This window comes from Silurus meridionalis, chromosome 22 (genome assembly GCF_014805685.1).
Source record: "Silurus meridionalis isolate SWU-2019-XX chromosome 22, ASM1480568v1, whole genome shotgun sequence".
Taxonomy (NCBI): domain Eukaryota; kingdom Metazoa; phylum Chordata; class Actinopteri; order Siluriformes; family Siluridae; genus Silurus; species Silurus meridionalis.
In genome coordinates, this window is record NC_060905.1 from 8,848,771 (window position 1) to 9,137,128 (window position 288,358).

The 288,358-nt window shown below is 37.1% G+C and overlaps 19 protein-coding genes across 32 annotated transcripts in view; 12 read left to right on the forward strand and 7 right to left on the reverse strand.

Annotated features, from left to right (window-relative positions):
* Positions 1-3,159: 3,159 nt before the first annotated feature.
* On the reverse strand, positions 3,160-8,395 carry smcr8a (Smith-Magenis syndrome chromosome region, candidate 8a). The gene is made up of 2 exons (XM_046834823.1): positions 6,222-8,395; positions 3,160-5,166 (listed from the first exon to the last, which is right to left on the reverse strand). Exons 1-2 carry the CDS (start codon positions 8,393-8,395, stop codon positions 4,713-4,715), a joined length of 2,628 nt encoding a protein of 875 aa, XP_046690779.1. The 3' UTR covers positions 3,160-4,712.
* Positions 8,396-8,828: 433 nt separating this feature from the next.
* Positions 8,829-21,573, forward strand: top3a (DNA topoisomerase III alpha). The gene is made up of 20 exons (XM_046834822.1): positions 8,829-8,909; positions 10,455-10,655; positions 10,781-10,840; positions 10,959-11,032; positions 11,953-12,028; positions 12,118-12,226; positions 13,404-13,547; positions 13,638-13,808; positions 14,683-14,786; positions 14,903-14,977; positions 15,482-15,564; positions 15,658-15,865; positions 15,972-16,157; positions 16,260-16,389; positions 16,494-16,607; positions 17,295-17,460; positions 18,201-18,347; positions 19,028-19,150; positions 19,260-19,993; positions 21,285-21,573. Exons 2-20 carry the CDS (start codon positions 10,482-10,484, stop codon positions 21,437-21,439), a joined length of 3,033 nt encoding a protein of 1,010 aa, XP_046690778.1. The 5' UTR covers positions 8,829-8,909; positions 10,455-10,481; the 3' UTR covers positions 21,440-21,573.
* Positions 21,574-24,221: 2,648 nt separating this feature from the next.
* Positions 24,222-35,307, forward strand: flii (FLII actin remodeling protein). The gene is made up of 30 exons (XM_046835266.1): positions 24,222-24,349; positions 25,003-25,113; positions 25,691-25,762; positions 25,934-26,014; positions 26,126-26,211; positions 26,313-26,474; positions 26,617-26,720; positions 26,818-26,993; positions 27,357-27,514; positions 27,827-27,911; positions 28,025-28,172; positions 28,389-28,522; positions 28,661-28,873; positions 28,986-29,165; positions 29,348-29,430; positions 29,523-29,597; positions 29,689-29,772; positions 29,891-30,062; positions 30,150-30,254; positions 30,335-30,526; positions 30,674-30,862; positions 31,232-31,371; positions 31,791-31,998; positions 32,121-32,275; positions 32,375-32,435; positions 33,201-33,329; positions 33,418-33,524; positions 33,621-33,726; positions 33,807-33,872; positions 34,002-35,307. The coding sequence occupies exons 1-30, from the start codon at positions 24,287-24,289 to the stop codon at positions 34,134-34,136; spliced, it is 3,780 nt and encodes a 1,259-aa protein (XP_046691222.1). The 5' UTR covers positions 24,222-24,286; the 3' UTR covers positions 34,137-35,307.
* A 1,613-nt stretch (positions 35,308-36,920) lies between these two features.
* On the forward strand, positions 36,921-38,960 carry mgmt (O-6-methylguanine-DNA methyltransferase). The gene is made up of 5 exons (XM_046835012.1): positions 36,921-37,063; positions 37,215-37,328; positions 37,980-38,119; positions 38,211-38,350; positions 38,441-38,960. Exons 1-5 carry the CDS (start codon positions 37,050-37,052, stop codon positions 38,561-38,563), a joined length of 531 nt encoding a protein of 176 aa, XP_046690968.1. The 5' UTR covers positions 36,921-37,049; the 3' UTR covers positions 38,564-38,960.
* Positions 38,961-39,823: 863 nt separating this feature from the next.
* On the forward strand, positions 39,824-47,914 carry znf598 (zinc finger protein 598). Of its 2 annotated transcripts, none has more exons than XM_046834470.1 (12): positions 39,824-40,719; positions 41,292-41,404; positions 41,498-41,627; positions 41,714-41,925; positions 42,022-42,239; positions 42,338-42,452; positions 43,173-43,351; positions 44,549-44,639; positions 44,782-45,623; positions 45,724-45,877; positions 45,979-46,123; positions 46,602-47,914. In XM_046834470.1, the coding sequence occupies exons 1-12, from the start codon at positions 40,546-40,548 to the stop codon at positions 46,959-46,961; spliced, it is 2,733 nt and encodes a 910-aa protein (XP_046690426.1). In that variant the 5' UTR covers positions 39,824-40,545; the 3' UTR covers positions 46,962-47,914. The 2 variants fall into 2 exon arrangements, with proteins under 2 accessions (XP_046690426.1, XP_046690425.1); XM_046834469.1 differs by having other exon boundaries at positions 39,825-40,719; positions 42,022-42,251.
* Positions 47,915-49,298: 1,384 nt separating this feature from the next.
* syngr3a (synaptogyrin 3a) lies at positions 49,299-54,230 on the reverse strand. Its single transcript, XM_046834474.1, has 4 exons — positions 52,935-54,230; positions 51,370-51,604; positions 51,098-51,243; positions 49,299-49,947 (listed from the first exon to the last, which is right to left on the reverse strand). The coding sequence occupies exons 1-4, from the start codon at positions 53,034-53,036 to the stop codon at positions 49,744-49,746; spliced, it is 687 nt and encodes a 228-aa protein (XP_046690430.1). The 5' UTR covers positions 53,037-54,230; the 3' UTR covers positions 49,299-49,743.
* A 151-nt stretch (positions 54,231-54,381) lies between these two features.
* Positions 54,382-56,287, reverse strand: gfer (growth factor, augmenter of liver regeneration (ERV1 homolog, S. cerevisiae)). Of its 2 annotated transcripts, XM_046834476.1 has the most exons (4): positions 56,147-56,287; positions 55,867-56,067; positions 55,387-55,598; positions 54,382-54,605 (listed from the first exon to the last, which is right to left on the reverse strand). In XM_046834476.1, the coding sequence occupies exons 2-4, from the start codon at positions 56,017-56,019 to the stop codon at positions 54,443-54,445; spliced, it is 528 nt and encodes a 175-aa protein (XP_046690432.1). In that variant the 5' UTR covers positions 56,020-56,067; positions 56,147-56,287; the 3' UTR covers positions 54,382-54,442. The 2 variants fall into 2 exon arrangements, with proteins under 2 accessions (XP_046690432.1, XP_046690431.1); XM_046834475.1 differs by having other exon boundaries at positions 55,867-56,209.
* Positions 56,288-56,304: 17 nt separating this feature from the next.
* On the forward strand, positions 56,305-60,065 carry drg2 (developmentally regulated GTP binding protein 2). 2 transcript variants are annotated; one of them, XM_046834471.1, is made up of 13 exons: positions 56,305-56,456; positions 56,613-56,712; positions 57,183-57,343; positions 57,443-57,532; positions 57,650-57,710; positions 57,789-57,879; positions 57,980-58,052; positions 58,159-58,249; positions 58,333-58,430; positions 58,552-58,717; positions 58,975-59,033; positions 59,770-59,823; positions 59,913-60,065. In XM_046834471.1, exons 2-13 carry the CDS (start codon positions 56,649-56,651, stop codon positions 59,997-59,999), a joined length of 1,095 nt encoding a protein of 364 aa, XP_046690427.1. In that variant the 5' UTR covers positions 56,305-56,456; positions 56,613-56,648; the 3' UTR covers positions 60,000-60,065. The 2 variants fall into 2 exon arrangements, with proteins under 2 accessions (XP_046690427.1, XP_046690428.1); XM_046834472.1 differs by having other exon boundaries at positions 56,326-56,410.
* Positions 60,066-62,225: 2,160 nt separating this feature from the next.
* On the forward strand, positions 62,226-94,080 carry myo15aa (myosin XVAa). Of its 3 annotated transcripts, XM_046835580.1 has the most exons (66): positions 62,226-62,283; positions 71,002-71,084; positions 71,183-71,246; positions 71,444-71,553; positions 71,644-71,718; positions 72,206-72,296; positions 72,399-72,404; positions 73,552-73,655; positions 73,874-73,937; positions 74,036-74,149; positions 74,538-74,699; positions 74,829-74,942; positions 76,001-76,059; positions 76,146-76,269; positions 76,379-76,474; positions 76,570-76,701; positions 76,803-76,928; positions 77,027-77,104; positions 77,181-77,335; positions 77,421-77,466; positions 77,562-77,686; positions 78,139-78,256; positions 78,344-78,519; positions 78,629-78,713; positions 78,802-78,855; positions 78,934-79,015; positions 79,163-79,293; positions 79,438-79,533; positions 80,017-80,252; positions 80,334-80,512; positions 81,174-81,246; positions 81,722-81,913; positions 82,189-82,292; positions 82,840-82,928; positions 83,576-83,702; positions 84,064-84,309; positions 84,429-84,487; positions 84,622-84,750; positions 85,458-85,536; positions 85,621-85,759; positions 85,902-85,992; positions 86,074-86,212; positions 87,146-87,261; positions 87,371-87,430; positions 87,536-87,611; positions 88,061-88,176; positions 88,366-88,484; positions 88,580-88,721; positions 88,800-88,911; positions 89,007-89,081; positions 89,278-89,483; positions 89,784-89,899; positions 89,996-90,068; positions 90,219-90,291; positions 90,571-90,644; positions 90,762-90,844; positions 90,930-91,060; positions 91,144-91,238; positions 91,324-91,401; positions 91,477-91,573; positions 91,685-91,845; positions 91,963-92,096; positions 92,586-92,719; positions 92,808-92,941; positions 93,036-93,176; positions 93,283-94,080. In XM_046835580.1, the coding sequence occupies exons 2-66, from the start codon at positions 71,002-71,004 to the stop codon at positions 93,382-93,384; spliced, it is 7,200 nt and encodes a 2,399-aa protein (XP_046691536.1). In that variant the 5' UTR covers positions 62,226-62,283; the 3' UTR covers positions 93,385-94,080. The 3 variants fall into 3 exon arrangements, with proteins under 3 accessions (XP_046691536.1, XP_046691537.1, XP_046691538.1); XM_046835581.1 differs by lacking the exon at positions 62,226-62,283 and having other exon boundaries at positions 70,905-71,084; positions 86,077-86,212; XM_046835582.1 differs by lacking the exons at positions 62,226-62,283; positions 72,399-72,404 and having other exon boundaries at positions 70,905-71,084.
* LOC124376364 (serine/arginine repetitive matrix protein 2-like) lies at positions 65,370-70,958 on the forward strand. The gene is made up of 2 exons (XM_046835415.1): positions 65,370-70,616; positions 70,846-70,958. The coding sequence occupies exons 1-2, from the start codon at positions 65,370-65,372 to the stop codon at positions 70,861-70,863; spliced, it is 5,265 nt and encodes a 1,754-aa protein (XP_046691371.1). The 3' UTR covers positions 70,864-70,958.
* Positions 94,081-96,049: 1,969 nt separating the features above from the next.
* Positions 96,050-123,180, forward strand: llgl1 (LLGL scribble cell polarity complex component 1). Its single transcript, XM_046835341.1, has 23 exons — positions 96,050-96,299; positions 97,780-97,877; positions 107,289-107,370; positions 108,369-108,499; positions 109,046-109,189; positions 111,319-111,481; positions 111,734-111,869; positions 112,981-113,035; positions 113,154-113,308; positions 113,408-113,625; positions 114,254-114,321; positions 114,649-114,802; positions 115,425-115,529; positions 116,574-116,866; positions 117,062-117,215; positions 117,349-117,490; positions 118,475-118,743; positions 119,540-119,804; positions 119,887-120,001; positions 120,109-120,194; positions 120,352-120,475; positions 120,635-120,736; positions 121,869-123,180. Exons 1-22 carry the CDS (start codon positions 96,219-96,221, stop codon positions 120,711-120,713), a joined length of 3,117 nt encoding a protein of 1,038 aa, XP_046691297.1. The 5' UTR covers positions 96,050-96,218; the 3' UTR covers positions 120,714-120,736; positions 121,869-123,180.
* Positions 123,181-123,517: 337 nt separating this feature from the next.
* On the reverse strand, positions 123,518-126,939 carry ccdc97 (coiled-coil domain containing 97). 2 transcript variants are annotated; one of them, XM_046835343.1, is made up of 6 exons: positions 126,629-126,939; positions 126,012-126,151; positions 125,568-125,901; positions 125,138-125,374; positions 124,030-124,156; positions 123,518-123,877 (listed from the first exon to the last, which is right to left on the reverse strand). In XM_046835343.1, the coding sequence occupies exons 2-6, from the start codon at positions 126,126-126,128 to the stop codon at positions 123,748-123,750; spliced, it is 945 nt and encodes a 314-aa protein (XP_046691299.1). In that variant the 5' UTR covers positions 126,129-126,151; positions 126,629-126,939; the 3' UTR covers positions 123,518-123,747. The 2 variants fall into 2 exon arrangements, with proteins under 2 accessions (XP_046691299.1, XP_046691298.1); XM_046835342.1 differs by lacking the exon at positions 126,629-126,939 and adding an exon at positions 126,298-126,443.
* An 847-nt stretch (positions 126,940-127,786) lies between these two features.
* cacna1ha (calcium channel, voltage-dependent, T type, alpha 1H subunit a) lies at positions 127,787-206,192 on the reverse strand. 5 transcript variants are annotated; one of them, XM_046835339.1, is made up of 35 exons: positions 205,825-206,192; positions 204,984-205,345; positions 167,809-167,920; positions 167,139-167,272; positions 165,127-165,224; positions 160,353-160,512; positions 159,125-159,428; positions 157,791-157,883; positions 156,926-157,691; positions 154,777-155,132; positions 144,794-144,945; positions 144,419-144,604; positions 144,041-144,158; positions 143,203-143,358; positions 142,498-142,585; positions 141,992-142,200; positions 141,495-141,881; positions 140,672-140,772; positions 140,471-140,594; positions 139,963-140,031; positions 139,689-139,873; positions 139,359-139,485; positions 139,115-139,240; positions 138,754-138,843; positions 138,456-138,648; positions 136,484-136,635; positions 136,258-136,367; positions 134,882-135,015; positions 134,669-134,739; positions 134,433-134,511; positions 133,766-133,887; positions 133,306-133,611; positions 131,999-132,167; positions 131,739-131,902; positions 127,787-131,653 (listed from the first exon to the last, which is right to left on the reverse strand). In XM_046835339.1, exons 2-35 carry the CDS (start codon positions 205,319-205,321, stop codon positions 130,664-130,666), a joined length of 6,969 nt encoding a protein of 2,322 aa, XP_046691295.1. In that variant the 5' UTR covers positions 205,322-205,345; positions 205,825-206,192; the 3' UTR covers positions 127,787-130,663. The 5 variants fall into 5 exon arrangements, with proteins under 5 accessions (XP_046691295.1, XP_046691294.1, XP_046691293.1 ...); XM_046835338.1 differs by having other exon boundaries at positions 141,992-142,203; XM_046835337.1 differs by having other exon boundaries at positions 167,800-167,920.
* A 20,168-nt stretch (positions 206,193-226,360) lies between these two features.
* b9d1 (B9 protein domain 1) lies at positions 226,361-232,161 on the forward strand. Its single transcript, XM_046834616.1, has 7 exons — positions 226,361-226,764; positions 226,872-226,940; positions 227,634-227,745; positions 230,698-230,794; positions 231,002-231,064; positions 231,695-231,762; positions 231,867-232,161. Exons 1-7 carry the CDS (start codon positions 226,702-226,704, stop codon positions 231,992-231,994), a joined length of 600 nt encoding a protein of 199 aa, XP_046690572.1. The 5' UTR covers positions 226,361-226,701; the 3' UTR covers positions 231,995-232,161.
* Positions 232,162-232,277: 116 nt separating this feature from the next.
* On the reverse strand, positions 232,278-252,152 carry epn2 (epsin 2). Of its 3 annotated transcripts, none has more exons than XM_046834614.1 (9): positions 251,889-252,152; positions 245,581-246,421; positions 239,092-239,204; positions 237,514-237,609; positions 237,027-237,171; positions 236,019-236,186; positions 235,680-235,766; positions 235,362-235,562; positions 232,278-235,159 (listed from the first exon to the last, which is right to left on the reverse strand). In XM_046834614.1, the coding sequence occupies exons 2-9, from the start codon at positions 246,173-246,175 to the stop codon at positions 234,807-234,809; spliced, it is 1,758 nt and encodes a 585-aa protein (XP_046690570.1). In that variant the 5' UTR covers positions 246,176-246,421; positions 251,889-252,152; the 3' UTR covers positions 232,278-234,806. The 3 variants fall into 3 exon arrangements, with proteins under 3 accessions (XP_046690570.1, XP_046690571.1, XP_046690569.1); XM_046834615.1 differs by having other exon boundaries at positions 236,025-236,186; positions 237,027-237,177; XM_046834613.1 differs by having other exon boundaries at positions 237,027-237,177.
* Positions 252,153-257,781: 5,629 nt separating this feature from the next.
* On the forward strand, positions 257,782-265,213 carry grapa (GRB2 related adaptor protein a). The gene is made up of 5 exons (XM_046835467.1): positions 257,782-258,065; positions 258,265-258,362; positions 258,520-258,639; positions 263,949-264,117; positions 264,473-265,213. The coding sequence occupies exons 1-5, from the start codon at positions 257,988-257,990 to the stop codon at positions 264,650-264,652; spliced, it is 645 nt and encodes a 214-aa protein (XP_046691423.1). The 5' UTR covers positions 257,782-257,987; the 3' UTR covers positions 264,653-265,213.
* A 990-nt stretch (positions 265,214-266,203) lies between these two features.
* Positions 266,204-273,208, forward strand: fam83ga (family with sequence similarity 83 member Ga). Its single transcript, XM_046835416.1, has 5 exons — positions 266,204-266,807; positions 267,646-267,813; positions 269,187-269,311; positions 270,342-272,556; positions 272,705-273,208. Exons 1-5 carry the CDS (start codon positions 266,349-266,351, stop codon positions 273,206-273,208), a joined length of 3,471 nt encoding a protein of 1,156 aa, XP_046691372.1. The 5' UTR covers positions 266,204-266,348.
* A 3,469-nt stretch (positions 273,209-276,677) lies between these two features.
* prpsap2 (phosphoribosyl pyrophosphate synthetase-associated protein 2) lies at positions 276,678-284,187 on the reverse strand. The gene is given in 12 exon segments (XM_046834655.1): positions 276,678-277,759; positions 278,397-278,491; positions 278,494-278,542; positions 278,663-278,733; positions 278,853-279,001; positions 279,080-279,135; positions 279,356-279,471; positions 279,597-279,769; positions 279,905-279,971; positions 280,431-280,483; positions 282,811-282,971; positions 284,032-284,187. Coding segments are annotated over 11 exon segments (1,071 nt in total). The 5' UTR covers positions 282,894-282,971; positions 284,032-284,187; the 3' UTR covers positions 276,678-277,600.
* Positions 284,188-284,379: 192 nt separating this feature from the next.
* The window catches only part of atad5a (ATPase family AAA domain containing 5a), an 11,610-nt gene continuing 7,631 nt past the window's right edge, over positions 284,380-288,358 (forward strand). For both annotated transcript variants that reach the window (XM_046834653.1, XM_046834654.1), the window contains exons 1-8: positions 284,380-284,768; positions 284,946-285,016; positions 285,105-286,867; positions 286,979-287,207; positions 287,303-287,441; positions 287,537-287,615; positions 287,810-287,991; positions 288,208-288,358. The exon at positions 288,208-288,358 is cut by the window's right edge and continues 13 nt beyond it. In XM_046834653.1, the coding sequence (XP_046690609.1) occupies positions 284,963-285,016; positions 285,105-286,867; positions 286,979-287,207; positions 287,303-287,441; positions 287,537-287,615; positions 287,810-287,991; positions 288,208-288,358 (2,597 nt within the window). In that variant the 5' untranslated portion in view covers positions 284,380-284,768; positions 284,946-284,962. The remainder of the gene's footprint in view (positions 284,769-284,945; positions 285,017-285,104; positions 286,868-286,978; positions 287,208-287,302; positions 287,442-287,536; positions 287,616-287,809; positions 287,992-288,207) is intronic.

Genomic DNA, 288,358 nt, shown 5'->3' on the forward strand with positions numbered 1-288,358 from the left:
GCTTTTATGCAATTTAATAAGGAAATGAGGCAAATATTCAATAACTTTGGAATGATAGAAAAATAAATGTAACTAATTCATAATGTATTTTTTACAGTCACACCCAATAGTCTATTAAAAAACAAAGTTTAGCTTAATAAACGGATGAAGTCAGCTGTGGCTACTGCTTTTTAAATTTAGTTAATTTTTCAATAGTTTTTATGAATCCATATCCCTATAATACAACATAGGGACTAAATCTTACTCATTTATGAACTTTTTCATTTTACTAGCAGCTTTTTAAAGCAATCAGAATATAAAATATCATGCAGTGAAAATAGCGAGTGTAAAAACGTGTGGAATTTGATGACTGTCTCTTGACCGAGCATCTAACCAAGAACACTCTGGTGAGATTAGACTAAAGGTACCCATGGTATTTAACTTTTTACTTCAACAGATCCATTCCGAAGGATTAAACAAATTAGTAAATCAATTAATGTATTCAATGTTTTGGTAAAACTAAAAGGCGGTTGGAATTGGTATATGCGTCACGCCAAACTAGTATATAAAAAAAAAAAAAGTAAATCTAAAAAAGAAAATAAAATATTTTATTATTAATAATTAATTGTTTTATTTTTATTTATAAGTATTTTACAAGTTCCTGAACAGTTTCACATTTTCATCAAAGAAGTATATGCGGCAATTCAGTATATTTAAGGGACTATTAATAATAATATTAGCGCTTTGTAAGTTTAAAAAACTTCAAAAGTATATATACATATATAATAAGTTCAATATTAAGTCAATATTATATTTTAGAGAAGATACTGTACATAATATCATTTGCTTTGCAACATACTGCTTCACAACATGTTTGGAAGGTATTATCTGTACAGATAAAAAAAAATATTAATGAATAAACTAAATGTTTTGCATTACTGAGAAATGTTTTATTTTCAAAATTTTATTTACTGTAGCATCTTGTGAGCAGGGTCGATCAGCCTCACTTTCTAACACCTAGACCACATGATATCTTAAATGTGCCAACCTGAAAAAATAATTTTATTTATAGTGGCTAATCAATAAAATGCTGCTTCAATACAGTTTTATTTTAGGCTACCCAACTACACTACCTTCATGATTACAAATGTTACATTCGTAATTATAAAATATTATTTAAGAATAATTTTACTCTCATCAGTCCACAAAATGTTCCTCCATTTCTCTTTAGGCCAGTTGATGTGTTCTTTGGCAAATTGTAACCTCTTCTGCACATGCCTTTTTTTTAACAGAGGGACTTTGTGGGGGATTCTTGAAAATAGATCAGCTTCACACAGATGTCTTCTAACTGTCACAGTACTTACAGGTAACTCCAGACTGTCTTTGATCATCCTGGATCTGATCATTGGCTGAGCCTTTGCCATTCTGGTTATTCTTCGATCCATTTTGATGGTTGTCTTCCGTTTTCTTCCACGTTTCTCTGGTTTTGCTCTCCATTTTAAGGCATTGGAGATCATTTTAGCTGAACAGCCTATAATTTTTTGCACCTCTTTATAGGTTTTCCCCTCTCAAATCAACTTTTTAATCAAAGTACGCTGTTCTTCTGAACAATGTCTTGAAGAAACGACCCATTTTCCTCAGGCTTTCAAATGCATGTTCAACAAGTGCTGGCATCATCATTAAATAGGGGCCACCTGATTCACACCTGTTTTTTCACAAAATTTAGGACCTCAGTGATTGAATGCCATACTGCTATTTTTTTTTAACACACCCCTTTCAACTAATTGCCCAATTGCACAGCCTTACGAGCGTGCATATCATGAATGCTGGGTCTTGTTTGTTTTCTGAGAATCTACTGCACCTACTGGTAACTTGTTTGCCACGTAGCAATAAAAAATATACTAAAAACCTGGATTATTCTGGTTAGTCACATTGTACTGCTATTATTTTGAACAATACTGTAAGTGAGTGTGTAAAATCTTTTTTTTATGAAAACATGAATATATAAATATGAAATATGACATGGTTATAAGATATTATAATTAGCTTTATACGTTTATGTACTATATAACAGCGGGAGCGTAGAAGACACTAATGTTAAATTCAGCAAGAGTACACAGGAGTCACATGACTGTATGATGTGGGACCTCCTTAGGATTAATGATGTACGTTACTATTCAAAAATCTTTTAGTAATTGCTTAATTCTATGCCCATGATTACATTTGGTACTACATATTATCATTATTAGACCAGTTTCAGGGACAGTCCAAATCATCTGAATACCTCTTTGGGCATTTGTGCAGCAGTGCAACAATCATGCTTATTCATGAAAACCTTTGGAGTCGTTCTAAGAGGAGTCCTGTTGCATGTGTCATTGTTGGGCTTCATTAACCAAGTGAATCTTGCCACAGTTCATAGGGCTCAAAAAGATGCAGTTATGGCCAATGATCAGAATCGGAGCTGGCTCAGCAGTAAGGCTTCAAAAGTGGTGGAGAAAGTACACAAACCATGTACTTGAGTAAAAATTTAGATACATGAGGACTAGAAACATTACTCCAAAAAAAGTAAATGTGCTCTCTTTAAACTATCAGTTGAATAAAAGTACAAAAGTATTTGCCTAATGCCTAATTTGCCAAATGTACTTCAGTATCCAAATTAGTTTTTTTTTATTCTGTAAATATTTTTAAATAATGTCCTATTATCATTTTTGTCACAGGAGTCTTGCTTAATCATCTCAGTTTATGTGAGAAGACACTGTTAGCACACCAATCTAATGTCTTTCTTAAATCAATTCAGGTTGTCAATATTATCATACACCTTTAAACTTTAAATAAACAGATAATACAATATTTTGTTTGGAAATTTGTTGCAAATGAATCCTAGCATTGAAACACACACTGACTACACAATTCCAGGATTACCAGATTCAAGTGGTGCAGGCAAATTGCAAGACTTTTGCATCCTCTTTAGTAGAAAAAGGTTACAAAATTCTTTCTACTAAAGAAAAAGAAAAGTTTGTGTGTGTGTATAGATAGAGAGATAGATAGATAGATAGATGAAATACATAACATTAAAAGACCTACTATTTTTTTTTTTTTTTAATAATTAAAACCTCTTATTCAAAAATGACTTTTTAATAGTCACAGTAAATGAACAAAACACAGCTTGAATTTATAATGTTAAATTAGTTATATTTTAATGAACCTTTAAGGCAGAAACATAGTGGGCATCAAGTCAGTGCACTTGAGCAATGCCCCAAAATCACTTAAACATTCACAAATCAGTTTCAATAAAAACACAATGTCTCACTGCACCCCAGACAAATATCACAATACGTTTTATGTACTATTGTTTTAGCAACACTCTTCCAGGTTTGTTTCTGACAGAAAGAAAATGATTAAAAGTAAAACCACAGCCACTGAAAACTTAAATACACAAAGTGTACAGCAATGGTATGGCTTGTTTACATTCATCAGAATGCAGATCACATACAGGCTATATTAAGACTTGTCTTCAGAGAATCTAGTGACACCTGATTACAAAAAAGAAAAGCAATATATATCAAAATACAAATCAAAACTGGTGGCCATTAGAGAATCTTTTTTGGACTTCATCTCCCATCATGCAGCAGCAAGCATGGTGGTGATTTTAACATACTGTTCATTTGATTTGATTTGATTTAATTTGGGGTATCACCTCCATGTCCTTGTGTAACTTCTCACCATGACTGTGATTCTTAACTGGAATTATAAAGTGCCACTCCATCAAGTTACTCATGCTCACACTATTTGTACACAACACTAAGACATTATAATGCAACATATTTTATTAGACTTTATGAAAATCCATGTGTTATAAATGGGTGCTGCCATGTAATTTTGTTATGTGAATTTTCCAAACATGCAGGATGCCACCTAACAATTCTCCATTAAGTTTACATTTTTCCATGCAGATCGTTCTTTAACTTAGAACACAGTGGGGTGAAAACACATACAGTATGGCAGCTGTTTGCTTAACTTTTGCGTATATCCGAAGTCCGTGTTCAGATTCTGATCTTCACCGTACAGTACTTATATAGTGGGGGGATTTTAAAAGGTTAGTAACTTTTCATTATTTTACAGCATAAGCATCAAAAACTCCTGGACAGATTATTTACTGCTCTTACCACATCTGGATTTTCATCAAAATAATATGTAATAACATGAAAAATTGAGCACATGAGGCTAAAGAGCACATCTAAGGCAAAAAAAGAGCGACGCCATCAGTGGCGAAAATGCTATCTTACATTTTCACATTCTGGTTTAAATAGGTAAGGATAACAAAATGTCACGTATCCACCACCTATTAATAGTTGCGCACCAAGTCGTTTGTTCTTCTGAGTCGATTGCACTATAAATCTGGACTGGCTCTAGAAAAGAAACGAAAAAAAAACAAAAAACCCAACATCCAAATACTAGACCTTTATCTTTTAAACTCCGGGAATGCATGTTGTCGAGCTAGAGGTTAGACAACATCGGACACCTTCAAAAGCCTACCTGAAAGAGGCTACCCACAGCCTACATACTGGATTGTAAAGCAACCAAAAAAACATAAAAGGAAAAAGTTTTACCCAAATCAGATACATTTAATACATTTCTTGGTCTCCTGATTTTAGTAGAGGTGCCAGGGAAGCGAAACACTAACCATAAAACCAAAAAAGATCTTAAATGAACAAAGTGCACATTCAGCATATTCAGATTTTGTACAAATAGCTGGTGGTATAACTAAAACTGAAGTTAGACTGGTTGACCCCTTTCAAAGGCCCCTGAAGGTAATGTTGCCTAATGAGCTCGCCCAAGAAACGGATTATTTTACTCTCCTCCTCAGTGAAGCCGAGCTGCAACAAGAAATTAGTCCTGCGCAGCACCACTGATTCGGCGTCCTGGTCTGTGCTGATGGGAAGGTGAAGGTGATGGCAGAATGTGTACAGGAAGGCCTTAGCTGTGAGCTGAGTTAATATGCTCTGCACGTGGAGAAAGTAAGTGCTGCCTCGCTTGATCTGTGTCCTGTGGTCTGCCATGTGACCCATTAGTGTTCCTTTGTAGGCTGGACATCGTAGAGTCTTGCTGTCACAGTCCAGGATGCCGATGTAGCGACTGTAGCGACTCAGGGAATGGAGCAAGCTGGAGCCAGCTGGAGAAACCACCCTGAGAAAAGGGTGAATAAATTGCATGATCATATTAATCTTAATAATAATAATTAAAAAAAACAACAGTATATGATCAAACATTTGTGGACACGTCACCATCATGATCATATATTCTTGTTGAACATCCCAGTCCAGATTCTTTTCCTTTTGGTGTGAAATCATTCACTCGTCTGGGTGAATGTCTGTTCATTCAACTACAAGACATTTACTGAGATTAGGATGTGGTGCAGTCGGTGTTCCAGGTCATCTCAAAGGTGTTTAGTAGGGTTGAGGTCAGGGCCTACAAACTTCTCAAATCATGTCTTCATGGAGCTGGCAGTGTGTACATAATCACTGTGATGTAACAGGTTTGAGTTCAGAAGGGGAACTGTAATGCTAAAGCATACCAAGATGTTCTAAACAACTGTTTGCTTCAAACTTTGTGGTAAAAGTCTGTCAAAGAACCACATTTGGGTAATGGCTCGGTGTCCACAAACTTTGGCCGGACAATGTTGAGTAAATAAAAATCTGTATCTCTGGCAGCATTGTGTGTGTAATCATGGCTGCTATTCAACTGAGCATGAATATAAAGCTAATGACTGAGTCAGGAAGGACAACATAAAGAGATTAAATTGCTAATAATGATTGTTATTGAAAAAAATTTTTTAATTATAAACATTTCCCCAAAGATTTGGAGATTGTTGAAAAAATATGTTGGTTACAAATCAATGTTTCGCTCATATACCTTACATTAACTCAACCAACATGGTCTCCTATACTGCAACCCAGCACCTTGAATTTATTTGGAGTTTTATTATTCTCACTGCCTACATTTACATAGCCTGCACAAATCTGTATTTATTATTTCATTTTCCTTTTTTAAATATATTAGTTCCTCATATTTTTATAGCACCAGCACACCATGGCAAATTCCTGATTATATCTTGCACAATGTATCAAATAATAAAATGATTCAGTCAGAATTAAGGTTACGAACTAAAATGTCATTTAAGAACACCAATAATAATTACCGATGTTGAATTAACGTCAAATGTTCTGCTGAATAGATCATACCTCTGCAATCCAACGAGTTTCCATCTCTGAAGGTCACTCAGCTGAAACGATGTGGAAAGCCAGGGCTGCACCGTTTCTCCATACTTTCCGAGGTTCGGCACAAAAATCAGCAGGGCGTTCACCAGCTTCCTTACAGTGCCTTCGTCAGCTCCCAGCACCACCAGTGTTCTCCCACTTAGCAGGCAGAAGATGGCTTGCTGAGCAAAGGGGTACTGCCTGATGAATCGTAGAGCACTGTGCCCTGCCTTCTTCTTCTGCTTCAGCGTAATGAGACTGCCGTAGTTAAACGGTGAAGCTGCTCTGTCAGAGCTGGTTGAGGTGCTCATGTAACTGGCATTGTCAGAAATATCATCCATGTTCAGTTTAGCCATCTCCTCAGACAAGGAGCTGGGGTTGAGTTCAGGAAGCATTAACCCCAAGCTTGGACTCGGCACAGTCGGAGTCGCCGCTCCCAATACGTATTCCACTTGCAGAGCAGGTTCCCTCTGAAGCAAGGAAAGAGGCTCATGCTTGACGACAGTGTCCTCACACGGTTCTTGTGCTGGTTCAAGAAAAGGTTCTTCGTAGCTAAAACCTTCTTGCCCCATACAACACGCTGTATCCATTTGAACTAGAGACCCAGTTTCAAACACTTCACCATGATTTGGGTCTGATTCATGTTCTAATGAGGATGATGCCTCAGCAACAGCAGCGACGATTCCTTGTTCCTCAGATGAGGTCATAGTACATGCTATGCTGGTGCCCCCCGTTGGAAACCCATCAGGATTTCCCGGACTAAGGTTTATAAATGCCTCAATGCTTCGATCGCTGCTGAAACTCCCTTTCATTTCTGTGTCATTAGCGTCTTCAGAGGTTTCCTGCGTAACATCTGAGGTACTGGATTCTTGATTCACTTCGAGTGTCAGCTTATTTGGGCTTTTCTCAACTAACGTACTGTAGGACTCAAGGATCATTGGCTCACTGGAGAAATTGGATGGAACATGACGTGTGGTATGGTTCGGGTCATAAAAACCCCTGGAGCTGCCAACCTCATCATCATCTCGTTCCGGCTCAAAAAGAAAACTGGTGATCTTCTGTTTACTTACGAGAGCACGGTCAATCTGGCAGGTGTAAATAAAGCAAAGATCACCTCTGAACGTCTTTTCGATCGTGTTGAGTTGGTCCATGGTCTGGAAAAAAAAGTCTGATTCGCAGAGCTCTTCAAGGGTTTTCAAGCGTTTATCAAAACATTTCGCAGATTTGGCTTTAATAAGCTGGGGTATGTACGATGGGTGCTGATTACTGCCATCAGTTTCCACAGGTTTTTCCTCATTTCCGGAATGATTAGAAGACAGTGCGTGGTCGAGCGTACTTGCGTCAGCTCTATTTTCTGGCTCACATAGCACCTGATCAGCATCTCTCCTTTTACTGTTGGGGTATGACGTGATCTGCCTCAGCAAATCTTTATGTTCGTAAATCGATTTTTCGACATTTGCCAGCTCGTTAGCTTTCTCGATAACCTGCGTGGAATAGCAGCCGCTGTTGGTTTTCTGCATCTCTGTCTCTTTGTGCAGAACGGATCTGGTGTATTCGAGGTCCCTCAGTTTCTTTTCCAGTTCATTCGCAAAGGCCTTCCTGTTCCCTGATTTTAAGCATTCGGAAGCCCTGGAAAAGCCAGATGAGAGCGGCTGGAACTGCTGCATGATCTTCCTCTCGTCTGCTGAAATGTAGGCCATGCAAAAAGGACGCACGAAGCCACGTGCCTCCAAATCGTACAGGGTCAGGTGATGGACGTAGGCAAACGCCCCTTCCTTGGAGTCACCAAGGACAACTTTGGAGTCCTGGACAAAATTGAGCTTGGGGTAGCTCGTGCCTGGAGGATGCCCCACAAACGAAGCCTGGTAGTCCACAGACATGATGCGCAGGGAGAAATAATTGAGGTCGAACGTCCCACACACGTTGGGATCATCTGGAATTGTGAGTAATGGCTGTGGTCCGACCTGCTCCGAAAACTCTGAGATGAGGATGAAATCCTTGGAGAATTTTGCATAGGATGTTTTTAACCATGGATTGGCATTTGCATGAGGAAACAAAGGCACAGAAAACTCCTCTGGGAGCAAACACGGGTCTGTGTACGAATCTCCATAATCATCATCATCTTTGGTAAATGCCACCACGTCTGGGGAGCCGATCATGTTCTCGGAATGTTAGAAGCGACATTAGAGGAAATCTCCCACCACACCAGGACCAAAGGTGCAACCAGGCGGTAGATCCTACATCAGGTGGAGACACTTTGCTGTGGCCTAAGAGAAGCTTCAGAGGAAGGAAACCGAAACCCGACAATCACACACCGAATCATCCTTACAGCACGACTACAGTATCCGCCTCACCATCAGACACCACACCGATCCGAGCTTCACTTCATCCATCACATCTCATCTCAAACATCTCACATCCTTCCTGAATCAGCAGCGAGAATAATCATCATAATAGGGGGCGTACGAGAAATCACTACAGGTTACATGATTCGCATATCATATCCACGCCGAAAATTCTCTGATTTTCATATGAAGATCAGATCATCGGAGCATTTTCCGGTTCGCACCCACGTGACAATTGTTCGCCCACCCGGAAGTCCACGATAAAATGAAAACACTGGTTAAATATAAATGACGAGCGTTTTACAGTTGTACAGATCACCAAAAAAAGGTTCGTGTTTTGCTCATTAGACAGTAATATTAGTGATGAATTGTCGGGAGAGAAAAAAAGAAGAAGAAGGAAAAAGAAAACATAACCGAGTCATCTATGGCAGTTTCACGGCAGTTTTACGACAGTTTTTTGACGGGTGCTGAAATTGGAACGTTCCTGCTGGAAACTGGAGATTCGAAATCCGAATCCTTCTGAATCACTCAGCGAACGGATCCGAGTCTCACGAGTCATTTGAGTCAGTAAGGATTCTGACAGCCGCGATTTTGCCACGGAATTCCACTAGAGGGCACTCACCAAATCCTTACAATTTACCGAATCCCTCTTTAATCCCTCTTTAATCCCTCTTTTATATTATATTATATTATATTATATTATATTATATTATATTATATTATATTATATTATATTGTATTATATTATATTATATTTGAGTTTATATATCACTCGAACTAGAATAATGCATTTAAAATATTCAGTACATTTTAGAAGACATGTAATAGGGTTCTGAATTGACTGTAGTTATTTGTAGAGATAGTTCTTGAGTTGTTCAATAAAATCGTGGGTCTTCAAACTGTTTGTGTGGAACAAGAGAGAGTAATAAGGATTATTAAGTATCCTTATTGTTAAATAATAATTATAGACACTAGTGTAAAAGCATCATTGTAAAGCATCCGAAAATAAAATATCTGAACTAAAATAAAGAACATACATTATAAATGGACCAGGTTCACAGTGCAAAGTCTCTTATAAATAGTCCAGGACAATGAGCAGTGTATTCAGCAGAAATAAGTCATCTAAGATGAACACGTTTGTACAGAATTACAGATCAATATATCTTTTTTAACCTCCACTCGGCACTTCACACTCCTATCCAGTTGGTGGCAGTATAATGCATTATAAATCTAGTTTGCCAACCGCCAAGAAACATTAGAAGAAGAAGCAGCATCCGCACCTGCGGAAAAAGCCAATGATACAAATGTTCATTAAATATTAAATTCGTCGTGAATGTGTGTGTGCGCGCATTTTACGTATAATCATGTCTTGATGAAAAGTTCCGGTGCTATATTAGCTAGTTTACATGATATATGTATCCAAAATAAAATAAAATTATATTCAGATATTCATGGTGTATGGTGCCTGTTTTTTTTTTTTTACGATACGCGTTTTACGTTACGAAAAATCATATAAAAATATTTAGTCTAAATATAAATGTATATTGTTTAAATATAAATGCGTTGAACTATTTTGAAATACCTGAGAAACCGCGGAACCCCTCCTTTACGGCAGTTTTACGACAGTTTATGGCAGGCGCCGAATTTGGAAAGTTGTGTGTTTTTCTGAGGGAGCAGCGCCAACTGCTTGTATCACCTATATTTACTTTTTTTTTGTTTTTAAATGTGTTTGTTTATTGTATCACTCTTACATTCTAGCATTTCATTACTCCAAATTTGTGACATATTTGACAGACAGTTAGCGTCTTTGCTACACTGATACCAGCGTGTGTTTGTTTTGACTGGGACGCTTCGCCATGGCCGGGTTTTACAGGCGCCTGCAGCGCTGCAGGTTACAGTGATGATCATTGTGAGAAGGTCTTTGTATCGACTGGCAGCTCGGAGTTGTATTTGTCGCTCGTTATTCGTCAGTATGATCAGAAGAACCCAGATTAAGAAGGTGCTTTGCGTCGCTGAGAAAAACGATGCAGCCAAAGGCATCGCTGAGATCATGTCCAACGGCAGATCAAGAAGAGTAAGTGTGCTCAGTGGTACATCAGAGTTCTGCTGATGATGATGATGATAATGAGATGTTCACCAAGTGTGTGTGTGTGTGTGTGTGTGTGTGTGTGTGTGTGTGTGTGTGTGTCCACATAACAGAGAGAAGGATACTCAGTCTACAACAAGATCTATGAGTATGAATACAATCTATTTGGACAAGTAAGTTTTGTTATCTACAGCCACCAAGTACAGGTCAATTGTTCCAACCAGACTAACCTGGGGTATGTGTGTGTGTGTGTGTGTGTGTGTGTGTGTGTGTGTGTGTGTGTGATAACAGAATGTTACTGTATGTATGACGTCTGTCTCAGGGCACCTTCTAGGTCTTGAATTCAAAGCTCCATTTCAGAAGTGGTAAGTCCTCAGCATTTGTCTTAATAGATCTTAAATAAAGTGAGCACAGATTTGAGTATAAAAGTTTGCATGTTTACTTGGTAAAAAAACATCTTTGAAAGACTACTTACACTACTTTGGAAGAATGTACTTGTACCCTGAAACAAGACAACAAAGTTTCATATTTGTTGAGAAAAACCAAAAGATATAGAATATAGAGTAAAGCCTTTATCAGATTGGATTAAATTCTTGTCAGGATCAAGAGTAATTTTTTATTTTATAGATGCTTTGTCATAATTATATTTCCATCCAGATCAGATGTGTCTTTGATTATGTATGTCCACTTCTGAGAATGTTACAGGCCTGAATTACAACAAATTCAAGTTATCCCAGATGCACATCTGTGTGGTGTGATTGGATGATCACATGAAACACACCTGGCTTGATAGAAAATAAAGCTCGTTAAAACCTCATCCTGCAGTTATTTTATTATTATTATTAATTAATTTTTTTTTTTTTTATTAAGAAGAAGTGTACAATACATTTGTGAGTAAACTAAGAACTGTAAAATATAATACAATCTAAATAGGAATTCTGGCAGTTCTAACAAATATGGCCAAATGTCAGAGATGTTAATGATAATAAATGGGTGATTTGAATCTTAAATTTGAAAAGTGGAGATGTTAAAACATTTTTTTTTTTGACATTTGCAGTTGTCATTTGGAAGACGCTTTTATCCCGAGCGACTTACATTTTTTCGATTAATACATCTAAGCAGCTATGGGGTTAATGGGCTTGCTGTCATGTTTTGAAATCGAGCTCATGCGATTTGTTACATTCGATCAGGCAGTAAAGCTTTCAGCCCAACATTTTTGTATTAAACTGGTTTGCATTCAGCTGTTACGCTAAAATGGTCTTATATATATCGTGTTATGTAACAGGCACAGCTGTAATCCGGTCTTGCTGTTTGATGCTGAGGTGGAAAAGTATTGCCCTGAAAACTTTGTACCAATTAAGGTTCGAGTTTTTAATTGATATTCCAATTTATCAACATTTTGGAAGCAATGCCTGGAAACATGTGTTTCAAAGTGTGTTTGTCTTTTTAGAGGACGTTGGAGAGAGAGGTGAGACAGTGCCAAGCTCTGGTCATCTGGACTGATTGTGATCGTGAGGGAGAAAACATAGGCTATGAGATCATTGATGTCTGCAAAGCAGGTGACGTCTTGTTTTGTTTTCTCAGATTATCATTAATAGTAGGGCTGCAACAACCAATCGATAAAATTGACAATGAAATACGAATGCCGTTATCGATTAGTTTTCTGCTGAAGTTACGGGTTAGCATGATGTTAAGAGAACACCGGAGTACAGAATCAACTGGCATCAGGAAAAATTGTGCGTCCCAAGTTATCCAAGGCATGTGAGCATTTTATATTAAAGGCAACTGAAACGCAAAGAAAACTGTGATGGATTCAATTAAAACAGTGCGAACAAACAAAAAATCTAAAATCTAAATCTAAAAGCAGCAAAAAACTGCAGCAGTAAACAATATAATTTTAGTCACTGTCATGGTTTTTAGCTATGCTTATGCATTTTTACACCAATGCATAATTTTCCATTCTTTTTAATTAAACCTATTATCTTGCTGCGTTTCTTTGTTCCATTCTCTTTTTATATCACTTGTCTACTCCAACAGTAACTTCTGTTTTCAAACGTGATTTACTGCGACGTTCAAATACTTGTTTTCAATGTTTGTATATTTAATGTATGCTCATATCGTTTAATTATTATACAAAATTAAATTGATTATATATTCTAGATGCTTATCTTCACAAATAAACAAAATGTGTTGTTGTTTTTAATTTTCAAAACAATGTTATTATATTTTATAAAGATTTTTAAAGAATGGAGGTCAACTTGCCATCTGCAAAATATGACACAAATGTTGAGTTACAAATGTACAAACTGCTTTACCCTGCATACTCAAATGCTGTTTTTTCTTTTTTTTTTAATTATGATTTATTTATTTTTTATCAGAAACAACCACGCATGAGTGAATTTATTCATAGGAGAAATCCCCCATGCACTCAACAAACAGCCACTTTAAGCTTTAAAATGTCTAATTTAAAGATACTTCAACTCTAAATGCTTTTGCATTTCATAAGTACAACTTTGTATATAAATACCATGAATTAGAGTTTTATATAGTTATAATAAGCAAAACAGCAAAAAAAAAAACATTTTATCCAATTAATCGAGAGGGGGAGGGGTTCGTCTGATTAATCGTTTTTCAAAATAATCATTAGTTGCAGCCAAAATAATAGTTTGTTTTTCAGTCTTGTCATTTGTGGACTCGTTTCTGTGACACTGAAACTTTCTCTCTGTTCTCTTCTAGTCAAGCAAAACATTCAGGTGTTCCGTGCTCGTTTCTCCGAGATTACTCCCACTTCCATTAGGAGAGCCTGCGAGTCTCTAACTGAGCCAGACATCAACGTTAGTGATGCTGTCGATGTCAGACAAGAGCTGGATCTCCGCATTGGTAAGCATAAATATATGTAACCAATCCTTGTTTGCATATCAGAAGTCTTTCAGGTGATCAATACAGACGAATGATTTGACTGCCTTCCAGGAGCAGCATTTACAAGGTTCCAGACGTTGCGGTTGCAAAAGATCTTCCCAGACTCTCTATCGAATCAGCTGATCAGTTACGGGAGCTGTCAGTTTCCTACTCTGGGCTTTGTAGTGGAGAGGTTTAAAGCTATTCAAGCATTCATCTCTGAGAACTTCTTCAAAATTAAAGGTGTGATATTTTGCCTACTATTGACTGCTAAATGGGATTTTTTAAAACTTGTCATTATAATGAGGGCACTGCATGGCCAAAAGTATGTGGATACATGATTAACACACCTACATATGGTTCTAAACTGAACTGTCCACAAACTTATAAGCACATAATTGTCCAAAAGGGCGTCTTTGTATGCTGTACAATTTCCTTTCAATGGAACTAAAAGACCAAAGATGTTCAAGCAGCCCCTGTACATAAAGCAAGTTCCAAAAAGACAGGTTTGAGAAGGTTGGATTGATAAAAACTACATCTTAATTTTGTATAAACTTAAATACCAACTACACCTCAGACCTCCTCACTCAGCATCAGTGTTTAATCTTACTAATGCTCCTGCCTAGTGAGTGAATCTAGTGAAAAGCCTTTTCAGAAGAGTGGCGCTTTTTAATACCAGCTAAAGCATGGATTAAATATGGAATAAGATGTTTAACAAGCACACAAACTATATTCAGTTATTTGGCCGTACAGTATAGCATATTTTTATCTTAGTGAAGTATACTGTGTTATCTCTCATGAAGTGAATTATTTAAATATACAGTAAATCACACTTTGTAATGATACAAAGGTGATAGGTACATTAATAGCTTTTGGCAGATGCTCAAATCTAAAGCATGTTAAATAAAAAATGTCTAAAATAGTTTTTTAAGGATGTAAGAGAGTAATATAGTATGACAAGCTGAGACATTTATTTATATATATATATATATATATATATATTTTTTTATAAAAAAATGTATGAAAATGTAATTTACTTAGATTCTTTATGTAGGTCTTTATTTGCCGCTGCAATAAACACTGAGTGTACATTGTGTGTTTTTTTGTTTTCTACCAGTTGTTCATGAACCTAATGAAGAGGAATCAGTTGAATTTAGCTGGAAAAGGCATCGCCTGTTCAACCACACAGCTTGTCTTGTGCTTTATCAGATGTGCATGGAGGTTAGCGACATCTAGTGGCTGATTTTTTTATTTTGTAACTAACACTCGATTGCATCATGGCAGTTATAGGGGTCTTATAAAATGTCATGCAAGTTCACTGGTAATGTTTTTTTCAGGACCCCATAGCAAGAGTGCTTTCTGTAACAAGTAAACCAAAAAGCAAATGGCGTCCATTGCCCCTTGACACTGTGGTAAGTAATCCAAACAATTATTTAAATATATAATTTAATATATAATAATACATTTATAATAATAAAAAAGGAGAAGCTTAAAGGCATTTATTATAAATATATTGGTATCATGTACAAGTTCATTTAGATAAAATCTGATTAAGGATAATGTAACCAACGAGTATTAAATTTGTATACAGGACTTTCAGATAAAGTGAAATGATGGTAATGACCAATTAAATTAATTTAATAATATAAATACATTGAAATAATATACATTTTTATTATGATGTTTTACCTAAGTAGGTTTTAGTTTTTAAAAAAGTATTTTAATATAATCAAAGTAATAATTAAAAATAAAAAGGCTCCTTGGTAGAGCTTCATCCAATATACTGTTAAAAGTAAAATTTTTGATTCATTGCATTATTCTTATTTCTTAGTGTTGATGGCTCTGTTTTTTTAATTGGCAAACCATTTAAAAGAGGAAAATAATCACGTGTGTATATCATGCTTTCTTCTACTCAGGAACTTGAAAAATTGGCTTCAAGGAAATTGAAAATAAGTGCGAAAGAGACAATGAAAATAGCTGAGAAGCTCTACACAAGAGGGTATGAGTATAATCAACAGGTTTTTTTTGTTCTTCTTTTTCTCATCCTAGAGCCCTGGGTGTTGGACAAACTAATATTTCTTGTTTATTCCAGGTTTATCAGTTACCCTCGTACTGAGACCAACATGTTTCCAATAAACCTGAACTTGGTCCCGCTTGTCGAGCAGCAGACTCAGGACAACGATTGGGGGGCTTTTGCTCAAGGTATTTTAGAAAGTGGTGGGCCGACACCTCGAAACGGAATTAAATCAGACCAGGCCCATCCCCCCATTCACCCCACTAAATACACAAATAGTCTACAGGTGGGTTTCATTTAGCAAAATACACGAGTGCTAAATCGAATTTATTCTTTAAAAAATAGAAGTGGTTCCTTTAACTGAAATTAATTAGTGTATTTCTCTTATATAGGGAAATGAGAAACGGCTGTACGAGTTTATCGTTCGTCACTTCCTGGCTTGTTGCTCCAAGGATGCACAAGGCCAGGAGGTGACTGTAGAAATTGACATAGCTGAAGAAAAGTTCTCTGCAAGCGGACTGACGATTATTGCTCGTAACTACCTCGAAGTTTACCCGTACGACAAGTGGTACAATAAGGTAACTGTGCCAGAATTGGCATTTGTTAATAATTTGTTAATCACTATATGTTTTTGTCCTACTCAAGCAGAGATATTTATATTTTTCTTTATTGTTTTGCAGGTTATTCCATTATATACACCTGAAACAACATTCCAGCCAACCGCTATTGAGATGGTGGAAGGACAGACCAGCCCACCTCAGCTTCTCACTGAGGCTGATCTGATTTCTCTGATGGAGAAACACGGCATCGGTACAGTATTTAGTTAATAGGTTTGACTTTTTGATACCCTGTTTTTTTTTTACAGGAAAAAACAATTAACATTCATTGTTTGTTGTTATCGTTGGGTTTTTTAGGCACAGACGCAACGCATGCTGAACACATTGAGACTATTAAGAGTCGCATGTACGTGGGCATGACTGATGACCAGAGGTTCCTTCCTGGGGAGCTTGGGATGGGACTCGTTGAAGGTACAAAAACTCGAATGAAAAGATCTTCAGTGTGTTTAAATCATGAATCTTTATTTAATTTCTGGGGTGTCAAATGATCAATGGAATGATGGTAAATAGAATACTACAGTGTCAGACTGAAGCCAGAATTTTATACATTTTTATAAAGAAAAGATTTTCATCTTGTAATCATATTATCCATGTAATCTATAATATAATCTTTGGTTACTTTCTAAATCTGTGTGTTTGAACAAACATTTTAAAGGAGAAAAGAATTGTCTAAAACTATAAAAAAAATAAAAAAGAAATTAAAAAAAAAAAAGAAAAAGAACTGTAAAATGACTCTACATCAAAAAAGGATCTTATATTTATAATCTATAAGCTTTGATGAAAGCCTTTTTTGTCCTCGAGTGCATGCTTAAAAAATATAGGTATCTATAAATATAGGTGCTCTTATGTTTGTCCAGCTGAGCTCCTTTGATGTGTGAGCGCTCAGAAATAGAAATATTTGGTAAAATGTAATAAATAAAAACACAAGAAAATCTGATTATTAACTAAACGTATAGACTGTTTATGTGGTCATTAGACACGTACTATATAAATCTAGTTTTCATTTATTGTTGTTGTAATATTATCATATTTAATAAAAAAAAAAAAAAAAAAAACGAATATAAGCTATATTGTTAATTTAATGAAACTGTGTTCCAGGGTACAATTCAATGGGCTATGAAATGTCTAAGCCAGACCTCAGGGCAGAGCTGGAGGCAGACCTAAAGCTTGTGTCTGAGGGGCGAAAGGACAAAGCATCTGTCCTCAGACATCATGTGGCAAAATACAAGACAGTGTTTATAGAGTCTGTCAGGAAAGCAAAGAAGTAAGTTAATCTGTTCTTTAGAATATTACGAATGCTTTTCCAGGTTCTTGCTAAGAGCTATGCAATTGAAAAAGAGTAGAATATCTTGTTAAAAGGATGTAAACCCAAGAAAAACATAAGTAAGTATTTAGGAACGGGGATGTGAAATCGTGTGTGTAAGTTGCATTCAAGATGGGGGTGCAAGAGGGCAAAGGGAGATTTGTACAAATAGTCCCTGAGACACTTATAACACTTAATTGGAATAATGATCTTCTAAGTACTGTGTGGATTTCTTTTCTTTTTCTACCTTCATATCATGTCAAAATATTTTCTCATTTCTCACTTCACTTAAACAAATTTTACCTAATTAAACTTTTAGATTTTTGTCCTTTGCAGGTTATGTTGATTGTTTTTTTTTTATTGGCATTCAGGTGCAAGTTATAATAACTTTCACTTCTGTTTTTTTTCTATATTTACTGGTGCTTGTAGCTTTCTGTGAGGTTTTTTCTTTGCTGGAGTTGTAATTGGCACCACATTTACACATAATTTGAGCTCTGTGGTCGACTGACATTTAGGATCTATGTTAAGGTATCTTTTTTAAAAGCAAAAATCTGCTGAAACTAGATTTGAGTCATCATGAAAACAAAAACAAATAAACCATTATTTCTTTCAGCAATGCTTTGAATATATGTTGCTCACATGTTTACAGCATGTGTTGCATTTAAACAACTATTTATTTAGTTTTTTTTCCCCCTCCTCAGGTTAGATGAGGCTCTGTCTAATTATTTAGGCCAGGCCCAAGAGTATACAGAGCAAGAACAACAGGAATTGGAGATGCCACTCCCGGTGCGAAAGTGCCCACAGTGCAGCCGGGACATGGTTTTGAAGAAGAAGAAGGACAGCACAGGGTAAGCCATTATGTGAATTTAGGTAAAAAATAAAACACGGGGCATGCTGCTAAAGGAAATATGATCTTCACTGGAACATTGTTTTACCTCCTCGAGTTGTCCTATAAGTATTTTATTCCTCTTTTACCACAGCAATTCAGCAAACATTGCATTTTAATTTGCATCACAAATACAACATAGTGTTTAACCTTTTATTTGTAACATCTCTGAGATTGGTTAGTTCCACTTCTCACTTGTGCCTATATTTTGTGATTCTCAGAAAATATTGTTAACAGGGTGTGAAGGCTTATTCCCCCTGAAGATTATTCTGTGACTCGAAAATTTTTTGATACACATATCGCCTTTTATAACTGCTGAATTCAATTGTTGCTTACTGAAAGATTCCCATACCAAGAATTATACATTATGTTCAATAACAACACATTTGTTTGTGTTTATTATTAGATTATGCAGGGTGTGCTTTACAAGAATCAGTGACTGAGTTTGTATTCTAGAGATAATAATGTTTTAGAGCTATTGTTAATTCTTGAAAAATATAAACACCTTCTGGTTTAATAATTCAACAGTGGTTTAAAGTTTTTTGAAGTGAGATTTAACTGGAACTGCATATGAGCTCAGCATATCTCTGTCTTTGCTCATTGTGTTATTTCCTTTGTTGTCACCCTTCATGTCATTTGTAGGAAGTTTCTTTCATGCATGGGCTACCCGAGCTGCAAGGCAGCAGTATGGTTTCCAGACACAGTGCTGGAGGTCAGCAGAGATGACAGCATCTGTCCAGTGTGTCACCCACATCCTGTCCACATGTAAGAAACTAGGACTGTAGTTCCTTTTTTGTAACTGGAAAGCATTTGCTGAAGTAATGAGTCATATATAACAAAATATAACCAAATACACCCTCAATTCTTTTTCCAGGCTAAAGTTCAAGTTCAAGAGGGGAAGTCTACCTCCAGGGATGCCTCTTGAGTTTGTCGGGTGTATTGGTGGCTGTGATGAGACTCTGAGAGAGGTCCTGAATTTAAAGTATCTCCGTGGAGGAGGAGGGGGAGATTCCAGCACTCAGGTTAATCACAGATCAGCAGCACACCAGTCTGAACATCCAGTAAACAATTCATCACTTCAGTCCAGGTCTGAGAACAGAGCACCACCTCAACGACCAAGAGCAGACAGCAGCAGACCCACTCCACCCAGCACTATACCTGCATGGTCCACAGAGACATCGCAGTCTATCCAGAACAGTGTAATGTGTAACTGTAGTCAGGATGCACTTCTCCTTACAGTACGTAAAGAGGGTCCCAACCAAGGTCGTGAATTCTACAAGTGTAATACGGGGAACTGTACATTCTTTCTGTGGGCTGAACAGCAGAACGACCAGAATGGGTCAGCAGGAAGGATTGGGTCAGCGGGACAATCAGGCTCACAACCTCCCAGGCCTTCTCTTGGTTTTGGAAATACACCTCAGCAGAGGCAGAGCAGTAGAGGATCAGGGGGAGGTGGAGAAGAGACAGTGTGTACCTGTAACATACCTGCAGTCACGAGGACCGTCATGAAAGACGGGCCAAACAAGGGCAGAGTGTTCCTCACCTGTAGCAAACCACGGGATCAGCAGTGTGGCTTCTTTCAGTGGGTGGATGAGAACGTTGCTCCTGGTAAATAATAATTCCTAATTACACCACATCACAGTCTGGCAATATATATTATTTTGGTTATAACACATTTTATATTATTTATACATGGTATTTTGGGTTTCTCTAGTGATTCATCCAAAATAATGGTTAAAAAAATATATTTCGTCCATTATATTTTAACCGTCCTGAACATAAAAATACTGTAAGACCTAAAATAAATATAGAACTTTAATCCTATAACATGAGGCAAATAAATGCTGCATTAATATTTTCTATTAGATCATTGCATAATCAGTCACACAGAATTAAATATGAATGACTGCACTTCTGATGCATCCCAATCTCATTTGCAGGTTATATAAACTCAAAAAATCCTGGTTTGACTTGAACGTGCCTCGTATGTCAATTATACAAATAAATGAAAAATGCAATTACAATTTTTATAAAAATGGTCTTTTACAGTTTAATGTAGTCAAATGTCCTGGTATATTTAGATACATTTCCTGTCACAGACTTTGCAGATTCTCCATATAAGAGCTTCGTGATTACTCTTATAGGCAAATGTACCCATCAATTAACTGAACTGATAATGAGCTAATAAAAACCCACATTTTCAAATTACAAGATAAACCATATGATTTCCAATTATGTCTTAGGTTACCATATCCATTTATCCAATCATTTAATAATAATTGATTAAGATGATTTATATTGTCATTGTTTAGCAGCTTAGGTCTGTATACTACACTTTCTATAATACTTTATAGAATTCTATTGTTGATGATTTTATATAACTGCAAATCAAGCATCTTTTTTAGTCTTTTTTTTTTTGCTAAACAATCCAACCAGACCTTATTGTTTAGACACTGCAGCAATTGAATTTAACAATAATATAAATGTGTGCACTGATTACGATCAGATTTTACTATCACAACTTTGCAAAGAGGCTTTTACATCAGTTCACAAAATAAATTTGAAAACATGATTTGTAATTCCGTTAAAGACGTGTAATTTCAAAGGATACAAATACATTAGATAAACAGATAAAATCTTAATAAATGAAACATGGCAGCAGTATAAATTATTTCTGCTCAGCAGTAAAGGTTGTGCTCAGTTTTCTAGCTTTTTAACTTTTAAACGTGGGCTGTCGCAAAGGATGGACTTTCACAAAGAAACTACAATAATGCCCATATAATGCATATGAAAAAATTTGCTTTCATTTTCAGTTTTTATGCGCCACACATAAAGCTGCTAAAGTTGACATGCATTGTCATCATAATTTGTACTTATCATTTTCCTGTCACTCTCCCAGCTGCTCCAGGGAATGCAAGAGGAAACAACAGTAAATGGGCTGCTAAGAAGAGTGAAGCCTCTGTAAGCAAATCTTCTGCTCCTAAAAGGCCAAGGACTTGTGGAATTTGCCATCAGCCGGGACACACACGCACCACCTGTCCTCAGGGCCACTGAGACTGCAACAAATGGTGCTCTCTGAAAATGATTGTTTATGTACATTCTGTCAATTGAACAAATTTGCGTTTTTCTTGTTATTTTTTACTTTTTACTATCTATCTGTACAAAATAAAAACGCACATATGTAAGAATTGCTTTGTTTCTTATTCATATGCTATTTACCTATATGGAAAATTCCATTGAGATTGACTAAATAGTAATACCCATAACAGAAATAACTGAAGGCTGCAAATATTATTTGATTCAGAGAAAAATGTTTACTAGAGGAGAGAAACTAAAAAACTTAATTTATTTTAAACTGTATTGTGGAAAGGGATAAGCACCTATTAATGTGCCAAACTCAAAATTCTTTCAACTGGCTCATCTCTCATGTCTTTGATCTACAATCAGCACCTGATAACGATGAGATTCTCTTTTAATGTTTATCAGCCATGAAACTTTGTACACTTTGTACACTTTGTATGCTTCATGGCACTTTTGGATAAAATCCATCACAAATATAAATGGCTTGATGCATATTTTCTAAAGAAAAAAAGAAAGAAAACTGCTGCAATTAGTACTTTCAGATACCCAAATATTTTAATTAGTGACGTGGTGTGGAATTGAAAAATGAAAGATGGGCAAGCAATGGGTAGATGGAAAGAATAAAGGGGGAAAATAAGACAAAGAATGTGATATCTATTAGACAGATGGGAGGAATCATGTTTATTTCTATTTAGTGTGCTTATGATTGTATGCATATTTTGAGTACATTAAGTGGTGAAATACATTTATAAAACCTACTTACTGAAATATTACCCATCACTGCATAGTTTTCTTTTCTTGCCCATCGACATCAATATTTATATTTGGTATAATCTTTAGTGGTGCATAATATTTATTTTATTAATTACATTTTTAATTATTTAGTATCATTTCATATCATTTTATTGTTGCTGTCTAAATAGCTGAGATTTTGAGTAAGACATTTCCTGTTTTCATTACTAATACAAAAGGTTTTTTTTCCACATCACGGATGATCAAAACTGCAAGAAAAGAAGATCTCGCTCTTATGGTGTTAAGATCTGTCCTGTCTGGTATCCCCTACCAATAACAATCTTTTATTTTAATTAAGTCATTTTTTGTAACTTCTCATATACGCAAATATCCTTGTTCAACATCTTATTCAAAATGGATTCCTCTTCAAACCCTACTGAGAAGGCTGTCTTTCTAGCTTTCTGTGACTGTGAGGTTTTGTGTTCATTCAGCTAAAAGACCATGACTAAGATCAGGCACTGATGTTGAGTGTGCAGGTGTAGTCAGTGTTCCAGTTCATCACAGAGTTGAGGTTCTTAGGTTTCATCCTTCTCAAAACAGATTCTGTCAGTGTGCAGCTTGTATAGCAGTACAGCTTTACTGTCCTCTAAAAATAACTCAACATACAGCCATTATTGTCAACATAGCTGGCAATAAATGTGAGTACACCCCAAGTGATAACAGCTGTGTGTCGTTGCACAGTCACATGTCCTATTCATCATGTTCATGTTTTTGTCTGCTTGACAGGACCATAGAAAATGTATCTTGTATTAGAGCAGTTAAAATTTGGTGCTTTGAGTACAATACTCTCATACTGACTACTGGATGTTCAACATGGCACCTTAAAGAACTCTGAGGATTTGAGAATTAAAATTGTTGCTCTCCATAAAGATGGACTAGGCTATAATAAGATCAGTAACACCCTGAAACTGAGTAACAGTACAGTGGCCAGGGCCATACTAAGATTTCTAAGATAGCTTTCACTCAGAACAGGCCTCGCAAGTGTCAACAAAAGAAGTTGAGTCTTCATGCTTTTTTTTAAAGCTGGCTCACAAGGAAGCCTGCAAATGGTTTGCTGAAGACAACCTGTTTACTGGAACCATGTACTGTGATCTGATGAGACTAATAAAACTTGTTTGGCTCAGATGGTGCCCAGCATGTGTGGTGACACCCTGGTGAGGAGAACCCAGAAAATTGTGTCTTGCCTTCAGTCAAGCATGCTGGTGGTTACATCATGGTCTGTGGTTGCGTGAGTGCTGCTGGTACTGGGGTACTGAGCATTTTGCCTTCCCTTCAGAAACTGGGCTGAACCGCAGTTTTCCAAAATATTAATGACCCAAACACGCCACCAAGATGACAACTGCCTTGCTGAGGGCGGTGAAGGTGCTGGAGTGGACAAGTTTGACTCCAGACCTGGACCCTATTGAACACCTGTGAGGCATTCTCCTGCACAATGTGGAGAAGCACCAAGTGTCTAACATCCAGCAGCTTAGTAATGTCATTATTGAGGAGTGGCAGAGGATCCCAACAACAACCTGTGCAGCTCTGGTGAAATCCATGGCCAGGAGGATTAAGGCAGTGCTGGATAACAATTGTGCTCACACAAAATATTGATGCTTTGGACACAGTTTTGACATGTTGCAAGCTTGCATGAGTTATTTTTAGAGAACAGTAAATCTGTACTGCTATACAAGCTGCATCTTCCCTACTCTAAAGTATATTCAATTTTCATTTCTATAGTATTGTCTCTTGAGAAAATATATTAAAATGGTTCCTGAAATGTGAGGGGTGAACTAACTTTTGTGACATACTGTAAATGGGTGTGATGGTTAGGTGTCCACAAACATTTGGGCACAGTGTTTATACATGCTATAACATTTAATGTGATTTAGGGCGAACTTTTACTTTAAGATTATGCAAAGTCAGGGACAGTGCTTCAGTACAGAAGGTGGGGCGACACCCACATCTTCAACCTCCCTCAGCCCAGAAATAGGCTCTCACACACACACACACACACACACACATTGACTGCTGTATCCTGAATTAGAAATGGCTGCCACCGGAGTTCTCCCCTTTATCAGGGGGGTAGACTTAAGTGGAAATGATTTCAAAGTAAGTAACTATTTTATTTTAGAGCACAAACACATATTTATATAATCCAGCTTCACCAGCTAGCCTTCAGAACTGAATAAAATCTCACAGCTACATTTTTGCTAGAACCTGGTAGCTATGAGGAACAGTTCACTGGGCGTTAGCCTGCTTAGCGTAGCCACTTGTGACAGTTGGTGCTGTGTAAAGTTAACTACTGGCAGAATATATATTTATATATAGCCATAAACCTGAAATGTTTCCTACTCTGGGCTGTGTATACTTTATTTTAGTGATAGTTTATTTGTTGTACAAGCCCGTGTTCAGTTTAAAATGGCATTTTGTTGTGAAGTTGTTGCGAAGCTGACGTTAGTTAGCACGGAAGCTAGGCTGGCTAGCAAGTCATCTGTTTCACACCCGTTTTATATGCACATTTTACATATTGTACATTGAAGCAGAATATCTCATATTCTACATTTAAAATTTGTGGTTATTTTTGACAAATATTTTGAGATGGTGTTCTAGTAGCTTCTCTTTGGATGATGTGAGACTTTCCTGTCTATAAAACATCTTTATTATACTAAAAGCTTACAGGTTATTTTCCATGTGTATGGTCTCAGTGTTTTGTAAACCTGGTCTGATCACTTATGTAATGTTTGTATGTGTGTATTTTACAGGGAGGTTATTTTCCTGAACATGTTAAATCTATGTCCAGTCTTCGATGGCTGAAACTCAACAGAACTGGGCTTTGTTATCTCCCAGAAGAGCTTTCCTCTCTCCAGAAACTGGTGAGAACTTCATACAGTCTGCTGTAATCGTTTGAATCCTGCTCAAGTAACTTGTTGATTTTTATCAGGGTGAAGTTAACACAACAAAACGCAAAACATGCATTATTTATTTATATGCTGAGATAAACTTAGATAAATCTCATTTAGTCATTTCAGCAAAGTGTTTCAGCAAACCTAACCGAGCATATAAAAATACTCTGGAAGAGCAGATCAGCATATGAATATTGACTTTTAATGGTTCCCTATCTCTAAACATTATAGATGTTTATAGATTTGTAATATTCGGATGGAAATTTAAAACATCTCTTCAGAGTCCATTCCTCTTTTCAGAGGCATTACTGTGAAACAAAAACATAAGCCTTTTTTAACTGCCATGAATCGATCATACATAGTAAAACGTTAAAAAGGTAAATCATGAAGGATGAATTTCCAGAGAAAGTAAGCAAGGAATTTTGCATAACTGAAGACCCCTAGATTTAGAGTATTGAGCATTAGGCACAAACCTTTGCATTTCTTTTTGCATGCACATAACATTTTAAATGTGTGATTTTAATCTTCTCTGTTATATTATAATCAGGAGCATTTGTCAGTGAGCCACAACAGTCTTACAACGCTACATGGAGAACTCTCAAGCCTTCCAAACCTAAGGGTAAGTTTTATTATACCGATTTTAATCATATAAAATATACATTATTTTATTTACAGAATGAATCTTTATATATATATATATATATATATATATATATATATATATATATATATATATATATATATATATATATATATATATATCTCACTTATGTTTTAATTCGATGTTTAGGCAATTGTGGCCAGAGCAAACAGCCTAAAAAATTCTGGTGTTCCAGATGATATTTTTAATCTGGAAGATCTATCAGTACTGGTATGTTGATTTTATATATTTATATATTTATTTTTTTTATTTATATATTTTTTAAATTTATTTATTTCCATATGTGCCATAACTAACTTTTTTTTATTTTTCTTATTTCAGGACCTGAGCTTCAACCAACTAAATGAAATTCCAAGGGATCTGGAGAATTCTAGAAATATGTTGGTCCTCAACCTCAGCCATAACAGGTAGAGCTGTGTGTAGATATGTTTGTAGTGAGTACGGCATTCTGATAATTCTTTTACACTTGACATATTGTTTACTTATTTCCATCTTCTTGCTTTATCAGCATTGAAAACATACCAAATCAGCTGTTCATTAACCTAACTGATCTTCTGTACCTGGATCTGAGTGACAATAAGTTGGACAGCCTTCCTCCGCAGATGAGGCGTCTGATTCACCTTCAGACACTTATTCTAAACAATAATCCCCTCATGCATGCACAGTTAAGGTGAGGCTATGTTGCACTTTGGTTTCTGGGAGTCTCCATTAGAGTATATACAGTGTGTGATTCAGTCAGGCCTGATGACCTCATTGTTTTCACACTTGCTGATAAGGTTCCAGTCAATGTTATTTTGGATTTGTTTCACTAGGCAACTTCCAGCAATGGTAGCCCTTCAGACCCTCCATTTAAGAAACACTCAACGCACTCAAAATAACATGCCAACAAGTCTTGAAGGCCTTACTCATTTAGCAGGTAATAAATCAAACATAACTAACACTGTGTGACACATAAAACACAGGATTTTATGTTTGAGTATGTGTTTGTCAGTTAATGATTATTTTATTCACAGATGTGGATCTGTCCTGCAATGATCTGACTCGGGTGCCGGAATGCTTATATTCCTTGCCCAATTTAAAACGCATTAATCTGAGTAGTAATCAGATTTCAGAATTGTCACTGTGTATAGATCAGTGGACCCAGCTAGAGACTCTGAACCTGTCCAGGAACCAGCTCACATCATTGCCTGTAAGTACTCTCATGATGATGTTTGTTTTTCAAATCCTATCTGGTTGCCGTGCATACAACTGACCAAAATTCAGGTGGAGGTGGGGTAACCAATAACAGCAGATCAATTGGTGTCTAAGTTTATCCACATAGAGCTTTTGATTTTCACTCAAATTAAGCCAAATATATGTCCCTTTCAAATATAGAAGACTAGTGATTTAAGTGATTAACAAAGCAGGATACAATGATTTCAGTTTTTAAAGTGGAAGTTTTATGATTTGCTAGAAATGAAGCAAACTATCAGTGTGCAAAGTATCAGGTGGTTGTTTCTTTTTGTGTTTTTATTATTACTTCTTCCTGATTGTTAAATCTGATATGTTGTAGTCTGCAGTTTGCAAGTTATCCAAACTGAAGAAGCTGTATTTGAACTCAAACAAACTGGATTTTGATGGACTGCCATCTGGTCTTGGGAAGCTTTCCAGCCTGGTAGAGTTCATGGCAGCCAATAATAATTTGGAGCTTATTCCAGAGGGGCTCTGCAGGTAAGAAGTCAGTGTATTAATTAAGGGGTTCATGGGACAAATTTTTTTTCCTGATCACTCACACATGAATTGTGACCAATCGTGCCTACTCCAAGTTATTCTTGCTTAATGTCCCATGCATTGACATGTGACTTGAAAAACTTGTCATATCAATTAACATTCTTTCTCTGTTAGAGTTAATAACACTTGTTCCTATGTCAGCAGTATTCTAGTCCCCATGTACACCTCTGCATTGTTCTACACTGGTGAATTGTAATTATAAGTTGTATTAAACTATATAATGATTTTGTTTATCTCCTATAATTATTTTAGGTGTGTAAAACTAAAGAAATTGGTTTTGAACAAGAACAGGCTTGTGACGTTACCAGAAGCTATCCATTTCCTCACCGATTTAGATGTAAGGTTTAAACTTTTTTTTTTTTTTGTAAAGACATTGTCAAATAAAATTTTTTTTTTTTTCATTTTCAAATAAAAGAATTCCCAGATGTCATGTTAATCATTCCTATACAGGTTTTGGATGTTCGTGAGAATCCAAACCTGGTTATGCCTCCCAAGCCTGTGGACAGGGGAGCCGAATGGTACAACATAGACTTCTCTTTGCAGAACCAGTTGCGATTGGCTGGTGCATCGCCAGCTACTGTGGCTGCAGCAGGTGGAGGTGCAGTAAACCACCTGTTTTTTTTTTTTTTGTTGTTGTTAAAAATTCAGAGACAAACCATGTTCATGTAATGCTTATATGTTTTATGTTTGAGTCTCACTCTTGAATATAAATTCCTAAAATAGCATAATACAAGTTCTGCTAGAACAAGGATATATAAGTAAAGGTTTGTGTGAGTGCATTTAATATATATGTGTATATATAATTCTTGTATAGGAAATAGTCCAAGGGATCATATGGCCAGGAAGATGAGGTTAAGGCGAAGAAAGGATTCTACACAGGATGACCAAGCTAAACAGGTGCTGAAAGGCATGTCTGATGTTGCCCAGGAGAAGAACAATTCTATTCAGGTGAGAAAATATTTGAGTGCAGTTTGAATGTGTGGCCTGTGACATTAAACATGCTTCCGTAATGTAATGCTTTTAATAAATGTGTACATATTATACTACATAAGCACCTTTAATGAATTATATATTTTATTTATTCAGGAAAATGGTGATATGAAATTCGCCGACCTGAAATCCAAACGCTGGGAGAAGAACCTTGAGAAGCCACCACTTGACTACTCGGAGATCTTTGTGGAAGATGTGGGTCAGGTTCCTGGAATCACGGTGTGGCAGATAGAGAACTTCTTGCCTGTTCAAGTGGACGAAGCATTCCATGGAAAGTTTTATGAGGCAGACTGTTACATTGTCTTAAAGGTAAAAGTTATTTACATTTACTTTTGTTTGTTTTTAGCTTGGGCTTCAAAATTTTCTAAGCGTGTTTGCCTTCTATAACAGAATATTACATTTGCTTGCCTATTATTTTCAGACTTTCCTGGATGAAAATGGAGCTTTGAATTGGCAGATCTTTTACTGGATTGGTCAGGAAACTACTTTGGATAAGAAAGCAGGCTCTGCTATCCATGCTGTTAATCTTCGCAATTTTCTGGGTGCTGAGTGCAGGACTATCCGAGAGGAAATGGGAGACGAAAGTGAAGAATTTACTGCGGTTAGTAGAACATGGGCATTAAATTCACTTTTGTCTTCTGTTGATCACCATCAGAACAGCAATAGATCATGTTACACCCACAAAAAAAAAGCATGATCAAAACTGTAAAGTATCAAGGCCACATTGTATGATTGCAATCAAGCTAAATCTGGTTTGATTCTTTTTTTTTTTTTTTCTTGTAGGTGTTTGACAGTGAAATTTCTTACATTGAAGGAGGAACTGCCAGTGGATTCTACACAGTGGAAGATTCACAATACTCAACAAGGTATAGAACCAAATCACTGAAGAAAAAAAAATACAATAACGTCTCTGGTACAGTCTGATTTTATGTTTTAATTCATGTATTGATTTTGACAGACTTTATCGTGTATATGGAAAGAAGAACATCAGACTGGAGTCTGTGCCTCTGAAAGGAGTCTCCCTCGATCCTCGGTAAGTTCAAGATAACTTCTAATCTGCCAAGATGTATAAAAATTTTTTTTTCAAATCTCACCAGCGTTAATAATTTGTTCTCTTTTACAAGGTTTGTTTTCTTGCTGGATGCTGGCCTTGAAATATATATCTGGAGAGGAGCCAACGCCACTCTTAGTGGCACTACAAAAGCCAGGTAGGTTGTGACGTGTTTTTTTATTTTATTTCTTTATTTTTTACTTTGTTGACTATACACATTTAAATTTTTTGCTTTGATTTACCCTTAACTGTTGTATTCTAATTGGCGTCTAAAGGTTATTTGCAGAGAAGGTGAATAAGAATGAAAGGAAGGGCAAAGCAGAGATCACTTCATTGATGCAGAATCAGGAACCGCCAGAATTTTGGGAAATTCTTGGTGGACAGCCAGAAGAAATCAAAAAGCATGTTCCAGATGACTTTTCTCCAGTTCGACCTAAACTCTACAAGGTAGGTGTCGTCCGTTCCCCCCCCTTCCTTAAGATAGATAATAACACAGTGAAATGAGCACATGTGAAAACTGATCTTGTTTTCTAGGTTGGTCTGGGTTTGGGATATCTTGAACTTCCTCAGATTAACTACAAGCTTTCTGTTGAGCATAAGGACAAGTTCAAACTTGATGTGCTTCCAGAACTGAGACTGGTATGTGAAATAAATAGTAAATTTACAGTTTTGCATCCAGTAAATACATGATGGACAACTGATGATGCCCTCTTTTACAGCTGCAAAGCCTTTTAGACACTAAAGGTGTATATATACTGGATTGTTGGTCTGAAGTGTTCATTTGGATTGGACGCAAGTCCCCTCGTCTTGTAAGAGCAGCTGCACTAAAATTGGGCCAGGAGCTGTGCAGCATGCTCCATCGACCAAAACATGCCGTGGTCATCCGCAACCTGGAGGGTACCGAGTATCAGGTTAGACATGCTTTCAGAAACACATGCTTTATCCACATCTCCTGTTTAAATCGTTTTGTCATTGCATACTTGTGTTTCTCCACAATCTAAAATAGTTTCAGTTTTCAAATAATATTAAATGTTTTTTCAATGACTTTTTCTTACTAGGTCTTCAAATCCAAGTTCAAGAACTGGGATGATGTGTTGAAGGTGGACTACACCAGGAATGCAGAGAGTGTTCAGCAGAAGGATGGCTTGTCTGGAAAGGTAAAGAAGGATGCTGAGCAAAAGAACCAGATGAAGGCTGACCTAACTGCACTGTTCCTGCCCAGGCAGCCACCTATGCCCCTTACTGAGGTGAAGTTTTTATGTAATATGTACTTCATATTATTATGTAAGTGTATGAACTAGAATTGTCTCTAATACACAGGATACAGCATGTACTTTTAAGTTAAAACTAACCTTACAGGTTGCTGATTGGCACAACAGAAGAACTTGTTGCCCTGTTGTTCAAAGATCCTAATAATGCTTCAGCCCTCTGTGACTGGGAGTCCAAAAGAGCACAGTTATATATGTCTTATGCTGGTCTAACAGTCTTTATTGTATTTAATTGTTTCTTTAATTAATTTGGATGTGTGGTGGTTTAATTAGCTTTTGTACACTATTAGGCACTAGTAAAAAATAAAAATAAAACCATTTGTTTTTAATGTGTTCTGTGCGTCTTAGGCTGAGCAAATGATGGAAGAATGGAATGAGGACCTGGATGGTATGGAGGGATTTGTTTTAGAAGGTAAAAAGTTTGCTCGGCTACCAGAGGAGGAGTTTGGTCACTTCCACACACAAGACTGCTATGTGTTTCTCTGCAGGCAAGTGGTACTTGAATCTTGTAGAAATACAGTTGCCACTCATTTTCCGTTCTCTCATTTGAACTTCTTGTTAATCACATTAGTCCCAGATATCTGCACTGTATCTAAAATCCCAAATTACTGCTAGTCTTTTTGTTGTTTGATCACAATGTGTATTAATTTCTGTTCTACTTTTGTGCTTTTTTTTCCTGTGTAAGCACATAAAATTTGTTACAGAAATATATGGACAGATTTTATTATACTTGTAATGAAATAATTAATATTTTTTATGCTGACCTATGATCATGGTGGTAGCATTGAGCTGAGGCAGACGAGTATTTTCAGACTATTTTCATTGTTTGTAATGTGCAGTTATATTTCTTTCATTTATTTAAAAAAAGAAAAGCTTACTGACTGATTTTTTGTGTGTTGCTTTCCAGATACTGGGTGCCGGTTGAGTATGAGGAGGATAAAGAAAAAGACAAGGGTGATGAAGGAGAACGAGAGGATGAGGACAAGCAACCTGAAGAGGACTTTCAGTGTGTGGTTTACTTCTGGCAAGGTCGTGAGGCTTCAAACATGGGGTGGCTTACATTCACGTTCAGCTTACAAAAGAAGTTTGAGAGCCTTTTCCCTGGCAAGCTGGAGGTACAATTTCTTAGTTATCTGTAATGCAGTTTGTTTAATTCTCTTAGAGGTCGTGTTTTCTCTCCCTTCTTAAAAGAAAACAGCACAAAAGAGTGATCCATGTTGCTATAATTTTATATTAGGTGGTGAGGATGACCCAGCAGCAGGAGAACCTCAAGTTCTTGTCACACTTTAAGAGGAAGTTTATTATCCACAAAGGGAAGAGAAAGCTTAAGGTGGATAATGTGCAGCCCAGTTTGTACCATATCAGGACAAATGGAAGTGCACTCTGCACCAGGTTAACATTCTTTGCAATATACATTTAAAAATGGTGAACAATGTTTAAATATTTAACGGTAAACTAATATACTCATTTATGTTTTTGTTTTTTCGATAGAACTATCCAAATTTCGACTGACTCGAGTAACCTCAACTCTGAGTTCTGCTTTATACTAAAGGTAATATTCTATGTATTTGTACTGGAGCTAAATGCAAACATCTCGATATTTGATTTTATGATTTTGCAGTACAAGGATCACCGTGAAACTACACTTTCTCAGTTTAGGCAGGAGTCAGATAAAGAGTGATTCAATATTTCCTGGAGGAAAAGATCTTATTAGCACGATTTATTTATAAACATTTCTCAGTCAGACATGGAGTGGGAAGAGTCTGCTGTTTAGATGCCTTAGATAATCATGACTTTATTTGAGTAAACATTTACCTGTAAATTCACAAACCTCGATCTTGCGAGTCTGTAGAAGTAAAGAAGGCGGGAATGTTGTATCTTGGTTCTAAAATTCCTCAGAACAAACACACTACTGATGATTGCAAATAGACAGTATCATGTGATAAATGCTTCCAAAAAAGGCTTACTGGATATGAGTGGACAAAACCAGTTCGGTAAATTTCAGTAAAAGTGCATGCAAGTTCTTTCACTCTAAAGTTGGCAAGTCATACTTTCATAGACCTGTCTTTGTGCACAGAGGCATTGTCATGCTGGAACAGTTTTAAGTTCCATAGAAGGCATATTGTAATGCTACAGCCTACAAGGGCATTTATTGTGTGCTCCATGTGGATTCTTTGGAGCCACAATCAAAATAATTGTATATTTATAAGACCCTTTGTGTGGCTCTGACTGTTATGCATGAAGTAGTAGGTTTTTGTTTTTTTTAAACCCTGATTGTGAAACCATCTATTGTGGATGTTTCATCACTTTTTTCTAGGTGCCATTCGAGAGTACAGACAACCAGGGTATTGTGTATACATGGGTTGGCAGAGCAGCAGACCCAGACGAGGCTAAGCTGGCAGAGGATATCATGAATTCCATGTTTGATGATACCTACAGCAAGCAGGTACATGTTAGACCTGTTTATAAGCAACAGCTTTTGAGAACATTTAGTTGAAATGATTATTCAGCAATAAGTTTGTTGCTTTTTACAGGTAATTAATGAGGGAGAGGAACCAGAAAACTTCTTCTGGGTTGGCATTGGCTCACAGAAACCATATGACGAAGATGCAGAATACATGAAATACGCCAGACTTTTTAGGTTAGGAGTTTAAATAGATTTTGTTTCGAATATTTTATGTATTGCTTGCTTAGAGATCTCTGCTATCATTAACTCTTTTATGCCATTTCACTTTAGATGCTCGAATGAGAAAGGCTACTTCTCAATATCGGAGAAATGCTCAGATTTTTGTCAGGATGATTTGGCTGATGATGACATCATGCTCCTGGACAATGGAAAAGAAGTAAGGACCTGTTTATTTGCATAACCCTTTGGACAAAGCCTAGTGGAAGTTGTGCTTGATGGCTTGTGTGTGTTTCACAGGTGTATATGTGGGTTGGCACTCAAACAAGCCAGGTGGAGATCAAACTGAGTCTAAAGGCTTGTCAGGTAACACTGTCTCTTAATTTATCGTCTACTTTATGCATGAGTTTTAATAAGCTTCTCCTGTAGGAGGTTGCCTAGCAACTGCAATCACTAAATGTTTGCTTTTTTTCTCGCCTCTGATTTGATCTTTAGGTCTATATTCAGCACATGAGGTCCAAGGATGCAGAGCACCCGAGGAAGTTGCGCCTGGTGCGCAAGGGCAACGAACCTCATTGCTTTACTCGCTGTTTCCATGGCTGGAGCACATTCAAGACTGTGCTCGCATAAACGATTCACACAACACAGCTGTTCTGTAAATTAGAGCATTAACACTCTGCCGACTGTAAAACACCAACAAAAACTCTTCTATCTGGTTTTGTGCACTGCAGCTTTAGTAAAAATATTTGAAAAGCGCATAGTCAATGATGTTTAGCTACTTAAACGGTTTAAAGGAGGTCTAAAGGAGACGAATACTGTTACCTCCTAAGATCAACAATGCTGTATTTTTAATGGATGATGGTAAAAAAAAAAAAAAAACATCTGCGCGATAAATACTACAAGCGAGGGTCGCTGAGTTTACGATCTATTTATGGTGATGAATTGAGAATAACTTTAATCAGCTCAAATGAATGCTGGATTAAGTTGCAGCCAGTTTGTTTGCTAACATTTTGCGCGTTCAGCTTAACCGTGTCGCATAGATTCTTGGAATTTGTTGTTTTCAACAATGTAGATACCAAAAGGAATTTGCACACCTTCACATTTATTTGGTTTGAGGTTTATATATATCATTGGTTTGGATAATACATTTATTTTATTTTGCTAGGAAGTATGTTTACTACCTAGAATTTGTCACTTAAAGCACAAGCTGCGCTTTTTTCACAAAAAAAAAAATATATATTCTTCAGAAATAGCTGCCATAGATTGCCTGCTACATGTTATTTTGTATGAAGGTGCTGTCTTTATCATCTGCTAGGAAAGCAAGCCCCATTGCTGAAATTACAGACTTTACTTTTTATTGAGAAATGCCTTTGTGATTTATCAGGGCTAGTGGTTTTGTTTTCATGCTGCTTGATGCATTTATGCTACCCTACATGCACATCCTTTCAAAAAAAATAGTGGAGTATATGTATTAAGGGTACATACTGGCAGGAAGTGGTAGAATATAATGCCTTAGTAGTAATGGTCCTTTTTTAAGGATCACTTGAATTTTGAAAGTTGACGTTAGTTCTTGACAGGGAAATGCAATTAAACAATGTTTAACAGTTTATTGTATCCAATCGTGTTTCAGAGGGACTGGGAAAGGCAAATTCATTAAGAATGTCCACTTACTTTTTTAAAGTCACTTTTTTTTGTGCGTGTGCGCATAAAATGTATCTGTACAAATATTTTTTTGCTGCTGGATTCACCTGCAGATGCTTTATTTATGTATTTTGTATGAAAGTAAAACGTTGCAACACAACTCCTTAAAGTGTCTGATGATTAATCAAATGTTACAGGCTTGTAGTTTTTGTTTAATAATTTTCTGGTCTCTCAATGCATAAAGGGCTGCCAGAATAACACCTATTGCTGCAAACCAGTTGGACCCCTTTCATGGGAAAAATATTGCATTGGCCTCTCGGCTTTTCAGGCAGAGCATGTAGCACGTTTTGGAGACAAGGTGAGGGAGGTGAGATTGAGATGGTTTGGACATGTGCAGAGGAGGGACATGGGGTATATCGTTAGGAGAATGCTGAGGATGGAGCCACCAGGAAGGAGGAAAAGAGGAAGAACAAGGAGGAGGTTTATGGATGTGGTGAGAGAAGACATGCAGGTGGTTGGGTTGAAAGAGGCAGATGTAGAGGAGAGGGGGTATGGAGATAGATGATTCGCTGTGGCGACCCCTAATGGTAGAAGCCGGAAGAAGAAGAATGGCCTCTTGTAGCAAGGTGATGGGCGCTGCCTGTCTGTATAAGGAATAATTTGAGGAAAATGAGAGTTGACGGTGTTAACTTGCCCTTCACATTCCCCGGATTTTAATCCGATCGAGCATCTGTGAGCATCAGAGCTGTTTTGGTGGCAAAAGGAGGATTATACATAATTAGTGTAATGTCAAATTTGATTATATAATTACATTTCCTTTGCTTTCTCTAATAAAAAACTAACTGACCTAGGGCGGACATGGACCTAAGGTTAACACAATAAGGGAAAAAAATCTAAACAATGTTTATTAAAACATCTTTAGTTTTGTAATCCTTTCTTCTGATTCTATGTACATTCGAGAGCTCTCCTATCATGATTCATGACCTTATCCATATCATGTGATCGCAGGAAAGTTAAAAACCCATTTTCTTTTAAAGTTAAATACAAAAAATAAAAATAAAATGTATTATGCCTATCAAAAATTGGATATATATTAATTGTGGCTATATATAAAATACAAGTTAGGGTAAAATATTCGTTTATAACTAAAAAAAACAAAAAAAACAGGACAGATTATTAGTATCCGAAAACAATTCATAGCATATAGGGTTTAGGAAAAAACAATAAATATGAATATTTTAATGTCCGTCAGTCCATATGTCTGTCTGTCTGTCTGTTCAATCCCAGCGGTCCCCAACCTTTTTTGCGCCACGGACCGGTTTAATGTCGGACAATATTTTCACGGACCGTGTGAAAGTGTGGCGGATAAATACAACAACATTAAATGATACTACCGGCATAAAAACTGGTATTTTCTAAATATAATAATAAACGTGAATCCACTGTGGTGTTTATTTTGCTAGCTTGGGGGTTGAATTTAGCTGTAATCTATTATGTGTGAGCGGCCGGAGCAGCCCCTTTAAGAAGGTAGTGGATGGAGGTAAAACATGTGATCAAGGCATCTTGACATGCATCAAGAGTGAGTCATAGACAGATGTGGCGGAGAGAATCCGGTAATTTTCCAAAATAAAACATCGTTCAGAATCAGATAATAAATATAACGGAAATAATGTAAGTTATGTATTGTTTCTGTACGGACCGGTGCCGGTCCGCGGCCCGGGGGTTGGGGGACCACTGAGCTATCCAATAGCCAGGAAGTGTGAGAATGGCGTTATGAATGTCTGGTTGCTGATTGGCCTGAGCTCATGTCAATCATCGACCGCGTTCAAAACTAGAAATTAAAAGTGGCGCAGATTGAAAGCAAACTTTCAATTTGATTTGTGTAATTCATACATACCTAAAATGCAGGAACAGAGGTATGTACCATATTCTGAGAGTTAGGTTTAAAAAATCAGCAAGAATAATGCTCGTCTTGTGTGTGGTGCTAAAAGTTATGAATCTGTTTAGCAATTAATGGCGACTGAGTTTTGATTTATTTGCGCCATGTGGACCCCATTTGTGTGTTAGGAACCCGTGTGTGTTGCAGTGTGTGACTCTGGAGTCGCCGGTGGGAGAGCTTCTGCTGAGTGGCTGTGAAAAGGGAATACACACCATCACCTTTTCTAAAGATACAGAACATGGGTACCATATTATATACATACTACACCATATAAACTGCCATGGAGTCAACACGACACAAACATCATGTATCTTTGGCACTATACCATCACAGTACTGCTCAGAACACCTGCTCAGAAGAGAGAATTCAGACTAGTATTCAGCCATGCTCCTGTCCCTTTCTTCTCATTTCTTCTGATCTGCCTAATTCATAATGACACTCTACCCCTTAAAGTTCTCTGCAATGGGAGACCATTCTGTACAGCTGAAGATCCATGAAGTTACTGAGCAACTCAAGAATTATAGGATGTATTTGGACTCCCATTAATATAAACAGTCTGCTTATATAAGCAGTGGCTTATGACAGTTTGCATGAACAGTTCTGCATTTAAGCGCCTATTACTGAACACACCTCAACAACGATAGAACTATAGTGAACGACATTTAGTGCCACCCAGATGAGGATGGGTTCCCTTTTGAGTCTGGTCCCTCTCAGGGTTTTTTCCTAATACCATCTCAGGAAGATTCTCCTTTCCATAATTTGGCACTGCCTTACTCATTAGGGATAAACTTATCGACAAAAAAACGTATAGACAACGAGGAAGGTTAATCTCAAAAGAAGAATGTTGTTCTGTCATTTTATGCACCTTAATTCTGTTGTGTGTGTTTTATCAGGTCTGTACTCATTTCAGACCAGGCAGAACTAAACTCTGTGCTTCAGCAGTGTGTTGCGTGGCTCCAGAGTTACTTTCATTCTGCACAATCAGTGAGATCACTCCCTTTTCCTGTCGTGCATCACCCACTATTTCAGGGAGGTATGTGTAATACAGACACACACACACACACACACACACAATCAGTGTCATGTTGGTGTAAATTATATAAACTCCAATCTTTTTTTGTAAGACTCTTTTACTGCACATGTGCTGAGGGTATTGCAGTCAAGGGTCCAACTGGGACAAACTGTCTCATACAAGGAACTTGGTGAGATGGCAGGAAACCCGAAGGCTGCTAGGGCAGTGGGCAGTGTGATGAGGAGAAATCCGGTCGGTTCATTTTGATGCTTTAGTTTCTCCTGTGTGTGCAAATGTGATATGGTCAGCTGACTTTTTCTCGCTTGTGTTTGCATCTTCCAGGTTCCTCTGATTGTGCCCTGTCACCGTGTGCTGTGTAGCTCAGGCCAAAGTGGCAAATACATGGGAGGCAAAGGAAATAATATTAAGCTTTGGCTGCTTTCTCATGAAAGGCAGAACGGTTAGAACCAATTGCTAGTCTGTTGAGGACTCTATTTTTCACAGTTTATATGCAATAAGTGGGGGTATGTTATAATTTAAGCACCTCTTTATTCACTTAATCAGTGTTAGCAGGCATGTTATTGTTATAATCCACAGTTACTGCACACAGTTGCCTTACTTTATTGACCAGAAGAAGGTAGTAATAATGTTTTGCTTTGGGGTCTCTGAGTAATGAAAAGGTGTTATGAAAAGATGTGAGGCCTCGTCTTCAACCAAAGCCTGCAGAGTCTCATGTGGGATGTTTAATATACGAATATATCTCTAGTCTGTAAATAATTGCTTAGTTCATATAAACTGCTGGACAGCTATGCGAAGTAACTTCAAAATCGTTCAATAATAAAGGAACATTATTTGCACTTTATATTGTATTTTTGAGTCATTGTCTTTTTTCTGTGGGTTTTCTATAGCTGTACTTATACTGAAGCTCTAAATAAGATGGCACAACATGCTTGTACAATTCAAATAACAGTTTAGCCTCATCTAAGTCTTCTACACGCTCTGTTATTAAATAATATGTCTCACAGTAAAAGTTAGAAAACAATACCCCTGCTCTTGTATTGAGCGGGATAATGAACTATCATTGTAGAAGTGCTTCTAAAAAGTGATGCATTTATCTGGAGAAATAGGAATACTGAAATGGGTCAGTATTAAAAAAACATGTTCAGGATCCTTTGCTTTGTGGCTTATAAAGAGATTAAATACCAACTCTAGACCCAACACTAGACCTGTAACTTACAAGTAGTCTGTTTATTTGTATTGGTCCATATTACTTTCTTAATGGTAGTTTTGTTTGGAGTTTCAAAACTCCAACTGTTGGATTGTGAATTCTTCAGGTGTACATTTGGAGGAGAGTTAGGTCATAAAGCAGAACAAGGAGCAGGAAGTTATCAGACCTCATCTTCAACAAAAATCAATTATCTTTCTTCTAGGTGTTACTCTGACAGGTCCTAGGTCTCTGTGTGTGTGTGTGTGTGTGTGTGTGTGTGAGTGAGTGAGACCAAGGCATGTCCCTATTTTATCTGTGGATACCTGCCACAGTCTTCTTAACTAAATGAACTAAGAAATGATTACACAACTCTATGATGTCATAAAGAGCTGTGTATTGGGTCACCATTTCCTTCCTGATTTTTTAAACCACAGTCAGAAGGGTACTGAACATTCAAAGTCCAAATTGAGATCAGGTGGTTTGGGGTGGGGTTTTTGTTTGTTTGGTTTTTTTAGCTAGTTTGTAAATTCACATTCACAAATGGAAATCTATTGACCTGGCTTTGGTATTGAGGTGTAACAAAGATGCACTGGGAAAGCTCAATTTATTTTATTTCTTGGATTTCCTGCATCTTTTCCTTTAAAACAACCAACAAGATATACATCTTGTCCCGTCCGGACCGGAGACCCGCATCTCCTACACATGATCCCAATTTCACCCCTTTCGTTATGCACAATAACACGCAGTACCGCAATATGATGGAGCAGTCGCTTGTGCTAATTATATAAGAGTTTCTCAAATATTTCGATATCTGCATGTCTGTCATCCAACACACACTTCTCATGTCGCTGTAAGATTTACTGCTCAGTGCACCACATCTCCATTGCCTTGTTTTGAACATCACCCTTTACAACATGGCGGCCGCGTTGACGTATTGCAATATCTAGCATCAGTCGCTTGCGCTAAATTATCCCGTAATAATATTTTATATGTATATATTCTTTTTCTCCAACATTACTGCATGTGCAGATCTCCAAGCACGCACACACACGTTGCTAAGTGTATACCGTAATACACGCGCAGGCACGAGCCGCACGTGATGCACACGCTTTAACCGTGATGCACTGCGGCTGAGCGATTACATCCACGCGTTCGGCGGCGTCACCGTACAACAGTAGGTCGTTAGGTGCGGTTCTGTCTGATCCGAGACCGGAACTGAAATATCGTTTCTTTTCAGAGAATGGAATCAGCAATGAAGAAGGAAGCCGAGAATGTTTGTGTGCTCTGCTGCCAGGATTTTGAGCTCTTCGCCGTTGGGAAATGTGACCACCCGGTGTGCTACCGGTGTTCCACCAAGATGCGTGTGCTATGTGAGCAGAAATACTGCGCCGTCTGCCGAGTGGAGCTGGACAAGGTAGCGGCCCTGACCACCTCCTCTAAACGCTTAGCGAGATAACCCGGACCGCGCTGTACCGCGCCGCGCTAGTCAGCTAACTTCCAGGGCCTACTAGCATGGATTTATATAGAACTAGCCGGCTGTGTACATTCAGCTAAGAAAGTGCATTAACTCAGGTAGCAAGTAAAGTTTGCTATCTCATACAGGCTAGTTGAGTCATACAGGCTCGTTAAGGTAGCTGACTTTTCTCAACGAACGTTTTAGTTTCTCAAACGCTTTCTGTTTAGGTCTAAAGTTAAGTTGTTAGCTAGCAAGCAAAATGCCATGATAAAAAGCAGTTTGCTATCCTTATATTCTTCCAGTCATTTCATATTCTAGTCTAGCTAACAGTTTCTCCAGATATAACAAGTCTTAATCAGTGTCAGTTTGGTCCAACGTGTACTTCTGACAGCGCTGAGTCAACAGATTTCTTATCTCACACACACTTCACGAGCTTCACGATGTATAGCTGAACTGATTATATAACACAGCTCTGTCTGCTGTGGCAGTGTCGGTTCTCTCTAATCTCCACAATTTCGATGTTCTCTCAGGTTATATTTGTTCGAAAACTTCAACCTTTTGCTGCTCTCACTCATCATGACTACCAGGCTGAGAAGAAGCACGGCATCTACTTCGCTGATGGAAAAATCTTTGCACAGTTCAGGTACTTGCAGTTTACATTCTCATCTTCCACGTTTTTTATGTGTTGGGTATTTTTCTTCTTTTAAATCGTGTAACCCTCTATCACCGCATTCAGGAAGATTCTGCAGCCGGAATGTCCGCAATGTCCCGAGCCCAAAGTCTTTTCTAAGTTTGAGGAGTTGGAGCAACATATGCGAAAACAGCACGAGCTCTTTTGCTGCAAATTATGTGCTAAGCACTTGAAGGTACCTCGCGTAGTATTGTAACTCAAGTAGTCTGTTCTGACCTGCTTGTTTTGCGTCTTTTTGGTAACAAGGTTTGTAATTAACAGATATTTTCCTACGAGAGAAAGTGGTACAACCGCAAAGAACTGGCTCGACATCGGACGCAAGGGGACCCAGACGACACGTCTCATCGTGGCCATCCGCTTTGTAAATTCTGCGATGACCGATATCTGGATAACGATGAACTGCTTAAGCACTTAAGGCGAGACCACTACTTCTGCCATTTCTGTGATGCTGATGGGGCACAAGAATATTATAGGTACTTCCCTCTTTCTGATTGTCGCTGCTTGCAGGAGTTTTTATGTAAAATATTTGTATACTCATTAATAAATTAATTGGCTCATGTCTGTTCCAGCGACTACTGCTATCTAAGGTACCACTTCGGTGAAAGCCATTTTCTGTGCGAGGAAGGTCGCTGCAGTACAGAGCAGTTCACACATGCCTTTCGGACAGAGATAGACTTCAAAGCCCACAAAGCTGCTGCCCACAGTAAGAACCGAGCTGAGGCACGGCAAAATCGGCAGATCGACATACAGTTCAACTACGCCCCACGCCAGCAGAGAAGGAATGACGGTAATTTGACCGGTACGTTCTTAGTCTATATAGTCTTATGGTGGTGTCCTAACCTGCTGTCAGACTTTTACCCAGTGCTCTCTGTATGACTTATTCAGGTCTAGTAGGTGCTGACGATTATGAAGAAGTCGATCGCTTCAACAGACAAGGGCGCCCAGGAAGAGGAAGACCTCAGGGGTTACACCAGAATGTTAGAAGCTGGAGGTACAATAGGTAAGCCAGTCTCATTACAATGGCTTTAATAATGCCTGGACTTTTATATCATCAGGTCCACATTATTATTATTTTTTTATATTGGATCTAAATGAATGACTCACAGCAGACTACAAGACTTGGAAGACATTTATTATGGGGTCTGAGAAGTTTACTGAAGCTTGGAAAATGAATTCTATATACACTTCGGAACAGTAGGAGATTCTTTTGCTTAAAATCAATAGAGGGTACATGTGTAAAACACAAGGTTTTTTTTTTTTTTTTTTATAAAAACAAAACAATTTGACATGCATGATGACATTTTTGCAAGTATTTTTTTATTTTTATTTCTCAGACAGATTATACATTATACAGTTTAATTCACATGTATTTACACACAGTGGAGTTCTGTGGATTTAAACTCTGAAGTCACTGGAACCCTGTTTTTAAATGGTTGAAAATGGTTCATTTTCAATCAGGGAAAGATGAAACTTGCTATCAAAGATATTTATGCACACATTAATTCAAATTTCTGTAAACAAAAGAACATTCTGATTTTCAGTTCTTAAATTCTGCTTACCTTTTATTAAACAAAATCTGATTGTATGATTTATTTTATAAGTGAGTGATCTGCTGCATATGAAGCCTTGAGGATGGATTCAAACTTTAACTTAAGGCCTTAATCTCCAGATACTTATTTCCTGACAGTGCTTGACCAGTAATGAATGTGGTTGTGTACAGAGAGGAAGAGGACAAGGACCTGGCTGCTGCAATCCAGGCCTCTCAGGCTGCTCGCCGACAGGCAGAAAGAGGACAGATCCATGAGCGAGGAGGCCAAAAATCTCGCAAAGAGGAAATAATTGATGGAGAGGAGTTAAGAAGCAGTCGAGGTCCACTCAAACCTCCTAGTGAGATGCAAGGTAAAGTGGGTTTAGATTCGGTTGTTAAATCTTTGATGTGACTTTCACTGTCCTGATTAGTCAAACTTATTACATCCCCACTCAGTATAGTTGTCATGACCCTTTGCGAGGCTATCTAGACTTTTAATTCTCTCATTATTCTGTTTTGATTGGTGTGTGCACTAAATGCTTGTTTTTTTCCCTAAAAGACACAATGTACCTGTTATAGATGTTTAAGTGAAAAATCTGTGCTCCACATTTCAGTAGTGAATAACCAGTTAATGTTAAAATAATGCTGAAATTAAGGTGAAACAATCTTACCTACCACCGTGTGCACATTTAGAAGCACCATACAGGTAGTCGTCGACTTACGACCACGATTGGGACCGACAAATCGGTTGCAACACTATTTGGTCGTAAGTAGAGTAGGCTATATGTACAGTACTGTGAAATTATGCCGGAAGCTGGTACGCACTGTTGTATGCCACGGCTAGCGAATGTGGTCGTAAAGTCAAATGGTCGTAAGTCGACGACTACCTGCATGTTTAACATATGTTATAAATGTAATTAACATGTGCTTATGAGGTATCACTCAAAAAATGGTTCCATTTACATATATATCCTTGTTGATTGTGTGGGTCTTTCTGATATTTATTGACACCATGGAAGCCCTGCCTACTTCCCCCAGATTTATTCTCACTTTCTAAATCTTTTGACAAAATTCACATTTTTTTTTACCAAGTTTTGAAGGCATTCTACAGCCTCTACGAAGTACATGTAGAATGTATTGAGTCTGAATAGGTCTGAAAACTATATAACTTAAAACCTTTTTCAAAATTAGCTCATTCACACAAATGAAAACCTTTACATCTCTATTGTGCACTTGCTTAAAAACGAAAAAACAACAACAACTTCAGCTTGTCATTTGTCAAGATTTTTTTATTTTATTTTATTTACTTGAAGCAGTAATTTCAAGGAAAAGCCCTGAGTTTTTGAGTTGAATGGGTTACATTTATATGGGTTTTTCAAATTCAAATTGAATACAATTTTAAATGGATTGATTTGTAGCCTCGATCCATGCCCTCTGGTGACTATTCAGTATTCTTCATTGGGATTGGCAGGTGTGCACTATTCCAATTTAATTTCTCATACAAGGTCCTTCAGCTTTTGTATCCAGAGACAACTTTATATTGACATTCCTAAATATTTATGTTTCAGGCCGATCAGTGAAGAATAGCGTCCCGCTGAAGGGTGAAGACTTTCCAGTATTAGGTGCTGGTGTACCAACACTGCCACCACCTATTCAAAGGTATATTTTTATTCAGAACATTTGTCACAGCTGTGTAATACACTGTAATTAATATAAAAAAAAGTAACTATGTTTTGGAAATTGCATTGTGCACATTTCAGTTCCTTTTGAAACTACACACTGATTAGCCTTTTTGTTTCAGCATGGTGAAACCTGCTCCTGTCTCACTGAAAGAGGATGATTTTCCAAGCCTGGTACATTCCGGTACAATGGTTTCAGGCCCAATGACTCCAGCATATGTAGCTCAAGCTAGAAAACATTCTTCTTTTCAAGAAGAGGACTTCCCAGCACTTGTCTCCAAGATCAGACCCCATAAGCCTCAAGAGAATACAACATCAGCTTGGTCCCAAGTAGGAAGTAAATCTGGCATGCTCAATAAGCCTCCTGTGGTTCTACCAACGAAGACAGTGTTGCACAGTGCACCTGTGTTTTCGGCTAGTGATCCACCACCCTCCTCCACTATTCCTCAGGTTCAAGCATTTCACCGCAAGAAAAAGCTGATCTCTTCACAGTGTGCCAAAGCTACATCTAAGGTCAAATCCCCAGTTTCGTCAGATGATGAGGACCCTGAAAATGGCAAAAAGGTTCAGGAGATTCGTGCCATCCCCACCATGTTGGACATCTCTTCTCTGCTTACGGTGAAGACCGGCTCATCACAGCCCAGTAACAAAAATGGCAAGAAGAAGAGACCGCCTTCAGCTACTCCTTCTGGGAATTCGGCAAATAACGCGGAATTGGTTACCACGGCAGCTCACAAAGAAAATGTACCTGAAACCAAGCCACCTGATAGTTGTGTCCCTAAAGGCACTGTGGCCCCCAAATCAAACATGTTTATAAATGGATATAAAGAAAAACCTAAGGAAAATAAGGACAATATTACTCCAGAAGAGCCTCCTGCCCCTAAAAAACAGCCCATTTTAGAAACACCTTCTGTGCCTGAAGAAGAGGATTTCCCTGCTCTTATTTCTAAGAAACCTCCACCTGGTATGCCTCTTTGTTTTGAATCTATAGAAGTTTCACTATAGAAGCAAAGTCTCCTGTATTGTCTGAAGCTCTCCTTTAATGGATTGTGTTTGCATTTCAGGTTTTAAGAGCTCATTTTCAATGAAGAACGTTCAGACAGTACTGCCTCCTCCTCCACCTGGTCTTGTGCCCACGATCAGCAAACCTCCTCCAGGATTCACCGGTGTACCGCTCAATAGTAATTTAGCAGAACGTGCAGTACCAGTGTTTAACAGGTCAGCAATCATGATATGTTTGTTTTCTATTCATTTATTTGCAAAAGTTATTTCTCTATGAACTTATTTTTTTAAACTTCTTTTGTTTTCTAAAATTGTAGACCAACATCCTCACTTGGAACTTACCACATGCCTGAAAACTTCAAACAAAGAAACATGGACCTTATTCAGTCAATACAGAACCTCCTTCAGAATGATGAATCAAAGTTCAATGAATTCAAAAACTACTCCGGCCAGTTCAGACAGGTAATGAGTGGTGATGTGCTTTGTATACAAAATGTTTTTTTTTTTTTTTTTTCTTCTCTGGGGGGGTGGAGGAGGAATGGTGGCCAAGTTGTTAGTATGTTAGATTCTTGTATAGTCTGGGATTTTGCATTGGGGCTTGGTTTTCACCAGCTACTCTGGTTTCCTCTCCTAGTCCAAAGACATGAGAGATAATGTCCTGTGATGGGTTAGCAGTCCTTCCAGGATATGCCATATCATAGATGGAATGATGGGATCCATGTTTGAATCATGCGTGGAGTAATAATGCTGATAATTTAATCATGATTTTGTGTTCACCTTCAAAATACAATCCTTTTTCTTGCTTAAAAAACAAAACAAATCTATTGAAGTAATTTCTTAATACTAATGCTGATGATTTAATTTAGATTTTTACTCTGTCCAAATAGGTCAATTGTATTTTCATGTTAATTACTAATAAGATATGTTCTGTGTTTACTAGGGTTTAATTTCTGCTGCCCAGTACCACAAAAGCTGCCACGAGCTGCTGGGTGAAAACTTCAGCAGGGTCTTCAATGAGTTGCTGGTTTTACTTCCAGACACACAAAAACAACAAGAGCTTCTCACTGCCCATGCAGACTTTAAAGCCATGGAGAAACAACAGCCAGGCTCCAAAGGCAAGAAGAACAAAAAAAAAGCCTGGCAATCGTGTACCTCTACCAACACACTAGACTTGGACTGCCAAGTGTGTCCTACCTGCAAGCAGGTATTGGCCCCAAAAGACTTCAGTGATCATAAAACTCTGCATATTGGAGAAGATGACTTCCCCTCTCTGCAGGCCATAAGCAAGATTATCAGTTAACTGCCAAGAACAGGAGCACTACTCTGACCGATGGAAAGATGTTTGAGATGAGGATTGCTCATGTGAAACACAGTGCAGATGTAGTGTGTCTGGAACATGGGTGCCCAACTCCAGTATTGGAGTCTAGTCTGGTTCGATCACGTTGTCGCACTTGATAATTACCAGGTTTAGTTAAGGCATTCCAGGAATGGAGTTGGACACCCCTGAGCACGGTGATTGAAATAATATACTTTTTCTTTGTCGGGGCAAAAAAAATAATGAATACGACTCAACAGGTAAGATTAATGTTTTAAGTAAGAGATATTTGCTTTTGGAGAATGTATTATTGTAACTGCTGTTTCTAAATCCCACACCTTCGGATTTAAGGGTGACCTTTTCATCGGGTTTGTACACATGCCGTAGCATGGTCATTTTCTAATTCTAGACTGGACTTTACTTGCCCACAACATTTATTTATTGCCATTTTCATTATAGAATAATCTCTCACCTGTTTCTCAAATCAACCAACAATAGAGAGGTTATATATACATATATAAATATATTTGAATGGAGGAATGAGTAAAAAGTTGAGCAAGTGCCTAACAAATGAGCAGTCTCTGACAAAGGGCTTTCTTGAGGTCTGTTGATGGTTGTCATCAATCAAAGGAACAAAGCACTTGCAGCATTTAATTTTCTGTCATGCTCCACAGTCAGTCGCACCTCAGTACTTGTTTTCATGCGTACTTCAGGCATTCATTATTTATTTGACATTATTATTTAAAGGCATTATTATTTTCAGAGCTTTTAAAATTAGTCACCTGGGTACAGAAACTTTAAATTTTTCATAATAGCCTCTTTTGTAATAATAAAACATCAGTCTCTTTGAATTAGCCTACATGCAATAATGCAGTTGATGCATAACAGCTGTCCTCTGGAGTAAAAAAATAAATAAAATAAACGCACATTCATTTTTACTGGAAGGGTTTTTTTTTTTGTTTTTTTACTGTGCCCAGCATCTGCACTGCTTTTGAACACATTCTGTTCATTTCTGCAAATTCATTGGGAGGTTGGGATAAAAATGTGTTCCTTTTCAATTCTCTTTTGATACTGAATGTAAATTTTACATTGTGATATAGTTCTGTTTACATAACAATGGAAAAATGTTCAGAAGGTTCAGACTGGTTAATGGTGACTTAAAAGGATCAAATCAAATGGTTAAATACAGTTAGTTTATTATCATTATTCTATAACGTTTTTATATGGACCTGCTTGCAGAAGTCATGCTAGTTGCACAGATCAGATTTTTCATGGAAAAAAAACCCCATATCTTTTTATTTGAATGATGACTGCAGTCCAAACACATTTGAATTGACAACAGTAAATCTTTTGTGTACAGCATTAACATACAACATGAGATACAATGCCAGAGGTTACAGTAAAACATCCGTTTTGGGGCCGTGTTTGTGATCCTTGTGCATACATTGCACTTATGAGGGTTAATAAAAATAAATAAAGACAAGCAAACATTCATTTGTTCTATGAGTAGACTTTTTTTTTTTTTCCCCCTCTGGTACAAATGTTTTTTTTCTAGCAGTTCCACAATAAACGGTACCTGATCAGTTTTTTTTTTTCTTTTTTTTTTTTTTTTTTTTGTGTTTGTATAGGAAACACAAAAACTCCTCACTTTTACAGCCATACTTCAATTACATCATGTATTGAATTAGTATCATGTAGGCTTTTCTATCTGAGAACATAGAAACGTTAGTGATTTCCTACTACATGTCAGACAAAGTACTCACCAAACATTTTAACAGCATTTGAACTTAAAAAACAAACTCTACTGTCCAGTTAGTGTTTATTTGTTCCCGAGTAAGATCTTTTCCTGAAATTCAAGAGGATTTCATTTTAACTCTGCTTTTATTAACATTTGTTTTCATCATTGTGAACTGAGAATTTCTTGATTGTATTTTTATTGAATTATTTTTTACCTCAGCACAGTTTGTCACAAATGTGAGTCGTTCACTTCATAATTTCGATTCAGCTTTGATTTTAAACCCCCTATTTTCATTGTCATACTGTTTTGTTGTACACATGAACAGACACTGAACTTTGCATTCTTGGTTCAGACACAAACACTTCCACTGCCTTCTCAAAATGAAACGCTGAAACGATACATTACTTGAGGTAACCTTCAACACGGAAAACCTACATGGCATTTTCATTTGAGCAAGACTGCACTCGAGCCTACAATTTGGCAGGTTGTAACTGGTAAACAATTTTAAATATAATCTACTTTCATACTTTGAATATATTTTAAATATTGCACTTCAAATCTCCACATGAACACTCAATGTAATGTTTATGTAAAGTTATTCTCTTTAATCCATGATGATTTAAACACTTTTTGAATATGTTGCACATGCATATTTTTCTTCCTCTAAGGTGAAACAGCACCAACATTTTAATCTTGCACTGCTTTTTAAGTACTTCCCCATTTTTTCCTTAAAACGGAGCTGACTTTTCCTTGTTTTGGTGACCCAGAAGAACCACAATAGATCCTTTCATATAGAAAAGAGATCTTATTTTCATTTCCCCTCCAATTCAACCTAATAAGTTAGTGTATAACTATCCGTACAGACCCAAATTAAATTAAAATTAAAAAGTCACAATCGACAAACTCTTGTACAGAAGGTCACAGCACAGCACTACCTATGAACACTGTCACACCACGCCAGCTTAAAGAAAGCCCAGGGCCTCTTCCTGCATTCATACTACCTTTGACAGATCATATACATTGCATGCGCTAGTAAATTGGCACCTGGTAAGTCGGGGCATTGGAGTCCGGTTTCTCAGTGAAAGGTGGACTCTGGTATGCATCGGTGGTCTCTGTGCCAGGCACAATGGGCAATGGCTGGATAGGTTGGTTGCCATCCAGATGTTCGGTGGTGAAGAGGGACATGTCTGTCCCCAGAAGATACTTCTGTACCGCCCTTGCAGTCAAACCAGCCTGAAATGCAAAGCTGCACTTGTTCAGAGAGACAGGCATGTATGTATGTGTGAACTTCAAACCGGCTAAGAAAAAGTGGTGACATTTCTTTTTACCCCATTACTGGGGATTTATTCATATCTCAGAACAGTGTTTTCAGTTATCACCTTGCAGTTGCTAATTTTGCTTGCTGATATAGCACATCTTTAGTGTATTTTTTTACTGTAGGAAACACTTGCATGTAAATACATGTCTGCTTACCTTGTAGTAAACTAGAATGCATTTACCAATGATAGACCTAAGTGCCATTTTTGCATCTGACATCAATTATCACCATTATCAGTGAAAATTATTTTAATTAAAAAGGTTGCTTGCAGGTCCTGTTTTCAGAACTGAATTGTCTCTACACGATCCCATGGCAGGTTCAGGCCATTGAACAGTTTTTGTGAAATCACAGACTGTGGTCATATAACTTATTCTTTTTTGTTGTTTACTAATTGTTTTACTGCACAGAAAGTATCTGGTTAACTGAAAATGTGATTTTCTAGAAGTCCAAGCAGGTAACTTTATTTAAAATCACATTCACAAGTCTGTCCTTTTTTTTTTTTTTTTTTGCTATATGAAATTTCAGATTCAAATGTTGGTGCATCTAACAACATACTGAATATTTTGTAGGGAACAAATTCAGATTTTAACTAAATTTAAATCTCTATTAACCCCAGATTTTTGTTTTTGTCTGGAGTAAAGATGGATTACATAATGCAATAGATAAGAAAAACTGTAAGAATAGCTTAAGAAAAACACAACAATAACATGTCTATGATCTTTTTGACATAGCTTTTAAATAAAGAAAAGAAAAAATCCACAATTAAAATATACCCGTCAGTGGTAATCGTAACATTATAAGACGCTAAACTCCTGTTTAACATTTTCATACACTGTGAAGCAGAAAAAGGTACGGTTGCTCTGTGGGCCCCTGACAGTCTGAAAGCAATATCTAGAGCAATCTGCTGTACTTTAGCTAGGTCATGATGTTATTCTTAGACAGAAATGGGTTTGTTGTCAGCCTGCTCTGTCAGACCATTAATAAGCAAGTCTAGCATTTTCTAAATGATAAAAGTATTTGAGAAGAATTTTAGTAAATTGGCTACATAGTCTATGCATCACTTACCCAGGTGAAGATGGAAAAGAAGGAGAATGCTATGGCAGCTCTGGCTGCATCAGCTCCCTGGTTCAGTGGCAGCATGTCAGGTGTGGTACGCTGCCATTGGTTTGTCAAGAAACAGAATCCAACGAACCACAAGAATGTCCATAAACCTAAAAACAAAACCGTATCAAATAGACCTCCAAACATAATAAAACAAAAAAAATTGTTGCTCACAGACCTTTTCTTTGTATCACAGACAATTCCCCTTCGTACATATATCAATTTACAAGCTTTACCTGAAAATCCAATCTCCATCAAGACGGCCTTCTTTCTGTCTTTAACACTGCTGATTTGTTGGAACTTCATTTCAAGAACAAAGAAGAAGATGCTAGCCAAAAAGGCTATGAGCCCAATGGTGACACCATAATTGCACGCATCATTGTTCTTGTTGAAAACACAATGGAGAGTCTCACTTCCGATGTTAACATAGCCTTCGTTTATTATGGAGCCAAATACCACCATTGCAAAAATCTACAGTGGAGAAGAAAAGCATAAAAATAATAAAATCTGATAGTCAGTTTAAGTAATTATTAGCAGGTAAAGCCTGACATGGTTCTTTACTCAATCAGTATTTTTTTTTATAATTAAAATACAATTAAAGCAGAACTATAATAGAGCTAAATGTTCTATATTTAGACTAACATTAGGTATTTTATATCAGAAATTTGTCAGTCTTATAAGATTTAAATATCCAAAACAGCAAAACCAAACAACAAACATACAACCAAAACAAAAAATCAAAGCAAAAAAAAATACAACAGCAAAGAAATTGAAGCTATAGTGTTATAAGAATGTTTGTGTGTATAGTGTAGTATATTATAGTGTGTGTGTGTGTGTGTGTGTGTGTGTGTGTGTGTTATATAGAATGACAAAAACACAATCATTTCCTCAAGTACATGTATACAAACAGGTACCACTATACTATACTATATGTATATAGTATAGTATATTACATCTCACTATACCACATATGCCAGTATACACTTCTGGCCTTCAGGCTATTTTCCGAACACTTGGGCTATCTTCCAGTTATCTTATTTTATTATACTGATCAATATAAATTATACTATACTATACTATACTATACTATACTATACTGTATATGTATATACTCTATCTATCTATCTATCTATATAAATGTACCCGAATCATTATGCCTATACATACCATATAGGCAACCAGTACAGTATGCATGTATATATATGTGTGTGTGTGTGTGTGTGTGTGTGTGTGTGTATACATATATAGTATAGTATATTATATACTGAAATTTTAATGTAGGTCTTGTTATAATATATAATATAGATGTTTTCCCAGCCACTTTCCTAAGACTGATCAACAGCTTTATATTAGGCTAATTGATCCAGGCGGAGATTGTGGCGCTCTGGGAGAGACAGGTGAATCAGCCGCTCATGGCCTTTTCCGTCACAGCCGCACTTATAAAATCCTCGTTTAAATCAAAGGCCCAATGATTATACAATATTTCTTTCATATCGTTTTTACAACGGAAATCATACCAAATGAACATTATTGTGTTGTAGTATCCCGTGGTTTCAGTGAGATATTGGGCTGACAGAGCAGAAATCACCAACACAAAAATCACTATCAATACGTCAACGTTTTCACGCAAGAAACAACACATCCCAAATTGGCTTTAAATATTATAGCGTTCAGAAAACATCTAAACCCGATGATAAATCAGAACACCGCTATGCTATTTATAATTAGTCTGATTTGTGCTCGCTCCTCATTATTAATGAGACGCTGGTTATAGACACAGAACATGCTGAATTAGACTCACCCATGCCAATATCCTAAGAATCGTCTGCGGCTGTTGTAGAAAAGAGATGGGGTCGAATTCAGCCCCAGCTCTTCCAGCGCCGAAAGACCCCACTCCGTCCATTTTCCCCTCCTCTGCTAGGATTCAGGTTGGAAGCTGTGAGGGTCGAGATGGATACACACTTGCACGCGAGCGCGCACGCACACACACACACTGATTCACTATGCACTCCCCCACAAACACACACCTCCCAGATCTGCTGCGACACTCTCAACAGCAGCATCTACAGGCAGCCTGCTTTTTCCACCAATATTTGCTTGTTGAACATCCAATTTGAGATGTATTCCTTCTTTGCTGTTATATAACCCCACTCTTCTGGAGAGGTTTTTAGCTAGATTGGCTGTGTTCAATCATCTATAAGAGTTTAAGTGAGGCTAGGCACAGATGATAGGTGAGGATGCATGAGGTGCAGCCAGTGTTCCAGTTTATTCCAGTGGTGGGGTGGAGGTTCTTCCACTACAACCTTGGACACCATATCCGCATTGAGATTGCTTTGTGCACAGGGGCTTTGTTATGCTGGATCGTAAATGGATCCCTTGTTACAGAGAAGGAAAATAGTAATGCTACAGCATACATAGACATTTTCTACAATCACTTGCTTCTAACTTGGCAGCTGTTTGGGGTAACGGTCAGGTGGACAACTTTTGGCCATATAATGTCTTTACATTTGACTTACAGCAGAAGATTAAATTTAATCGGCTAAATTATAAGTTACAATTACTTGTCCATTTTACAAAGTGGTAGTCAAACATACTAAGATTAAAACTATATGCACAACTTAGTAAATGCTTTTATCTCCGACTAATCACCTGCCAGAACATACACAGAGCTGCCCAAATTGGTAGAAAACTTTTGGCCTTTGGCTATTTTTTCAAACACTCTTCCAGTTATCTTATTTTTTTATACTGATCAATATAAATTTTAAATAATTGTAATTTTGTGATTGGCAGGAATACAGTATTTGATATCTGTAACACTACAAAGATGATTGCCTTTTAAATCAATGCATCTATCCAGCAGTCCAATCATAATGTCCTCTAGTTATGTTTAATCATAAAATAGTCGATACATAGATAGAGAGCAGGCAGAGAAAACATCTAATATGCCCCTTGGTCATTCGCTGTCTTCATGATCAGCTGGCCTTCATAACATTTGATTTGAAGTGATTCATTGCACATTTCCTTTACTGCAAATTGTTACATTGGATATATATAGTCTTAGAATGTTTAGGTTTATTAGCATAAATGCTCATTTTAAAAATCCTTAATGACTACAGCAACAAATTAGCAGGCTATGATTAAAAATACAGAGTACATCAATAAAAATATCCTATATAATCCTATATTCAGCAAAAGAGCTATATGTTATTCATCATGTCATATAACTTGCTTCTTTATGACACACTGCACACATTAAATCATATTTATTACAACAAAAGGCAGAAAGGTCAAAAGTTAGAGACAAGCTTGTCAATCACAAGAGCCATCTTTCCAGCCATCTCTCCACCTCTCCTCCACTTTGCTGCAGTCGAACTCTGGCTTTCCTAACCGGACATTGATGCCATTATGGAGATGACAAAGCCACTGTGATAGATTGTGACGGTTGCTGGTGTCTGGCTGGTTTGTTTTCAGTCTGACAAGAGATTTAAAAACAATATCATACTCAGGAAAAGCAAACAGTGCAACATGTATGGATGAATTATGGGATGTCCACTTTGGGTTTATTATTGCTGTATTAACATAATATTAATTGTTATTCACTATGGATTCACTGATTTACATTATAGTCATAGGATGTAATTAATGTAGATCCATTATTAGTATAAATAATCAGTTATAAAGTTATACACACATTATAAAATAACATTTGTGAGGTTATTAAACAATTAATACAAACAATTTCTTTTATTACTAAGCTGTATGAGAGCTAAGAAAGATTTAATAAAAAATTTACTATTTCACACATATCCAAATATGCTTACATAAATTTTACTTAATAATAATAGAAAAATAAACAAGGGGTCTTCATTACAGTGAACACAAAGGATTTATGTAGTACCTTTGCATTAAAAAAAAACAAATCTATTCTAAGACTTTGCTAATTTATTTGAGGAACCCCTATTTTTAAGAAGGTCAGTCATTTAATCCAGTGATCTTTAGTTCTGGTCTTAGAGTTTTTTTTTGTTGTTCTCAAAAGGGGATGACCTGGTGTTTGTAACTATCTGATGAGAAGGTGAGTTTGGATGCAGGAAAACGTATTATACAGTGCGGTGACACTCCAGGACCAGAATTGGTAATTAAAGATTTAGACTATTGACTGTAAGATCATGAGTTCAAATCTTTGTGCAATTCACTTTACCCTCATCCGCTCATCTGTGAAATACATAAGATATAAAAAAAAATTGAAATCATACCTGGATCTGAGGTCCTCAGCACATTCATCACATGGAAAGAATTTTGAAAACAGGTTGATAAACTGAGTCATTTCTTGCTGTTGTGTTTTGGAGGGTGTATCTGGGTAATATGCTGCCATAGTGTGCAGAAAAGACCAAGAAGTTCTCCCAAGTTCCTCTCTGTCTAAGGGACACTCCACAGGTTTTTCATTTTCTTCAGCTACCAGTGTCTCCTAGTCAAAGAAAAAATGTCCTATCAAGAAGTTATAGTCTAAACAATATGCCAGTCTACAGATTCTAGATTCACGTGTCAAACAGTTAAAGACATGATCCATAAAACACTTGATACAGATACAATACTTACATAACCAGAGAATTGTAAGTGTTAACATCTTTGATTTTACTGGTATTTTTATGACTACAAGGTCTTATATTATTATTGTATTGCAGTAGATTGTTACACACAGGTCAGTGTGCCAGGTGAAGGTTATATTTGCTCACCTGTGCTGTGAAGGAAGTCGACTGTTTCTTCTGCGATTTCATCCACGATTTAAAGTCTAAACATGCTCTGCAAGGTTTCTCTTTCTTCCCTCCGGTGGCTCCCTGCTCTTTTCCTGAACTTTCCTCAGCTACAGGGAATGGGAAACCCTCCATGCTGAGCAATTTTCAGATTACATCCAGGCTAACGGCGCTGCCATGTTTCTGGCACATACATAGATATGCATGGTGGGATTGAGAATGACTTCCTTTACTTATAGATAAAGAGATAATACTGTCTCACCTCATTGTCTTATTAGAGACGGCGTCTAAAACCGGTCAAAACATTTTAGCGGAGTGATTCTTCTATTTCGCATGTGTATATACACCAATTCTTTAAATAAATAAAAAAAGAAACTGTCAAACTGGAACTACCGCCTCCCAAAGCCGTTTCAAGCCGGGCGATGTTGTGCGCTGCACCACTGTCTTTCGGGTGCACGTGACGTCATCACCCGGTCATGCTGCAGACTTCGATTTGTTCCAAACAGTTATATTTACAACACTTACTGTGCGCGAGTGTTTGTATATTATACAGGCGACATATTTCTATTTCTGTACGTTTATTTATCTGCCTGTTGCTTGTTTGCTTTGTTTTTTTTGGTGGTTTATGAGTTGTTAAATAAAACTTGCTAGCTTTGCTAGCAAGCTACAGAGCAGATGTTCGACTGTACTCACTACTAACAGGTTTTATGTCGATGTCATTTTCACAGGCTGTCTGTTTGTGAACGCGTCGTGCTGGTGGGACGATGGGAATTCTGGAGAAGATAGCCGAGATCGAGCGAGAAATCACTCGAACTCAGAAAAACAAAGGTACACCGCTTGATTTAGCAACTACAGACATACAGCTGTTTATAGTGTAGCATAATCTGTGAGAGTAACACATGATGAGGGTAAACAGCTGGATCTATAATATGATACTTACTAATAATAGTTAAACTGAGGGAATGTGGGAGTCTGAACTGAGGCAGTGCTGTATATGTGTGGATATGGAATTCATTAAACAGGACCAGAACAGACATGGTTTAATTGTGCAACAAAGAATGAAGTCAGAGACTCAAATAATCAGATTAAATTGGGTTTCATACTGAGGGAATTAGTGTCAATTGTAGATATGGTAAGTCATGATTGTCAGAATAATTTTTATTACATAACTTTAAAAAAAGATGTTTAAAAACCAAGCTTTCTGAATCTGTCAAATACAGTATTGAAACAGAGTTCAATTCATGCAAACCCTGTAATCTCCACATCATCTGATTCTGATCTGTTTTCAATGTTTGCAGCAACCGAGTACCATCTTGGTTTGCTAAAAGCCAAGCTCGCCAAGTACAGAGCCCAGCTTCTGGAGCCTTCAAAGTCGGCCGGAGCCAAAGGTGAAGGCTTTGATGTTATGAAATCAGGTGATGCCAGAGTTGCTCTAATTGGATTTCCATCAGTTGGCAAGGTAATAATGGTATCATTTGCAGAAAGAAAATCTTTTTTTCTTAAAACCTTCAAATAGTTGTGATATGCAGTCCTTTACATGCTGCGTTTTATTTAACAGTCTACCTTTCTGAGCTTAATGACCTCAACGGAAAGCGAAGCAGCTTCATATGAGTTCACTACACTGACCTGCATCCCAGGTGTTATTGAGGTGTGTGTATATATATTTGTATTTCTTGACTTCCAGTTCATCAACTGGATTTTTTTATCAAAATGTAAAACATTTACGTCATTTTCAAAACTAATCTCTTATGACTTCTTAAACCAGTATAAAGGTGCCAACATTCAGCTGCTGGATTTGCCTGGAATTATTGAAGGAGCTGCTCAAGGTAAATGTAGTTTAGAGGCATATGTACTTTTCTGTACCTCTCTTTCTTGCTTTTAATGTATTTCTGGTGTTTTTGAAGGTAAGGGTAGAGGCAGACAGGTGATAGCTGTAGCCAGAACTGCAGATGTGGTTATCATGATGCTGGATGCAACCAAAGGTGAGGTACAAAGGTAAGTGCTGTTTCTTATCAGCAATAATTTCTGTTTAAGTTTTTTAATTGTTATTAGTTATTTTTTTTACACACCATTTCATCAATCTTTTTTCCTAAAGGGAACTTCTGGAAAAAGAACTTGAATCTGTTGGGATCCGACTCAACCGGTCCAAACCCAACATTTACTTTAAGGTATGACTTTTTTTCTGTCTGTCCCATAAACATTGTGTTGAGTTTTACCGGTGTAATGAAAAATCATATTTTCAATCATATGAAGGATTTATTTCTTATCTTTTAGCCCAAGAAAGGTGGTGGTCTGTCTTTCAATTCAACTGTTCCACTCACACATTGCTCTGAGAAGCTTGTGCAGCTCATTCTTCATGAGTATAGTATCCTTTTACCAGCCCAAAATGATCTTGACACATACTGTATGTTTATTAAAACTTTATTTCCTTAACCTGAATTTCTAAAGAAATCTTCAATGCTGAGGTTTTGTTTAGGGAGGACTGTACATCAGATGAATTTATTGATGTCATTGTGGGCAACAGAGTGTACATGCCTTGTTTATATGTGAGTATATTCACTAGGTTTTCTTTACCAACTGTTACCCTTAATATTGTGTCAATACACTATATATAGATTATTACTGAAAATGGAAAGTCTGCTATTTTCTGAGAATATCTTTTTACAGGTGTACAACAAAGTGGACCAGATTTCAATAGAAGAAGTAGACCGCCTCGCACGTCAGTCCAACAGCGTGGTGATCAGCTGTGGCATGAAACTGAATCTAGACTACCTCATGGAGCAGCTGTGGGAATACCTGGCTCTGATTTGTCTTTACACCAAAAAGAGAGGAGGTAATTCTTGAAAAATAGACACGTTCTCAGATAGAAGTCGTCCATACACCATTCACAAAAGTACCAAAGTAGCAGTGATGCTATGAAGAAGAGCTAATCAGTGTTATTCACTTAACCGGTCATAATGTCATAACGCTATGGCTTGATCTGTGTACACTTTAATAATTCACAATTAAAGTGTTGTTACAAATGGCATAATGGTAGATGTCCGACCTCAACCAAATTATTTTTTTTCTTATTCCTTTGTTTTTATTTAGAACGGCCAGATTTTGGTGACCCAATCATCATGAGAAGAGGTGCATCAGTAGAACATGTGGTATGTTATTAAAAGTGTATATACCGCACACCATTTGCCTACTTTAAAAGGAACACTTCTTCCCTTGTACATTCTTACATTCATCCAGTGCAATTGATAAATTCATGCAGATACAAGTCAAGAGCTTCAGCTGTCAGAATCAGGAAAATTACTTTACAGTAACAATGGTTGTGACTTTATGGTATTGTCCGTGTCCACTGAACTCTGGAATTCCTGTTCCTGGCTATAAAGTACAGAAGCCCAGCGTAGTCTTCTGCCTTAAGTTTTGGTGTATTTTCAGATGCTTTTTTTCTCACCTCTATATCAGTTCAGAGTATCTCTCATTAGCAAGTTGTTTGACTTGCAGAACTGAAGCGCCTTTTTTTGTGTATTATTCTTATGTAAATTATAGACATTGCTTTATTTTTTGTAAAAATTCCAGGAGATTAGCTGTTTCTGAAATATTTTAAACCAAAACATTTACCTTTAACAGCTATGCCACTGTCAGAGTCAAAAAGGTCACAGTTTGATGTGATCGTTAACTGACGCTCTTGAACCATCGCTGCTTGATTTTATACACTGTGCTGCTAATTAGACAACTGCATAAATGTCTGCAATTCCAGTTATCTGGAGAGTAAGAGTACATGCGTCTCATTCAACACAGTACGAGGAGTTCAATCTCAATTAAAAGAATGTGGTTTTAATTATTAAATCATTTATCGAAAGTAAAATCATGTAAACCACTTGTTCCTTCCAGTGCCACAGAGTCCACAGAACATTAGCCAGCCAGTTCAAGTACGCACTTGTCTGGGTAAGTTTGCAGAGCTTCAGAAGTAAAATGCTGCTGAATGCTTGTGGTGCACAGTATAATGAAGACGTTTCTATTTTTGCTTTCTGCAGGGAACGAGCACGAAGTACAGCCCGCAGCGAGTCGGACTGACACACATTATGGAACATGAGGATGTCATTCAAATTGTGAAGAAATAATCTCATATCTTCAATCATTGAGTCATTGTATAATTACAAATGATTACATTTTTACCCCATTCAAAACCGCTTCATGCATTTACTTTACCAGGATGACATAAAAAAAAGCCTTTATTGAGAAAAACCTCAAAACATTGCAAATGTAGAGTACTTGTAAAAACACAGCAGATGATCATGATTTTATCTTCAACATTATGATAGGGATTGATTATATATAAATGAAAGCTTGCTTACAAGCTACCTGAATTTGGCAATAGGTTAGTATTTTATTTTATACTGCTTATAAACCAGTATTCCTGTAAGATATATATAAAAAAAAAACGATTGAAAGCAATAATAAAAATGAATGACTTCAAAAGTTCAGACATTTGTCACTAGATTCAAATGAATGAAGAGAAAGCTCGTCTGATAAATGAAATATCAATAAGCAGTTTTTAACTATTGTTAAAACTATGACTATTGTCTGCTTTAAAGAATTGTATTCATAAGACCAGACCCTTTCCTATGAGTAACTGCAGGGGAAGTTGCTTACTGTAGTAAAGGAATATTTCAGACGTCCTTCACACTCACTGAGCGCTATATAAATATTATATAGGGCCTTATTTTGCTCCCATGGCAGCTTTAATTTTTCATGGTATGGATCCACAAGAGGTGGGGAACATTTTTTTTTTTTAATTAAGATTTTTTGTCTGTAGACATGGCTTGATTTTTCAGGTGCACTTTTATACTGCAAATTGTTTATTCTTTCTTTTTGTTTATTCTAAATTTGTAGACTGGTAAAGGCACTGAAGAACACTGAACTCACTGTCATGTTCACGAAACCAAATCAGTTTACGTTTTGTGATGTGGCGCATTATCGTACAGGAAGTAGCCATTACATGATAAGTGTGTGGACATGAAGCAACAATATGCAATAAGCCAGTGTTCAGCAGCAATAATCAAATATGCTGTGGCATTCAGCTGATGACTGGTTGGTATTAACAGGCCCTAAATGTGCCAAGAAATATTTTCCACAACATTTCACCACCATAATGAACTGTTACCATGCACACCATGGATTAATGCTGTCTGAGCCCAAATCTGTCCCTAAATCAGACAAGACTTTTTCCAGTATTCAGTTGTCTAGCTTTGTTGAGCCTGTGCACACAGCAGCCTAAATTATGTGTTTATGGCTGAGGTGGTCAACATATTTTCCCTTACGACATGATCTGCTCATCGTAATTGTAGAGTGGTTATCCGAGTTATCTGTTGATTGCTCTCTATAAGTGTTTACATCCTCAGAGCGGTCACTTACTGGATGTTTTTCTTTATTACATAATTCTGAACTCGACTAAAAAATAAAAAAAAATCACAGGAAATCAGCCCTTATATAAATACTCAAACATCCGGTCTGGTGCCACAATCATTCCACTGAGATCACATTTTCCCCTTATTTTGCTGTCCGATGTGAACATTAACAGAAGCTGCTGGTTTCTGTTTATACAAGGTTTTAAGCATTGCATTTCTGTAACACTATTGGCTAATTAGATAAATGCATGAATGTATGTGTTCCCAGTAACACTCAATGAGTGTTTATAGATAATTCAAAATCAAGCTTAATGTGCATTAGATTGCACTTACAACGAGAAAGAAGAAAAACATTAGCAGTCTTGGAGGCTGTTGTTGGATGTAAAATAAAATATGCTGAAAGTTGACTGCTTAATACATCAGTATTTATTGTCATAGGCTTTATGATGATATTGAAGCCCTGTGTGTTGGGCTGCTATTTAAAAATTATTCAGAAAAGAAATTATGAGTCTGTATCAGGGCTTCCATAGATCTTCAAAGGTTAAAGATATCATTTTATCTGTTTAACAGTAAGCCTAGCTGTGAACTAACGTGCATCTTCGAAACATACAGCTGTTTCACCCTTCAGAATGGAAAATATAGTTTTCAGTTTGATTGTAATGTAAAGTTCCTATAGGTATTATTGTGGTTAATTGTACACTTATTTGGCCAAGATGCCAACTGTTATCTACCTTTTATTCATCTGAAAACCTAGAGCTGCTGCTTCTATTCATTAGTGAAAACTAGTATAATAGACATCATTAAATATGTATGTGGAGGCACTCAGGGCATACAACACAACAAGCAAGTGTGGTGCGGGGAATTATCAATACTCTTCAGCAGGACCACCCTGGGCCTCTGGTCTCCTGTGAAATAAATAAGTGCAAGACAAAATGGAGAGATTTTTCTATTTTGGAATTACCTGAGGAGCAACGTTGTCTTGTTCAGTGCAGTGAAGGTAAGGAGGGGTTGATGCTGCTCTGAGAGCTACACTCCATGTTTTGGATATTTGATGCTTGAACCATATGGCACCACATGACTGGTGTGTGTGAGGTAAATACACCTGTAGATTTTGCCAAATACATTTCAGAAGCAAAAGTGCTGCATAAACTCTGATCTTGTATAATGGTATTATATTTGTATATTATTTATATTATATTTTATCATTTCTGAATGTTCAATGTACACCTACTACAGAAACATCTAGTTTGCAAACAATTATTATTTATCTAATGGATATTTAATACAAAATCTTTTTTATCTTGGATTAATGGATGATGGAAATCCATATTTTGAAAGTCTTGGCCTCTGAGATCCAACTTTCTGGGGAAGTATTTGGGCAATATGTGATTGGTGACTTATTCTACGTTTGGAAGCGTAACTTGTGATGTCTTCTTATTCCTAAAAATATTTCTATTTGCAAATGCATTTCATACGTACATTTCAGATAGAACAGTGTAGAGCTTGTCATTATGTAAACATACTTTTGAAGTCATAATAAGAACATGTAGTACTGCTGATCTTTAATAGCCAAGGGTTTATTTACCAATTGTGACATTTGACTCAGTTTTACAAGCCCCATCAGCATTACATTGCATTTCAATGGAAAATAAAAAGCTTTCTTGCTGAGGTCTCCTAACCTGCAGAGTCATGTTGACCAGCCTGTACAATAGTGCACGATAGATCTTTGCTGCCATCTACTGGAAAAGAAAAGTGCTGCTGGTAATAAACCTTTACGTACATCCCTACAAAGTCTAAAGGGTAACAAAGGCTTTGTGCCAAATGCATGTATTTGGGGGGAAAAGCTTCCATCACAGGAAACAGAGTTTTTCAAAAGTATTTCTTTAAACAAGTAGTACTTAATATGTGCTTTTATGTGTTCTTACCTTTGAATCGAGCAAGCAGACCCTAGCTGTTTTTCATATAGACCAACTTGAATACAAACAGTATGTGTTGTGTCACTTTAGGTCAAGCTAGAATTATTATAACAGCTAGAATTAGTATTCAGGATATAATTATTTTTATTCATGCTAATTGATTACAGATTGTTGCATTGTGCAGTATTTATCAAATGTAGAAAAGTTCAGAAATGCCTATAGATGGTCACTTAAATCTTTAAAGAGGCCACAATCTAATGTTTTGTGGTTCTTCTAATGTAGTATACAGGGAGTGAAAGTGTGCAGAAGTATACTCTCAGGGATAACTCACAGTGGAAAGCTAAACACAGCTGAACATATCACATTTTATAATGATATAGCAAAAATTGCAATTGTATTTCTTTTTTTGAAATAATGAACCAATTAAAATAACAAAAAAACCCAACATATGTTACCGTTCTACATCCATGTGAAGATTGATGTCCAGTTTTAGTTTCACACGTTTGAGCTATTGCATGAAATTCAAGACAGGGATCCTCCTAGCACTTGACTGGAACTCGATACCTTGACTTTTGGATGAGGTAAAACACTAAGTCTATATTTAGACTACAATGATTTTTTAGAACTTTCAGCTCAGTCTTGAATTTTGTGTAACAGTTGGAATGTGTGAAAAAGAAACTAATTATTAATCTGTAAAATCCTAAATATTTGGTGTTAATCCATATTTATATGAGTATATTGAATAATGCATTTCTGCATTTCAATAGAATTAACTAATTTAAATTTTTTTTACTTTACTACTGTTGCATTTTTACAATATTCACAGTATTTTTGAATGAATCAACATTGAACCTTCTGGAATAAAACTGGACAAAAAAAGATTAGTGTAGATATATTTAGAGCTCTTTTAATTAATATTTTATTATTTCTTAGTAAGCTGAATACTGGCTGGCAATTAAGAATTCATTACTCCCAGTGGCATGAACTCTTAGAATAATAACCTATCATCAATGAATTAACAGAAATACTAAATTCCTAAATAAAACTTTTAAACTAGTCTAAAAATTAAACATCATTATCTTTAACAGCAGCAATAACAAAAGCAAATATATCAGGCAACATTTTAATAACAAAAGGCAGGAGTAACTTAATCAACATCTCCAAGAGCTCTCTTTCTGACAATACTGAAAAAAAACCCCAGAAGATAAGGTAATATATTAAAAACCGTTTATAAGGGTACATTTTAATAATTTTTTCAAATGTGACAATTCTAATGCACTTGTAATTTAATTTTCTGAAAAAACAATAATAAGACTTATGATTACAGAGATCAAGATCACTGGTTTTTGTACTATGGCTAAATAAATCTGTACAAATCATACATCTTTCTGTATTATACACAAAAAAAAAACAATACGCAAAAGGCTGGAATGCCAAAATGTGCAATTCTGTATTTATTTGTGTGGTATTTTCACTCACCTTTCAAGCTGGAAATTTTTTCTCTTTATTCTCATCCCAGCCCTATTCTTCTGCTCTTTGGAAATGTTTCTCAGACAGTTTAGTAACAGCTCAGTGAACTGCATAATTTATACAGGAATGAACCAAAGAGATAATGTTACTCTAAGTGAGTGTAGTTGATACATTTAAGGTGCCCTTTCAAACTATAACAGGGAGCCCTCGCATTCTTTCAGACACATGTTTCCAGACTCTTGCAGGAACACTACCTGAGACTCACCAAGGATTAGTATGTGATTGGAGAACCTTTAGGAGGAGAAAATTCAAAAAGCTACTACACATGACAAAGTGGATTCTAAAGCAGAGGTCATATTGCCTGTGGGAAATATTTTGCCAAAATCAACACAACAGATAAAGGATGGGATCTGTTCGATTGGGCATTTCATAGATGAGGAATATAACCATGCAAGGTAGAGTCCTGAATGAGTGTGATGCTTGCAGTATTGAAGAAAACCTTTGCCTGATTTGGGATTGTAATAAAGAAAACTCGACTACATAAGATAAGACATAGACTTTCTAAGGTAATATTTTTTCCATTTTGCCTTTCAATGAATGAGATTTTTTCCTGTGGATTTTTTCTCCATATGCATCAGTTTTGTTACCATGCCAGTGTTCTGTGATTACTTTTGATATAGTGACAAACTAGCACAAAATGCCTCCAAAAAAAGTTGAAAAAACTGCAGCTGCACAAGGAGCTAAAAATGGACAAAGGGGGGCTAAGACGGGGGCTAAAGAACCTCCTGGAAAAGCCAAAGTAAAAGAAGATCCTAAGAAGGCAAAAGGAAAAGCAAAGCAAGCTGTTACCAGTGAATCTGAAGATGGCTCAGATGCAGAGTTATTAAAGGCAGGAGCAAAACAACCAACACCGGCCCCAAAGCGCAAAAGAGGTCTTAAAACTACATCTAGACTTTTTATGCGACTATCAAAGAAAAAAAAAGATACTCCAATGAAGGCTTTCCAAAATCCATCTAAGTTGCTTGCAGGACTTGGGAAGTCTAAACCTGAAGATCTGAAGAATACTTCAAAATTCATGTCAGGTTTTCTAACTGGTGGAAAAAATAAAATTGAGAAGAAAGAAGGAGAAAAATCTCTTTTATTGCTCAATATTGGTGGAAAGACAAAAAGCAATGCAGCTGCAACTTCTGGGCTAGGGAGCAAATTAAAGGGGTTTATGGGAAAAAAGACTACGGTACCTTCAAAATTTAAGAGTAAGGGATGGGCTATGGGAAAGCTTTCAGGGGCTACTAATTGGCTCATTAGTAAGTTCATTACATCAAAAACATCTCGTGGAAGACAAGGTCGTTCGGTTCGTCAGCGCAGGTCAAATATAGATAGATATGATTATGAGAATGAAGGGTATGAGTATGAAGAGGCAGAATATAGATATGGTGAAGATGATTATGACCTAAGAAGCTATGAAAGAAACAGCCCATGGGGGAGATATTCGGACCAAAATGAATATAGTCATGGACAATACAGAAGACCATATCACTTTGATTACCATGATGAAGAGTATTATTCTTATCCTGAAGATGAATATGGCTTATATGGAGAAGAGAGTGATTACTATGACCCCCTTTATGCAGATGAATATGGCTATTATCCTGAAGACTACTTTGACCAGTACAATGAAAGACAACCATATGACTATTATGATTCTGGAATTGACTACTATGATCCTAGACAGCAAAGAATGGATGAATATGGTTATTTTGATAGTGGCATTGAATATTATAATGAAGCTGGGTATCCAGTAGAAGAAGACTATGACTACTATGGAAATGATGTGGAATACTACAATTATGTTGTTTACCCAGAGCAGTCAGATTATTATGGTGATCAGCAAAATCTGTATGGTAGCCAAGATTGGCTTCCAGATGCATACACAGTGTACACAAGTTACCCAAATCCATACAACCAAAACCTGTACAGCTATAGTGGGGAACCTACATCAATTTATCTAGATCCTCTTTTAGGAGTAAATCAGCCAATCATTTACCAAATTGGGGATTTAATTGAACAAAATGACCAATCGGAACCTTATGCTAATAATAATGCTCATCTAGCAATGGACAGTGTAATGACTGAAGATCAGTTTAGGCTTCCAAGACCACAAGTCAAGCTGTTTGGAAAAGAGAAACTTGAAATTGTAAATCCACCATCTCCTCATATTGCTCTTAATGAAGTGATGTCTGATATCCAACATGAAAACCCTCAAATATTTTCTCAGCCTATGGGGTTTTCACCGCACATTTCACAGCAAATGGTAGAAATTCCCCAGCAACATTCCACAGCAAATGTTATGCTAAGCCAACAAACACCAACAGCATTTCCTACAGCAACAGGTCGCAGTCCTGTTTTGATCCAACAAATACCAACAACATTTCCTGCAACTGCAGGTGGTAATCCAATTTTGGTCCAACAAACACCAACAGCATTTCAGTCATTACATGGTGTGAGTCCTGTCTTGGTCCACTCAATGCAAGTGCCATCCTCTCCAATACTTCAGGCAAGGCTACCTTTTCCTTCTCCTATGCCAGTATCACCTACTCCAAGTAGACACTCTTTTGGACCTGTGGGGCACATGCCACTCTCAACACCAACATCACCTATTTTATCTGCAAGGAGATTTGACCAAAGCTATGTTGATCAAGCATACAACCCTTTGATCTACCCAGATCCTCCCATGTTTCAGAGACCTGAATTTCCATTTGACACTATGCAACAAGCTCCAGTAAGACAAAGAAGTCCTCGTCTCTCCCCACAGCGTTCTACCAGGCGGGGTAACCTTTTACCTGGTCGAGGTAGCCCTCTGTCTCACCAAAGGTTCGATTTCCAACCACAGGAAATAGGTCCAGGATTTTCACCAAGACCACAAAGAGTAGTTGGTCAATCATCATGGAATACCAATATGCAAAGACCAATATCACCTATGCAAAAAAGAAGGTTCACCCCCCCAACTTCCCCCCAGTTTTCGAGAAGAGTGCCATCTCCAACAGCTACTTTGAAGGGAAAGTCCCCCGTCCCCCAGAGAAGACCTTTCTCATCTAGAGGACACTCACCTCATGTTGTAGAAGGAGGGAGTCCATTAACCTCCATGCGAGGCTCATTAAGGAAAAGCCCCCCCTCATCCCCAAGAGTTAATATACGACAAAGTGTCCATTCAGGCCCCCCTCCAAGTCCTTTCAGGCCAATTGGAAAAAGGCATGACTCGTTTATATCATCAAGATCAGTTGCTTGTTCATCACAACCATCTTTAAGAAAAATTAGCCCTCCTCTATCTCCAAAAATGGATCAACGAAATGAACATTATCCACCAGTCTCACCTCCTACGCAAAGAACAGGATCACCAAGACCAATCTCCAGTTCTGCCATTGGATCTCAGCGACCTATCTCCCCAACACCTTCAAGATTTTCTGCTAGAATCCAGCATGATACGCAAAGTCTGTCTACCCATCCATCCACACGAAGATTTAGAGGATTTGGTCGAAATAAAGTACCAATGGGCACTGTTAAACCATCCCCTGTCAATCCAGTTTTGCAAAGACGAAGCCACCAGGAACATCCTTTAACACAAAATGTAACTCCATTCAGATCTTCCATTCATAATGGAGCAATAGGTTCAGGACCATTGCATCAAAGTACTTCATCACCTATAATGTTAAATAGACAAGGTTCTAGACCTACAGCATTTAGAGACTCAAAACGATTTTTCCAACCTGGAACTCCAAATCCCCAGAGAGGTTTTCATAGGCCTGTTGGGAGAGGTCGTCCTGTTGTAAGAGTACCAATAAATCCTGTTCCACTAAGGCAATCAGTAAGGGGTCCAAGCCAACCTGTTCTAATGAATGGTGAGGCACATTTTCCTCAGCAATTTACAATTAATGGACCAAGATCTGTACTACAACCACCTCGGAGGCACACATCAAATCAGATATCAATGAGGCCAGGTTCACCTCACCTGACAGCAAGACCTGTATCTCCTCAGCTTTCAGTGAGACCAGGCTCACCCATTTCCACAATGAGACCAGGATCACCCCATGTCCCACTAAGGCCGTCCTCACCCCATATTTCAATGAGGCCAGGTTCAACTCACCCACAAGTAAGGCCTGGCTCACCAGTGCCTGTGCACTCTCCACCACTTGGGAATCTTTCCTCTCCTGTAATAACAAATCCATTGCATAATCAAGCGATCAACCATACTACCCTTATAGCAACACCTGGTGGTCATCCTCAAGAGATAATATCATTTGGCCAGACAATTGAACAAGGTCCTTCTTTTCTGTTGACAAATGGATTACAGAATCCAAATCTCTCCAGTGCTTCATATAATTCACCACTTAAAGGTTTCAATCCTGCACAGTCTCCACTAATGGCACACATCAATCAGAGTGCCATTCAGTCTTCCTATAACTCCGTAATACAGAGAGCTGCATCTCCTCATTCAGTCGTGATACCTCCAAATGTTCAAGCTACTTATCAAGGTTCACCAGTGCTGAGTAACGCACTCCAAAATCCATACCTTCGCAATTCCTCATTCAACACCTCCTTACAAAGAGTTGCATCCTCGCCTCCAGTGGTCACACAGCAAGGCTCCATGCATACTTCCCCAGGTCTGGCAAATGCGCTGCGAAATTCGCAACAAAGATTTTCACCATCTTTACTTTCCAATACCTTACAAAACACTGGTTTGCGCAATGCTTCATACATGTCTCCACTACAGAGAAGCCCTACGCCTATCCTCCAGGCCCAAGGACATTCTTTCCTTTTATCGAGTGCATTAAAAAATCCAAACCTTCAGGGTGCTTCTTTTCGATTACCAGATGGGTCAATACTATCTGCAAATTCAGAAAACCAAAAAGAGGACTCAACACCATCAGTATTGGCAAATGCTTTACAAAACCCAAGTCTCCGTAAAGCAACTTACAAGTTGCCAGATGGAGCAATCAAATCAAGAAACGAGGTAGAACAACCTGCTTCATCTCCCTCCTTGTTAACTAATGCCCTCCGGAATGCCAATGTCAAAAAAGCTTCCTACAAAATTCCTGAGTCTATTTTGTCCCGGAGGTCTGATCAAGTAAATGAAACGAAACAATTTTCACCATATCTAGGAAATGCTCTACAGAATGCTAATCTTCGTAAAGCTAATTATAAATTGCCAGTAAATATCCTTTCTCGGGACCAGAAGACTGAGCAGTCTCCCTCCTCTCTTCTTTCAAATGCTCTTCAGAATGCTAATCTTCGTACAGCTTCTTACAGGCTCCCTGATGGAACAATTTTAAACAAGAGCTCGGGACAGGATTCAAAACAAAATATCTCTTCTCATCTGTCAAGCGCTTTGCAAAAAACAAATATGCGTAATGTTAAACTCCCAAGTACCTCTGGCCTATTTGGAAAGCCTCAAAAAAAAGAACAAACTTCAGTGCTGTCCAGCGCACTTCAGAACCAAAATCTGCGTAAAGCTTCTTACAGACTGCCTGATGGAACAATTACTACCAGGGGCAAACCAGCCGAAAGTGCTCAACCTACATCACCCTTTCTGGGAAATGCCCTGAAGAATGTTAATTTACACAAAACCTCCTATAGGTTGCCCACAACTTTGAGGAGATCTCCAGAGGATCCAAGGTATGCAGTGGTGACACCTCAGGTTCAGGGTGAACCTGGTGAACATTGGGCTCAAGCCCACACAATAGATGGTCATGAGCCAGATGATGTTTGGTCCTCAGAAAGAATCCTTCCACACCATACTGTGCAGAACCTCATAAAATGGTCCATGTACAGGGATGAAGAACTGGTGGATTTCGCCATTCCCACATATCCTGGGCAAGATGCTGGTGTTTCTGAGCCTGAGTGGTTACCAGACAGGGAAGGTGAACCTCAAGGGCACTGGTATGATAAGGTACAAAGTGAAAGGTTTGACATAAATTCTGTCCATCTCATAATTAATCATTTTAAGACTCTCTATTCAAGAGCATTTTGTAGGTTTATCATTTTTTCCTATTTTGGAAAATTGTGTGATTACAGTTAACACATTAAGTCCCATGTAAAAACTTAAGACAGGTGCATTCAAAGAATGTGATATAATGTCATACAATTTATGAAGTAATATTCTTTTTCATGTTCTGAAGGGCCACAGCACTGGATAGTTTGGTGTTTCTCTGAAGTTTTCATTTGTCCAGGACAAGAAATGAGCATTGCATCATAGTTACTACACCTTTAATTAAATTTAGCTGCAGTTCTTATTTCTCTGATTTATTTGTGCATGTGCGTATTTACTTCGGCAGATGTACTCTATTCGAAGTCTGCCCACGATGTTGTACCGAGAGCAAGCTGAAGAAGACGGGATTGAGGACATGACACAACTTGAGTAAAAACTTTCTAAACTTATATTCACAACCATAACAAGTGGTTCTTAAACAGGTATATACTGTTATATGTATTAAAAATAAAACTCCTTATTTCTAGGGAACTTCATGAAGCTGCAGTTATACTCAATCTCAAGAAAAGGTTTGAACGAGAACTGATTTATGTAAGTTTGATTTTCAACACTTTTACAGGAACTGTTAACCATAGCTTCCATTTTTAAAACATTTCACTTTGTGATTATCGATATATTTTATTTGTGGTTAGATATTTTGGTTTTTTATTATAATTTTAAATTGGCAATTGTAAATGTACATTGCATGAGTGATATTTAAGTTTGACACCATTTTGATTCCTCCTTAGACATACATTGGAAGTATTCTGGTAGCTGTGAATCCATACAAGATGTACAATATTTATGGGACAGACATGGTACTTCAACACAAAGGACATGCCCTTGGTGAAAATCCTCCGTAAGCACTCTGTGTCTTCTTTTTTTGGTTTATATCGAAGCACAAAGTGTAGATGTAGATTTATTAAAATCTAAAATCTTTTGTTTTCAGACATTTATTTGGTATAGCAAATGCTGCTTACGCAAAAATGATGGATGCCAAACAGAACCAATGCATTATTATCAGGTACTGTTGCATTATATTTTAAAAGGGATATTATAGAAGCATCTATTATAACTAGTTCAATTTTAAAAAGGCATAAAGTTTTTTGTCCTTAACATTTTTTTTTAAACTGTTTAAGCCAGTGTTTTTTTTTCTCAATTTTAAATATATCAATGTCAAATGTATTTGACACATCTGATCATCTGGAACATTTAAACCTCTTTTAGAAGGAGATACTTGTAATGAAAGACTGCTAATGTCTGGGTTTAGTCTAAACCTAAGGATCATGTCTCTGAAATGTACCCTGTGTCGTCTCAAGGAAACCGGCATGACACACGCATTTTAGCATTTGATTTCACGTCTGTCTAACCAGACACCATTCTCATTACCTAAATGCAGAGTTAAGGGGGTGAAAATCGATTCATTGCATGCCAAGTGTTTGTGCTGGTTTACCTAACTGTGGTGTTAAATGGATAATTACCGATTTAGAAATGTGATTATTATCTTTCAGTGGGGAGAGTGGTTCTGGTAAGACTGAGGCCACAAAGTTGGTCCTGCGCTATTTGACTGCTATACAACACAAGCGCAACATTACCCAGCAGGTATGACTAGCAGCTGAACTACTTTTTTAAATATATATTTTATATTAGATTCAACAAATCTGTGTTGTTTGTTTGCTTTTTTCTTCACATGCTCCGAGACAGATTGAGGTATAGTATGTTCCTTGTTTGCATGAGTGCACCCCTAAAAATATCCTTCATGTAATGTGTGCAATTATGTGCTGTATTGAAAATTTGCTATTTTAACTCATACCAAGGCATTGTTGAATTATCATTTCTGGTGACGAATAGGTATTGATTACACACGTCATTTTATCACATCATATCATTACTCTTATCATTACACACATTACTTGAAAATGACATTTCTCATGGCTGTTAAAAAAATTATATATGAAGACATATTAGAGAGCTTGTTTTAGTATTTCTAGACTTGTATAGTGTATGTGCCACATATACAGATTTATAATTATATGTAATTTTTGATGTAAAGCTTCTATAAAGGCAAATTGATTTAACATATTTGCAGTTCCCAGAGTCAGTGTCTATTGCATCTTAAAACACTAGAAAGTTTTAGTATAGAGAGCTTTGTGTTTTTCTTGAAAAAAAAGAGACTAAAATTTAGATTCAGAGTTCCATTGCCTTAGATATAAGAATTTATGAATAAAAGTTATGATGGGTCTTCCTTAAATTAATAAAATTGCATTTGGACTGTTACTGTAGTATAGAAGGAATAAAGCCACTTACGATGTGCTGTTAATAGAAAATAGTCAATTCAAAAAGTGAGCCATACCCCAAAAGGTCACAAATTATGATGATGCAGTGTCTTTTTATATTACTAGATTGTTGTGATCACAGAGTTGTATAGAATGCATTTGTATGCAGTAGCATTACAATTTCCCTTTACAAGAACTAAACATAAACCAGTTCCAGCATGACATTGCCCTGGTGCACAAAGTTAGCTCCATGAAGACATAGTTTGGCCTTTTTAGAGCCATGGCCTGTACCATAATGAACTTTTGGGATGAGCTAGAACACTGAATAAATAAACCATGTCACCAGTTGAGCTCCAGAATCAACTAGAAAACCTTACAAAGATAGTTTATTATAAAAGTAATGGGAAAGAAAAATCTCTAATAAAATCAAAAAGCACACATGGTTGGACAGGTGTTCACATACTTTTGACCAGGCAGTGTGTATATGTGTTATTAGTTATTGATGAAGAGATGTTTGACATAATCATATATTTAAACTGTCTTTTTATGGTTCACATAAATTCCTATGTTTAAATCTGCAGATTCTTGAAGCTGCTCCACTTCTAGAGTCATTTGGAAATGCCAAAACTGTCAGGAACGATAACTCAAGTAGATTTGGGAAATACATAGAGATATTTATGGAGGAGTGAGTTTAATATTTCAAAAGCATTCTTAAATGTTTGTATGTTTATACTAGTACAAAGCCTATTTACCATCAGCTGATATAGTTTTTTACTGAGTATGGTGTGTAATGATAATACTTTTATAATTACCCTTTTTATTGTATGCAATGATTAAAAAATATATGTATTTAAAATTAAGGTTACAGTATTACACTTTAATTCTCAACAATTTCTTAACCAGGGGTGTGATTAGTGGTGCCATAACCTCACAGTATCTACTTGAAAAGTCAAGGATTGTGTTTCAGGTGATGTTTGCAATTCTGTTATTCTAAATGTACAGTGTTGGTTAAAGGCTTGGCTGATAAGTTTTATGTTTCTGTGCTATGTGGATTTTTTCTTCTAGGCCAAAGATGAAAGAAACTACCACATTTTTTATGAGATGCTTGCAGGCCTTCCTTCACAGCAAAAACAGTCGCTATACCTCCAAGAGGCAGAGACCTACTATTACCTCAATCAAGTGAGTTTATTCTATAAGGATCATAAATAATCTGCTGTCTCAGTCTGAACATTTATTTTATGAGCCTATATTATATATGTCTTTTGTTGACTTTTTATATAAATATTTGCATTTACATATTATTATGTATGTATATTATATGTCTATTTACATATACATATTATTACATATAAGCACTTACCCTCGTTGCATAATATTTTTTTAATTTCATGTGATGTGATTTACTGTTTTAATGTTGTCTTCAATAGTTTACTTTTTTAGATAATATGTTAATTATTTAATTTCATTAATCAATCTCTTTCAGCTTTAATGTAAAATCTAAATAATCCTGAGCTAACATTTAACCTTAATCACACAGGTAGTTATAATAACTTCTTTTGTTGGTCAGGGTGGGAACTGTGACATTACTGGTAAGAGTGATGGGGAGGACTTCCGCAGGCTTCTCAGTGCCATGGATATCCTTCATTTCAACCATGAAGATCAAAATGCCATCTTTAGGGTCCTGTCATCGATTCTCCATCTGGGAAATGTATTTTTTGAGAGATATGAGGTAGGCTGACTGTATGTTTCCCTGTCATATATCACACATTGACCTACTATGACAAATGGTACACTTTTCTGTGTCAGTTATACCGGTACTGTAAAGTAATAGGAGTGTTGTATATTCTTTGACTCATAGACAGACTCACGGGAGATGGTGTCAGTGGTGAGTGCTCAGGAGATTAGAGTGGTGGCAGAACTCTTACAGATCTCTCCTGAGGCCCTGCAGAAATCAGTCACACACAAAGTGACGGTAGGACATATGTTTAGAGAAAACTTGCAGACAATAGCTTTGTATATATTTAGTTGGCAACCAAAATGCAGCACAGTTTAATATCATGGGGTTATTTTGTACAGGTTATCTATGCTTTTACTAAGTTACACTGCTTCATATATTTCTGGTACAATCTGTCTTTCTGACTTAATTTTATGCTGACTGCCTTCATGCATGCAGATTGATTTAAGTATTTCAGATACTCTTGATCTGATTTTTTTTTTTTACACACAACATTCTACATTTTACACAGAATAATGTTAAATACAGACAACATCCGATGTGCATTGGTTATCTAGGTTGAAACATCTTGTTTATGAGAGAGATCAGAGAAGAGTGAACAGGCTGGTCTGACAGGAAGTCTATAGTAATGCATCTCAGAATGCATAACGCATCAATCCTTAAGGTGGATGAATGACAACAGCAGAGGCATAAATAAGCAGGTGTTCAGTGACTAGTGAGTGAATATAGTAGATAAACAGTGATAAATGTTTAGTGAGTGATAAATAAGTGATAATGTACAAAAAGATTCTAGAGAAACTGGATGTTTTCAAACAGTCTTTCATTGGCTGGGTCAGAACAATGCTCCTAAATGTACAGGAGCTGAGACCAGATTGGCTCAGTAGTGCAGCAGGAATGTCGCTAACTCTCTACTGTAATCCAGACTTTGGGCTTGGGTTACTGGCTGCATGACTTTTACACTTTTTCTAAACACCTTACAAAAATATGAAATGACCATGCCTCAGGTGTATGTGAGAGGTTAACCTGCTCTAAGTGTGAATGAGTGTGTGTCTGTGTGTGCAAGTCACACTGCAGTAAACTAGCATCTGATCCAGTTCGTATTCTTACTGTATAATGACGTGATAGGTGTCTTGTTCCTTGTTCCTTTTTTCTTGATACTTCTTCTTAGATTACTACCGTTATTAATAAAACGTTTTAGAAATATTTAGTTTGTTCTCACTTTTCTGGTCCACATATGCAATATTTCTACAGAGTGACATAATTAGTCCTCAACACTGAAATGTCTGTAACTATAGGAAACACTAAGGGAGAAGATCTATACTCCTCTATCAGTGGAGAGTGCAGTTGATGCCAGGTAAGCCATGAAATTACAATACATACCTAAAGATTTTGGATCAATAATGTACAATTATTAAGATTAATTTCTATCTAAAAATCCAGAGATGCAGTTGCCAAGATCCTGTACTCCCTTCTTTTCAACTGGTTAACAGACAGAATCAATACTTTGGTTTATCCGATGAATGAGGCACTGTCTATCTCCATTCTTGATATCTATGGATTTGAGGTATTATAATGAAGTTACATTGTTTTTTTGTTTTTTTAAGGTGCTCTACATGGTGGTAAAAAAACCCAAAAACAATTCTTCACTGAATTAACCCGTTTATGCTTTACAGGACCTTACATTCAACAGCTTTGAACAGCTTTGCATAAATTATGCAAATGAGTACCTACAGTTTTTTTTCAACAGGGTCGTTTTCAGAGAAGAGCAAGTAAGCTTTTTCAGTTTGTGCTAATCCTCAGAGGCAAGTGACTGCTGTATACAGATTTTAAAATGCATCTGAATAAATGACTTTTAATATTTAAGGAGGAATATAGAAGAGAGGAAATTCCCTGGGAGGAAGTGTATTTTAATGACAATCAGGCCTGCATTGACCTCATTTCAGCAAAGCCCCATGGAATACTTCGTATCTTGGATGATCAGAGTGGTTTTCCACAGGTGTGTTGATGTTGATTTTTCTCTTTCCAAGTTCCTTATATTTTCCAGACTGCCCAATGTTCTTATGTTTTTCAGACATGATTAAAATCTTTTATCTTTAGGCTACAGACCACACATTCCTTCAGAAATGTCACTATCATCATGGCCACAACCCATTGTATTTCAAGCCAAAAATGCCTCTCCCTGAATTTGCCATTAAACACTTTGCTGGAAAAGTCACCTATCAGGTAAATGTATTAATTTATCTTCTTTTTTTTGTTTTGGGTAATATTTTAACTTTAGTCTAGTTTAGTTTAGTCTAAACTGAGTTTACTGTATCTTTAAGGTTCATAAATTTCTGGACAAAAATTATGATCAGGTTCGACAGGAGGTGCTTGATCTTTTCATGCAAAGCAAAAATAAGGTAACATTGTACAGTCATAACTGAGCACCTTCTCTGGATTGGGTACGTGTTTAATCTTATGTTTTTCTTGTTCTAGATGGTTGCACATTTGTTCGCAAGCTATTCAGAAATTTTAAATCAACAGAAAACTCATGTCAGAAAGAGCAGCACGGTTACACGCAGATACCAGCCATCCACAGTTGCTGCCAAGTTCCAGTTATCTCTTTTGGAGCTCGTGGAAAAGATGAAGAGGTGTACTATGTTTGGAATGTACTTCATGCCGAAGAAGAAAACGGTTACATTATCTAAACCTGTGATTTCTTTTATTTAATTCCAGATGCAACCCTTTCTTTGTACGCTGCATAAAGCCAAACCATAACAAGGTAAGGTGCAAGGACAAAGTATAAGAAGCTCAAGTGACCAGCAGTCAACTTAAAGTCTGTTTAGGTGTTTTGCTAAGAGGCTGTAATACCTGCAGGAGCCTGAAGTGTTTGACATGGACCTGGTCAGCACGCAGCTTCGTTACTCTGGGATATTGGATACGATCCGTATCAGGAGACAGGGTTATCCAATCAGAATTCTCTTTGATGTCTTTCTTTTCAGGTAAAGTCCTGGGTGACTATGGTTAAATAGTATCACAATGAACTCTGATCTCATGCATTTCACACATATTTCTGGTGTATGGACATTACTTTCCAATATATTCCAATATATTACAATAGAAATATTCTGTAGATCATAGACAAACTCTGTACTTTTTGCAGAAAGTAATTGGTAATTTAATTCCAAATAATTGCTATAAAACAAGATCTTGTTTACAGGATAATATTAGACAAACAGACTAGAACTGTTGTCTAGAGGTCTACTCCTGGGCATGGGGCAACATGATTCTTGCCCCAAAAAGCCGCTATTATTGCTGGTCATATTACGCATATTGCATAGTCATTAATGCAGCTAATTAATGCCATAAACCATAAAACTAACATCAACCCCATTAACCCAAAAAAATCTATTTGGCTTGCTAGGTTTTCTTTATGTGTTTTTATCTCTTTTAGATACAAATCCTTGCTGGGCTTAAAGCAGGCTCCTCCTGCCACTGGGGAAAACTGTGTTATAATGCTTAGGAAGCTTTGTCCTGTAAGATCAGGAGCTTTTGAAGTGGGCATCACCAAGGTGGGATTCTATGGTTTATAACACTATACACAGGTCTTTCATTTATATTTGCTGTTATTAATGTCTCTTTATGTATATTTGCATTAGCTGTTCTTAAAAGAAGACATATATTACATGTTGGAAAGTAAAAGAGATAGAGTGAGGCATGTGGCCGCTCTGACCCTGCAACGCTACACTCGAATGTTCTTTGTTCGGAAACGCTATAAAGCCTTTCGCATGAAAATCATTCGATTGCAGGCCCACTGCCGAGGTTATCTTATACGGTACAGATTCTCACTGTTGCTCCATAACATTTCCTTGATTAGGACCCATCCATACTTAAGTTTTCGGTTTTATTCTGATACTCAAACCTTCTTATCGGGGTTTTCACAGGAAACACTATGTGAAAATGAGAGTGAGTCTGGTCAGGTTCCGCTCAGTGGTCCACATGTATGTAAATCACAAAAGATACATCAAGGTACTGTTAGTATGGCTTTCAATATGAATGTCAAAATGTTCACACGGTGTGTTATATTTAATTATTAAAAATTTGCCTCTCTTTGTAGATGGTATTAGAAGCCAAAAAGAAGGCAGAAGAGGAAAGATTCAGAATAGAAATGGTCAGAATTACTTAACTTAACCTGTTTGTCAATCTAAACATTATCTTATTTTTTAAAACATTTATCTTGAACTTGCAGGAGTTAGCAAAACGGGAAGTCGTCAATGTCACACACTTACCCATTCCAGCAGAACTTGGAGGGTTATTGCAAGCAGTTGCAGGTACAACCACAATGCTAATGTTATTACCTAAAAACAAAAAATCAAAAATTCTTTGTGTGGGATGTAATCAAATGATATTACACTTTGGTGCTTTTTACATATCAATGTTTTATTGCATAAAATTTGTTTCTATTTTGTGTTTAACAGGGGGTAGAGAGCTTCATTCTGATTGCTTAGCTCTTGTACAGGCACCAACCATTCAGGTGGAATCCCAGCTTACACTACCCCTTGACATCAACAACTACCCCATTTCTAAATTTATCCAGCTTCATTTCCAAGTAAGTTGTGCTTTCAGATTCATTCTTACAGTGTTCATTCTCACACTCTTACAGCTCAAACAATATTAAGTACACTGTAAAAGCACATACTGGGAAAATGTTATTGTATTATCTATTGGCAATGGATTCCATTTTGCATTGCAGGAACCAATGTTTGGAATGTTGACTGCACCTCTGAAAAAACCCCTGACTCATCTAGATGGTGATCTCACAAATGAAGCTCTAGATGTCTTTGTCATGGTAGAGATTTCAAATATTGACGCTGTGCAATTTATACAGTACAGACCAAAAGTTTGGACACACCTTCTCATTCAAAGAGTTCTCTTTATTTTCATGACTATGAAAATTGTAGAGTCACACTGAAGGCATCAAAACTATGAATTAACACGTGGAACTGAAAATATGTCATATTGTAGGTTCTTCAAAGTAGGCATGCTAGAATGCCAAGAGTGTGCAAAGCAGTAATCTAAGCAAAAGGTGGCTACTTTGAAGAACCTACAATATGACATATTTTCAGTTGTTTCACACTTTTTTGTTATGTATATAATTCCACATGTGTTAATTCATAGTTTTGATGCCTTCAGTGTGACTAAAGTGTTCTGTAAGAGAACTCTTTGAATGAGAAGGTGTGTCCAAACTTTTGGTCTGTACTGTATATATATATATATATATATCACATCTGCTTTCTGAGATGATTATTAAAAATTCTCAATGCCTTTGCAGATTTTGAGATTCATGGGTGACCCACATTTAAACGGTGCCCAAGAAAATTTACTCGGAAACTACATCATCCAGAAAGGGCTTTCTAGTGTCAGCTTAAGAGATGAAGTTCTGTGTCAAATTGCCAATCAAGTGTGGAGGAACAGCAATCCAGATAATGCCGAAAGGGGCTGGCTGCTGTTGCTTGGCTGCCTCAGTGCATTTGCACCTTCAGCCAAAATAGAGAAATACCTTCTGAAGTGAGATTAAAAACTGCTTATGTATTTGTTCCTATCTATGATTATGCACATCAAGACATTGTGGTTTTGTTTATGCTACAGGTTTGTCTCAGACAATGCCTATAATAGCTATAAAGCAGTTTGCCAACATAAGCTGATCCAGGCCATGCAGAAGTCTCTTTATGGACCAGAGACAGCAAGGACTTACCCACTGTCCCTGCTGGAATGGACTGCCAACAGAAAGAAAGCCAATATGGTGCTACAGGTGCACTGTTTTGACGGTGAGCATTTACATTTACATGACCATTTGCGGCATTTAGCAGACGCCCTTATCCAGAGCGACGTACAAAAGTGAGCATATCTTCATTGACTTCCAATAGCTTTTTAGCAGATTTCTTAAAGTGAAATATAAGCTTTGGCCACACACTATTTGCAATACAGAAGCTTACAGTATCTCTCCATCTTATCTTTTGTTTCTTATTGAGAACAGATATCACTGCTGTGGTTTTCATGTGAAACCTAACTGTGAAATAAGAGTAGGCCTGAAACAGCTTCTAAAGAAATGGAGAAACTAGGGTGTCAGTCTACTTTAAGATTACTATCAGCAGTTTCGTACTGTTTTGGCACAGCTGGGATATATATACAGTATATATATAATGTATATAAACACATTTTTATAACACAAATACACACAAGACAAGCATACACACAGTACATAAAAACATCGATACCCATGTTTCTCCTATCACTCTCTTCTGTTTCACTTAGCTTAGCAGAGTTTTTCCATCTGAGTAAACATTTTAGGCAATTATAGAGTGCTCGGCAAAACGAAGACACCTGATCTGTAGTGCTAAACTGAATGGAAAAAGTATATGGGGTGTTGTCTTACCTTTTCACACCACCTCTCTCACTGTGGTTGTGAACGTAATGTGCCTTTCACAGGAACCTCTTTTCTGTGTCCTGTAAACTCCTGGACCAGTGGAGAGGATCTAGCTGGGGACATACTTCAACACAGGTACGAAGATGTTGGTAAAACACTTCTGTAAGGCTTTGAACTGGCAGGGCCACATAGAGCTCAGGTTTCCAACCCTGGTTTTTGAGTACCCCCTAACCTGCACAATTTATAGTTTTCAGTGTTTTAAGACATCTGCTTCAACTCAACAAAGGCTATTAATTAGCTAATTAGTTCAGTGGAAAGTGTCAGCAGTAGAGAAATCAGTAACATGCAGAATACAGAGCACTTCAGGACCAGGGATGATGACATAGAGAACTAGATTCCTTTGCTGTCCTGATCTAGTTGCTTTATCAATCATTTCAGCTTTCATAAAAAATGTTTATTGTGAGCTCTAAATTCATTGTGATCTTTACTCATTTGCATTTTCCTGAAGCACAACAAATATATCCATAGTAGCTTTAAAATTGTATAGATAGTCATAGTCATAGTATAGATCTCACACAGTGACTGAAATGTCACTGTCTGTATTTTTTAGTGGTGTTACAGAGTCCCGGAAGGGTTGCTCTGTCATTATGAAGGAGCATGGTCAATGGGCTGAGCTTGCAGGGCATGATTATGTGATGGACCTAATAGCAGACCTGGAGCTAATGCGAGATTTCCCAAAGCAGAAGTCCTATTTCATCATCTCAGCTGAGAGTCCCACCAGAACCAGACCAAATGCCGGCCTGTTAGTAGTTTTGTTTTTGTTTGTTTGTTTTTATGTGTTTGCTAATTTATGACTATATTAGAACCCGATATGTTTTATATATTTTAAATCAAATTTTGTAACTAAATTAAATTACAATTGTGATTTTTAATTCTCATGTTGTAATTTACTGTATCCCATTTGAATAAGTATATTTGGGCATAAGGGTTTAAAAGCAAATATTAGTGGCTTATACACTCTTATGTATAGGGATATCTGTTATTCAGACACTGATGCTTTGTTTTAACTTACTTCAGTGCTCTGTTTGGAAGTGGTTTTGATTCAGATGATGACAGCCCACTCCTTAACCCACCAATGGCCAGTACCAGTTTTCCTGATTCTGATGGATACTACAGTCATGGTTAGATGCTTCACTGTTTGCCTATTGTTTCCTCTTTATAATTGGGTAGATTTAAATTGGCAATGTTGTGTTGAAAATTTTAATTATTTAGAATCTAAGCTTGATTTGTGTTTTGTTAAGTCGGCAAGGTGCAGTACACATTATATGGCCAAAAGATTGTGGAAACTTGACTAAAATGCAGCTATGTGCAGGCACTGATGTTGAGTGATGCTATCAGTGTTCTGTGTTATTCCAAAGGATAGGTCGAGGTTCTTTCACTCCAGCTTTCCTAAACCATGTCTTTATGTAACTCGCATTGTGTTCTGCAGGATTGCTGTGCTGGAACAGGTTTGGGCTTCTTATATTTAATGAAATTCTATACAATTGTGTAGTTTCAGCATTGTGACAAGAATATTCATATATATGAATATGAATATTCATATATAATCAGGTTTCCACAAACCTTTTTCCATAACGTGTACTATGTGAAGTATGTTCAAATATATATATACGCTGCATACCCATATGATCTGCATTCTTTTTTCTAATATTTCTATACCACAATCAGAATCTGATTTTAGTGAGGCTCCACCTCAGAGAGGTATGGACAGATATCTCGACAGCTTATTTGACCCAGTGCTGTCTGATTGTAGTGCGGTAAGTCCCTTTCATTTTTCCCTCTAACTTGACTTTCAATGAAACAATGAAATAAACGTATAGTATAATTTATATTAGGGTAATTAGTTGTTTTACTGGTTTATGTGGATCATTTGAGCCTAGTTCAATGTAATTGATTGAGCATCAAATGTCTATTTGGCACCAGTTCTCCAGCACCAAAGGCGATTAGGTTACTAGATTACCGTATTTCTTACAGCATTGAGCTCAGTGTAATTTCTTAGCCAATTGCCATTAAACCATTATACCCTTCATTGGTGTTTTTAGACTGCATTAAAGTAATGCCTGTTATCCACTTGCTGTCAACTTAAACATAATTAAATAAGCTGACATTATTTATTCACCAGAAAGATTGCATATACTCAAAGGTAATTTTAAAACATCATTAACATTGTTTACATAATTTTAAAAGTAATACAATACACATTAATGATCGATTTCTCCCAGGTGAAGTGCTATAGAGTGGTTAATGAGAGCCAGATATTTGTGGTAATAGTTAATGGACTAAGCTGCTCTTAGAGGGAATAAGGTACTCCCTGGGGTAAGATTGATTTCTCGTGTGAGTGAACACAAAAGAGGCCCTGGCTGAGTTAGAGTCTGATCCTCTCTGCCTTATCTCTAACAATCAGGATCTGGAGAAGTCAGCCAGCATGTCCAGCCGGATGAAGGGAGCTGGTGGGATTGGAGGTGAGAATGGAGGAGAGGCAGAAAAAACACAGGCCAACAGACCTTATCCTGCAAGACTTCAGCCCGGTGGTGAGTCATTCACCTGCCTCCCTTCCTGCTCTTACTTCACCATTCATTAATTATGCATAGGACCCCTTGTGTCAATTGGTTCCTAAACGCAATCGTCGGTCTGCAGGGTCGGATTTAGACATCCAGTTTGCTCTGAATTCTTTTGGGTATGTTCTTAAAGGGTGTTGTAAGAATATGACCAATCTTTGCTACTCTGTGTAATTGCACTGAATGTGGTCCTAACTGTTACCTCGTCTGATCTCCATTAGTTTACAATAAAGTGGAAATGTTTATTTTTTGTGAATGCATTAAAGACTACCGTACATTCTTTGTCACCATTGGTTGAAACAAATTAGTAGCTGTTTTTTTTTTTTTTTTTTAGCTGTTCCTGTTCTACCTGTTATGGGGACTATGATGCCACCAGTACCCATGCCAGCTATGCACTCGTTGCCTTCAACTCTTGCCTCAACATCTACAGATTCGGTTTCCTCAGTAACCCTTGTTTCTTCAAAATTACCAATGCCATCAGTACAGTCAATGCCAGCTTCTATACCTTCTATGCCAGCATTACCTCCTTTACCACCGTTCCCAGTTTTACCTAATGTGCCACTCATGGCTGATGGGGCAGGTATGAATGCTACACACCAAAATGTATATTGCTTGTTGCAGCAGCCTAAATATCTTCTTTGTGAATACTTTTAGAACATTTTTTATGTATTGTACTCCTCAATATTTCAAATGCACTAGATCCCAATGTCCTTGCACAGCAGCAGCAAGCCATCATAAACCAGCAAGCAATCATACTTGTGAGTATTTTGAGCTGTAACATGATGCCAACAATCTGCTACTGAGTCACAGGCTGAATGATGTGAGGGTTTGATATGAAATTTGTATATATTTGTTATAGAGCTAATCATTGGTCTGTGATGTTGCTTAACAGGCGCAGCAAATGACAATGCAAGCGATGGCTCTTCAACAGCAAATGTATAATTCAGTGGGCAGGCCATACACTGATGCATCTTATCTCAATGAACATGTATCAATGCCCCGTTCTGGTCAATCAAGCCCAGTGAGTATTTTAATACACCCCAGATATACTTTTTGTAAAGCTTTTTTATTATAAATAATTTTAGTTGAAGTTGAATTATTGTAATTTTTATTATATTATCATGTATTATATATATTTTGATGCACTATTACAATTACTTTAAGACCCTCATTGTTTATATTATACACTGCAAGTTTTTTTCACAGTTTTTTCTCCCAATCTATAGTTCCGTAGTTCATATGATGTGCATATATGCATTTTCATTATAGATATGCATATTCATTACTTTTTTTAAATGTTTAACAGCACTATGCAAACATCATTGGCACATTAGCATTTTTTTTTATAGATATTTTTTGTTTTGGATGTTTATTTTATTATTCCTGCAAACAGTGTTGATTATTCTATTTATTATGTTAAAAGTGAGAGACAAATGTTGCCATTAGTAATTAAAGCAACTTGTAACATGATGATGGGCATCTTATGGTTGCAGCAATTAATTATTTGTGCTAAAGACTTAAATAATAAAGTGTATATCTTCTCTACAAAAACATTTCTAATGACTAATCAAACTCTATAGGCTGATCTTTAATGTGAAACCAATTCTAAATTGTCCCTAATGACTATATATTATCAATTGTTTATGTATATTGGTTAGTCACTTTGCTATTCTTTATTTAGTGCTGTAATTATTTGTTTACAGTCAAATATATGTCTTATCTTAACAGCACAAATCTGAAACTGAGCCTCCTACACACACTCAATTTATGCCTTCCCCTGCACAGAGACCCATGCAGCATCATTATGGTACCTCAGAATCTTTATTTCAAAGCATGTAATATAATATGCCTTTTTCACATTTAATTGAGTAGCTTGAATGTGTTTTCTAAGGCCAGCCCAGGACAGTACCACCACAAGATGTAGTGAGGTCCAGCATCTCTAACTCTGAGCATATAGAACCAAGTCACAACATCAAAGATATCATTAAACAGTACCAGCCTGGCACAGTCAAACCAGTAGATGTACCAAGGTACGTTTGTTCCTACATCCAATTTGATTATACCTGCTTACAACTTAAATGGTATCACAACATATAAAATGTACAGTACATGATATGCCCTTACTAAAGCTATTTAGTAGCTTTAACGTTTGTGTGAAAATCTGTAATACAGGAAAGATGCTAAAGTTTTTTTTAAGAAGCCAGACCCTCATGATGAAGCTTTGCTGATCCTTAAAGACCAGATGAATGCACCACCTACCCAGGTAGATCAGTTATCATTCCTCACTCTATTACTAATAATCTATTTGCCAAATAAAATAAACGTCTATGTTTTCAACATTTAGCAGAAGAAGACCTATACCCCAGGCTCTTCTGCTTCAGATGTGACAGGGATTGGTAGAGTACAACCATTAAAGAGCATTAAGATGAAAAGATCATCCCCTGTGCCTGCAATCAGTCAGAGGTCCCCAGCCCCACCACCCGGTCAGTACAATTCACTGCAATATGCAAGAAACACATTTGGCCTTATACATAATACTTTATCATATCCTACTTTTATATCATAATCAAATTTTAAATGTATGTTTTTACGAGCTACATTGAACTAAATTACAACACTGATTTTCTTATTGTGATTCACATATTGTGTATGTTGAACAAATGCATTCACCTATGCATTGCATGTTCATATAGCAGATTTGCATTCATTTACACCCAGTAAACTCAGTAAAGCTAATAGAGAGAAACAAAACATCTACACTGTTCTCATGGTCATTAAGCACATTATAAAGACAAAATGATCTGATGTTTTGTTATAAAAGCAGGAAAACATGCGAATGTCATGTAGAAACCTGATGTATTTGTGGTGTCTGATAATGGAACACAGCACATTAGGGTATGTGGTTTAGATTAGTCGCTTATCTCTCTTTGATGTATAAATATGGAGCATATTGGGCATGCCCAGAAATGTCAAATGATCTATTTGGTTGAATTTGTTTTGAGTGTTGAACAGCAGTAAATGAAGATGCCATAGCAAAGAGAACAAACTTCACCTTACACACCACCAAAAAATCATTTGACTTTTCATATAGCTGCTAGCCTTGTTTTGCATTAAATTTTCCACCTGCCAGCTAAGTCATTGCAGCATGTCCTTCTTTAATAAGGCAAGAATTCTTTCATTGTTAATTAAATTACTTGTCTTATTTGTAATGATTTAACGATTTGTCTTGGCTTGATATTTCCATATTTAATATTTTCTAAAAATGTATTTGCAATGGGTTCACTATTTAATTCAATCCACATATGCAGCTGAAATAAAGAAGCTATTTAATATACATTATAAATATGTATTTCCTTACAAAACAATGTTTATGGAACTTTATTCCACTTTTGTAACTAACTCTGTGTTTGGTTCAGTATCTCGAGACCTTCCAGTGGAAGAGGAGACCACTCAAACTCAGCTCCATAGGAGAAGTAGTGAGGAGCACTACACCTACACAAATGTCCCCTGGAAGATCTACCTGAAAAAAGAGGTAAGGTCTTTGTGTGTGTGTGTGTGTGTGTGTGTGTGTGTGTGTGTCTAAGAGAAATTTACCAAAACCTTTGTTCAGAGGTGTAGAGTCATGTTGTTTTGCTTGTTAGGTTTTCTATCCCAAGGACAGCTTTAACCACCCACTGGTCTTAGATCTTCTGTTCAAGCAGGTGTGTGTTTTTATTTTGAAATACATTTTTATTTTTCTACATCATCTAGCTGTATCATTGTTCCCGCTGGTGTAATTTCTATTTTAACAGTAAAATGTATTTCAGATTGTCCATGACACTTTCTCTGAGGCCTGCATTCGGATCACAAAGGAGGAGAGACAGAAAATGAAATTTCTCTTTGGTATGTGGCAGAAATCAAATACAAATTATTTCTTTTATTTTTGCAAAATCTTGGTAACATACAGTGAGGAAAATAAGTATTTGAACACCCTGCTATTTTGCAAGTTCTCCCACTTAGAAATCATGGAGGGGTCTGAAATTGTCATCGTAGGTGCAAGTCCACTGTGAGAGACATAATCTAAAAAAACAATCCAGAAATCACAATGTATGATTTTTTTAACTATTTATTTGTATGATACCATTTATGAAAAACCCGGCAGTGTTACCTCTGAGTATGTTTTATTTTTTCAAGCTTGAGAAAAAATGCTGTGTCTTTTAGCCAATCTAAGTGCGAATGTGGGACAGTGGACTTTTACTGTAGGAGAAGATGACTTCTGGACTGATTTAAATAATAATCCTATCCTATCCATTATTAATTCTACACCTTGGTGTCTTTTAATACTTTAACAGCTGAGCACAACATTGATGCGGGTGCCACAACACAAGACGAGAATGTGAAAAAAAAGGTTGTCGTTGCAGCAAGGGACACCTGGGAGATCTACTTCTCTCGTCTTTTCCCGGCGTCTGTAAGGAACTCCTGACACCTCTCCATCTCTTATTTCCCATTTAAAATCTCAGGTTTCTTTAAATGGAGTGCTTTTGAGTTTTGCATTTGTGTGTGTGTGTGTGTGTGTGTGTGTGTGTGTGTGTGTGTATGTGTGTGTGTGTGTGTGTGTGTGTGTGTGTGTGTGTGTGTGTGTGTGTGTGTGTTTCAGGGCAGTGTGGGCACTGGCGTCCAGGTGCTATCTGTGTCCCACAAGGGAATTAAATTGCTAAAGATGGTAAGGAGCAATGCATTAGCTCCAGATTATTTCAGAGTTTTAAGACCATACAGGTACGTTGCAGAAAAGGATAATTAAATACTTGCAGCCATTACATTATATGCTAATTACCCTAATATTTTTCATATGTGATTGTTTTCAAATACAGCTACACAGATATCATGTTTGTCACCATTCCCTCCAAGAACATGCTGGAGTTCAACCTCACCAATGAGAAACTGATACTGTTCTCAGCCAAAGCGCCCTATGTGAAGACCATGATCGACTACTTCATTACAGAGTTAAAGAAGGTAAGCTTCCTTTACACACCTACACTGGGTTGGTACATTGATGACACTGTGGAGTAATCGTATTTTCTTTTGCTCTAGGACTCAGACTATGTGGTTGCTGTGCGTAATTACGTTACAGATGACAGATCTGTGCTGAGTTTCCACAAAGGAGACATTATACGCCTGCAGAAAATGGAGGGACTACAAGAAGGTGAAGATTTTTTCACTTTAAAATTCTTTATGTAGATTTGAATGTTTATTTAACACATATTGGATGGTGTCTAATTTCTGTTGAATGTTCTCTAGGCCACTGTTATGGTTGCATAGTGAAAAAGAAGGTCATGCTTCTTGAAGAAATAAAAAGAGACACAGCAGATTTTGGTGGGTCAGTGTACACTGTCAGCATTGAGTGCTGTTTAACTTGCATCTTTCTCCATTAGTTTCTTAATTTTTCTGTCTGTTCCTATGTAGATATCTGAATAATTGTAAAATAAATGTTATTGTTCCTTCTTCAGAATCATCATATGTCTCTCAATGTACATTCTTACTGTATATGATTCCTTTGTGCTACCTCAAGGTTGGAAGTTTGGAGCGGTACATGGTCGAGCAGGGGTTTTCCCTGTGGAGTTTGTCCAGCCAGTGGCTGCACCAGACTTTATCAACCTACCCATGGACAAGAAAGATGAGCCCAAGAACAAACAGGGTCATGTGGCTGCCTCTGCTGCTGTAGCCGTAGCTGTAGGTTCCACTGCTGCAGCCCATGAGCTTGATCGCTCAATTGAAGTAGGTTTTGCTAACATGAAAACATCTATAATTTGGTAGCATTTTCTGCTGACTCTACACCAATTCTATATCTGTAACGTTTCATGAATATATAAATCATATAGATTGTATAAATATTTACATTTTGAAATATTGCAGTTGGACCATCTTAAATTAAAAAAATAAGTAATATTGCTTGGAACAAATGAATAACAGTACTCCTGCTCCAGTGAAGTCAAGTTGTATTAAACTATATTTCTCCATCTATATTGAATCAGCCAAAAACAACAAACAAAAAATTGGACTCTTTCTTCCCTCTAGGTGGCCTGTACAGAATACAGTAACATGGAGATTGAGGAAAGGATTCTGCAGGACAGCCAATACAATATGGTGGAATTTGCCAAAAAATATTTCAGAGAGGCCCTTAGGATGACCAGGTCAATGTTTTCCTTTTACTTTGGAACATATGTGTAATGGTTTTAGATATTGTAGTGTCTAATGGCTGGTGAGCAATAAAGAGTTACGTTTTACAGTGATTCACAAAGGCAAAGATCAAAGAAGGTGAAGGAAATGAAGGAATCATCAGATATGGTGAAATTTTCTAAGGTATAATCATACAGCTGGTGTCATATATAGAAATCTTAATTAGATATAAAGTTCTGTTTATTATGTTACAAGAGTATTATCTTTAATTATCTTTAATTTAATATTACCTGAACTCCCCTTTGAAACTGTTGTATTTGGTGTGTTAAACAGTTTCCTATACAAGAGTCCTTGATCGAGTTCACTGATGAAAACATGAACAAAGTTGCTGCAGACATTTTCTTGGGTAAGGGACTTTCATATCCTTAACCGTTATCATTATGAAAGTGCATTCATAAATTACATTTTACTTGCAAATGAAATTGGATGGAACAAATGTTTCTTAATTATTGCAGTTGGAATGGATTTTGTATTTTTTTATGTTTGTGTATTTAGACAAACTTTGGCACTGTCTTCTGAATCATAATTTAAAAACCAATTACACTATAATTGATGTTAATGAATCAGTAAAAAGGATATTTGGATCAGATACATGGCTTTCTATCTGTAACCGTGATTTTTCCAGCTATAATGAAGTTCATGGGGGACTATCCAAACAAAGGCCAAACTGATCAAGATATCATCAGCACCATACTAAGGGTACTCAAGTCATACTTTTAGAATTTTTGTTAATAGACTTTAGGTAAAAAATGCAATGTTTAATATAATGTATTTTGTGAATAATTTATAGGTATATAAATTACATTACTGTTTCAGCTTACTGGCGAATATGGTTTACTGAGAGATGAAGCGTACTGCCAGATCCTTAAGCAGATTACTGAGAACATCAGTTCCAAAACGTATCATCTTTAATTTCTCTCATTTCTTATATATGTAATGTGGCTGGGATTATTTACATTAGTATTATTCTGTTGTGTTGCTCAGAGACAGTTGTCAAAGAGGCTGGAGGATCCTGTACATCCTTACAGCATACTACCGATGTTCAGAAGTACTTAAGCCCTATCTACTGAAATACTTTCAAGATGCCTGTGCAGGTCCAGGGGTGCAATACCAAGGTACAGAACTGTTAAAGTATGATCTTAAGGATGTATAGATTTCATATATTGCAACAATTTCAGAAGGTCATGGATGGTTTCAGGCATTGCCAAGGCTTGCGAACAGAATTTAAGGAAGACGTTTCAATACGGTGGACGCAATAAATATCCTAACACAATGGAACTAAAGGCTATAATGGTCAGTTATTTTATTTATTTATTATTTAATAAACATTGCTGCTCTTTCTTACTTAGACCCTTCCAACTTTTTTTTACTACTCTAGGCCAGCAGGAGCTCCAAACGCCAGCTATTTCTTCTCCCAGGTGGAATTGAGCGTCATTTGAAAATTAAGACCTGCTCAGTGAGTTGTTTTTTCCATAATTTCAATGTTATCGTATAATCATTGTGCTTGTTGCATAAGGACTGTGATATGTAGGTTGTTCTGGATGCCATTGAAGAGCTATGCTATGAGATGGGTTTACACAGTGTGGAGGCAATGGATGAATATGCCGTATTTGTTGTCACAAACAGAGGTGAGAGTATAATTATAGACGAACATCCCTGGAACATGGGATTTTTATTGATCAAATGAATAAGAAGAAAGTGGGCTATTTGATAAACAGCAGGAACCTATTAACTTGTAGGTCAGAATGTTCAGCCACTGAGCAAAAGGGAATATATCTTGGATGTCACCACAGAAGCAGAACCTATTGATAGCAACTACAGCCTGTGGTTTAGAAGAGTGATCTGGAATCAGCCGCTAAAATTTGAGAATGAGCTTGGAGTCACCATGCATTACAATCAGGTGATGATTAGGTCAAAACACCCTGCTTTTCTTAAATACAGGGGTATTAGTATTTTTCATTTCTATTGTATTGCTAATTATTGTATGTCTTTTGTTATATCATTGTTTGTTCTGCAGGTTATTCCAGATTACTTAAAAGCACTTCTGAATGTTGTGCCACAGGGCAGGCTTAGTGATCAGCAGCTTCAGCAGGTGTCGAAACTAACCGCCCTGCAACATCGTGCCAAGGACACCCTCTCTTTTCCTAACCTGTAATTCTACACTCCCATACTCTAATCTGTACAGCACATACAGTGTCCTGTGACTGCAAAACAAACTGAAACTGCGAACACAAACAGTAAAAACAGTAAAAAACACGTTATACATTTACACAGTGTATAACGATTCCGGGAAAAAAAAAAAGAATTATGAAGTTACCCTGGTGAACACGTGTTAATGCTACTGCTGTTATTAAAGGAGCGATTATTTGATCAATCTAGTCTAGTCAAATATTTTATCACTAGACTTATTTATACTATATATACATATTTATACTATATCCTTTTTGCATTAAACATTGCGTTTTTCATAAGTTTCCAGGCAGACATGACCAGCTTTATGTTTTAAATTTAAGTTTTGAAAAAGTTGTTCTTTCTCATTTTTGGGTCAATATAATACTTCCCACTTTTATAAATACAGTAGTTTCTCTTTCTCTCTCTCCTTATTAAAATAATGTGTATTGTCTCTCCATGCTGTTTAAGTCATGAGGTCCAGGATTATATCCCAGTTCCTCTATATGGACTAAAGTCTTCTCAGCACTGGCTGACCATGGTGACCCAAAACATGCAGCAAATTCAGGCACTCAGTCCTCATCAGGCCAGAGCCCAGTTCCTGGGTGAGGAGCTTTAATATCAGTAAATTGATTATATTACTGAAAGCATTTTTTATCATAAATGTAACTTTCTGTACTTTTGTGACTGTAGGGCTTGTAAGTGTTTTCCCCATGTTTGGATCCTCATTCTTCTATATACAAAGCAGCAGTAACAGCTCTATAGACTGCCCTTGCATACTAGCTGTCAATCAAAATGGCCTCAACTTTCTAAACAAAGACACACATGTAAGAGGAAATGTACAATACTTTTATTTCTAAACAAAAAAGACATAGTTTTGTAAATAAAACAAATCATAAATGAATGTAAACTGTTCTCCAGGAGCTGATGGTGAAGTTCCCCCTGAAAGAAGTGCAGTCCACCCGGACACAGAGGCCTGTAGCTGGCTCTAGTTACCCTTATGTTGAGATAATGCTAGGAGATCTAACATCTCAGCGCATCACGCAACTACAAGTAGACCAGGTATGCAATAAAGCTACATTAGAAAACATACAGTAATTTGAAGAAAGTACATTTTCCATCTGGTCTTTCTAAAGTCTGAAAGATGCTTGTACGTGTGACTTTGCAGAGTCTGGAGCTGTGTCGTGTTATCGCCATGCACATGGACAACATGCTGTCTGTGCGAGAGAAAAGACTCACTCTGCCTCCCAGCGAGATCACGCTTCTTTAACATGCCTTCAAACACCAAGTCAAACTATTCACTGTCTCATCAATGACATGCAATTGCATTACATAGCACTCCAGCATGTTTTTGTTAGCGTACATCAAACTGGAATTTGACCTAATTTTAAGTCATTATAAAACACTATATTTCCCAGTATTTCCCAAGGATTTTTTATGCTAAAGAAATTCTAGCAGCACTTTTTCCCTAAGTGTGTACTTGAACATGATTTCATGGTTTTAAATAAAGTGACTACCTAAATTAATTTTATATGACCATAAAAACTGTAATATAATGTTTCCAAGGTCTAATTGATAGCACATATATATAGATGTAACTTTTGTAAGTATGACATTTTTTTTATTGCTGAATTGTGTTCTAATTGTTTCACTTAACTGTGTGGTTAACATGTACATAGAATAAGGAATGCATTTGTTTGCTCTTAAAAATACTACTTAAAAAAAAATCCCCAGGTATATAAATGTAGTATTTAACATGTTTACAACACGGGTAAAATTGGAAGTCACTCCAATGCCTTTAATATACCTGAATTGCAAGTGGAGCGGAGCTTCTGTATTTAATTTTTATGGAGAATATAAATCATATAATAGTGATGATGATCATGTGATATATTTTTTACATTGCTTTATGGAGAAATGCTTTCATTTCACACTTGATTATTAAAAGAAAAATATGTTAATTGTTTAAAGGCCTCATTGCATTACAGTTGTTGGTTTAATCCATGATTACCAGGTGTCAAACTCTACAATAAACCTGACCAGGGAAGTAAGTGAGTAATCCAACCCACAATAATTCAAACAGTAGACCTTTAAATAAAGATGTTTGTCTCCAATAAATGCATTTAAACATGTTTAAATAAAAAACTTGGCATGGCATAAGCATGGAAAACTGAAAATATCAACACCTTACATTTTTTTTCACAGTTAATCTTTACTTGTCATGATTTTCACTATGATCTGCAGTTGGACGGAAAAATCTCATTACTTTTGCATTTAAACTTCTAGACTGTTTAAAGTTGAGGTTGTGTATTTGTCACATACATGTTACTTATGTGATGTAACATAGTGAAATGTTATTAGCACTGCTATGCCATTTATCTATAACTCAACTCAAGCTTTATTGTCAATGTTCCACATACATAGTTCAAAAAGTACAAAAGAACAAAATGTTGCTACTGACGGACCAAGGTGCAGAGGCATTGAACAACAACAGTAAACAGTAAAACATAAATTAAAAGTAAACCTTAAACCTTGACACTGGGCTTTCATAAAGAAATGTATCTACCACGTCTTCATCATTATTAAACATTAAAAAAATGTTAAATCATTTTATGGGTAGTCGTACTTATAATAAAACAATATAAATATTGCAAAGTGAAATATTTTCTCACATTCTTCTTCTTCTTCTTCTTTCGGCTGCTCCCATTAGGGGTCACCACAGCAGATCATCTGTCTCCATACCCCCCTGTCCTCTACATCTGCCTCTTTTAACCCAACCACCTGCATGTCTTCTCTCACCACATCCATAAACCTCCTCCTTGGTCTTCCTCTTTTCCTCCTTTCTGGCGGCTCCATCCTCAGCATTCTTCTACTGATATACCCCATGTCCCTCCTCTGCACATGTCCAAACAATCTCAATCTCACCTCCCTCACCTTGTCTCCAAAACGTCCTACATGCACTGTCCCTCTAATAAACTCATTTCTAATCCTGTCCATCCTCATCAATCTCAACAAAAACTTCAACATCTTCAGCTCTGCTACCTCCAGCTCTGCCTCCCGTCTTTTACTCAATGCCACTGTCTCGAAACCATACAACATCGCAGGTCTCACCACAGTCCTATAAACTTTCCCTTTTACTCTTGCAGATACCCTTCTATTACAAATCACTCCTGCCACTCTTCTCCACCCACTCCACCCTGCCTGCACTCTTTATTCACTTCTCACACACACTTTACATTACTTGCACTGTTGGCCCCCAGGTACCTGAACTCCTCCACCTTCTCCACCTCTTTTCCCTGCACCCGCACTATTCCACTGCCCTCCCTCTCATTCACGCACATGTACTCTGTCATACTCCTGCTGACTTTCATTCACCTTCTCTCCAGCGCCTACCTCCACCTCTCCAGGCCCTTCTCAACCTGCTCCCTAATCTGACCACAAATCACAATATCATCCACAAAATTCATAGTCCATGAAGACTGCTGTCTGACCTCGTCTGTCAACTTGTCCATCACCACTCTAAACAGGAAAGGGCTCAGAGCCGATCCTTGATGCAGTCCAACCTCCACCTTGAACCAGTCTGTCGTTTCTCCTGCACACTTCACTGCTGTCACACTCCCCTCATACACGTCCTGCACCACCCTCACATACTTCTTAATTTAAAAAAAATCAGGACCAAATGCATGTGGTAATATGGGATAAATGGTATTACAATTGTAAGGAAAAAAACGACTTAATGTATAAATCTTTATAGGTTTAAATAAGAAAACAATACTACAAAAAATCTGTCATGAATGAGGGTTAATGGGAAAACCCGGTCCGCTCTGATCCAGCCCTTGATTTGGGTCCGCATTGTAGGCGTGGTCTAAGAGATGGGTCAGCTATTCAGGCGCGCTGATTGGCTGAGCGCTCGGTGATTCCTATGAACTTGTCTTGCGCTCCGACTGCATTCACACACGCAACAGAAAAGCCGCGCGACTGTAACGAGCTGCTGTTGGTTAAACCGTTGTTGTGTCCGCATGGGACCTGATTTCTGCTCTGAACTGATTTGCACTCGAGCGTGATTCACGGGCCGGGGTTTGGATACGCTGCACCGGATACAGGATGATGAAATTTCGGTTCAGAAGACAGGGCAATGACCCTCAGAGAGAGAAAGTCAAACAGGAGCTTTTTGCGTTCAATAAGGTACGTGAGGCACCGGGTGGGCTTTTTCTCCCCCATGTGCACTGAGCATGCGGGTTCAGTTTGCGGTGCAACTCTCTATGAAACACCAGCTGTTGGTTATTATGTTGCTGTAATGTCGGGCTTGGAGGGAAATAATCCACGCTACATGGTTTCACTACAGGAGTCTAAGTTAATTCAGTAGTTGCAGGATAGACTGTTGAACAGTTCTTACTCCTGCAACACCGTTTGCTTTTGTTTTCTGTTCTTTATTCTTTTTCCTCTCATTGAGAACAGATCTACTTAAAAGGTTAAACTTTGGGGAATTTAAGATGTACAATGTAATCTTGCAGATTATCTATACACAAAACAGCTTTGTAGAATTTTTGAAATGGGGGAAAAAAAACTTTATCTGGATAACATGTGGCCCTCATTTGCATATCAACTGCTTAGGCTTTGGATACCCAAAAGCTGAAGTCATGCAATGTTCAAGCAGGAGACAATAGAAGGAGAAGATCTCTACCACCTGAGTTGAACTCAAACCACAGACCACACAATTACTATGAGTTGCACCCAGTCTGATTTCTAGCTCAATTGGAGATCTGTGATCCCTAGAGAACATGTTGGAATAGGTCTTTGTAAAACAAGCTCTGCCCTGGCAATGAATGAGTGTCTTTAAAAGAAAAAAGGCTTTTTAAAGAGCTCCAATGATAAAAGGACTAAATAGTTTTCCCATCACTTAATCAAAAACAAATGTAACATAGTTGTGGAAAGAAAAGAAGAGCCACAAGTGCTTAAACAGGATTCAAATACTGCCACACACACATGCGCACACACCCCACTTCACAGAGTCACAACAAAACACAAACACTTGTTCTCCTGAAAGCCAAACCACACATCACAAAGCAGTCAATATGAATCATATAATCAGAATATTGGCAAGAGTGGGCCAAGTGATGCATGCAGCTCAGAGCTCCAGGGGTCATTAGATATATCCAGCTAATGAGAAGTAAATCCTAAAATTATGCTTAAAACAAGTGTACCATGTGTTATAGAGATGCTGTGTGTTGTTTTCTAGGCTTAAAACTATATCATAATAATTTGTTTTTTGTTGTACTAACAATATATAATATGCATCTAACATTCAGCCCTATCTTTTTGTTTGCAAGTCATATGCAAGCACAAACTTTGATCCAGAAAAAGTCCAACTTAATCCTGACCATCATCAGATATTAAATTTAGGCTAAAAAAAAATAGAACTTGAACTTATGCAAACATTAATACTTGCAGGATTAATAATCTAACCCCTTGCAAAACAAAGGAAATATTTTGTGAATAAAATGTTTCTTTTGTATAATAATTAACTCAAATTGTGTGTAGTTGATTTTACATAAGTTTATTTTGCCTTGTTTGACAGTGGGTGTTAGATGTTAGAATGCTAAGTTTGTGTCTTGCAGTCTGTCGTGTGCATTAAACAGTAAATATGCTTCCTCTTTTCATCCAGACTGTTGAACATGGATTCCCGAATCAGCCAAGTGCTCTGGCCTACGACCCCAAACTCCAGCTAATGGCCTTCGGAACTAAATCAGGAGCTATCAAAGTGTATCCTTTTCAAACAGGAAATATGTCTGTGGTATTTGTAAAACAGCATTGGTAATCCTTGTTCCTTATTTTTATTTATTTTTTATTTTATTTTTTACTTTTTGAAGGCTTAAATGAAGACAGAATGATATAAAAGGTGCATTAAGGAAATGTTCACTTCTGCTTTTTTAAATATTTTTTTTATAAACAGTCCCATCAACTTGCATTTTAAGTAATAAATAATCTCCAGTATTTCTTTTGCTGTTCTTGAGATTGCTTTTTGCATTATTTACTACCAATAATATACCACAGGAATTCCTGTGATGTGATGCAGCAGTGCTTTAGTCCTTTAAGTCATTTCAACTTTTATGCTTATTTAACCATCAACAGAATCAAGCTTATCATATTGATTTCTCCAACAATTTTTCTCTAGTGCTTTGCCTGCTTTAATAGATTTTTAAGTTTAAAGAAAATGTTTTACCTTTTACGTTACTGGAAAATATGGAGTTTGAAAGAAAGTTTAAAAAAAGTTTAAAACAGATAAACCTGACGGTATCCCTTATGTTTGTCTCCAAATATACACCATTGTAACTGCACAAGCAATGTCCGATTGTGATGTGAGCACAGCAATAATGAAATTTGTGCCAGAGTTGCTAACCACAGGACAAGTAGTTCAACAAACTAATATTTAATGTGTTTTAATGTGAGGGTTTACTCCATATAGTGATGTGGTACAGGTATGTTAAGAGGTTTGCCGTCACTTAACTACAGACATTTTTCAGCTTTTCTGAAAAAACCCTTTTGCTTTTGGCATTGAGGCAAAACAAGCCACGAAGTCTCTCCCTGTTCCCATTGTGTTTTGTGTTGAAACAGTGGTTCATATTGTGCCTGAAGCCCTGAAAATGGTCTTGAAGCATTCCCGCAGTTGATGCTTTTTTTTCTTTCTCTTTTTTCCCTGGGTTGAATTCTTTAGTGTTGATTATATTGGACATGGTCATGCTCTGGGGTAAAGGAATGTTTAGGAGGGTGTAATTACTGCTATCAGACTGTAGCGCTGGAGACTCCTTTAGCAGCCTGTGATTTATCTGGTTGGTTTGATTAGGCTGTGGAGCAGAGAAGGAATCGTCTCTGACATTTGTTTTTATTCCTCTTGCTTTAGTTTGGGGCACACGAGGCAAGGATATGGAATGTGTGCCCTTCTGTCTGGGTCGGGACATGCCCTGAGCCTCTTTAGTGGTGGGCATCATGCACACAGTGCTGATCTTTGAGTCGAGTGAGGAGTGGTTAAAGGAGGCTGGTACTATCAGGCACAGCCGAGCCAAGAGGCTGAATCTGAAGCCCTGACTCACACTCTGAGCACTGGTTGCTTCTGTGAGTTTTTTTCCCCCAGCTATTTAACTATTCAGAACACAATCTGCTCTCACTGAATTGGGGGCGGGGCATGTTGAGGTTGATGGGTGAAAAAAACACTGTTTTAAAGATAGGTAGTTAGTTTAATTTCAGGAGCGTTTCATCTGTCTTGTCTAGAGTTACACACAAGATCTAGTGATGGCAGACAGTGGATTTTGCCATGTATTGGAGAAATATAAATAATTGCTTCTGAAAAGTTACCTGGTTTTCCAGTTTGGTGCATCAGTGCCTTTTTATAAATTTTTAATGACTGTCAGTAAGAAAAATATTCCAGCAGAGGAATGTTATCATGTTGATTGTTTACGTTTAGACCCTATGGTGTTTTTGTCTTCTGAATTATTTACTGTACAACCTACGTTTTTCCGCTCTGCATTTAATTATAGAACTGTTTGACTTTTATCATATAAAGTTGTTCTGCACAGTTTGCCTGAAACCCATCTTGAATTGGTTAAGACAACAGGAGCCCAAAAATTCCTTTCTGCACTGTCTTTTCATCACCCTGAACCTTAGATAAACATGCATTATCTGCCTTTGTTTTTACATGCTGATGGATGAAGACAGCATAATCGAAACTATATAGGAATTATACATTTTGGTCTACAAAAATTTGTTCTGTGTATGCAAGAAATTTGATCTTTTATGCAAATGCTGCAAATTTGTGTTCATACCCTACTCATGTGTTTTTAAATTTGAGAATAATAAAATTCAGATCATTTCATTTGCATGGATAACTAAACATATAAATCAATGGAATACATTCTTAAGATCAAATTGCTTATTTATACATTGCCCTTATGTAGAATTTATATATAATATAATATAATATAATGGAGTGAGTGTGCGCTATATAACATTTATGCATGCTGGTTCACTAGGTAAAAAGAGTATTGCCGAATGTTTGACATCTATTACAAAATATGGAGAAAAAACTTGTAAATGGAGTACTGGGAAATCTGTTTGCATATAACTGTAAGTAATAAACTAATGCCTCAGCTGGCTAAAGATTTAGCATTAGCTTGTTTTCTTTTACTTTCATATTCTTTGTTTCTGTTCTTCTTCTTCTTTTTTTTTTTTTTTTGCTCGTTTGTGGACTTGACCTTCTATGAATTTTTGTGGGTGACTACATGGGGAAAATTGTCTGCAAAGGTGCTTGTTTGATTCCTCCTGTACTTGTTTACTTTTCTTTGCAGCCAGTCTTTACTTGTTCATAGGAGGGAACAAGTAGCAAGGAAAGGAAACAGGAGCCCAAATTAAAGAAATGGGAAGAGCCGACTGGTTGTACAGAAAGATAGAAAGTTTAGTTTAATGCAATGTGATATTAAACTGGTGTATGGACACAGATGTCCTTATAATATGCTCCATTTAAGTAAATATAAGTCAGTCTTTTAAAAATACAATTCTGATGACTGTATGTTTCTTATCCGTATTCTTTTAAGATTTAAGCTGATTGTTTAAAGCTTGGGAGCTTTTCTTTAGACAAGAGCACAGCGTTATATAACAGTGAACAATGTCGAATTAGGAAACTGCAATTGACAAAAGGCATTTTAGCGTGATTGAGTAATTGCAAGCATGATGTAAATGCATGTAAACAAACATGGTTAAAGGCATTTATATTCAACAATCCAATCCAGTTAACTCAGTAATCCATGTATGAATTCTCTGAAATGTTGTCTGCTTCACTCTGTAGACTATTGTCCATGCGAGATGTTTGTGTCCTTGTTTCTCGGTTTGGAATTGTGCAAACACTATGAAACACGAGCTTTGCTCTTCATAAACATGCTTTTGCTCCAACCGCACATTGAGGCACAGGGCAGGGGACTGTGTGTGCACGTGTGTGTATGTGTAGGGGAGTGAGGGAGAATGGAACGTAATGAGATGTCTGGAACAGAGGGGTTGTTGGAGGAGCTGGGTTCACCCGTAAAGAATGTATGCTGACTTGCCCAGAGTTCACCCTCTGCAGTAAGAGGAGATTCTTCTGAGGCTTTGCCCCGGGCCTGGCCTCGCTGAAGGCGCCTTTTGAAACGGTTTCCAAGGCCACCGCTCTAGAGCTCAGATAATTAGGATGCACTGCTGCTTTCCAGTTCTGGGCATTGCTCTTCCTTCTTGTGTCGTTTAACTGTCAGAACTGTGCTTTGTCTGCTTTAGATTATGACAGTGTGAAAGTGAGAAAAAAGTCATTTGCCCACAGCTTCATCAGGATCGATTCTATTTGATTTGGGACATCAGTTTAATTTGGTTTAATTTGGTTTGTATTTTGGTCTTCCGTTAACAGTTTGCTGAGACTGTTGCAATAAAAGTTGCTAGCTCAGAGTTTATTTTTGTATTCAGAAAAAAACGAGCCCTTAATAAAGAATAGACAGAAGTAGCAGTAGTTTGATCAGTGTGGTCTTGATGTATATGTTCTGTGAAAATTTCTTTTATTTTTTTATTTTTTTTTTATTTTTTTATTGTGGTAAAATTGTAAATATTGAAATGACCATAGTGCTGTTTAATTCTCAGATGCAATTGATCTGATATAAAGCTTCCACTGCTGTTTGAGTTGTAATATAATTTGTAGAAACGTTATTCAAAAACATGCAATCATTAATGTGGTAAAGCATATTGTTTATTTAATGTTCATCTCAGAACCTTTTTATTCTAATGTGCACTGCATACATAAAAAAAAAATGTTTTGATAGTGCATGCATTAAAGAAAAAATCTTAATCTTCTACCATTTAGCATATAATCCATATTTTGGATTTTGTGTTTAAAAAATGCAGTACTTTATCAATAGAGCTTTGAGATTGTAGGGGATTTATTAATTTATTATAATTTTTTTTGTGAATACAGCTTCTTGTTCTGAAGTACTTTCCTGTGAATAGAAATGCCAGCACAATTGTAGTTGTAATTGAATTTCAGCGCTTAAATAGACTAATGTGCTGTAAAAGTTTTGCGTTTATGGATGTTGGCTATATAGTCAGACTTGTGTTTGCAGCATGAATTCTCATGAGGGGCTCAGCTGTAGAGGATTTCAGCTGCTTGAGGAATAATCACTGACACAGCTGTGCACAACGCAGGGGAATGCAGAGGAATTGCCTTCCTATTGCTGTTTTCAGTGCAGTGCTTGGGGAACCTCTTCTACTCTCCAGTCAACACCACGGTAGAGCAAAGTGGCTTTCTAGAGTTCAAATTTGCAAACTTTTGCCTGGACTGAAAAGATCTTCCAGCTCAGCGAGGCGTTTTTTAAAGGGACGTGTCTCTTGTTTCATGGGCAGCACTGTTCTCACGTTGTGCTGTGCTCATGTCTGATTGAATGCAGCTGAGGAAACAGCCTAGTAGATTTTCTCATTATGTTCTCACTCCTCCCTTCACCCTGGTTTTTTGCTTAGTCCTCATTTTTATCCATGTTACTTTACATTTTCAGGAACCTTTGACTTGTCTCGCTTATAGGCTGTCCTCACACTTTCTCTCTTATACTTATCTTTCATTCTCTCTCTTTTGTTGTTGTTCTTTCCCTCATACTCTGTTAAAGCATCAGTTGCTGGACATTAGTATTCTAAAGCTGGCCTCCTGGACACACAGAAAGGGCTTAAAATCCATCCCCTTCCCCCTCTTCGTGTGTACTTATCAGCCTGTGAGGATACTTCAGGTTTTAAATGCACTCTTTTGGCCTTTGGAAACCTGAGGAGCCCCACCACAGTGGGACAGTTTCATTGAATTTTCTGTAATGCTTATATGGTGCCGGATCTTTCAGATTAGAGGCTTTGTGTGAATTACGATAAGCAGAAATATGGCTGTCCTGAGCGTGTGAAGGTTTCATTATAAAGCTGTTCACACGTCCAGTTTAAGCCTAAAAATAACGGAACCATGAGGATCTGAAACGTGGTGTACACACAGTTGGTTTGTGGCATGAATAAGTTGCCAGTCTATACTCTGGGGTAACTGATACTTGCTTTTTTTGTTATCTCTAACTGAAACTGCTGACTGATCGATTGTTTCTGAAGCAAAGTTCAGTATCATGGTTTGGGGTAGTGGGCATTGTGGGATTTGGCAGAGATTTTAAAAGTTTGAGTTTCTGCAGTAAAAGATTATACAATGTGTATATTTAGGATGTGTGATCCTTTTTTTGTTAAATGTATATTGTTTATTTACCAATTTATACAATATTGGGTTGAAAATATTGTATTAAAAATGATAATCACTCTTTTCAGAATTTTATATTTTAGTATTGAACGATTAAAAAAGAATAATAATAATTGGGGTTATTCTAAATGATAAAATAAGTTTATTTAGGGATAGTCTAGTGGTTTAGATTTGCCAGTGTGCCTGCATTGACTTTGTAGACAGTTTCGGCTCCCCATGGAAAAAGTGTGAAATTGCATTTTTTTTTTATTTTTTTTTTTTTCCCTCCCCTCTAGCATTTGGCAGACATGATTATGTTGTAGTAGTAGGTAGTGCATGCCATTTCCCATTTATCTGATGAAAACATGTTGGGAAAACAATATCTGAATGTAACCTGACAAGTCAGTCTGGTTTTGTTTGCCTATGATTGAAAATAAATCCTTAAGACTACTATTCGCAAATATACTTCGGTTAAAAATCCACCACTGCTGGACTTGATTATGCAAATTCTGGTGCTTGGCCATCTTGTTTTTAAAAATTGAGAATATTCAGCCTAGTGGCTAACATAAGTGTGTAGCAGTGTGTTTGGCTGCTCATTTTTACATAGTCTGTGGTTCTACTCTTAACGATGACAGCTGTGTAAAAAAAAAAAAAACACACACCCACTACAGTCAACAGCATGAGAGAAATTTCTATTACACTATTATTAAAAATGAATTAAGAATCAGTATGTAATGTGCTTTCGGTTGTGTAAAAAATATAAAAGAAAACTATGAAGAACAGCAATCTGATGCGATTTAGCATCCACAATCATTCAGCAGCAATTTAGACAAGCTCATCAATGTCTATTAGGTTTAATCATATTTCATTCATAATCACAGTTTTTGCTTCCTTGGTTTAATTACGCAAACCTGCTACACTGCCTAATTTTGGGGGTTGTGCCATATTGAAGAGACATGACAACATTGGATAACTGAAGTAGAGCTTGAACACAAAGCTTGCTGTCTGTCACTATTCAGACCGTGAAATTGCATTTCTTTCTTGCTAGGTTCACTGTGAGCGCTTTGCTTCAATGGGTAATTGCCCAGCATTGTTGGGGGGGGTTCGCAGGGAGAGGATGGCTACCGTGGCCTCTGGGCTCTATTCTGTGTGTTTGGTTAGCAGTGTGAGCAGTCAGGAATATTGGGTGCTGAAAAAGAGCAGTGGTCTGGGTCAGGCAGTTAGATTATGTAACTGTTATTATATAATTTAATAATTTAATCATCTTTGAATGTATGTATGGTGTAATTAAAGTAAATCAAATATATTGTATTGCAGAACACTTTACAAGGAAATGTTTACAAAACAAAAATCCAGTGTAGGAAAAAACACTTCTTAAAAACTATTTATTGCTGCTTTGCAAATATAAGAACAAAATATTTATTGGATCTATGAATCAACTACTAATTTCAAATCCAATGTGCAAAAGCCCCATATAGGAGACTGGTGGGGGGTTTTGCTGGTTGTCTATTATTTCATTTGGTTTCCTAATTAATTATGAAGCTGTGGTCTTTCAAAGTTGTGAGATACTGCCAAGCTTTAAGTTGTTTATCTTGCAGATTTTTATCTGAACATGATTCACCCAAGAGTTTGGATTTTTATGTAGATGTTCTGAGATGTGTAAAAGGATTAGACAATTGGGTTTCCCCTTAATACATTATCTCTCTTGTCTGGGTAATTTGAGGTGTGTTTCTCTTGTGACTCCTAATGGAACCCAGGGGAGATGTCAGATGCGAGATTCATTCTTGAGTGGGTAATTCTCATTGGGAAATAATATCTACAGCATGGGGAGTGAGGACTGCAAGAAGATACTTGACAAAAGCCTCTTGCTCTCCTCCCTTGTCAGTTTACTAGAATGTTCCTCCTCCTCAGGCCAGAAAGTAGCCGGATACTCAGACAGGAAGTCGCTTATTTAATATCCCCTGTTCCATTTAAGTTGCAGCTTCGTGTGAAGGACTTTGTGTTTATCTTTGCACGTATGCTCGCTCAAAAAGATTTAATTGTCTGAGTGGATCCTGGAAAGGGATGGAATGAGTGTCTTCTAAAAAAAAAAAAGAGTAAGGGATTTCTGTTAACGATTAATGAATTGTGGTGTAATCAGTCCTGTTTCCGAAAGCTTTATCCAGCTGTTCCTGACCCCTCCCCCTCCTCTTCTTCCTCCTCCTCCTCCTGCTCATGTATCTTAATCCCCATGCACCCAGCACATTCCAACACTGAGGCCCAGTTCACTGCACTGCATTGCATACCCCCCTCCCCATTTCAGCTCCCAGCACATCCTCTTCACGTTCCACACATCCTCAGCCTCTCCCGTTCCAGCTTTTAACTTCTCCATCAAATGAATGACCTAATGATAAACAAGAGCGGAAGGAGGAAAAGGGAAGTTTAAGTGTTTTATTTTTGTCACCACTTGTCTGTGCACAACTGCAGAGGATGTATGTTGGGATGTACGCTGGCGTTGCTCCATTTAAAACAAACAGTAGAAAATATGAACAAATGCGTAGAGATTTAATTTAGGCTTTGTTTGTTTTTTTGAGCATCCTGGTCCTTATTGTGAATTTTGCCTGAGAGGAATAAATCATTCACTGATAGTATCTTAATTAAAACCGTACTATTTTCCTAGAAGTTGTATTGTGCATCAGTACCCTAAAATAATACCCATTGTTTAATGGGTCTGCTAAAGATATTTAGCTTAACACCACAGGCCTAAGCAGATAATGTTTGCTCTTCAAACCTTTTTATAATGTTTGTGTGCATGAGCCTTGGTGTATTGCCTTTAACTACGTAAACCCCCCTCTTCAAAGGATACAGATGCATGCATGAGTCCCTGTGTGACATAATAGCTGTGCAGCCATGGCAGCAGCAGGAAGCTCCGAGTCAATGTAACTCTAGTAAGAGTCTTCTATTGAGAGATGCAATCTTTTGTTGGCTGTTGGACCCATGATGTATCTCTTTGTACTGAGTGTAAGGTGCTGGGTTTGTCAACCAGAGGCTGTCTTTTGTTCTAGGTTCAGCACTCTGTCCTGCTTGGATGCAATGCCTGCATCTGTTTCCACTTTTTGCACACCTCCAGATGTGTGCAAATTCCCCTCTGACTTTTAATAAATGGCAATAGTGTGCAAGAGGGACTTCATAATCCAAAAAGTGCAGATTGTTTTGTTATAGCACGGTGTCCTCTCTCCGGTTTTCACATTGCATCATTTTTATTTATTTTTGTCTTCTAGCATTTGGCTGACATGATTATGTTGTACATCGTACATAGTGCATGCCATTTCACATTCATCTGATGAAAACACATGTTGGAAAATGATATCCTAACAAGTAACCTGACAAGTCAGTCTGCTTTTGGTTGCAACTGATTGAAATCACACACAAGAATTCTGTTAAGCCCCTCCCCTGACATCTATGTATCTGAAGGCATTGTAAGATTTCAATTGGAGAAAAGGGCAACCTAGATATTCTTCACTTTGTTCTTCATTCTGTTTGTGTTCAGCGTGTTGGCCTCTTTTGCTTTTTGTGGTGTTCATTGTGTTCTTATTGTTCAACTCTCCATTTCTATCGTCTTTTTTACTCTAAATTGAAGTCCTACTACCTAAACTACATTTAAGTAGGATTTAGAGTTCTTGGTGTAGCTTTATCTAACTACAACAGATGTGCTGCTGAATGTGCCCTGCATGATGTACATCATGGCTTTGTCTTGCCTTTTGAATATTTTAGGGTATTTTTTATTAGAAAATGGCGCATTTGTGTTTCTACCAAGTCGATATCTACAATATGGTCCATTTCTGTTGCCAGTCCAGCTTTATATTATGGTATTAATAGGTGTTGTAATATTGCCGTTAAGTAAAATCAGATAAGCGACATCTCTTTAACTCTGGAATCAGATATGGAGCACCTGGAGTGGAGTTCACTGGACTTCATAAGGAAGCTGCTACTGTCACACAGATACACTTCCTTCATGGACAGGTAACCTCCATGGAGCTCTTATTTATTTATCATTTAAGGTTTTATGATTCAACAGTTTATCGAGTTCAGGCTGCAGTTTTTGGTTGAGGTTCAATTTCCATTATGTTTTAGATTATGGTTGTGTGTGAGTCATTCAGGGAATGGTTTGGTTTTAGTTTGCAAATCTTGTGCCAAAGTTGTATTTTTTTCTGAAGTTCTGATTAGATAGTAATGAAACATGGAAAGTTTTTATCATCTCCAATTTGCTACAAGCACATTGTCATTGATATGAGGTATGCTGTGTCCTTCGGTTTTGCTTGTACTTGATTATAGTGCGCCATTTTTGTTATAATTAAGCCTGTGTCTGAATTGGGAGGAAAAAGATTTTTCGCTACCATTTCAGTGTGGATTAATTTTTTTTGCATGACTTGGTCAACCAATAGAGTTGCTTTTTGCTCTGACTACTGTGTTTGTTGCTGGGTATAGGATGCATAACTATGATAATTTGATATGTTCCCAATTACAGTAGCTTAGAGATGAGATATTCTTCGTTTATTAATGTCGATTAGCAAATTACCGAATAAGTAGTAGGCCATTAGGTTTGCCATTTAAAATAGTCTTGACTTAAACTAATTATCATTGTCATCTACCAATTAACTACTTATACAGTTTGATGAGAATAATGTATCTTGTTGCATTTCTGTGAGAAGCAAAAAGGGTTCGATAGTGCTTTACCTTTTAAATTCTTATTACTGACATTAAGATAGAAGCTGCGTTGCACAAATTTAGGATATGGGATGGAGTATAATTTGACTATAATTTAGCTCATGGCACACAAACTAAGCAAAACAGATTTTATTTATTTATTTTTAGTTCCAAAAATACTATACTCCTGATTTTAGGTCATTCGAAAGTGACCTGGAAAAAGGACTTTTTATACAGTATTAGTTGGAAAGAGAGGGATACTTTCTGTCTGTCTTGCTGAAATTCTCTGCTGATGTACATGTGTGAATTTACAGGGAAGAATTGTGTCCTTGCTGGATGATAACACTTTGCACCTCTGGGAGATTGTGCAGAAAGATTTCTGCTCCCACCTGGAGGAGGTGCGCTGCTTCAGCCTTCCAGGCAAGCCTGGCATCGAGAGCACCAGGTGATGCCTCTGCTTAACCTTTTTTATAATTTGCCCACAAGTACTAGTTTCTAATAGTTAAAACATGTAATAAAAATAGATCTGCATGATGTGGTTGAGAAGTCTACCTTCGTTTAGATGTTCATGTAAAGAGGAACTATTTGAAGAAAGTAAAGGCATTTTACAGCTTGGTTCCTTTTTAGTTGTGATGACCGAGAAAAGGGCATTTAAAGATTCAATTCTAGTTCCTCTCAAACGCACCAGCACACTGATAACCTAAGCAATTGTATTATATAATAGATATGCCCAAGGAAAAATTATGCAGGATGGTCTTTATTTGTAGCCTATAGACTCAAGTATAGTAATTTCACTTATTGTACATTCTCATTTTATATATAACACTAGTTTTTTTTCCCCATTGCGTCTTATAGAAAAGAGAATCATGACATGATATTTTTGTATTCTTGCCCACCCAGCTGCTACCCAGGCTGCTACACAATTGTCAAAGCATAGCTATTTAGACAATTGCTCTGGTTCTGATGCTTGTATTCACGTTTGCTACTGTAGTGCGACACGTGTGACTGTCCTTTTACCGAAACTGAGCTGTGATCTTTTGGCTGTGGGCACTGAGGGTGGTGGAATCCACTTCCTGGAGCTCCCCACTTTCCTACTGCTGAACAAGTCACTCTTCCAAGATGAAATCATGCAGAGGTAATGGCATCAAAGAAACTCCCCTCCCCCCTCCTCCCCTTTTTCTCCTGTTTTGCTTCTTTCCATGCTGACTTTAATGTATTTGTTATAAAATGTGACCCTTTCCTTGTGTCTGCTAAGGAAATGTGTATGTTAGTGTACTTAGGTGTTGGCCAGCTCACCATGCATCACTGGTGGGCTGGACACATTCCATTGCTTGCATCATAAAATGAGCATCTGGGGACACTTCAGACTGAGAGATCTTTACACTGAGTGTAATAAACTTGCAGAGAATTCTATTGTTTCCTTCCTGCTTTGGCCCTATAGTCTAGAATAATGGACTATGGAGTGCTTATGTGGTCCAGTTTGTGCAGGACTAAATTTCCTCCCCTGCCCTCCACCTGTTGCTGTTTGTTACAGAGCCAGGACCGAGGCTTACCTCGATCATGTCAAAGTTCCCCGCTGCACAATTTTACACCCCTTTTGGAATAAAATGTCTCCACATTTGAAGGGGTGTTGTGTGGAATTTGTCTAGACGTATTAAACTTTATATAGGCATCAAATGGTTTCTTTGCATTGGTACATTTGATAGGTTCACTCTCCATTTACCTTTTAAGAGAACAGAAATAAGTGTGCCATTTGAGAACATTACAAAGAATAGCCCGTTTTACCAGGTGGCTGTAATGATGCCTATTAGAAGATAGAAAATCACACTTGTCTCTTGCTCTGAACTCCCCGGTTGTTTAAGTTAAGGCAAATTACAACTTTCCCAGCACCACATTGTCAGCATGTATGCATAGTCTTTTGCAGGAAGAGACAATGAACCGCTCATTAAGTAAACGAAATTCAGGCTAATGGGCGGCTTCTCTGAGCTACTGTTAATAAGTATGTGTCCAGCAGGAAACTACAGAACAAAATGCTTTTGTAGCATTTGCCAAATCCTCACGGCCCTAGTTTAAGGGGGATTTAAATTGGTCCCTGCATGTTTCACAGGCATTTCACTAGGGGTCTTCAGGACACTGGAATCCCTAGGAAAAGTATTACTCAGAGACTCTGTTTAAAAACAATATCATGCTTTGTACTTAGCTGTTTGTGTTTAGGTCTTGAGAAATCTTTCCTCAGCCGTGCATTCTCGCAAATGCTTTTAAAGTCAAGATCAGGTCCTGTTTTCTTTTCAAGCACCATCCATTAGAAAACCACTATTTAAAAGATCATGTTGATGTGGGATCTTGAGTAATGCTGAAAATCTGTGAAACTTGATTATTTTTATTTCCGTTTATTGTAATTGTCAATTGAAGTCATGTAGTTTTTGAGGTTTTCTGTTTTAGATGGGAAATGCTGACAGTGTGGTTGTAGCTGTTGTCTGTGTAACATTGTCTCCTGTGGGATTTAGTGCCAAGCCACTGAAATGGCACTCTAACCCTTTTCCATGGTTTCCCCTTGATTTTCTCTGACTGTCTCGGGTGCGTATAAAACTAACTGCGGCTGTACCAAGCACATTCCACCACTTGATCTTCAGAGGAACCTAATAACCTGTTTTGTGATTGGTCAGGCTTTCAAACAGTATAAACCATATTATTTGAATTTACTTTGCTTTTGTATTATGTCAATTTGTATAGAAGACCACAAACCTTTCATGTTTTTTTTTTTTTTTTTCCTTTTTTTTTTTTTTTTTTTTTTAATTATAACTGCTAGCAAAATGCATTGTTGAGTTTCCAATACTAACAATATTACAAGCCTGAATCTGGGACCTTCCCAGGATGGTAATGTGACACCCATTTCTTGTTTGTTTTGAATGTGGAATATATGAATGAGCTGTATTACTGAAAGCTGCTTGTAATCTCCACTGAAATATGCAGGACACCTGGAGGACAGAGGGAGGAAAGTAAAATCTGCATGCTTTGATCTTTCTAAAGAATCTAAATCAAAGGAAAACTTTAGACTATGCCAAACATACTTGACTCCTTAATTTTCTTTTTCATTTGACAGTTTTTTCTACTTGGAAATTGTTGCTCCTCCTGTAAGATGATTATTTTCCCTGTCCTTAAAAATGGATGCAAAAGATTAAAATTGCCCTGGTGTAGTGCATGCAGTCGAATATTCGCTGGCTATAAAGTTTCCCATCACTAACTGTTGTTGCCCCCCCCCAGCCTTCCTGATAGTTACAAGTGTGGGAAGTCTTTGGGACCAGTGGAGTCCCTACAGGAGCATCCCCAACATCCAGACAAAATCCTCATAGGCTATAGTAGAGGCCTTGTTGTGCTATGGAACTTTCAAAGTCGACATGTAGACAATGTCTTCCTTGGAAAGCAGGTGTGTGTGGACCATCTTTACTAAATGACATGTAAACTTTTGCAAAAGTTGACTTCGAAATTGTTCTTACTAGTAATAAATATTTGGGTCTTGATGACCCTGAAAAACAGTCACCTCTGTACCTTTTAAAAATAATTTTGTTAGAATGTCTGTATGTGTGACAACTTGGCTTAGATTCCTTTTTTCTATTAGACACATTTATATAACCTTCTGATGTATGGTATTGACTGTAAGTGTGTGTGATCCCTACAGCAGTTGGAAAACTTGGTCTGGGTTCGGTCTGGAAAGAGCTTTGTTAGTTCTCATAGTGATGGTGGCTACATGGTGTGGGCTGTTAGTGACTGTAGCCCCTGCACCAATGAACCTATCTCTTCCACTATACCATATGGTGAGTCAACACTATTAGTATTCTTACTAAGGGTTGTTTTTATTAATAGTTGTACTTGCTATACGATTCCTCGAGTAAATTATTTCTAATCTAAAATATGATGTTTGACATTCGCCAACTGACATTCAAATAATGTCTGCTTTTTTTTATTAAAAAAAAACGGTCTCCCTAGTATCTTAATAAGCAGAAGTATAGATTGAGCTTGTTAGAGAAAGTAATTTGAATATCTAATGTGCACATCATAGGATGAATAAGTTTTATTCCAAAAATTGCATTTCAAGTATTAAGGTCAAGTCCTGAATCAGTAATCACCAGGGTAGTCAGTCAGTGTTATAACTGAGAACACAGCCCATAGGAGTATGTCCTGTAGGAGATGTCCTGTATTAAAAATGATGCTTCTGTAAGCAGCCATGATTGGCCATGCACGTTTCCCCCATTGCATCACAGAGGAGTGTCAGTTGTTTTCATACAATGGGGTCAGAGCTGGAATGAGCAATACAGTTGTCTTAATGCTGAAATGTTTGTCTGGCTATAAAATTTGATATGAGTCGAATTAGGGTTTCCAGGGGAGCTTTTATTTGATTATTGGTTTAAAATCCTAAATCTTATGTTAATTATTTACTGAAGAATAATATTGAAACGTAATAATTCCATTGCAAGTCGGATTCTAGTACTATAACAAATAAATTCTAAACACTTGCATCTTCGCTATAATTTATCAACCTGAATAAAATGCACATGTCTGATCTCTTCTGACTTGTCTGCTCAAATCCTATGCAAGTTACATTACTGAACCTCCTCTGGTCAAACCAGTTCAGGTCAAATAGTGCTTTTAACCATTGTGGTAAGAGAGGGTCAGTCAACCTTTCAATGTTTTAGTTTGCATGTAATAGTGTGGTATATTGTGGTAGCAGTTTTTCTTCAGAGGAATTGAAATATAAAAACTCCTGAAATATAGCTACGGCATAAATGACACACTATTTGTGGTTTTGCTGCTATTTTCCTGGTTAATGTCCACTTATGGGTTAATAATGGTGTAGATTCTCATGTGAATCATCCAGATGTCTGTGTTTTTTGTGCTCAAGTCTGCTTTCTTTCTCTTATTTCTTAGGCCCGTTTCCCTGCAAAGCTGTGAACAAGATCTTATGGAGGACCACCCAGTCGGGGTGTGTGTCAGCTCTGGGCAGCAGTGGGTGAAAAGCGAAAGCTTCTAATCCTGCGTTTTTTTAGCTGTGCCTGTATGACTCAGGAGGATATCCTCTGTGCACTGTGTTTTCTCTGCAGAGCTCCACTGGTGCTGTTTAGTGGTGGGATGCCTCGAGCCAGCTACGGGGACAGACACTGTTTAACAATACTGCAGGACAGTACACACGTTACCCTGGACTTCACCTCACGAGTCATTGATTTTTTCACCATTCACTGCACAGATAAAGACATAGGTGTGTGGTTCAGCAGCTAACTTTTAATTACAATTAATATGCCTTTTAATGTAAAGATTCAAAAACTAAGGTGGTTGTTTTTCATTTCATGATCTCTAGAGTTTGATGATCCCTCAACCCTTGTTGTCCTCCTGGAGGAGGAGCTGGTGGTGATTGACCTTCAGACACCTGGCTGGCCTGCTATTCCTGCCCCATATTTGGCACCACTGCACTCCTCTGCCATTACATGCTCCTACCACATCTCTAATGTGCCAACCAAGCTGTGGGAAAGGGTGGTGAGAGCTGGGCAGCAGCAGTGTGTTCTTCAGACACGCACGGTTAGTCTGCTCTAAAATTTTGTGATTTTTATGTGGAGCATAATCTTTTTAGTCATGGAAGCAGTAAGATCAGGGATCAGGGCTGCTCTGGTTGTTTTGTGGTTTCTGTTTTCTAAGGCTGTGTTCCAGACTTTAAAAAGCTTTGCAACATACCAGTTTACAATTATCTACATCTATCTAATGGTAAAATCCCTTGATGAGATTCAGGTCCTTTTGGAATGATTTGTCACTTTCATTCATTGCTAAATTTAGAAATCAATGGAATTTTATTTGCGGTCATGCAGATACTGGCAGCAATACAGTGGATGTGTTTGATCAGAGACAGATGCAGCCTGAAATTGCTTACAGCATGGAAGTTTCACAAACACTATAATATATAAAATCTAATAGCTACAATCTGAATATAGTTCTACTTGTGTTGAGCTTCAGTCAACAGTATGCTGCAGTTCCCAAGTCAGACTTTTTGAGGCGTTTCATTTAACAACCGTCAATGAAACATCAACTGGCAGAAGAGCATATGCTTTAAATATTTATTACATCCGGGAATTTACAGCTTCATAATGGTGTCGTCTGATTTGACATCGCTCATTCGTGAGGCTTGTAACAATATTTCTTGCTGTTTTTACAGAACTGGCCAATAAGTGGAGGGAAGAACTTGGCACCTGATTCAAAACAGAAAGAGCTGCTGCTAACTGGGTGAGAGCTATTTAAGTATTTTAAACCCTTCTGGCCCAGACAAATGAATCTGCAGGCAGAAATTTTAAGGTTTGTACTGGACCTTGGTTTTTTAAACTCAAACACCGGAGATCATCTTGCACTTCTTCTTTTTTTCTTCCAAGTTACATTAATTGCTTAATTCACTGTCAGCAAAACTTGGACCGAACATCGGGATTGAATTAATCAACCAACAGATTTAATTATTAGTCTTTGGATATGGCTTGGGTTCAGTCAGGCTCAGATTTGAAAATATTTTGACAGTGCAGATGAAAAGTGAGAGTGACTTCTTGCTGTTTGTGTTTTAAGGCACGAGGATGGCACGATACGCTTCTGGGATGCCTCAGGTGTGGCACTAAGACCTCTTTACAAGCTGAGCACAGCCAACATCTTCCAAACCGACTGTGATCACAACGACAGCCTGACTCAAGCCAGTGAAGAGGAGTGGCCTCCATTTCAAAAGGTCAGCATTTGATGACGCAAATATGGGCTCTTTTTTATTCATTTGATGCGAGATGTGTTTTCAGTTTTAATCAACTTAAATTTATAGTATTTTTTGCCCCTTGAGTCCTTTAAATTATAAACAGCTGTCTGAAGTTTTTCTACCACGTCTCTCTATGCAGCATGTTTTTGATTTTCTAGCTCCATCTTTCCCTTTCCTCTGTCTGGTGAAGAAACTTTAAACTTCAGTCTAGCATGCAGCTTTTGCAATACACAGTGCACCCCAGGAAAAAAAAAAAAAAAATCACTAATTAAAAGCAGACTGTCTAAAGCATGAAATTCTCAGTACTGAAGACCAAGCAAGCACATTCCTGCACTGGATGGCACGGCTGCCCTGCTTGGTCTTTTTATTTCATTCTTTGTTGTCAGCAGAGCTGAGTTATTTATGATCAGCATAAAGAAATATTTCATCTGACTCATGGACAGTTGGACTTTAATGCATGTGTCTTTAGGTTTATAGGAAGTATGTTTAATGCTTTTTAAGGTAAAAATAAATAAATAATTTGTATCTGTGTTATGGATGCCTGTACTAAGCAGAATGATGTTATGCTTGTGTTTTTTTTAATTTATCTATTTATTTACAGGTGGGCTGCTTTGACCCATACAGTGATGACCCCAGGCTGGGAATACAGAAAATCTGCCTGTGCAAATACAGTGGCAAGATGGTGGTGGCTGGAACTGCAGGACAGGTAGACCATCTCATTAACCAAATATACACTGGATAAAATTATAAATGCAACACTCAAGTATCTAAAACTTTTTCTATGCACACAAGAGGCCGATTTCTCTTAAATATTGTTCACAAATCTGTCTTAATCTGTTAGCGAGCACTTCTGTGCCGAGATAATTCATCTACCTCACAAGTGTGGCAGATGCTGATTAGACAGCATGATTATTGCACAGGTGTGCCTCAGGCTGGCCACAATAAAAGGCCACTCTAAAATGTGCAGTTTTATCACCCAGCACAATGTCACAGATGTCGCAAGTTTTGAGGGAGTGTGCAATTGGCATGCTGACCACAGGAATGTCCTCCAGAGCTCTTCTCTACTATAAGCCGTCTCCAAAGGTGTTTCAGAGAATTTGGCAGTACATCCAACCGTCGTCACAACCACAGACCACGTGTAACCACACCAGCCCAGGACCTCCATATCCAGCATCTTCACAGCCAAGATTGTCTGAGACCAGCCACCCGGACAGCTGCTGCAACAATCGGTTTGCATAACCCAAGACTTTTAGCTCAAACTGTCAGAAAGCGTCTCGGGGAAGCTCCTCTGCATGCTCATCCTCCTCATCGGCGTATACAACAGCGTGTTCCAGTTCCTGCCAATATCCAGCAACTTCGCACAGCCATTAAAGAGGAGTGGACCAACATTCCACAGGCCACAATCAACAACCTGATTAACTCTATTAGAAGGAGATGTTGCACTGCGTAAGGCAAATGGTGGTCACACCAGATATATATATTAGTATACTATAAAACTGCACATTTTAGAGTGGCCTTTTATTGTGTTCACTAACAGATTTAGACAGATTTGTGAACAATATTTTAGAGTAATAGGTCTTTTGAGTACATAGAAAAAGTTTTAGATCTTTGAGGTTAGCTCATGAAAAATGTACTCGTACACTTGTTTATAAGCTTTTTTATCTAACTTTGCACAATTAAACAGTGTGTTAACCCCTTAATATCAGAACCCCTGAAAAAAAGATTTTTAATTTTTTTCCCTTCCTTCCAGGTGATGGTCATGTACATGTGTGACGAGAAATCTGACCACATGATCGATGTGATCACCATGGACCTTCTCCAGGACCGGGAAGGTTTCACGTGGAAGGGTCACGACCGGCTGCCAGAGAAGTCTGGCTCTGTGGTATTCGCTCCAGGATTCCAGCCGGTAGTCCTCGTGCAGTGCATGCCCCCTGCAGCAGTTACCGCGGTGACTCTGCATGCTGAGTGGAACCTTGTTGCTTTTGGCACCAGTCATGGCTTTGGTCTCTTCGACTACCATCGGCGTAACCCTGTGCTGGCAAGGTAACATCATTATTGGAGCAACAGGAAGAACTAGAGTTGTTTTGTAAATCATTGTTCAGGCATTTTTTTATTTCTGACTTTTTTTTGCACTGAATTTCCTGTCTTAAAGTATAAAGGGTTTATTTCAGTACTTGATGGCCAGTTAAGTCATAATATTAAAGTCTGCTGTTTACAACCAGAAAAATTTCATTACAGGTGTACTTTGCATCCTAATGACTCTCTGGCTATGGAGGGACCTCTCTCACGAGTAAAGTCCTTGAAGAAGTCACTTCGTCAGTCATTCAGGAGGATTCGCAAGAGTAGAGTGTCTGGAAAGAAGCGTGTGTTGGTCAGCAGCCCATCCAGTAAAGTGAGTGCTTTTCTGTCCCACTGATTCGTTTTTGTTATTGTTAATCAGCTAAAAAAAACCTGTCATAAATTGAATCGAGTAAGACGTGCAAACCTTTTCACATTTCTAACTGATGCTGTGTATCTGGCTTTAGGTCCAGGAGGCTAATGCTCAGCTAGCAGAGCAGGATGCTGAGGTCACCCCAGTACAGAGAAGGATAGAGCCCCGTTCTGCTGATGATTCGTTATCTGGGGTGGTGCGTTGCCTCTGCTTCGCCGATACCTTCCTTCGAGATGGTATGAGCTTACAAATAGTATTATTCTTACAAATGACACATACAATCCAGTTATTTAAACAGGTCTGATTGTGTCATATTAAAAATTCCATAGACAATGTGCAATTTCTGATTTTCATTTTCATGCAACTTGTGGTGTCTTTGCAGTATGGCTTGCATTTTCATGTTTACTATCAGTGCCTCATTTATCCACTTGAAGCCTGTGAATTACTCGATGTAATTTTGAAAACTCATCACTAAAAATGCTGTTTGTAAAAGCCAAATATTATCTGAGTAATATAAGAAAATGAAAGGATTGCTAGTGCATTTCTTATATGGCAGAATCCAACCTGTTTAAACATTGGACCACATGGCCACATTGGGTTTGCACTTGCTTTCCAAAATTGGCAGACATTTTGCATTGCTGTGTGCAAAAATGCAAATACAATTGAATTATGTCTGATTGTGAACTCATAAGGGAAATGCAATCTAATTAGTATTTGAATAAAGTCTGGAAAATGCTCTTATAGAAGGCCATAGAGACTCGCCCAAACTCAAGTGTTACTGAAAGTGATTATGCTTGAGTTGGAACGATGTCAAATCTTTGTCTGGACCACACACCCAAGCTGTTCTGTCTTCAACATCTGCATATCGTTCCTTTAAATCAGGCATTTGCACAATCCAGACCCAATGGCTATCTGGCAGGGAATAGTACTCAAAGGAGAGAGATTTTATAAAACGCATTATTATTTGTTTAATGCAGTATGTCACTGTGATGTGTAATCAGGCTGAATTTATAGTGGTGTATAATGTTAATGTTATTGGATTTTTATACTGCTCCAGGTTCAGATTATTTGTGAATGGTATTTGAGTTCAAATAAGCATCTAGGGACGGGTACTGATATGGGAGAAGTACATAATAACTTCCATTTCTCTGAATTTTTTACTTTGAGACTGATACATAGCTGAAGCCTTTCCATGCTGATGAGTATTCCCCCTCACTCAGGAACACATCATGGTCCTACCATGTGGGCTGGGACAAATTCAGGCTCTGTGTATGCTTATGCCCTGGATGTGCCCTCAGAGCGAAATGTAGAAGCTTTGCTGGGGAAAGAGATCCAACTCATGCACAGAGCCCCAGTTGTGTCCATTGCTGTGTTGGATGGCAGGGGAAGTCCTTTGCCTGAGCCATATGAGGAGTCAAGGGACCTGGCCAAAGCTCCTGATATGCAGGGCAGCCACTCGGTCCTTATTGCATCTGAGGAACAGTTTAAGGTAAGAGATACAAAGACATGCTAATCATTATTAATTTCATTTTTTTTAGTCTTGAAAGTAATTTTTCATGTTAAAAGCTATTACTTTTAGGTTTCCTAAACTATAATTTATATTAAAGCGCTAAAACAGTTATTTTATAATTGTTTCTTATTTATACTTCATAACTGGTGGTAAAGAGTTGGTGTCCATTAGTGCTAAAGAAAAAAAATGTCCAAAATGAAGCACAACTGTGACAAAATGTAATCTAAAGATTTTACAGTATTAATTAAACTAAACAATAACTTGATTGTATGAAGCAAATTTATGCTCCATGTAGACTGGTGTCCAGAAAGGCTTTGCAATATCTTCTGTGGGAATGAATCCCAAATTCTGTGGGAATGAGTCCCCTGCAATTCACAATAAAAGATCTATGTTTGTATCTGGATTATATAAAAGCTGGCAGACTACTCTATATATTTGCAAGACAAACTTGGAGGAATCTCTGATGGCTGCAAGCATCATTAAATACCATTTCCCACTCAGCCGTGAGCTTTTTCCTGTGAAGCATCTAGACAACTCTAGTATTTCTCTCTAAGGACACCTTTTAGATGTACCTAATCATTTTAAGACTTGACTACTGCAAACTTTCTCCTGGCACAAACACAGGTCTACTTTTACTGCTGCTATGCTTGAGGTGGTAAAATAAGCTTTCCTGCCTCTCTAAAATTCCCAGCTATCCGTAACGGTCTTCATACGCAAATTTCAACTGAACAATGTACATGACTACAGTTCTTTAATCATGTCTCGTTCATTGCAGGTGTTCACACTGCCTAAAGTCAGCGCAAAGACCAAATTTAAGTTGACCGCACACGAGGGTTGCCGTGTACGGAAAGTGGCTCTGGTGAACTTCTGTAGTGCTGCTTCTGAGGACTACTGTGAGAATGGCCTAGTGTGCTTGACAAACCTGGGGGACATTCACGTGTTCAGTGTGCCCGCGTTGAGGCCACAAGTCAGATATGACTGCATTCGCAAGGAAGACATAAGTGGCATTGCGTCCTGTTTGTTCACCAAAACCGGCCAAGGTGATCAGCTTGAACATTATTGTCTTTTAAAGTGGTCAGTTTGCTGTAATTGTTAAGGTATCTTTTTGCTGGTCAATGACAGGGTTTTATCTGATTTCACCGTCCGAGTATAAACGGTTCTCTCTTTCTGCACGGGTTTTTACTAAACCGGAGTGTTGGGTGGACATCGATCGACCTTACGAACCTTCTGAACATGAGTATGTCACTTGTATACACTGTTTGTCTTCAATAAAAAAAAAATATAATTTTTGTTAAGGAAATACATTTGTGTTCTGTAATTTAAACATTTATACGATCTTTCCAGTTTGTGTATGCCAGTACTGCCCCAGGCCAACGGCACATACAAGAACCAATCTCCAGGGGAGAGCAAATCTTCAGAGCATGCTGAAGGTGACGGACAAATCTTTTTGATACATTGTGTGCGATGCTACAATGTTCTGTAAACTGTGTTTTGCAACAATGCTTGGAAATCGGGGCTGCTGGTGAATGGTGTATATGTACAGTATGTTGACTTGATTTACTTCTTGGTACCTCTTTTCATTATCAGGCATGTTTGATGAAATGCAGAGTGCTTTATCCTCTCCTGGCCTGGATTCCCCAAACAGCAGTGCTGATATCACGCTCGACACAACAGGAGAGCTCACTGTGGAGGATGTGAAAGATTTCCTAGTGTGAGTCCTTGGCTTAGAGACGAGCTGGCAGACACGGCTTATGTGATCACACTTTGCTGCATTGTGCTTTAGCGTAATTCTATAATGTTTTTTCACTCCGAGCTGCTTTTAGGATTGCAGATTGTTTCAGATCTGCATGTTTGCTTTTGCCTTGTACAGGAGTGTGGATGAGGCGGAGAATAACCTGAGGAATATGAATGAGGAGGATGGAAGGCTTCCTGGAATTCTTATCAACTGATAAACAAGTTTTGACAACTCTAGGTGAGTTTTACATAAAACTGAGACTCCTTCATTAGCGCTTGCACTCATTAGAGCTTGTGCTTCTGCATGTATATGGGGAGAATTATTGTATTTGTACAATGATGCAACCTCCAGGTTATGAAATCTGACTTTGCCCAAAAAGTTGTTAAATCTGCATCTGTGCATGTGGATACTCGAAATATACCATGGGTACTTTTCATTTGCAAACATTTGAACAAACCTTTACTGTTTTGTTTGGCATTCTTTTAACAGTGTGCAGCTTCTTGCCATCTTTACGTTTTGATAAATGAAATGCAAAGCAGCTGTCGGGCCACACAGACAGAAACAGATGGCACTTACAGAACCCGACTGAAACAAAACTGTCTCCAAGTCTTCTGTATTACAGTAGCTGACTTATGATTACTTTGCTTGAGAGCCAGATTGGGCCATGTTCTCATCCCATCAGCATTAGGGTGACTCTGTGTTCCTTCCAGAATGCAAATGCTGGCACTCTTGAAAGCATCTGAATCTCATGCTCCTTCTGTCTCCAGGCGTCTACGTTTCTCCTTTTTTTTTAATCTCACAGATGGGTTTATTACTGCACATTTAAAATTAATGCCTGTATTGAACATGGGGGGGGGGTGTTATAGTTTCTCCAATTTTAAATAATTTGCAGTGCTTTTGGTTTTTCAAAAGAAAAAAAAAGGAACTTTAAACTGGAATCCTAGTTTTACATTTCCTGAGAAAACACTGTTTATGTTAAAAGGGTCTGCTTCCTCCCTGTGGACATGTTAGAAAGTACAGATGAAATGTGAAAAACTGCAGTCCAAAAGGCGTTTGGCTGTCAGAATGGTAGGAGGATCTTAGCCATCCATCAAATGGGAGTGAGGTGTGAAACTACACATTTTATAGTGGGAAATTACCAGATTCTATTTGCATGATTTTTCACTTGCCATGAGAAATAGAACATGATTTTAGTGCATCCATTAATTCAAAATGGTGATAACGATGTAGAAGAACGTTTTGGATGGTTCAGGTTTGGAGTATGACCAAATAACACTGTTCCACCTGAAGTCGGTTCAACATTAAAGTGGGCTTTAAAAGATTTGTCCTGTTCACTAATTACATTTTAATGAGTATTCTGTGTTTCCAGGGTTGATGGAGAAGTGGTACGAATTCTTTTATGTGCAATTGGACCTTGAGGTGAAGAATGCCTTCAAGAGGAAGATGCTACACTCTTCTTTTTTCACTCTTTCCCATCACCTTCGTTTTCTCCGCTCTCTTACTCTGAGCTAACAGATCTGTGTGTGTGTGTGTGTGTGTGTGTGTGTGTGTGTGTGTGTGAAAGGCTGTACAATATTGCTTTCCACCTCAAGAGCTGCCTAAGTGCATTAAGAAGTCTAGATCAGACATCCATGTGCAGAATACAAGAAATACTTTCAGAATACTTGCACTGACCACATCAGTATGTGTGTGTGTGATTTTATATATATAATAATTCTTTCCTATTGCAAACATTCCATGTTTCTTGTGTCATGATGCTACTTTGCTTGTCCTCTCACTGTTAGGCAGGCGGCACACAGAGTGAGTATAAAATGTTTCTGTTGCTTCTTAGCAGCTTTATCGTCACTATATATTATACTGTGATGGTTTCTTACAACAAATCGGGAGGCCATTGAAAAGTTCAGCTTATGGACCCTGTGGGTTTGATCGAATCTTGTGGTGTTCCTTTTTAATCCCGTGTAACCACTTGCCATTGTAAGTAATATTGACAATTAACTGTGAACTGTAGTAGTTTGGATGAACATGGTGTCTAATCTTAGAAGTATTCATCATTTAGTGATTATTGAGCTTTGAGTTTGATTACTCGTGTATACTTGTAACCATATTAACAAAAATGAAGGAACTAATAGTTATTCAGTGTAACATTTGATAGAATAATTTTATACTGCCTACAAATTTTGTATTTTTTTTTTTTTTTTTTTTAGATTTAGAATTAAGGCTTTCTAACTACATTTTGCAGTGATAAATTGGGCTCCTGGTGTGGTGACAGAATAAATGCAGTTTATATGATGAAATTAAAGGGACAAATGGTAAAAATCTGCAGTTTGGGGAAATTAAGGTTTTCTATGCCAGTAGATTTTAAAGTACCTTTTTTTTTTTTCTTTCTTTCCATACACTTTCATTTAAAACTGACCCATTACATTTGCTTCACTTTTTTCTATACATATCACATTAGTAATGGCTAAGACATGCTGAATTTACCCTGCACGCGTGGTTTTCTCGCTGTGTAATTCCTGTTTCAAAAGGGACCTCACTAACGTAGACGTTCAATTCATCTTTTTAACTTTCCCCTCAAAAACTTTCACAACAAGGTTGCCCTGTGAAATTTGTATTTAATGTTTTCTTGTGTAGAAATGTAATTGTAGATATGACCATGTTAATAAAGTATTTACTCATTTTAACTGCTCTAATGCAGATTGTGAATTGTGGAAATGAATATGCACAAGGTTTGTTTCAAGAATTTAAATAAATTTAAATTCACTTAATTATATATTAAAAAGTGACACTCTAGGATTGTTACTCGATTTTAATACAAATGCACTTTATCTTTGTCTTATAGAATTCCAGTGGCTGAGCAAAGCCTTAATTGGAATGGGTCTGAAATACTTCAGAACAACTATCACAATCTTCACATGCAGTGCAGCTCATTAGTTTTAGTCTACAGTCCAGAAGTTGGTTACACCCCTCTTAAAACCAATTACCCATGGGGTTATACGCATCACTCAACTGCAATACTGATTCATTTTTATCTCAAACAAAAATTTAATTTTTTGTAATGGCAAACAGGTTTTAAAGTAGAATGGCTCCTACAGGAAGGTTTAACTGTATTTACATAAGAAGGAAATGACAATGGTCACCTGGACACACTTCACTGAAGAAGTAGCACTCTATACACGATTCACTTTCTTAAAAAAATAAATGATTGAAATCTGTACGTTTGAAAAGAAATTTGAACTGTTTACAAAAATTTACACCATATTTGTGTCTTCATTTTCCTCCTCTTCGATTTCCTCTTCATCATCATCATCAAAGTACCTTTCTTCAGCATCACGACTTAAAATGTCTAGATTATCATAATCTGGGTTCTCGTCCACGTCACTGAAACATAATGAGTTTTATCATTTTAATTAAAATATTTTATGAACCTCCCTTCAGAAAGTTACAAATCTAAAATACTGCACAAAATGTCTATAAAATTCCTGTTTCTTTATAGAATGAACATTAAATAAAAGTGTTAAGGCAGAATTTACCTGTAGTTAAAGTCTTTGTCTCTGCCCTCTAAGAAGCGTTGGTGCATTTGAGTCAGAAACTCCTCTTTAAGCATGGCTTTCTCTTCTGCTGTCGGTTCCCATTCTGACTGTGTAGGTGCCTCATCGTCTATGAAGTAATAAACACAATTAGCAAGAATATATGTAATTCCTAGTTCCAAAATTAAATCTTTTATGACCCTTAAATCGTCTCTGTGTGTCCCCACAAAGGTCGGGGTATTATATTCTGTACATTTATGCAGCAAGGAACTCATCCATTAGGGTTGCACAAGCCAGTGCGCTTTAAGCGCCGGTCCCAAGCCCGGATAAATGGGAAAGGTTGTGTTAGGAAGAGCATCCACAGTAAAACTGCAGATCATGAACCAGATTTTCATACCATATCGGTTGAGGCCCAGGTTAACAACGACTACCACGGGTATTATTAGTCAACAGAGCTGAAGATGTTGAGATTTTAATTGGGAGTGACGACGATTAGATTAGAAATTGATTGGAAGGATTAGAAATGAGTATTAGAGCACATGGACATTTTGAACACAAGGTGAGGGAGGCACGATTGAGATGGTTTGGACATGTGCAGAGGAGGGACATGTGGGTATATAGGTAGGAGGATGGAGCCACCTGGAAAGAGGAAGACAAAAGAGGAGGTTTATGAATATGGTAAGGGAGGACATGCAAGTGTAGAGGACAGGGGGTTATGGAGACGGACAATCCGCTGTGGCGACCCCTAAAGGAGCAGCCGAAAGAAGACGATGACATTTATGCAGCACGGGGTAAATTTAACCTCACATAGTAAATAAGATGGCAAGGTGTAAACTTTATAGCTATTAATTCAACACAGAAATAACAGTTGCAAACAATATGGTCATGATGGAATTGTGTGTGTGTGTGCACACACTATGCTGCAGACTGAACAAACCATGACAAGCCTGAAGTGACAGGGACACATGCTTTGTCAAAATAACTAAGGAAATCTCACAGGTTGACATGGAAACCTGTCTATCAGGGTTACTTTAGCCATGACATGCCCCCTAGTGGAAATATGTGGTTATCTTCCATTTACTAAGTATCCCACTGGCCTCGGAGAACTCACCCTCCTCTTCCTCCTGCTCTGCACAGTTCTCTCTGCCTTGTTCCTCCTCCAGGCGTTTCTGGAGCTCTTTTTCCTGGTAAGAGTTGATGAGCAGGTCAGAAAGACCGGTCGGTCCGTTCTGCATTGCGTCTTCAGAGCGCTGTAGGATCTCCTCCTCACTGAGGTACTGACCAATGTACTGCTCGTACAGAAGAGGCTCGCGAAAACGCATCTGCTCCTCACTGAAGTACTGACCTCCTTCAGAAGGAAAAAAAAAAAGCTCAGTTATAATCATACTATTAAAAAAAACCACATCCCTCACAAGAAGACCATTATGCACCTGAACTAACAACTACTACTTTTTGCAAACACACACTGATTGGCAACATCATTTACACACCAAAGGAATAAAATATGACATTAGAAAAATACTTCACACATATACCCAGACCTTGCTGGAGTGCCCGGAGAGCTGCATAGCGATGGTTGCGCACCCTCGTTTTTTTGGCTGAACTTGAAGCTTGTTTCTGAACTTCTGTACAGTAATACTGCGTTCTACAGTCACCTCTCACGTGCGCAAAGGCCTCCAAATGATCCGGTTTCAAATGTGTGTGATAACGCTCAAGAAAGACTACGGGCTTGGTGTTATACTGTTCCATCAGCAAGTGCTTCTTCTCCTCTATAGTAAGGTCAGGTTCACCCAGCTGCTGGCTCTTTACTGGACTCCCACTGACCACTATGGCTGATATCATTGCATCCAGCTGGCTGAAACCTTCATTCTGAATCTGGACAGAGAAAAAAAAGAGAGAAATCATTTTGCGCATTAATAACTTTGTGCAGTTATAGATGTTTCAATGTGAAAACATAAAATGTATTATTTTTAAAAGGCTCTCACATGAGCAGAGGTGTCTGGCGGATCACTGGTATACTGGTCCATCTTGTCCTCATCCCCTGTTTTATCACAGGGAGTAGGACAGGCGGGGGTGACACACGAGTCAATTTCGCCCCACATTTCTGAAGTGAAAACTGTTATTACTGTAAAAAAAAAAAAGACTTGTTAACTATGTCGTGCTTAACATATAACGTAACGTTTGGTAACAATTTTGTGAAATTTCTGTCTATGAAATATGCCCATTTTACATTTTAATAAATGTGCATTAACCAAACTGATGTTAACTAACCAAATATGGTAGCACCATATCTTTTTAAGGTTGTAGGGAACATTGCTTCAGTTGGTTGTCTGTTAACACGAAACTCACTTGGTGTGATAATCTGGTGTCCACCAACTTTTGGATATATAGTTTAGATATTATTAGTATTAAGTCATTTCTCTGGACCATGCCCATGGGTGAACAGGGTATCAGTGTGACGCATAACGCTATTGTTTTTCAGAGCAGGAGTTACTAAATCCAAGACAACTCGCTAGATCATTTCTCTAACATACAGCTAATTCACACCATCCCACACAGGCTAATGACATGCTTTTTAATGCAACCAGGAAAACAACATTACCTTCAGTAAGAGATAAACCAAGAGTGTTTACGGTGCATGTACAACTGCAGGAGTCAGAGCTGGAGGCTAACTGAGCTTGCTAAGTATTTCTGAAAACGTATTATTCTTATTCTTGTCGCAACGTAATGTAATGCCGTAATGTAACTCCCATTAATAAGCAAATCTAAACTGCTCTGGTTCTATCTCCAGCGCCTCATCTTTTCATATACATAAGTTATAAGCTAATAGCTTCTGCTCCTTGTGTATACCATTCTGTTCGACTGGGTAGTTTGGGACTTGTACTCGGTGCGCCATGTTTTATCTTCCCCTGGAAACCTCGTTATGTTAAGTCGTTCTTGTTCCGCTTCTAGTTTCCACCAGATGGCAGTAAACACCAAGGAATGAAAAAAAAAAAAAAAACTAGAGGGGTTTGTGGAAGCATGTTTTATTTTTTACTATTTATTATTATTATTATTATTATTATTATTATTATTATTATTATTATTATTATTATTATTATTTTATATTAAGCTTCATTTTGTGTCTGACTATTCAAACCTTGCACTTCTTTTTTAATGTACAGTTATTATATTCGATATTCTTATAGAAGTTAAGATGAAACTCATGTACTGGTGTTAATAATCTCGTATTTATTTTATATATTTAATGTTTTATATATTCTTAAATGATGATGAAGACAATGATCACAATCATGAGCTTAGAAACTTACAATTAAAGAAATAAACTTATAATTTTTTTTTTATCACTGCTTTCTTATATTTGAATGCCTTTGTTGAGAGTTTCTTTGAGTTTAAAATCTATACTATTTTATGTTAAATATAACCATTTAGCGGTATATTTTCATGGTTTGTAAAAAAATTAAATAAATAATTACATTAAATTTTCAGCTTTTCTGATCGCAATTTAAAACTCATGTACTGATAAGAATGTTAAAGTAATCCTGTATTTAATCTTAAATAAACCAATAAAATGTTTTATACATTGTAATTATTTTAGATGTGTATGTTTCTATCCTACCTTGGATTTCCAAAGTCTGTACAGAAGAGTTTGTTTTAGAACAAGATTGTGAATTGCTTATATGTATTTGCTTTTCAATAATGTTCCCTGAATGTAACAAGCATAATTGTTATAGTTTTAAGTCAGAAAAAAGACACAGTGTTTTCCTTGATAAAAATGTTTATCTTTAGATGACAGAGAGAACTGCTCAGATCATTGCACAATAAAAAGTTATAATACAGTGTAGAAATTTTTATAGCCATTTAAATATCTCCCTTGCATTACATCTGAGCCATATCAAAGAACTCAAGACAAAATTATTGCAAACAATTTGCTTTAAGAAATAAAAAGAAGAAAAGACTCAGCTTCCTTCCACCAAAGAATGAAGAGAATGCTTAGATTAATTATTTAAGGATATTAGGTTGCTTGACTGTGAAAGCTGCAGTTTCACAAAATTGATTCAAATAATTTAAGCATGTACACACCAAATCCTTTTTGTCATGTATATCATTAGTTTGTTCTTCTTTAATTTAAAAACTTTAAAAACTTGTTTTTTCTTTTCTTGTTTATTTTTTTAAAAGACATGTGCTGGTAAAAAAAAAAGAAACTATACCTTTTTCAGAGCAATGCAAATTGACTGAACGTTAAATTGTCCAGTATTTAAGTATGCCATTAACTTATTTTACCAGCCATGATTTTTGCTTACACCTAAGTAGCTTGAGCTATGATCGCAAACATACAGATAAAATATTGCATTAGACAATGAATAGGTTGATCTACAAAGAGGAAAACCCAGACAGCCCAATGCAGTCCAGTGCAGGTAGATATTCTACAAATCAAAGCTCAAATATCAAAAACCTCAAAAACATTCATGTATTTTTTCAAATAACATGCAATAGTTTCACTTTCTGAATCGAATCAGGATTCAAAAATTGAGAAAACTGACAAATGTGGTCAAAAGCATTGTTACAAATCTGATATTGTTATGAAACTGTATTATATATAAGTGTCAGAATGAGCAGAATTGAATGTTTCAAATTAAACTGAATAAGATAAATGTGTACCTTAGGTACGTCTGTATGGGTGTTTTGGAACAATGGGCACTTTTAAGTCCTCTAAGTTTATGCATAAATTAGCCAGTAAAGGTTGTCCTTTAAATCAAAATGCTTCTGCATCTTATTGAAATATCTTTGTTGAGAGCATATCTGAGTTATGAGTGATTTTATGTTAAACATAACCAGTTAAAGGTATATTTTCATGGTTTGTAAAAACAAATTTGAAATGCAATGTTCAGCTTTTCAGCATCACAATTGTAGATTGATTTTTAAAGCAGATGTTTTTTATTAGTACAACTAGTGAATAGAGTATTTGTACTAGTAAAATATCCTTGTTAACACCTCACAAAAACTGCATCTGTCTTAGATTAATAATGCCAATATAGGGACAGTTCAGCTTTCATAGCTATGTAAAAATGCTACAATAAAGGAAGCTGTTTCTATATAATCTATCACATTACCTGATCAAGATTACATATTACAATGTAATATTAAATTTCCTCCATTTTTATGTACACTAGTATTTTTTACAGTATATCAAAGCTAATACCTACAAGGCCTGTGTTAGTTCAGTTAAGTTTAAAAAAAAAAAAAAATACCCGGGATGGTATCAGCATTGTTTGATGTCTCAAGGGTTTAGTATAAGCACAGGAAAAGAAAACGCACTATGGTAACATCTCTAATTTATTTATTAACAGCGCCCTTGGATAAAAATAATAGCCAATGGCTGTTATAAAACTTGTCAAGAAAGTAAGACCCTGTCTTCACTGAAGGTGAAATTGAAGGTGAAGGTGAAAGATAACCAGGGGCTACACTGACTCCGTCATCTATCAGCTATTCCAGACCAGGACTTTTTAAAATAACACTATATTTCTGGTTAAAAGTGCCCACAGCTGTAAAATCACCCATATCATTTATATGAAGGTCTCTTTACTGAACACAAATCTCGCGGAACCATATCAAAGCTGAAAGGTAAACCAGATCCCATATATGCTAAAATAAACCCTTTCAGAAAACACTCTGGCTCTTCCATATGAATGTTAGCAAATCATGGGGAAAATGACAATGTTTGCCATATATCTCTAATGAGTTATATTGTCCTTTACATGCACACTGCCTGTGCCACAGCTAAGGGTCATGAAATGCCTTTATTAAATTACATAATGTATGTGTGAATGAATTCTTGCTTAAGACATTGAGATGAATTTGATTATGGTACAAGATCGTGTTCGTGAGATGCTCGTTACTATGTTACGTGTAAAATGCAAACAACCTAACAGGGTAAACTTACATAAACATTTACAGTGTATTGCACTCAGGCTACAGATCATTTGATGTTTGGTTGTCGCTAGATCTACTTGTCATACCCCGCTTCCCAATAGAAAAATAAAAATCATCTTAGTATCAGTAGGTGTAAATAGACTATAATTGTTCCCACTGCTATTCGATTAAAAAAAATTTACATTCACAAGAGGACAACAAAAGACATTTCAACTTGAATTTCAAATTGATATGTGCAAAAACATTATAGATCTCTATAAAAATATGTGCATATGAATAGATCTATTTTCTTCACCAATACAATATTTTCTTAATTTACAACACATGATTTAATAAAGTACAGATCATGTACAGTTCTTGTGTGTGTTTTAAATATTTTTTTTTGTTTTATTTAATCTGTGTATTCTTTTACAGAAACAGCAATATTAATGACAAGATGATTAAAGGAATAAAAAAACAAAACAAAGGAAAACCCATCACACATCCTGAACTCAAATCAATGTGATTGAGCAGTGGGAAAAAGATAAGAACCAGAGTTCCAAATGGAAACCTGAAATTGCATATCCCATCGTGCCCGATCACACTCATATCAAAGTTGCCATTCCTGGCTGGCTTACATAATAATATACATCTCAAAAAGCTTTGGCTATTGAATTAAGTGGTTGTTGCTCCACATCCCAAACATGTGCCACATGTGCCATTTTCATTGAGCAGTCCTGTTTACTGTGCTGAAATCTGTGGACTCCTCCAGTGCACTGTCATAACGAGGGGGCTGGGTGGATGGGTTGCTTCCACGCAGGGTGCAGGAGCTGGAGTCTGACTGGTAAAAGGGGAAGCGTGGGAGAGAGAGATATTCGCCACAGTGTGAGGGCTGCCTCTCCACTTTGATGAGAGGCTGACTGGGGAGTTGGTGCTCCAGGAAGTCTAGAGAGTCACGCTGTAGGGCCAGTTCATAAGATGGTGTCCTTCTCCGCAGTAGCGTGCTCTCAGACAGTTTTTTCATAGACATGAGTGACGGTGGTAGCTCTGTGTCTAGCGGGATTTCAACAGAGATACAAGGAGGACTCATCTTCTTTTTTCTGTGAATGTGCAGTGATTGTCCTCGTGTAGGCAGATGCCTCTTTTCACCAACTCCCTGCTCGAATACATTGTTGTCCACAGAGCAAATCTCAATAGAGTGCCGCCTATGATCCTCAGAAACAGAGGGCTTGTCCAAATATCCCCTGGTGTCCACACTAAAGAACTTAAATTCCTTGTCCTTAGTGCTGTAGTTTGTAAGGTTGGTGGCACTGGTATAGTTCTTCACAGGCAACGGCCACGGTGTGACATAAGGAGACAGTGAGTGGCAGCGCCCCTCTGCTGGGACTCCTGCCCATAACCTGGCTGAGCTGTTGATATGGTGCACCTCCTCATCAGCTGGGTCAGCTGAGTCCAACATGGAATCACTGTGGCTGCTGCTGGCCCGACTAGGTGGTCGGGGAGGAATAAATCTCTGGTGGTAAGGTTGTTGGAGGGTGCAAACACTGGGCATGTGGCAATAATGGGGTAGGAAATTAGATACCAAGGGGCTGCTGGGAGCAGAGATCCGTGGCACTGGAAGGGTTATGGTGTCTCTCGGATTTCTAATGTATTTGTCCAGGTTACCTTCGGTGTCACTCATGTGCACATCCATTGAGTCATTCTTGATCACTTCCTGAAAAAAATACATTGTGTAAGCAATGCAAGGAAACGGTAATAAAAAAAGATTTGAAGGACTGAGATATTTAGCAGTACTTTACCTGTATCTGTCTACGTTGAGGTCTGCGTGGAACATGTAGGGGAGATGACTTTGGAGTGGGAATTCTAGGCATGCAAATACTAATATGGGGCTGAGGATTACCACAAGGGACCTGGAGCAAGGAATGACCTTCACATGGCTGTGAGTGGATCGAGGTCACCGAGCCTAAATGGAAAGTTAGCCCTCTGTTATTATCAAACATTTTGGTTCAATTTTAGGAATGCAAAATTCTACAAAAACCTTGTGAACTGAAAAAAGTACCTAATTCGAGGTATGTTTGTGTAGGCTCCACTTCCTGCAGAGGGTATGGTGCACTGGCAGGCCTCACTGGGCGAAACATGTAACTGTCATTAGGCAAAGAGTGCATTCTGGACACTGACATCTTTCGTGGAGATAGCAAATTCTCTTGAGTTCTCTGCATTCGCTCATCCTGTGTATATGAAACATAATCCACTTTTAATCTGTTTTATACATACTTACAAATTCCCCTTTTATCCATATCAGAATATCCAAGCATTGCTATTAAAGCAAGCCCATACATGGGCTCACGAGCAGATTACAGTGTTGAAGCACGTATAATGTCAGCTACTTTTAATAATATACAGAAAAAAACATAATTTATGCTAGAATGCACTATAACAACTAACCTCATAAATGTGAGCAAATGTAAGGTCAACATCATAGAGCAGCATCAGCAGCTAAATCTTTTGAGTTCAAATATTTCCATGCCACATGTATTCCATGTTTTTTAATGTATAAACATTCTATATATAGTTACAGCTTTATATCAACACAAGTCTGACTGCTTGAAGAATCATCTTTTGAACTGTATATAGAAATGCATAACTACTATGCATCAAATATCAGCTGTGTGAATCAAATTTTCTAACAATAATGGACTAAGCTTATCAAAGGTTTTGTCTTTACATCAACATTGCACTCGATTTTATAACCAATCAACTACTATCAAATGAAACAGCTAGAACATTCCAGATATTGCATAGTGTATGCATCAAAATCTAGTTTTGTATAATATCACGTAAATTATTTTTGATGATTTGTCACAACTGTAGTTCTATCTAAGTGTCATGTCACTGCTGATGTTTGCAGTCACCACTGGAAAAGTCCAGTAAGCGGTGGATAGGTGCACTTCACTTTATTTGATAGTTACTTATACGTGTGTGATATAACTTAATTACAGAGTATAATCCCACCCAAAATCTTGCCCAAATAAAATTCTCCCAAACAATAAAACATTTAATCTCATTTGAAACTGCTACAAGTTAGTTATTGATTCATATCTCTCAGGCATTTGTAAAGCATAAAGCCAGCCATAGCAGCTCATCAGAGCATCAGGAAATGATTCAAGTTCACTATGAAGATTCATCCATTAAAAGTCTACCTAGACGGAACTCTTCTGCACCCATCCGTCAGACCATCCACAGACATCAAGTCTAAAATAACAAGCGTGCATAATAACTGATCTATGCATTACACCATAACTTGGTGAATGCCACTTCTGGTCTCTATGCCATTGCTGAATTAATGAAGCAGATATTATCTTATACCTGTCCAGGTGAATGTGGCCTTGTTCCCATATAGGTGCCTCTGCCTTCTGGTCCACCAGAACTCATTGCGGAGACATTACTGAGACGCCGGGCCATTTCCATCTCCATCTCAATTTCTGCATCCATCTCAGCATCCTCTTTGGCCTCCTTATTGCTCTCTTCCAGGTGTTTCATCAGTACAGCCACCACCACATTCACCAGCACAAACTGGGCCATCAGCACAAAGGTGACAAAGTATATGGGGGATACCAAGGGCAGGTAGGTCAGGCAATTCTTATCTCCAGGTGTGCAATCCCTTAAAGTGTCCTGCTCAACACAGAAAATTACTGACTGTGTAAAATTTACAATTAGGAAATACTATTCATATTTTAAGGTTTAGGTTGTGACAGCTTTTTTAATTGAATAATTTATACATTGAAAAAAATGTAAACATTTGAAGTTGATTGTAAACATAAAGTACCTTCATTATGCCATTCCAATTGTCACCAGTCGAAACTCTGAAGAGTGTAAGAAAGGCCATTCCAAAGTTCTCAAATGTGGCATGTCGACTAAGTCCCTCACATGGGGTATTGTCAGTGCATTCTATAATGTAATGGATAAAAATATATAGCACAGGAATGTTAAATACATCTCACAAAAGTGTATAACTGACATGAGGTGTATAAAGTGTGGAAAAAGGCAAAATGTGCCAGACTTAATAATTACCGTTATGTTTTTAAACATAGTGCTACGCTTAATTACAATTTCTATAGGCCCAAGACTATACTCTCATTAAACTGCTGTGACAAGAATAAAATCTTGCCCTTTCTATAGGTATAAGACCTTTCTCTCATGAAAAAACAAACTGCTTTGACAAGCAAGAATAAAATTCTTCCCTGCAATTCTCCACAGAATAACAGAGCTAATTTTGCTGCCCCTCCATCCCTTATCCCCCACAACACCTCCCCTTCCCACATGTGAGCTGCAGTAATTTAAAAAAAGCTCTAGATTTACAAGTAAATCTGCCCTTAGGATCAGTTCCAGCCAACTTCGACCCAAAAATCAAAAAAGACAGGCAATGATGAGCACTGACGATGCTGGGACAGTAAGATGCAAGTGTGAGTTCAGTCAAGAAATACAGCACTGACCCAATTTTCCAAAGAGCTCTACGCCAAGTGCAGCATAAATGAAGAAGAGAAGCATGAACAGCAAGCCCAGATTTCCAACCTATAAAGAAAGAATACATGTACCGTATTATATAAATAAATAATCCTAACTACTGTACTGGTCACTATTTTAAGAAGTACACTGATATTGCTGTTCCACATATTTGCTAATTTCCAGGAAATAATAACCCACATATATGGTGGAAAAAGAAATTAACCTGTGGTAGAGCCTGCATCACAGTGTCCAGCAATGCTCTCATGCCTGTAGCCAACTTCAAAAGCTTCAACACTATGGAAATAGCAAAATATGAATTACACTCAGCACTCCTGCTGATGATACATAACCATGCGCATAATGCTGTGAATAAGACTCCCCATAGACTCAGCATGTGCCCGTATAGAGGAATTTGCTGAGGCAGGTACTAAAATACCTCTAGCTATTCTCAAAACCCTCATGATACGGATGATAGTGGGGTTGATGGGAAGGGCAGCATTCATCTTGATCTCTTCCAGAGTAATGCCCATAATGGAGAGAAGTACAATAGCCAGATCTAGCTGGTTCCATCTGTAAGGAAGAACATAGTGTTTACAGCTGCACTTTTACATTGCTGCCATCTACAATAGACAAAACATGTTTAAAGAGATGTTAAAACTTCGAATAATTGTCATGAGGTTAGCAAGAATTAAGGAAACGTATAACGTAACTTAGTACAGGAATGCATATGTAACAAAATATTTTCTCTCATCCCACTGCTGTTCTTAATCAGATACACTGAATTCTTTTTGAGATTTTTTAGATTAAATTTGCATGTGTACTTTTTCTTACTTATAGAATTATAGTGAAAAAAAACAATTAAATGCTAAGATCCTGAAGCTTGTGACCAGAAAAGTGTAAAAAAAATGTATCAGTATTATTTGGAAAGTGGTAGCCCAGTAGTTCTTGGTCTTCTGATCAAAAAGTTGTGAGTTCAAGACATTGCTACCACAAAACAGTCACTAATGGGCCCTTGAACAAAGCCCTTAAATCTCAGCTTCTCAGTTGTATAAATTAACTTAGTGAAAGTTGCTCTGGAATCTGCCAGATGCAATAAATGTAAATGTACCAGCAGCAAAGCATGTTAATACTAAAATAAAGATTAAAAAAAACAAATTTTCTCCAGTTGAGCTTCTTGTAAAGGTTTACCTGCTTATTAATAAACTACATTAAACCATTTGAGAGGTTATATACAATGTATACAAACTATACACATTTATTTTCATTGGTAGCAGTATATAGGTAAATGCCAGAAGGCTATAAGCTGGCATTATTCATTATGTACATTTAAAAGATGGATTATAACAAAAAAGTATTACTATAGTAAGTCGATATGAGGTAGTAAAACATGCTCAACTCATAAGATAATCTGCTCTATATCTTCATAATTCTTTTACAAATAAAGTTGAACTTAAATCTCTTCTTTTTGGTCCTACTTGTGGATTCTACCAAATTAGTATATTTAGATATTAGTATCTTCTCAAGCTAAGGCAGACATTTTGGCTTCACCCTTTATTGCTGCACATACCTCACCTATCCTCACAACTATTCAGACTAAAGTATACACAAATCAGAACTTTTTATTTAATGTTTTTTCAGGTCTTGTGTTTTTATATTGTATTTTAAAGACATGCTAAACATGTTACTACTGACATAAAAGATTAGGTTATCAAAGTAAGTTTTTTGAAGTCTGTGAGTCTTTTTGACAGTGGTTTTAGAAATACTGTACTTGCTAAGATATATTTTATTTGCTTTCCAGGTTTTCTTCTATACCTGTCTTTGAAGAATCTTCTGAACCCAAAAGCCACGAGTTTGAGAAGGGCCTCTAAGATGAAGAAGACGGTGAAGACATAGTTGCAGTACTTCAATGCTTCCTCTAGATACTGCAGAGAAAAAAGTTTTAATATGTAAAATAGTTTTTGGCTACTTAAAAAAAAAAAAACACTTTTCAAACAAAGCGTAGTACCTTAAAGAGTACAGTTAACAAAATCTGACTCACCATGGGCTGGTTGTAATGCTCTATGGACATTGTGACCACGTTGATGCAGATGATGAAGGTGATAAAGAGGTCCAGGTAGTGGTTAGTGCACAGTGTGTGGATGTAGCGTCGAGCTGGTGAGTAATCTGCGTAGTAGGGCCGCTGCTGTGCTTCTGTTTCATACAAAGACACACGTACATATGCAGAACAGCATATTCAGCATAATGCAGGATACATGCAGAATAACTAAGCAAATAAGGCGCAGGCAGGAAGTACTGAGCACAAAAGGAACAGTGCGGCAAAGTAATACATCTTTATAATGCTGAAACTAATACACTGTGAAATCAAGTTCAAAACAGTAAAAAACATATCCCCCAACTGAACTTGGCTCCCATTCGTGCGTCATGCCTTTGTGAACATGCTGTATTTCGGAACATGCCTTTGTAAACATGACAGTCTTTGGCTATGTGTATGTGCAGACATATCCATGTGAATGTCTGTGAGTGTTACATGGTGAGTACTGTACATTTAGTTCTAATAAATGATTTAATTTATTAGTGGTGTTAGGTTTTACTAGTAAATTTCATTTTTCAATTTCAGTTTGAATCCATCTTTCTGAGTCTGCCATTCAATGCATGTTTACGTTTTGACTTACCAAGTGACAAAGAGAGAGGCTAGGAACTTCTGTATACTTAAAAAATGATGCACATGCAGGTACAAGCTAACAGTTAATCTTCAAATCTAAACAGATCTGCATCAAATGCAGTTGCTGTGTTAAAGGCCTGCCAAGTGAAATCTATTTCCCTGTCATTTGACATGAATTATGATGACAGGCCAAATGATAAATCAGCATTAGGACATAGAACATCTCACCAAGCAGCTCATGCCCAACTTCTTGTACATCCTAAAATGTGTTGTTGTGTCAGATGAAGCTGACAGCTGCTCATAAATCACTCGCCCTTTCAGGGACAGTTCTGCCTTTCTTTTTTTAAAGCCCCATCATTGAGACCTATAATAAAATGCACTGTGCCACAAACGTAACTGAGTTCCTGAGGCTACTGGCTACTGAGAATTCAGATGTCAGCATCAGAGTCAAGAGTTTTCATACGTTAACTTCATCCTAAATGACAAACTGCTTTAAAAACAATGGCTTTGACATGCAGGTGCCTTAGAGAAAGATTGTGATTAAATTAAATCTGAAGTTCTGTATTAAATCAGATATATGTATTTTTGTACACACACACACATCACAAATGCAATATTATTAACCCACTGACTATAAAGTAATAGTGCATGGGAGGAGTGTAACTGAAAAAATAAAACTGTCTGGCTTTATGCTAGACATCATTACTTAGTTGGCTTTACCTTGGCTGGCATGGTTGCTTTTGAATAAAATAATGCAGTAAGCACATTTCCCTTATTGACTGCATCATGTAAAACCATAGCCAATGCTTTTAGTGTCTTTAATACTTTCATGAGTGGTCTGCCTGATAATGCTGCCTGTACTTTCTTTACACACAATGATTCAAAAGCACAGTGACCAAGACATTAATGGAGCCAGCGGGGATTTTCATTATCCACCGCTATCTCTTGAGCAGGACAATTTGGCTCAGTATAAGTTAACAAGGTCCTGAGCCTGAATTATGAAATCTAAAATAAATGTTATTGTTCCTACATATTCAATGTTCTAAAAGGCCACAGACTGCAGTTACAGACTAAGGCTCTAACTAACCCTGTGTGTCAAGAAAATCACCCTTGAAGGCCTGTCATGCTGTATTTAGTGGTGAGGGAACATGCATAGGCAAACATGCAAAGGCCATCACAATTCAAGGCCACCAACACAAATCTAAGAGGCTTTCAGATTTTTTTTTATTCAATTATTCACTTCCTTATTTGCTCTCTCTTTCTCTAGGTCTCTCTTTTTCTCTCAGGCTCTGGAGGCAGGCAGTGCTCAGAAAAATAGACTACCGACCAGACCCACAATTCTCCTTACTCCTGCGCCTTTTCTCCATCATTCGCTGCCTCTTCTCCTCACGCAGGCGCGCCTCCTCTTCTTCCTGGTCCTGCCGACACTTGTGGAAGTTCTCCACCACCACACCCACGAACATGTTCAGCACGAAGAAGCTCACAATCAGCAGGAAGGAGATGAAATAAAGCAGCATCCAGGGGTTGTGGTTACGTACCGGCTTTCAGTGATATGGACGAAAAAATTTATAAAATAGATTAGATACATATTTCGATAAAAATAGTGGGTTTTTATTGTTTATAATAGTGACCTTGTAAAAACAAACCTGTTGGTCCACACCTACAGCATCCAGGCCATCATACATAATATTCACCCAGCCATCCTTACAAGATAGCACAAACAGCGACATAAGAGCCTGAGAAATAGAGATATAAGGCTAGTGAAATTACAGGCAACTCATAGATTCTTGGAAGCCTAATTGACTTCCAATTTTGGATTCAATCATTAGATGCATTAGCTCATTAGGTATCTAGTTGTCCATTATTACCCTGTGCATTAAAACTCCCTGATGATATTTCCGTGCTATGAATGCAACATTGATTTTATGGAAGTTCTCATGTATACTCCAAATACTCTCATGTTGAACTCCAAATAAGCATTACTTCAGTTTTCACACTGACTCTTACCTGTCCCAAATTATCGAAGTTGTACTTTCTCCGAATCCATTTGTAGTTGGCTTGAAGGCAATCTGATTTATTTGTAACATTTCTTGTGTCCAAGCCTTCACAGTGGTAAAACTTGCCTTTGAAGAGCTGAATATTCGAATAAATCTGTTAGAAATCTGTTGTTTATTGGCCCTAAAAACATTAATGAACTTACTTTACAGAGACTGTTCTCATACTTATAGACAACATTACCACAATTTTTCACCTGAACTCCAAGAATGCCAAAGACAATGAAGAAAGCGCAGCAGATCAGTACTATGTTCCCAATGGGCCTCAGTGATGTTATCAATGTCTCAACCACCAGCTTCAGTCCAGGAGCTCGACTGATCACTCTGCCAACACAAAAACAAATAGTGTCCTTAGGTGGACATCTACACAATAAAGGTTGTCTGAAATACATTAATGACTGAGATATAGCTAAAATTAAAATAGATAAAAAAATAAAAGAATGACTAACATATAATAAAAATGGCAGTACATCCTCTATAATTACTGAAAAGCCAGAGTAATCTCAAACTCTAACAAAAATCCTAACCTTAAAGGCCTCAGTGTCCTTAGCAGACGCAGAACCCTCAGAATACCAAAGATCTTGTTCCCACCACTGGATGCCAGAGACACCAGGATGTCAACGAGTGAAACAAACACCAACATTCCATCCAACATATTCCAAGTGCTCTGCAGATAACTATGCTTTCCAGAATAGAAGCCAAGAGCCACCACCTACAAAACCAGCAATTGCAACTCTGTAAGCTATATAGACATGTACACAGGATATACTGGATATCTATATCATACAAAAAATTCAGTACCTTCACAGTCATTTCAGCAACAAATATCACAGTGAATACATAATTGGAAATACTGAGGAACACTCGCTCCTAAAACACAAAAAAGAACAGAATGTAAGATGACATTTAATTATGCCAGTGACATTAAAGTAATTTAAAAACTTGTCAGTTCTAAAAGTATTGTGAAAATAAAATGTATTTTGTTGTTAATAAATCTCACACTTAATATATGAGAGAAATGTAATAAAATATATTTTAAGAAACTCATTCATGACTTCATTAGAAAATAATTGTGTATTTACTATTAGGACAATATTTAACAACTAAAATAAAAGTGAATATATGAACTAAATCTAATATATTAATAGTCTGTGAGAATTGCAATATCAGTTCTAAGCCAAAAAGTCCAAAAGAGTTTTTTATTAAGATCAAATAATAATTCTGGAGCTAGATTTACTACTTTATTTTAAACTGCTTTCACTAAAATCTATGGTCCTAATGTACAGAACAATGTAATATATGAGCTTACTGGGCTATTGGCCTGAATGTGTGGCCTCTCCAGAGCAATAGTGATGCAGTTAAGGAAGATAAAGACTAAGACCACATAGTCAAACATCCTGTGTGAGATGATCCTCTGACAGAACATGCGAAACCTACATAACACAAACAGAAATGAGTTTAAAGAATATAGTGTATGGTTACTAGATATGTAGTGATGAAGTCTACTCACTTGTTCCGTGGAGAGAATACATAAAGGGACCAGTCCTCATGACTTTTACACCACTTGGGTTTATATGCATCCAGAATCCTCTTCAGTCGAAAACAGAAACTCTGGAGCAAAATAACAGACTGGATTTAGACCTATATCTATGAAAGCTTTATAAAGCTAGCAAAAAGTCTATAAGGGTTATTTTTCCCCTTTACTTTTTCTCAATTTTACACAGTAGCAGCTTGCTGTTTTCCATATTTTATAGCTCTTGAAACTCAAATTTCAAAATAGAGCCTCTTGATTGCTGAGGTACTAGAACACTGGATCACTGAAGAGGTTGCTTTCAACCCAGCAAAATAAATGAATAATAAAATAAATAAATGTAAATTATTACAGCTGAAGAGTGTGCTGCTGAATCCTTCAGTGTTACACTTAATAAAGTACCAAGTCAATCCCTTGGCATGACATAATTTAGCATAAAAATTCCTTATATTAGAATTGGTTAAGCTACTTCAAAAATATAATTAGCTAATGGTACAAGTTATACTACAAATAATTTTAAATATACTCAATTCGTTTTGTAGATCTGGCAACCCTGGTCATAACCCTGGTCATATAAACGTGTGTGTGTGTGTGTGTGTGTACGCGTGCAAATGCACCTGTAGTTCTATAACTAAATGGAAGACTAACAGGGAACCTGGGTCACATGGGTTGACAAGAATTGTCACCCAAATGGTTACTAGGTCAAGTAACTTTCACTTGTTCCAGCACTGACTACCACAAAGGGTAACAACCTTGCCTATGTACTGTGTGTACTGGATTGTGTGTTTGTGTGTTAACTCACATCGTCTAGATCATCCTCTGTGTTGGAGTCCTCACGGCTCAGCTCTGACGGTAGCTCTGTAGACAGATGTAATACCCCGCCATTGCAGTCATGATACTCTCCTGATGGGCACAGGCTGGGAAGTGTGGGAAGCTCAGGGAAGTCCAGAGAACTGGGGTGGTGCAGAGAGCCACCACTTACACTTCCTACTTTACCTAACATGATGCCCTCTGTCTCCTCATACTCAAAGCTACCTCTGCCCTCACCAGAGAGCAGAGATTCTCTTTCACCAGATGTGTCTTTCCTCTTTAGACTTGGTGCCCGACTCAGGCCGTTCCAGCTTGATCTGCGGCTGCCCCAGTTACTGCTTGAACTACATGGGTGGCAGGGTGATTTGCGTGGGCTGGCCTAGATTGAACAAATCAATATATTTTTTCAATTCTTTCATAAATAGTGCTGCTTATCATGCAAAATGAATAAATAAAAAGCACCTCTTTTGACTCAGTAAAAGCACTTACTAGTGATCTCTGATCGTAAGCAATCGGATCGATGGAAATCCCACTGCCACGCCTTGATTCCTCTAAACTGAAGATAGAGTCTGTCCCAAGCGAGCCCTTTGGTGTGGGCATAGGGGTTGCGGCTGTGCGCATGATGATCGGTGGAGGCAAATTACCACGAGAGTCAACATGCCCATTTGCAGACATCATTAGAGAGTACATCTTCAATTCTGCTAGTTATAATTGCAAGAGAGAAATCCATTTCAGAAAAACAGAAAATAACATAATGCCAAACCAGCCCGTGACATATTGTATAAGTATTTTGAAGTATATTATATTTACTAAATAATATAAATGAATAATCAAAAACAGTTTTTATATATTGCATAAAGTATGTTTGTAGTATATTAGATAAACTAAATTGCAAGATCTTTTCTTGCATCTCCCATTGAATAGAATTTATTTTCCCTGATCATCCAAATCTTTTAGCATGTATTATAAGAAGATAATTTAAACCTAATTTTAACCTGAAGCGCGCAATTCTCCCATCTTTTCTTCTTCTTCAAAATTAACTGATCTCTTATCCTCATCTGCATCAGACTTGGTGGCATCTCCCTACAATGTAGAAGAATCATTTTGAAAACAAAGCTCAGTGCCAAACTCTTTGAATAAAAGCATGCATACATTTTTAGGTTAAAGGCATTCAATTAGCATTCATTGTTTTTATTGGACCATATTTAAATATTGAAAGCTAATGGCAAAAAATACAATAAAATATACACTGATAAAGGACATATGCTAAGCAGGTGCGTCATTTGATTTCCTGAAGCAGTGTTTTTAGTTTCTTTTTCTTTTTTCAATTTAAATTAAAAAATAAAAATCTTTCTATAAACCAACAATATATCAGTTGTAGATCCTAATAGTATTTCACATGATAAACTACTAAATGCTGACCAACATGATTTATAACAAGCACACAGTGTTAACACATTTGTATATATCATCCTGTACATTCAATATTGTTTAAAGCACTTTATCATTATTACAATTATTAGTACATGCCAGAGGAAAAAGCTTATATTTTGTATTTTATAGTGTAGATTTAAGTGTTTCAGGGTCATCAGATGTAACTGGAATTAAAAATACGTAGCTCCTCTCTAAGACAAGAAAACGTTCCTAGGTCAAAACAAATAGTGCACACACATATTGTTTAATACTGAATATTATCACACCTCTGCTTGAAAGCCCTCCACCAAGATGGCTACCAGAAGATTAAATAGAACATAATTCCCAAAGCTCATCAGGGCCACAAAGTAAAGTGCAGCCAGTGGAGAGGTGGAAGCCATTCCATTATAGAGGACCACATTCCAGTCCTCCTGAGTTAGTATCTGCAATAAAAATAAAAGCCTACAATATATAACTGAGACAAACAAAAAACATAACAGATCAATACTAGTGTTGCTCATTTCTGTATTTATATTTATATAGGGAATTGATATAGTTCTATGTGCTATATAGTTGTGTGTAGACATGTGTTTATGTGTGTAAGTGAGAAGGTTTACAGAAATCCACCACATAAATGAATGCATCATCTAACTATACTACATTCAAGGCAAAAAAAAGACAGGTGCCTTTTTTTATTTAGAAGTTCTTGGCTGCATATTGTATGTACTGTGCATGATCCTAGATCAGTAAATGTCTTCAGTAGCAGGCATGCCTCCTAATGTGCACCATACAGCCCAGTACACTGCAGGTTCAGCACTATAGCAGCATGTATTTCTGCTGATGCAGCAAACACTCCGAGCACATCATTTCTGCACATTTTAAATAATCGTTTTTCTCCATAGGCTTGTATCAACAATACTGGCATAGAGATAAAACGGTTAAATTACAAGATGTCTTTATTTAGCACTTGGAAAAAGCACAAAAAGCTGGTCCGCTTTTCTCAGATAATTGAGCGTATACAGGTATAAAGCCACTTTAATAGCTTTGGATTAAGTTCAAGCCTGCTTCTCAATGATATCATAAGCCTTTTTCACTTCACATTGACAGTAATAGTCATGCCCTAACCTGGAACACAGTGACGATGGCCCACAGCAGAGAGTCAAAGTTCTTCCTGTCTGGGATTGTGTCTCCATTCTCCAACTTCAGGCTGAATTTGCAGCCAAACAGATGCATTCCAAGGATACTGTAAAATATTATTCAAACAATTTAAAAGATTATTATAAACACTTCACCAGAGAGGAATGAATGGTGTGACCATTACTGATGGTATTAATTTTTAGACTGCAGAGTGGCATCTTTACTCACTGACTGACATCCAAATTGTTCAAATGTTGAAATGTTTAAACTCTATGCTAGGTGATGTACAAAACCTGATAGCCCAGTAATAGTACTTAATTTACCTAGTTTATATATACATAAGTGGACAGTTGTGTCTTTTATCACCTGAAGGTAAAGATGAAAAGCATGAGCAGCATGCAGAAAGTAGCCACATTATCCATTGTCTTCATCAGGACCACCAGCTGTCTCCGCAGAGCCGGTAGGAAGCGCACCAGCTTGAGCACACGCAAAAGCCGAAAGGTTCTGAGTACGGAAAGACCCCCATCGGCCTGCCCAATAATCTCCCACACACTAACAAGGGAACGTATATACTGAGTCAGCAGGATTGGAATGTGCATTTCATAAATTACATGCATTTATAATGATGGCACTTGATGGCTCAATTAAAACATAGGCTTTTTTATAGAATTAAACAGAGCCCAGAGTAAAGCCTGGTATAAAGGTGCACAACTGCATAGTAAAATGTACTATGCACTTTACCTTATGACAACAATGATCCCATCAAAGATATTATATGGGTTTTTGATATAGCCAAAAAGGCCAAAGGCTATCAGCTTGAAAATCATCTCAAGGACAAACATGCTGGTGAAGACAATATTGCTTATCTCCAGAACATCTGTCAGTTCATCAGGCTGTGGGGAAAAAATAACAATCTGTTATTAAACTGCAAACTCGTATTAAAATGCGTGTAAAAAACCACCAGTAAACACAAACACCTTTCAGTAACTCTGTTTTTATTAGTGTCTAGTCTTTGCTTTACGGAAAACATTGTTTCACTGCAATTCTAAATGTTAAATTTTGTCAGAGAATATTGGTATAAAAATGAATATGAATAATATATAGGAAAATGAATATAATGTTATGTTTTTGGATGGTGCTGCTACTGATTAGTCAATACACAAAGTTTAGTACAGAAATCCCAGTCCACTGTAGTTAAATACATCACTGGCTTATGTGTTCAACCAAAATAGCCTAAAGTTATTTATTATTTTAAATAAATAACTTTAAATAACTTTTAAAAAGTTGAGCAGATCTGCGTGATTAAAATGACCAGAGCAAGCTCCTAAAATCTATGCACTACAAGCTGTGTCTGGGCTTGATTGCTTGGCCTTCTGCATTTGCTGATTTAGGCAGTAGCATCACTGAGAGAAACATGAGCGATCACTAAGGTTCCAATCGCTTCATCTGATTCACTTATGAATATTTACAATGCAGTCAACCTCAAAGTTTGTCTGTATACAGTTGACATAAGAGTGATACAATATTTGTTAAGTAGCCACATTCCACCTTCCATGACAGCACAATCACTTTAATCTAATTAATAAAATATAACAAAAAAACAATTAGAACACATCCCGCCCTCTTATTCCTAACTTGTATGCTACATCAGCCTTAAACAGCTCATTCAAACATGGAGAAAGTTATTAAGCTATTATTATACATTTGATTTTGTTTTGACTTTGACCCATTTGATATCTTTCCTGAAATCCATTTAACCTGTCTGTAGGATGCAATGATTACTGCATATAAAGCTAACAAATATTCAGCCTCTTGTTCCTTAGACATCACATAAACAAGAATCTTCCCAACTGAAACAGACAACTGGACAAATATTGCATCCAAAACCCAGTGTAAAAATACAAATAAACAAACAGACAGACAGAGAGAGAAACAGATAGAAATACATAGATAAAAGTCTTCAAACATTGTACGTTTCTCTTCTATTTAGAACAATAATTCCAGTTTATTTAAATTCTATTTAAATTAAATTACATGTAAAAACTGACTAATGGAACAGTTGAGATGTACACATAAGCAAAATTAGTAGCATCTCCATTAACAAATTAGCTGTGGAGGCAGGATACATTATCTAAAATGGTTTAGATCAAAGCCCAGTAACGCTTCCAAATTGGGCCACCAAATGTATTTGGAGTCATGTTCCAAAATAAAACCCTCTTGTGGACTATAATTGAAGTGAAGATTTCAAAATATTAATATTAATATTAGCAGTAGCTTAACTCTTGCAATAAGGGCTAATAAAACATAATCAACACAGGTATTTCATTTTAATTCATATTAAAAAGCATTTCACTGCATGTTGTACTCTGTATGTATGTGTATGTGACAAATAAGATTTGATTTGATTTGATTTGACTGGGCAGCAACTAATAAGCTAAAAATGCATTTTAAATCAGGAGAAGTCCTCAGGCTTAAACCTTACATCTGCATAGAATATGACAAAGAAACACATTTCCATGACCTCAGTGGTTTGTTGGGATTTGACCATTACTGGCTTGTTTGCCCTGAATTGAAATTCTGCTTAAAACTATGAATATCAAGATTATTTGATGTAGGTTTTCAAGAGCTTGAAATGGTAAAATTTTTTACAACATTTTCAAGGCCAGAATTGAAAATAATTGAATTTATTTCCAATACTCAAAAAATATTTTTTTTTCTTTCAGGTTCCTGTTAAAAAAACTCAGTTTTCACTTCATTTAAAACCATTCAAATATTTGCACATAATTGCACATAATTGCGATTTACACAAACATGTTAAAAAAAAGCAAATAATCTCTAATCATTAATGTAAAAAATAAAAATACTCAACCCCAGATTTACAGAAAAATATGATGGTTTATGATGAAACAGCAAAAGAGCTCCTCATAAGCACAACATGCACCATGTAAGCTGCCACAGGTAAGGGTACCTCCTCTTACATTTATGAAGCTGTAATCATTTAATGCTAATTAGGGTTCCCTGGTGATCTAGTGGTTGGGATTCGGTTCTCTCACTGCCGCTGCCCGGGTTCGATTCCTGGTCAGGGAACCTAACCCAGCCATTAGGGTTGCACAATCCAGTGCACTCCTAGTGCCAGTCCCTAGCCCGGATAAATGGGTAGGGTTGTGTTAGAAAGGGCATCCAGCATAAAAACGTGCCAAATCAAACATGCGGGTCATGAATACAGAGGATCCGCTGTGGCGATCCCTAATGGGAGAAGCCGAAATAAATAAATTAATGCTAATTTAATTTTTACAGCCACCTTTTTTCTTCAGTTTATCTGGTATTTATATCATACCTCCCATACACACAATCTACAGGACAGACAACTGAGGCTGTGCTGAGCTTCAGGAAACCTCCAGAGTAGGTGACAGAATCTTATAATCTTTTTATAGCAGTGTTGAGAGTATTTTCATATTTTTGATAGTGACTAATGTGAAATGGGTTTGCTTCCTAACCTGCTAACTTGGTTTAACACCACTAATAACTATTAGTGAGCTATATACAAACTGCTCTGTTGCTCAGTATGGTTGTTTTGCACATACATTTCTCTAGTGTGGACATTCCAATTGAAAAGCTGGACAATAATAGCCATATACATATATATATAGATTTCTAGATTTCCCTCCATTTGCCTTATATGCCCACCAAGCTTAGTCTTGCCTACTGTTTCAGGCCAGTCCCACATTCCCCTTGCTGGTAATGTGTGGATAACTCAATGACAACATAAGCCAGATCTGCTAATACAACAATTTAAGGGCCAGAATAGTATTTGAAGGGATTTGCTATATGGGAGTGTTTAGAAAAAACAATGTGCACAAAATTAATGCAAAGCACACAGTTTAACAAGCATACAATTTTACATTGTCCAAAGTCTAGACATCCTATTTATGTCTGGCACAGATGTCTGGCAAAATCTATACAAACTCTCTAGATGATTATATGATTTGCATTCAAGACTGTTAAATGCTAGTTGATGGAAAAACACTTAATCAAATAGATCTTACAGAAGCTTTCTTTGTGGACAAAAAAGGGAGATTTCTCTAAAAATGCAGACTCATCTGTATTTTTCTTAATTGAATAAATGAGAATTAATCTCCAGTCTCCATTGTCTAATGTATAGTGAGGCAAAAAAGTATTTAGTCAGCCACCAATTGTGCAAGTTCTCCCACTTAAAAAGATGAGAGAGGCCTGTAATTTTCATCATAGGTACACTTCAACTATGAGAGACAAAATGAGAAAATAAAATCCAGAAAATCACAATGTGTGATTTTTAAATAATTTATTTGCAAATTATGGTGGAAAATAAGTATTTGGTCACCTACAAAAAAGTAAGATATCTGGCTCTCATAGACCTGTAACTTCTTCTTTAAGAGTCTCCTCTGTCCTCCACTTGTTACCTGTATTAATGACACCTGTTTGAACTTTTTATCAGTATAAAAGACACCTGTCCACAACCTCAAACAGCCAGACTCCAAACTCCACTATGGCCAAGACCAAAGAGCTGTCAAAGGACACCAGAAACAAATTTGTAGACCTGCAGCAGGCTGGGAAGACTAAATCTGTAATAGGTAAGCAGCTTGGTGTTAAGAAATCAACTGTGGGAGCAATTATAAGAAAATGGATACAAGACCACTGATAATCTCCCTCGATCTGGGGCTCCACGCACAAGCTCATCCCGTGCGGTCAAAATAATCAGAAGAACGGTAAGCAAAGATCCCAGAACCACACAGGGGGACCTAGTGAATGACCTGCAGAGAGCTGGGACCAAAGTAACAAAGGCTACCATCAGTGACACACTACGCCACCAGGGACTCAAATCCTGCAGTGCCAGACGTGTCCCCCTGCTTAAGCAAGTACATGTCCGGGCCCGTCTGAAGTTTGCTAGAGAGCATTTGGATGATCCAGGGGAGTATTGGGAGAATGTCATATGGTCAGATGAAACCAAAATGGTAAAGACTTAACTTGTCGTGTTTGGAGGAGAAAGAATGCTGAGTTGCATCCAAAGAACACCATACCTACTGTGAATCATGGGGGTGGAAACATCATGCTTTGGGGCTGTTTTTCTGCAAAGGGACCAGAATGACTGATCCGTGTCTAGGATCTGAAGAATGAATGGGGCCATGTATCGTGAGATTTTGAGTGAAAACCTCTTCCATCAGCAAGGGCATTGAAGATGAAACGTGGCTGGGTCTTTAAGCATGACAATGATTCCAAACACACCGCCCGCGCAACGAAGGAGTGGCTTCAGTAGAAGCATTTTAAGGTCCTGGAGTGGACTAGCCAGTCTCCAGATCTCAACCACATAGAAAATCTTTGGAGGGAGTTGAAAATCCGTGTTGCCCAGCGACAGCCTCAAAACATCACTGCTCTAGAGGAGATCTGCATGGAGGAATGGGCCAAACTACCAGCAACAGTGTGTAAAAACCTTGAGGAGACTTACAGAAACGATCTCTGTCATTGCCAACAAAGGGTATATAACAAAGTACCGAGATGAACTTTTGTTATTAACCAAATACTTATTTTCCACCATAATTTGCAAATAAATTCTTTAAAAATCAGACAATGTGATTTTCTGGATTTTTCTTTCTCATCTTGTCTCTCATAGTTAAAGTGTACCTATGTTGAAAATTACAGGCCTCTCTCATCTTTTTAAGTGGGAGAACTTTCACAATTGGTGGCTGACCAAATTCTTTTTTGCCACACTGTATGCTCACTGTAAAGTATGAACCAGACAAAACTAGAAACACCACAACTTATTGAATCGGTGGTACTACGGTTCTATAAAACATATAACTTTTCACCAAAATAGCTAATATAAAGCTAAAGTTAAACATGCTCTTATTTTCCAGTCAGAGTGATTCAGGTGTAAAAAAAAAAAGCCTCCTAAAACATGCCACTAAAAAAGATTTTCCTCTATTAAACATTTTTCTAAAAAAAATTTATTCCATATGTATTTAAAATCTGTGTTTCAACGGATTAACATTCAATACTCCACTAAACCATAAGTTAGAAAACACCTTAATGAAATATTGTATCATTATGTCACTATTCTCATCTATTACTAAGTACACTTAAGTGTACAAATCGTGAAAATCATGAAAGAGACATTTGATGGCTAAAGATATGAACATAATGTTTTATATTATCTTATATCATATCATATTATTTCTTTCAAAATCATTGTTTTGTGACTTTAGATGTTTGGTCTTCGAAATAAGCTCTGTGTGCATTTATTGGTATTTTGGGTTTGAGGCTAAAATGTTGGCCATATTTTAAAGCTTAACGATGATGATTCTCCATAATAACACTGAATTTAGTACTATGCACTAACGAGCACTCCATCTGATGATTGTCTCTGTATTGCTTTCCTCTTTACAAAAATCAAACAGTGTTATATCTTTCCTTTCTACGTTTAAGCTTTAGATGTTGCTTTTTACACAGAATACACAAATTGAAGTGCATTCTCAATTTCCTCAAATTGGTCTGTGCTGGCTGAGTGCAGAGCTGCGAAATCCCACTGCTGCTGCATCAGGCGCATTCACTGCACAGAAGGGGGCGGTTATTGAAAAACAATGTCTATGAAAATGCGGACTAGAGCTCCCAGTGATCCTCCTGTTAAAAGACGAGGAAAAGCGAGGAGTATACGGTTCAAGGGGGGTAAGAAGGAAAAAAGATGAGTGGAAAAGATAGGAAGGGAGGAAGGAAGAGAGAAGCACACTATGAGCTGACATTTGTATGGGATGATTCCAGTGGGAGTCAGACACAAACCATTAATTTCCCTGAAAATGTACCACATATCACATGAACCTACGCAAAGCAAACCATAAATCATCAGGGGACAGAAAAAGACGTTTAGCTGTATAACTGAATGTTAATGCAGCTTGCCATTAAGCAAATAAAGCTACGGTACACATGCGGTGCTGTAAAACCTCTGAGTGTACATAATGCAGCTGTACTAAGCAGTAGGTATAAAGAGACACTGATAAAGATGTGTTACTGATCTCTAGCTGGACTAAAAAAGAAGCCACGAGACATGTTTCCCACAAGATGCCAGGCCTTTTCACTATCCCCAGTGCTCATAAAGCTTTCTCACAATGTCTGACACTGTCGGTAACATTTGGCAGAGATATGAGTGCTCCTGCCAAGCGCAAACAAACAAACTCACTAGTTCAGTGCACATCTGAGTATTTAAACGTGTGCAGTTTCAAATATAATGCTGTCACGCTGATTGATCCACTCAGTGGCACTGGGTAAATACAATTATTTAAGGGCTGTTAAATGGCCATTGTTTGATCAACCTTTAGAAAGAGGAAATGCTCAAATGACTTCTGCGCCTACAATAAGAGTGCTATTGGTATTGCACATGGCAAGTTTAAAAGTACAGTGTCTCACAGAAGTGTTTACACCTCTCACATTTCCGCAAATATTTTTAGTATTGCTTCTCAATGGATAATGCTATAGAAATTAAACTTGATTGTGAGTACACTTTAAGTTATAACAGCTGTATGACATGCAAAGCCACATGTCCCATTTATCATGTTTATGTTTTGTCTGCTTGATAGGACTGCAGTCAACATTTGCAGAGCTTTGTGATGTCATTATGGAGGAGTGAAAGAGGATTCCATAAACAACCTGTTCAGCTCTTGTAAATTCCAACCTCGAAGCTAGCTAGCTTGTCTCTGCCCGGGAAAGGGTTTGTTCACCGCTTACAGCCCAGTGAATACGAACGGTACCACTGGCTTACAGCCTCTGAGGAGCGGTGCAAATTATGAGTATGCATCTCTGGTGAGTGTAGAGGTTTAGAGTTGTCTTAACTGGGTTTCTTGCTTTAGTAAAATGGTATTTACCCTCCATATGTGAAATGCCTTTCTCTCTGTAATGCCATGCGTTATGTTGCATTTTTGTATAGTATTGATAGTTTCTATAATTGTGATGTGATAGTGGTTGTATTAAGAGGTGGATTAAGTCTGGTAAAGCCTCACTGAAGGCCCAGGAACCAAATGCATGGCCCGCCACTGCTTTTGTGAGATTGTAATTTAGCTATCCATAGAAGCATTAGGATCATATTTTAAGTGCAGATTTGTTAAGCACTAGAATGTAACAAAACTGGAGGAAGGTTACAGGACAAACCAAAAATACCCCTATTAAAATTAAAATGTATATCTATGTATACATACATAGTGTAAATAAAAATGTTTGCATATCTGTACATGTTTAGTCTATCATTGCCTATATCTGTATCAGTATTTTAATTATTTAAAAAAATAAAAAATGTAAGCACTACTGCATGGTCTGTGAATTCAGTCTCTCATAGTTTAATCGAGATACATTTTGGTTTTGGGCTATTTAACAAAACTCATAAAGTTACTTTTAAGTAAACCCAGGATGTAGTAGTTTGTAACATGAATGTACAGCAGTCCTTAGTGACTCCTTGGTTAAGGTTCACCTAAGTAAAATAGAAACAGTTACCTCGAAGCTAGCTAGCTTGTCTCTGCCCGGGAAAGGGTTTGTTCACCGCTTACAGCCCAGTGAATACGAACGGTACCACTGGCTTACAGCCTCTGAGGATATATTTCTTTGTTTGTCAGTAACAAATAAGCTGTTTCTATTTTACTTAGGTGAACCTTAACCAAGGAGTCACTAAGGACTGCTGTACATTCATGTTACAAACTACTACATCCTGGGTTTACTTAAAAGCTTTCAAACAAAAAAAAAACCTAACAAAAACATAAAAAAAAAAACTAAAAAATAGTAAGCCTCCTATTCATATCTACAAAACATATATTTGTAATTAATTGTTTAATATTAATGGTTATATTCACTTCGAAGGAAAATATGGCAAAAATTTAAATTAAAACTAGTAAATGCTTTTACATTTCTTATGCACCAATCTAGGAAGATAAGCCTAATTCCTTTTAGATATATAAAGCCAGCAACAATCTTTTATTCTTATATTAATAAACAGGGTTTAATATTTTACACATTCAAATCAGGAAAATACCTTTGCATAGTCACAGGTTGCATTCAAGTGCATTCAAGAAGGAAAACCATTTAAGCTTGTTTTTCCTTCAAACTTCATTTAAACAAGCAATGGACATATTAGAGCACATTAACTGTTCCATATAGGTTTTTCATTTCCAAGTCTCCTCAAAAGGCACTTTAAATTCTTTTGTTTCTGTTTCTATTCATAACTTAAAAAATACCCCAAAAAAAACAAGTATTCTCTGCTATGATATATTGCACAAACAGGGTGATAAAAATGACCACAGGCTATGATGTCTTTAATGCACTGGAGGAGACACTCCTAAAACAACAAAGGATGATAGACTTTGCTTTGAAGAATATTACTATGTCCCGACAGGTTTTATATTACAGACTCATATAGCGCTAAACTTCAACTCCAATTACATGTTTCCCATTGTGATTAGGGAGGTAAAAATTCAAGCTACAATACACAACTAATTTCTTTCATACTTAGCCCAAAGCAAAACTATACATTTTAGCTTGAGAATACCAACATTTCTTCTTCCAGATTTAACTGCCGTGTTTAGTGCGGCAAATCTGAATATTGAGCAAAGAGCCCACAGTAAATATAACCAGGGCTGTTTTCCTGCATATGAATTAAGCTTAGGTCTAAATCATGATGCCAGTGGTGAGTCACTGCAGAAGATCCTTCTTAATCTCACTCACTGACACTGACCAAAGCATTTACAAATCCCATAAAAAAACAATAGGTCAAGGTTAATCAGAGAGCATTAAAGGCAGTTGGGGTAAAAGCGTTATGCAAACGACCAATGCAGCCCAACCTTTTAAATAATTCAGTAGAAGGGTTTTCATTTAGCCAGTCCCCATTTCCCCAATTTAGCTTTTATATAACATATTAAAGCTGACACAGTAAAATATTTTTTATAAATATATATATATATATATATATATATATATATATATATATATATATATATATACACACACACACACACACACACACACACACACACACACACACACACATACACACATATTTGTATATATATATATTAGTAAATACTGCTAAAAATATGTGAAAGATAATGTTTTATCTCAAAACTGCCCATGTTTGTTTTCATTGCTCAGCTTTCCACACAGCAACAGCTGCAACAAATCAGTTTGTAACTAGGTTGGGTTGTAAGATGTCCAGTATACACACACACTCTCTACTGAGAGCTTGAACAGATCAGTTAAATCTCCAATCACAGCCTTCTTCCAACATCAGAGATAGAGAGATCCCTGCTTTCCAGCATTGAGGCCATAGCACAGAGAAAGGAGGTGCAGCATGAAGAGGAAGTGCAGCATTGCGCACAGTTACATAACCACACACGATTTTAGCCCAATAAGGCTATGAAACCTTCTCCAGTGTTTATGAATGAGAATGAAATAACTAACGAATCCCACTGTTTACACCAGTAAGATGCCATACCTTTGTGAAATACATTGTTCAGCCCTTGACAGAAACCAGACACTCAGACGCACACATAGCATGGTTTCAGTTCACTTCTGAAGACAAGAATCTTAATTCCCTTGACTTTTTTTTTTTTGCTTTTTCAAAATCAGTGTTATCTCAATATCTTACAAAGACAATTCAAGATGTAAATTTGCAAAAGTCACTGCAGCACAGAAGCCGAGGAAGCTGTTCTGGCACTCACCTGCTCATGGTACTCTATCCCCATGCTCAACGTGTTGATAAGGATGGCAATCATAATTCCACGGTTAAAATACTTGCTATCCACTATGCGTTTCATCCTGTCACGGAATTCCTCCCAGTATCGCATCAATCGGCTGCGATCCTTGAGCCTCTTGTGGTGATGCAAGTGTCCGAGTCTAAACCTTGCTCTGTGGGAAAACTCATGCACCACATCGCCTTCAGAGTGGGAGCAATCAGAGTCAGCCAAGTCTAGGTCAATGTTTTCCAGAGCCTGGGCACAGTATGGGCACCCCAGAACCTCAAAGAGCAGGGAAGTTGGTTCTACGCCTGCCATTTGCAGCATCAATCGTCTGTGACCTAAAGAAGAAAACATTTATATAAATCTCAGTGTGATATATTTAGGGTCAGTATCATTTTTCTTTTACAAACTTTCTTATCAGAAGTAACATATATTGAAATATTTGCCATGTTACTGTCTAGGAACAATCAGTTTAGAACAATTTTTCTAAACTGTTCTAAACTAGTCTTGTACTGTTCTAGCAGGTACCAATGTGTGCAATCCAATTGCAGTTGCAAACTTCAATAGGTTTCTTGGGCATGTACTACAATTGTACTTGACTTTGGATTAATGACATGTCATCACCATAAGCTTTAAACAGTTTCCTGTTCAAGGAAACACATAGGTGACAATAAATCCAATAAACATGTTGGAACAGGTATACACATGAGGGAGAGTTTGTCAGCTGTACCCAAATAAGCTGTGATGGAGAATGCAGCCTTAACCATGATGTTTTGTTTGTGTTCCACAAGATCATTAAAGCATGTGAAAACTACAGAGTGCATGCACCTTTCGGGTTGAGTCAAGAAAATTTCCATAAATATTTATACTTTTCATTTAGAGAAAGCTTTATAAACACACACACACACACACACACACACACACACACACACACACACACACACACACACACACAGCTCATTACTACAGTAAACAGATTCTTTGTAAGGGAAGTAATGTGAATTTATCACAGGAACAATGTGTTTAATAATTTGATGTCAAAGCAGTTAGTTCATCCTGTGTGCATGCTGAAGTCACCAGGAATACACTGGCTTATAAAAAGTTTAAGGCCAGGCACCAAAGGTAAAAAAGGTGTTTTTGCTTCCAATTGCTAGCCAGGCTTTTTGTTAAGTTTCCATTTCCATTTATAAGTTTCTTATGAGCCAAATGGTTGTGGACACCCGACATAACATCCACATGTGGTTTCACAAAATTGTAGCATTGCAATTATCCTCTGCTGCAACACAGAAACACAAACACATTCCAGTATGGCAATGCCCCTGTGCACAAATTAAGCTCCATAGAAATTTGGTTTATGTGGTTTGCAGAAGAAAAACATTAGTGTCCTGCAAAAAACCCTCTTTTCAATCCCACTGAACATCTTTGGGATGAATTAGAACACTAAACCAACATTGGTACCTTTTGAATCACTAATGATCACTAATGCTTTTGAACACAATCCCCATAGGAAAAAATAACTGGTAAGCCTTTCAAAAAGAGTGGTGGTTAATAAAAAAAGTAAAGTGTGTGGGGGAAAATATGGATCTGTATGTTCAAAATCCACATATAAAGCTTTTGTCTATAAAGTCTAAGTACTTACATAAATACTTAAAGACTTTCACTGAAAGATTCAGTGAAATCCTATGGTATTCTGTTGACCCCAAGTTATGTTTGTCAGCCATTTTCTCAAAATTTCTTTTTTTTTAGGTGTTACGTGATTTTTCTCAGCCGCTGAACATCGATATATTTCCAGATTTGTTTAAAAGCCATTTCAATTATTAAAAGTTATTTGAGTGAAATGCTTTTGAAAATTTGATGTATAACAATAAACATTTAATTCTCATTTGGTTAATTTGTTTTAATTTCTGTTATATTAACAAATATATTATATGGATGTATGTTTTTCCAAAATAAGTATCTTTTTGAAGTTAAATTTGAGTCCATTGCTAGGTGATGCCAGGTTTTTCTTTATTTATAAGCCATGCTATATTTAGAGACTGATGCCTCACATTGGATAATGATTAACATTTGAGGCATAGGTTTGCTGTCATGGCTATAAAATTATTCCTGACAGAAAAAAAAGAGCTCTTACTGTGCTCTCCTGTGAGATGCTGTAGTTTCTCAAATGAATCCATCATATCTGTTGTGCTGTTGTTCACCCCGATTCTACCTTTGGCTGTTATGTTGCTGCCTGTGTAGCTGCAGATGAAGGATGGCAAAATAGTAGGATAGTTCATGCCCCCATTAAGTCTCCCCAGAGGATTCACACCAGCTGTGGTGCCTGTGCAAATCTGTGGAGCATCGTGAAAGTCACCTTGAAAAATGCTATGTACTGATTGGTGTCCTGGTGAAAGATCCAAACCAGCAGGTGATTGTGCTGGTACTGTCAGCTGTACTTCTGATGTGATAAACCTCATCTCCAGAACATCAGTGCTCTCTGCTATGGCCTGAGGACTTGGGCTGCCATTGCTGTGGTGGCAGTGGTGATGCTGGTGGTGCTGGACAAGGTTGTGAACAGAACGTGCCCAGTGCCCACCAGTCTTCTTTCTGCCATGCCCGTTGGCCCCTCCACCCCCTGGCAAGGCGCCGCTGTTGGGGTTGACCTTCTTCTTGCGTTTGCTCTGCCAGCTGTGGTAAATCCGGAATACACGGCGCTTCACCTTGCGGTACAAGTGGCTAATGTACCTGAGCATTTCCTCATAACAGCTGCCAGGTTCAGAGTAGCTGGCCAGTGTGCTGTCATTGGACATGTAGCGCGCACGCTGCTCCTGCATCAACTGGTTCTCACGCTGCTTAGTTTCTGAGAACTGGGTTGCGATCACAACCAGACACAAATTGATCATGAAGAAAGAACCAACCTGAACAATAAAAACAAAATTAGTTTTCTTCGCTTTGCTTTAGATAGAATATAGATAAAAAAAATAGGTAGAAATAAAATAAAAAATTCAATAACTTACTATAATAAGCAATATAAAATATATAAAATTGTAAAATGAATGGGCATCCATAACATAATACATGATGTCTACCCATCCCTCCAAAGTGATAACCTGTGAAGAAAAGAAACACAAAAACAATCATTGTGTAACTTCCATGGGCAAGGTCATATAGGGATTGTTGGGAAAACTAAAAAATAATAACAGTCAACCATTTCTAATATGTCCTTATTTCACCTCCTGCAACCTATTCTGTTTAGCTTATGAAAGATTTTTTTCAAGGCACATTCTGTATCTGAAAGCTTTGTATCATGTTACAAAATAAATCATTAAAACACGTTTCTTCATTTTACAAAAGTTTTACAATTCCTAAAGGACACCTGACTAGGTGTTTGGCAGTATGTTTTAGTGAACAATACAATTCTTTTTTTTAAACCATGGCACTTTGCATCTACAAACTTAAATTATGTGGGACAGCACTATTGGGTTTTCTCCATTTATGTCATTCAATACAGTGTGCTAATAATGCAGTTAAAATAGACTACTTTCCAGGGACTGAATTCTTTTTAAGTATAAAAGGCAGTCAGCTGTTTTCCAACAGTCTCTACAAGATTACACTGTGATGGGCGCAGCTAAATCTCTGCACTTCATATGTTATTAGCTGTGGGACACTTCACAGCTGATTAGTTATCTGTTGCTTGTCCTCTCCTCTCTTCTGGCTAATGGAGGTTCAGTGCATGACTTAAAGGTCTTGTCATGTACCATGTTTACATAGTGGCAGTTCATCCTGTTCTATAATAGAATGTCATGTTTTACTGGTTACCAAGTCAATGAAGTGGGCAAAAGACAAAAACAAACCCAAACTAATGAGAGTGACCTGCAGGTGTCAGACACTCATTAACTGAGAACACAGAGATTGTCATGCCTGGTTCACACATCCCCATCCAATGTATATTTAGTCTTCTTTGAGATTAAGCATTGCTTGAGACACTGTTTGAGACAAGAGCTAAAGGTCAGCACAGCCAGATTGGAAAGATGATAAATTAATATATGAGTAGATCCACTGCCATTTTATGACATTCTATGAAGCATTTAGATTCCAAAGACACAGATGGCCAACAATGTTCAAAAAAGGAGGGAAACATTGTAGTGTGATGGAGCCAGACAATGATGACTAAAACATCACATTTGCTCAGAAGGTGTTTCATTTTTTTTTTTGGTACAGCAAAAGTGTGTTTAATAGGACTCTTTATTCCTGATGGAACAGTGTTATTTAGCCAATAAAAAAGACATTTGTTACTGTTATTACAAAACATTGCAGTCATTGAACTGCGCTATCATCAGTATACAATTACCTGGAAAATAGCAATCCAAGCATATCCAATATTGTCAAAGTTCACAGCCCCTTTGTGAGGGTTAAGCTCCCCAGGCTGACACACACTGTAGTACTGGTTCCAGTTTACGCAACCGTTCCTGGTATCAGGGCCAGATAAGCTGTGTCCAAGGGATGCATTTAGATTGCACTCCATCTCACCCTCCTTGTGATGGGGCACGTCGGTGCACTTGAGCATGCCGTTAATTATTGTGGAGCAGATAAATGGGTTTTCCTCCCCATCCTCATGCATGTAATATGGACTCATGAAGGACAGATTATACAAACTGTTGAGAGAATAAAGGAGAATACTGGGAATTTTCTTCATCACTCATTGCCTAGATAAGAAAGACTCAAATGGGCAAATAAGACTGTAATTATACTCTATCATAATAAGAAGCTATAGACAAGAAAAAAAGTAATTATGACTATTTCTGAATAAAGACTATTGGTAACTACTTGTGAATTAAGGCCACAATTTAAAGCCTTGTCACCATCATTCTGCAATTATATTATAAAAACCTTGTAAAAATAGAGACCAAGTCTTCCCACCAGCTCATTAGAGATCGAACAGTGAAGCTCAATAGCTCAGAATTAGCTTTTGGGGATTAACAGAACATAAAGAGAGTGTTAATTTGTTCCATAACATTAAAACCTGCTACAGTTTTATTTATATATATTAGATGTACAGTAATCCCCCATTTATCGCAGTGGTTAGTTCCAAAACGGACACCACCCCAAAAATGCTATTTTATGTATTCAGTACTGTATTGTATTAACATTTTACTAATTGTTACACATTTTTAATTAATAATTATATTTGCATTTATATATTTCATTATTTCAACATAAAACAATTCCCTATAAGTTTTTTGGTCTATCATGCTATATGCAAGACAAATTACTGTTTGATAAAACAAATTAATTATGTGGCAAATGTAATTTCGTGATAAACCGGGGGCATAAGATTCGAACCGTGGTAAAGCGGGGGGTTACTGTATATTTATGTTTGTTGCTCAGGGGCTGTTTCACAACACAGATTTAACACCAGCGTGTGATGTTCAATTTACTGGACTGTCTGCTTTTGAAATGTCATTGCTGGTGGCAAGAGCTGACTATCACATTGGATAACATCTAAAGCTCTGACGCACTTTTAGAAAGACAGGGAGAGAGCAGGAAGGAAAGCAAGAAGAGAACAAAAAGTCACTTACTCCTTCGCGTTGTTTTCCAGGAAACACCTGTTCCTTAGAAGACCAGCCCAAAGCTGCACCCCAACAATGCCAAATATAAAGAACACAAAAAAGCACAGGAGGAGGACATTGCCTAACATAGGCAGAGTATCTAGGAGCAGAGTTACAAGTATCCTCATACCTGCACAAAAAAGGCAGCAGAGAAAGACAGAGAGATATGCGTTTGCAAGTCATTTTATTTCATATTTTATGGATTTGATAAGACAATGTTATAAACAAAACATTCAATTTTGCCAACAAATAGGCAGATTTTTGGCAGCATCAAAAACATCTCAGTTTGCCAAGTCTGTCTGTGACTACTGTTAACTAAAAACTATTGGTTTGTCCTGTTTGAATTCATTCCAAAATCTAATCAGTTCTAGTGCTGTTTACATTTAGGTTTCCACATATATTCTACAAATAAGATGGACTGAACAACTGAATTTAAATCCTAAAACCCCACATCTTATGAATTTTTAAGATTCTGGCATAGAATATAAAATATAAAAATTCTACAATTCCCTTCAAAATGCGACAAAATATGTTGTGGAGTGGTAGTTTCACAAAGATAATTCATCGGCATTTTGGTATTATACTCTTTGAACACAGAAATCAAGTGCATGTGCAATTTCTCAATAATTGGAGCGTCTTGCTTCTGCCAATTTAGCCCACTTCTCCACTAACTGGGTGCAATTCGGCTCAAATTTCAGATTTCACCTGCTGTTCCAAATAATCCAACAAGTTTCTTTTGAGAATGAGCTCAGTGTTTTTCAGTGAACCAAAAGTGTCCCAGTCTCTGGCCAGTGACAATCCAGTTGAGCATTATGTCTTATATATATTCAGGTGTGCACCATATTGACATTATACCATTTTGTCCTGGTGTTAGAAATCTGTCTGAGATCAAATAAATGTGTTTTTTTGTCTTAAATAAAATGCATCAGTGTTGACATACATCAAATGAATGTGTTTTCTTGTGCAGGTGTGTGAGTGTACACATTGCATATTCCAGTTTATGCCTTGTCTGTTTGATGGAAGTAGTAAGAAACGGTATATGTTATATAAGAAATGGTTTATAAATAGTTTTGTCAAAATGTGTCAGTTGTTAGCTGTCAGTTATTAGCTGTTGAGTGCTGTAGTCCACTTGTCCTTTTATATTATATTAGTGATAATAGCAACAAAGCATGGTTGTAGGACATGTAATGTTTAAGGACAACACAGCATTCTCTTGTATTTGTACAAAGAGAAGGTCTCAACAGACAGTACTAAATACACAGGTTTGCATTTCGCAGATCATAACCCATCACTCCAGCCACATCAACGCAGACATGTTCATTTCTCTCCACAAAATCAGTGAAAACAGTGAAATTTGGCTTATTTTTCCAAGTTATGCTCATTACACATGTGACTGAATTCAAATAGGGCCTATTACTCATTTTCCACATGCTTTTTATATAAGTACAATAGCAGATTTTAATTAGGGTCATACGTCAATAACTGTATCCTTCTACAATGAGCTGAATATGAATGAATATCTTTACTAAAAGATGAGTTTAGCATAAGAGACAGTAGAATCAGAAATTAATTGATACGACATTGTAAAGTGAATGTGAATGCTGATATTTTATGCGTGTCTTACTTCCTGATTTGAAGCCTGCAAAAGCCAAAAATGCAAATAGATTACAAAAGGAAATAGCTATCTGAGTTACAGGCTTATTCTACAGAAATACTAATTAAATACTAATTAGTAATAAGTCTGGGTATATGTATGACTGTGAGAGTATATATGGCTGCTGTAATCTGGGTGAATCTTTTGGTTAGGAGAAAGTCTTAAATGGACATGCTTGAGTAGAGAGAAAACATGCTCTATGTGGCCTGTCCATGCCTCCCACATTAGACAGCACAGAGCCATCTAAGAGCAGGCCCAAGCAAAGCATGGGCAGGGTAATGAGTTCCCTGGAGGAGTGCTTGGTCACATAGTGGAGAAAAATGAGAAGACCAGCACAAGCACATACACTCCTACACACTAATGCTGAATGAGCAATACACTGTCTGTAAAAAAAAAAAAAAAAAAAAAAAAAAAGTCGATTCAAATAAAAAGACTACAGGTATGAACAGCTAGGGTCAAACAAATGTGCGTACACACACCTACACACCTACACATGCACACACACACACACACACACACACACACACACACACACACACACTTTTTCCAAGTGGTAAAATCGCTTGTGATTCCACCTTAGTACCACCCTTGGACTCAGGCAGATGAATCACACTATTATATCACTATAATTACAGTGAAATCGCTAATACTGTAGCAGCAGGGAGAGGCTTAACGTAGCGCTGAATTTACAACCTGCTTCACAGTGAAATCTTGCTCCAAAAAAGGAAACAAACACATCTGTTTACAAACACATTTGTGTCACAAAATCAGTGGTGGACAGTATTGAAGTAAATGTTATTCATTACTGTAGCTTTTTTGCATATTTGTACTTTACAAAAGTATTTTCATTTGGGGAGACTTTTGCTTTAACTTTACGACATTTCAAAGTCAAATATCTTACTTTTTACTCAACTACATTTTACGAAATCATTCTTTATTTACGAAATCACTTTTTATTTATAAGTGGATAAAACACTTAACTGGTCAAGGTGGCACAGAGCAAGCCACCATTTAGTGTAGAGTGCACTCTCTGTTTGAACATGTTTTGATTGTCATTTGGTGGCATCTACTATGCCTGAACATACAGTTCAGCATCAGTAACAGTAAACATAATATTTTTAATGGAGGAAATGATGGAGGAAACTCCTGACTCTAACTCACCACAATATCTGTGGCCTAGCTTTTTATTTATTTATTTATTTATTTATTTATTGAGTAATTGAACAGAAGGTTTTGGGCTCATGATCATTTTAATAGATATCAATCAGTGTTCGATTAATATCATTCTATTAATAGATTTGTGTGCTATGAGTAATATTAGACTATTTTTCACACAATCTGAGTTGATTAAGCAAGAGACTTGTGACAAAATAGATTATAGCCCTAATAATTCATAGTACTTTGGATACTTAAGTATATTTAAAGGCAAACACTTTTGTACTTTTACTTAAGTGAAAGTTTAAAGGGAGCACTTTTACTAGAGTAATATTTTACCAACTGTATCTCTACTTTAACTCAAGTACATGGTTTGTGTACTTCAAACAGCACTGCACAAAATACAGATAAAAGTTGCAGAATTTGTACTTGCTTAACCCTTTATATTCTTTGCTTATTTACTAGTTATTATTAGGACAAAGTATTAATTAAATTCAGTGTAACCAATAACATGATGAATGAGGGATATGAGAGAGAGAAGGTTGGATGATGTGGAGATGGTGAAGCAGGAAGTGGATAGCATTAGTAAGAAGGAAGTGAGAGCAGCTATTAAGAGAATGAAAAATGGAAATTTGGTTGGACCAGATGACATTCCAGTAGAAGCATGGAGAAGTTGGCAGTGGAGTTTTTTAACAAGATTGTTAAACAAGATTCTGGAAGGTGAGAGGATGCCTGAGAAATGGAGATGTAGTTTGCTGGTACCGATTTTTAAGAATGTAATGCAGACCTGCAGTAACAACAGGGGAATAAAGTTGATCAGTCACACCATGAAGTTAAGGGAAAGAGTAGTGGAAGCCAGGCTGAGAGAAGAGGTGACCATTTGTGAGCAACAGTATGGTTTCATGCCGAGGAAGAGCACTACAGATGTAATGTTTGCATCGAGAATGTTAATAGAGAAGTATAAAGAAGGTCAGGAGGAGTTGCATTGTGTGTTTGTGGATCTAGAGAAAGCATACAACAGGGTGCTGAGGGAGGAGTTGTGATATTGTATGAGGAAGTCAGGTGTGGCAGAGAAGTATGTGCGAGTGGTGCAGGACATGTATGAGGACAGTATGAAAGCAGTAAAGTGTGCAGTAGACAGACTGGCTCAAGTTGGAGGTGGGACTGCAACAAGGATCTGCTCTGAGCCCTTTTCTGTTTGCAATGGTGATGGACAGTTTATTAGAGATCATATGCATGTAGGACGGTTTGGAGACAAGGTGAATGAGATGTTATGGATATGTGCAGAGAAGGGATATGAGATATATTGGTAGGAGAATGCTGAGGATAGAGCCGCCAGAAAGGAAGAAAAGAGGAAGGCCAAGGAGGAGGTTTATGGATGTTGTGAGGGAAGATAACAATGCAGGTGGTTAATGATGTAGAAAACAGGGAGGGATGGAGATGCATGATCCAATGTAATGAGAAGTAAAAAAGAGGTAGAAAAAGACATTGAAACTCATAACACAAATAATCGCTGAAACAAATGATTGAATTTTGGGATGCTATTTGAAAAAACAAACTCACTTTTGCATGCAATCAGTTAAAATTACTTACAGGCCACTTTAATAAGAGTACATGTAGTATGTTGTCCCCTTTAGACCTGACACTGTTTTTGTGAAAATTGACCTGAAGCTCTTGACCAGTATCTGCATGATTTTTGTATTTGATATTCATTGTGCTGCTGCCACATGACTGGATGATTATATTATTGCATGAAAAATTAGGGGTGAAATAGTTCCTATTAAAATGTCACTAAGTGACACAATTTGCTCGTTAACTGAACATGAACTCAGATTGCCTTCTCATATTTCTCTGGCGATTATCTCTGTGTTTAAAACTGCTTTTCTGACAGTGACATTTCATACTTTCTAGCATTCATTTTACACAGTTACTTACTGGGGACTCTGTTGATGGCTCGTAGAGGCCTGAGCACACGCACAGTCCGGATGGCTGACAGGCTAGCATTGTGACCATCCAATGAATACTCCATCATCCTTTATTGGAACAGAACAGTACATTGTCATATCCAAAAACAGAAACTAAGACCTTTTTGAGTAGCAAGTAATTTGACTTTAGATGATTACATGCAATCTTATGCTCTGGGGTTCCATTAATTAGCTACATCGATAGAATAGGTAGAGGGTGCATATATTTATTTGACTTTACTACTATATTATTAAAAATAGCTTCAAGACTTGGGAGGCTTTTTGTATTACAATTCCATTATTGGATTCAGTATGACTCTATGTGTGCAAATCACTTGTACACAATAATGAGCAGGACAAGAAATAGATATAAACAGGGTGATTTTAATGATGTACTTAACTGTGTTGATTATGTGCATTTCGAGTAACTTTAATGGGAGTCAAATTATTTCCCCCTCAGGATTCTTTTCAATGATTTTCCAATTTAAAAGTTAATGGTGTTGTATTCAATGGCTCCTAATACCAGTCTGATGTGTACACTCTGTTGATGACTCGCTCCACAGATTGTGTTTACACCTACTAATCACTGTATGTGCTGTGTGCCATTATGCATGTTTTTGAAATACAACTCTTGATCATGAGTTATCTCTACGAACATATAGACCAGGAATAAACACATCCAGCAAGCCGTACCTGACACTTAGAGAAGTTCATTAACTAATTATAGCGTTTCTGTCCAAACTAGACAATGATAAAGTGGAAAAGCAGTGCAAAGAATTCCTGAAGAAGAATAAATGCAATTTTTAATTTATAATAATCTTATAATTGTATTATATTATACGAAGCATATATATCATATGTGAGATTGTAGTCAGTAAGATATCTTTATCTGCCTTTTTATTATACAGACATCTGGAAACTGAAGCAGATGTGGTCTAGACCAGAAGTTCAATGTTTTATTGACAACAATAGCCATTAATATAATATAAGATTTACTTTAGTTTTTGGGCTAGTTACTTTACAGAAAAATGTAAAAACTTTCACTGTAATTTAAAACAGAAAAAACCCAAAGCACCCATATATCATTCTGTTAATTCTAAGTAATGTATTTATATTCATTTGCATCCCTAATAATTAGCTACATTAGGATAAGTTGTAATAAGCATAGACCTTCAGTTATTTATTTTAGTTATTTATTTTATATATATATATATATATATATATATATATATATATATATATATATATATATATAATTATTATTATCATTATTATTATTCTTATTTATTTTTTTATTTATAATTTTTTTTTTTTTACTGTTTTAAGTTTTCTTGTCTAATCCCAACTTTTATTGTCTATATTGAATGAAAATATATTGAGCTATTAACTAGTCTATTGATAAAATGTTAGCTGGCAAGAAGTAACTTATGAATAACAAACCTTATACAGAACACTTAATATTAGTGTGCTAGGCCACATTTATTAACCTCCATGGCTACATTCTGTAGCAGAAGAATTGCTGACATAGTACTTACTGCACATTAGTGGTCCAAATACAAGCCTGGGCAATGTCCTTAACAATAAATCATTTTTCAGGAAATAAGCAGGAATTAGACAAAAAGTATAGATCTCTCACTGCTCAAACCTGGTTTCTTTTATTAGCCCACTGATGGACTGCATCAGGGGTGGCAAATGTACATATAATAACTAGTATTTAAATTATATTTGTGTGTTCAATTTACATAAAACCTTTTGATTATTGTGATTTTACCTTTGTAGACACAAATAAAAGAGAACTTTCTCCCAAACAGCGAATGCAGCAAATAGTAGCAAAGGAAGTCTCACGTGTATATTGGTTTAATTCTTGCTAGTTTCCTTATGATTTGTTGTTAACACCAGTAAAAGCTTAATTTTTTTCCCTTTGTGGTTTTTTGCAAGAAAGTTTGTATAGAACTGATTTTACAGTGAATATGAATCTCTCACCCAGCCATGACAATGAAGAAGTCCAGGCGGTTCCATGTGTCTCCAAGGTAACACTTAGATCCAAAAATCCCCAAAGCCATCATCTTGATAACCATCTCCACAGCGAAAAAGGCAAAGATGCAGTCATCAAATGCCTGAGTACAAAGTGACACAGAAATTACACATGACCACTGTGTACAAAGCAAAACAGGAAGCTGTTATTTTTTACCAAAAGTACATCACTCTAAGGGTCTGAATGCATTCTTTAATTAATATATATATATATATATATATATATATATATATATATATATATATATATATATATATATATATATATATAATTCTCAACAGGAGGCAACATAAACTATATGGCAAACCTGTAGGATGGAGTGGGAAAGCCATGGGTTATGTGCTACCTGTTAGGTACCTTCTGACTGAATCATACCGAAATCACTGTCTGAATGTGCTGACCAGTATCATTCCCACAGATATACAGTTCCCTTGGAGTCCTAATGGGGTGTTGTGGAGGGCCATGGGGACTCACAGAGTTACACTAACAACTTGAGATTTGGCCAAGTTTATTTCCTCCTTCTTTGATTACTGGAGCAATATACAGTACATTACAAGTAAGTTACAGATGAATAAATAATAAATAAAAAATCTTTTATCGTGTGCTCACAGTGCTTACCTGAAGGATGACACACCACTCAGACTGGCATGTGACGTCCTCGCAGGGCTGGAACATGCCCAGGGTCACACAGTTTAGAAGTATAACCAGCATGCTTACATGCTCGAACCAGGTGACCAGGAGTCAAGAAAATAATGCTTAAACAATGTTAATTTACATGTTACATTACAAGTCAAATTGCTCTATTAAGCTAAAAATATTTCCTCTCAATGTGAATGTTTGTTTACAGTGAACTACTGTGTTTCTGCTTTGTGCTAAAATCTTAATTACAAAACCTGTAAAACCCTGATTAATAATTGGGAAAAGATTTTTACTTAACAAAAATGAGAAATTTCATTATGCTTCAGTGGATCTGGGTTTTATTTATGCAGACAGAGTTTAAACAAAATTTAATTTATTCTTTCAATAATATATTCCACAACAAAAGTCTTTTTATACACCAACTAGTTTAGCACAAGGAAAAGAGCTGCATGATTTATATTTTACTCTTCATCACAAACAGTTTTCTAAGTTAATTAAACTGATGGTGACGTTGGTGAGTTGTTAAATATTTATGTCTTCTGACATATTTATTTTGGAATTGCAGTAACTGGTATCCCTTCCACGGTATACAGTATATCAACCATTACCCTGACCAGAATAAAGTGGTTACTTTAGCTTTTAGTATTATTTTGCTTTAATAATGATTTCATATTATCTACCCAAATTTGGTTGTTTATAATACAATATTAAATAAAATGAAAGTTAAAAAAATATAATCGAAAAGTTGCAATTTTGGTCTGGAATTATTTGGCTGAGTAACTGTGCTAAATAACTGTGATATTCAAAAATACAAATTATTATTATACAAATCTTCTTACCAATGAACCAAGTCTGCACTACTAGTTATTATTTGCAGTTGCCTAGTGGACAAATTTTCTAGCATTTTTTATTTCAAGCAACCCTGCTAATAGGCAGTATGTTAAAAAAAATAAACATATCTATATTCAAGTGACATGTTTTAACCTGCGTATTAATACAGCTTTTACGAACTTCGTAATCGCTACTTGGAGTAGCCAACAAATTCAGAGACCTTGTCATAATAATTCAGCAAATACTTCTGATTGGCTATGATAATAACCAATCAGAACTAAGAATCACAAATATCATCAGTTTGGTCACACTTTAATACGCCTGAGCCTGGCTAAACACAAATACATTCACAAATGAACATGTACAGCACAAAAAAGCAATCATAAGGCACCTTCCCATTCCACAATCTCTAAAACACAGCGACAGAACCATCCAAGGAGGCGATCTGCTTTTTGAAAAGCATAACATGTTTAATTCAGATCTTCTTTTTAAGTGGAACACATCATAGCATTATCTATTCTACATCCAGATAAAAAACATGATAATGTCAATTAAATTCATTTATAAGACATGCCTGAGAAATATATATATATATATATATATATATATATATATATATATATATATATATATATATATACACACACACACACACACACACACACACACACACACACACACACACACACATATATAGCCTCTTATCCAAATGTTATTTTATTGCTTCTACTCAACCTAATTGAAATTCAATACCAGACTGAATTATGTAGCGATCAATTCATGTATTATTGATGTAAACCAGTTACATTAGGATATCTCATGAGGTTGATTTTGGCACTGATTGGAACTATAATCCTAGAATTTAATTAAATAAATGTGATTACAACGTGTATTAGTCTTATTAGAATCTTTGCATTTTTGTCTAATTTTAATCATAAATATGGTTCGGATTGGATATTTAAAAAATATAGAAGATAAATGCAGAAACTGTAATAAAAAGTGTTATAATAATAATAATAATAATAATAATAATAATAATAATAATAATAATAATAATCAAAGAACAGTTAGTGTGTTGCTTTCTGTTATTGTAAAAACTTTAATATGATGAGTTGGGTACTAAAACAAAACATCACCCAGAGAAGAATAGGTTCCTTCCAAGTTTTGTTCCTTAGGTGGTCTGAGGTAGTTTTTGCTAGCCACTCTCAACTGCTGGCTTGTTTATTTAAGATTAAAAAAATAAACAAAAATGGTCTGTTACAGTCAGGCACAATTTCAGTTAATATACTACATTTATGACTGAGTTCCTCTCTCTAAAGAAACTAGAAGACTGCAGTTTCTGTTCAATAAATCATTACAAAGGTTAACAGAAGTAAATGTCAAGAATTGTAGCCTGGCTCCCTTGATGATACTAAACACATTTTAAGAAAGTCTCACAGACAAACAGCAGTCAGAGTTACATAAATTAATGATGTGTCCCTGTGTTGGAAGACAAGCATTTTTTTCGTTTAGAACAAGAGACCATTTCACAGCTGTCTGATCCTCATCCATCCATCTCCTTAAAAGGCCAACAAGAATGCACTACTGCCAAAATAAGACTTTCCAAAGCACCATCTCATCAGCTTGTCCAACTCTGTAGAAAATATATTCTCTATATCTGTTCTTGGTTTTTCTTTTAAGTTTTCTTTGCTTTCATTCCATTCTCAGCCATGACCCTGCATGCAACTTTTCCAATCTTTTTAAATTACTTTAAAACTTTAAATGCCAAGTTACATGAAGATAAATAGAACGGAAAGTGTTGAATGTTGTCTGTTATTGAACAACAACAGACAATATAAATAGTCAAAATGTTAACAAGAGTCATATTCAGACTTGATTTTTGCATGTAGTGAAGAGTTAATGATGATCCAACTATTAAAAGTAAATACACACAGATTTCAACATGGCCACCCCAGCTTCATGCTTTTTTAAGATTTCTGCCATTGTATACCTTGTTCAAGGGCTATATTGTTAAATCAACATTTTCATCCGGTTAACGTAACAGTACTTTGATATCCAATGAGATCGTTTATAGGTATACCACTGTATTATTATTATTATTATTATTATTATTATTATTATTATTATTTTTGTAAAACATTAAGTCCTACTGCTGTTGATGAAAAAATAGAAAAGAAAGAAAGAAAGAAAGAAAGAAAGAAAGAAAGAAAGAAAGAAAGAAAGAAAGAAAGAAACAAAAAAACAAAGACATATGGGATTTGCTCAGTTGATATTTTCTAGAAATCCCAAAGGCACACATGAGAGACCAAATATAAATGTGCAGATGTTTTTTTTTTTTTTTAAGTCCTCCCTTAACATAAGAGCTTTGTGTACACTTGGCATCCAGACAGTTCGTTTCTCCAATCTCTCATCTGAAATAATTTGCCGTGCCTATTGTGTAACTTGCCAAAGATGTTCTCCGTTAGTTGGAGATTCCTTTCTGACCTTGTGATCCAATTCTTCCCAGAGCAGTTCTAAAAGATTTAGGTCTGGTGACTGGGCAGGCCATTCCATGGCCGATAACACTGGAAGGTTGGAACACTGGAAAGATGGAATTGCATTGTTTTAAATTATGGAATGGTAGCAATGTTGGTTCAGTAATTTTTTTTATGCTGAATAAGTCTCCAACCTTCCCTGCTTCAGTATAACATCCCACTATTAGGCTTCCACCTCCATGTTTGACTGTGGGTGTGAGGCAGTCTTCTAACATCTTCTCTCCTGTTCTCAGTCTTACATAAGTTCTTCTGTTAGAGCTAAAAAATGTCACATTTTGGACTCATCTGTCCACAGAACCTTCTTCCAGTCATTCATGGTGCAATTCCTGTGTTTTTTGCCCATTACTTAGTTTGTTGCATGTAAACAAAAGGAACATGCATGGGTCTCAAAAGCAATAAAAGACAAGGTGGTTCCAAACATTCGACAGGCACTATCCACCTTGACAACAACTTCCCAGAAAATTTGTTCACTATAAGGCTGCACAAGGAAGATGGTTTTAGTCTTCAGTAAAACTGTCTGCCTTTGAAGGAATGACTCTGGTTATGATGTGGGAGCTGAATCTTATGTCTTGATGTCCTGTGAACATCTGCCATCTGCTGAATCTGGAAATGTGTCTTTGTGTCAGAACAAACCTTTCTGTTCAGCATCAGCCACACCGACCAGGAGTTAATGACTAAGACGCTAATGCTTGAGTCATGTTAAAAGTGGAAGGTTGAGCAATAATGTTGTATAATCAAGAGCATTGATTTTTTTTTTTTTTTTTCATATAAGGAAAATAAGGTGTTAGTTGTTAATAAAAGAAGCATAGGCAAAGCAGCTAAGTTGAGTAAATATACATATGATAGGTGCTAATATGAGGTTTTGCCTTCACTCTTTAAAATGTAACTAGCTATTCATTAATTGGCTTTATGTAAACTGTTGCACTTAGAAATCCATAATTACATACAATTTCCGAAATAAAGAATGAGTTGTGTTTGGCAAAACAAGATTACTAGCCTAGCAGTGTTTTTGAGGTAGCATCAGGAATAGTATTAATTGTGACTCTGTAGGCAACTTATCATAAAGTCACAGCATTGCTTAAAGCTGTGCAGTGCTCCATTTAATTTCATTAGAAGGCAAATTCATTAAAGTTGATGTATAATAATATTTTCTGACAAGGTCACAGATGACAAATGCACTCCAGCGACAGGCATCATCAACATGGAGAAAGAAGGAACAGTTGGGTTTAAGTCAGGACTATGCCCATGGCTAAAATCCTCCCTAGACAGGACAGGGCTTTGCCTTGAAGGCAACAAGAGAGATCTCTCAGCCATTGCCCCTGCGAGCTGTCTGTGGTGAGATCACAGTGAATTCTCATCAAACAGCATCACTCTGCTGAATCATCTTTAATCCCAGTGTTTCTTATTTTCCTCATCTTTATGTCTTTCATCCCCTTTTCAACCGTGGTGTCCTGCTACAATAAGTCTCTGCTTCCTCCACAGAGAAATGCGTTGCCAGATGCCATCTTTGTTTTGTTTAGCCATCTGTTAATTGCATGAAAATTTGTGGAATATCAGATCTATGCTACTTTTATGGGTACTTTCCAAGAAGTGTTGTCTACACCTTTGATAAATGTCATTTTAGCATCACTTAGCAACCTTTCAAGGCATTAAAAGATCATTTACACAAATGTGGAATGATGTTTAACCTCACTCTGTTCACACTAGAGGCCAACTTTTTATGAGTCATAGACCACCAACAAGTGTTGCCTGTGACAAATGTCAGCTAATATATCAGTGGATACAGCCAGGACAGAGCAACAATAATAGACAAGCAGCTCAGTCATACTGTAAACTAGCAATTCAGCTGAGTTGAGCCAGTAATGCATCTGGAGTGTAAATAAGCGAACATTATTCAATTAATCAGTACTAAAACAGCCATTTCTCTTTGTCAGGTAAATTAGGAACTCTACTTAACATATTTAAGATATCTAGGTCAGCTATGCCACAGGAAAACCAACAGGTAATAAAGTAATCAGGATCATTCACATTAAACTTCAGTGAAGGACAAAAGACAAAAAATATTGTAAAAGCTGCAATTTTCTTTCTTCCGTGCATATAAGGAGGACAGACACTGACAGAGACAATGTGAAAGCAACACCTACTGTTGAAAATGCTTCAAGGGGTTTCAAAGGAATACAGACAATACAATTTGCTTATAAATTCATGCCTCTATAATAAAGTGCTCTGAAAGTCAAGACACTTGGAATTTACAGTAGCTTTTTTGCTTATTTGTCTGCCATCCACTCCAAAATCTTAAAAGCCTAGCATTGTGCTAAGAGACTTCTGGTTAATTTAATAAATCTACAGACCTGGACTGAATAAAATGTAAGGATTTATGTTTTTTTAATTAAGGACATAAGAAAGGTATGCTATTACATTGTTAATATTACTAACACTCCTGCAGCTGTACAAAAGGTTTTTTGGCAACCAATGTTAAAAAAAAATGTAATTGTTATTAAAAGCCATGGCACTGTAGCTATAGCATTATAAACAAGGTTTCCTAATCTTCTAACAGATGTGGCTCATTAGCCTCTGATTGATAAAAGTTTAAATGAAAGTAAAAGAAAAGCAGTTAAATCAAAGCAAGTTCAGGAACTATTAGTTTAAAAAAAAATATATGGAGATCAGCTCATTCCTTATAACTAAACTTTACATAATATTATAAACACAAAGACATGACATTACTGTGGAACTTCTGCAGTTTATTGTCCCATGTGGATGCATCGAATGGAATTGAAATTGAATGAATAGTAAAGCATAATAAGATGTGAGCCCTTAAGATAGAGCAGTTGTTGTGTTAGGCATTAGCTATTTTCTTTGCTCTAACTAAGACAGTGTTTACAGAGGACACACACCGGCAATTAAACAAGCTCTGTGTGATGGAGCACCACTGTGTCCTTGAGCTGCACTACAGTTCTTTCACCTGCAGGCTGAGCCAGCTGTGTATACAAGCGCCCGGTTTATGCAGGTGGGTATAAACAATTGTACACCAAAATGATACAAAAACATTTAATTACTAGCATAAACACCTTCCAGTTTTAAATGTATAATGGAAACTAAAAATAGCAGCTAGCATATTATTTAATATCCGTGGCAACAAATATAGCAAGCTGCATCTAGGATTTTGACATAATGACAAGCAACAAACGTGGCAGTGTACTTTTTCTTCATTATACTGATTACATTGCTTACACAGTCCAGCTGACATAGTTGTACATATTTCCTGTTTCTCAGTAACAGGAAGGACAGCTGGTGATTTAGACCAACTGCCTGCACAGATCCAGTGAGAAAGACCAGTGAGGTGAAAATAAAGCGAGATCACAAAGTGATTAACACTTCATCAGTGAAACTATCTAAGATGTGCACATCACACAGATCTGCTCTGACAGAACACTGATGAATGTGGCTAAACACACGTCATATAATTAAAACTGGTGCCCCTGATAACAAGCCATGCAGAAGGTACTACAATACAGATATTGTCTACTTACTGCACCCAACAAATGGGACTTATATTTTTGAAGCAAACAGCAACTATTGCAGTATGGATTTAGTCCTTTTAGTTTCCACCATCTTATTCTTCTTTCAGTCTTCACTCTCCTTTTCTTCTTCTTTACCTCCAAAACCACCCTACAGACCACCATCCGATGCTGTCTAGCTACACTGTCCCCTGCCAACACCTAACAGTCTCCAATCTTCAGCTTGCATCTCCTACATAGAACATAGTCCACCTGTGTGCACCTTCCTCCACTCTTATATGTCACCCTATAATCCTCCTTCTTCCTAAAATAAGTGTTCACCACTGCCATTTCCATCCTTTTAGCAAAATCTACCACCATCTGTTCTTCCACATTCCTCTCCCTAAGACCATACCTACCCATCACCTCCTCATCCCCTCTGTTCCCTTCACCTACATGCCCATTGAAATCTTCCCCAATCACCAATCTTTCATTCCTATGTACCCCTTCTACCACTTCATCTAACTCACTCCAGAATTTTTCCTTCTCTCCCATCTCACAACCCACTTGGGGAGCATAAGCACTGATGAAATTTTATTATCGCCCTTCAACTCACAGCTTCACGATCATCACCCTATCAGAAACTCTCTTCACCTCCACTATACTCTTACTAAACTCTTCCTTTAAAATCACCCCTACACCATTTCTCTTCCATCCACACCATGATAGAACAGTTTAAACCCACCTACAATGTTCCTGGCCTTACTACCTTTCCACTTGGTCTCCTGAACACACAACATATCTACCTTTCTCCTCTTCATCATCTCAGCTCCCTCTCTCCCTTTACCAGTCATAGTACCAACATTTAAAGTACCAACCCGAACCTCCACTCTCTTACACTTCTCCTTTCCCTGCCGTCTCTGTAGACGTCTTCCTCCTCTCCTTCTCCTTCTTCAGCCAACAGTAGCCCAATTTCCACCGGTACCCTGTTGGCTAATGATACCTGTGGCGGTCGTTTGTAACCCGGGCCTCAACCGATCCGGTATGAATATCTCTTTCGTGAGCCGCATATTTGATTTGGCACGTTTTACGCTTCCTAATGCAACCCTCCCATTTATCCGGGCTTGGGACGGCACTAAGAGTGCACTGGCTTGTGCAACCCTAATGGATATTAAAGTACTGTTAGCAATTAACATTATTCCAATAAAGCCTTGCTAATTATGTCTGAAAATATCGTATATCCAATACATTCATTCAAACACATCAATTCTAAATACTTGCAAAAGGATTAAGTTGTATGTCCCATTTAAACTACTTTATCTGTATATGAAAATGCTGTCCAAGTATAACAGCAGTCCTGGACACCAGAGGTCATCATTAAATGGATATCTTTGCGGTTACCTTTCTATTGTTCTGTTTTCACCACAAGGTAGGTCTGACATCATGCCAGTGCTATATTTTAGGGACTGAACTGCCATATTGTTTGCATGAGCTATTGACATCCTCAGTTCTGTCACAAAAATTGCTATACGAATTAGTAAAAAACATTTTTAGAGTAAAAGCAGAGAAAAAATTTTCTATAATCATGTGATCATGTAAAATTTGCAAGTCAACAGTTTTACCAAATGTTTATGCCTGGTGAACTCTTGAAAAAGTAGAAGTTTTTACAGTCTGATACAACACATGCTGAGTTGCTTGCTAGCAACCTTTTCCTTCAGTTCATTTGGTTGCACATTTAAAAATGCATTTAGTCTTTTGCCATAACACAGGCCTTTTTCTGGCCTTACATTTATCATCTGGTCAATCAAATGAATTCTAGCTGTGATCTTGTTTTTGATTTTTGAGCATCTTTGCAACATTCAAAAATGATTACTGATGCATTTTGCCTGAGGGAGCAAGATCTAAGTTTAACAAGATCACTAAGGTAATTAGTTGATACAGAAATTGCTAGATGAGCAGTGTTAAGTAAATTCCCAGCTCACAAGACCAAAAATGCTGATAGCACATCTTCCTAGACACCAACGTGCAGCAAAAAACAATGTTTTTGTATTTTTTGAATCCAAGCCATTCAATGTCAGTTTCACTTCAATGACTTAGTTCTCCTTTGTTTTTAACCTTACTGTGAATATATGTAGATTTTTTCAATTCACTTTTTTTTATTACAATGTTGACCATTATACTTTTTAAAATAATTAACCATCTAACATGTAGTCAGTATCTAATAAACTATTTTAGTTTCTACTCATACTGATTGTATTTCAGTAGTGTCTAGACCACTGTCTTAAGAGACATGTACATGACCTTAAAAAAACTGAAAAACTGAAAGAAAGACTGAAGAAGCATCTAACCGCAATATTATGTAACGTGAACAATGAATTAATTTTAAAAATATTACAATAAAATGATAGAAAATATACAGCAATAGATGTAATCATTTTATATTTCTTTTTGCACTCTGAATTAACTTTACAGTTGTTTCATTTACACTGTATTAATGTATATAATGTTTCATTGTAATAATTTTACCAACAATTACACAAAAATAACATTGCAATTATATTGCTACACATTGCAATATGATTTTGCAGTAGGCCTACAGTACATTAATACAAACTAGTAAAGCTATGATGTGTCACAGTTAAGGATCAGCCTGTTATAAACACACCTTTAGATACCCTACCTGGAAACTGTCACAATGCTTACTGAACATGAAAAAAATAATAATGTGTTTTAAAAAATGTTATTCAACTTGTTATTGAATAGTTTAAAATGTTCCTGAACATTCGGTTTCGCTGCAGATTCCTGCAAATTTTAAAATAATCCGCAACTGAATAATCACATTATTAAATAGATAAAAATTCAAGCATGAAAAGCCCCATAAAATCTTTAAGCAATGAGTCAGGATCCAGTTTCCCAAACACATCATAAATCTGAGAGCATCATAATAGGTTATTGTAATAATAATTTTTTTTTTTTTAACTAAAAAAAAGGCCACACTGAGTGATTAGGTAAATGAATTTTGCAATCAATTTTATTATTAATATTATTTTTCTTTTCGTTTAGTATGAGGATATATTATAGATCTTATGGCTTTATCTATAATTTAGATGTTGATGTTATTCTGAATATTTTTTGAGAGAGAGGTATAAATAATGGGAAAGAGAGAGAGAGAGAGAGAGAGAGAGAGAGAGAGAGAGAGAGAGAGAGAGAGAAAGAGAGAGAAAGAGAGAGAGAAAATAATTAAATTGAATATCAGTTGTCTCCATAGGAACACTGTCCCCAAGGAACCCATATAAATCTTTTAGATGCTTCCATTTCTCAACACACACTGCATAATTGTACTTTAATTTTACTTTAAGACAAAAATAAAAAAGCACAAACATGACCGAAGGCTGTCTGTCTGCCATTACATGACAAAATATAGAATTATTATTTATTTGAGACCCATAAAAAAATACTGAGCTGAAAACTGAATGGTGAATACCAAACCCAATGAAAACAGTATTTAATACTACTACTACTACTACTATTACTATCTACTACTACTACTACTACTACTACTACTACTAATAATAATAATAATAATTATAACAATAATTATAAAAATGATTATTATTATTATTATTATTATTATTGAATGTATCTTGAACTGCATAATGATTTTATATTGCATTTTTATGTAATAAAAATATCATTTTATATTTATGTTTACATGTTCAAATTGATTATCTTTACTGCTGTTCTGCTTGATCCGGTCAAAAAACTCTACAGAAAATCTTAAAAATTTCCATACATACAATTAACACTTTTTACCTAAATGTTACTTTATTTACATTCTCTTCATCACTGGCATTTTGACACACATTGTGTTTCTCTCCCACTCATAATAATCTTGTGTTAAATCATATGATTTTAGTACGTTTTTTCTTTTGTCAAACGTGTTCGAAAAGGGTCTCTGCAAACACTATGTACTAATGTAAACTTTGTGCTAAACATGTCAATTTCCCCTATGTATGCAGACTTTTGGGACCCCTGCATTTTAAAATCACTGCCTGCACTTGTTCAGTGACTATTGTTTTAATCACCACAGCATCAAGCTCATTTCACATAGAGAGAAACCACATGGAAGGAAACAGAATCACAGCTCAGACTTTACACATAGATGCATTTCTTTTGTCAAACATGAATAGATTTTAAGAGTGATTTGAGAGTTGTGCACAAACAATGTCACCCTGGCTTACACTAAACTTAATGCCACATGCTACTTCCTTCTTTTTATTTTGGATGAATAAGTATATAATAATAATAATAATAATAATAATATTTTATGTTCATTTTGAAATAATAATAAAATACTTATTTATCCAAATTAAATACATAGTCAGTGTCTAAAGACTTAATGCCAGAATCAACTTTTAACCCAGAGCAGAAGAATTATATGTCTTGTGAAAATGACCAGCGGGTATTACAGCAACAACATGAAGAAAACAGTCACGAACATTAAACACTGTCTTCATTCACAATGTTCTAATCAACAAAGAAAGAAAATAGCAATGTTGTTTTCCTAATACAAGCCTAAATGTCGATGATCAGTGATGGATGACACACATCAGCCTGCTGTCAGAGCTCCACATACCAACTTTTATGTTATTGTCCTCACAGAACTGAGCATCATGCCTTGCATTGATAAATAAACAAGTGTAAATCAATGTGGTAATGTTTTAAATATAGTGCTTGATATTGGCAAAAACACAATTTGTATCATTTTCATCATCATTTTCTCTAATAAATATATAGTCTTACCCAGTTCAAAGCTCTTTCATGCAATTTCTTTTCCCAAGCCACAATGTAAATGGAAATAGCACAATAAGGGGCAGCACTACACGACACGACACGACAAGACTGTAACGGCCATTTAAATACTTTTGAAGCTTTAGACAATCTAGTTTAGTGAAAACAAATCTACATATCCATTCAAAATAGCCAGAATGAATTATTTAGCAAATCTGTTTGAATCTTGGTTGGAATATTCTCTGATTTATTGCTTACCACATGCCCCCTGCTAAGCGACTAGTACACGGTGAGAGTGCGAGAGACAGAGTGATAAAGTAGAATGATTATATGCAGAACATCTCTGTGGGAGATGAGTACACTAGATTTCTGTTCTCCTCTGCATACACTAAACAATATTTCAACAAATTTCTTGCATGGTGTGTGCCAGAAAATGAGCATTTCTGGAACACAATTATAAATGACTGAGATGACGAATATAGTAAATGTGCAGCACTGATATATTTAAGTGATTCAAATACAATGCATAGAAAGCTCCACTGATTGCTGTATATTATTTATTATATTATTACCAATAGATTGTATATATATATATTTTATTATTTTTTTTATATATTTTGGTTCAGCCGACCGTTAAAGTAAATTAGTAAGTAAGTAATTAAAAAGAAGGAAGTAAAAAGGAAACCTCACTCTATCTGCCCCTTCAGCATGTAGAATTCATGCAATAAGCCAAATAAGGGAATGAATTTCAGTATGGCAGATTACAAACAGGTTTTTTTCTTGTAAACATTTCCTTTACACTTCTGCAAGTACTTCCCTCTGCCTGCTGCAATTTTTTATACTGGATTCGATTGGAAGAGAAGCGTTCTCCCACTATCACTAGTGCGGTGGATGGGAACCACATAGAGACGCAATTAGCATGAGCCCTGGTTACCATGGCAATTTGTAGCTGTGCATCTGCTTGAATGAGAAATGCCACTATCCACAGGCCCAGAGACACCCACATAGTGGTGGAGCTGCTCCACAGGTTTTACGCATATTTTGGCACCATGTCCACCAAGTATGTGCCACAGGGGTGCGCTCTTACTCAGCCATGTCACTCACGGCAACAAAAGCATTTTCTTGCTTACTCTTGCATCTTGTTTAAATATCCATATCCCTATCAGGTGTGATATGGACCAGAGGCTCTGAAAGCTGAAAAGCTGAAAGCTTTTTCCTAGATGCCATAAATGTAGTGGGTTAGAGGTGTACCATGTTTGGCCTTTAAATGACCTTTATGTGCCTAGTATCATCCTTGTCTGGCCTAAAATCTGATATTAGTGTTGGAATTAACACACACATGCTAAACACACTAGGCCCTTGGGGCTTTAAGACTTCCTGCCTGAGATGGCTCAGATTGTATTAATCAACAGGCATAGCATAGAATTCCTCTTCCATTCTGCGCACACATCCTCCATTTCCCCAGGAGGTATGTTTGACAGGTGCTGTCATATCAACAGTCGCCCAAACTCTCCAACTGTTTTTGCCTCTTAATGGATTCCCAATCTATTGCCTCTAAAAGCAAATGAGAGATTGCTTGTCAGGTGTGCCAGCAGTTTCTCCTTCATTCCCCCTTCGCAGTAAATCTTTTAGAGAGTAATTTGTAATTATTCACTCTCCCTAATGCATTGCCTGAGCCTCTCAATCATCTATACCGTGAAGCCATATACACTCAGCTCCAGAATTATTGCCACCATAGTAAATATAGGTTAAGAAAACAGATTTGAAAAATAATGTCCTAAAACCCTGTGAGGTCTGGAGTGCTCTCTCATCAAGCATTACTGAAGAAGACTCGGTGCTGTTAGATCAAGAAACAGAGACACAGTAAGACACTGTAGTAACAATAATAGCAATTTTTATGTGGGTTTGTTAAAACTTTCCATGAAATATAAATTAGATTAGGTTTATTCTTTTCAGACTTAACTAATTAAATACAAAGGCATTTTTCATGTTTTTATTCATCTGTACAGATTCAGGTAACACCCTAACATGAATCCAGACTTATGTATATGCCTGGGGATATAAATTAACCAAGGTTTTAATGGTCTTGGAAATTGGTTTTCAATTTTGGTCAGAGAATGAGCAAAGATTAAACAAATAGATAAAAAAAAAAATGCAGTATGGAATATCCTTTCCTTTAGGTTTCTTAATATATTTAAGGCTTGTACTTAAAACTTAAAGAAAACTTTTTATAAAAAGACGTGTTAATGTTGTCGATTTGCTTCAAAAAATTGATGTATGCTAAATATTTTGTAAATCCAGACATGAATTTTTACATTTTATCTCAAGCATTGTAGTCATTATAATAATGTAACCATTGTGTACAAGTAGACTATCTATGAATATCCCTGCTTTTAGCTTTTCCCCAAATAGTTCACTGCAGCAAATGTAATCAAGCAAATGAAAGCATAGGAGGTCTCAGGAGTTTGATTTGATTAATTCTTGCTCATTTTCTGACCAATAGTTTGTTGTTGAAAACATCAAAAAAAAAAAATTTGGCATTTTATTTGGCCAGGAGCATAGTAACATAGTAACAACTGAACATCATATGCATGAATTTAACAATATGAGATACTATTTAAATAAAAAGAGAATTCCCCATTCCCCAACAAGCCCTGTTTTTGTATCCCAAGGAGGAGTGTCTCACCATTGCCCTTTTATGACTGTCAGGATTAATGACTTCTCTGCACTCCCCTCCACCTGCCAACTACACAGGGGGGAAAAGAGAGAAGGAAAGAAAGTGCAGGGCCTGCGTGGGTTTTCAAACTGTCACCTACCACTATTACCCTTTGAGGCTCAGCGAACTAAACGGGTGAGAAAGACGCCTGCTGCGAGTTTGCGTTTCAAACAGCGCTGATGAAAAGCAGACACTGCTCTCACTGCCTGCCACCTTTCCCAAAGCTATACACATTTACGTTTACAAACAGCACCTTTGTGCACATCCTAATGTTCTTTTTTTCAGGTAGTATGATTTGTCATGAGCATAGGGTGGAGGTAAAGAGACCAAGTGATAAGTTTTCTCACGTCTCTATGGCAGCAGCTCTGTGACTGCACAGCCTTGACTTAATAGGGAGGAGCGCAGCTCTGGTTCAAGGGAACTGTGAAACAAGCATAATGAATAACTTATAGGCCCTTATCAAATATTTGCACTCAAGCACCCTGTTGTGTATCATGGAGGGATGTGCTCTACCCCTGTGTTTCTTTGCTTAACTGCTTTAATGCAGGTTCCTACACTATACAGTCAAATATGATTAGCAAGTAAGGAAAAAAAGGCAGACCACAGAATCTGTATGATTATGTAGCAGTTGATAGTTAGCAGGATGCAAGTGAGTAAATTCATCATGTTTAAAAACCAGTACAGCAGTATCACAGTCCATAGCAGAGGCAGGCAGCATCAAAAAAGAATCTTTCAATCTCAATAGTGACTAACAGGAACAACGTCAAAACCAGGAACTCTAAACTACGAACTAGTTTTAAAAAAATAATAAATAAATAAATAAAATAATAATAACAATAATAATAATAACAAAAATACTACTAATAAAAACAGAATAATAAAAATAAGGCACTGGTAACACACATACATCCAAGATAATGAAAAACAAGAGGGTATGAATACACAGACTAATCAGGAAACTAAATAGGTGTATATATATATATATATATATATATATATATATATATATATATATATATATATATATATATATATATATATATATCACTATATCACTCCAAAACAAGTCACATTTACTATTTAATTTACGTTGGAATTGTTCTCTTTATCATTTTAATTACGAATATAAACATAACTCAATCTATCATGTTTTACCAGAATAAATCAGAATGTGCTTCAACTGGTAATATAGTGCTTATTGAATTATCTTGGGTGCTGTTTTACAAAGATTACAAATAACAACTTCGAAAATTGCTTCAAATCAGATAAATTGTACACTTAATTATCTGATGTCATGTGGGTGATTTAAGTAGAACTTTATGAAAGTAATTTGCAAAGAGCAACATGTAAATTAGATTTTATGAGTCCAATTCATTCTCTAAAGCCTAAAAAAAAGCTCTTAAAATGTTAAGCAAATCTGAGTAGGGTGATGAGACTGATCAACAAACCTCAAATTATGATACATGTGTGAACATTGTTTTCAGGCTCTGTTGTAAGTTAAGACTGGTGTGTTCCTGATAAATAAGTAAATGTTTAATGTTGAGTAAAGACTGTGGATGTCTGGCATAAAAACCTGTGTCAGTACAGTTACAGTTTTACCAAGACATAATTTCAGTAAACTTTCCCATTCTTATAACATGGCATTTTTAAAATAGTTAAAATAATACCGTACTTTCCGGACTATAAGCCGCAACTTTTTTCCCACGCTGAAAACGTTATGAGCCCTATAACATGAAATTGCCGAACGGTTTAAGGTGAACCAATAAAACTCTTTATATTAAATCAGATGCGCTCCCACTGAATCAGGCCACCACATCATAAATATGGATGAGGTTCCTCTGACGTTTGACCTGCCGCTCACTTGGACTGTCAACAGGAAATGCAAATCATTCGTCACGCTAAAAACAACCGGGCATGAAAAACGCACTTCACCTGTGTTCTGAGCTGCACGGCATCGGGAGAAAAGCTTTTTAAACGCACAACGATGCCAGAAGAAAAACTCCCGAGAGAAATTGTTGTGAAAGGAAGGAGGAAGACAGTGAACAATGACTTTCTTGGTAGGCTACTGTTTAGATACAAGCCGTGTAACAGTCACTGTCTTTCGGTAAAGCCTGTGTAAAGTTCTTTAGTTTTAGTGTAGACAGGCGGCTTATAGACAGGTGCGGCTTATTTATGTTCAAAATAAAAATCTTAAAATTCAGTTGGTGCGGCTTATATATGGGTGCGCTTAATAGTCCGGAAATTACGGTGCTTATAACATTTTTTTTCTGCAAATGACAGAAACAAGTTTCTGTAATTTAATAACCATTGTTCGGTTATATTTGCTTACACAATCTGTAATATTCAAGTGATTATTTAAGCTTCTTGAATTACATTGAGGCTACAAAACTCTATTTGCATACATGGCCCTGTATTTTGTACCATTTGGCTGAAAGTCACCAAATGGCATATTTATTAAGGAAAATAAACAAATTACAAAAGGTTTTGCAATAGGTTAACATTTTGCTTCATGTTTTCAAGTTTGTAACACAAAATTGTTTGGTAAAAGAGGCCTAAATAGGATGGTCTAATACTGTTTAATTTACAATGCAGTTGCAATATTGTTATAATAATAGTTGTTCTATGTTGCTATATAATTTGTTTTTTATGTGACAAACTAGTTATACATTATCTTTTACTTAATGCCAGATTCTAACCTCATTTGGAAATAAATGAGAAGCAATTAGGAAAATAGCCCATGTGGACCAAAAACTTGATTGCACATTTTGTGAATTTAGTGATAAACATGCTCATAATCATGATTTATTTGTTTTGTTCCAATCTATAGCTACATGTTAGACATACAGTCTGTCTCAGTGAACAGATCGAAACCCACAAAGTTTGGTGGAGTAGGTGAATGTGTACTCACAGGCATGTATTTTACATGTATATGTGTGTATGTGTATTGTGTTTTTCACTCTGAATTGTCACATGCCAGTGGGTGATGGAGACCAGAAACAGACAAGTGTCAGATCTCTGCAGCTGAATGCAGAGACAGACGTTGCCCTCTATTTAGACGGACAGGCCATCCTCTGGCTGTGTTCTGCAGATATTATTTTTGACAATGCTCCAGGTCCAGTTCATGTCACAGCAGCTTTTCCAGATTTAATGAATGATCTCAATTTGTCTGAGCATGATCTTTCACACTAGCATTTTTCACACTATTACATAAAAAATCTAAGCTCAGACAAATAGAGACAGGGAGACACAGAAAAAGATGCAAACAGGTGTTAGAAAGAAAGTCCTTCTGATTCCAGAACTCCCCATTTCATTCTAGTTGCTATTGATTTGTAAAATATATTCCCATTGAAGTACATATGCAGCAAGAGAGATTTTTTTATACCTCGTATAATTCATCAGTCAGTAGAGTGCAGTTATAGCACTAAAAATAATGCTTAAATAGAATTGAATGGGAATCCTCAAGCTTTTGTAGTTGTCATGGCGTCTAAAAAAACCCCACACATACAGTAATAGTAAGTTCAGTCATGTGTTTTTCAAAGCTAATTATGGGTGTGTGGCCGAGCTGCAGTGCCAGCGTCCACCTCCACACTCTGCAGTACCTTGGACAGCACTGGTGACTCAGAGCTGCTCACCTGCTGAGAACCTGGCCCACTTTTCCATCCTGCTGCTCAACTACACAACACAACACACTAGGCTTGTTGCTTTCACATGTATACGTATGTGCCTTAACCTCACTAAGCTGTTTTGAAATCCAACAGCACAATGACCGAAGAGGCAGGGAGCCATCACACTATCTGCCATTTTTGGCTCAAGTGAGACGTTACCAATGTGCTTATTACAGTTACTATAATGCTGTGAGCCCCTGTGTATTGTGAGTAAAGCAGCACACTTCAGAAGATTGGTGCTACTGAGCCTCCAAAGTTGAGGTTCACACATTCTGATAGAGTTACTTTCCTTCCATGTTCTGGCCTAATGTCATTTAAATTTTCACTTCTCATACAAACTCACCCTACAAGCACACTCCAATCTTTTCCTCCAAAATATTAGCAAAAGGTCACTTGTGTCAGACTGGTTCCATATCGCCTGTTATAAACATAATTAGTCACTGCTTTCTTAAAATCCTCAAACAAAAAACCCTGTAATAAACATCCTTGCTATTTCCCAGCAGATAACTACATGCTTCTTGTTACCGCCATGCTGATACGTAATCATTTTAGTGTAATGATGCAGCAACCAAGAACACAACGCATGTCATTTGACATCAGTAATTACATTTCCTGTTCAGTGCTCTCTTTTTTTCAGACCTTTGATGGCAGAGCAGGCCTTCAACAACCCCCTCGAGAAATACAGCAAGGGCCTTACAAATTTGTTGCACAGCACAGCTGGATCCATTACTTAACAACGTACAACAAGAGCAATTGTTTTCGCTTGTCTGCGTTAAACTGTGTTTTCCTTCAAGCCTTACAGTATACTGCATCCACAAATGCCTAATGTAGAAAAACCAAACAGACTGCAACTCACGCAGAGTACTGCAGGCTTAATTTAATAGTGTTGCTTGGAATAATGCATAGGCCTGTGTTCATACCACAATTAAAATAACATATTATGCTAAATATAAATATACTAAAACCTTGGCTGTGGAAACTTTTGCATGATTGGGTTTTTGCTGTGATTTGTAATAGCACAGCCATAGATCGATCTTTTCTTAAATAGCTATGACCTCTTCCACATCATACGGTGGATTACACTAAACCATACACACAAGTCATCTTGGTGGATGCCAGCAGGATTCCCTGAGGCTTAGCATGCTGTTTTGTTACAGGCTAGAAAGAACAAAGGCATAGGTTTAGAGAGAGTTTTAAAAAAGTGCTGCACTGCACAGGACACAAAGCCAAAATATGTCATCCCAGTGGAGGCTGTAGCAAGTGGGTTTAAATTGCTTTACGTGCATGTTGTAAGCACAACAACAGCAAACATGCCTGGGCTGAGGCCCGCAGTACAATGAGTGTAATAGAGGTAATCTGTGTTCTGTGCCTACTCATCCACAGGCTGTAGCACAATCTGGTCATTTCTGGCATGTTCCCTTAGCTTGCTTGCTTAGTCCACAACCTGCTCTCCATCGTGATGAGCTTGCCCCATAAGCTCCAGGAGTAAACTTAATACATTGTCACTGACTACAACACAAACACGGACAGGGCTCTTCAAATTAACAAAGCCAGAAGTTGAGCTTTTGATTGCATATGAGCTGGCATGACCAGCTCCAGTACTGCCTACTTTTTTTTTCTAGCCAACTGTTGCCTTGGATACAAGCTGTTTATACTGCAATACAAGCTTAGAGTTTTTTGTATAGAGCCAACTTAGACTGCATTTACTTGGGGCCCAATTAATGTAAAAATACCCACCCTGTCATCATCAGAGCCTTCTAGTCAACTTGACAGATCTGTTCATAAAGCCCACTATCACTATAGAGTGACAATCATGAGTGAGAGCATTCTTACAGAAAGTAAAGGTACAAAGCCTACCAGCTTGAAGGACATTATACGTAATCATCTGAGGATCCTAACTAACACCCTTGTCAATCAACGTCATTGTTCATGTCAAAGCTTAACTGATTTGCTATAGAACATCAGATAAATTTTCAAAAGGTTGTTAAAAAGTCAATGCTTTTCCCAATACTACGTTTGATTCTCCATTGTTCAATACATTCAATTTCCAATACTTTTTTGCAGCTTGCAGATAAACCCAAACTATGCTGATGTTATGTTTAGACTATAGGCATGTCAAATTGCACATGTTAATTTGAGGCAAAGTAAAATGCACAGATAAAGCGTCTTAACATGGCCAGAGAATGTACTGTTACGCTTAGAAGAAAGAATATTAAACATGCAAAACACTTAATTATACAATTGTTTTTTTCATTCTCATAAAACAGTGCTAATTCAACACTAACAATCAGAATTTTGTGCTTCAATGATTACTTAGCTATAAAGTTATGTACAGTGAAAAGCTTTCATTAAACATATTCCAAACTGATATCTACACACACTCATATTATGTTCATATAAAATTTGATATGTTTTTTTCACATGTCCCAAAGTCTTTGTTCAATGTTTTACTTTTCCATGATCTTCTCACAGAGGGAATTCAAAGCAAACAGCACACGAAAAAAAACACAATTTACATAATGCTTTCGATCCTTACTGTTCACATAATACCCTTCACTCAGTTCTTTTTGTAAATCACCCACATGATGTCCTGTAAGTGTGCATGCAATTTATCTGCACAAACTAGTAATCGTTATCTGCCATTTTAGTAAATCATGGACCGAGTGTATTACATAAGTACACCATTACCAGCTATAGCACATTAATAAATCAGCATTACCCTTCTTAAACATAACAGCTTTAAAGATATTAAAACATATTACGCATTAACAATACAATAATTGTCTCAAATCAATAAAAGAAAGTCCCAGGCTGAATTAGGTGTGTAATAATTCCTGCTCTTGTTTCTGAAATTGCTCTATGAAGGACTTGCCTGCTACAATTGGACTTCAGGAATTCATTAATGTAATACCACTGTGCTGGTTTGAATAACTGCAAAGGCTGCATGAACAGTGCCAAGGTTTTTTTTAAATACCTCCTACTAGCAACAACTGTGAAATATAAGTGTGAAATTGGACAATACAGGAAGTAATCAGACTGCAAGTGCTGTTCAAGGACAGGACTTGCAACACATGGTTTTTCATTTAAAAATGCAAACTTTAAAAGAAGTACAATTCTAGGTGGTGCTCACACTGCAGATGAGTAAAACACTTCTCACTAGCAGCATGAAACTGAGCTATGAGAGCACAGACAATTTTGTCTGAATTCTTAAAAAATTGAATACTGTAGGTGACAAAAATGTACAGATGTATCACCCCCTATAAATCATTCTAACTCTCTCTATTAAAATCCAACATAGCTTCGGCACACAAAAAAACTTTTCTTAAAAAAAATATTAACAGAAGAAATCTTCGTTTTTAATGTTATCTATAAAAGACACACGTGTTTCTAAAGATATTCTTTCCAGTCAAATTTTAGCCACACCTAAAAGCCATTATCAACTGATTTAAAAAAATTGGTAAAGATCTTTTTTGACTGCAATGAAAAGCTGTAGTTACAGTAGTCCTTTGTGGATAGGATTGGCCACACTAACACTGAAACTTGATGTTCTTGCAATGCAGCGAGTCATCCAGGAAAAAGCCAAAAATAATAATTCAAAGTGAGAGCTGCCGAGTCGGATTTTGGCAGACTGGAAAGATTTTCAGACTTATGCGTCTTACATCATCATAGACTGTTGCCACAGCCACAGGTCCTACTTGACCACTACTTGAATGTGTGTTGATTTCACAACTATCGGTGTAAAACATGAGATTAAAGGATGCAGAAAACAGCTGATTCTAGGCCATGTATTTTCTACAGTATAAGTCACATGAAATGACACATTAGTGGCACATAAAATCTACTTCTTCTTTCGGCTTCTCACATTAGGGGTCGCTACAGCGGATCATCCTTCTCTATACCCCCCTGTCCTGTACATCTGCCTCTTTTACCCCAACCACCTGCATGTCTTCCCTCACCACATCCATTATCCACCCACTCCACCCTGCCTGCACTCTTTTCTTCACTTCTCTAACACACTTTCCTTTACTTTGCACTGTTGATCACAGGTACTTGAACTCCTCCACCTTCTCCACATCTTCTCCCTGCAACCATACCACTCCATTGCCCTCCCTCTCATTTACAACCTGCTCCGTACTTTCACCACAAAAAACAATATCATCCACAAACATCATGGTCCACGGAGACTCCTGTCTGGCCTCATCCGTCAACCTGTCCATCACCACAGCAAACAGGAAAGGGCTCAGAGCTGATCCTTGATGCAATCCAACCTCCACCTTAAACCAGTCTGTCGTTCCTACTGCACACATAACTGCTGCCACACTGTCCTCATACATGTCCTGCACCCCCCACACATACTTCTCTGACACACCTGACTTCCTCATACAATACCACAACTCCTCTCTTGGCACCCTGTCTTACGCTTTCTCTAAATCCACAAACACACAATGCAACTCCTTCTGACCTTCTCTATACTTCTCCATCAACATTCTCAAAGCAAATAATGTGTCTGAGGTGCCCTTCCTTGGCATGAAGCATACTGTTGCTCACAGATGGTTACCTCTTCTCTCAGCCTGGCTTCCACTACTCTTTCCCATAACTTCATGTGACTGATTAACATAAAATTATATAAAGAAAAAGCTTGTATATTTATGCTCAGCAAGTATACTTTTATTACACAGGACAGGAAAACACATTTACACAACAAAAACTTTGCATAACATTTTTAAAATCTAAAATTAAAGACATAGTGTGCATTCAATGTAGAATTACAAAACATTAGTAAGTTACTAATTTACTGTAGTAGTCATAGTATAGATAATCTTTTCTCATTCATGTTTTTTGTTAGCTCTTCTCTAACCCATTACCACCGATCAGCTTCTGACCACCGGACCATGCTGGCTTGATATTTTCAAACAAATTATTCTGCAGCTAGTTCCTTTACATTGAAAGAAGTAGTAGTCTCTTTTACAATAAAATATTAAACCCTTCTGAGATGATCCAAAGATAACATTAGTGAGAAATGTAGCCTTTTGATGTACAAACAGCCTTGCATTCATTTATAAAAAAAATAAAAATAAAAATGCCATCAATCTATTTGCTGTTTTCATTACTTTTCATCAGGCGCCTCATGTGAGTATATTTGCAAGAGAAAAAAAATCCTTTTTGAAGTTTTGAGTCTCACAGTCTATTTTAAAATTGTAAGATATGGGATGTTTTTTCCATCCCCATCCACTGTAGACTTTGATCTGACTCAGAACTCACCCTACCAAAATTTATGATACAGAGACCTGACACACATAACAAGATTCACACAACCATTCCTGAGATTCAGATTTTCCATCTTTTCAATGGGGGAAAGATTTCTGTCTCATATTTGTGTAATGACCTCAACCATAAATCCCTATTCAGAGCAGTGCAGGAATACCAGCATGCAGTTCTGGGCCATAATCCAAGTGTCATTACAACAACGAACAATCATTTCAAGTTTTCGCAGTTGCAACGCGTTTCTGTTACAAGGTAATCAAACTGCAACTAAGGCTAATTTAATAGGGCACATAAACACAACATTTCAGTTAGATTCAGTTAAATTATAAATTGTACTCGGTAAACACCAACACCTGTAATTCACAGGATACATAAACACAACGGTAATGGACCTGTCATTCACATACACTTTCACAAGTTTTATGTGCTGACCCTTAGTTGACTCCTGTACATCACTGTAACCAAAACATGACAAGCTCACTGACCTTCAGAGTGCAATTCACAAAGGAGATCATAAGCTAGGTGTACACCAGAAAAGTCAACAGAGACACAGTGAACAGTGTGTGTGTGTGTGTGTGTGTGTGTGTGCGCGCGCGGGCGTGCGTGCGTGCGTGCGTGCGTGCGTGCGTGTGTGTGTGTGTGCAGAAATTGTATTAAACTGTTTCTTCATCACATTCCTTCTGCCATGTACATCTGTGTTTAGATTGTTCAGCAGCATAACAAGTGTGAACAGTAACATGCACCCCAAGTGGTGCCGACTAAGGAATGCATGATTTAAGCCCAGGCAGAGATTTATTATCCCGATATCTCGCTGTTATGAGTTTTGACACGTCAGCTGCTCAATAATTTACCTAAATTAGGAAGCAGCGGCCCAGCTACTCGTACAAACACATGGTCATGCTCAACGAAAAACAAACACCAGTGTGTAAATATATACAGCAAATGCAGCAGGGGTTCCACTCAGCCTCTTAACAATCTGTGTGGTCCCAGACTGCTTTGCTGTGTCTCCCTCACTTAACACCCTGTCCTCTTAAATCATGCAGTCTCTGTGTGTCCAGAATAGCGGTAATGTTTCATTAGAACCATTATATAAGGACTCTATATTGGGATCCCTGCATATGTGGATGTGTTTATTTATGGTGATGGATAGCTCCTGCGTGGGCAGCTGACATAGACTCGCATCACATAAGTCCAGCAAAACTGATATTTCTGCATGAATTACTTCACTTTAGTTCTTCCTCTTATACTCACACAAGTGCAGACATGTAATCATGTCATACAGTGTAAAACATATAACAATATAGATATAATATTGTCCATTAAAGATTAGAAGTGTTAGTTGAGCCTGTATCAAAGAAATAGAGAGGAAAAGCACATGCAGGACTTCAGGGTTGAATGTCAAACAATCTAACCTCATTAAAGGCAGTTTCCCACACACTTAAAAGGTCCACCAAGTGGAAAACCATCCTTGTTTATTTTGTATTATGTATTATTCTTTTGGAAAGCTATTATTTGTAGAGTTCAGGGTCAAGGCTGGTCAAAATCAGAGAGCAAAAGGGATGTGAGGAGAGCAGAGCAGTGGTAAGGGATATAATAGGAAAGAGAAAAACTGACTTATTTATAGCTTACTAATATAAATAATTTTATATAAATACACACTTCATTATACCAACTCCTATCGTCTTGTGTTTTAGTTTAATCGAAGTTGTTGATATTGACCTATTTGGAGCAGCCTGAAGAGTTGTTTCTGATTGACACTATAAAGCACTTTTGTATTATCACTCTAGATAAGGGTTAATTCTGTATGCTGTAGATGTAAGAGTTTTAGATCTTACACAAACACTCACTAACTTATTTTAGACTTTTTGCAGAAATGTGGTTGTGCCCCAATTTCTCACCTGCTAATTCATACCTATGATTTATGTGAAAGTTGCCTGTTAACGTTCTGTCTCCGGGCAGGTTAATATGCCCTGAGGAAAATGCTACCTACCCTCTTTCACCTACACAAGCTGGCAAATGCCTATGATTAGCTAGTTTCTCTGTGATTGACAGGGGTAAGAGTTCACATCTCGCATAACAAAGAACACAGACGCTTTTTTCTCTAGAATTTCCATTTACAATTGACTGCAGCATCTTCAGGATTTTAGCTCATAATCTCTAGAAGAAAGACCAAACACTTTTCTCTTTTGGCATGTGGGAAAGAGTAGTGTTTTAACATGAAAACACTGTAGAATAAAAGTAGTGTCTATTAATAATAATGTTTACGTGATTTGGATTAGTTGTTTTGAAAAAAACCAATCATCACAGAATATTTATAGAAACAATTGTTGAAATTTATAATAAACACCTAATCATTATTATTTATGGAAATTGACAGGCAGAGCAACATGTACTTATTTATATAACTGAGCATTTGAGTGTTAAAAGCCTTGCACAAAGGCCCATTTTTGGATTTTGAGCGCATGACCTTCAGGTAAAACCAGTTAAGCAATGTCTGATTCTGCAAGAAGACTATATAATTCAATTTTCCTATTAGTTGCTTTTCCCATCATACACGTCACTGCAGCAAATGTAAATGGTAGCACAGTATCAGTGTGCTTTTGTTAAATATTCTGACCATTAAAAACTTTTATAATTTGTCATTTTGGTCATGGTTAATTTCTTCCCCTGGAGTGTATTGTTCAGGTAACCATAGTGTGACCATACAAAATATCTTTCTATTAATAGCTCTGAGATAATGACCCAAATCTGCTAATAATGAAGTACAGCACAGGTCCCTAGGCCCCAGAATAAAATAAATGTCTTACAAGATAAGTACTGTAAGATGTTTTGCTATAAACCATACAGTATACACACACACACACACACACACACACACATATATATGCAGTAATCCCCTGTTTATCGTGGTGGTTCCGTTTTAAAACTGTCCACAGTAAATGATAAACAGATGCCACCCGTGTGAGATTCAAACTGTGGTAAAGCGGGGATTACATATATATATATATATATATATATATATATATATATATATATATATATATATATATATATATATATATACACATATACAGTTAATGTATGTTTGTTCAGTTATTACATCCAATGAAAAAAAAATGGATAGTTTTCCTCTAATATAGTCATCTGTTCCAAAACCCTGCACCCCCTTCCCACCCACCCAACCTCCCTGATTTTCTTTTACCCTTTTCTTTTGCACTTTTCCTAGCCTAGAACATGCATAATGAATGCTATTGAATCAGCAGAGCCCTTGTTAACAGAGGAGTTATCTTCTTTCTTTCTATTTTATATTGTTAGGCATGCCCATGTCTGTTGCTTGGCAACCAGGTAATTCCTAGTAAGTACTATTCTTGAAAGAAATCCCCTCATCCAACAATCCACCAAAAACCTAGACCTGGACAGGTTATGAGCTTCTCTGTTCATTTAAATATAAACATTTTGAAAATACAGAATGATCTGTTTGTGTTGTGTGGATCTGAAGCAAAGCACCAGCATAGCAATTATATAAAGGGCAAAACATTATATCCTCAAAATTGGGTTGTAGAGGGCACTCCAGAGTGTTTTGATTGCATTTGTTTCTTGGTTTTTTTTTGTTTTGGTTTTTTAATCAGACTACAATTTGGTCTTTTACAAGTTTTTGTTAGTTTTTAAACTGCAATTTGAATTTGGTTGTGTTTGGTCATGGTTTTACTATAAATATGAAGTTGATATTAATTATTTTAATAAATATTTAACTCTCTAATGATTAAAAAGCTTTTTACCCAACTATTCACCTGTCCATCATCCACATCAAGGATGATGGATCAGAATTCTCCACTTAGCACAGCTTTCCATACTGCAGGTGAGAAGGTATGGTTTATACTAGATCCATTACTAGACGTGCAAATGCAGTGCGAATGCTACTTCGTTTCTTACACATTTACCTACATATTTGATGTACATCTGTACAATTAAAAGCAACATTCAGTAGATAGAAAGTCACAACCATCATTCCTTTTTTCAACCTGTTTTGCTCCAAGACAATGCTGCCGTCAACTGTCTTCTGACAACCGTCAACTGACAACTGTCATCTGATTCCAGAGCTTGTTCGATTACTTTATTATCATTTGAAAATTTGCTCCCCCTTGTGTTTGATGTAAACCACCACTTTGTTTGTTGGTTCCTTCTAAGTATTACTGAAAATGTTGCAGTACAGAATTTTTCAGAGCTTTTGAGGATGTTAATAAGCTGTCATTGATCCACTTTTCTTTCCTGGCTTCCTTACAAGTTCAGTTTTTTTCTCACATAAGTTGATATGTCAGTCCAAGGAGGTGGAGGAATTGTTTGTGTGGCTGAAATATGACTTCATTAGATCTGTTTTTACAAACATTTATGCTTACTGCTCTTATCATATATAGTATGATTACTTTAGAAGACATCTACGTCTCTCGGAACATATATTCTTTGTTTTTTTTCTATAAGCGACTGCCCTTTCATTGTAATTATCATAATTGGTCGTGCACCTCTGTAGGGTGGAGTCCTGCCATCTGTTAACAATACTCTGTGGATACTGTGAGTGCAGTAGCCACTGATTTCAGAAAACCAGGATCCTATGGGAGTTTCTATAAATCATAAGCATGGGTAGCTTGATTGCTCCCTGTTTTGACATGAGACTTTGCATTCAGGGCTGCCTGTGTCACACACCCGTGTGGTCTCTTCTGCTTTCTGTGTAGCTCCTTCAAAATTAGGAAATAATACTCAGGTCCAGGAAAGAGCCTAAGGGCAGTCTTTTGTGTGACAAGTTTTGCTGTTGTATCAGATAGTAGGAATCATTTATTGCTTCCTGGGTCTCGATGCCAAAGACATGTCCAGCTACCAATTAGCTATTTAAGATGTATGCAGCAAGCTTACACACAAAGCTTCATTAGTCTGTAAAACTAATGTAATGTAATGTAACTAATGTAAAACTAATGTGACAACCGAGCTTAATGTGATCTCAAGCTTATTTTTTCTACATGCGTCATCTGTTGTCTGCTAGTATGGCAGTTGCTACTTCAAAATGAATATAAGTGCTAATTGATTAAATCAGTATATTGTGTTATACCCCAATCCTTTGGATGGGCAAATGTGAAATAGATTATGCTCTGGCTGGAGGACTGAAATTAAATTTAACAAAGGAAGTCTAAATGTAAGTCAACAGCTCGTTGAATGTTGCTGCTGTGCTGTGCTAGTGCTTCACACTCTGATCTGCATCATTCGTGGATGTCAAAGTGGATTTCAAGGACAGAGAGAGGCACAGCCACTAATAGCACATCAGGACTTGTCTCTTTATTGAAGGGAAATGTACGTGGCTCTCTTGAGCTCTGCAACTCAACGTGGTGATGCATTTCTGGAAATTTTCTGGCATTTCTGTTTTTCCTACTCTGTGTTGCAACGCACTTGACACTGCAGTCAGACTGTACCTGTGGTTCACAGAGCTAGAGGATGGTGTTGAATATACAGCTCATTTTCAAATCTTCAAACCACACTTTATGTGTTGTTAAAGACATTAAATGATGTCCTGCACGACTCTGTAAGTGCAGGCCACGGGTGTTTAGGACTCCAATCATTTGATCATAAAATATATACAATGTCTTGTCACCTTATGGCATCTCTGCTGTTGGATGTTTATCTGGCAAATGAAAAAATCTAAATGCATGGGAATGAAATTCCTCTTTTTTGTGCTTGTATATGCAAACAGAATTTTTCTTTAAAACAACTCTGTTGGCAAATAATTGTAACTTGATTAACATTGTGAAATCCACTATATGAAAAGTAGGTGTGTATGACTTGTCATCTCGACGCTAATTTTACTTTGCTAGAAATATCTATCGCAAATATGCCAAAATGTTGCACAAACACGTTGCACAAATCGGCTCTATATGAAACTTATCCACATTTAGGTATGGTTTTATTTAGTGTAAAAACCAAATGTGTAGATGAAGTGAAACATGCATTTTTATGCTGAGTTATTATCTATTTTTACTACGTCAAAGGCCTCATTGGTGTTTCATTATTCCACATGTTTGACAGCGGCTTGGGACAATCTCTAAATTACCATATGTTTTTTCCTTTTTTTTTAATAATGTTATTATTTAATTATTTCACTTGTGTAATTTCTTTGTAAAAGGGTTGATGTCTCTTGTTTTCTCTCTCTTTCTTTATTATTCCAACATTTGTGACTCCAGTTTGAGACAATCATTCAAATGCAGTATTTCCAGCGTTTCAAGCACAGAAATTCCAGATCAGGAAAAAGTGCAAATTAAATACCATATTATGCAATGATATTACAATGTTACTTTGAACATGTGAAAATAATGTTTAATGTTGCAATGTTACAGTTTTATTACGTTAAGTGTAATGTTAGATTTGATTTCTTGTTGATCCCTGTTATTTTTTGGCACACAGGTTTTAAATAATTGCTTTAATTTTAGTACTGCAGTATGTCCTGCTGCTTGCCACACACTGTTCATAAATTCAGAATTTTACAGTAGAAATGAAAAGATCTTGCTCTAAAATATATATATATATATATATAGATATATATATATATATATATATATATATATATATATATATATATATATATATATATATATTTACAAAGATGTTAGGTTAGATGATATTGCACAAAAATTATTTATTATTATTATTATTATTATTATTATTATTATTATTATTATAATGTTTTATAATAATTTTCATGATACACAGCGGGAATCAGGTATTGCGTTGAAAGAACCGAGAAAGTAAGAATGTTTGAAGACTTGTTACAAAAACTGACTAACATGGGTGTGGTTGACATCCACACATTATATCACATAGGTTACTTGCATTTAACAATGATTGCATTATAAAAGTACTTATCATTACTGACATTCATAATATATTAAGAATGAGACACAGCCACTAATTCCACACTAGGATCCCTATGCAAGGTAGATGTACCTGGCTCCCCTAACCTCTGTACCTTAATGTCTTGATGCATTTCTGTAAATGCACCTGCATTCCTGCTATCTCTGCTCTGTGCAGCACACTAGACACTTCACACATTGTTAAAGACATGAAATTGCGTGCGCTGTAAGTTCATGCCACAGATGTTTAGGTCTCCAACAAGTCGGTCATTGATCATGTACAACTTCTATGGTACAAGGAAGAACTCTAAAAAAGGTGGGGGAGTTATAAAAGTATTGATCATTAACAATAACCAGAACACTTAGAGACTCCTGATGTTATTACTTCAGAATATGTTTACATTCAACACTAGGGTAATTGGTCTTTTTTCCTTCACATTTATAACTAGAAAAACACAAAGTGGTTTTATCTGGAAATGTTTTTCTTTCCTGAGTATATTCTCAGAAAACATTACATTCGTGTAATTATGTTTCTGATTCACAACATAGTCCCCAGAACACCTGCAGTGTGAGCTGAATATAAGTGGTAACACTGCAGTAACACTGCAAAGTGTGCAGCCTTTGCAGAGAATCCTCCTCATAAGCTCGACACAAACGCTCCATGCACATTGCCATGACAACCCCTCACTACGGCTGGCAAAGACCTTGCTGTTAGTACCCGTTTTCCAGTCTGGTTTTTATTTATTCATCAGGTTAAGCTTTGAGCATCCTTAGCAAATGCAGAGCATGCAAGTTGGAGCTCTCCTTCACATGAAGGTCCAGAAGGGACTGAGCCAGGGAAATGCAATTATGAGATCATGTGCCAGTAACACACATGAAGAGAGAGAGAGAAAGAGAGAGAGAGAGAGAGAGAGAGAGAGAGAGAGAGCATGAGAGAGAGAAGGGGGTTGAGCTTTAACAGTAAAGTCTTATTGCACACACAAGCCCAATCATATGCATAGTTTATCATATAATACATATCATATAACTACAGAGTTATATAACTTTACTCATTTGTACAAAATTCTGATTAAGGCATTACTATAATTCTAAGGTTAATGCATATTCAAAGCAAATATGTATTCAAATGTATCATTGCAATGAACGATGGACATGAAAAAATATTATTTTTCTTCTCTAAGACTATGCAAACCAGCAACGACGCAACCAACATATTTTTAGTTATGTTTGAGAGTACTACCATTTTTTATAATGCATACTTATAACGGACAGAGTGCAATGTTTCACCAATCTTTTGATGCCAGCAGGAGAAAAACATCTTTAAAAATTTATCCCTTAGCATGATTCAAGATAAGTCTTGAACCTTGACTCTAAAAGTCTTTTTAAAATATATAACCTTGAGTAACTATTGAAATAATTTGTAACAAAAATCATACACAGTAAATATCAAGTATAATAACTATAATAAAACTATAATACGAAAAAAGTGTGAGTACAATAAAAAATCAATTCTAACAAAAGAAAAGACAAAAAAAAAAAAAAAAAAATGTGGAATTGTTTTCCAAATATCTTTTTCAAATTTTTTCCTGATTTTTTTTTTTTATAGACAAAATGCCTATAATACTCTCTTGTCTATCCTCAGGAGCCTCGGTAGCATGGGAATGGTTTGCTTCCTACCGGGAAGGTCGCTCATAACATGGAGGGGGTCCACATCTGCCCTACGCAGACTCTTCACTGGTGTCACACAAGGCTCAGTACTTGGTCCCCTCCTTTTCTTCCTCTATACCCATTTTCTTGGTAACGTCATATCCTTACATGGGTTTTCTTACCACTGCTATGCTAATGACACTCAACTTATCTTTTCTTTTCAGCCCTTAGATATCACAGCTTCCCATCGGATCTCGGCATGCTTGGCGGATATATCGAACTGCTGGTCATCCCAAGTGATTTATCTCCAGGTCAGGATCTCAGAATAACTCTTCATAACTCTCTGCTCTCCCCCTCAGCCACTGCTCGCAACCTTGGGGTAACTATGGACAATCAACTGTCTGTCTCCTCACATGCTGCTAATGTGGCTCGTTCCCATCAATTTCTTCTCTACAACATCCAAAGGATTTGACCATTTCTGTCCACACAGGCTGCCCAGGTGCTTGTTCAGTTATTTAGAGACTGGACTACTGCAACTCTCTGCTGGCAGGTCTTCCTCTAAATGCTATTCATCCACTGCAAATTATCCAAACCGCAGCTGCGTGACTTGTGTTAAACATGCCCAAGTTATTCCACATCACCCCACTGCTGCGCTCCCTCCACTGACTCCTGGTAGCTGCACATGCCAAAAATGGACCAGCACCCTCTTATCTGAGAGACCTCATCACACCTTGCACTGCACCACACTGTCTAAGATCCTCTAGCACTACTCGACTGGTACCACCTTCTCTCAGGGTAAGAGGAAAGTATTCTTCAAGGCTCTACTCTGTTCTGGCACCGAGGTGGTGGAATGAACTTCCCCTAGGTGTCCGAACAGAGAAGTCCCTGGCTATCTTCAAGTGATGGATGAAGACCTAACTCTTTCTGAAACACTTAAAGACTTACCAAGTTTGCTTTGTTCAGCATACAACTCTGTTGGGAGGTTTATCTTAAGGTAAGATCTAGCTTACCAGTGTAGATTTATTTATTGATTAAGACTCAAAGCACTTTTGTATGTCGCTCTGGACAAGGGCTTCTGCCGTAAATGTAAATGGATACTGGATATAGCTACTAAGGTTAATAGCCTTCATTACTTTACAAACAGAAGGAAAACAGAAGGAAACTCTAATCACGACACATTGAAAAAGTAATTCACTCTCTCAGCCTGATCTTAACACCTAATCATCGGCAGGAAAGCAGGCATCTGCACGTCATCCAAACTAACACATGCGAGACAACAGCTGAATCAACACAGTGACGGGGCCTCGCAGAAACACGACCCTTGTCATCTGTTTGATCCTGCAGCATGGCTGCAATGTCAGGTTTTCCAGTTTCAGACACAGATTAAAGCTATGTTCATTTATGTGAAACTCTTTTTAGTAAAACACTTCTACTAGAGCAGGAAATTTTTTTCCAACAAACTCGTCAACACGTGCTTCAGTTCTCTCTGCAGGTATGAAGAATCCCACTGTGTATAACAAGTCAGCATCATGTTTACTAGTAAGTGAAGGAATTGTGCAGAAAAAGAGTAGCTTGGATTCCTGTTAGCCGTATCACGCAAGAAGTCAACATCTCCTCCCATTCCTGCAAGCCCTTATCCCTTGCGGGAGTCCTATTGTGACCTCCTGCTTGCAGCACAAATGCCATCTTTTCTGTTCACGCCCCACATAGTTCACAGGGCCAGCTGGATTTGAGGTTCACTGGAAGGTTTTGTCCATGCCAGCCAAAAAAAATCAATGGCCACTTAGCTTTTCAATTATGTGCTTTGCTTCCCCGTCTCTTGTTTATAACTGTCAGCCTAGAATAAATCTGTTTCACTGAAGTCTATTTCACCACACCTTATGCTACCAAATCAATATCTACTGAGACCCACAGCAGCTTGGAGGTCATGACATATAGGAAATGTGTCACCTCTGGCCAGCTAAAAGAGTAATGTTGAGGGTGTGCAAGGTTTGGCTTTACAGGGGTGCTGTTATTTTTTATTATTATTTACTGACAGCAAACCTATGGGAACCAATGTAAATAAACATAAAAAAGCATTTTAAAATATTTTATAATATTAGACTTTATCAGCAATCCTGTTTATACTTGTTGAAACCAACAGAAAAAAACGCAGCTAAATATTCAAGAAGGGCTGAAGTGGTGGAAGTTGGTTATTTCATCCTCATAAATGCCATTCTTTGGCAATCAGACTGCCACATACTTCAATATTCAAGACATCTCTGTGAGGATGATCACACCCCTTAATAAAATCCAAAGCATCACTAACTACAGATCAGAACACCATATCATATAAATGCCATTTGAATACACCCAGATCTTTTGGGAGTTCTAAATTGCATAATCACAGGGCCATAGGGCATTTGTGCATATGACCATCCTGCATTAGCATCTCATATAAAAATTATTATTTGCTCTCATGTTAACAGACTGTCCTTTGTAGCAATGTTTTTATCACACCCTCACATCTGAAGTCATTAAAATGCCATCAAGAGGGCTGCAGGAAGGACACTGGATATTTGTCCAGGCCTTATTGGTTGTGTTTGTTTTGCACAGAAATCTATTAACAAGTATGCAACATTATTGGTTCAATCCTTATAAATGGCCTAAAACCATTCAATTGATCAATTTAACTAGCCATAGAGTTTCATTATGAACAGAAATATTTGATTATTTTGCTTTAATAAACAAACTAGAAGTTTGGTTTTGCACACTACATAGAAACTGGAGATCCTGATTCAGAACCACAAGGTATAGTTTATTTAGATTCTCAAAAATAAGGCCAGTGCACATTTGTTACTCTGTGGTGTGCCCTGTGTGAGCGCTCAGAAGTGCGTTCCTGCTGAGATTTCACAGACTGCTCGCTCATGGTGACTGAGTGCATTCTGCCAGAGCATGCTCTTTGTTTCTGGCGCTGTATGCAGCCCATGACCCAGAATACAATACTAGCTCTCTGCCTCTGCCAAATCAACTCATCTTTTCTACAAATACACGCTCTGATGTAATGACCAGAACGTACAACAAACTGCAGAGAAGATGCATCCTACTGTTAGGTAAAGCTCATTTTGTTGCCAGTAAGATGACATCATTGCTTGAGAGGAAAACAGAAGAATGATACTTGGCCACAATTGTGCTGCTTCCAACCCACTGGTCAAATCTTATGTTTTGTTTTTACAAGAACTTTCCTGGAGATAAATTCGCAAAAATGTAACCAACCAAAACTATTTCCATTTTTGGAATCTTTTTTTAGAAATAGCAAAAAAAGCAGGTAAAACAACTTGACACAGGCCAGGCAGCATGCCTGCACTCAACAAGCAGAATGCTGTCATTGTGGGCCAAGAGGAAGTCTCCACAGGGTCACAGAGCTTGGACCATAACCCCACCCGTACACAAGATGCATAACCACCATCTGTACACATTTACCGTACGCTTTATTTACACACAAAACACATTTTTACAAAGGCTAATCTCTAAAGGGAATGCACTATCCATATTTTGTCTACCATATCATATACTGTGATCAATAAACTAAAATGATTTTCTGTTACTAAGAAAGATTAGCAACAATACAGTACAAATGTTCTTTTTCATTATTTAAATCCCTCCTAGCATTCTTTGAAATTTTCTCTGACACACATTATCATAACACATGCATAATTCCAGCTCTGTCACTGATATGACATGTCAGAATATAAATTATTAATCATCAATAACAGCAAATGTTATTATCTATTAGTAACACAGGAAAGCTTCTAAATGATAATATTTAGATCACACATGACTAATAGAATTACACAGTATTACAAATATGAAATATAACACCATCTAAATACTACAATATTACAAACACCAACTATATTGATATAGTTAAATTGTTTATTCTTTGTAGAGGCTCTTGAATCCATCCCCTAAGTCACACTAATAGCATGTTGTATTGCACAGAAAATGGAGAATATGAGTGAGATCTGTCTGCTGAATAACACTGGACTGTGTAACTGAGCTGGTTGTTCTCTTTCATTACGGAGGAAAGCTAAAAAATTAGTAGTCATACATATTTTTCTTTCCAATGTAACCAGCTCCACTATCAGTAAAATGATGCAATACATGCAATACACATTATTAGAGTGACATCTTCCTGAATGCTGTCTAATAGAACGATTCTGTCTTCACACAAAGCCCCAAAGGATGATAGCAATGATGGAAGCGCAAATTGAAACGGTCAAAAACAACATCTGTGTGTATGCAGTGAATATATAATAACTCAAGACAAAAGAGTTCTGAGAAAAAAAAGAAATCTCTCATACAAAAATACATAAATTCCATGAGCTCTACAGCTCCTGCTAGTGTTCCACATGGTTTTGTCTATGCCCTCAGCAGATAATGAGAGCAACAGTACATTCATTAGAGATAGGTGAATAAATCACCCCTATAATTGCACTGCTCAAAGCTGTCACTCAGCATGTTGGGTAACCTGTATAGCAGTCATGTGGGAATTGATATGGTTTTATAGTAGGGAAATTAGACAAAGCTATAAAATGGAAGGCTTTACAGTACATGGAAAACAAAGGCAAATCTCAGTACTCGTCGAATTACCAAAACAATAGCTCATAAACGCTGATTGAAAGGGGTAAAGTATTTACTATTTACTTTTAGATCATAAAACACGAAACAGAAAAAAAACATGCTTTGTAGCTCACTTCCTTTTTTCCCTACAGATAATTAAGTTTGTCTATAAAGCAAGCCACTTAATTGCAACATTGCTAAAAGTGTAATCTGTGGGGGAAAAAATTACATTGCGAGATAAAACATTAGACCTTATCTGATGAAGTTTTTGGTCAAAACACACCCACAAAACTTGCCATACTGCTGTAATTGATTTGCTCCCCTTACAACCTTAAACTAACATTAAACACTGTATGACCGACCAAGACTATTCGACCAACAAACAGCAAAAACCCAAGTGTTCAGCAATATAGTGTGTATAGTAAAATGTAGGTTGAGATTTTAGGATGTGGTGCCGAGGGAATTTTCTTCTAATACCTAGTAATCTATTGACTGTGACAGAATAATCAGGCAATAAGATCATGTGACATTGTGCTATTTAAGTGGAAAAAAAGAAATACTTTGCACAAAAACTGCAGTATGTAGTTTAGCTTTTTTGCATGATTTTAAGAACAATGGTGAGTCCATCTAAATAAAGTGGATTTTTGGAAATAACTCCCTGAACATAACAAATGTATCAAACAAATTTTTTTTAGGAAAAAAATAAAGGATATGGGTTACAAACCACCCGGAGGCACCAGCTTCGCGGCCGCGTGGTCTGTTTGATGCAGAAGAAGACGATAGGCGCGAGCGCAGGGTACGGCTGTTGCTCCTGCTCCTCAGACGCACCATCCGGAGCAGGAGCATCACCTCCACCACCACTACCATCAGCTGATGCCCGGGTTTCAGAGCTGTTAGAGCCTTCAAAGACATCTGGGCCCCATGTACTGCCTTTCTCCTCATCCCCAAAAGCTTGGCCATGACCGTGCGCCTGGTACAATACCGACACCGGAACTCTCACCTCGCCACTCTCCAGGTATTGAAAGCGCTCTCTCCCTTCGCCATCGGTCATGATGGAGCGTCTGCCAGAGAAGTCCTTAAAAGTAAAAAAAAAAAAAGTCCAAGATCTTCAGGTTGACAGTGCAAACAAAGCCCACATGGCTGGATTATCCTACACAGTGTTTACGTAAATCCGCCTGTCTTTATTTATTCAATACTGCAGATCATTTCACGCGTAAAATATTATCGCCCCCTGCGCTTTAAACACGACTTTTACACGATACCTGAGAGTGCAGTGTGACATACAGGTCCTCAATGTTCACCTAAGAAAGGATGAATTTAAAGGGTGGAATGCATTGAATTGTTTCAGGCGAATGGAAATCATGCGCAAAGACGCGTCGGGGAAAAGCATGCCGGTCTACAGCCTGCAGAGGAGAAGCGCTCAGACGTGTAGATGTAGAAATATTACTCTCTCTCTCTCACACACACACACACACACACACACACACACACACACACACACACACACACAAAACCCACAATTAAAAACTTAGTTTTTTTCTCTTATAAACTTACCTTATAGATAAGGAATAAGGCGTTCCCATAAGCATCTCCTTTACTTTCAGTGGAACGCAGGCGAATCCTTTCTCGAAAAGCTAGGTTTCTCGTTGCAGTCCATTTGCATTAGTTTTGTGTGCAAATGCTTTGTTTCGACGCTGCCACCAAACACGCACGAGTCCAGAATATATATATATATATATATATATATATATATATATATATATATATATATATATATATATATATATATATATAGCTTCAAAATGATAAATGGTAATTATACAAATATGTGGGGGAAAAACAACAAAAACAATTGGTAAGCCGTCGTATATGTGACTGTACAGAGAACGCACACGCTCCTGAACGCAGGGAACAGGTCTCCGTGTGCGCGTGTATGCTGCTCGGGATCCGCGCTCGCTCTGACGCGCAAAACTTCTGCTATACCGGCAGCACGGTCACGTGACTACCGCCTCTGTTGCACGGGCTCACGCCTCCAAGCCCGATTACATTTCCACTTCTGATCACCGTGTATTCCCGTAGTCCACCACCCTTTGTTATAAACATGTACATATCTGGACTATATTAAACACTTTCTCATGGATGGACATCTCATGGACAGAGAAAGATAACCCAATAAGCGTAATGGTGGTTTATGTGATGATTTTCAGACTAAATGCATAAAAAAAACAATAAAGGCATAGACTACATGCCCAAAAAAGGAGAAAACCTGACCGTCACACCCATTCCTTAAGCATTGACTTTAACACGGAGTTGATCTCCATTCTTCTAAGTCTTTCCACACTACTTTGTACATAGCTTTGAGGATTTGTATTTTTTTAGCTACAAGAGCATAAATTAGATAATGACAATGCTTTGAAGTCCATCACTACAACCTGCTCAAACCTTGTCTTCATGGTACTTGGTTTGATCATGATGCTACAGCACACAAACGCATTATAGGCAATTCTGTGCCTCCAGCTTTAGGTGTCCAAATTCTTTTGGCCATATAGTGCAGCTCAGGTTCTGTATTGTAAAATATAACAAATTAGAAGACAAGTGAGTAAGCAGCCGACACATACAAACACAAACCTGAATTTTACAGACAGTATGCCTGTTCCTTTACACCCATGAGACTTCTGAGTAAAGTGATATGGATTAATTACAATCTGTTGCTTCCTTTAGAATTAACAGTGTAAGCCTAGCCATCTTTCCCAATGCGGTAAGAAAAGTTCTACTAGGAGAGCATATCATAATATTATGCCAAAATTTCACAAAGCCTATACATGTGGAACGTAACAAACAACGTAATGAAACAAGATTTTAGGGACAAAGCCCTAGAATTCATCACACAACTTTATATTTAGGCTATACAAAAAATTAATATTTTAGGCTCACTGGCTGATAGATGAGCAAACTGGCAACCATCTTCCAACATTTGCTTATAATGACTGTAGAAATGTAAGATAGAAACATATCACTAATGATAACGAGGAGTTACGATGATTTCTGTGCAGTCTTCTAACAGAAGAGAGAGGGGAAATCAGTGGCCTATTCCTGGTGGCACAGCAGGTGTTGGTGTCTTGCAAAACTGTGCTATGCTTCTAATGATGACTGAGGGTGTGAGGATACTTCTAAAGTATACAACAGTTGTGAATGAATTATTCCAAGGTTTTGACTGTACATCAGGCACAAGCGAACGTCTATCAGCATAGCATTTAGCCTAAGTATGCACCAAGTCCCTAGAGTCTTCTTATATTCTTTCCTACACAAGAGTGAAGATATTTACACATATTAACACTATTTGAGTCTCAAGAGCATTCTAAAACCATACTGATATGTATAATTTTTTGTGGTCTGAATAAACAAAAGGATGCCATAACTGAAGAATCTTGTTTTTTCAGCCAATGACTCAAAAGAATTGGAAAAAAAAAAAAAAACTCTGTACACGTACCTAACCAAAAAATATTTTATACAGCTTAAGGCTTTATGAAAGTAGGAGGTTGTCAAACAGGTGCACATTGTCAAATATATGTTCCTAGAAGCAGCTGTGCATGAAGACAGCTGAATTACTCTAATGGCTTTTGCTCACTTCAGTGACTTCTGAACAAAGTGTGCATATGCTGATTTATGACAAAGACACTATTTAGATTTCTTTATATAGAATATATATAGAATATCAAACATAGTCAAAGAACAAGTACAACTGTAAGCTTATCATTCAACCTTCAAAAACCAATGTGCGGTAGAACGATGTGTTTCAAATATGTGTTGTGATCCAAAGCAGCACACAGCTAAGAGGGTATAGATAAAAAGAACATGGGAAATCTACATCCAGCTGAAATAACAGGCTTTTCTTATTGAAGCATGGCTCTACAGCCTGCCACTTCTCACACCTGTACATCTGACTGCTGATGAGCCGAGATACTGCAAAGAGCATATTTATCTGGCCTGCTTGAATGCACAAGAACATATGAAGCATAGCAACTATGTAGGCCTGAAGAACTGACAGGACTTCTTTGAATTTTTTCTTCCAGTAGCCATTTGGGTAAAACATTGACTTCTTCATGATAAATAAAAAACTTAGATAGGTAACCCATTACATACATTATTCACAGCTTTACCATTAATACAGCTACAGTGTCATGATTGGCACAAAAGGTCAACTGACTTAGAGGGATAAAAAACAGATTGTTAATAAGAGAAGCCTTAAAAAAAAAATCACAACAAGGAGAGAAAAGCTGCAACCTTAAAGCATGTCCAACTGAAAAGAATAGTAAGCAAAATTACAGACACTGGCAGGGATCTCCCACTGCTGCTAAGCTACAGCACCACTTAGTTATGGGTAGATATAATTAAAATGGCCACTTAATCCACAAAAGGCCAAATGTCCACTGCTCCTGACTTGCCAAAATGTTTTGGCATTGCTTAACAAAATTAATATAACTGTAAACCCATATGGATAGTTCTGGATTGTCTTGATGTGTCTATTTAAATAAATAAAGTATTTTAATTTAATCTGCACTTTATTCTTTTTAGGGTCACAACGGATGCAGAGGGTGGTCCAGGGCACCATGGGTAAACATTTACATAGTCCTTCCTACCTGGGGCAATTTAAGCCTAGCTAGTCCACCTACTGGCATGGGAGTACTGGAGAAACCTGAAGAAAACCCAAACATGGGAAGAACATGTGATACTCTAAACAGGACCCTGGATCTATCAGAAGGCAGCACATATGGCATTTTCTTTCATAAAACCTGATTCTTTTACACCAGCATATGATTGACTACTGTATATTTTTTCCACTGAAATGTACAAAACATACTGTATAGATCTCATACTTGTGATAATGCCCTTTAATCATCCCTGCATTACTTTAATTTGTTTTCACTAAAATAATCTGTCTTGACTGTTACTTTGAGAATTAGATGTGCAAAAGGTGTTTAAAAATCACAGACATTTTTATGTCCCTTGTAAAGCTTGTAAATAGTGAATCTCTCCTCAGGGCACTGTAAAATCTGTTAACAGATGATAAGCACTGCAAAAGCTGTATGATACACAGACTCTCTTGTCCACCCATGACAGAACGGCATCAAAAACTGCCATCTGGAGATAGAGAGGCTGAAATCCATAACTTCTTAGTGGTCAGAAGCTCTGTCTGTATGTTTAATTTTCCTGTGGCTTCCTGACAACACAATCGCAATCTATAGCAGGAGAAGATCAGACACAATTCCTCTTGTCAAATGTCAGGTCCAGGAAGGGTTACATATCCAGTGGTATTGACTTGACTTATCCACATTTAACTCAAGCATACATTAAAAATGTGCATTGTAAAAGTGCATTGTACTTAGATTAATATGTATATATTAATCTGAAAGTGAAATAGGGTGATCCTCTAGTTGACCAGAGCTCTTTGCATTTTGTATATGGATTCCATTCATAGAACACTATTAGTATAATTAATATTCCAGGGTTCATTGGAAATATAAGGTTTCTTAGCTCCCTATAAGGATTAGAGCCCTTCCACAATTCCCTGCAGAGTGTTTCCCTATTAGAAGCAACAAATGTTTCTAAAAATGTCATCAAAAATATGGCTCTATAACAGATTTATAACAGATGTCAATTCTTTTATTGAAATAACCTTAAGATTAAAGGGATCTTTCTTATAAAATGTCTATCATAGAAAAGACAGCAAAATCCATAAACAATGTCCTAGATAGTGGAACTGTTTCTAGCCGTCGAAAGTAAAGACAATGGTTCATTTTAAAAGATGAAAGATACATTATACAGCTATTCTCTAAAGTTTGTGAGCTCCGTTGCTAAATCTGTGAGGAGGAATCCTTGTCTAAAGGGATCTACTTACAAGCATAGACTGCAAAATGAGTGGTGTGAACAACAGAATAAAAATACTTCATTTTATGATAAGACAGGTATGCTGCCAGGGGGCATATGAGTCATATCGCATCATTATCCCCTGCGTATCACTCTCACTGGTTCACGTTATTATCATACAGCAAATGGTTTACTGCCCAGGAATCCTTTAAGAGCTATTTATGGACTTCCATACGAGAAGTGCACTGCAAAAAGGATTTGTTGTTTTAAAGTTAACCCCTTAAATGCCTAGAAGCCCTTTTTATTAGTCTCTGTAGTTACTGAATAATTCATAGTAGTTACTGAGTAATAGGTTTTAAGACCATTAACTAATAATAACCTGGGAGTGTGGTTTAATATAAGTATTGTGTTTACTTTATTCACATATGTGCAAACAAAAATACAGAATCTGAACACTGTTGTTGTCAAAAATGATTCATAAACTTCTGATCAACAGCAGCTGGTCATTTAACCTCACTGCCAGGTAGGTAATAATTAATGTGTGTGGAAACAGTTTTATTAAGCGTTACTAATATGTTCCATGACATCAGGCATAAATGTCACAATCATAATCTAATATGACAATACTTGTTAAAAGGAATGCATACAGTCACTCCATGTACTGAGGAAGCAATAAGCATGATCAGCAGCAGCCTGCTTGTACTCTACCTGCCAGGAGTGAATAATGACTGTTTGACAGCTTGTATTTGTCCATGTCATATGTGACAGGGAAAGGCCGCATGGCTTTCCCTTTATCCAGTGTATGAATAGATTCAATGTTCTTTTCATATCCTGACAAAGAGAAGCAGTGATTTATGCAGCGGATTTAGATTACAAATAAAACACGCGGCCTTTAAGTGCATAAGCACAATGTGCACAGGGCTCTGTACAGCTTGCTAGATTACTGACAGTAGTGTCATCTAGGTGACACTATTCCAAAAATACAGCAGTGGAAGAAATGTTAGTGAAGACGCACAATGATTGAAGTGAATGCAATTATCTAAGGCTCAAATACATATGTGTCTCCATCACAGAGTAAGCAGGTCCCACTATGCCAGAGGTAAACTACTGTCTGTTTTTAAGTTGTTCCCTCGTTTTCCCTACTGATTGGGAGATTCACATCCACTGAGCAAGCAGTGATTTGTAAAGACCTGTCAGGAACTTGACTGCAATGTGTGTCTCCAGGTGAATAGTGAACACATGCCAATGTCATCCAATTTGCTCAACACTGAATTCGTGACAAATCTTGCACATCATCACATTAGCAGCTCAAGAATCCAACTCACAGAGTGATGCAACTACAATGCAATAGCATAATGATGCCATATAGTTCTTGCAAGATGATTGGGCGTTGACTCATGAGATGGCTGGTGCATAAAGCTGGCAAAGAAGGAAGCAAACAAACAAGTGCCAAGGATTTACTGAGAACTGTTAAAAAAAAAGCTTATCAAAGCATTTGGACAGACAGCATGTCTAAAATCAGGTTACATATTCCAACACACAGCTGCTAGCAAATTATATAAGAGAGATACTGCAAAATGGCAAAATAACCAGGTTCAGTCCTGAGCTCGGGTTTCTGAGTTTGCATAGGTTTCCTCGAGGTTCTATGATTTTTTTTCCTAACATTTTATCAAAAATTCCATATCTGGATTGGCTAATACAGTATGTAGTGTGTGCACATGATGACCTGCATTGGACTGGTCCATTCATGGTGTGTTCCCACATCAAACCCTGTATTTTAAGAATGCGTTTCAAAAATAAATAAACATATTGAATTATCATATACAATACATTTTAATTTGAACACTCAACTGATTAAAACCCATTGGGGTCAACCCCCCATTTTGGGTTCAGTGTTTGAGGCGTCAAAGTAATGACCCCAATCTGTACTTAATGCATCTGCTATACTGACAAAGAAGGCTTGCATCTGTTCTGTCAGCTGCTGACTGATAGATTACTCTAGTGTACCCAAAATGGCCCCCATGCGACATGACAGACGGGCCAAGCCTGGCCAATTTAGTCCAGTGAACGTATTTGGTGTATCCAATATTGTACAGGAAAAGAGTGATATTTGTTTACTTGAATCTCCGTTAGACTGTCTGAGAGAGAATATAGTGAGACTATTGTACGCTTTATTACACAGTTCTGTTTTCTAGAACTGTCTGAGGTTGGAGACTTCACAGACAGAGTGATGTCTGGCTGGAGAAGAACACGTGCTCCTGCGCAATAAGAAAGCACGCCTGCTTTCATGTAAACACCACATTCCTCTAAGGCCCTTTTTGGACAGGACCCTTTGTGTTGTTCACCTTTGTAAAGTGTGATAGCTTTCAGTCCTAGTGCATTGTATCTATGAAGTGTTTTGACAGGTCTTGGCAACAAACACTAACAGTATGCACCATCAGTCTTAAGACTGTGGAACACAAATGTTTCTGTTTACATGAGCTCAGTGCAGTGTTTTAACAAAGCTACAATTATCTGCGATCACTTGTCGACACAGGCTGTCACAACGCAGGACACGTTGTTTAGGGAAACCTGTTCTATAATGTTTTTATTAAAGCTTTTGTGGATGTGTGGATTGCTAATCAGTTCCTGATTGACAGCGCATTTAAAATTCTTGTAAGTGGACTTGTGATAAATGCTTGATAGGGTTTTTTGCAGCTTAAATAACTCGTATGATTATAATACATTAATATAATTGCTGTTGCACACATGGTCCAGCATATGCCACCTGTGGTCAATAATAACAGTGTATTTTAAAAGCAGGTCTGTAAAGTCAAAATTATTTAAAAAGCTCCACATGTTTAGTAAAAGTGTTTTTATTGCTCTGCAAGGTGATCATCAATATGGCTTTTGACAAAGTTGTTTACTTTGTCTCTGAAGCTCATGTGAAGTATTCAGTTCTCTAATTTGTATTCACTGCACTGCCTGCATCATCCCTGGGTTTGAATAAATGTTTTTGATGATTTCTTTCACATCACTTTCTCCATTATGCATTGTATAGCAAATCAAATAATTACATAAGCACATCAAGCAGTTTCAAATTAGATCTATTTAGATACATTTAGGTGAAATAATCATGGTGAGAGTACATGTAGTTTGATGCATCATATCGCTGTCAATAGATGGAGGAGCTTGTTGAACAGGTTTTAATGTTACTGAGGGTTAAAAGAGCTGAGAAAAGTACAGTTTCTGATGTGAAAGGTACAATAATACCTAGTCACGCTGTCTCCCCTACTGAAAAGCAAAAAGGGTAAAGGGAAAGTTGCTAAGCAACCTTTGTTCTTTTAAAAACTCTTTGGAATGGTTTTAGGTTTAGATATTACAAATAATATTTTGCCTTTTATAATATTTAGTGGAAGAGATAATACGCTTAATGGAAGAGATAATACTCATGTATGTCATTATTTATCATTTTCAGCAAACACTTTCATTTAAAGGGACTTACACCTTAGCTAAGCACTTAAAGGGTAAGGCCTTTGCCAGAGGACCTGAAAGTAGCAGATTGATATAGCTGGGATTTCAGCTCTAATCAGCAGCCCAGAACCTTATCCACTGAGCCACCATTTCCCTTTAAAGAGGATTAGAGCTGATTTAGCCTTATGACGTTGTGTTGTGTGTTTGAATGCATAATGAACAGGCATACATGTAGCTTATTGTTTAATTATTGGAATTATTTATTTCAATGTTATAAAAAATGCACTTCCATTCATGTGTTTATATATGAACGCCACTAAACACAAATAGGGTTGATGGCAACCATAGAATACAATTCCAAATGTATGTTTAAAAAAAATGCTTGATTGGGTTAGAGTTTTTCGCTGTTTAAAATGTATCATGAAGAATTGAGAATAATTACACAAATTAACAAAAAAATCAAGTTAGGAAAAAGCATAATCATGTGGCTATCAGGCCAAGATGTAAGAATGGACTGTTGAAAGGTCTGATTATGTTGCACAGCAGGTGTAAAGTGGCTTTATTCAGTAATGTACCACCCAAAGAGCCTTTGAAAAACAAGCCATCTGCACTTTGTATCTGCACTGTTGCAACTGAATGTAAGGTAACTAACTGATGAATGATCATTTCCAGTAGCAGGATATTAGACAGTTATAATAGACAATAAAACTTAGCCAATATTATTTACTTGTCTGTGCCTGCTGTCTGTACATTCAGCAATACAAATGCAATTGTAAAAGCAATATTTGACTCACAATTAATTGTGGAATTGTGAAATTCAAGTTCTCATGTTATATGTAAGACAGCTAAACAGGAAACACAGACAAAGTATTTTATGTCATGTTTACTGAAATAATATTATATGTCACTGTGGTCTGGACTACTAAGTCAGACCTTGACAGTAGGTATATAAAGACGTACCCGCATTATCACTTATCAGTTAATAGAAGGATTCTCCGGGTATTAACTGGCTACATTTGCTTATATGTAATTGCTGTTGATGGGCTGTGCAGCTGTCTGAGTGATTATTTCAATGAAGTGAGGACAGATCAAGCTGACAAAGGGAATCAGGGTTGCTGCATCCACGGTGCAGACAAAGAACCAAATAAAAGCATGATGCTATGACAACATGGCTCGGAAAACATTCTCTCTTCATCCACCCCTCCTCCACAGGCCAACACAATATTTTGGTAGTGTTTAAACCAACTTGTTTATAGATATATATTACAAAGATGTGTTTTTTGTATAGGGATCTGTCCGTCTGCCTGTTCGCCCTTGACATTGCACACAGGAAATGCATGACACAGGAAACAGAATTAGATGATAAGGTGACATGAAACATGTTTTATTTAGCCACAACAATGAAAAGGGTTTTTTTTTGTCTGTTAAATATGAAGGACAAATTCAAGATGATGACAATGCATTCGTTCTCAGGGATCTCTCTAATTTTACATGGATCAGATTTAATATGGGTCAGCCAGCCCCCTTGCTGCTCACAACCACCTCTGCAGTTCTACTATCATGTGAGTGCAGTATTCACTTGAATGCTTACAGAATTCTCTCCATCCTCTCCCTGATGCAGTCAGGCTTATCATGTGATAGCCCATCTTTTATTAAAGCATTACCAAGGATGAATATATAATGTTAGCAGGGCCTATCATACCTGTAACTTTCCGATCAGAAAAGCATTGTCTTCCTTTCACTCAATACAACTCCTTTCTTGAAAACACACCCCATAATTTGCTGTGAAATAAGTCATATTGTATTGTTATGGAGAGCAGAAACAAACGCTCACAGTATATCCAAGATTTGCAAGAAAGTGGGGAAGAACCAGGAAGGAGGCAGAGAGATGTGAGAGAAGCCATGGCTTGTCAGATATGAGAAGACAGTGCGTGGGTGTGCTGGGGGTTAGAAGCTTGAGAATCGCACGGGCCTGTTAACTTGCTTTTTTTCCATCTCTTCATTTGCAAAACACTGAAGTTACTGCTGTCATACAAATCTGCTCTCCAAATGGACCTCAAAGAGCAGGTGCCTTTCAAAAGGACCTAATTAAGCAATCCCCATCTCACCCTCCTCACCCCGTAAAATTAATTATTGCAGAAGATAAAAAGCCACCCTCTGTCCACCTTTGAGCAAAAAGACACACAGACATCCACTTGGTTTTGAAATTTAACAATGACATTTTACCCGTTTATACACATAATCACCTAAATGCTGCTGTCACAGCGAATTAAATTGAGCATGTTATTTATTCCATTTGGCTCCTGGTCAAAACAGTTATTATCTAATCAATTAAAAGGATATACATCTGTAAATACGGTGCAGCCTACATAGGATGTGGACTGACCCAGGAGAGTTTCAGACTCATTAGTGGCACAACTGTAAAAAATAAATAAATAAATAAAAAGCCTCAAATAAGATGGCATCTTTTATTCATGAGCTTTCATTTGGATAAGACTTTCAGCCACATTATATAATAGAGGCTCTTGTTTGGTCTTGTGTATATTAAATATTTGCCAGATAATGTGGAAAAATGATATTAAAAGGCTGTTTAATGGTTATATTTAATGCAATGCTAGAAAGATACTAAATGTGTGATATGCTATGCACTAATGATTATATGGTAGAGTCAACCTTACTTTGTGATCTGTTCCAGACAGTGACCTTATCTAATATGACAGTCCTAGTCAGTGCTTGGTGAAAGAAGCCAAAAGCTGTATATCAAGCTGAGAGGATTCCAGAGCCACACTCATACAAGATTTAGCATGACTACAGCACTGAGGATATCATGCTGATTATACAGCTAATGAAGTGCATGACTTTTGCAGCTTGTCAAAGTAAAGCTAGAGCATCCTGGAGAGGTATACTACTGATTTTCCGTCTCTACTACCCGTCAACTTATTGGTATATATAAAGAGCCCACATGAAAGATTTAACATGAGCATGCATACAAGGATTTTGCTGTAGAATAATAAAAGCTTGGGCTTGCTAAAGGATGAAGCCAGTAAACTAAGTTTGTGAGAAAATGTCCTCGAGAGCTGGCAGTGCTCTGTGGGCTGGTGCGTCACGCAGAATCACAAACTACAATATTTCACCCCCCCACCCTCTCTCTCTCTCTCTCTCTCTCTTACTCATCTACCTCACACATCTCTATTTTATTCCCTATCTCTTATTTGTCTCTCCCACACACACACTTCGTCTCTCACTCTTTCTGGATGTATCCGTTTCAAGCATCGATGCTCTGTTCTGACTGTGAGGTGAGGAGGTGAGAGACACATTTTAAAGCTTTTAATTAAAGTGCTTCGGACTCACAGTATCCAGCACACAAGCTGTACACACAAAGCAATACACCCCCCACCCCCCCCAGACCTGCAGCACACAAGTAGGCATATTTACATAGTTGAACAAAATGAAAGCTGAAATGGAGAAGCCTTTTTTGCCAAATTAGGCCACAAGTTCAGGACAACTCACTGACGAGGAGGTAGAAACAGATGTGCTGTGCTGTTTTACATTGTAATGAAGGTTTAATATTATATAAACAATTACAAACATACACTGTATAAAGTGTTTTTTTGAGCATTTCTATGTACACCTTAAGAACAGGAGCGGAAATGGAAGCTCTGTTGTATTCACAGGAAGAAGGAGAGTAAAGGAATAAGTCTGTTGCTAGGATTGTATAACTGTTTCTTTTTTTTAAACATAGAATATGTATCAAATACCGTTCTTTTGGCTTGTGTAAAGGCAAGCTGGTGATGGAGAGATTTTATTGCAGTGTGTAGCTTAAGACTGAACAGGGAGGGGGAGGTCAGGGCCACTATGGGAAGTTAGTTGCTATGCAACGAGGTGGCTCTGTTAGGAAAGCACTGCCATTTTCACTGTACGGAAATGAAAACACACACACACGCACACACACACACACGCACACACACACACACACACACACACACACACACACACACACACACACACAGCTCCAACAGAGACAGTATTAATAATTTCACAGAATTTTAAACAATTCCTGGTGAAATTGCACAGCCATAAATGGCAGTTGAAGTGATCGTCAAAAAGTGCAGGAGAGATTCAAAAGAAGCCTTCATTCTATAAAAAATAATAATTAGTAATAATTTATTAGTCATGTCTGTTGTTTGCATGTTTTGCATTCATACCAGAGAGTTACATTTACACATTTCTTTCCCTAAGCCATCCCTAAATCTCATACATGCCCACACTCACATATTCATGTGCTGTAAATGCACACAAAAAAATATGTGTAAAATATATCTGCCAATAATTATACTAAGAACAGCAGCAAAAAGATCATGATTACATGGTAAAGCAAGCATCATATTTAACACTATGCCAAACTGTCTTTAATGCGTTTAGGAAACTAGCCCTAGTTTTAATAACGTGGGTACTTTTTGTGTAGCTAACATGTTTGCACATAAAAGGTATAATAATGGAAAATGACACTAAGCCCTGTTAATGAAACAAAGCTTTGTGTGATCCAGGGTCAAAATGGCATCATTTCCTGAGAGATCGGCCAAGAAATTTAATTTCTCTCTCAATCTATCTCTTTCTTTCACACACACACACACACACACACACACACACACACACACACACACACACACACACACACTTGTATACACAAGACAGAAGGTGCATGAACATTGGATAGCCCTCAGCACACTTTCTAACCAAGGAAGGACCCACACCTGTTAAGGAAATGCCATGAGTCATGCAGAACAATTCCTCCCAAAACTCTCCAGAATGAACACCCTCAGACCAATCCACCACCCATCTGCCTCCGTGTTCTGCGTATCTGTTTCTTTGTTTGTAAAGCACATCCGGGTCTACCAAACCTCTGACCTGTGTGGCTGGTTGCCCAAAGCAAAGATTTTATGTAACTGCGGATCTCTAAAAGAAGCTGTGTGACATTTTTCTTACCAAGCCTGGATTGCAGTGAAGACTATTTTCAACTAAACCAGGTTCTCATTACAAAAGCACAAAGTGTGTTAATACACAATTCATGCGCATGCACACCTTCACCAGTGACTACATACAATTCAGTGGATGAATTTTAACAAGGAATTCTAGATGGGTGGATGGTTGGAAGGAAGGATGGATGGAGAATCAATGTATTGATAGAGGGATTAATGCACAGGTAGAAAAACTCAGTAAAGCCTGTGTTTTTCTCTTTGCTTGTATTAGCAGTAAATCAACATGAGTATTTTTCATATTTCAGTTCTTCTTCTTCTTCTTCTTCTTCTTCTTCTTCTTCTTCTTCTTCGGCTGCTCCCATTAGGGGCCGACACAGCGGATCATCCGTCTCCATACCCCTCTGTCCTCTACATCTGCCTGGATGTCTTCCCTCACCACATCCATAAACCTCCTCCTTGGCCTTCTTTTTTGGTGACGTTTTTTGTTCTTATATAAAACCATGGCAGTTGTTTGAATCTTGGTGGCCAATCTTTTCTGTTGGTGTTAGGAATATTTTTCAGTGTTTGCTTTGGATATTTACTCATTTGTGACTTATTTATATATGCATCTCTGCAGTGTAGTGTAGCAGTGCAGTCTATGGGCCAGAGTAAAAGAATCAATTCAGCAGAAAAGGATGTTCCTCTCACCAAATTGTGATTTATGTCCTAGTGTCTTTAAGCTGAATATGCAGGAATTTTCTCAAATATTATTATTTTTTTATTAATATTGTGTCAAAACATAAATTTGCTTTTAAAGATTTAAAGATTCAAAAAAGGATTTAAAAAAAAAAGGTGACACCACACAGCAACATATCTAACCTGATATATTGCTTTTTTTAATCACTTATTTAACCCTGTTTTAAGAAATAGACTTTTGTAATATTAATTAAATAGCTGACTTGCCCTTAAAACAGTCAGTTAAAAGCTAATACTTGAGCTGTATCTGATTTAGAAAACTACAGTCTATCTGGCATGGTTTTGCCTGCAAGACCCACTGAGTAACTACAATCCAACTGAAACACAGAAAGCATGTCAGTGTTTAACCATGTTTAAATGTACAGTTTTGTTTGTACGTGTTGACGTAGATGAATCTAAAAAGTATGTTGCAAAAAACAGGGAGGCAAAACATTAATACCTATCTCATTTAGCACATCCCATCAACTTTTAGCCTTCATAGGCATAATTTGATGTGTTAAAATACACATCTCTGTGAGATTCAAGTACATTATCCTGATGCTCCTGATCTACAGGAAGAGAATAATACAGCATGATATCAGCATTTCAAAGTGTCAGAAAAGTTATTCTATTCCCCAGCATCCCAGATTCAAAGTCGACAGGCCATTTTCAGTACATGCATCACATCTCTGAAAATGTAGAGTTTTATTGCCTATGGGATCCTGCAGACTACAGAAAGTTATGCACTTCCAAGATCTGGAATGCTTATAAGATGTTTTATAGGTTGGTATGAATATACTCATTCACACTATAATTACTCTGAACCTAATGCCTCTTGACTTGATGTACATGGCCATCTCTTGTATCAAAATAAATGTTCTCCTGTCATCCATTGAAAATATGTCTACTTGTTATGATGATAAAAGTACTTACACAGCAAAAGCAGTAGATGCAGTCTTTTCGCTTTTACCCAAAGGAATATTTGACTCAGGTGATGCATCAGTGCACATTCTGGAGTTCAGCCTGTCCTTTACTAACTGGCCATACTAAAAACTACATTTAACAACCCCAAAGGTTTTACAAACCTGCTTTAAACATGTCTTTTTTTTTTTTTTTAATCAAGCAGTCATGCAGTGTGCAATATGCTAACTAATATGTTTGTAGTGTGTATGAAACTTGGAAATAGTAAACTTTTTATTCTAAATACAATTAAGTCCATTAAAGCCGTTCTTTCAGGAAGTAATTAACACTATCTATGCCTCAGCGGCCTGTTATGGAGAAATGACATGACACCATCATAATAATATCTGATGTGTAATCATGTGATCGTTTTCATATTGATTATTCATTATTCATGAAAAACAATTCCCACAACCATTAAGAAAAGAGCCACTTATCCTCTTTATACATAATTAAGAAGTGGTCAGAATGGAATATCAGCGTCCCATTTGCCATAATCTGATGTGTTCAAATCCAATGGGAGCAACTCGTCTGCACCTGACACAGGCCATTATGCTATCATGTAGCTGCACTCCAGCAAATAGAGAAGCCATATACCTATACACTTTCATAATAAACTGTGCTTTTAAAACTAATTGGAGATGGGAGGAGACATAAATCGATTGATGTAAACACAGTGCATTTAAACACAGTGCCTCAAAACGTTTGCGTCTCAAGGACAAATTAAGCATTCCGGTTTAAAATGCTAGTAAAGAGTTTCATATAAATATATAACAGAGCACCAGAATTTATCAATAATTTAACATTATTTTAAAAATATATATATTGTAACACACAGACCTAGTCCCTTCAAGCATACCAATAGACCATGTTTAGAGCAAAGAATTAATGGGCCCCATCTAATTGCAGGGATATGAGACCTACAAAGGACAACACTGACGAGCTGGGAAATGATGGAGAAAAGATTGCAGTCAACTCTATTAGGTCCATGGTTCAAATAGTCAGATACTTCTATAGTGCTCATGATTGACAACTTTATCTTTTAGTGTTGCACTGTTATTCAAGAATATTGAACATATAGGCACTAGCCACTAATACCATTCACATGTCATTTGTGGCATTGGATTTAATTTAATTTAATATGGTTTTACTGTCTACAGGATACTGTCGTATTTGGAAATGTAGAAAGTCAAAGGACCTAAATTAGCTGCAAAAATGGTTCTTTGTTCTGCAAGTAGCCAGCTAATTGTACCATTGTTGCTAGGTGCAGGGTGTTTTTGGGTTAGGATAATAAATATTGTTTCTGAAAAAGCTTGTCTTTTTTTTATAAAAAAAAATTTAAAAAAAAGGTTCAGAACAGTTAAATGAAAAACTAAAGTTGTATACACCATACATTATACCGAGGTCCCTGAGGTGCTGGTTAGTAGGCTGGTAATATGAATACCCACAAAGGAATATCTGGTGGCAAAATCATATCTGTATTGCAATAGAAAACTGCATAAAAGGAAAGAAAAGGAAAAAATGAGACAAGTGGTGCAGAAAACAGCTAAATGAAATAAAATAATCTACTACCCAGTCAAATAATGTAGCTGAACAGTTGAGGTTTAAGATTCTGTCTGAGGATTCAAACAGTGTCTCTCTGGCAGTACCAGAATATGATCTTATAATATGATATTATAGACCCAGTGTTTAAAGCAAAACTAGCTAAAGTTTCTGAACAAAAACAATGTTTAGATCTTTTTACCATAATGTCTAAGCACAACTTCAAATGGCAAAGCAAAGAGTGAGCTCAGATTACTGTCTGTGTGGTGTTTTGATGCTCTCCCCTTGTCCACACCCTGTATTTCCCGGATAAGCTCCAGAAACAATGTGACCGTAATTGGATGAAGCAGTTAGAAAGAGTGAATGAATGAAAAAAAATGGTTCCCTAATGTCAAGCGTGGTTCACTTTACATTCAATATAACACTTTAAAAACAATGTATGGTTCGTATAAGACTAAAAAGCAGGCTTGATTAAACAGGGATTCAGTATAGGTTATACCCTACAGTCCCTAATTACTGTGTCAGTTCACTTTGTTCAAGTGCATTAGTGTGCAACAGTAACAATAATGACTCTGACATCTTTTGAGTGGCCTTTTAATTTCAACATTAAGTGAGGCTGATTGCCTCTCTACAACACTGAGAATGATACAGATGCTTCACTACACCAAAGTTGCTTGGAGACCATGTAGTGCTTTTTCATGACACTTAAAAGAAAAATGCTTGCCTTTAAAGATTCATGAAATATATGGTTGTGTTGGATGTGCTACATTATGCATAATGCTTACATTTAATGACCTGTACTAACAACTTTAAATTGTGGCTAAAATGAAGGCTAAAGCAGTCTGCCTTTGCTGTCTTATTGTATTACTGGGTGCATTATTCTTTTTTAACTCAAAGTAACTGTGGAAATATTTGGCACATTGATGTACATTTAAATATCCTCAAGCATTAGAAGGTTTTCATGTTAACATAACCTTTCTTATCTAAAACCTTTCTATGACAGCTACATGTCAGTGCCAAAAGTTTGTGGACACTTGACCTTAAAATGTTTGTGTGCTTTTCAGCATGCAGTTCATTCCAAAGGTGCTCAGTGCAGTTGAGATCAGAGCTCTATAGCAGGCCATTCTTCTGGGTCTTCTGGGTTAAGTGAAGGGAAAATGTAGTGCTAATGCTTACAAAGACATCCTATATAATTGTGTCTCCAAATATGTGGTAACAGTTTGGGGAAATAAACAGTTTGTGGAAGGACCAAATGTGGCTATAAAAGTCAGACATCCCAATACTTTTGTCTAAAAAGTGTACATTGTTTTGCCTGAAAATATAATTAATATTTGTTAAGTTTGCAGTATTAACCTTCAGCTAAACTTCTACTTCTTGACTAGGGGTTGTTAGCCACTAGTATCAATGCTAGTCTATCCTAGCATTAATTGTGGCTAGTTAATATTGGAAAAAAGTTACTTTGCGGCACTTACCTCAAAATCTTTTAGTGAAAAGCAAAAAAGGCATCTAATGTTATATAAATATTGTTTACTTGTTTACATAGATGTATCTGTGTAGCATAAAAAGATTGTTCTTGGTCAGACAAGGTCATTGTTGTATTTGCATGATTCATAATAGTTTTTTCTACATTGATTAACTGATTTAATGCTTTAACCTTAAACAATTAAAAGCTAAACCAAAATTACTGGATGGTAAATTGAGCTGATGTACATTGTACAACCATTGGCAAAATTAGAAAACAAGGCCTTTAAAATGTTTAACAGTGTAATAGTATTGTAAAGGTGGTATTTTATAAGTATATTTTAGATATTTTTCAGAAAGATAGAAAACATAGAAGATTTTAATAATACCATGAATATGCTACTTATAGTAATTAAATACAGTTACTCAAGTACTGTCCACCCCTGAGTACAGTAAATGATAATACAATACTCAGTGCAGTACATGAATATTTAAAACAGAAATCAGGTGTAAACCATTACAATGGGAACAATACAATTAAATGTGTACAGTGGTAATATTTAGGTACACTAGGTAGCTTAGCTGTGTAACTGAATCACTTTCTACTAGAAATGTAAAAATAATTAGATATTGCATATTGGTGTACATGTGATGGACTCAGAGATGGCAAAAGTACACACATCCTTCACTCAAGTAGAAGTACAAATACTTATGCTTTAAAAGATGCTGGTAAAGTTGAAGTACTAACTACAATTTTTCCACTCGGTTTTAGAAATAAAGTAACTGGACCTCACATTATATTAATATATTAATACAAAAGAATTTAAAATGTTTTTATCTAATGAATGTATCCAGGCTGAACATCCATCATATAGAACACAAGCAGAAAAAAGATGATGATGATCAGGTGATCAGTTCTCTGTTCCCAGATATGTTTACATCACTGACTCCCTCTGTCTCATCCACGTTAACCCCATACTTCTTGTTGCTTTTTGCCTTGCTTGTTGTTAGCTTCGTAGGCTAGCCCACGTCTGTGGTGCATGATAGCCAGGAAATGATACACCAGTGGTAGATTTAAAAAGCCGCACAACGACAAGAAATGAGTTGATGGGCCGAAAACAGTGGTTTGAAAATGTAAGAAGTAGAAAGTACAGATTTTTGTGTAAAACATTTAATGAGTGAAAGTAAAAAGTTGCATGAAAAATAAATAGGGAAGTAAAGTACTGATACCAAAAAGATCTACTTAAGTACAGTAACAAAGTATTTGTACTTCATTACTTCCCACCTCTGAATTGTCTTGGGAATGTGTCATTTTTATTGACGTTGAAATGCACTGTGTAATGTCTCAATGTGTTTTGGTGATTCTGTGAAACGTAATTAACAAATGGTGCAAACTGTCATTGATATTGAAATGCTAAAACATGGTTAATGTTTGAATTTGTTAAATATTGTTATGATAGGCCTTCAAAGTATAGACGGGTCAGGTTAAGAGGATCAAATGAGGAACTGCATTTCAGAGTCAATCTTGTACAGAGACTGAGAGAGAGAGAGAGAGAGAGAGAGAGAGAGAGAGAGAGAGAGAGAGAGAGAGAGAGAGAGAGAGCAAAACTCATATCCTACAGAAAAGCCTTATCTCATGTCTAAAAAAAGGGAGATACAGGACCTGCGAAGGACTTTTAAGTAGTACAGGCAAGTTTGTCCTATAAATAGTAGTTGAAAGTCAGAGAACCTGGTCCCTGAGTGGAAAATTGGCAACAGACGAGGACGCCTCAAACTGGGACACACTTAAACCACACGCTGACAGTCAAGCAGTTTTCTCTTGAATTAAAGAGGGAAAAATTTACATACAGTGTAATGGTGCAGTGCATCATTTATGCACAAACCTCTAGAATTTAAGCGTTTGATTTTTATGTTAATATTGATTCAACTGCAGCAGACCGTTTTTTATACTTAGGTTTGAGTAATGTCACATTCACCATGCAGCATTCCAGGCAGCATGTACACGGATTCACTTTTTTGTTGTTTTTTTTCCAGCAGTTTTCTGTCATGTGATACTAACCCCTTAGTGAATTTTCTTAATAGGCAGGGAGTCTTGTTCAACCTTCAGAAAACGTGCAGGTGCTAGAGAGAGTTTGCCATCCACCATTTATCCTGCACATGACGTCCACAAGGCATGTATCATTTCAAAGGCTATGAGTAGTCAAGATACCTAATGAGACCCTATGAATGAAATTTGAATGATAATGCTGGTGGTCTCATGCATTAATCTATACAGTGGTCCAAATGCCCTACTGCCTCATCAGCTCTGCACATGTACTGTAATTGCAGAGACTTAAATCTGTTCAGCAATACCAAGGTTCCTTTGTCTTATCTGTAACAGTCCATCTCTAACCTGGATCTAACCAATGTTCAGCAGTGTAAGCCCCACTAGAATTTGACGTTTCCTGAAGAAAATGTGAGTGGTGCTTGACGGTGCAAAAGTTTAAGATTTTTTGTTCGTGCACAAGCGGTAGATCTATTCTTCTCGGCAAGATGAGAATAAGACCCAATAAGACCCTATGAAGGAAATTTGGACAATAATGCAGGTGGTACACGTTTGATCCAAAATTCCTATTGTCTCATCCGTCTTACACATTTGCTGTCATTGCAAGACTCCTAAATCTGTACAGCAATAACAAGATACCTCTATCCTATATGTGACCTGTATGTAGCCACCGTTGAACGTAGCAGTGTAAACCTAATAATCATTTGAAGGTCTAGAACACAGGTGTCTTTTCCACAAAGGAGTGGTGTGGGTTCAGGTTTTCATTCCAACCAAACAAGTCCACACCAAATTCTGTCAAATTCTATTGATTGGTTTTAATGAAAATCTGCACTCACACCAGCCCTTTGTGGAAAAGATTGGACACCACTGATCTACAATGATTATACACCTGAAATCAGCTGTGCTACTGCTTGATAGGGATAAAACCTTGAAGTCACAGAGGCCTAATTCAAATATAAATTGTGCAATTGTATAGTAATGAGAGTCCTTCAAAACCATTACCCTGCAGAGATTGTTTTTCTTTCTAGCATAAGGAAATTAGTCCATGCTGGTTCTGGTAATGAGCTGACAAATTAAATTAGGTTTGTCATATTGGGCAAAATGCTGAACCATGCTTTGTGGACAGCCTCCAATGGTCGAAAACAAAACAAAATCTTTACCTCGTGTATTTTTGTGACGCTCTTCTACAGCCACCTGGTGGACGGAGGCCCACATTTTACAAAGCGCATTCCTGTTAGTTTTGGACATTGCAGGGATCCGTAGTAAAAGCGTCCTTGGAGCTGGAAGAGATGTTAGCAACCAGCAGCCATTTGAGTGGTTGTGTGCGACTCTATTTCACTGGAACAGATTTGTGAACCGTGAAAGGTTTCTGTCACTTCTAATGTCGTGTGGTTTATTGGTGGTGTGAAGATGACCACAAATAACCCCTCCGTTTTTCTTCTCATGGTTAATGGACAAATCGAAACAGCTAATGTAAGTTACTTGCTATATGTTTGAATTAACAGTTAAATCTGGATAGAAGCTAACAGCCCTGAAAAAAATATCTATATATTTTGTTTGTTTGTTTGTATGTCTTCTAGTTTCCCGAATATGATGACTTATATTGCAAGTATTGCTTTGTATATGGACACGACTGGGCTCCTACAGCAGTAAGTCAAAAACAATCAACTCTTTTAATTATTTTGCATTTGCTTCTAGATTAATAGAAAAAGGGAAAAAAGGGATTCCCCTTCAAATGACGAAAATATGTCATGAAATGGATCCAGTATTATTATAAAGCATACTGTTTTGTTCAAAATGTCATCAGCAGAATGTCTAGGCAAGCTGAGGTGTCCAATCCCTGTTTTTCAGTTTTTCCTTAATACTGAATGAATGATCTATGTAGCTATGAAAGCTATGTAAAATGTATTAATTGATGTGCTTTTCCCCCAACTTTGTCCTATTCTGCACATCACATGAGACTAAATCAATCTGCTCTTTTGGTTTTTATGAAGCAGAGCCTGAGGCTACTGATGGCTCACAGAGTTTCATGCATTGTATGTATGCCACAGGATGCTGTTGAGTTTCTTGCTTAGAGTGATTTTTTGTTTTTCTTGCACTGATTTCAAAAGATGCAATTTTGCTCGGTTTTCTCCTTACTGCAGATTGTGCATCCCTTTATTAGATTATCAATGTGGTCTTTATAAAAAAAACGAATAATAATAATAAAAATAAACGAATATCGCAAATCATGAACAATTTAATATTGTCTGCAAAATTATTGCAATGATATCACTAATATTCAATTAATCGCTCAGCCCTAATTTCAGTTAAAAAATGTGAGTTTTTCTGCTATTTTTAAGGGTCTCGAAGAGGGAATATCCCAAATAACATCGAAAGGAAGAGATTCCTCTCAGAGCCTGGTGTGGAACTTCCCCCTGGACATTACTTTCAAAAGCACCAATCCATTTGGCTGTAAGTCCACCACATCTGTCTTATTACATGCTATCACCTCAATATGAATAGGAATAACACATGAAGGAATAATTAACAATGAAGCAATGTGATGCCTCTACCACCACAAAGATTATTATCTTATAATTAGGCAGCTCTGAACTGTTTTATTCCTCTTATACTACATCAGTTTTATTAATGCAATAATGACTTATCATACATTTTATCAGGGTATAAAATGCAAACAAGTTTATTCCTGTCATTACGTTTTCCAATATGGACAAGTTTGCAGACACCTGACCGTAACATTTTTACATATGCACTTTTTAAACATTTAATTTCACATTTAGTCCCCTTTCCTCTAATATTTACCTCCACTATTCTGGGAAGATGTTCCACTAGATTTTTAAGTGTGGTTGTGGGAATTTGCACTCATTCAGACACAAGGGCCTTAGTAGTCAGGTACTGATATAGAGTAAGGAGGTCTGGGGTGCAGGCAGCATTCCAATTCATCCAGGTTCAATAGGGTTGAAGCTCTATAGCAGGCCACTTAATCTTCTATTCCAATGGAGTTGGCTTTGTACGCAGAGGCATTGTCATTGTCATTGCTGGAACAGGTTTGGGTACAAGTGAACAGTAAATGTAATGCTACCACATCCAGAGACATCCTTTACAATTGTGTGCCTTTATTTTTCTCACATATGGAATCACATGTCTGGAAAAGTCAGGCGTCCCAATACTTTTGTCTATGCAGTGTATTTTACAGTGGATGTAAACAGTGCCCATCTCTTTTTTTTTTTAAGACACAAACATGCTTTGGTGGAACACTTGGCTGGAGACTCCTAAAAATATTAAGTCTCATTACACAAAACTTTAACACATTAACACACACATATTTATTTGTTAAACACTACAATCTGTGTGTAAAATTCCCAGCAGTTTCTGAAATGCTCAAACCAGCCCACAACCTGGTATCAACACCCATTCCACATTTAAAGCCACAGAATCATCTTTGGGGTTTTTTGCAATGTGCTGCTGCAATAAGATTAGATTGTGTATATGTAATATAGGTTTGTCCCAAGTAAAAAAAATCTGTATTAAGCTTCTCATAGTTAAGTTCTAGTCTTAACTAATAAAAAAATCAGAAACGTATGACTTTAAAAACATAATTGTATATAATTTTTAAGAGGCAAATATTGAGGGATCGCAAACTCTTAAAAGTAGCACAAGGTGGCAGCACAGAGCCCGAAAGACATGTACTGACTAATGATGCGAAACACATTATTAGGTATGTAATTATTGATATATTGACTTAATTGATTAGCAAATGTACAGTTATAATATGAGACAATGAGCCAGATGTTGGGGTGAATAAGGCACAACATCTGGATGCTCTGTGCATTTGATCCCAATACTAAAACAGATCAGAAATATGACTGAACACACATTTCACATACTGCTGTGTTTGGTTTTCACTGAACATGGTGCTGTGCATGAAGTCCAAACATCTCCACTTTGGCCTCGTCTTTCCAAAGGTCATTGTAAGTCTATTGGTTTGTTCAGATGCAAACCTAAGCTGTGTTTCCATGTTCTTTTTAGAGAGAAGAGCTTTATTTCTGGGCAACCATTCAAACAAACCATACTTATTCAGTATTTTTCTAATTGTAGTGTCATGAACCTACATGCTAAGTGAGGCCTCTAGAGTCTGAGATAACTCTTGGGTTTTATGCAATTTCTGAGCATCACACAGATGATCTTGTGGTGATTTTTTTCCTGGTATGTTTTCCACTGAATAATGTTCCTCACTGTGGAATGATAGACTTTATATTGTTTGAAAATGGCCTTATAACCCTTCCCAGACTGATGGGTAGCAACAAATGTCTCTAAGCTCATTGCTGAGGTCTTAATACATGTCTTAACACAGTATTAATACACCTGAATGCTCCAGACCAGCATGCTGCTAAAACCCTGGCTTTATAGAAGTGGTCACACTTGCTGATGATCAATTAATCAAGGGCATTTGATTAGCAGCACCTGGCTGCTATTTAGACCCTAAATTCCTATGGAAGGCATAACTTTTTTTTTTCTCCACATTCTTAATTTTTGCTTGATTTTTGTAAAAATAAATAATGACAGTTTGACATGTGTTTTACTTCAGAGGCAGTATTTCCCTAATTTTAACACCTGCTAAGGACCAGCTGGTTTTAATTATGTCCACATAAGTAAAACGAATGAAAAGAAGAGAATAAGTGAAACCATAGATGTAAAAATATCCCTAGGAGTCCATGATGAGGTTTTATTAGTAGCCAAATGAGTTATAATGAGTTCAGTGTGATGATCTAATCAAAATGAATGCAAACTAACTGAGCTTTATAGAAAACCTTTAGATAAAAAAACACACACAGGAAGGTTGTTTGGTGTGAATACCAGCTGTGGTATCTGACCATCTGATCCTTTGCTAAGTTGATTTTCTGTACACTGTGACTAGAGAAAAGTTTTTCAGAATTGTATTAAATATGTGTAAAATGTCTTCACTTAAACTGGAGGACAGTTATTACAGCACAATGTATAATTTAGTGTTAACATTTTTAGCATTTAACACATAGGTTTTGTCTTAATACTTGCATAAATTGAAAACATCTCTACAACCAAGATACTGTCACTTGGTCCACACACTTCATTCAGCTCAAACAACAAAAAAAGGCATATTTATGTTTACACATACTGATTTTGGGCAAGTCTATTATAAGTAATATGCATAGTATGCTATTTCAAGCACATTCATTCAGGGCTGTTTTTAAAGCAGGGTGGCAACAACAATGTAGACGTCCTAGTTTAAGATTTTATAATGAACATAATTATAACAAACAAGTCTAATATTTGCCAATGCCATTATATTAAGTCTTCCTCCTTCATTGCATCTCACAGTAGGTGTGTTTGATTTTGTTGTTACTGTGTTTGTTTTTCCCCCAGGGCCTCAGATTGTGGTGAGCGTGTATGGGCCGGACACTTTCGGAAATGACGTAGTCCGGGGTTACGGAGCAGTGCACGTCCCATTTACACCTGGAAAGTGAGTGGCTGTCATGTTAAAATTAAGGCTGTATAAGATATCGTTAGTGAATGATTTCTTATATAATCTGGCAAATTCAGATGACAGTGTTTCTGTGGTTTTTGCTAAATCATGGTGTTTTTAACAAATACACATGCCAATCACTAGCAAGAGTCTCTTCCTACAGTTAACCTTTTTTTTTTTTATGATGATGAATTATTGTTCCAGACACACAAGGACAATCCCGATGTTTGTTCCCGAGTCTACATCAAGACTGCAGAGATTCACAAGGTAGTATAGCATCACAATTTATTTACCCTAGTGTGGTCGGTGATATTTTTTTGTTTTGTTTCTATTCGTTTGTCCCCTTCTGCTAAAGCACATGATCAGACGATATCCTGATGGGTAGTAAATGAATACTTAGGTTTCAGACAAGCTTGTAGAGTTCAGAACAAATTGAAAACGTGCTGTAATTTTGGAGCAAAATGATGTACCAAATATCAAGAAATTCAAGAATGTCGTTTTGTCTTAGAATTTGTGCCTATTATTTATTCATATGTCCATGCCTTAAATAAGATTTAAAATAAACATAGGTCATTAGAGACCTTAAATATATATATTTTTTATTTATATGTACATATACATATATACACACACGTATGTATATAACCAATTCACTCTTCATTCGCTGGTGTTTCCTGTTAAAAACCTGTTGCCACATGCCCCAATAATGACATATATATATATATAAATAAAAGATCTATATATATATATAAAATGTCATTACTGGGGCATGTGGTAACAGGTTTTTAAAAGGAAACCCCAGCGAATGAAGAGTGAATTGGTTTGTAGATAATCCAAGTAGCAATTATCTACCTGCATGAGAGCCTATTCTAATGAAATATGCTTTCTTCTCTGTAGCTGGTTGATGGGAAGACGTCCTGAATTCACAGATCCTAAAGTTGTCGCTCAGGGAGAGGGAAGAGAAGGTAAAGCTCAGTTATATAAGCACACTGTTCCACAGAACCCTGACCTATATTACTCGGTAGCATTTAATGAGACGCTCAGCGAGATCGTATTTCTATATTTGCAGTAACCAGGGTGCGCTCTCAGGGCTTCGTAACCATCCAGTTTAACATTGTTACCAAGGACATGAAGAAGCTGGGATATGACGTCACACCCGCAGAGCAAACACCAGCAGGTCGCCCGGCAGGACCCTGAGGACCCCACAGCGGTTACACACTCTTTTCATAAATGTACAGATCTAGTGTTTTTAATATTTAACAGCTTTTATTGTATAATTAGCAACATGTTAACTGTAACCTCCATTTTCTCCATCCTGCTACTTTTATATATTTGTAATAAATTTCTCCACTTCCGTTTGTTTATTTTGGCTTTCACTTTGTGGACAGTTACCTAATTTTTTTTTCCCCCCCCAGAATCCATCATGCACAAATCACCATCTTGGTGCCTTACAACTCAACAAACAACTCTTAATCCAATGTCAGTGATACAGTTTATTTTTTTACCATTGCAACTGGGTCCTTAAATCACTCTGCTGCGATTTAGATGGCATTTAAAATTTCATGTGACTTTCCTACAAAAGCATTACACAGAAATAAGAGAGAACAATATGTTACAATAGAACAAATGATAAATTATATTATACAGTTATAATGCCAACAGGTTGAGCACATTCATAAAAAGCAGCCTGCTCCCAGTAACATGAGACAGTATGGTAAATATATATAACATGAGAAAGTAAAGGAGTTTATGCACGTTTATGAGGTTAGTCCACCACAATAAATGCATAATAAAGTACAAAGTAACAGAAAAGTGAGTGATACACAGTCAGTAACAGCAAAATGAAACAGGACGATGTTACTGGCAATGATAGTTTGCTTAGCTAGCAAAAAAATTTTTCCCATAACCAATTGTGTATTTGTATTTGATGTTCGTCAGCAAGAAGTCTGATTTCACAGGATCAGCACCTGCATAAACCGTCACGTCCATCACAAGCATAACGCACATTTTAAAGCTGTCTTTCCCTGATTGCCTGAGGATGGATGCAGATTTTACGAGAATGAACACACCCAGGCTTTAATACACGGCTGTGCTCAGGCAGTACTACCACAGACTCTCCAGTAGAGGTCGCAAATGAAGAGGACAGTTCAAGACAGCACATTTCTATAGCTGAGTCAACTGAAATCATGAACACTGACACTTGGGCAAAACAAAAAATCAAAAACAAAAAAAGTGAATCTACACAATTGCGTTATAAAACTACAACAGCTGCTCTTTAATACAGCAAAAGCACTACAACTTTGGTAACTACAACTGGACAGAAAATTGCAATCTTGTGCTTGTTGGGTGGTGTTCTAATGGGCTTTTATATTAAAAAAAAAAAAAAGCGTAACCCAATATGAGAAAGTCTGTAAATCATTAGATTTATAAATTCATTAGCAAGTTCATAGTAAGCATGCATGAACATGTAGTGGATGTTTGACCTTAAGAAATAATATCCACATTGCAAAGCAGGTGTATGCATTGTCTGATACGAACCAAGGAATCAGAGAGAGCAAGTTCTCATCTTTTGGGTATATTTTGCCATAAATTTGCTTTCACCGAAAGAATGTCCCATTGCTACATAGTAATGCTTTTATGTTAATCAGATGTAGTTTAACACCATTGCTCAAAAAAGCAAGCACAAACCAAAAAGAAAAGAAAAACACTCGCACACACACACAGGCCTATTTCAGAAACCCCCCACCCATCAAATAAACCTTGTGTCAGTTTCCCATACAAACCCTGGAGTTGCTGTAATGGAAAGCACCGATAAATATTTTACTATTTATAAATGTATGTGATATAAACTGATTGCACTGGGTAAAAGTGATTAGTTATATTGTTAACAGTAAATAGTACTGAAACATGATCCTCCCAGTTCCCTTTGTTCTGTCAAATATTACCACCATCGCACACAAACCAACAAGATCACTGACGCTAATCTGAAACATTTCTTGAGTCTTTTAATAACTAGCTACTAAATACTAATCGTTAGTATTGATTTGCTCATTTATTAGCTCTATCAAGCAGTCATAACAAGGACAAGGTGCGAAGCCGTTTGAAGAGTAACCTCTGCAGCACTAATGAACTGTAATGAACTGAACCAGCCCATACAACCAATCCACAAGCTCGAAAGTGTCACAAAGATTTGGTATAAAAGTCAAGGCATGGTATGATATGGTAGCCAAATCCACATTTTGCAAATCCCCACCACTCCACTACGAATTAGTCTTTCAATGCATTCGATTTTAAACCACTCTCCATGTCTCATGCATTCTTCTATTATAATTATAAAAAAAAAAAAAAAAAAAAAAAAAAGTTGATCATAGTCAAGCTAAGGACTAACGGTGAGCCAACAGTCAAAACAAAAACAATAACGAAGAGTGTGTGCAAAATCCCTGCTTAGAACATCAAAATTATTACCATGTAAACTGATAGTGTCCTCTAAAATGTGTCTACTTTTAACCTACTGTAAAATACACATAGTGTATATGCACCGGGAAGAACATATAGGCTGTTTTGATTAAAACGGGTTAGCTTTTTGCAATTATACAGCTTGAAAATACTAAAAATTAGAAAATGAAACAAGAGAAAGCAGAATTTTTTAAGCCTCCCTTAAGAAAATGAGCATCCAAAGCAAATTTAAAAACCAGAATGCCTTTAAATACAAGGCTGTCTTTTAGAAAGCAACCGTAGACTAAGAGTGGTGAGAAAGTCACACCTAAAGACACAGTAATCAATCGCTGGCAGTCCATTCGAGTAAATTTAGAAAAATAAAATACCAATCACTCTATGGTACCTACCGCCAAAGACGGCATCTCCTGCCAATGTAAAAACTGTAAACACCACTGCTACTCCAGAAAGTCTCAAAATAGCACATTGGTTTGGGGAACACAACAGTATGCTGCCCATACTATAGGAAAGGAGCCAGGAGGGGGAGACAGGCAACGAAAGCCTATATTGTTCCTCACAACAGGAAGGGATTAGTTGGGCCAGCAGCCTGAGCTGCAGTGCCTGTAGGTGGCAGCACACCGCTCATAAGCGGCTGCGGCATTGACAAGGTAGATGGCATTCCCATGCTTGGCATCATTTGGCCCATGGGAGCAATAGGGGTTATGCCACCCATAGGCCCCATGCCCACAGCACCAGCAGGGGGCAGAGATGACAAAGGCATGGGTTCATTGCTTCTCTGGGCCAGGCTGCCGAATCCCTGGCCTGAGAGACCCATCATGGGGCTTACTCTCATTTGATTGAGAGTGGGCGGCTGTGGCTGGTTAACCTGGAACGGGTTGACCTGAGCTGGAGGGGCAGGGGCGGCTCCTAAAAGTGGTTACCAGAGAGAGAAGCATAGTGAGCCAAATCTGATTTCAAATAGTAACATGAAGAGAATTCCTTTGAAATTTACTAGACAGAAATTTTATGCATGTACGGTTTATAATAGCATAAATAGTGTCTGAGCCATAAATCCTAACTAAATTACACTCTTTAAATGCAACAGGTATAAATTAATTATAAAACATACCTGCAGCAAGAAAAGGATTAGAAACAGGAGCTGGTTGAGCAGACTTCGTAATCAGTGAATCCAAGTTTACCAGTGCTGCATTAGGACCCAGGAAGGACTCAGGGGTTTTTCTGGTTGCGGCACTTGGCTGCAAGTCAAACAGGTCAGGGCTGGCAGACTTGCTAGTCTGTAAAGCCATAACTGAACTTCCTTTACCACCACCTTGAAAAACATACAATTTATCTTTAGTCAGCACAAGGCTTACTGATTACATGGTTAAAAAGAAATGAATAGGGATAAAAAAAAAAATTATCCACATTAAATCAATGAGTGTTATACCTGACATCAATGAAGGGCGAAGACTGTCAAAATCCTCTAGGTCATCCCTAGAGGTACCATTTGATGTGGAGAAGAGATCAAAAGCACCTATTACAAAAAAAAAAAAAAGAAATCATAGGCTTTGGGTCAAACACAAGAACTTTAATCACATTCAGTCACACTGCTCAACTTATAATTGGTTAAGATAAAAAGGAAAATATTTTTACCACTTTAAATTGAAAGTGCTAGTGAACAACTGGGGGAAAAATTCTTACTGGCTAGGCACATAAAAAGATGCTTGTTTCTTGTGTGTGAGGAGGTTTGAAATGTGTGTATGTTTGTGTGTGTGTGTGTGTGTACCCGGACCAGGGGCTTTGGGACGAGTGGCAGGCCCTGAGCCCCACGGATCAGCCCCTGCAGGAGCAGAGCTTGACGCCCAGGGGTCACTGTTCTTCATGGGGGAGACTGATGCTGTAGAAGCTGACAGACCCCAGGGATCCACAGGAGCTGCTGGCTTAGTGGCACTACCTGCACACACACACACACACACACAAACACAAATGTTTAAACATTATTCAAGATTGTTCTTAGAAGACTAGAAACAAAACACAAAAGACAGCAGTGATGGAACACAGACACTTCAAAACAACTAAACACCTCCACCGGCAGCAACCATTGGCTGTTTTGGAGCGTGTCTGGGGCTAAATTGAAATTCATATTTAACAGCATTAAGCGAAACAAATGCTGAGTTATATGAATGTTCTTTGCTCTAACAAATGTAAAATGTTTACTTACATCAAGAAATTTTTATAGCTAATGTTCATGCATTCAAAAGATACCTGCAAAATTAACTAATGTGTTTATATCCCACAATCCTCTGTAGCAGTTACAGCTGATAGTTTGCGAGATAATTCATTATTCTCTGCTACTATATATCCCTGCTAGTAATATAACAATGTGTATCAAACGTAATTGTAATTCACTATAACTCCTTTTCCTTAATTTATGGATGCATAAAGATGCAGATAGAGGCTGGGTGTTTGTTAGCTCCATAACATTTATCCAGAACACTGCCTCTGAATAAGGCAGCTGAGATAGAAAGCAGAGGAAACGGATCTGTTGATAGGAACACTGGGTGCTCCACCTGCAAATCTGCATAGTGAGCCCCTTTGTTTTAGAGCACACAGGAATGCACTACTACCAGCCTGGCTGCATTTCTCAGACACCACACCAGTAACACACCGAGTGGAAGAAGAATACAATACTAAGGCAGTGAAAGAAACTGAGACAACGAGTTAAGGCAAAAGATAATATTTTAAGATATAAAGAGTGACAGAAATAATGGAGGACTGAGTGACCCAGGTTTACCATAGCTTTGCCAGGGGTCTGAGGCAGGGGCTGATGCTGCTGCTGCTGCTGCTGTTGCTGCTGGTGGTGGTGCTCCACCTGCCCCTGCTCCCCAAGGGTCAACAGGACCTCCAGGGACTGCATCCATCAGATTCAGCAAAGACGACTGAGGCTGACACACACACACACACACACACACACACACAGTTAGATCTTATATCTTGGATCTGCTACTGAAAAAGAAGCTTAAACTTTCACTACACTACTAGGCTTCTGTACAGATACTTACAAGACATTGAGCAAGTCCGCAAAAAAAAACCAGGAGAGAAAAGCATTAATTGAATTAGTACGCAAAAGCATTTATAGTTAAGCTAAACCTACTGCCAGAAAGAGTATCTGAGATAATGCGATTCCAGAACATGATGGGTGGAAATGCATTAGCTCCAAACAAGAGTGAGTGACTGATGAGTCATCAAGCTCTCATTGAATCCAGGAACACAGCACCTACCTCTTTCTTCTTTTTGGGCCCTTTCACAGTGTCTTTACGGCTCTCCTCCAGAGCCATCTGGAGTCGCAAGTCATCCCCGCGGCGCATCCTCTCCTCCTAAGCAAATACACAGTGACATCATGCTACATGTGTTATATACAGTCTACAATACATTCAAAATATGTTCTTCATTGTATCTGCATCACCTAAGCCCTCCTGAATAAAACATGAATCATTTCTATTTGTATAGCACTTAAGGCTGATGGTCAGATGGGGCACACCCAACCAACCTCCCCCACCCCCATCTAAACTATTATACAAGGAGGCAAATAAAGGAAGCAGTCTGAAAGTCAGAAGGGTAACAAAAGATTGACTGGATTTTTGTTTTTTTGCTTCAGCTGCAAATACAAATTTGGTCAAAATATTTTGTACATGAAAATCATGACTCACATGACGGCTGGTATGAGGAAGTCTTAAAAGGAAGAAGCAACTCAAAAGCATTCATACATCATAAATGTAAAATATTCTATAATTTTAGATAAGGAGCTCTAAAAGGAGATAATGTGCAAATGCAGGTGTTGCAGGAGAAACAACCAAGGAGTCCGCATACTGCCAGGCCAAAGCGTGGCAAAAAAGCCGTCCCGACAGCAGGAACCTCCTAAAGCGCACATCCTGCTCTAAACAGCCCCTCCTCAGTTTGAGCCACCAGCAGGGCCTGTCTCACATTTTCATGAGGAAATTTATCCCAGATGTCCAGGCACAGACACACTTCCTGTACACTGCTCTTAGAGCGCTAACTATGGACAAACCTCACAACGATTCCAGAGTTAGAGGAAACACGACACTTCCCATCCAATCTATTGGAATCACTTTATCACTTTCATAACTGGGATTTGGAACAGTGAATACACTTGCGGTTGCAATGCTTCCACTCTAATTTGTACTCTGTATCTGAACAATATTCCTGGGCTGGCTTGGTTCCACCGGTAAAAGAAATGTGAGCTCTGCATTTTTGGTATAATCTCTAATCAGGAGAAAGCGAAAGCTTGCACATGGGGAGGCCGCGTTGCCCTTTTTTTTTTTTTCTTTCTTTCAGACACGACCTCAAGCACTTAAGGCAGTCTTACAAAATGAAATTTATACTGAAGTAAGGCTATTTGACTATTGTTGTTTGGTGCCAAAAATTCAAGTGTCACAAGTTCAGCCTGTCATTGTATACACAAAACCCTTCTGAACTTACCAAGGCACTACTGCATAAGTATGTACATAATAAAAAAGCTCTAAAAATAACTCACAGATTAGCTAATTTATTTACACAGTGTTGCCCAGAGAAAGCTCTAAGTGACCTTATTGTTCAGTGCCATGTTGTCAAGACATATTTGAACCAGATCGAGAATGCTAATAGCTTAAAGTACAGTACTACTATTATAAGCATGCTCCCCTTTTATTCTATTGAATTAAATATAAAATCAATTATACAAATTTGAACAAATAGAACCTAGGTGATGTGTTATTAAGGGGACTGGAAATCAAAATAAATATTTTAGGCTTGCTGTAACGCTTGTCTGGCAAAAAAGGTGATATGACCATATGCCACACCTGCTCTGCTGCCTCTCTGCTCATAGCCAGGGCGAGCTGCAGCTGTAACTCCTCCTCGCCGCTTGTCTGTGGTCGGGCCTGCTCTAGCTCCGATGACGCATTGGGGGATGTGGCTGAAAGGGGGGGGAGAACACAACACACAAATACATTCAGCAACATCTGGGGCGTGCCTCTGAAGGCCACGTCACCTTTGATGGAAAAGGTACAAGTCATCAAAAAAAAAAAAAAAGCAATGACGTGAAGAAGGGAGAAGGAGTGTTAAGTACTATTTTTCACCACTGACTTACAAGTCTACATGCTTGGAATATCTGATGCATCAACTGCTACCATTAGCAGTAAATGTCAGTCATACAGTCAACGTTTTAGAGCTTGTTAAAATGCCAAAATAGATTTTATATATATATATATATATATATATATATATATATATATATATATATATATATATATATATATATATATATATATATATATAAAATATTTTAAAAAATTATAATTCATTCGATTGTGCTGATGGTGCTATGCTCAAAGTCACAGAGGACAAACAGGTATAAAATAAAGGGAGGACTTGGAATGACAATTTTACATGTATTGAAAAATTGGAAAGCAGTGTTTCATAAGAAAATGTATAACATCTTGTGAACCTGTTGCAAATACCCTTTTAGCATATTGATGAGGTAAACATTTAACCATTTACTATAAAGCCTATAATTTTGGAGAAATGAGATGAAAATGCTGATAAAAATAAAATAACCGCATCTCACCATGGTTTTTTTTTTACAGATCTGTGGTCTGATTAAAGTACTTTTTTCCCCCCTGACGTTATCAGGATGACTGGGATTAATAATAGCATCATTTCAGGGCAATGCAGAACAGAGGTAAATATTTGTGGTGCGACTCCAACCTTTTAAAGCACTCTCATTATTCCAAGCTGTCTGACAGTTAAGTGGCAGTGGTCGATAGGATGCAAGTTTCGAATCCATAAAGCCTCTGACCATCAGTCCTCCTGATCCATTTACTTCCTGACAATTCTGGACAGTAAACCGATCTCAATTCGTATAATGATATGGTTTGCTTTGAAAATGGTGAAATGGTTAGGAGGGAGTTCAAATTCAAAGTTAAATCTTCTTGCCTAATTTACCTAAACAGCTGATCACACAGATGGATTTTGAATATCTAAAATATAACTGGAATTTTTTCACTCTAAATCATAACAGCAAAATGCAGTATACATAAAATTAAGTCTTTAAAGTAACAAGTAATTGCAAAAAGTATTCCAGCTAAAAAGATTGAAATGTTTTTTTGTACCGATTGGCGAGTCAGAAAGACTGAGCTGTGAAGGAGCTTGATCAGTCACACTGTGAAGTTATGGGAAAGAGTAGTGGATGCCAGGCTGAGGGAAGAGGTGACCATCTTTGAGCAACAGTATGGTTTCATGACGAAAAAGAGCACCAGAGACACCTTATTAGCTTTGAGAATGTTGATAGAGAAGTACAGGGTGCAGAGAGAGGAGGAGTTGTATTGTATGAAGAAGTCAGGTGTGTCTGAGAAGTATGTGAGGGTGGTGCAGGACATGTGTGAGGACAGTGTGACAGCAGTAAAGTGTGCAGTAGAAATGACAGATTAGTCCAAGGTGGCGTTTGGACTGCATCAAGGATCGGCTCTGAGCCCTTTCCTGTTTGCAGTGGTGATGGACAAGTTGACAGACGAGGTCAGACAGGAGTCTTTGTGGATTATGATGTTTGCGGATGATATTGTGGTTTGTGGTGAGAGTAGTGAGCAGAAGAGCCTGGAGAGGTGGAGGTATGCGCTGGAGAGAATGGGAATAAAAGTCAGTAGGAGTAAGACAGAGTACATGTGTGTGAATGAGAGGGAGGGCAGTGGAGTGGTGTGTTTGCAGGGAGAAAAGATGGTAAAGGTGGAGGAGTTTAGGTCTCTGGGATCAATAGTGCATAATAATGGAGAGTGTGTCAGAGAAGTGAAGAAAAGTGTGGCAGGAGTGATTTGTGATAGAAGAGTATCTGCAAAAGTGAAAGGGAAAGTTTATAGGACTGTGGTGAGACCTGCGATGTTATATGGTTTAGAGACAGTAGCATTGAGTAAAAGACAGGAGGTGGAGCTGGAGGTAGCAGAGCTGAAGATGCTGAGATTTTAATTGGGAGTGATGAAGATGGACAGGATTAGAAATGAGTTTATTAGAGGGACAGCGCATGTAGGACGTTTTGGAGACAAGGTGAGGGAGGCAAGATTGAAATGGTTTGGACATGTGCAGAGGAGGGACATGGGGTATATCAGAAGAAGAATTCTGAGGATGGAGCCAGCAGAAAGGAGGAAAAGAGGAAGACCAAGGAGGAGGTTTATGGATGTGGTGAAGGAAGACAAGCAGGTAGTTGATTTGAAAGAGGCAGATGTAGAGGACAGAGTAGTATGGAGAAGGATGATCCGCTGTGGCGACCCCTAATGGGAGAAGCCGAAAGAAGAAGAAGAAGATACATTTTTTAATAGTATGACAGATTATTCAAGTCGATTATAGGATTATACACACAATCATTTGTTCAACCCCTTACCAATGACTGAGTTTTGGTTGAGGTCACAAACATGTCGGTGACCATATAAACTGATGTCATTGCAATGTTTCTGTTCAAGTGCCAACAGCTAAATCATAAACAGGGTGAAATCACTTAAATATTTGTTGTAAGGCATCAGTGGCAGGTTTTAAGCAAAAGCAACCTATAATCATTTACTCAGTTGTAAATTGAGCATTTCTATTTCTTCACAATACAATTGGCTATTTAGTTATAAAGTATTTGAGTTATGTAACATTCGCTCAGCTTAGCTTTCTGACATTTTGTTTTGGGCCCCTTTTTTTCGTAGGCTGTACTGTACTTTAGATCTGTATGTAAGATTATGTGCAAACACTGTTTAGAAAAAAATGCAGGATTGATGCAGAATTTCAGATTTCTTGAATATAATTCCACTGTGAAATGACAGAAATATAAATATTAATATTAATAAAACTTTTGTGCACTCAGAAGTATATATCATGATATAGTAATTTAAATTTTCAAAAAGATTTAGTTTATTCAATCTGTATTATTAAATTAACAAATGCGATTAAAATTTCTAATATCAAAGGAGGAATGGTGATTGATGAGGCAGCGAATCACAGTTTCTCAGTTTTATGAATACAGGGACCTGGATAATGATGAGAATCTCCGAGCGGCACTGGGGCAGAGGTGAGATGAATGAGGAAATGTGTATGTGGATTATTGCAACGTCCCATATTACATCATAATCTACTTTCTGTGCCTGTCTTAATGGGGAAAGGATGTAAACATGACTCACTTAATGCAGTCAGCTGAGCAGCCTGGCACCTCCATAAGCAGAGACGGATCAATAAAGTTGAGGACTCATTATGCTTCATCAAAACCGTATCTAAAAACTGACCAAACTGAACTTCTGAAAGCCCTGAGCTTTCAGTCTGTGTACAACTGTAGGAGGATGTTAGCCAAACCGACCCCTGGTTTCCATGCTATAATTAATCACAGTGGAAGTGGGCGCATCGTTTGAACGCCTTGGTTGTGAAAAATGACTTTTATAAAGGAGTCAAAAGTCTGTTTAGAATGAAACGAGCCTTAACGTAAAGGGTTGACGCATTGCTGTAGTGGGAGTGTGGAACCTACCAACTCACCAAAGTGCTTTGCCAATTTTAGCTGAAATGGTTTTTTCCAGTGTTGGGTGATGGGGAGCTCCTGGGCCTAGTTTGTGAGCTCTGATATGAATCAGTATAATTAGCAAGGCAGTACACTGATTCATATTGAAATTAGTTCTGTACTTACACTTAAACAAAATGGAATGATTGCAGATAGAAAACCACATTTTGATATATTTATATATATTTTTTTTAAGAGACTTGCCTGGAAGTCAATTACGTGACAGATGGAAATTGTTCAAGACATTTCCATCTGCAGTTCCATTAGAGAAACACACACACACACACACACACACACACACACACACACACACACACACACACCACTAACCATGAACTGAAATCTAATTAATACCAAAGAACATCAAAACAAAACCTCTACTGCAATCAGCAATTTAACCATGTTGATTCTCAAATGTATTATTTTATTGCTATATTTACACACACCCAAATTTCCAAACACTATTAAGCAACTACAGTGTAACAAGAATGGGGGCCAAAGTTTGGACATGGACGCTCTATGACACCAAAAAAAAAATTTTGATCTTTCCCAGAACACATAAAACCCCTGACCACAACGCATGCCAGATCGCATACCAGTAAACCATATCGGCACCAACTTTACACACTGCAATCAGGCTAAAGATTTAATTTAATCATTTATCCAATCCACTACTATTTTTCCTCCTCTGATTAAACAACACAGCCATCTAAAATTATATCTGGCTGCCAAATGACATCCAGCTGTTTATCCGTATTTGTGCACCAAAATGTCCTAATCAAATACAACCTGTTGAAATGTGGTTTACACTTAACAGAAAGCCCATTCACAATTTCGAGAAGGACAATTCCCGGAAATTTCCACTGGAATGCAAACCATTCCGCTGTTAACAGGAGGTTTATACCCCCCCTCCCCCATTTTATTTTAATGACTCAGCTGCTTGTTCTTCTGTTTAATATTGCATGTTTGTTGGAGAAAAACAACACACAAGCTGAAACACTAAACACGAACACACTGGGTCACTCCCACCAAAGATTTGTCTCGTATGCTATACTAGCAACACCCCGCCACCCCCCACCCCCCAAAAAATAAATAAATTAATAAATAAATAGGCAATATAGAGAGCTCCAGTAAATTACTGCAAGCTATAAACCACCCTCAGACGTAATCCACACCTGTTCATCACTATCAGTAAACTCTTCTGTATGACATCCCTGGGTTAAGTTATAAAATGATTTAGTCGTGTGTGGGAGGAGGAAGTGAGTGAGAGAGAGCAAGCGAGTGAGAGAGATGCATCCGTCTTCCTCCCCTCTGTACAGGATCACAGAGCAGTGCACTGGGCCTTGGGGAATTAGGGAATGCTGGCTTCCTGTAACCAGCGTGAAGCAAATGGAGAGTGAAATGCAAGGCATGCCATGGTTCTGAACGCTCAGAGAACAGAAGCTGGGCTTACAAAATGACAAATATCCAAAAAGCAAAAAGTGCCAGTTTTTAAATTGTCCAGAGAAAAAGATTGCTCCATGCAGTTACAGCCTTCAGGGATCCTTGAAGAAGACAAGGACAGTAAATCATGAGCAGGCCAACTGCACAGCCTCCGCCATGAGCTGAATCCTAAAACGGCTAGAACGTTTAATCATATATCAGCTATTAGTCATTTTGTGTCAAATCGAAATAGACTTAATTAAATATATCAGCCGAGCTAGGCTAGATCTGAATGACTTAATAAAGCCTAATGTTCCTAGCTTCAAAGGAACATTTTCAGGGGGGGTCCCACATGAAAAAATAATTATATAATTGTACTTCTGCAATATAATAATCTCTTTAGAATATTACACTAATCTGATATCCAGTGACATTTACTACATTTATACTAAAGTAACACATCTGCCAACCTTAACACATCTTTGAAATGAACTCCAAAATGTAACAGTATGCTAGTACAATTTATGCTTTTGAATTTTACAATAGTAACTGACCTGGACTCTCATTTATTATTTTGAAATAAAATCTATCAATGTATCTATGAAGTCAAGTTTATTTCTATAGCGCTTTTCACAACAGACATTGTTTCAAAGCAGCTTTACCGAAATTAACAGTTAAGGTGAATGGTATGCATTTATCCCTGATGAGCGGCCATGACGACTGTGGCAAGGAAAAACTCCCTTAGATGTTATGAGGAAGAAAGCTTGAGAGGAACCAGACTCAAAGGGGGAACCCATCCTCATTTGGGTGACATAATCTATGACTTCGAACACATAATAATTTTCCATCACTTAACTACTTTTAGCGTTGATAAATTATAGTTGTCTCTTAAGCATGACACTAAAGTGGAATGGTTTCCTCACTTTTTCAGCTATGATAAGGGCCTTGATCACAGGGAAGCAGAGTGGTACTAGGTTCAAACTACCAACCTTCTGATCCCTAACAAAGTGTCTTTAATTGCTATCGAGCCAGTGATGCCATAATATAGAAGAATTGCATGGAAACCACCAAAAACGGAAAACATGAAAAAAAAAAAGAAGAAAAAAAAAAGAGAAAAAAATTCAACAAAGTACATGAAATAGTGCAAATTATAATTTTCCTGTCTTTCATTTTTAATTTCCTTTGGATAATTAACTACCAATCACCACAGTTACCTCACCATTAAATTACCATAAATACACAGTTAATATTACAATGCAATAAACAAGTTTATAATGCATTGCAATATCACAGCTTACATACCATATTTGGCTAAACATCATCACCGAAAAAATATAGAATCAAACAAACTTACATCCATGATATGAAGCTGGTGAGCCCTCAGACCTGCCGTACTCTTCTGAGTAGCTGGTGGAGAGGTTCGGCTGGCTGGAGCCTCGGCCAAAGCTGATCTGGTGGCTGCTACCGACACTGGTTGCTACCTGGGCCATGCGCTCTTTGGTCTTAAGGGCCTGCGAGCGTTCGCCTTTCAGCCGATCGTCGTCCTTTAGCAGAACCACTAATTGCTTGGACTTCTCCCTCACGTTGATGCCTTGGTCTTTACCATCACGGTCAACATACTGGAAGTCTTTAAGAGTCTGGATGGCAAAGATGTTCTCTTTGCACTGCAGGGCCACACGCTCCGAACCGGTCTTGATCAGGTAGTCCAGCAGCGTTAGTGCCTTGTACACGTGCCGCCAGTTCTTGCCGTGATCGTTCAACCTCTTCCAGATCATGCTCATAATCTCAGAAAAGGCCACCACGTTGTATGTGAGGTCAGAGATCTCAGACATTAGCGAGCTGGATGGCCCCCACGGGTCGTTGGAGGTCGCCTCTCTGACCTTTTTCTCTGCATCTGAATAGTTATTGACCACATTTTTCATCTGCCTCCGGATCGTTGAGCTCGGCATGGTGCAGTTTTGTGAGTTAATATCCTTGCGATTTAGCAGGAAGAATACTTTATTTTGCAACAAAAAAAAGGAAAAAAAAAAAAAAAAAACAGAAGATACTCCTCTTCTGTAAGCTCTTAAAGTCAGGCTCAGAAAGGTTTTAACTAGTCCAAAATGCACATAAAAAATATTCTCTCTGTTAGTTGGTGCCTGTTAAAATCATTTCCACACAGTGCAAGGAGTGAGCATGGCGAATTCCTCCATTACCTGGAACACAAAACCAAGACAGTAAGTACACAGTCAAGACATCCGAATAAGCCTTGGTTATTAACCTTCGAACGAAAGGAATTAAATATCCTGCACAACTGCACCAAATCGTATTATGTTTTTTCTGCAAACATTATCTGGATAATAATTAATATAAACTAATCTTAGGTCAAAAATGTTTTAGTCATGCTCTTTGTTTTGTTTTCACATGGAGCCAAGTCTAGCAAGCACATTTAGTGATAGCACCAGCGTTTCCTCACTGTTAAAAATCACCCCCAAGTCGAATAAACAGAAATAGGTCACAGCTGTGCACGTTCTAAACAGAATGTGTAGTAGGCTCCTATCCAGATAGTGAAACATTACCCATACACACAAAAGCAGTACATGCTACTGAGACTAAAAAAAATACAAGTCGATTAATGGCTGATGTGGCTGATGTTACACATCTTACAGTAATACAACACCGTCAGCATGTGAGGAAACATCTCATTTCCCAAAAGTCATTGCATCATTTTGTTCTTTCCATTTCTATCTGTGTACTGGACTGTGAAACAAAATTCATTACATTTAGTTAGTACATCTACAATACACAGCAAAATAAAAGTGTGTTTTTCTAAAATCACAAGCCTATTAATGATTTAATGAGTCACGGTTTCTTAACTGACCAGACCACTATTCTAAACTCTTTTTTTACTACTACTTACTACTATTAAATCCTAGTTTTCCTACTGACAACAATGAGTTAATCTAAGATCCATGAGGCAAAATCTGCATGCTTGGCATGTCTTAAATTCATTAAAAATCGGTGAAATGTGACTCCTGCCAAGCATCCATACAGCTCAACCTCGGCATCGATTCCCTCCTCCCACCGCCCTCCCAACATCCCTGAGTCTGCATATACATGAATAAAGACAGGCCCTAATGAAACATCTGCTGCTTTAATCACTGATTCGGCACACAAGAGGAAGAGAGGGGCGACTGATGCAGATGCAGAAGCCCTCACTCTGACCGGGGGCTCAGGAAGCAAGCACACAGGCACAGTTTGTGTGAGAGTGTAGGACACAGTGGCTTCTTCCATACTAAAGAACAGCTCAGGTCTTATTCTTGCCAATAACTAGGCAACTCAGTAACTGGTGTTGAAATGAAGCCAAGCACCAGGCAGAATAAATTCAGGGAGTTGAAAAGCAAGTGTGCCCTGTGACTTCGACAAGTTTACTGTGATGTCCATCAGTCAAGCTTAGATACGATAAAAACCTTTTCATAGAGGACAATGAGATCAATATGACATCACAGCTGGGCAGAATAAATGCTGTCACAGATGATCTGTCTAAATCTGTAAGAATGGAAAGACAGAGAAGCGCTGAGTCATAATGGTTGCATCTATTGCCGGTAAATCTATGATTTCACAGAAGCAAAGTAGATACGTTATCTATAGTTGTAAGAAAAGTTTTTAATTCAAATACAATTTTCAAATGCAGGTAAAGCACCAACATTTCATAGACATATACTCCTCAACCATACTTACACATAAACTAATATTAATATTACAGACAACCAGTTGCAGCCTGCAGGCCTGATGTACTGTATAATGGCAACAATCAAGAGATCGGCACAATATTGTGCATAAATCTAAATTTCTAAATAGAGAAAAATGTGTCCGAAGGATATTACAGAAGCCTGATTTACAGAGCGAGAAAATATATTTCAGGTCTTGTGTTCTGCAAGTTTATTGTACATAAATTATGTGATTTAAACAGTTTTTCTCAAAACACACAGGGCAAAGATTAACCTTGAGACATCACGACGTTTTCCATACCGCTATACGCATATCGCTTTCTCAATGTGTAGCAGCACAACTGCGATCTGCTATTTTTATCCATATCACACAGTCCTAGTTCCCACCTAGCTGCTACTGATTAAACACTTAGCCACGATAAGCTTATTGTGTAGCCCAGGGCAGGGAGCTAAAGTAATCTACAAAAAAATTTATTCTGACAGGGATTCACTCACCCTGTCGGCCCACCATGTAAGACTAGTTTTCAATTTCAGAGTATGGGTTAGTCACGCAGTGCCTACTGATATTAGACCAGTTAGATAACGCTTATCATGATCCATCTAAGCGTGGCATGAGAGTTAAGAAAGACGGAAAAAAAAACACAAAGCATTTATATCTAATCCACAGACCACAAAGCTCTGTTAAAGGTTTCACTTAAAACTGATTTTGGTTTGACCTCTGAAACAATTCAGGGGCAAATAATTTTTATTAAGGCAACAAAACAAGAGCCTAAATGCTCACTGATAAACGCTACCATGTCAAGTAGTTCAATATTTAGTAGTAGCTGCTTTCCCTCCTTACGGTAACACTAGACAACTGGAAATCCAGCTCTACAAACATAATAGATGGTGAACAATAATAAAAATGGCCGACTTAACACAGATATGTGCATTCGAAAATACACGCAGGTGTGAAAGCCAAAATGCCCTTATACAGTTCAAACTTGATGAACAAAAAATGTCTGCGACAAGTGCCAACATGTCCGCATGGGTGCATTACAGAAAAGAGTAGGAGTACAAAAGGAGGGTTTAGAAAACACTGACAAAAAAAACTATTGCATTAGAACTTCACACGATGACACTCAGGGCAAATTCAACACATAAGGCTTTTACCAAAATGATGATATTAGCAGTGGGTGTGTCAACATGAACACATATTCCAGAATGCAGTTTAATCCAAAAACAGTGTAGCTTAAGGGAAACACGACACACAAGCTTTAAAGAGACACATCTGGGTGTGCATTTCTGTTCATATTACCAGTCTTCCTAACTTAGGTAGGTATTTCACTTTAGTGTAAACTCAACTGCACCTAATGGGGATGTTTTAACAGCTGGTTACCATTTGTGAGCAGAAATAGCTTCATTGTGCATCTTACTGTCACTTACTGAATTCAGCAGGCTCCTTTGCATATAACCTACAAATCAGGTTTATAAACTAAATGCCGTAATGTTTTCTCCCGTATGTCATTGAAAACAATACGGGCAGCAACAGGATCATACCGTGGGAAACAGACACGTGTAATAGGCACTAATCACACCACTAATCCCTGTGTATGATCAGACAGTTACCTCGAAATCAAGCTTCAAAAAACTGATTAAAATGTATTAAAGTTCTATTTGGGTCACCCCCTTTATTTATTTCCTTTACTTAACCAAGTTCCTTGTTCGTGCGATTATGAACCTGTTTGTGCCTGGCTGTAAACTCCCCAAATATCTGGCAATCCTCAAAACCCTTAAATCATGCCAAAGACACCTCTATATCCTGCAAAGGAAATACAACTGCAGGCTGTGTAAACACGTTACATTCACATAACTTTCACATATGATAAACATCAAAAGCAGAGTAAAACATCACTGTTTAGAACTAAACCATCTTTTTTTTTTTTTTGCTAAGTAGAACTATCTCACTAATTAGATTTTTGGTCCCCTACCTTTCCCCCACTCTTTCAGCTTATAACGACAAGGTGATAAATAACCCCATTCAGATTGGATTCGTTTCTCACAGGGATGTCTGTAATCATTTTTACATGTCTCCTCACTGACAAACCTCTGGCATCCAGACAGCAATAAATTTACCACAAGCGAGATGAGTTTTTCAAGCCGGTTTGTATTTTCTAGGAACTGGAGTCGATAAGAAAGGCTGGCACTTTGGTGCAGGTTCCCGCAACAATTTGAAAACTTAATTCGTAATCAGCAAGGACGTGAGAAGTCTAAAAGAAGAAGAAGGAGGAGGAGGAGGAGGTGAGAAGTAGCTGGCGATTTGAGATATAAAAGAACTGTTCCTTTATATCTGGAGTTTGGTCACTGATATGTGCACTGCGAGATTCAAAAACAGCAAGCAGCAGCCAAACACCTAGATTTCTATATAAGCAGAGAAAATCATTGTCATACATATATAAGGGAATAAAACGATCAGACTATTAAACAGAGATTGGCAATTAAACAGCAGGTAATTGTGCATGTAGTTTTCCCAGAGAAACACAGATCTGAGTGGGGTAAAGTCAGAGCGGATTTCCTGTTAAAGAGTAAATAACTCCTGCTCCTCATGTACATTTAATGGTGTCTGAATGGGACTAATTGTATGATTGCTTTTAAATATATTTTTTTAAAGAAAGTACAACCAATCTGCAATACTTTTAAATATCTCGAGTCTTTAAATAGTCACAAAACACCGTGATATTTCGCATTAGGTAAACATTCCGTAGGGATTTCCAACCTTAACATCTTTACTACACCCCACTATGGAGTGAAGAGATATCCGGGTGTGTCTCAGTGTGTAACCCATAGCACAAAGACACGATATAACCGCATTATTCCTCTAATCTACAACTCAGGGCTGTTTATTCTGATTCAGCCGAAGCTTAAAAGGACCGAACGCCCTGTAACCGAGTCACTTTACTCGCCTGCAGCCACTTAACATGTCATTTCAGGATCGGTTTACTTTTATTTACTCACATCAAGCTCTCTAACATTAAACAAACATATATCAATTAACTCTTAATAATCTCTCCATACATGATCAGTATTATTCTGTGAGTAGCAGGCTGCTCTTATAAATAAGTAAGGCTAATGTTGCTAACAACAGCTGATCAATTTAATATTACAAGACGCCAAGAAAACTACAAATAAACAAAACGTTAACAACTAAATCCAAATGTATTCATACTAATCTCAGTTACAGCGACGCGCTCCACACCATTGTACAACACACACAATCAATTTGCTAGCTAAGATACTAGCACACTTACAGTTAGCCTTTGGTGTTAGCTAGCAAACCTAGGACAGAGGCGTATTTAATACGTGGGGAAAAAAGCAGCAAGAACAAAAGAGAACTAAAACTTCCGACAAACTTTCAGTTACTATGTTTGACTGTGCGTATTAAAAGCGGCTAAACCTCAACTTCCCGTCAGTTAATTTTAGTTTTTTTTTTCTAGGTAAACACGTAGCCAGCAAGCTAGCAGAGGAGAACGCAAGAAAAGTTCTCCTGCTGCTAGCTTGTTGCTGACATTACAGAGGATCGGACCGGTGTGTCCCTTCGTGATAAATATAAAAAGTGAACAACTTGTCAAATAAATGAAATGGCAGCATATTTATTACTAACACATTCCTCTGTGGTAAAGCGTTTCTAATTGCCTATTGTCGGAGTTGGTTAGCTAACATCGCTAGCTCTCTAAAGCTAACCATGGACAACCGGTTGTCCCAAAGGCGTTAACTCAATACTAATAACAAATCAACAAACAGTATCCGAGTTGCCCTGGTTTACACAATTATGTAAATCTATTTAGTTCATTTATTTACTTATTGAGTTGATCTGACTGGTGAGGAGAGCTGCTCGGTGCTTTGTGGAGATATCACCAAAACCGAGGAATCAACACACACACAACCAGACAGAAAAAACAAAGCAATAACTCACCAAATCTCGCAGTGATGTAGCTTCAGTATTCAGCAGTATTTTCTCAGGAATAACACCCTTTATATATACCAAAAAGAGGAAAATATAGAAAGTCAGAATGCCTGTAAATATGTACTTAACTTCGTGAAAGTGACTTGCCCAGTCTCTGTTAGTGTTTATTGAGCGAGCAGACAGGCGGGCTACTCGTAGCCGTGTGGTCTAGCTTAGCCAGTAGTAAAGCTCGGTGTATTAGCTCTGTGTGTGTGTGTGTGTGTGTGTGAGGGAGAGAGAGAGATAGAGAGAGATCGACCGACCAACCCACTCTATCCAACATGGCGGATTCACTAATAGATTGGCTTCCATAGAATGTAAACGGCACACAGGGTGTGACCAAACCGACTGTTACTCAATATTCCAAGTCATACTTCTTGTGAGACGAGTTACTGAATTTTCATTGATTATTGAAATTTACATGTAACCGAATTGGTACACATGGTCGTTGTAAAAGATGATTTGCAAAGTAAATTTCAAATAAACTCTTAACTAGAAAAGCATATTATGATGGCGCATTAGTTTGCCCTCAGCACACTGCTGGGATCTGCTGCCATCTAGGGGTAACAGCTGTTACACACAATCCACTCCAATCTCCTAGTCTATATTTTTATATCAGAAAATACTGTCATTTCATAGTCCCCCAACTTCTTGTTCCCCCCAAATAATCTCACATCCACTATAAAGGTCTTTCACTATTTTGTTTAGATATATTACATATGCAGACATGCTTTTAAATTCACTTGTTTGCATTCCTTATACATGTAAATTCCTCTCAGATGTACAGTTTGACTTCTTTTATTAATGCAAAATAACCTCATGTAACTCTATATGATATATATATATATATATATATATATATATATATATATATATATATATATATATATATATATATATATATGCTCATACACAATATGGACAAAAGTTTGTGGACACTTGATTCTTACATATATTACAGTTTCCCTTCACCGGAACTAAGAGGCACAAACCTGTTGCATCACGAATGTGCAAATGTACATAAGACATGTTTTGAGTAGTGGAAGCCAAACAAAAACACTTTTCCCAACCACATTGAACACTATTTGGATGAATTGGATCACTGACTGCACCCCGGTAATCAGCCTCAACAATAATGTTCCAATCAGCTAGATATTTAGATTGAAAATATGTGTTTCAGCAGGACAATGAGCCAAAACACATATTGAATATTAAAAAGAGAACAAAATGTAAGTGTTTTTGAACAACTGAGTCAAAACCCACACTTACATTCAGTTTAGAATTTGTGGCATGACCTGGAAATTGCTGTTCACCAATATTCTTCATCAGATTTTTCCAGAAGTGGTAAAAGGTTGTATTGAGAAACAGGAAGAACATGCCAAAATTAAAACATGCATCATCAACACATCTGATGACTACAACAGTCTAAATTGTTTATTTAATTATATTTCTGTAGAGAGTCACTTGAATCATCTCATTGTGCTAAAAAAAAAAAAAAAAAAAGACAAAAATATACAAAGACTCTCTGGGGTGATTAATATTCTATAAAACATAGATGAATAAAACATGCTTCCCAGCTTACCAAATGTTATGCTATAATGGCTAGTTAATATCGTAATGACTCATAGTATTAGATTTTAAGTGATAAAAAATCTGCCAATGCAAAAGGGATTTTTAATATCTATACTAATATATTATCTACAAAATCACCACCTTTTTCTCACTTCACCCACAATGTCAGTCTTTTCTAGCATAGAAATTATTTTTCTACATACAACCACATATTGCTAATAATATATATATTTTTAAATTAATAATAGCATCATTCTTATATTCTGAAGCAGTTCTACTAAGGGGCATTTAGAGATTTAAGCCCACACTCACATTTATAACAGTAATCAGCATATATGCTTAATTTATACATAATAATTATTTAATGGTCGTTTGAGTAAATTTTCTAAGTTTCTATTTAATGCGAGAAACAATGGTTCAGATTAACATGGACCAGGGGCCTAGTCTGACAATTGCACCTATGTCCAAGAGGGAACAATCTACAATATGCACCACTGCTCTTTCTCCTGTCAGTAGCTGGTGAGGACATTGATGTAACCCTTGCAATGATTAAAAAAAGTGACCCTAGTATGATGAATCTGGAGTAAAGTCTCACAACATTATTGACATACAATGACCAGTAGAGGGCTGCATTACACAAAACTCATATCTATGAACCAGCACATGCCATCTATTGTCTTTTGCAAAAATAAGTAGCTAGATATATAATCACTCATGGATTTGATAATGTTCTAATGATGTCCCCCAGTCTAGTATGATTCAATGGTATTAATGACACCTGATCATCACATACATATATCCAGGCATCTGTAATTAGGTTGAAGATATGTGTTTCATAAGTACAACAAGCCAAAGCATACAGGTATCTAGATATATTGAAAACACATCTGGTTATTACCTAATACTGTCCTCCAGACGAGCATGATTCAAAACTATGTTACTTAATTTATTTTTAGTAAATAATTGTAGTAAATTGTAGTACATTTGTGTAATAATGTGCAGTAGGAACGACTGGTTTAAGGTGGAGGTTGGACTGCATCAAGGATCAGTTCTAAACCCTTTCTTGTTTGCAGTGGTAATGGACAGGTTGACAAACAAGGTCAGATAGTAGTCTCCGTGGACTATGATGTTTGCGGATGATAATGTGGTTTGTGGTGAGAGTAGGGAGCAGGTTGAGAAGAGCCTGGAGAGGTGGAGGTACGTGCTGGAGAGAAAAGGAATGAAAGTCAGTAGAAGTAAGACAGTACATGTGTGTAAATGAGAGAGAGGGCAGTGAAGTAGTGTGGTTGCAGGGAGAAAAGGAAGAAGAGAGTACCTGGGGTCAAAAGTGCAAAGTAACGGAGAGTGTGTTAGAGAAGTGAAGAAAAGAGTGCAGGCAGGGTGGAGTGGGTGGAGAAGAGTGGCAGGAGTGATTTGTGATAGAAGAGTATCTGCAAGAGTAAAAGGATAAGTTTATAGGACTGTGGTGAGACCTGCGATGTTGTATGGTTTAGAGACATTGGCATTGAGTAAAAGACAGGAGGTGGAGCTGGAGGTAGCAGGGCTGAAGATGATGAGATTTTTATTGAGAGTGACGTGGATCAACAGGATTAGAAATAAGCTTCTTAGAGGGACCGAGCATGTAGGACGTTTTGGGGACAAAGTGAAGACATGTGCAGAGGAGGGACATGAGCTACATCGGTAAGAGAATGCTGAGGATGGAGCCACCAGGAAGAAGGAAAAAAGGAAAACCAAAGAGGAGGTTTATGGATGTGGTGAGGGAAGACATGCAGGTAGTTGGTTTGAAAGGGGCAGATACAGATTATCCGCTGTGGCAAACAATAATGGGAGCAGCCGAAAGAAGAAGAAGAAGAAGAAGAAGAAGAAGACGAAGAAGAAGAAGAAGAAGAAGTAGTGACAACAAGCCATGTTCCTAAGTTCTTATCTAACTTTGACAAGTTATTGTAAATAGGGATTTGTCAGAAGGTCAAAATAGTGCAATTTTTTATTCTAGTTCCCTTGTTGTCATTTTCTATATTTAACATTTTATATTTACATTTTATATAACATTCAATATTAACAAGAAATTTCTTGACTTATCTGTTGAAATTGTTTTACATTGCAGTGTTTCAAGGAACTATTTCACTCTTAATGATGTTAATTACAAAGTAAAGCATACTTAATAATTGTATTATTGTTTTTCTTTTTAGACATCTATAGGCTGTATGACTGCAGATTGTTTTAAATATTTAGATCTGTTAAAAAGGTTTCAGCTTTCCGTATCCATGTAAACTTAAAAGATTAATATAGACAGGTACATAATAATGATCTCATTGTTATGCACTTTTCCACGTACAGCCTGTAGGCTCTATAGGTCACATAAACCACACGACCTTCCTCTTTCTTGGCTGCTCATCTTAAACCTCATCTCATTTAAATTCTATACTCCTCATAGTGTGTAGATCAAACTCAGATTAGCTCCCCTCTCTGTTCACTGCTGTTTTCTCTTTCTTGTTTTGTTGTGGAGCAGGGGTAACATGTCTGATTAGTTTAGCTTTAGTTTTGTTGCTTAGCACATAGGTTTCAGGCAGTTAAATTTGGTTTCCTCTGTTCATGATTAGCAGTAGATGTGCTACAAAACCAAATTTTCGTGGACACCTGACCATCACGTCAAAATGTGGTTCTTCCCTAAACTATTGCAAAACATTTGCAAGCACACAATTATATGGATGTCTGTTTTTTTTTTTTTATTTTGTACTGTATCATTACTATTTCTATTTCACTGAAACTAATAAACCTAAACCTGTTCCAGCATAACAATGCCCTTGTGCATAAAATCAGTGCCATAAAGACATGGTTTGAGAAGTTTTGAATTGGAACAACTCAAGTGTCCTTTACCGAGATCTCAACCTTGATCTCAAACCCACTGAACACCTTTGGTTCAAAATCAGAACCTGGCCTCACTAAAATCCAGTGGAAAGTCTTCTCAGATAAGTGGATGTTACTATAACAGCAATAGGTTGGACAAATCATTTGTCTAAAGTCAATAGGTCATATAATGTGTCTACTTTTTTACTACAAACATCCACAGAACTTTACACCAACTGTGCATATGTATATTTAGTGGTAATACATTTTGACAATTGTAATATGTTTAAGTTAAAGATCAGAAAATGATCTTGTATGGCAATGAAATAAAGTGATTTAAAATGTTGCTGCTGTAGCGTATTTAGCATGTCCACCTGTACTATTTTATTTACTGAAACCAAGCATTACTGCATCTATGTATGTGTGGTGTCCTTGTCTGTGTGCTCAGGAAGTGATTTTGTGCTGTACAGATCTGGTGTTATTTTTACAACACATCCTTTCTTGGGCAAATAGAAGCGTGGTTCACCATGCTGACGTAGGTTGATTGTCAAGCTTCAGTGCCACAGTATGCGGTTGGAAAACAAAGATGGACAGATACTACACATAGTCTAGCAAGAATGACGACTTAGAGTTAGCACGCACTTTACTAGCACAGAATAAGTGGGTGATGAAATATGTGCTAGGCCTACATGCTATCTATTTTTAGAATTATAGCCGTGCAGTGTTGAAGAATGTTCAAAGACAAGGAAATGTAACCTATAATCTGAGTTATCTTATAAAAATGAGCATTACATCAGGCGCAGTTTAGAAATGAAGGATTTATTTCTGATTTTTCCTCCTTGGATTGTTAGGAGGCAGAACCAGGGCATCTGTTCCTAAACTGAATGTTCTTGTTTTAAGCCACACACAGGTTTTGTCAGGTATTGTGTATTGCAGGCCTTCCTTTCTCCCACGATCAGACGTCTAACAAAGCAGGAAATGAAAGCGAGTCACTGAGCTCAATAGCCATTTTAGAGTGAAGTCAGTCCCAAGGGTCCCAAGCACTCTTTTATTCCTGTCTTACTCCATGGGGAAGTGTCCAACTTTATAACCTTCAAACCTATTTCTTTTGCATTTGTATGTATGAATTTAAAAGAACAAGAAGGAACAAGCTACAAACTGTATACTAGTGAAGACCAACACAAAAGCATGAATGATAACAATATATGTTATTAGCAGAGTATATTGATAAGACATGGATATTACAGTTATTTCAGCAACATATATACAAATATGAATCACCTCTCTGAACGAGGAATGTTTCTCCATTGTCTTTTAGTTCCTATGTGTGTGTGTTGCTTTGTTTCTTGTGTGAGAATGCAAAAACAGGAACTACCCCCCCCCTTTCTACCTCCTACTCTCTCTCTCTCTCTCTCTCTCTCTCTCTCTCTCTCTCTCTCTTTCCTCTCTCCTCATTCAGTCCCCTCCTCTTCAGATTTTTCTTTCACACTCACACTTATTGGTGGTTTGCCAGCCTCAGCAAGCAGAATAGCACGCTGCCTGTGATGTATTCAATTATTTTTGCTCTGTAGCTTCTGTTCAGGTTGGCAAAACATCACCCTACTGCTTAACTGCAGACCACTTCATAGCTCTTGCACGGAGGTCGAAACAATGGAAGCCAGAGCAATCTACGACTTTCGTGCTACAGAGACCGATGAACTCAGCTTCCAGAAGGATGACATACTTAAAGTAAGTGAGCTATGAGCACCCACCTAGAGCTAGAACAGATTGCTTTAGCTCATATGGCATTAAATGAACCTTAGATAAATTTGTAATAAACTATTTTATACATAGAAAAGTATAGATATACAGGGGTTTCTATTGGACTATAGAGTGTAATGTTACAGAGAATTAACTCTGAGCTAGCTGATTATTTCTTTTGTTTCAGATCACCAATATGGAAGATGACCCAAACTGGTACACAGCAGAGTTAATGGGAAGAAAGGGCTATGTACCCAAGAACTATATCGAACTAAGACCACACACGTATGTATCAATGCTTTTTAATGTAAACAGACTTCTATCCATTACTATAAGCTTCCAGATGGTAATAAAATGGCTCTAAAACTCTCTTTAGTAGACCAGCCTATCCACATGTCTATTATAATCTAAAGTGAGAGTATGCTTTTTTGCTGTCTGTTAGATGGTTTGCAGGCCGAATATCCAGGCATGTTTCAGAGGGAAGACTGCGACAACGGGAATGTGGAGCCTTCTTGGTACGAGAGAGTGAAAGTGCACCTGGAGAGTTCTCCATATCAGTCAGGTAGGTTAGCCATCTAGACCATCTTACTTAAAATATGTTTGCGGACTATTTAAATAGTTAACATGTGCTGCAATTTTATGTTCATAAAGTGCAATTAGGCATAATTATGTGAGCATTGGTCTGGACCTAATGATCAAAAAAAAGTTTAATATAATATAGTGCCATAGTTTTAACAGGTAGTCACTGGTGGCTGGTTTGGTTTTGGGCACAACCAAAAAGCATATGAAAGCTCACAGAAATGGCCTGTGTGATTTAAGAGCTAAGCAGAACTGCAAACTTGTGCACGAATGACCACAGGTGTGACATTTTGGATTATCGTCAGCATGAGATTAGGATGCTGCACAGTACATAATGGAAATGCAGAGTTGTCAGCTGGTAAAATGGGCTGAATTATGGTGAATTTAGTAGTCTTTAGTAGCGTTTGCATGTGGCAGCCCTTTCAGAGCCCTTAACACACCAATCATATTATGACCAACATGAACCAAAATAAATTATAAATTTGACTGGCTCTAGCTGGCATGTCTCACTGAGGACTGTCCACATCTTATAAGGGGTATTAGTCAGAGGGAGCAACATTTGTTGGAAAAGAGTCTGTATTGTACCTATGCTCTTCTCTTGGAAGGAGACTTTGCAATAGAAGTAAAAACTCTGTGTTTTGTTTTAGGTAAAACCATTGTCAGCAAGTGAAATGCAATATGCCATAATCTCCAGCACCGGAAAGCTTGTTAATACTATGAAGAGGCTCTCTACTTTGGGCTTAGTTGATACACCAGTAATTCAGATCACCAATATGAAAGATGATCCAGACTGGTACATGGCAGTGTTAATGGGAAAGTGTATTTCAGTCTTATCTAATGAACACTTTATTTTTTATATATTTTGGGCTACATTTCCTCTGTCCATACATCAGTTACTATAATTCTGCATCTTATTGTTTTCAAGAAAATCAACAAACAAAATAAGAATTAAAGGCAAAGTGATGGTTGAAGCACAATGAAAAAGACAACATAACACATAAGTGTCTGTGGACTCAAAGTTTGTGCTGCGGCTGGACAGACACTTCGATAGCATTCTACATGTTACATGACTGAATAGAGAGGCATGCTGATAAGACAGTTTTCATAAAACAATTGGGAATACTCTGGTTGTTGTTTCCTAAGACATATTATCAACTCCAGATCAATTGCCAACCCTGATACAGACAGGTTGAAAAAAACATAGCAAAGGTGTCATTTTGATTATTTAGCTCGCACAGCAAAACATTTAACAAAAATAAATCAAATAAAACAAGACAAAAATTTCTCGAAGGGTCCCGTTGCAGATTTGCGGAATTTTGAATATGCATGCTATTGCAATGTCAAAACATAAAGCCAGGTGTAAAAGGCAAGGGTAGAAATAAACATGTCTGTTAAACATTATAAACAAAGTTTGTTTTATCTGTTAGTTTAGGCCCCAGTTTAATTTTTCTGTATCTCCTATCAAAACCTTTTCAAATTCAGGTCAATGCTATTATACATTACTAACTTTCACCAAATCTTGATAAAGAGCAGCTAAGATGCTAAAAAGCTAACTATAGTTCACTAATATTTTGTAGCGACAGCTAACTAGCTAGACTTAAAAATAAAAAAAGATCCTGAAATATTTGCAAATAATCATAATTAACATTAGAATTATCATTTATTCACAATATTTACCAATTACAAATATTATATAGCAAGTTATAAGGTTCCCTGGTGGTCTAGTGGTTAGGATGCGGCGCTCTCACCCCTGTGGAACCCCAGCCACTCTTAGTGCCGGTCCCAAGCCTGGAAAAATAGGAAGGGCACCCAGCGTAAAAACATGTACCAAATCAAACATGCGGATGATCCGCTGTGGCGACCCCTGATGGGAGAAGCCGAAAGAAAGTTTTTATATAGCAAGTTATACTATTGGTATAAAAAAATTTTATGCATTAAGCTACTGACTATTGTGTTTCTGAGCACTGTAAAAAAAAAAAAGTAATGAATGACATTTACTCGTGTTCTGTACTTGGGTAGTTTTTCATGTACTTCTAATTTTAAAGTAAATATGTAATTTTATTACTTAAGTATATTTTGTTGGAAGTATTGCACTTCGCTACATTTTAAGTCGTATCTGTTAGTAAAAAATGTAAAAAGAATTTAAGGAAAAAAATAACACACCCCAAAAATACTGCACTAAAATGGAGATGGACAAGTCAGACAGCAGTGGTTCAAAACCCATCTGAAAGAAAAACTGAACCTCTGGACATATTTAAACAACTGCTTACAGTTGCAAGTGTAACAAAAGGCAAGTGTAACAAAAGGCAACAGTGTATGCAGTGTAACCTGCCTTTGCTAGCTTACACTAGCAGCTTTAGTTAAGAGACCAAACTAACAGTGTATAAAAGCTCAATATAAAACCTGTGCAAGTGTGTAGTCATTTAAATCATACCTGTACTGTTTCATTAGTTAGTTCATGTTCAGTCATGTTTCAACTACTGACTGATTGTTAAAAGGCTCAGCTGCTTTGGGAGGGCTTTCAATCATCATATAGAGAAGCTGTTGAGATATTTCTCCTAAAAAAATTCACCTGCCCATAATTCATTGACCCCCATTGCACAGCAAAACCCAAAATATTGTCATCCATTAAGCACAATGTACCTCAGTGGTGATGGTAATGCAGGTTGAGCTCACCACTAAAACCAGTAAATAGACAAATGTTACAAGACTGCAGTGGGATATTTAATTTTTTTTTTCAATTAACAACATTTTAACAGATTTTAAGGGTAGGCCAGGCTTCCAATGTGGTCTTAATATAATAATCTTAGTTTCACTAGCCAGGCGAGCAGTTACTTTTCTACATCTAATGACTTATAATTTAAAATGAATAGTACAATGACTAACCAAATACATGTCTAAAATGCAATCAAGTTTTTCCTCAATCAGTGCAATGTGTTCTTGATATTCTATCGTGTTTTATTTTTGTGTATGGTTGTGAGTTATAGATGGTTGTGTGAGATATATAAATATATATATATATATATATATATATATATATATATATATATATATATATATATATATATATATAGAGAGAGAGAGAGAGAGAGAGAGAGAGAGACAGAGATGTGCTACTAAGGTGTCAATGACCACAAAAAAAATGTGAAATTGTTTAACCACAGGGTGTAGGCCTATTCTATTTTTATATTTGGTAGAACATACAATTGCATTTAAAACTTTCCACTGTGTCACCTAAAATACGCTCAGGTTTAAGTTTAAACAGGGTTCGTCTAAAAAGTAAAACTGATATATTTTTTTATATTTGCTTTATTAAAAACTAGAAAAGGTACATAAATTAGTTGGATGAACTAAAATGACGAAAACAGGAAGAAAAAAAAACAGGAACTACTGTATTTCAATGTTCCACATGTTTTTGCCAAATAAATACTAAGTTGTGTAACTTGGAAAATCCCAAATTTGTTCCTTTGTGCTGTACACTTTTCAGCATACATTTATTTCAGTATATATACAGTATATATATATATATATATATATATATATATATATATATATATATATATATATATATATATATATTTTTTTTTTTTTTTTTCCCCAGCGAATTACACTCAAAAGGTTTTACTTTGTTTTCATCTAATGATAACACAATTTTCCACATGATTCTGGTTGATACAGTTGAGCATGAATGTTTTTCTTCATATTATAGTGTTTCCATCTACACTACTAGACACACACCCAGACCTGTGCAGAAAAGAAAATGAGAGACAGTAGTCACACGCAGAGACTAATTATTACCTGTCAGATATACCCGCAACCCCTTTAATGATGCTTGTAGGTCTCTTGGCAGCCTCCCTATAAAGTTTAGCTTGTCCTTTCATTTATTTTGGAAGGATACCCTGCTTGGAGTAACATCACCGTGGTGCCCCATTTTTTTCCATTTGTTGATGGTGACATTCATACTGTTCCTTGTTCCATCTAATAATAAAGGTACAATGCACATGTGTACATCTCCCCTGTTACCTTTTAATTATGCTATTTGTAAGAAACCAAGATCAATCCTATAGAAACAGGTGATTATTTAGGGTTAATCATAATCACTTTGATGACAGGTAATTTCTATGGAGCATGAGTTTGAATTTGATTGTTTTAATCTAGGTACACTCACAGGCTCTATTATAAATCAGTATTCATACCGATGCAGCCTGGTTATTGTACAATTTAACTTTTTTGTTGATAATACATTGATATTTGATTTCACTTGAATTTAGTTTGTTGTTAAATCACATTAAAGTTTATAAGGATAAAATCCACTTTGGTTTTTTTCGGTTGTCTGGTTTTTATTGCATCAGTCAAATTTGAACAGGGATGTGTAGACACTGCCACCATTGCAAAAACAACAGACTGATTTAAGAGAAAATGATGAGCTGTGGTTATTGAGAAACAAGCTAAATGGCCATGTAGAACAATAATTTGTAAGCAATCATGAAATCTGTAATGAGCAGGGTTTATTAGGATATGTATATGGGAATGAAATGATATGGCGCTCATTTTTGCCACAGGCCTGGGTAGAGGTAGAAGATAGAAAAGAGTAGAAAAAGGCTCTCTTAATCTATAGGGGCAAATACAATTTAGGCTGCAACAGTTGAACTTGTATCTAAAATACAGAAAGGAATCTTGCTGAATAATAATAAATAATATAATTTGTATTCTTTATAATCAATGTACTACAATGTAATATGTTAACTGTATGAATGTGACAAAAAGCCTTTTATTCATTCTGGCAGAAAGGAAAATATATTTGACCCTAACAGCCATGAAAAGGGGAAGTGATTCATGGTCACACTTTGCCGTATATAACTAACTGATTCCACAGTTAGTACATTATACAGTTCATTATGTTCCTAATAAGAGTCAATCAGATATGCTTGGTAAATTTTTTTTTATCTTGTATATTCTTCTTGTCTTGTCTGTTTTTAATTTTTCACTATTATTCTTGTGATTGTTTTGTACCATTATTTTGGATTACTATCTTACTATAAGTCCATATTGTTGTCTATTAATTCCTGAGTATTATTATTCATTGTAGCTGTGTGTTTTGAGTGTGTGTGTGTGTGTGTGTTTGTGTGTGTATTGAAATAGCCATTATTTTCTTCTGTAAAATTAAAAAAGTAAAAAAATGAAAAGAAAGATTCATAAAAAGGTGATTGTTAAATCTCAGATATAGTACTGAAGCACATTTAGTGATTAAATATTAGGAAAGTAACAACACTCCACCTTTCCACTTCACAGCTACGGTGATCATGTGCAACACTTCAAGGTTCTGCAGGACAGAGAGGGACAGTACTTTATCTGGGATGAGGTCTTTTCATCTCTCAACAAGCTGGTGGAGTTCTACAAGAGCAACAGCATTGCTAAAGAAAGGGCAGTTTTTCTCCAAGAGATAGAACGCTCACAAAGGGTAAGTTGCATCTTTGAGGTTTGATATTTTATCATATGTATAAAAAAATATACAAGAAAATGACTTACTCTTATTCCAAATCATCTTATTTATCAGTGTTATTTAAATGTAATCAAATATAAATAAAAAGTAAAGAAAAAAGAAAACATTATGCAAGGGAATAGAAAACCAACTATTTTACCAATCAGGAATAGATTTTGTATTATATTATAAAAAAAAATATGAAACAATACACAAAAACCAAGAAGTTATCAAATTGCAATGAAACGTCAGTCAATCAGAATTTTATTTATCTTATGAGGTCAGCCCTTTGCTGCATCATAAGGTGTATTCACACATGTCTTTTATTCGCCAGAGGCCACATCATGCCCATGCGCTGATAGACTTCATCCCTAAACACACCTCCCAGCTGCAATTCCTGCGTGGTGATATAATTGACCTGCTCGACTGCTCAGATGCACAATACTGGAAGGGACGCTGCAATGGGCGCGTGGGCATTTTTCCTAAAGAGTATGTCAAGCTCATTTACCACTGACCTCCGCACAGCCTCATTCAAATGGGGTCTGTCTCATTCATCTGTGGTCCTTCATGCCCAGCGTAGTCATAACTTAATTCAATTTATCAGCTATTAAGAAGACTGAGCAGGGAAAGGATAACAATTCATGTGGACAGATTGCTACAGACAAACGCACAGCCATGTGTGATGTTGTGCTTATAAAGAAAAAGAACTGTATAATCCTTTGATCATTTAGCCTACAGCATCATTACATATAATGATATAGACACTAATAGTAATCTCATTGGGCTTCCCAATGAGGAAAGATTAAACATCACTAAACAAAGAAGAGCAGTAGGTTTATACCTAACTGAATTTAAGCACATGTTTAACTGCAACATTTTGCTGCACTTTTTTTATGTACATTTCTTTTTATTTGCCAGAGCTCTTTAATTGCAGATTGTGTATGCAGTATTTTTATATATGTATGTGTGTATTTGTCTGAAATTGTTGTTATTAAGATATTTCTCATACATGAATATACAATGTGATTATTGCAGAAGCGAAGGGGAAAATAAACATCTGTTGATAATAAGACAACTGAGTCTGTTTGTAGGGTTTACTTATACAAAGTTGTCCTACCAGAGGTGTGAATTCCACTGCAAAATCTGCATTTTTACATGTTATAATTTGCACGTCATCTCTATGCTTCTTTAACCCAAACCACAGTGAAGATTTGCAGATTCCTCTGCACAACGTGAACGTTTGCTTGTGAAAAGTTTTTGAAAAGTCACGTGACCATGCTTGCACGCCTTACCTGTTCATGTTGCCAGATTACATGAAATCATCCTTTCTGGGCAATATGGCTGGGTGATCAGAAAATATTTGTACTGCTGAACACCTTTTAGTCTGCTATATCACAATCTGTTGTTTAAATGTTGGTGTAGAATTTAATTATCTTTTATATGTTAATACATGTTCTCCACAATTCTCATTCAGTCTTTTTAAGCCAAGAATAAACAAAGAAATAATTTCTCTTTTAGGTCTTAATTGTGGATGTAAATATTGTGCCACACATTACAATATATTATATGATTTTAATGTTTAAACTGTTTTCAAAAAATACACTTTCAATTTAATCCAAAAGGTGTTCAGTGGAGTTGAGGTTAAGGTTATGTGCAGGACTCAACATGATGTGTGTGATAATCAGGTGTTTACACACATATTGCATGTTCAGCACAGACCCTTGACCTCAACCTCACTGAACACCTTTGGATGAACTGCAAGGACCAGCAGCACCCCAGACCTTCTCACCCTACATCAGGGCCTCACTGATTTCTTGGATCTCCACAACCACACTCTAAAATCTGGCGAATGCCTTCTAAGAAGAGTTGAGGTTTTTATGACAGCAAATGAGGAATACAATTCATGGCTGGGATGTTCAACTATACACTGTATATATGATTGTGATGGGCAGGTCCACATATTTTGACCACCCATTTTGCCCACCCACCCCACCCTCGACATTCTGAAAAACCATTGATTCTACCAATCTGGCAACACTGTGATAACAGTGGGGGAAATGAACGTGTAAAGGTACAGTTTATTGAAGAGGTGGCAACACCGCTACCGCAGCAGGTTCAAGTATGAGCTGATGCGTGTAAAATAATGTCGTGAAACTATTTGGAATTTTTTTTTGGACATTTCAACACTAATATTATGGTAAGATTTATTCATGGCTCTGTCTCAGATTCAGTGTCTAAATGAGTACCATGTTAATTTACGCACTAATGAGTCCAAGCCGGAGTTCCTGTACAGTGAAGAGCAGAGGCTGGCGCTGGAGAAGCTGCTGGATGAAGGTCCGGACTGCTTTCACGAGTTCATCAAGACCAACCAGATTCGGCCATTTCTCTCCGACCTGGAGCTCGCTCACCTGTCCGCCTCCGTGGAACAGTATTGTCCGGATTTACCCGGTGACCTGGTCGAGTATGATGGGGACAGTAAAGGGACGCGTTTGTCCCTGCAGTACTGGCCTGAGCGCTCCGATGACTCGCTCCCGCAGCTGGAGCTCGGTTGGCCTCAGCGCGCGAGCTACCGTGGAGTGACCCGCGTCAGCGTGCACGCGCAGCCACCACTACACGGTGACCCACATGTTAAAGAGGTCATCAGGAGAACCATAGCACAGGCACAGAAGGTGAGACGGGCAGATGTTCTTCTTAGTAGCATTAACATCAGTTGGTACTACAACCATCATCATCATCATCATCATCACCATCAATCTGATTACTTAATGATCCCATTAGGCATAAGATTGTGTTATTAGAAAGAAGTACTTATATACTATTCAAGAGTCAAGTCAAGACCACATTCTGAATCTTCATTTATATTGGGGCGTTAGATTACCACAAATCTCTACTATAATTTTGTCATATTTATATTATTTTGTGCAGGGAATATTTACAGATTTATTTAAAGTTTACATGCATTATGTGTATTGTCATGTGAAATTTTATGAACAGGCCCCTTTGAAATCCCCCTACATACACTGTATTGGCTCTGGGTAGTCAGTCAGATTATCATTATTTACTCGTCACTTGTTTATAAAAGTAAAACAATGAATTCACTTCATTTAGTTAAAAAATCGCAGAAAGTACATTGTGAACCTTATATAGAAAGGCATTACACTGCACGCAGCAGGTGTAAAAAATCAAATGCACGTGTAAAAATGTATACCGAGTCATACTGAAAACTTTTATGAAGTAATGATGACATAAGTGTCAAAGTCCAGCAGTCGTAGTCAGTCACATGTAGTTAGAATGAGTTTACGGTATACAAAGGACAATTTTTATCACTATGACAAAGTGTTACTAATTATTAACATAATTGTTTATTCATAAGTTAGCAGAACTATTACAAATTCTTCTTCTTCCGGTTCAAATGTTGTGGACATCAAATTAAATAATTAAATATTAATTATTTAAATTATTTTAAAAAAATAATTCAATCCTCCGTATACATTCCCTTATTTGCAGGTCATTGCCGTGGTCATGGATTTGTTTACAGATGTAGACATCTTTAAAGATCTCTTGCATGCAAGCTTCAAGCGTAACGTGGCTGTATACATCATACTGGAGGTTACTGGGGTTCCACACTTTCTAAAAATGTGTGAGAGTGCCACAATGCACACAGGACACCTTAAGGTACTCTTCTTTTTTTTTTTATTCAGAGCTGAATGTTTCAATAATCTTTCAGATCTTAAACAGACCAAATGTTACTTCATGTCTCCTGTGAGTTCTGTATGAGGGTTCTGACAGAGACGGGACACAGTTGATCACAGATTAACATTTAAACACATTACAGACATTCCAGAGAAACAGATATGATGCACTAAAAATGAGATTGGAGACGTTTGCACAAACATTGTGCACACACAACAAATTGTGTCCTATGTGTTATCAAATTCTATCTAGAAAAATTAGTTAAACACATACACATCACAGGGGGATAAGGTGACTGAGCAGTCAACATCCTCACTCTACATGCTAATGGAATGACAACTGACTTGAAGCCTTGGTATAGCAACATTTACCTGTACATGTTCTGTATTTGCTATCAGTGTAACAAAAAACTCATTTTACAATGTATACACATTGTGAACGATTGAAAGTCTTCAGCAAGGTAGAAGGCTAATATTGTGACTAATATCCAATAACAATAAAAATAAATAATACTGACTTAAGCTGAATGAACTTTCCAGTGTAACCAGGAACTAAAATTTGTCTTGCAAACCTGTAAGACATGCTTGTGCAGCGGCATTAAAATATGTATTGTATGCTGTACGTATTTGAGAACACATATTTGATCATAACAAGGTTAAAGGGGCTAATTTGAGTTTAAAAATATGATCAAGAGTTCTGAGTTTTGCTAGCTAGAATGGCAGTAAATTGCAGTTTAAAATGGGTCTTCATATAGATTTAGGCTTTTCATAAATCAAAATCCATTAGCAAGACTAATTCAGCCTAACAACCAATGGATTTTCAAGCATGAAAAGAAAATTGCTAAAGCGTGATGTTGAAACCCTCTTACAAACTGTAGCTATGTCAGACCAGACACCTTCGTTTCCTACTTTCCCTTCAAATGGTGGGATGTAAATTTGTTAAATAAGGGTCATCATTCAGCAGAAACATGCTACACAAGCCTCACAGTTTTTAATGTGACTGATGAGCAGGTGTCTTTATTTATAAGCATTCTCTATAGAAAACACATTTTATTAAATATTTTTAAACATATTAAGTATTTAAGGCAAAACTCAAAGGACAAAACCTATAGAGAAATAATGCTAAATTATATTGTATAAAGTATCCACAAAAAGACCTTTAAGCAAATTCACATACTTATACAACATTTGTCTCCAGGGTGTCTTTGAGCATAATTGAGAGTGATGTGCCTGTCAGAGAAATTCCATTCTTTGCTTTCAGATAACACTTTCACCTATGAGTTACTCTTATTGTGTACAAAAATGTTATACAAAAGAGACCGTAGTCATTTTTTAAAATTGTTTTTTAATGTTTAGAACTTGAGAGTGCGGAGTATCAGAGGAAATGGCTTTTTTACTCACTTGTCCAAGAGAGTATGTGGGAGCCAAAGTCAAAAATTCATGTTTATTGATGGAGACAAAGCCATTTCAGGATCATACAGGTCAGTTAGTTCACAACTTAGTCTTTCTTTTTTTAAATGGTTTTTAAGCAATAAAAGAATTAGTTCTGTTACACTTTTACGGGGCCTTGCAAATGTTTTTAACCCCCTTGGAAATGATCAGATATGTTAATATGTTGATAAATGCACATATTTTTTTCTTTTAGTATTTTTGTTTCTATTCATGTTCTCTTAAAGTGATTTTTTTTTTATTGAAGATTAATAATTGATCAGCAAGTATAAAAAAATTCCAAAACTGAAAATGTTGCATGGAAAAGCATTCATCCGCCCAGGTTTCTCAAGCTCCACTATTCTCACCATTAAAACAATTAACACCTCAGTTAAACTGAAATTAAAAAAAATGTCCATCTGAAGGCATTACATAACAATATAGCATTTAAAGGAAGTTATTTATTTATATAGAAAAGGTAAACAAATTAAACTTGGGTGGAAAGATTTAAGAGGTTGGACATTCCAGTAAACATGTTGGATCAATAGTGAGGAAGTGCAAGATACGTCGCACTTTGCAAGCACTGCTAAAGCATGGCCCACCCTAAAAAACCTCAGAGCAAACATTAGGCAAAGATTGGTGAGGGAAACCACAGTGAGGAAACAGTGGTTCTGAAGGAAGTTTAAAAGTACAGTAGTGGAGTGAAGAAGCCCCAGACAACTTTTTTATAAAGTTCTGCTTATTTGAGAACTGTATAGTAAAAACATTGTTGATAAACCTCATTCAAGCAATCTGAACAACCTGGAGTAAATCTGCTAACAGTGTAAGAACCTTACCATAAAAGACTCAAACTGTTAATGTGTGAAACATGAAAAAGAATTAATTTTGAAACAATTTGTGTCATTTGTGATTAAGACCTTTAATCAAGTTAAATAATTTTACATGGCATTGTATTTTCTGTTTCTGTTCAATTTCATGGAAAGTATATGAATTACTTTCAGACTCATCATAAACATGGAACTCTTTACATTCTATTTTTTATCAAAGCTCCACTAATCCAGATTAATTTGTTTTTATTTTCAGTTTTACATGGAGTGCCTCAAGATTAGACAGGAGCATCATTACAGTGCTAACAGGCCAGGCTGTTGACTACTTTGACCAATTGTTTCAAGACCTGTACATGATGTCAAATCCTATTAACTTGAACAAGATTAAGCTGGAGAAAGAGCAAACACTAAAACCCATCTCTAAAGCAGCACCTGTCCTTTTGGCCTCAGCCACTCTGGCCCACAAACTCATCAACCCCAAATATGCTTTGGTCTTTGGCACTGCTGCTGCCAAAAGCAATCAAGTAGATTCTAAGATGTGCACACAAAAGAATAACAACAATTATCAAATAACAGAGATGTCAGAGGGTCCTCATATTCACCCTGGACTGCTTCACCTAGAAAAAGCCAACATGATTGACTACCTGCCAGTTTGGCCTGAGCCAGACCCACCTATTGATGTCATTGGTTTCATTAATATAAGGGACTGTAATAAGCCCCTACAAGCTCACCTCACACGTTCAGAGCTCTTTGAGGTCTCACAAGCCATCCGATTTAAAGACCCACTCCATGTGCCACAAAATGGTCTATCTGAGCAGGTTTGTCCAAGACCCACATTTCCAATTGTTGCTTCAACCAACAAGCCGCCACTTGTGCAACCCAAAACTAAACTGGAGAATGATAAGCTTAGCAGTCTGCAAGAACAGGTTGTGTATATGTCCCATATTCAAAATCCTGCAGCAGCTTACTGTAGCAAGAAAGATGAGAAAGACTCATTTGTAATGAATGGTATGCTAAAGCAAACCGATATCTCATCTACACAGAGAGAAGAAACAAGTGCTGATAGTATTATTATTACCAGCGCTAGTGTTGAGCTGTGTAAAGATTCTGAAATGTCCAAAAATCTACAGATTCATAATTCATTTTATACTGATGCACCTAATATAGTAACAACTCATACTCCTGTTGCACAAGATAAAACTACATTAAACGGAAATAGCTGTGAGACCATTGGAGAAATCGTCATTGACAATAATATCCGGGACAATGGGCAAAACACACACAAACCCATAGAACCAGATAAAAATGAGACAGATAGAATAGACTGCACAATAGATAACGGACAGAGGGCCTATTCTAACTCTACTTCTTCTTTTTCATCAGATGAGTACTTTGAGTGCAGTGAGAGTTTGATTGTTGATTCTGATATTGTAGGCATGGTTAACAGGATGCCAGCCGTCTCCCAGTTTCCAGATGAGCCAGACACTTCCAAAGAAAACTTGTCCTCATTTATGTTTGGCTCATGTGAGAATTCAACAAACCATGAGGCCATGAAAGAAACAGAAAGCTTTGTGCTCATGCCACCCGAAGAGCGCAATGGCCAAAACCTAATTGGGGCATCAACCGACAAGTTGTCTGCTTTGGATTTTACGTCAGTGAATGGAGGAAATTGTTTGTCTGAATCGGTTTCTATGGCCCATAAAGAGCAAATACATGAAACAGATTCTATGTTACAACAAATACCAGAGAGCAAATTATTACTTGAAGTTAAGACTGATGCACAGGTAGCAGCTGAAGAAAATACAGAGTGCCCTCAGCAGTGTGAATCATACTCAGAAGTTAATCGTATTGCTGACATACAGCCTGTACAAGGAAACCACAGTGCCGAATCACAGCTATTATTATTCAAGCCTTTGCTGCAGGATAAAGTGTCTGTGCCTTACATGCCAGTGCAGAAGATTGCTGAGGCACAGTGTATTGTGTTTTCTGACACAGTTAACAAAGTGCCACTGCTGAGATTAAGGCCAGACACTTGCCAGAGATTTAATTGCACATGTAACCTCAAATCTGCTTTTAAAGTAAATGATGACACACACTTAACACCACAGTCAAAACCAGTTTCTCTAAACACTGGCTTCCTGAATAGCCGAAATACTGTAAGAAGTCATAAAGAAGATTTCAAATTGCCTTTTCAAAACAAACTACTGATAGCAAGGGAGTCAAAACTTAAACAGGACATAAAAGTAAAAGACATTCATAGCTCCAGTTCAGAAATGAAGGAGTGTGCAACACCCCAAAATGTGGACAAAGCGCAGCAGATAAAACTGAAAACATTGTCTGACTTCAAGGCTAGACATCTCAGAGCTGATATCCTTCCTGTAAAACGGAAGACGCAGGTGCATATGTGTGTGCGGGAAGAGCATAAGAACCAGTCTGAGATGAAACCTAAGTTACAGAAAAATTTCAAGCAGGTAAGGATTTTCTTCTACAGTTGTGTATGACCTTTTGATTTATAATATGGCGTTTTTTTGTAAACATTTTCACTCACTAATAAACAACTAAATTTACAGTTTGTAACTGTGAAATAACTGCAAATTTGTCTTATGTTATTATTTGCAGCTAAACCAGGTCTCACCTCGACATAAACAATTTCCAGCAAATGAAGTCAGACTCACTTCAGCCAAAGTATCCATCAGCAAACTCCACAGCAATAATCATCTTTCTACATTTGATGTATCCATGCCTGGAGTTCAAAATGATCCCCCTGAAAGGCAGTTGAGCCAAAATAGGGCTGCTAATGATCTTCATGCAACTCCTGCCAAGCTTCCCAGGAGACATACAGTTCCCACCAGGTCAAACCAAACTCGGTTCAGACCCTTACGGACAGATCTCTCAGCATACTGTCAGTGTTCTTCTCAAAAACAGCCTCAGGCCCAACAGGATAGAATGAGGGTGAACCAATTACACCAAACAAGCTTCAGGCAACATTATAGCTCAGCTACAGAAGACAGATCTTATTTTAGAGGAACGTTATTTCCAAACACTTTAAGAACTATGAGAACTACTGCTCCATCTTCTCAAATGAAACAGAAAAAGAGTATTAAAGAGCCAGATGAAAAGTGATTAAGTATTTTGTATACAATATATGTATATATATATATATATATATATATATATATATATATATATATATATATATATATATATATATGTATGTATATATATATGTATATATATATTATATATGTTGTTGGGTTTTTTTTTTTTAGCTATTTTATATATATTATATATATATAGTATTATATAAATACCAGTTAAATGTTTGGACACACCTTCTCCCTCAGTTCTCGTTCTCCTTTTGTTTTTATTTCGCTGCAATTCGATCATGAAGACCTGACTCACGCAGTTTTCTTTGAACAGTAAATGTTGAAATATGTCTGTAAATCTGTGGTTTATGAGTCTAGTAATTCTTATAAATGTATCCTCTGCAGCAGCGGTCTTGCTCTTCTTTTCCTGGAAAGATCCTCATGAGAGCTTTTTTACTATAGCATTTAATAGTTTTGGTAAAAGCACTTGGGGATACATTTAAAGTTCTTTTCAGATTGACTAACTGCCATTTCGTAAAGTAATGATGGACCGTCTTTTTGCTTTACTTAAATATGTTTTCTCCTGTAATATGGATTTGTACAGTAGTTGTAGTAGGGCTCTAAGCTCACCCTTTCCTTTGCACAAGACAAGTTGTGGTCTAAAGCACAATAAGAAGGCAAGAAATGTCACAAATGAACAAGGAACTAGAACCTGGAAACCATTTTAGGTGACTACCTCATAAATCCAAGCTGTGTCATCAGAGCTAAATGTACAGTTTAAAATATATAGCATGGATTGTTTAACACTTTTTTGTTTACTACATAATTCTATACATGTTCTTTTATAGTTTAAGTGTCCAGAATAAATGTACAATGTTGAAAATAGGGCTGCAACTACAGTTATTTTAATAATTAAAAAGCGATTTCCTTTGAATTAGATGTTTGCTTATTATAAATATATAAAACCCTATTTTAGGGTATTTATGTTTAAAAGTGTACTTTTAAACATATCAAGCTTATAGTGGCTGCTTGTGAGGGGTGCATAAGGGATTTCTCCTTGAACAAATTGTTCAGAAAAAGGTTGTTTGTGTAAAAAAAAAAAAAATTGTGTATATATATATATATATATATATATATATATATATATATATATATATAATAGCATTTGAGTATGCAAGGTAAAGCAAATTGTGTAAATCAACATTTGTATTTGTTTAAAATCTATATAAAATATATAACAACATTGTTTTGCCAATTTTTGTTTAAGTAAAAATACACACATTGTGTTCAGTTGTGAAGATATAAGCATTTACAATATGTAATTTATTTAATTTGTATAATAATTTAATGATATATGCATAAATTAAACAAACATTGAAAACAAGCATTTGAACATAGAAAAGTCGCAGTAAATCACGTTTGAAAACATTTGGACTTTTGTATTAGACAAGTGCTATAAAAAGAGAATGGAAGGAGAAACGCAGCAAGCTAACAAGCTTGATTAAAAAAAACGAAAAAAAATGCATTGGTGTAAAAATGCATAAGCATAGCTGAAAACTACATAAGTGACAAAAAATGTAATCGTTTACTACTGCTGTTGCTGCTTCAGTTTTTAGATTTAGTGTTTGTTCGCACTGTTTTAATTGAATCCATCGCAATGTCTATGCTGATGTTTCACCAGTGTTTTCTGTTCGCGAGCTCGTGCATCACTGTGCTTCCACATCACACACGCTCCGCTTTGCATAACTTGCAGGGTCCAGTCTTCTTTGTTTATTATAAACTGCTCACATGCTTTGGATAAATTGGGACGCACACATTTTCCTGTATAATATTAAATATATTATGTTATTGATTAGGTATTGCAGCCCTGGTTGAAAATAATACGAATAAAGAAAAAACTGAAGGAGAAGGTTTCCAAACTTTGAACTGGTACCGTATATCATTTTTTAAGAGGTGACATGGAAACTTATTTATGACGCTGCTTCATAATTGCTGCATGCATACCTCATAGAACTAAATGTGCAATCTTTCCCTCCAGCTGTGACACAGAAAACAAAACCTTGTCACGGTACCTGCAGTCATTAAAATGATCACCCCTTACTTTCATCCTTTTAAAACAGCCAGGTATCAAACTAAATAAGTAAAATAATATATAAACCATAATTCTTTTTTATTCCTGCATAGAGCACATGCAACAAAAAAGCAATGAAATTTATGATAAGTATGAACTTATGAAGCTGTGTATAAGCCAAATATTGGTAAATATTCCATAGGTGTACCACAATGTGGTCTATTTGCATAATAAAAGGATTTGTTGATCCCTTTTAATATCACATGAAATAATTTAGGTTGAATTAATAGTTAGGGCCTTTTTGCAGAACAGCAACTCTTAGAGAAATTGAGCAATTAGTATATTAATTAGCATATCAGTATATTAGTTCACACTGAGGTGGGCTGTGCTTGAGGCAATGGTTGTCTTGAGGCTCCATTTTAGGAATTACTGACATTCAGACATACCCCCTGTATCGTCTGTACAAACTTTATGCTTACACAGAAAGCAAAAGTGTCTTGTCAGCAGAAGGAAGCAAACTGTAGCTAGAATTGACCGCTAGAGATCAAGAACAATGGAGAAGAAAAAACTACTGTTGAACACAAACCACAGCAGTTTTCACTTAAGATACCAACTGGCCTAAATAACATACAGGATACAGTATATGCTGTTCATTTAATTAAAATGCTTTTACATGGTTTCTAAATGTCCTCAGTCTGCAGTAATACCATATCCGCTTACTGACCAATTCCTGATAACCTGTTATACATATTTAATAATCACAAAGGCACATGTTTCTTAAGAGATCCCGAGTGAGTTTAAAACATCTCTTCTTAGCAAAGCAATCAAAATGTGTTCTTCCCTTTATTAATTTTTGATGAGGAAGCGGAATAAAAACTAGATCATTTAAATACTTCCTAATGAAACTGGGCAGAACTGCAAACTTTAGGTTCTGTTATTAGCACAGGGTTACAGTGGCTAGAGTTAAGGTTTTTTGTATACAAATAATAACTGGACTAATTGAATAGGGCATATTTTAAATAAAAACTTTTCTTTCATAACTTATATATATATATATATATATATATATAAAAACCCACATTTGACTAGTTTCAATTGCTTTTAGAAATATGTAGTCATTTCCTGCTACACATCCATCAAAACAGAATGGCACAATATGTGGATATGGAACCAATCACACGATCATCACCAGCTTCTCTCCTGTGCTTGGAAGGATTCCAATACAGAAGAATGAGCCACTCACACCCTTTTCCTGAAACAGTCTCTGGCACACTAGCTACAGCATGAAAACACAAAAGTTAAATTATTAAAATTGATTTAACACCCCCTCAGCCATTGCAAGGAAACCCTGGGGTTAGTTTTTATTACAGGTACTGGCCATTTCAAAAATACACAAAGTAACACAGTAGACATGTGCAATTGAATCAAACAGTGATATCATTTATATTAATTTATTATATAATCAAGTGCTGTTAGGAAATGTGAGAGGCTGAAGGATTAGTACAATAACAAAAGGCCCTGCAACAGACTGGCCGGAAAAAAGTTAAACATAACTTGATACAGTTCTGAAGCAGGATTGCGCTGTATGGACTAACATCTAGTAAAAGCAAATGAACTTCCGTATGCTCACATCTGAACATGTCATCATGAAATATACTAATATTTCTACTTAATGACTACTTCTAATTCAAGCGACAGTCGAATTCTTTGCACATTAAAGGTCTGTCAAATATATTAATTTGTTAGTGCCAAATAAATAACAGGTCTAAATACCCAGTAGCACAGTGATTACACAAGTCGTGAGGCAATGACTAGTACAATTATATGGCTCCGTGCTAATAGATGATTAATATTTGTTATTGTTGGCCATGTGAAAGAATTCTCTCTCTCCAAGAATGCAAATAAATAGGACTGTCAATTATTAATCTAACACAACAAAGCACTTTAACCCTGATTAGCCATTCAAATTTGAATCAATCAAGAGTGACATACATAAAGTACAAATTGGTATTCAATGTAATCAACAACAAAAAAAAAAAAAAACAGCCAGTGTTTTTTTTTGTTTTTTTTTTTACTTAAATAATTACAAATCAGCAACCAAAACAAACTGCTATAAAGGGCATTTTGCAAAACTCTCCCTCTTTGAAAACACACAGCAATAATTACTAAGTGAAAAGGATTTGCGCAAAACAATAAAAATAAATAAAAAAATGTGTTGTACAAAAAAAAAAAAAAAAAAAAAAAAAACAAATAAACAAGTGTAATGGCCTGAGAACACTTTTTGGCCACAAATTCTACTAAAAGTGTATAAGAAGGAGAAAAACAGTGGCAGTGGCGACACTGAACGTGACGAAGCTGTCAATCATCCATGCCTATGTTGCGGAACAGGTAAGACATCGACTCTCCGTTGTGAATGCGCCGAATTGCTTCTGACAGGATCATGCTGATGTCGACCGTCTTGATCTTGGGGCATTGGAGTTTCTGGATCTCATGTGGAATGGTGTTTGTGACAACCACCTGCAGATCGTGTGAGAGACAAACAGTTACAGTAAAGAGTACAGACTATTTAGGTGCAAATATACTTCACTTTCACCACACAGCTGCTACATGAGAGGTATTTGCTTGTGTATCTCAAACGCCTGAAGGATAAACATTTTTGTCCACTAGATGGCACTTTAGATCCACAACTCCCCTTGGTTTCTAAGTTGAACTGAAATGTATTGATGTCATGCACAGTAAAGTTAAACAGACTGATAGGCTTTTTCTCTGTTCCTCTTTATACTTTCGGCTGTCATCATAATCACTGGCATTGTCTGTGTTGAAACAATTTTAAACACTTACAAAAATGTAATCTTGGAAATTTAGAAGACAAGTACTCAAATCAGACCTTTTAATTGGTTTAAGAGGTTTTTAAAAATGCAGTGTTGTTTTGTTGATTTGGTTGGGACACTATCATATGGTCCTATACGGGCTATACTTTTTACACTGATACTGAGCAAATGTTCATTTCTAAGAACGTGCACCAGCAGTGTGACGGCAGAATACGTATAAACGCCATCTTGCGCACACAAACTATAAAGTATAAATCAGTCTCTATTTATATCACTCTTGAAGCAGAGTTTTTACATTTAAATAGTTATGTCTGACTACAGACCTCATCGATCGCAGACTCCTCTATCAGACGTGGTGCATCAGAGGACAGGATTCCGTGAGTGGCCATGACAAAGATTTTGTAAGCACCTCTCTCTTCAGCGTATCAGCTGCTGCCAGGAAACTGTCCACATCATCGATAATATCATCCTACAAACGACATTATACCGTATCTTTCATTAGGCATTAAAGCAGTTTAAATGTTTTGGCAAGGCACCAAAATGTGTTGAAAAATAGAACCTAATGCTTTTAGACCGTCTCATGTCTCACCACAATAATAGCGATCCGACCTCCCACATCTCCCACTACGGTAATTGGAGGTTTTTCTTTTGGGATGAGTACTGCAAGATAAAATAAAGAGCCATATTAAACAAAAAGCAAAAAAAAAAAAAAAACAAGTAGCAACATTAGAAATATTTGTAGAAGAATGTTAGGAATATTGTGAAGTGAATGTGCTTACAAGGAATCTCCAGGCTGGGGTGGATAGCTCCAATGTTTTTGACGGTAGGCGGAGAGTGTCGTCCATCTACAAGATCAGACTCGGCGTCCTGCGCTTCGCCGTGGATCACAGCAATGCCCAGTCGGAGCCTTTCAGCAAATGACTGTGCCCTACAAAAAACAATTATTCATGGACATTATAGACAACACATGCATTTCTGTCATCCAGAATCACTTTGTATATATTACCTTTTAGCTGATGATGGAGATTTGGCCACAATTACTGCGTTTCTATAATCAGGGATCTGTATGTTAGACAAAAAATGCCACAGTCAGAAGGACACTCAGTCTCAGCAGTCTAAATAATCACTAAAGGTGGCACCTGGCCTTGGATTTTGGACAAAACAAAATAAATTAATAACCTTGATGTACTGGGAGTGTCGCTATATCTAATCATTTAGAAGACTAAAAATCTGCAACAAGAACAGTGTCTGCTGCTGATGCTCATGCGACTGAGCTACAGACCTCTTCCTGAATGTACTGCAGCAGAAAAGGAGATGCTCGCAGGTTGTCTACTGGAATGTTAAAAAAGCCTTGGATTTCCTTCTGGTGCAAATCCATAGTAATGAGATGGGTCAAACCTAAGCGAACAAAACAAGGCAAACATTTAGAATCACAAAATTACTAATAATACTAAATAAAAAGTTATTTAATAACACATGGCAATATGTATAAGCTGAATCAATCCAGCAGCGTTTTCTTTTACCTGCTTTACACATCATAGAGGCCAGCAGTTTGGAAACGATTGAGCCTCTTTTCCTCATTTTGCACTGTTTACTGTAAGGGAAGTAGGGAATGACTCCGATAATGTTCCGTGCACAAGAGGTCCTGCAGGCGTACACCATGATAAGCAGTTCCATGATGGTTGTATTAACGTCCCTGTGAGGAAAAGGAGAACTTGAAAAAAAAAAAATAATATTGCAGGAAGGAAAAGTCCAACTTGCAGTAACTGAGAATAAGTTTGATTTTATTAGATTCTTTTTTTTTTAAGTTTTGTTTTTTTTACTTCCTTACTTTGATACAGTCTGGATGATAAAGACATCTTTACCACGAACAGACTCTTGGATTTGAACCCGTGTCTCTGTGATGAAAAATGAAAAAAAAAAAAAGCAATTATTTTTAATGGCGTTTTGTGCTAGACTCAGTGACCAAATACCGATATTTTACCGATATACAAATTGTTACCGACATACCAATACAGTCAGTACAATCAGTATGCTGCTACTAATAGCTTCTAAAACAAATACACATTTAAAGCAAGTTATTCCATTCTTGTGATGTGTATAAAGGTTAAATGATTCCAATTTACACTGCTTTTGTGTAAATATAAAAAAAGGTGCACCAGTTTTACAGTACCCTAGTAACAATTTCATCTTTCAACTATAAACCAAACTCCAAATACTACCAGGTCAAAAATACAGACATTCATATGGGCAATTTTTTGAGGGTAATGCATATTTTTTTCTAACAGATAATTACCCATCTGCTATGCAGTTTTGCTTAGTTTTATTGACTGTTATATACAGTATTATTGTCTTACCTCTGTTTGCCTCCTGATAGACCTGAACCTTGCCAAGCTCCACACCCAAACGACTGGAAGGAAAAAAAAATTTAATAAATACTAAATGAAACACAAATGCAAACAAAAGAAGCTCAATAGAATAAACTTGGGCACAAAAATCTTTTTAACCCAAATTTAATGTTACCTGTGTCATGGGTTTTTTTAACCACAGATAGACTAAAGAAAGAACGTGAGAGAGAGTGAGAGAGCGAGAGAGAAGAGCTATACCCTACTGTGAAAAAACTGCACTAACTATCCTAACATCCTCAACCGGAGCCAGTACCATGCATACATACATACAGAGATTCCTAGTTGAATATAGATTGTAAGTGCAATAATGTATACCAGATGTCAAAGTGGAATGACAAGCTTGTTATCAAACGCTTGGAGTAGATGGTGGTGAAAGAAAAACTGACATTGCAGGTAGAATAAGAGACGAATGACTAAGCAAATTTCTAAGCAAAAACAGAGCAGGATTGGATCACTAATCACTCTCCATGCTGAAAAAGGAAATCCAACCCAAAGCTGGCAAGTTCTGCAACAATTTACTTGTGAAAGGTGGCTATATGTCAGAGGCATCACTTTGAAGGTCTTATTCATGTAAATCTCAATGACCATGGCCAGGAGGAGAAGTGAAATACTACCTAATTGTTCAGTTTCATTACAGATAGGTATCATCAGAGATTCAGGTCACATTCAAATACAAATATTACATTCGATGACATGGTGCTTTGTCATACTTTTCTATAATGAAATAAAGAACACGTACACAAATACAGTCTTAGTCTACTGTTTTTATGAAAATCAATGCACTCCGCTATTTTGCATTTCAATGTATGCTGATGTAATGCGGAAAATTAAATGTCAGGAAAGTTGATATCACTGAACAGATCCACATACCATTACTGTCACGTACATTTACATTCTAAAATGTGCCCTGTCACAAAACTCCTCCTTTCTCATGCAAAGAGTTGTGGGTAAGATTAGCTAAATGTGTCCATGGATCTGTAATATAGTAGAAATAGTACACCATTTTGAAATAACCTTGGGTTTACCCATTTCAACATACTACAATCTGGGACAGATTCATTCTAATCCTATGCACTATAAATCTGTGCACTATCTTACTGTTAGATTTTTAAGATGGCATATTTATCTAAAGAAATATAGGGAAACTGGGAAACTCCCTTTAAATTGCTGTTGAACAGCAGTCAAATATCGTGCAAACATTCTGCAGGTGGGCAAAGCAACGCAGAATGTTGTATGAAAAGGTTTATAAAGCTTGTTTAAAATAAAGAGACAGCAAATCTGACAGCACATAGCTGAGAAGTCATTTAAGATTCCAAAGCCGATGATGACAACTTAAAGTCACAATGCTTTAGGCCAATTTATCAGACAATATCTTTATATAAAAATCTTTCAGCATGACAATTATGACAAAGACTCAAAGGCATCAGGTGGCAAACTCGCTGTACAACTTATTTTGAAAACCATGTAATTTCTACAGCTCCACAAAAAATCATTAAGAAATTGACACAATCAGAGCACTGCATATACCCCTACACTCCTGACAACTATGAAAATTGGAAACACGCCCAGACAAGCACAATCCCCTTCTACTGTAACCCAAACCTGGTATTTGCATAATGCACATACTGCCTACATGAGGAACAATGTGTCTGACATTTTTTAACTCTGCTGTATTTTCTAGTCTGTTGTTTAGATTCTTGGTTTATAAGAACATATTTTTTTATAAGGTATATAACTTGATTAAGGGGCTTAGGCCAAAAGTAAATATTGCATAATACCAAACTGTATTAAATGAAAATTAAGGTTTCTGTGGTTTTCTTCATGTATGATTTTAAAAGATTAATAAATATATGTAGAAATATAAAACAATAATATGTAATATGCTATTGCTTTTTCATATTCTAAAACATTTATAAGCAATACAGCCATATCCTCATAATATCAGTGTATAATGACATTCATGAAGTTGGTATATTTTTCAAATGCAGTTGACTTAATGACCAAGTCAAGGTGACAGGTTTTTACAGTTTACCAAAAAAAAAAAAAAAAATGATGTTAAATTAGAAATCTGTAACAATTACAATTTTGTTTCAGTTTTCTCCCTTCTCTCATATATGCCCTGTGGGCTCAAGTTTGGGCATCTCTGGTGTAAAGCACTGTAGAGCAGCTAGAGGGTACAGAGGCAGTTCATGAATTTGAATAATCTTTCTAAGCTGTTGAGTCAACTATTACAGCATGAGTGCCATTACACAATACACAAGTCTAAAGTTAGACAAACAGAGAAGGATGCAAAGTCACACAGAATGGAGATACTGCAACAGCAACCTACTCTGCAATCCTTTTCCCCAGCTCTCTGCTGGACGGGTTGGAGTTGGCCGTAAAAATGACCAGGCCTCCCTTTGTGGCGTTCATAGTCACCGGTTTCTTGCCGTTTACCCCAAGGGACTCAGACAGTGTCTCCCTGGGCTCCCAGGCACTGCTGAGCCCTTCCTAATAACAGGATCACAGGCAGACCTGTTAGTTTAACATCACACTTATACAAGAATCTCTGATCATGTCCTGTAGGAAGAATAAGAGAAAGAAAATTTAAATACAATATAAAAAAACACATAGTAGGACTATAACAACAGTTACGTTATGCCTAGAGGGAAAAAATATCTACATGGACGATCGTTGCAAATGTGCCATCAAAAAGAAGGATCGATCAAAGTCCACCATTTAGCCGTCAGACGATCGATCAGTTAGATCGATATTGATCTATATGGATGATCAATCATGTGTCGGTTCAAAATCTGTGCTCTATAAGGACGACAGACCAAAGTCCACCATCTATAAGAATGTTTTAATGCACTGAGGAAATGTTGGCATGCAGATCAAGGATGCATAGTGCTTTCTATGAGGAGGACTTCATTATTTTCTCATGTGGTTGTGTATAAATGTTCCATTCCTCCAATAAACGAAGAGGTAAGAATACAAATTGCAAATCAATGTATCATGTATTTACAGGGGTTAATCCAGTGCTGGTGTGATGCTGCTCTGTTATACAGATCACACACCTGAGCATCATGTCATCAAGTCACTAAAGTCGCTTTAAAATGACGCAGCAGTGAGCAAAGGACAAGTCCACCATGTCCTTATTAACTTTCTAAACTTTGAAATAAACGCACTAGTGAGATATAATGAGAAGCAGCCACAGCTCTCGCAGTAACAGGAAGCGTCAGGGGGAAAATACGAAGGCTTATCACCTTTAAACACATTTTCAAGATTTCTGAAATATTCTGAAATATAAATGACATTTTTTTTCAGCTAATATTTTTTTTTATGTATTTATCAGTTATTTTGCTAGTTATCGCAGATAGTCGCAGTTTATCCATCTAGTTAACCAGCTAACCTCCAATTAATGTATGCACATGCACAGAGAAGCTAGCTGAGATTAACCTCACTTTCATCCAATATAACAAACAGACCAAGAAACTAGCATCACGTTAAACACAGCGATAGATATTATTTATATGTATATATTCCTGCTAATAAGATCTGCTTTTCTCACCAGTTTTGGCCTTTTGTTCTTCCTCTTGTTCTTTGAAAGCAGAGTAGAATCACTCTTACACTCACACACCTACACAAAAGTGAAAACAATCACCAACACCTCACAGTAGTCATGGCCGTCAAGATGGCGGCTTTTCAAAATAAAAATCTGGAAAGGTAATTATATATATTAAGGTTTAATTACTATCTGGTGTATGATTAATGATTTATTCTAATTTGTAAAAATCCGATGTATTATTTTGTGCGTGTTTTTGTTTGTTGTTGTAATTAGTGTTAAAAAACTACAACTATTTAAAAAGAAAATACGCAACTTCCGCTTTGGGGAGTATGACGAAACGTGCTGTGATTGGTGGATTTGGCGCGGTGAAAGCGGTCGCTTCTGTTTGGCGCCATTTGCGGGAAAAAGGAACTGGTTCAGTTTTGTGTTTCACAGTAAATTATTTGTTATTTTTTGTTATTTTTGCCCCTAAAATGATTTTGGTTTTGTGAGGATTTGTGTGCGGTTATTTATACACAGTGTTGTTCTTCGGTAACTGTAGAACGGAAGTCATTGTTATTGAGGGATAGTTAGCTAGTCAGTGAAATTACGTGTCCGGCTAGTTGGAGGGTTTATTTTTTTGTTTTTTTGTGTTAGTTATTAGGCACCGTTTTACTAATATTTACACGTGTTAACTTCACCTGCACTTCTGGAGACGTTGACAATGCATTCTACTGGTTTGGCTGTAGGGAGAAACACAGGTGAGTGTGTTTTTTCTCCAGGGCTCTGCTTTACTTCACAATAGACCTACTGGAGATTCACTTTAACAATCGACATTCACGAATTTCTGCATTTCTTTACGTATATAATCACTAAACTAGTGCAATTTTGATGAATAATGACATCTGTGTTCCCTCTTATTATTGTACCATGTACAGATCTGTAATTTGGAGACATGGCTGGACTGGTCGCTATGGCAGCTGTTATTGAGGATTTTGAGGTTACTCAGGTTGGGCATCATTATATATGAATATGTTGAACAATTTTTATAAAACTATAATTCTTTATATATAAAACTATTTTTTGTTTACGTTCAGCCATGCAAGAAGTTGAGAAAAGACGAAGAACCGCTGTCGCCGCCACCACCAGCAGCAACAAAGACCATCACAAATTACTTCTTGCCTTTACCCAAGCCTGTGGATAAACCTTTCTCTCCACCTCGATCAAACAGCTTCATAGACTACTTTCGGAAAACGCCACCCGCTCAGGAAAAAACTACCTCTTCACAAAAGGCAAGTCCGCTCCAAACCAAAGAGCTTCAGTCACCTAGCTTTGAGGAGGCCTGTCCTAAGGCGAGTAAAGTGCAGAGGCAAAAACGAACCAGAAAACCCAAGGAAAAACTAAAGTTACAAGAGGAGGAGGAACAGGATGTGCTCTCGAAAAACTGTATATTAGAAAACAATCCAGATGAGTCAACAATGAAGAAAGAAGGCTGCCTGCCTTCGTTTGGCAGCGATACCTCACCCCGACTCTCCCCAATAAACACCGAAATCTGTTTAGATGAAGAACCGCTAGACAGCAGGAATGCAGCGGACGTCAGTGCAGATGACAGAAAAGCAAAGGATGGGTTGCAAAATCCTAAAAGTAAGAATTTAGCTACCCACAACCAGGGTGAAGATTTAAATGAAGATAACGCATCGCCTCAAGAAGACATGAGTAGAGTTAAAAAGTGTGCGATGAGGAGAAACAGAAAAGCTCAAGTCAGCCGGAGTGAATTGAGTACCACTGAGCACGAGCAGTCTCTGCATGATGCGAGCATGGAGGTCAATGTGGATGAAACTTCAGTGTTGAACTGCAGCACTGTCACTGTGTCCTTCAAAGATTTTTTACAGAGCCAGATTCAAAGCGAAGACGAGGTTGCTGCCGATTCTAAATCGGACACCTGTGCTGCTGAAAGCTCTGACGTGAAGTCGTGCATGGATGTAATTGATTCGGTAGCTGCTGTATCACCAAGAACTCTTATGGTTCAAGCTGAAGTGCATCCCATCTCCCCTGATTATGAGGCAGTCAAGGGTCCTCAGTTAAAAATGGCTTCGATATTTACTAGGAATAAAAAAGAGAGCCAGGTAAAGGATAGCAAAAAGTCGTCCTCTGATAACCCACAAATGAACACCAGCATTCTGCCTGACCTTAAGAGAAAATCTAATGTTGTTCTTCAAGAAGAAGACTTGGAGCTTGCTGTGCTTGAATACAACTCCACTTCTAAATGCACACAAGAAGAAAGAAAACAGTTTATGAATGCATTTAAGCAGCCTAGTCAGGATGGATCTAAAGTTAAAACCAGCAAGGTCCTGAGCAAATTGAAGCCAGCTGAAGAAAGTGCCTCTGAGACAGCAGAACCTGAAAAGAAAGAGGATGAGAGCAGTCCTGACCTGACCACACCAGAACAGTGTACAGAACAAAAAAAACCTGACTGTGTTGGAAAGAAGAGAGGTAGAAAAAAATCGGTGAAGAAAGGGCAGACGGACCAATCTGAAGAAGTACCAGTTACTCCGAACCAAGACGAACTTCTAGCATTGACAGAGATAGAAAACAAGAGTGATTCTGTCGAGGGCAGTAGCAAGCAATGTGTCAAGGAGCTTCGAAGGTCTACAAGAGATCAGACACGGAGACAGGCAGCACCTACACCTGAAAGAAATCCATTCCCTCGCAAGACCAGAAGCCACAAGAAGGACGAAACATCTGCAGCATGCCAAGATGATGTAACTCAAGCATCCACTCCAAAGTCTACCAGGCACAAAAAGAATGTTTACATGGCCGAGATGCTCTCTCCATCCAACAAACATGGGAGCCCTATCAGGTATATTTCAGCTGATCAGGTTTGATGTTTGAATGTTAGTTATGATTGATATTGTTTTTTTTTTTTTCACTTTATCAAAATTAATTCAGTGTCTCTCGTTTTATTGGTCAGAATAAGATTCACTCGGGTGTTTCCTTCTTCCGCCACCAAAACTGGAGATTTTGAAATATTAAGCCCTCAGGATTCAAATTCACTGAAGAAAAGGAAAAAGGCTAAAAAGTTGGTACAGAAAGCCAAAGCCCTTAAGAACAGTAAACAGACTGCTGCAGGGGAGAAGCCTGCTGTGCGTCGCTCTACCAGGAGCAAGGAATCAAACCAAATCAGTTACTGTGAGGATGAGGTAAGGCTTAAATTTAGGCTTAAATGCAGCTTTTAGTCTGTGTAAATTCTAACTCAATGCTTTTCATTGTGGTTTTTTTAATGTTTTGTTTTCAGGATTCTGTTGTGTTCTTGGACGATTGCAACACTGCACCTGCGACTTCAGAAAATATCAACAATCAGAAAAAGCTTCGCAGTCTAAACGATGTTTTAGGCAAAAATATACCTTCAAGTAAAGCACAGAAGAATTCTCCAGGTAGTGTATTTAAACAATACCCATTGTACAGTTTGGCATTTTCTATTGCTAAGTTATTACTTGTTCAAATTCTGATTTGCTTTTGTACTTTCTAGCTTTTAAACTTGCCCCCATGTCCATGGAAAGAAAATCTCAGAGACCATCAGCGATTATTTCTATACTTGATGACAGCAGGTATTTTTATACTTTTAGACTACCTAAAGTATGTACATGTATTTTATATATATATATATATATATATATATATATATATATATATATATATATATATATATATATATATATATATATATATATATATTTTTTTTTTTTTTTTTTTTTTTTATATAAATTACAATTGTTAACTATATATATTATCACCTTTGAAGCCGTGAGGGTTCAGAGAACTCGCAAGATGACGAGCAGTTCCGGGCAAAGAAGGAGTTTCTGAAAAGTGGCCTGCCTGAATCTTTTAAAAAGCAGATCGCGAAGGTGACGGCGAACAGAGAGGCGTATACTCAGGCCTGTACTTCATTCCAGTCTGTGGTTCATGTGCAACAGAGACCCACGGGTAAATTGACACTCCTGTTCACTGTGTCTAAATATCACATATCATTGGAGAGTGGTAGCGCAGTGGTTACGGTGCTGTGGTAGGGGTTACTGATCTTAATGTTAGGGTTCAAGAAATCAATAGAATTTCACTGTGCTGTAATATATATGTGAGAAAGGCTATACTAAAAACATTATTATTAGTTACAAATGTTTGTTTTGTTATTGTCATGGACAGATTGCTCTTTGTGGACTCTTCTCTGGCCTGAAAATCCTTTCTTGACATGCCTGAAGGAGTTTTATCATTTACCATCCACCCCAATTGCATCATTGGAGGACCGTGCAGGAAACTTCACTGTTCCTGCTCAGAGAACCTGCACAGAAGTGGG

Coding starts and splice junctions, on each gene's coding strand:
- llgl1 (XM_046835341.1), top strand. CDS start 96,219: ATGATGAAATTTCGGTTCAGAAGACAGGGCAATGACCCTCAGAGAGAG. Junction 113,626..114,253: donor GTGTTCTTCAGACACGCACG/GTTAGTCTGCTC, acceptor CTGTTTTTACAG/AACTGGCCAATAAGTGGAGG. Junction 114,322..114,648: donor AAAGAGCTGCTGCTAACTGG/GTGAGAGCTATT, acceptor TTGTGTTTTAAG/GCACGAGGATGGCACGATAC.
- LOC124376364 (XM_046835415.1), top strand. CDS start 65,370: ATGCCTCCAAAAAAAGTTGAAAAAACTGCAGCTGCACAAGGAGCTAAA.
- drg2 (XM_046834471.1), top strand. CDS start 56,649: ATGGGAATTCTGGAGAAGATAGCCGAGATCGAGCGAGAAATCACTCGA. Junction 56,713..57,182: donor TCGAACTCAGAAAAACAAAG/GTACACCGCTTG, acceptor CAATGTTTGCAG/CAACCGAGTACCATCTTGGT. Junction 58,718..58,974: donor TTACACCAAAAAGAGAGGAG/GTAATTCTTGAA, acceptor GTTTTTATTTAG/AACGGCCAGATTTTGGTGAC.
- mgmt (XM_046835012.1), top strand. Junction 37,329..37,979: donor TCTAAAGATACAGAACATGG/GTACCATATTAT, acceptor GTGTTTTATCAG/GTCTGTACTCATTTCAGACC. Junction 38,351..38,440: donor GTGTGATGAGGAGAAATCCG/GTCGGTTCATTT, acceptor TGCATCTTCCAG/GTTCCTCTGATTGTGCCCTG.
- smcr8a (XM_046834823.1), bottom strand. CDS start 8,395: ATGATCGGCTCCCCAGACGTGGTGGCATTTACCAAAGATGATGATGAT. Junction 5,167..6,221: donor AAACTCGTTGGATTGCAGAG/GTATGATCTATT, acceptor CCCTTTTCTCAG/GGTGGTTTCTCCAGCTGGCT.
- fam83ga (XM_046835416.1), top strand. CDS start 266,349: ATGGCTCTGTCTCAGATTCAGTGTCTAAATGAGTACCATGTTAATTTA. Junction 266,808..267,645: donor CCATAGCACAGGCACAGAAG/GTGAGACGGGCA, acceptor CCTTATTTGCAG/GTCATTGCCGTGGTCATGGA. Junction 267,814..269,186: donor TGCACACAGGACACCTTAAG/GTACTCTTCTTT, acceptor TTTAATGTTTAG/AACTTGAGAGTGCGGAGTAT.
- myo15aa (XM_046835580.1), top strand. CDS start 71,002: ATGTACTCTATTCGAAGTCTGCCCACGATGTTGTACCGAGAGCAAGCT. Junction 73,656..73,873: donor ATAGAGATATTTATGGAGGA/GTGAGTTTAATA, acceptor TTTCTTAACCAG/GGGTGTGATTAGTGGTGCCA. Junction 88,177..88,365: donor CTCGTCTTTTCCCGGCGTCT/GTAAGGAACTCC, acceptor TGTGTGTTTCAG/GGCAGTGTGGGCACTGGCGT.
- syngr3a (XM_046834474.1), bottom strand. CDS start 53,036: ATGGACGGAGTGGGGTCTTTCGGCGCTGGAAGAGCTGGGGCTGAATTC. Junction 51,244..51,369: donor GATGGAGATTGGATTTTCAG/GTAAAGCTTGTA, acceptor TTTTGTTTTTAG/GTTTATGGACATTCTTGTGG. Junction 49,948..51,097: donor TCTTTTCCATCTTCACCTGG/GTAAGTGATGCA, acceptor TTTGCATTTCAG/GCTGGTTTGACTGCAAGGGC.
- gfer (XM_046834476.1), bottom strand. CDS start 56,019: ATGGAGGGTTTCCCATTCCCTGTAGCTGAGGAAAGTTCAGGAAAAGAG. Junction 55,599..55,866: donor CGACTTCCTTCACAGCACAG/GTGAGCAAATAT, acceptor TTCTTTGACTAG/GAGACACTGGTAGCTGAAGA. Junction 54,606..55,386: donor GCTGAGGACCTCAGATCCAG/GTATGATTTCAA, acceptor ATCTCTTGTCAG/ACTGAAAACAAACCAGCCAG.
- znf598 (XM_046834469.1), top strand. CDS start 40,546: ATGGAATCAGCAATGAAGAAGGAAGCCGAGAATGTTTGTGTGCTCTGC. Junction 45,624..45,723: donor TTCTAAGAAACCTCCACCTG/GTATGCCTCTTT, acceptor TTTGCATTTCAG/GTTTTAAGAGCTCATTTTCA. Junction 46,124..46,601: donor ACTCCGGCCAGTTCAGACAG/GTAATGAGTGGT, acceptor TGTGTTTACTAG/GGTTTAATTTCTGCTGCCCA.
- grapa (XM_046835467.1), top strand. CDS start 257,988: ATGGAAGCCAGAGCAATCTACGACTTTCGTGCTACAGAGACCGATGAA. Junction 258,363..258,519: donor ATCGAACTAAGACCACACAC/GTATGTATCAAT, acceptor GCTGTCTGTTAG/ATGGTTTGCAGGCCGAATAT. Junction 258,640..263,948: donor GAGTTCTCCATATCAGTCAG/GTAGGTTAGCCA, acceptor TCCACTTCACAG/CTACGGTGATCATGTGCAAC.
- flii (XM_046835266.1), top strand. CDS start 24,287: ATGGCTGCCACCGGAGTTCTCCCCTTTATCAGGGGGGTAGACTTAAGT. Junction 26,994..27,356: donor ACCAGCTCACATCATTGCCT/GTAAGTACTCTC, acceptor GATATGTTGTAG/TCTGCAGTTTGCAAGTTATC. Junction 31,372..31,790: donor TGCTATGTGTTTCTCTGCAG/GCAAGTGGTACT, acceptor GTTGCTTTCCAG/ATACTGGGTGCCGGTTGAGT.
- cacna1ha (XM_046835335.1), bottom strand. CDS start 205,321: ATGACCGATGGCGAAGGGAGAGAGCGCTTTCAATACCTGGAGAGTGGC. Junction 157,884..159,124: donor CTTGGATTGCTATTTTCCAG/GTAATTGTATAC, acceptor TTTTCTTCACAG/GTTATCACTTTGGAGGGATG. Junction 135,016..136,257: donor AGAAGATTCTTCAAAGACAG/GTATAGAAGAAA, acceptor TCTTCCTTACAG/ATGGAACCAGCTAGATCTGG.
- top3a (XM_046834822.1), top strand. CDS start 10,482: ATGATCATTGTGAGAAGGTCTTTGTATCGACTGGCAGCTCGGAGTTGT. Junction 16,608..17,294: donor TGGGATGGGACTCGTTGAAG/GTACAAAAACTC, acceptor ACTGTGTTCCAG/GGTACAATTCAATGGGCTAT. Junction 19,994..21,284: donor GGATGAGAACGTTGCTCCTG/GTAAATAATAAT, acceptor TCACTCTCCCAG/CTGCTCCAGGGAATGCAAGA.
- ccdc97 (XM_046835342.1), bottom strand. CDS start 126,340: ATGTTCCCTACAACCTTAAAAAGATATGGTGCTACCATATTTG. Junction 125,902..126,011: donor CGCCAGACACCTCTGCTCAT/GTGAGAGCCTTT, acceptor TTCTCTGTCCAG/ATTCAGAATGAAGGTTTCAG. Junction 123,878..124,029: donor GACAAAGACTTTAACTACAG/GTAAATTCTGCC, acceptor ATTATGTTTCAG/TGACGTGGACGAGAACCCAG.
- epn2 (XM_046834613.1), bottom strand. CDS start 246,175: ATGCCGAGCTCAACGATCCGGAGGCAGATGAAAAATGTGGTCAATAAC. Junction 239,205..245,580: donor ACCAGCTTCATATCATGGAT/GTAAGTTTGTTT, acceptor CCCCCCTTTCAG/CCACATCCCCCAATGCGTCA. Junction 237,610..239,091: donor GCAGAGAGGCAGCAGAGCAG/GTGTGGCATATG, acceptor GTATTTGCTTAG/GAGGAGAGGATGCGCCGCGG.
- b9d1 (XM_046834616.1), top strand. CDS start 226,702: ATGACCACAAATAACCCCTCCGTTTTTCTTCTCATGGTTAATGGACAA. Junction 226,765..226,871: donor GACAAATCGAAACAGCTAAT/GTAAGTTACTTG, acceptor TATGTCTTCTAG/TTTCCCGAATATGATGACTT. Junction 226,941..227,633: donor ACGACTGGGCTCCTACAGCA/GTAAGTCAAAAA, acceptor GCTATTTTTAAG/GGTCTCGAAGAGGGAATATC.